General features: G+C 47.2%; 3 protein-coding genes, 2 long non-coding RNA genes and 1 pseudogene across 15 annotated transcripts; 3 read left to right on the plus strand and 3 right to left on the minus strand.

The window, feature by feature from the left end:
• The first annotated feature begins 4,075 nt into the window (after positions 1–4,075).
• LOC135279718 (peroxisomal coenzyme A diphosphatase NUDT7-like) lies at positions 4,076–215,536 on the plus strand (annotated as a pseudogene).
• On the minus strand, positions 81,686–89,394 carry LOC135279675 (hydrocephalus-inducing protein homolog). 6 transcript variants are annotated; one of them, XR_010346894.1, is made up of 5 exons: positions 89,216–89,394; positions 87,452–89,075; positions 86,689–86,890; positions 86,103–86,282; positions 81,686–85,799 (listed from the first exon to the last, which is right to left on the minus strand). XR_010346894.1 is itself a non-coding variant. In XM_064387133.1 (3 exons), the coding sequence occupies exons 1-3, from the start codon at positions 87,534–87,536 to the stop codon at positions 85,766–85,768; spliced, it is 321 nt and encodes a 106-aa protein (XP_064243203.1). In that variant the 5' UTR covers positions 87,537–89,394; the 3' UTR covers positions 81,686–85,765. The 6 variants fall into 6 exon arrangements, 1 of the variants encoding a protein (XP_064243203.1); XR_010346895.1 differs by adding an exon at positions 86,377–86,552 and having other exon boundaries at positions 87,452–89,394; XR_010346896.1 differs by having other exon boundaries at positions 81,686–85,732; positions 87,452–89,394.
• On the minus strand, positions 89,615–98,482 carry LOC135279547 (uncharacterized). Of its 2 annotated transcripts, none has more exons than XR_010346765.1 (4): positions 97,161–98,482; positions 94,003–94,126; positions 93,370–93,503; positions 89,615–93,169 (listed from the first exon to the last, which is right to left on the minus strand). It is a non-coding gene; the product is annotated as an uncharacterized LOC135279547 (long non-coding RNA). The 2 variants fall into 2 exon arrangements; XR_010346764.1 differs by having other exon boundaries at positions 97,098–98,482.
• On the plus strand, positions 98,421–111,619 carry LOC135279545 (telomere repeats-binding bouquet formation protein 1-like). Its single transcript, XM_064386994.1, is given in 15 exon segments — positions 98,421–98,857; positions 100,421–100,478; positions 101,425–101,535; positions 101,716–101,844; positions 102,286–102,417; positions 102,837–102,897; positions 102,993–103,108; positions 103,224–103,346; positions 103,880–104,032; positions 105,110–105,241; positions 106,618–106,715; positions 106,717–106,744; positions 109,535–109,617; positions 110,615–110,646; positions 111,207–111,619. Coding segments are annotated over 12 exon segments (1,128 nt in total). The 5' UTR covers positions 98,421–98,857; positions 100,421–100,444; the 3' UTR covers positions 109,546–109,617; positions 110,615–110,646; positions 111,207–111,619.
• LOC135279546 (uncharacterized) lies at positions 108,640–111,603 on the minus strand. The gene is made up of 2 exons (XR_010346763.1): positions 111,464–111,603; positions 108,640–108,702 (listed from the first exon to the last, which is right to left on the minus strand). It is a non-coding gene; the product is annotated as an uncharacterized LOC135279546 (long non-coding RNA).
• On the plus strand, positions 111,830–185,289 carry LOC135279544 (hydrocephalus-inducing protein-like). Of its 5 annotated transcripts, XM_064386991.1 has the most exons (67): positions 111,830–111,970; positions 113,653–113,769; positions 114,867–114,986; positions 117,004–117,123; positions 118,885–119,019; positions 120,442–120,641; positions 124,191–124,309; positions 125,567–125,771; positions 128,552–128,735; positions 129,713–129,812; positions 131,024–131,142; positions 132,333–132,556; positions 134,476–134,543; positions 136,756–136,988; positions 137,778–137,878; positions 139,119–139,254; positions 139,698–139,862; positions 140,726–140,878; positions 142,667–142,905; positions 144,043–144,286; positions 144,908–145,057; positions 146,837–146,977; positions 147,445–147,761; positions 149,411–149,576; positions 150,065–150,163; positions 150,816–151,025; positions 151,866–151,994; positions 155,287–155,464; positions 155,985–156,205; positions 156,944–157,077; positions 158,017–158,153; positions 158,793–158,914; positions 159,002–159,184; positions 159,551–159,703; positions 160,766–161,005; positions 161,263–161,473; positions 161,951–162,115; positions 162,416–162,589; positions 163,683–163,822; positions 164,256–164,384; positions 164,677–164,881; positions 165,340–165,481; positions 166,727–167,747; positions 168,240–168,398; positions 168,821–169,008; positions 169,180–169,362; positions 169,614–169,733; positions 170,937–171,096; positions 171,202–171,374; positions 171,531–171,729; positions 172,418–172,517; positions 173,065–173,164; positions 173,654–173,822; positions 174,095–174,333; positions 174,656–174,728; positions 175,337–175,541; positions 175,914–176,146; positions 176,725–176,876; positions 177,807–177,999; positions 178,859–178,967; positions 179,554–179,802; positions 180,140–180,282; positions 180,630–180,851; positions 182,013–182,173; positions 183,176–183,276; positions 183,834–184,176; positions 184,964–185,289. In XM_064386991.1, the coding sequence occupies exons 2-67, from the start codon at positions 113,698–113,700 to the stop codon at positions 185,112–185,114; spliced, it is 11,829 nt and encodes a 3,942-aa protein (XP_064243061.1). In that variant the 5' UTR covers positions 111,830–111,970; positions 113,653–113,697; the 3' UTR covers positions 185,115–185,289. The 5 variants fall into 5 exon arrangements, 4 of the variants coding, with proteins under 4 accessions (XP_064243061.1, XP_064243063.1, XP_064243062.1 ...); XM_064386990.1 differs by lacking the exons at positions 111,830–111,970; positions 113,653–113,769 and adding an exon at positions 114,410–114,679; XM_064386992.1 differs by lacking the exons at positions 111,830–111,970; positions 113,653–113,769; positions 169,180–169,362 and adding an exon at positions 114,409–114,679.
• Positions 215,537–216,949: the final 1,413 nt, after the last annotated feature.

Below are 216,949 nucleotides of genomic sequence, written 5' to 3' on the forward strand. Positions count from 1 at the left end.
AAGAACCAGATACCCAACCACAGCCCTCCCTCGGCTCCAGGCACTTTCTCTTTGGTGTAGTTCCGATCACAGCCAGGTAGTAAAGGGAGGCAAATAATGAATAAAGCAATTGCTAGAGAAATTTTAATTAAGCTATACCAAGGAATACACTGGAGAGCTTAAGGACCGAGCTCTGACACATTGATCACATTGACTGTGTGATCAATTCTGAAGAACTTACTGCTGTGAGGGAGTCGATACAGTAGCCAAATAGTGACTGGACAATGTTTGAGTCGTTAAAAGATAAATAAGTGATGAGAAAACACCCTAGTGAGGGAAGAGCCCTAGCCCTTAGACCCTTTCAAAATATGCAAATAGATTACACTGAGTTCCCCAAAATCCAGAGATGGAAATCTCTTCTTGGAACAGTTGATCACCAACTGGGTAGAAGCCTTTCCTATCTCAACTGCAACTACCTCCAAAGCGGCTAAGATGCTATTAGAACAACTCATTCCCAGATATGGGATAATTGAAAGAGTGGAGTCAGATAAGGGAACACACTTTACTTCAAAAATTTTATATTCTATGTATTGGACATAAATTGGAAACTCCATATCCTGTGGCACCCTCAAAGCTCTGGATGTGTGGAGAGAATGAATGCTATCCTTAAGAACCATATTACTAAATTAATGATTGAAAGCAGATTAACATTATTACGGATCAGAACTGCTCCAAGAAAGGTTACAGGAGTTTCTCACTATGAAATGTTACTTAAATTACCTTGTCTTGGAAGGGAGGAGGGCTTGCCAATGGCTGAAACTAATGACTTGCATCTCAGAAATTATTTGCAAGCAATTACACTTATTCTCATGGATCTTAGCAGAAAAACTTGTTACCCCAAACATCACCTCTAGACTTTCACATCCACCAGGTAAAACCAGGAGATTTGGTTTGAATAAAATCTTGGAAAAATCATACCTTAAACAGCAGCATGGGAAGGTCCCTTTCAGATACTTTTAACAACTGGAACAGTTACCAGGACTGCAGAAAAGCAGTGGTCGGTCTCACACCTCTCAAGTCAAAGGACCAGTGGAAACTCCTCCCCAAACTTGGACAGTGGTACAAAGAAGTGACCTATTAAAGTTAATATTGAAAAAATTATTCAATAGTGAACAGTCAAGGGCAAGACTGGACTGACCTCTGTATTTGCCACCAGAGAGCCTTTTGCTCCACTCTGGGCTGTAATCCCTTGGGTGTTGAGTAGTGGGAATATAAATCAAACCAGACCTTGACAAAAGAAGAATAGGAAATGTTCAAATACTCTGGAAATTGCTGGATGGAGTGTCATTGCTTCTATGCTTCACCTCTACATCCCTGCAGTGTGCTGTTCTAGTGCACAGAACTCAGGAAGCAGGTGTGGATACTGAGGAAGGTAACTTTTAATGCTGCATTTACAGTCTGAGGTTTGCATCATCCGAGCAAGCACGGATGGAACTGCTGATGGAGGCACATCTGTTTCCACACTGCACATCTACACCCTACTTTACTTAAGTTGTAAGAGAACTATGGACGGCAACATGATCTGACAAATCAGGAACTTTTAAATAGACTGAACTTAACACCAACCTAATAAAGACTGATTAATCTTATTTATAACTACTTCACAAAAGGAGACAGTTTGTGCTGACCAAACAGAGTCATTATATCAAGTGCTTAAGCTAGAAAGGATAATAAAAGGATTGAGAAATGAGGAGGTATTTGCTGAAGCCAAAAGAATATAGGTTAAAGAATGAAAGTTGTTGGTCCTATGTGTTGTTGTTTGGATTGTTTGAATTTGTTCTGGTTGGTTTGTTGAGTGTTGCTATGAACTGGGAGAGGAGTGGGGATGAAAAAGTGACTAAAAAAGAAGTAGGATGAGAGGGGAGGGGACCGTGAATTTGCAGATGACACCAAGGTGGGAGCATGTGTCAATATGCTGAAGGAAGGCTCTGCAGAGGGACCTGGACAAGCTGAGTCCAATCAGATGAAGTTTCACAAGTCCAAGTGCCCAGCCCTGCATTTTGGCCACAACAAGCCCTGCAGTGCTACAGGCTGGGGACAGAGGGGCTGCACAGTGTCCAGGCAGAAAGGGACCTGGGGGTGCTGGTCAGCAGTGACTGAACATGAGCCAGCAGAGCCCTGGTGGCCAAGACCAAATGGCTCCTGGCCTGGATCAGGAACAGCGTGGCCAGCAGGAGCAGGGAGGCCATCCTGCCCCTACACTGGGCACTGGTGAGGCCATACCTCGAGTGCTGTGTCCAGCTCTGGCCCCTCAGTTTGGGAAGGACCTTGGGATGCTTGAGCACATCCAGAGGGGACAATGAGGCTGGAGAGGGGCTGGGAACACAAATCCTGTGAGGAATGACTGAGGGAGCTGGGGGTGCTCAGCCTGGAGAAAAGGAGACTCAGAGGTGACCTTATCACTCTCCACAACTCCCTGAAAGGTGGGGGTGTAGTCAGGTGGGGGTTCTCTGCTCCCAGGCCACAGCTGTCAGAACAAGAGTCTTAAGCTGTGCCAGGAGAAGTTTAGGTTAGACATAAGAAAAAAATTCTTCAAGAGTGACTGCAGCTGAAATCATCTGCCCAGGGAGGTGGTGGGGTCACCAACCCCGGACATGTTTAAAAAAAGACTGGATGTGGCACTCAGTGCCATGGTTTGGTAGATGAGGAGGTGTTAGGTCATAGGTTGTACTAGATGATCTTAAAGGTCTTTTCCAACCTAATTAGTTTGTGATTCTGTGAAAAGTTGGCAGTCAATAGAAAATGCAAGTTCCTGAGTACCCATCCAATGGAAAAGGGGACAGGGACCGCCCCAGCCAGGAACAGGTATAAAAATAAACCATTTTCTTGAAGGGAGTGTGTGTTCGTCTCTTGGGGAAGGGAGGCACACACCTGGTTTGGCTGAATCATTACTAATAAAGAGTTTTCTTTTGCTTCGAAGATTTGTCCCCATTGAATTGTATCTAAAGGTTAGTGCATTTCTAACACCATGGAGGAGGAATAAGGTGATCTTTAATGTCCCTTCCATGTTCTGTGATTCTGTATAGGAATGTGTCCCTGCTGATGGAGTAATAAAACTATCCTTTGTCTCCTCGAGAAGGAAAAGAGCACAGAAATTTCTCTCCTCAATTAAGTGAAAAGACACCTCATAGGACCTGGGGGACTTCACCTCAAACTTAAGGATAGTTAATTAGACAGGAGCCAAAAAGTCCCGCCGGAGCAATTTACTGGGAAAAAAAAGAGAACAAAGAAACTAATAGCTTTTGTGAGGTGTTTTACCAGGGACAAGTGCAGCAGGACCAGGGCCTGCAAGGCCTCCTTGGAGGCCAGAAGCCTGAGCTAGGAAATGCCAAGTCATCATGACTGGACCCTAGCAGCCCCTCTCTTCTGCTTTTTGGACCCTGCTTATCTCTCTGTAAGCCTATAGGTCACTTTCCCCTGACCATTGGACAATTTCCAAAACCCCTGTAGGGTATAAAACCCCCTGATTCTGCCTGGTTCTGCAGAAGAGCTGTCACTGAGAACCTTTGCGGAACACCCGAATAAAGAATCCCGCGGAACCTCATACTGCGCTTCTCCTCTCTCCCACTGCGTCTGCTGCTGCGGCACCTAGCAAGCTAACGAGCTGAAATCACTGAGCTGATAATCACTAAGAGTTGAAATCACTAAGCTTCCTTAGGCTGCTATGCTGAGCCTCCACTGAGCTATCCAGGCCTCAGCACCCCACTGGGCATCAGCCCAGCTGGAAACTGCCGAGATGGACAAGGATCTGTTGCACCTGACTCAGTTTTTGTCTGTAAAGAGTTTTGTTATTTTGCCTTTTATTAAAACTTTTTTGTTTCCAACACTACTACAGAAGCCATCCTGCTGATTTTATGCCTTCTAATGTAGCTGAGCTATCTTAGGTGTGAAATTGATCTCCAAGAGCTTATGAGACCTGGCTCAAGAAGACCCCTATTTCAATTCTGTGCCTGTGCACGAATGCAGCACTTTCACGGTCCTTCTCCCACTGGGAGCCGCTCCAGTCCCAGCATTCAGGCAGGACTGTACAGAATCAATGGAGCCGCTGCATGTCTGGGGCAGTGGGGCCCAGCGTCGGCCAGGGAGCAAGTGGCCCCATGGCTCCCGGCCCAGGGATGCACTTGTGAGTAGGAAAGGGAAAAGAACACAGAAAGAGAACAATCGAGTGCTGACTAGTGGAATTGTGTCGGTGCTGGGACCGGGGCCGGGCCAGGTGGAGCCGGAGCAGCCAGGTCCCGCTCCCGGTCCCTGCACAGGGGCCGTGGGGGATGAGCGGGGCGCGGCCGGAGGGTGCCGGTGCTCCGCTCTGCCCGCTCCTAGGCACAGGGCCGTGGAGAAGGCCCGGTGCCACCTGAGGGAGTTCGATGTCGGGGACAGGTTCTGCCGCTTGCCGCTGCCCGAGCCGCCGTGCTGCTGCCGCTCATGGTGCGAGCGTGGCGGCTGCACCTGTTGGTTGGTCACTGTCCACTCCCTGCAGGTACCGGGGGCTCCGAGGGATGTGATCTTTCCTTCCCAGGGAACCATCGATCGCTGTGCGCCCTCCTGGCATCGGCGCACCCCCAGTCCCGCCCCTTGTTCCCCAGGGTACGGCCGACTGTTTTTAAACGCCTGTCGTTTGGGTGACAGGAACACGCCGGGACCCCGGAAACCCATGACAGGAATGATAACTTCCACAGCAATGATTGTTTACTGTGAAAAATGCATATTATATGATTGGCTCTTCACAAATATTAAAATGAATACTATATGTGGTATCTTGGAAAGTTACACTGTATTAATCTCTTTTAAGTAGTGCTGTATTAATTTCTTTTAAGTAGTATGGTAAATATTGTTTTTAGACAATAGCATAATATTCAAATAGAAGCAGTTATGAATAAGGGGGTAATTCATGCTGAAAATATAAGATTATTAATGTAATATAAAATAAAGTTTTAAGACCATGCCAGCCGAGGGGAGAGGGTGATTGCCACACAGGACAGCCCGCAGCCAAGGAGGAGGTGCATCATTAACATACGAAGGAAACCTAGCCCGCACAGGAGATGGGTGCTCCCCCATGGCATGAACAAGAAAACACCCAGCGATGATGGCAGATGTAGATGTTCACCACAGACAGACAGGACCATCAAGGACATACATCTGAATGAAAGATTCTGAGAACTGGGGACCGATACACATCAATTCCCGGATGAGGCTTTGTCCAGTACAGGACAGTGAATAGACACTGCATGAATATGAAGGACTCCAGGAGGGGACAAAGGGACTCCACCGCAGGCAAGAGAAAGAGTATAAAACCCAAACTCTACCAGGCCTCGATGGTGAACAGGGGGATTCAGTGCGATAGAGGCCGGATCACAGTTTTCCCGCTCCGATCCCGGAGTCGGCACTACTTTTTGATTGTTGGTGGTCAGGACTGTATATCGGTTGCAAATAAACTTTTTTTTTTTTTTAATCTAATTGGCTGGATCAATTTTTACCTATAACAATCTTGGTGACCCTGACATGATCTGATCCCGGATTCCAGCAACACTTCTCCCAGCCCAGGTGGCACCCCACCGATTTCAGCGGCCAGGCGGGATTGGGACAAACGACAGAACCAATCAGAACCACAAACTAAAAGCCAAAATCCCTGCTCAAAAGGATAAAAATGGGCCCCAGAGCTCTCAAAATCGGAGTGAAAATCTCCAAGACCGCGGAATTTTTTACTCATAAAACCACGTCCACGAAGAATCCATGCGGGAAAAAGAACTGTAAGTATCGCGTGGTTGAGTAGGGCTTTGATCGAGCGCGCGTGTGTGATGTGACGCCGTCACGAAGCAAGTGTGGACTCTAAGATCGCAAATCCACTCTTCCGCGAGGAAAGTGGTCGGTCAAGGGGGAAGTGGTTGAGAAACTCATTTCTGCACACACACCAAAATCCTGAAAACCTAGGAAAATCAGGAAGGGGAGGGCATCGATCACAGGCAGGATCAGGAAGGGGGTACAATAAACCTCTGATATTAGGGAATTGGTAACTCCCTTGGATCCAGGAAAGCGTAAGTACGAGAGCTCACTTACAGGCAAAAGATCCACAGACCTGTTCACTGTGTGATTGTAGGGTCCCCCTGAAAGACCAGAGGGTATCAGGAAATTTTTGGTTCATGCAGTACAACAAAAAGTACATAAGAAGGAATTCGCTAAATTTAGCAGAATGGGGCAAACAAAGAGCAAAATCTTAGGGAAAACCCAAGGTAAGACAGAAAAAGGAGAAAAGTACTGTTTGCTGAACATACCTAGGAACAGTCCCTTGGGGTGGATGTTAGAACATTGGGACGAATGTCCAACAAGGTGGAGATCAAGGGAGAGAATGATTCATTATTGCATGGAGAAATGGGCAAACACAGAGGTAAAGAAATATGTATTCTGGCCCATGTTCAGCACCTTCGAAAAGGACACCTGCCGAGCCCTGGTGGAATTTGTTTCTGAGGAGGCGGGACCAACCAGTGAGGAAAGAGAATATGCCCAACTATGGGAATATGCCAGCACAGGACTATTCCCAGTCAGGACCTACAGAAATCAGGCAAACCCTGGAGAAACGTGGGAACCTTTAGATAATCTCCCACCGCCTTACCCAATGCCACAAGACCTTTTCCCTCCCCCTGCGCCAGTAAATCCAGTGCACCAACCCGCAGTACCCCGAGCACTGCCAGTGGAAGCCTTACCTGTACAAGGATCAGCTTTGGCGGTGCCACTTTTGCTGGAACCATCCCTGTCCTCTCCTCCCTCACAACAAATAGAAGCTGCCAGGCACACTGTTCTCACAGACGAGAACAAATCCCCGCCTACTAGCAGAACGAGACGGCGGACTCGGAAGGTAAACTTTGAGGATAGTGAGGACGAGGACAGTCAACAAGGTTTGTTCCCACTAAGGGAGGTTCCAACAGCTCCAGGAGTCATTGGATATGTCAACGTGCCGATAAACTCCGGGGATGTATGGGCATTCAAGAAGGAGATGGAAAAGATAATGGATGATCCGCTGGGGGTGGCAGAAAGGTTGGATGAATTTCTAGGGAACAGCATATACTCCTATGATGATATCAGTGCCATCCTAAGGTCACTGTTTAATGCGGAGGAAACGGAGATGATTAGGTCATCAGCGATAAAGGACTGGGAACACAGAAACCCTCAAGACGGGAGTGGGGAGGACAAATGGCCTAACCAGAGGCCTTCTTGAAATGTGCAGACAGAAGAGGATAGACAAAAAATGATAGAATTAAGGAATATGGTCATACAAGGTATCAGAGGGGCAGTCCAAAAGGACAAAATTTGAGCAAAGCATTGAGGGAATGCCAGGGGAGGGATGAAACTCCCACTGAGTGGCTGGAGAGATTAAGAAAAAGTCTCCAGATGTACTCCAGGACAGATCCGGAGTTTTCTGTTGGGGCAGTCTTGTTAAAAACTCAGTTTCTAGCCAAATCATGGGAGGATATATGGTGGAAACTAGAAAAGATGGAAAATTGGAGAGAAAGATCTCTACAGGAATTGCTAAAGGAAGCACAGAAGGTTTATATAAGGAGGGAGGATGAAAAGCAGAAAGCACAAGCAAAGGTTTTGGTGGCAGCGGTCAGGGAGGCCCAAAAGCAAGAGAAGGACACAAACAAAGGTAAGACTAGTCAGGCACACAAGCCTCAAGGGAAACCTAAGCAACCCCAAAGAAAACCCATGAACAGACAGCGGGAGGGACTGGAGTAATGTTACTGCAAGCAAAAAGGTCACTTTAAGAGGCAGTGTAAGAAAAGGCTGAGGGATGAAAGACTCTTTCAGGAGGACTAGAGTATCGGGGTTCGCTCTTGTTTGTCTCTGCCCTGATACAGGAAAAGGTGGTTCTGGGTGGCCGCACAGTGAAGGATGAGTCTGGACTCTCAGGTTTTCTGTCTTCAATCTTGTTTATTAATTCTTATCTACAATATTTTCTCTCTGCCCAGCCGAGGTCCGCTCAGCAGGACAGCCAAGTTCACTCTCCCCCGCCCACAGGACAGTTGTGTCTTTTATAGTGAAAATTACATTATATTTACCTTTAATTCCCAATACTTTTCACCCTTATTGACATGTGTACCTTCACCATGAACCAATCCAAAAGTGCCAACATCACCACAGAAAATGGAAGACATGAAGAAGAAAGAACCCAGGACCACGCCCTGAATCCTCCATGTTGTCTTCACGACCCCCCTGTACCTAAATTCTAAAATTTATACTTCACCTTGCAAACACACTACTCACACTCTAAAACTTTCCATTTACTCATACACAGATGTTTCATCTCTAGATGGATCAAAGTCAACCCACCAGACACTTTTGGCAACATTCCAGGATCTCCGAGCCCCGCAAGGGTTCTCTCGGTGACTCTGGACATTCAGAGAGATGTGTTGAGTTCCCACACTAGAAGTGTCAGGGGCTTTTTAATTTGGGGTCCATAACATCCAGAGAGCCCTTGATAAAATTAAAAATAGGACCCCATAAGCAAGAGTTGGTATTCTTGGTGGGTTCAGGAGCCGAGCAGAGTATGGTCCAACAATTACCTAGTGGGTGTTCCAAAAGCAAAGATTCTATGATGGTTATTGGAGCAAAAGGAGAGCCCTTCAAGGTACCAGTTATACAGGGTGTAGAAATTGAATCAGAAACTAAGTTTTGTGCGGGAAACATCCTATTAGTGGAAGAAGCAGATTACAATTTACTGGGACGGGATTTGATGGTAGATCTAGGGGTCAGCCTGATTGCTCAGGATTCACAGCTTATGGTAAGTTTATACTAATTGACCATGGAGGATGAGGGAAAAATCAATCCAAAGGTCTGGCATTCAAAGGGAGAAGTGGGAAAATTAGAAATGGAAACAATCTACATTGAGATTGAGAGATCTGAAGATCTCATCCAGATCAAACAGTACCCCATACTGATGGAAGGAAGGAGAGGGCTGAAACCGATAATTGAGGATTTAATTAAAAAGGGCACACTGGAACCTTGTATGTACAGGAAGAACACTCCTGTCCTAGTGGTACAAAAACCAGATGGGAGTTACAGGTTGGTACAAGATTTGAGGGCAGTTAATCAAAGGACTAAAACATTATTTCCTACAGTCTCAAACCCTTATACTCTATTAAATAACATTTCTCCAGAGGATACCTGGTACAGCATAATAAATTTAAAAGACTCTTTCTGGACTTGCCCAGTGGCCAGGGAAAGTCAGGATTATTTTGCATTTCAATGGGAAGATCCTGACACTAATCGTGAACAACAACTAAGATGGACTTCCCTGCCTTAGGGGTTTGTGGATTCACCAAACCTCTTCGGCCAAGCTCTCGAGCAGGTATTAAGTGAGTTTGTACACATTAAAGGGACCAAATTACTACAATATGTTGATGATTTGCTGGTGGCGGGTCCCAAAGAAGAACTGGTAAGGGTAAGCACTATAACACTCATTAACTTCTTGGGAGATAAGGGTTTGAAGGTCTCAAAATCTAAATTACAATTCACGGAACCTGAAGTCAAATACTTGGGGCACTGGCTCACAAAAGGTAAGAAGAAATTAGACCCAGATAGAGTAGCCAGAATAATTGCCTTACCCCCTCCTCAATCTAAGAGGGAAGTAAGACAGGTACTAGGGCTTGTGGGGTTTTGTAGACAGTGGATTGAGGGATATAGTGAAAAAGTAAAATTTCTTTATGAAAAGTTCACCATGGATAAACCAGTGTAGACCAGACAAGATGAGGAGAGATTCAAAGAGAAAAAGAAATGTTTATGACAGCTCCAGTGTTGAGTCTACCAGACGTGAACAGACCATTTCAGCTGTTTGTGGACATGAGTAACCACACGGCCCATGGAGTATTGACTCAGGAGTGGGCTGGGTCAAAGAAACCTGTGGGGTATATATCCAAGTTACCAGATCCTGTCAGCAGAGGGTGGCCCACACGTCTGCAGACTATTGTGGAGGTGGCTATTTTGGTAGAAGAGGCTAAGAAAGTAACTTTTGGAGCACCCTTGGTTGTCTTTTCTCCTCATAATGTGAGGAGCATTTTGCAGCAAAAGGCTAAAAAGCGTCTCATGGACACCCGCCTTTTAAATATGAAGCCATCTTCATATTCATATTCACTCACCCTACTTAGAACTAGAAACAACAGCAACCTAAAATCCAGCACAGTTCCTGTATGGAGAAATTCCAGGGGAACCTGTCCACGATTGCGTGGAGATTGTGGAATTACAAACCAAAATAAGGCCAGACCTAGAAGAGGAGGAACTGGAAGAAGGGGGAAAATGGTTTGTGGACGGGTCAGCCCGAATCATAGAAGGAAAAAGGAAATCAGGATGCGCAGTGGTGGATGGAAAAACAGGGGAAGCCGTGGAATCGGGGCCCTTGAATGCAAGTTGGTCAGCCCAGGCCTGCAAACTATATGCAGCATTGAGAGCTTTGCAGATGCTAAAAGGAAAAAAAGGGACAATTTTCACAGATTTGAAATATGCCTTCGGGGTAGTTCACACGTTTGGGAAGATATGGGAAGAAAGGGGGCTGATTAACACCAAAGGGCGAGGATTGACGCATGAAGGGATAATAAAACAAATCTTAGAGGCTATAAGGGAGCCAGAAGCAATTGCAATTGTTCATGTGAAAGGACACCAGGCAGGGGTACAGTTTTGGACCCAAGGAAACAACCTAGCTGATAGGGAAGCTAGGAATATGGCATTGCTGCAGGTAAGCACCCCAGATGTTGAAGGGGAGGAGGTAAAAGAACTTCCCCCATGACCCTCTCAGAAGGAAATCGAGGGGTACGAAAAGATCGGGGGAAGATTAGAGGAAGGTAAGTGGAAATTGCCAGATGGGAGGGAATTACTATCCAAAGAATATACAAGAAAAATTTTAAAGAGGTTTCACTCACAAACCTACTGGGGAGCACAAGCACTGGCTAAGCAATTTTTAAATTTTTTTTGATGTAAAGGGATTTACGAGTTAGCTAAACAGGAAGTACAAGTGTATATAATATGTCAAAGGGTTAATCAGGCAAGGGTGAGACAAGTGGCGTCAAGTAGCCACCCGATGGCATATCGACCATTTGAAAGAATCCAGGTGGATTTCCCTGGTATGCCAAAGCTAGGGAGATACAGATGTCTCCTAGTAATGCTAGATAAACTGACACACTGGGTGGAAGCTTTCCCAAGCCCCAGGGCTACAGTGCAAGTAGTGTCAAGGCGTCTGCTAGAAGAAATCATCCTGCGGTACAGTTTAGTAAAATATGTAGACTCAAACCAGGGCACATATTTCACCTCGAGGATTATCAGACAATTAGCGGAGTCTTTAGGAATCCGCTGGGAATATCACACCTCATGGCATCCAAAGAGTTCAGGGCAGGTAGAAAGAATGAATCAGACTTTGAAATCCCAACTATCCAAGTTAATTCTAGAAACTAAAATGTCTTGGATAAAGTGCCTTCCCTTGGCTTTATTAAACTTCAGGACACTGTCTCATTTGGAAAGGGGACTACCACCCTTTGAAATGTTGTACAGGATGCCCTATGAACACAGAATGCATATAGGATACCTGAGAGTAGAAGATGGTCAGATACAACCTTACATAATAACCATCAGTAAAAACCTCCAGGAACTGAGAAAACAGGGAATTTTAATGCAAAACACTCCCCTGGGGTTTGCAGTACACCGAATCCAACCTGGGGACAAAATGCTGATAAAAACTTGGAGAGATGTTCCCCTCTCCCCACACTGGGAAGGGCCATTTCTTGTTCTTCTAACCACAGATACAGCTGTGAAAGCAGCAGAAAAAGGCTGGACCACGCTTCATGAGTAAAGAAGGTCGAGCCACGAGAGGAAGAGCCCGAGTGGAAAATTACCTCTCCACCGGGGACCTGAAATTAACTCTGCATCAACCAAGTAAATGACCGAGAACAACCGAATAAGATGCGCAGAGCCAGACTGTAATTGTTACCTGTTTGTTCATTTCAGATGCGAATGTTGTAATGAGATTTGGGTGGTACATTGCAGAAGGGGGCGTGGTGAAAGGGTCTATGCGATAAGTGCTTGGACGGGGAAATGCTTCTGACTAACTGAATCTTAACGCTCCTCACAGATTTGGGGGTGATCAAGACTGACTCACTAGTGTGGTTTCAGCTATTTCAAAACGGGGTAAGGGGAAAACTGAGATAGAGAGCAAAAATCGTAGAAGTCGAGTGCCGGAGACTAAATAAGGTACCTTGCAGCGCCATAACAGTCAAATTACCCAGGTGGGGCACTTTTAAAAGGAGATATGTGGCTTGAGCCAGGTATGGTATGATACCCGTGAAGGATATTCCTGCTGCCAAGAAGATGGTTTTCCTGGCCGCTGGAGGCACCCCACTGGGCGTAGGCAGAAGCAGAGGAATGAAACTAGGGGAGGTCCTGACGAGCTGAGTCTAGTCATGTGCCTCAGGATTAATGCACACCCATTCGGCTTGGAAGAACCAGTCTCCAGTAAAGAGTGTGGACCGTGAATGCAGATCATCCTGGACGGATGGGGAGAAGTGGAGGCTTCGATCCACCCAGCCTCGGAAAACTGCAGTGAAAATGGAATGGGCAGGTACTGTCTCTTCAACAGCACCCAATATGGGATATGCAAAGTAAATGGAAAGGAGATTTGTCACTCAAAAGAGGCAGCATCTAAGATTGGGGAGTCAGAGCACACCCGGCGCAAAAGAGAGGTGAGACAAGCACCTATCCCTATTTGTAACAGATGCAATTGTATGGACGGGGGGTAGGATGGAATCCATATTTGTCAGGTGAACAAACTGTGTTATGATAATAACTTACTGGAAATGTGTATAATGGGTGGGAAGACCTACTGGGTGGGAAAGAATTTTAAATACGGAAATCAGTTGCCACTCAGAAAAGAACCAGTTATCATCGACCTTCTCGAAGATCATGATGACCGAACATGTCTACAGTATGACATGACCTTTTGTTTTTCCCAAAACAAAGAGGGATTTGACCCAGAGAATAAAATACAACAAGTGGCCCAAAAGTCAGGAGGCTGAGATGAGAAAAAGGAGGGTGGAGCAAGAGAGGCTGAGAACTCTCAGTGAACAATATGACCAATTGGAAAAAACAGTACAACAATCTGGGATTGCCTGCCTCGGATAAAAATCTTTCTATAGATTTGATGCAGGAAATCATGACAGAATTAAGATTGTCCAATTGCTGGATTTGTGGAGGACTGAAGTTGGTGGAGAAGTGGCCTTGGAAAGGTGAGAGTTTAGCTCCACAGTAGCTTCTTAAATGGGATAACACTAAAATAGCGGACTAATACAATGACCGGAGGGTTGGGTTTTGGACCAACAAGTAATTGGAACAATCTGTATTAGCCAGGAAGGGAGGGAATATACCGAGGTTGTCAGATATACCCCTTGTATCCCCACTCTAGTAGTAAATTCGAATGCAAAAAGTAAAACCTGGCAACCAGAGCCCCTGGTGGGGTACTGGAGCCAGGAAAAGGGAAACAATTGTGATTGGAGTGATAAAATCGGACTACTCTGGAATAAAGCCTCTGGAGCTAACCCTTACCAACCTCTGGAAGGATTGAAAGGTTACTGGAACAAACCAGGGAGTACTACCCGCAAATGGAAGGCTCCTAACGGTTTATATTGGATCTGTGGGAAGAAAGCTTATAGCAAATTGCCTCAAAAATGTAAAGGTTCTTGTACTGTAGGTATAATCAGGCCTGTGTTCTTTACCTCGGTCAGAAAGCAGCTCGCTAGGAGCACCTTTTTATGAGACTCTAAACAGACAAAAGAGGGAAGTAAAGAAGTTTCCTATTTTTGAAGGAAGCCAGACTTGGGGAGGGGAAGAGTGGCCCGCTGAGCGAAATTATAGAATATTATGGACCAGCAACCTGGGCCCAAGATGGGAGTTGGGGTTATAGAACCCAGATATACCTGTTAAATCAGTTAATAAGACTCCAGGCAGTAGTAGAAATTGTTTCAAACCACACTTCAGACGCCCTAGAATTGCTATCTAAACAGCACTCCCAAATGAAGGCGCTTGTGTACCAAAACAGGATAGCCCTAGACTACTTGTTAGCCGAGGAAGGGGGAGTCTGCAGAAAATTTAATGAATCAGAATGTTGCATTGAAATAGATGACTACAGAGAAACCACTAGGGGTTTGGCAGCGGAAATTAAGAGGGTCGCTCATGTCCTGGTCTAGAAATGGAATTCCATATAGAATGCATCTTGGTGGGATAATCTGATGGCGCATAGTGGAAGAAACTAATATTCTTTATCCTCTGTTCAATAGCAGGAATCATATTCTTACCCTGCCTGATACCATGTTTTATCAGACTAATACATTCAGTTGTGCAGGGAATGCAAATAGCAGCCATGTCCATAGACCTAGAATGTGCCATGGGGAAAACGAACCCAATCTCTACAATAAATAATGAAATTAGAAGAAGGAAATCCACACAAGTGGGCAGCAGACGCTTTGGCCAAATTTGAAAAACAAGTGAAGGCAATTAGATTGAATATGAAATGTATCAAGAGATACCAGGGAAGAATGGGAAAATGAGAATGAGACTGAATAAATGTTTACTTATTTTTTGAGCACAAAAATAGATAGAATTACTCACACGGGGATTAAAAAGGGGAAAAGGACTAAAACTAAATATGTGTAAATATTTTTAGGAAACAGCACTAATTAATGAATTAATAAAAGGAGAGGGGGGATTGTTATGAATAAGGGGTAATTTGTGGTGGAAATATAAGATTATTAATGTAATATAAAATAAAGTTTTAAGACCATGCCAGCCGAGGGGAGAGGGTGATTGCCACACAGGACAGCCCGCAGCCAAGGAGGAGGTGCATCATTAACATACGAAGGAAACCTAGCCTGCACAGGAGATGGGCGCTCCCCCATGGCATGAACAAGAAAACGCTCAGCGATGATGGCCCATGTAGATGTCCACCTCAGACAGACAGGACCATCAAGGACATACATCTGAATGAAGGATGCCGGGAACTGGAGACCGATACACATCAATTCCCAGACGAAGCTTGGCCCAGCACAGGACAGAGAAAATACACTACATGAATATGAAGGACTCCAGGAGGGGACAAAGGGACTCCACCGCAGGCAAGAGAAAGAGTATAAAACCCAAACTCTGCCAGGCCTCGACGGTGAACAGGGGGATTTGGTGCAATAGAGCCTGGATCACAGTTCACCCGCTCCGATCCCGGAGTCGGCACTACTTTTTGATTGTTGGCAGTCGGGACTGTATATTGGTCACGAATAAATTTTTTTTTATTTTTGATCTAATTGGCTGGATCAATTTTTACCTATAACAAAACTATGTGATGTAAGATATTTTTTGTAACTAGCACAAGGAAAAGATAACAAAAAAATTCTTCACATTATCCTATCTGGACAGACTTAACAGCAACAAGACACAAAGATTCCAAGAGAAGAAATATTGCCTCCTTATCGCAAAAGCTCAGACTTCAAGGAACCAAGAAGATTTATTTACAAGGTGGGGGAGGGAAGCTAAAATTAAGCAGAAACACTCTAGTTTGAAAGGAATCATGTATGAGATATACATGAATCATGTATGAGATATATGAATATGCAATAGGCAGAGGCTTTTTAAGGAGTAATCCTTTGTTAGCAAGGTACGCTTTTTGGCAGAATGCCAGATGTCTGTAATTCTTTGCTTTTTATTGTCTCTTATTGTCCTAATTTTTATTACTGTTTTCATCACTATTAAACTTCTAAAATTTTAACACAAGTGAATGACATTTTTCACATTTACCTACATAAAGAAATTGACAATGCAGTGCAGCTTTTTTAAATGTGATTTTTCAGTCTTCAGTCTTTCAGCTTTCTTTTTTCTCCCTTTAATACATAAAAGGCAAAAACCTAAGGCTCTCAGAACTATTTCACCAGCATTTTATTTCCTTTTACAACTCTTGTTTTCCATACCTGCCTCACATCAACTGCCTGTACTCAGGAATTACTTTTTTTCTGTTGCTGGGTCTTGCTTAAAATAACAAATAATCACATTTATACAGACAATACACTGATTGTAAATGTGTTTTTTACTGATCTTTGGTGCACAAGCTTACTACTGGATTGCACTTAAGGATATCTTAGATATAATTCACTTTTTGATACAGTTTAGAGAGAACACAGTCTTCGAAGCAATAGCTAAATAACTATTTATTTAGTGCGAGTCAGCTGAGTCAGGTGAGTGTCTCCCTCCTGGAGAAACTACTCACTTTTTAAAAAAAGCAAGCTTACTTAAAAAAAATTTAAATATTTATTAGATGTTTACAATAAAAACACAAAAGGGCTAAATAAGGAAAAATAACAACGCTGGGAGCTCTCCCTCCGTGGCTGCCTGCCATGTGGCTCACCCACAAAATGGCTATTCTGTTTTTTATAGCCCTGGGGGGGGAGGGTGTGTGCATCAGCCAACCCTGGCCCCTCCCAATGCCTGTCAGTCAACTGTGCTTTGCTCTTTATTGGTGGAGATTGCTTTCTTGCAACTTGATTGGAGGTCCGGTGTTTCCCCCTAGCAACAAGTTTTCCATTCCCAACTGCTCCATGCAAGAGGTGTATGTACACCTCTTCTTTCTACCTGTCTTAGAACCTAGGCTGTCTGGGAACAATTCGGAGGTGGGGGCGGAAAGGGGACTATGGGGAGAACAGAGGACATCTAAACAACAAACCGCAATAACATAACTATACATCAATAAAGCTTATCTTAATATACACACAATATTAATCCCCTAATTGCAAGAACCAATCATCTCATTATTTATCTGTAACATTCCCAAGAGATGAAAACACACACACACACACACACACACACACACACACACACACACGTATTTTAACCAAATGGCAATCTTTTATACCCTTTCGAGGCTGGGGGTGATCCCTGTCACCTTTCCCATTGAAAGGCTACTCAGGAACTCAGGGTCTCTCCTGACTGCCAGCTCTTCTGTCCCTTCCATTCTCATCCTTCTTCCTGTTCTGGTCATGTCTTCAACCCTGCCCCTCGCCCAGTTCACAACAACACCCAACCAATTAAACAAAACACATCCTAACTATAGATAATAATAAATAGGAAACAGAACCAACCATTTTCATTCTTTTGCTCCATAACCTTTTTGGGCTGAAGCAAAATGTTATTTCCTCTCTCACAGGTACATTATTTAATTGTGTCTTTCAGAAGTTTTTGCTCTTAGAGTATTTTAATCCTGCTCTACAAGTTGTCTGTCTGGATTCATCTGTCAGTCATTTATGCAAACAAGATGATGCAAAATGTAAACTTTGACATACTCGAGCAGAAGTTCCACTATGAACCACACAACGTTGTACAGGTACAGTGTATTTTTTGATAGTGAGGGTTTATGGATTAGCAGGGGATAGCCTCAGCATTTTCTTAGGTAGCTACTCTTGCTAAGGGATGCTTCATCTGGTCTGCAGAAACCTTAACCACCATTTCCAGCTTCTTTGACTGGAAATATAAAGGAATACTGCAATAACAACTTGCATCTGCATGGATTCAATAAGAAACATAAACCTTGCTATATTTAACAGCAGTACTCCTTTACGTTCTAGCTGAGAAGATCACCAGGGGAAGTGTGTTTTCCAGGAGGTAAAAGGGAAGCCACTGATAAAGATGACATTGACACTGCTCTATGAGAAGCTAAAGAAGAAGTGGGTCTTCAGCCAGAGAAGGTGGAAGTCATCTGTAGGCTGATGCCTGGAATTGATAAAGTAAGTCAGCATGTCAGCACAGAATAAGTTTGGGTGGTTTTCACTTGTGAGGCTGGCAGTGACCTTTTCAAACCTGGAGCTGCCAGGAGGCGCCGCTTCTTCACGTGCACAGCCCGTGTGTCCAGCAGAGCCCAGGGAAAGGGTTCTTGCTCAGAGTTTGGTATTTGTGAGACCAGCTCTGGGGCACCAGTCAGTGACTCTGGAGTACCACACTGACAGCGCTGTCCTGGCGAGAGTTCAGCAGAGAGCCACGAGTGCAGTCATGGGGCTACAGCGAGTGGGTGATGAGCAGACAGGCTGAGAGAGGTGGGCTTGCTCAGCTTGAAGGCTGCCAGGGGATTTGGCTGCTTTCTTCTCCTGGCGAGTCAGAGAGAGGATGATACCAGAACTCTTCTTGAGGCAGTAGAGACAGCAGCAGCATGGACATTTTGATGAGATGCAAGAAAAATTCCTCTTCACCATGAGGTCAGCCCAAAAGTGGAGCAGATGTTCCTGGCAGGCTGTATAATCTCCATCCCTGGAGCTGTGCAGAGTTCACTCACCCAGGCTGCTGTAGCCTCACAGCTGTCTCCTGCAGTGTCTGCTGACTCCAGGGCTGTGCACACAGAGAGGGAGGACCAGAGGGGGTGTGCACCAGGATGGTGTGCATCATCTTCCTCCAGCAGGGAGACTCCCAGAGGTGTCTTTGGAGTGTAGGTCACCATTTGTAAATTAACAGCTTCTCAGTTTCAATAGCAGTGTTCAGTATTACATAGGATCAGTTTTCCCACAGAACAGAGGAATTGCTGTTTCTGAAGACTATTTTTGTGCACCAGGTAACAGTTTACTACTATGCCTCCTGTTTTTCTATCAATTAGCACATCCTCTCCCCATGAAAAAAGGAAAGACCTACTTTTGAAATTGTATTGCAAAAAGCTTTCATTAACTTCTTAAATTATAATTTCTGAACAGATAACCTTAAAGCCACATAGTTCATAGGCAATGTGTAAAAAGGATCAAATTTCCCCTGTTTTCCAGACAATTACATCAGGAGACATGATGTGGGTTTCAAACCACGAATATTGTACATGTCAGATGATACTCTGGTATTGCCGGCCAAGGGCTATGTACAAATCAAAACTGGAACAGGACTGCTGGGGAACACGTCTCAAGCTATTTTAATTTACAGCATCACTGTCATTACATGGTTATGACAATTGGAAGATGCCAGCAGCTCACATCCCCAGCAGCAGACAAAGAACTTAATGTTACAACTTACTTTAAAAGTTTTTTGACCAAGCACAAAAAGCAAAAGCATATTGACAGTAGTTCCATCCAACCACTATAAGCCCACGTACCTTTGGTTAAAATGATGCTTGCTTATTTTGAATACAATATCTGCTTGTAAGCCTTAAGATACATGCACAGAGCTCCATTATTAAGCTTAGAACTTCCCAATATCTCTCTAGATATACTTTTCTGTAGCTTAGGGAGTTATTCTAGACAGGCATTAATACACTGACCTGTTATAAATGGATGTGATTCGTGCTAATAAAATTGCAATGATATCAATAATTTGAGAAAATAATTGGAAAATTTATTAGTCTTATGAAGCAGATTAATTTCTTCATAGAGAATATATGTGGGAAACAGGATACTAGGATACAGGAAGTTGGATTTGGCCTTGGAAATGGAGGAAGTCAGGGAAGACTCCCAAACCAAAATTGGCATCAAATGAAGTTGAAGACAAACTCCCAGAGTAAAACCGACCTTGAATCTGAATAAAGGTGGGACAATTCCAGACAGGGAGTCTAAAATAGTGGTCTTATCTATGAAATAAATAAGGCTTAATTGGAACATAGTACTTATATAACACTAAGCTGAATGCACATGCACCACGTGCCAGGTCATCCAAAGGACATGTGAGGAAGACTTCGACCTTCCTCCAAGAAGACCCCCAAAGAGACCAGAAGACCCCATAGCAACAATGGAAGCATGCGCCATGCAGTAGAGTGATGTAGATTTCAAAAATTGGAAATAAGAGGATATTTATGGGAAACTATTAATGAATCTGTATTAGCATACAGTTTATAAGTTGTGTTTGGATCCTTTTGCCTTTTTACAGGAGGCAGGGTAGGAATACCCCATACCCCAATTGATGGGTTTTCGCTTATGCTTTATCCGAACCATTGTCAAATTTCTTTTCTGTAATTATTGAATTATATCTGATTGTATTATCTCATCTCAATTACTATTTCATCTGAATTATCTCGATTAAAACTGCTGCTGAATTTTAAATTTGTGATTTATTGAATTGGACAAATGGGACCTCATTCATAACCGACCTTTGTTCTATTGTCCTTACTTTTCTACTTCTTATATAATTTTTCTGCTGACGAAGCTTATGGCTATCACTTAGCTCTAATTGCAGTTCTGCTGTCTCTGAGGTCTGCCTTTTGTAGCTTTCCCAAAAACTTTTTGGGGATTTTAAGGATTCCCACACTCTGGTTCCTCAATATATACATTCCAGGTGATTTGACTTGGAAAGAGTCTTTCCAGACTTGAATCAAATACCACAAGAACTGTTTTGCCCTTCCTGTTTTCTACAGAACAATGGTCTTTGTTAGTGCGAATAATGAGAACTAGCAATGTATCCTAAAGGATTTTGATGCAAACTATGATTTCAGTAGATTTTGCTTTCCTGTGGAAGAAGGTGTCTGTCCTGGTTTGCAATGGGGGGAAATGCAGGGAAGTAATGCAAAGCTTTTTTGTGTAAACTGACAGTCTGTTGAACCACTGAGAAGCTGGACACGCCTCTGTGAAACACACATGTTAAAGACGAAAAAACCCAGGAACTCTCTCTCTCTTTCCCATCAGTGAGGAGGTGGCGGGCCCCCAGCCAGCCCTGGCCCTCCGTCTCGGCCAAGCCAGGCCCGTGGGCTGGGCCCTTTCCCCACCTGCCCAGGCCGCTCGCCGCCCCCCCAGCAACTCTGGTCTGGCGTTGATTAAATATTATGGGAAACGGGTATTAAAAGTTGGCTAAAAATGAAATACATAGAAATATTTTTAGAAAACAGCACGAATTAATGTGTTTATAAAGAAGGGGAGGGAATTATTAGGGATATGATACAAATTCATGCCTATGACATATAGGTATATGTATTAAACATGTATTTAAGAGGGGACCAAGGTTTAATCCTAGGATGGCAAAACCGCGGCTGGCTGACCAGGGTGGAACTCGGCATTAACATACGAAGGAAAATTCAGCTGCACAGGAGATGGTCATTCACAGTGGCATGTACCTGAGGACACCCAGTGATGATGGCCCATGAAGATACACATCTTAGATAACCAGGGCCATCAACACCTTCCACCTGAATACAGGATTCCAGGAATCGGAGGAGGAACATCAGTCTCTTCCCGAACGGGTTTTGTGCAGCTTTGAGTGAAGAAAGAAACCAACATGAATATGATGAACTTTGAAAGGAGACAAAGGGACTCTGCCGCGGGCAAGAAAAAGAGTATAAGAACTGTCCCTGCAGAGCAGTGAGTGTGGATGGAGGGGGATTCGGTGTGATAGAGGCCGGATCTGTGTCCACCCAGCCTGTACCCCTGGGGTCTGCGCTGTCATTTTTGATTGGTGGCTGTCAGGACTGTGATACGGTCACAAATAAATTTTTATTTTTAAATTTTTATTACTATTGGGTCTATTTTTATTTTTACTATAACAATCTTGGTGACCCAGCCCAACATATTCTGATATCTGATTCTAGGGTCCCCTCTCCAGATCCGGGCGGCACCCCACTGAGTTCAGTGGCCGGACAGGATTGGGAAAAGCCCAATGGAACCAATCAGATAACATGAACTATTAGCCAAAAGCCACAATCGAAAGGTTAAAAACGGGCCCCAAGCTCTCAGGGAAACGGAGTAAATTCTCCGAAGCTGGCAAATTTTTTCACTCATAAAACTACGTGCACGAAGATTCCACATGGGAAAAAGGACTGTAAGTATTGTGTGGTTGAGTAAGGTGTGATCAAGTGTGTGTGTGAGATGTGATATTATTGTGAAGCGCGTGTGGACCCCAAGGTTGCAGTTCCACTCTTCCACGAGGAAAGTAGTTGGTTGCGGGGGAAGCAGGTGAAAAACTCGTTAAAAGTACACACACCAACCCAAAATCCCAGGAATTGGGGGAGGAAAGGGGGGTTGTTTTTCGATCATGAGCTGGATCGCAGAGAGGACGAAGGTCCATCAATGACCAGGAACAATGAAACCTCGCTGGATCCAGGGAAAAGGTGAGAGAGCTTTTTTTGTCAATCGAAAGTCTACAGATCGGTTCACTGTATGACACTGTCAGCAAAAGTTTTTTTTAACTAAGAATCAAGGAGTGTATCTGTAAAAGGAAAACAGGTCAATTTGGGAGCTTATCTGCCCAAAAAGGAGAAGGTAAGCAAGATTAAGAAACATGGGACTTAGAAAGAGTAAACAAGGGAAAACCCAGTGGAAACCACAAAAGGTGGAAAAATATTGCACTCCCAATATACCAAGAAACAGTCCTCTGGGGTGGATGTTGGAACATTGTGGGGATTACACCACGAGGAGGGGGAGGTCTAAGGAGAGAATAATATATTATTGTGTGGAGAAATGGGCTCATGTGGAGGTTATGAAATACTTATTTTGGCCTATGTTTGGGACTTTTGAGAAGGAAACCTGTCGGGCATTGGAGGAATTTGTGTTGGAGGAAGAGGGCTCAACAAACGAGGAAAGCATATATGCACGGCTATGGGAATACGCCAGTACCAGGTTAATTTCCTGTAAAAACCTATAAACAACCTAAGAACCTCACAAAACCTGGGAAGCCTTGGCAAAGCTCCCTCCCCCATACCCAAATCCCCAGGTTTAGGGTTCCCTCCCCAAACCCACGACTCCCGCACATCAACAGGCATGCCGGAGGCGCCGCCATCCGAAGTAACGCCTCTACAGGGGCAAGCTTCGGCGATGCCACTCACACATGAACAAACACTTCCCCTTCCCCCTCCTATGCAACCAGAAGGGAACAGAGCACATGCACACACACATCCACGGGGAACAAGTCCCGCCCTCCAGCCGAACGAGCTGCAAGACTTGGAAGGCTAATGCAGATGATAGCGAGGACAAGGAAGGACAGCAGAGTCTCTTTCTGCTCAGGGAAGTTCCGACTGCTCCAGGAGTCATTGGATATGTGAATGTGCCAATAAGCTCGGGGGATGTGCGTGCGTTCAATGGGGGTGGCAGAGAAGTTGGATGAGTTTTTGGGGAACAGTATTTATTCATATGATTATACTAGTGCCATAATGAGGTTTTTGTTTAATGCGGAAGAACGAGATATGATAAGGGTGGTGGAAATAAAGGATTGGGAACATCAAAACCCACAAGGGGGGAGTGGGGAGGTCAAATGGCCCAGTCAAAGGCCATCATGGAATGCACAAGTAGAAGAGCACCAGAAAAAGATGATAGATCTTAGAAATATGGTGATTCAAGGTATCCAGGGGGCAGTACCAAAGGGGCAGAATCTGAGTAAAGCACTGGAGGAATGCTATGGGAGGGATGAAACTCCTACCGAGTGGCTAGAGAGGTTAAGAAAGTTTCTCCAGATGTACTCGGGAACGGACCCAGATTCCCCAGCGGGAGCCATTTTATTAAAAACACAATTTGTGGCAAAATCCTGGGAGGATATAAGGAGGAAACTGGAGAAGCTGGAAAATTGGCAGGAAAGAATGTTACAGGTATTGTTGCAGGAGGCTCAAAAAGTCTATATGAGGAGGGAGGATGAAAAGCAGAAGGCACAGGCAAAGGTCCTAGTGGCGGTGGTAAGGGAAGCACAAAAACAGGACTGTGAAAACAGGTCAGGCACAAAAAGCCTCAGGGAAACCCACATATCCACCAAGGAGGCCTGCATCCTGACAGAGGGAGGCGCCAGAGTGCTATTACTGCAAGCAAAGAGGTCACTTTAAGAGGGAATGTACAAAGAGAATGAAGGATGAGAAAATTTTTCAAGAGGACTAGAGGCGTCAAGGGCTTCTTAACACGGGGTCTGTAACACCAAAGGAGCCCTTGATAAAACTAAAAATAGGACCCCACAAGCAGGAACTGGTGTTTTTGGTGGACTCAGGGGCTGAAAGGAGCACTATTCAACGCCTACCACAGGGGTGCTCAAAAAGCAAGGATTCCATGATGGTAATCTAGGAAAAGGGGGAACCTTTCAAGGCACTGGTAATTAAAGATGTGGAAATCGAGTCCAAAAATAAAATGTGTTTGGGGAATATACTGTTGGTAGTAGCAGCAGATTATAATTTGCTGGGGAGGAATTTAATGATGAATTTGGATATTAGTCTAATTGCACAAGACTCTCAACTTATGGTAAGCTTGTATAAATTCACTGCTGAGGATGAGGGAAAAATAAACCCTAAAGCGTGGCACACAAAGGGGGAGGTGGGGAAGTTGGAAATAGAACCTATACACGTAGACATTGAGAAACCAGAAGACCCTGTTAGGGTCAAACAATGTCCAATACCCATGGAGAGAAGGTGGGGGTTAAAACCAATAATGGAGGATCTAATAAAAAAGGGCACCTTGGAGCCGTGTATGTCTAGACATAATACTCCCATTCTTGCGGTCTGTAAACCAGATGGGAGTTATCGCTTGGTGCAGGATCTAAGAGCTGTTAACCAGCAAAAAAAAACTCATTTCCCACTGTCTCAAATCCCTATACACTCTTCAATAATGTGTCACCGAATGATATCTGGTATAGCGTAATAGACCTGGATGCCTTTTGGAATTTTCCTCTAGCAAAGGATAGTCGGGACTAACCGTAAACAACAACTTAGGTGGACCTCCCTACCTCAAGGGTTTGTGGATTCTCTGAACCTGTTTGGTCAGGGTCTTGAGCAATTTTTGAGTGAGTTTGTCCTGACAGAGGGAACAAAATGATTACAATACATGGATGACTTATTAATAGCGGGTCCTGATGAAGATGGAGTAAGAGCAAACACAATAGCTCTTCTAAACTTTTTAGGGGATAATTGTTTCAAAATCTAAGCTGTAATTCACAGACCCCGAGGTGAAATATTTAGGGCACTTGTTGGTGAAAGGTAAGAAAAAGCTAGACCCTGACAGGGTGGTGGGGATCATTGCATTACCCTCCCCTCAGTCAAAAAGGGAGGTAAGACAAGTACTTGGGCTTCTGGGGTTCTGTAGACAATGGATCGATGGGTACAGTGAGAAAGTAAAATTTTTATATGAAAAACTACTCACGGACAAACCTAAATGGACTGAACTGGATGAAGAAAAGTTTAGGGAATTAAAGGAGACCCTTATGTAGTTCCAGTGCTGAGCCTGCCAGACATAAAGAGACCCTTTCAGCTGTTTGTGGACATACATAATCATACCACTTATGGGGGACTAATACAGGATTGGGCGGGATCAAAGAAACCTGTGGGTTGTGTATCTAAGCTCTTGGATCCTGTCAGTCGGGGATGGCCCACGTGCTTACAAGCTATTGTGGCCATGGCTGTGTTAGTAGAAGAAGCCAAAAAGATAACTTTTGGGGCACCTTTGGTAGTGTACGCTCCTCATAATGTGAGGAGCATTTTACAACAAAAGGCTGAAAAGTGGCTCACTGATGCACGACTTCTTAAATACGAAGCCATCTTAACACACTCTCACGACCTGGAGCTCACAACTACGGCAGCTCAGAATCCAGCTCAGTTTTTATGTGGGGAAACTTTGGGGAAACCCACTCATGATTGCGCCAAAATGGTACAGTTGCAAACCAAGATAAGACCTGACTTAGAAGAAGAAGAATTAGAAGGAGGGGAAAAATGATTCGTAGACAGATCTGCAAGGGTTATTGAGGGAGAAAGAAAATCAGGATATGCAATAATAAATTGAGTAACCAGGGAGACGGTGGAATCGGGACCTCTAAGCGCGGGGTGGTCGGCACAGGCATGTGAATTGTATGCCTGTGTATGAGACTAAAGGGTCAAAAGGGGACTATCCTCACAGACTTGAAGTACACCTACGGGGTGGTTCACACTTTTGGTAAGATTTGGGAAGAAAGAGGTCTAATTAATACAAAAGGGACAGGGCTGATGCATGAGGAATGAATAAAACAAATTCTAGAGGCTGTCTGAGGGCCAGAAGCAATTGCTGTAGTCTATGTAAAAGGACACAAAACGGGAGCACAATTCCGAACCAGGGGAAACAATTTGGCAGATCAGGAGGCTAAAAACACAGCATTCCTACAGGTAAGTACTCTGGAGATTTGTGAGGGGGAGATTCGGGAATATCCTCCACAACTCTCTCAAAAGGAGATTGAGGGTTACAAAAAGATCGGAGGAAAATTAAGACGAAGGTAAGTGGAAATTACCAGATGAAAGGGAATTACTATCAAAGGAATATACTCGGAAAATTTTGAGACGTTTACATTCACAAATTCATTGGGGGGCCCAGGCTTTAGCAGAACAATTTTTAAAATTCTTCAGGTGTAAAGAGCTATATGAATTGGCAAAACAGGAAGTACAAGGGTGAATAATATGCCAAAAAGTGAACCAGAGTGGAGCCAGGCAAGTAGCACTGGGGAGCCGACTAGTAGCATACAGACCCTTTGAGAGGGTCCAGGTGGATTTACCAATCTACCAAAGGTAGGTAGGTACAGGTGTCTGCTAGTAATAGTAGACAAACTGACTCACTGGGTAGAAGCATTTCCAAGTTCCAGGGCTACTGCTCAAGTGGTGTCTAAATTGTTGCTGGAGGAAATTTTCACCCGGTATGGACTGGTAAAATACCTAGATTCAGATCAAGGTACACACTTCACTTCTAGTGTGATAAAACAAATGAGTGAAGCTTTAGGGATCCAATGGGAGTACCATACCCTGTGGCATCCTCAGAGTTCTGGACAGGTCAAATGAATGAATCAAACCTTAAAAGAGCAATTATCCAAATTGATATTAGAAACAAAAATGTCTTGGGTAAAATGCCTCCCTTTAGCTCTACTAAATATTAGAACACTGCCCCACTCAGAGACCAGAATATCACCCTTTGAAATGCTGTATGGGATGCCCTATGAACACGGGATGCCTGTATGATGCCCTATGCCCTATGAACACGGGATGCCTGTTTTATTTGCCCTAAAATTCAGGATGGGCAAATAAGACCATATCACATAGCGATAAACAAAAACCTGCAGGAACTGTGGAAACAAGGTATCATAATGCAAGGTACTCCACTAGGCTTTGCTATACACCCCATCCAGCCCGGAGATTACATCCTTATAAAAACTTGGAAAGATGTACCACTATCCCCACATTGGGAAGGGCCGTTTCTTGTTCTTTTAACTACAGATACAGCAGTGCGAACGGCAGAAAAAGGCTGGACTCACACATCGAGGGTAAAGTGAGTGAAACCCTGAGCAGAGACACCAGAGTGGGAGGTTGCTTCACCTCCCGGAGATTTGAAGCTCACATCAAGCTAATGACCGAGAACGACCTGATAAAATGTCAAGAGTCTGACTGTCTGTGCTATCAGTTCGCTCAGTTCATGTGTCTGTATTGTAACTAATTGTGGGTGGTGCGTTGCGAAACGGGGATCTGACCAAGGCGTTGTGTGATAAGTCTTTGATAACGAAGTGCGACTGACTAACCTGATCTTGACGGTCCTCGCAGAACTGCGGGTGATTGAAGCAGACTCACTAGTGTGGTTTCGGCTTTTCCAAAACGGGGTAAGGGGAAAATCTCAAGCCCAAATCTTAGCAGTTGAGCGCCGGAGATCAAGCAAAGTACCTTGCAGTGCCTTCCCAGTAAAACTCACTCGGTGGGGTGTATTTAAATGGAGATAGTAGCTCGATGAGAATATGACCTCCAGAATATTCATTCCTGCTGCCAAGAAGACAGTCTTCCCCGCCGCTGGTGGCACCCCAGTGGGCATAGGTGGAGGCAGAGGAATGATAGTGGGAGGGGTGCTGATGAGCCTGAGTTTAGTCACATGCCTCAGGACTAGCACTCACGTCGAGAACCAGGCTAGCCTGGAACAGCGGGACTCCAACCACAAAGGTGGAATTTGGACACTGATTGAAAAAAATGGGCAGGAGATCTTTCTCCTTTTTAATGCCTTTATTAAGTAGAATCAGCTCAGGTGGGGAGAAATCGACGGGTTGCGCCCTCGCCACCGTTGCTCCCAGGCGTGGCACGAAGGAGGAGGATGATGCAGTTTTGTCCGCTGGTCTGCAGACAGAACTGGGGACTCTGTCCTCACGGGAGAGTCGTTGAGTCCTTAGTTTGTTGGTTTAGAAACCCGGGGGGTCTCTTTAATCAGTTCCTTTTTAGGTTAGGGTGAGAAATAAAAAGATTCAAGCAGGTACGGGACAATGCTCCCATCCTTAGACGTCACTTTAAGTCACTTGTTGGCTCGTGATTTTAGGGGTTTTTCTTATAAAAACTGTAAAACTGTAAAAACCCAGGTTGCACTGCATTTCTCATTTGCATGTTGTCTCTGGTGTCACTGCCCATTCTCTTTACCCTGGAGGGTTTCCCTTGGTATCTCCTTGGCATACGGCTAGCATCAGGGAAACAATCAGTTAATCACCCGCCATTAACTGGTGATTAAGGGCTTTTCTTCGGCAGGGAACCTAAAGGAGTCTGACTCGGTCTGGCTTGGGTTTTTTAACTCTGAAACTTAAAAAAAATTACAATTTTCTATTCATAACACTGATCCTCCTGGAAGGACGGGGTGAAGCAGAGGTTTCAGCCTGCCTAACCTCGGGAGGATGTGAACAAGGCACTGAAAGCAGGTATTGTTTTATTAATGGCGCTCTGTACAGGGTCTGTATTATAGAGGGAAAAGAAGCCTGCATACTGCAGAGGACCACGTCTAAGGAGGGTAAGTCAGAACACACAAGGCAAAAACGGAGTATCAAATCTATAAAGATACCCATCTGTGATAAATGTAATCATACTGTTTTGACGAGGGAAAGATGGAGTCAGTTTTTGCTGGATACTATCAGGTAAATAAGTTATGCTATGATAATGACCAATTAGAAATGTGTGCAATACGGGGTAAGACTTATTGGGTGGGGAAGAATTTAAAATATGAAAATAAGCTTCCTCTTAAAAAGAAACCGGTTATCATTGATCTACTCACTTGTCCACAATACGATAAAACCTTCTGCCTCTCTAGAAACAGGGAAGGGGTGGATCCGGAAAGTAAAATACATCAGGTTGCACAAGAATTGAAAAGACAAGAATCAGAAATGACAAAACGAAGGTTAGAGCAAGAAAGATTAAAAACTTTTAAGCGAACAGTATGATCAATTGGAGAAACAATATAATGATTTTGGTTTACTCGCATCTGACAAGAATCTGTTCATAGACCTAATGCAAGAAATTGCCACAGAGTTAGGTTTGTCAAATTGTTGGATTTGTGGGGGGCTGAAATCAGGGGAAAATGGCCTTGGAAATGTGAAGGGTTAACCCCAGAGCAATTACTAAAATGGGATAACACAAAAATCTCAAAATTAATACAATGACCTGAGGGATGGGTCTTGGACAAATGAGTAATTGGGATGACTTGCATAAGTAGAGAGGGGAAGGAATATACTGAAGTAGTAGGGTATATCCCTTGCATCTCCACTCTAGCTGTAAATTCGGACACAAAAAGTGAAAACTGGCAGCCAGAGCCCCCTTTGGGGTATTGGAGTCAAGAAAAAGATAACAAATGTGAGTGGAGTGAGAAAATTGGGCTCTGTTGGAATAAAATGGTTGGGGCTAACCCTTACCAATCTTTGAAGGAACTAAGAGATTACTGGAATGGGCCAGGAAATGTGAATAGTAATTGGAAAGCACTTAATAGTATTTATTGGATTTGTGTCGGGACCCAGGACTTCTCTGGATGCCCTGGATGTCTCAAAGCCCTGGCAGGGGCTCGGAGACCCTGGCAGGAAGCCAAAGACACCTGAATGTGAGGAAATGAGAGAATTTCAGGCCTGAATGGTGAGGGGATGATATTCACTTGATAAAACTTGAATTATAATGCACTGTACAGAGGGGTTTTATATGTTGTACAGGGGGGTCTAGAATACTGTGCATGGGTCAGGAGTCCCAAGATGGAGGAATTTGGGCGTGCCCTGTCCTTCTTCTTTCTTCTCCTTGGCATCCATGTTCAGGATGATGTTGGCATGTGTGGATTGGTTTATAGGGAAAGTGCACTTGCCAACAAGGGCGAAAAGTATTGGAAATTGAAGGTAAATATCTTATACGTAGTTTTTACTATAAAAGAGACAACCGCCCCGTGGGCGGGAGAGAGTGCCCTTGGCTGTCTTGCTGATCAGACCTCGGCTGGACAGACAGAAAAACTTTATAGATAAGGAACAATAAACTCAACTGAAGACCAAAAAGCAAGAGTCCAGACTCCTTCGAAAGTGCAGCCTGCCCAGAACCACCTTTTCCCGTGTTGGGGCAGAGACAACTGACAGCCGACCCCGACAGATTTGTGGAAAGAAAGTCTATAGTGAATTGCCTCGGAAATGGAAGGGGTCGTGCACTCTGGGACTGATTAGACCAGTTTTCTTCACTTTTCTTCACCTTACCTTGATCAGAAAGCAGCTCCTTGGGGGCTCCATTATATGAGACCCTGGACCGCCAAAAGAGGGAAATAAGAAAGATATTTCCTATATTTGGGGGTAACCAAAAATGGGGGGAAGAGGAGTGGCTAGCAGAATGCATTATTGAATATTATGGGCCAGACACTTGGGCTCAGGATAGTAGCTGGGGTTATCGTACCCCAATATATTTCCTGAACCGGCCGATTAGACTCCAGGCAGTGGTGGAAATTGTCTCAAACAACGCTGCAGATGCTCTCAAGTTGCTGTCAAAACAGCACTCCCAAATGAGGGTTTTGTTTACCAAAATAGGATAGCCCTAGACTACCTACTGGCTGAAGAAGGGGGAGTCTGTGGGAAGTTTAACGAATCAGAATGTTGCACTGAGATTGACAATTACAGGGAGACCATCCGAGGTCTAGCCACTGAGATCAAAAGAGTGGCTCATGTACCCATCCAAAAATGGAATTAAATTTTGAATGCTTCCTGGTGGGATAACTTATTTAATGGTACTTGGTGGAAGAAGTTAATATTCTCCATACTCTGTTCTATAGCTGGAATCATCTTCTTACCCTTCCCGATTCCTTGTTTTATTAGACTAATACATTTGGTGGTACAAGGTATGCAAATTGCAACTATGCCTATTGATCCAGAGTGCGTGACTGGAAAAACAAATCCAGTTTCAAAAATTATGAAATTAGAGGAGGAAGATCCACACAGGTGGGCTGCAAACACCTTACCGAAATTTGAAAAACAATTAAACGGTAATGAATATGAATATCAAAACTATCAAGAGATACCTCAGGAGGATTGTGAAAATGAGACTATCTAGATACAAAGGTGTTGTATATAATATAACAGATGCATTGATTAAATATTATGGGAAACGGGTGTTAAAAGTTGGCTAAAAATGAAATACATAGAAATATTTTTAGAAAACAGCACGAATTAATGTGTTTATAAAGAAGGGGAGGGAATTATTAGGGATATGATACAAATTCATGCCTATGACATATAGGTATATGTATTAAACATGTATTTAAGAAGGGACCAAGGTTTAATCCTAGGATGGCAAAACCGCGGCTGGCTGACCAGGGTGGAACTCGGCATTAACATACGAAGGAAAATTCAGCTGCACAGGAGATGGTCATTCACAGTGGCATGTACCTGAGGACACCCAGTGATGATGGCCCATGAAGATACACATCTTAGATAACCAGGGCCATCAACACCTTCCACCTGAATACAGGATTCCAGGAATCGGAGGAGGAACATCAGTCTCTTCCCGAACGGGTTTTGTGCAGCTTTGAGTGAAGAAAGAAACCAACATGAATATGATGAACTTTGAAAGGAGACAAAGGGACTCTGCCGTGGGCAAGAAAAAGAGTATAAGAACTGTCCCTGCAGAGCAGTGAGTGTGGATGGAGGGGGATTCGGTGTGATAGAGGCCGGATCTGTGTCCACCCAGCCTGTACCCCTGGGGTCTGCGCTGTCATTTTTGATTGGTGGCTGTCAGGACTGTGATACGGTCACAAATAAATTTTTATTTTTTTATTTTTATTATGATTGGGTCTATTTTTATTTTTACCTATAACAGTTTGGATATTTAGGAAGCACTTTTTAAACTCAAAACACCCATTCTTTATTTAGATATCCATCCGGGATTTGAGTGCCCAAAAACTACTTTGAACACAAAAATAATTTAAGTGTTTGTTAGTAAAACTGTAATTCTGCAAGTCACACATTTACTCCTGGGAAAGTCTTTCCTTGGGCAATCTTTGGGTAAAATTCAGCCATGGTTTTTGGGGCAGGAACCAGAACATGAATCCTTCAATCTGAGCACCTCTCCTAACCAATGTAAACTTTAACAGGTTCTCTCTTACTACTCCTGCGTTATACCTGAACACTACTGAAGCCTATTCTTATGCACTTTTATTTTGAATTTTGAATGGTGATTTTAAAGGACTCCAGTACTTCGTATTATTGTTTGCAAAGGGATTTATACATAGAGTGTGTTGATATAGCTTTAAATCTGAAAAAGTGTTTTGCACATGTGTGTATTTACACATGGCACTTTTTCATACAAACAAAACCCCAGGACAACTGATCAGTTGAGAAATTTAAAAAAAAATAAAAATTATAGTTTCTGTTCTCTACTAATGAGCTAAGAGATGCTTTTGTGACATTTAAATGCATGCAAAGGCTTATATCAAAACAAGAAAATACTGGCAGGACAGAAAACTAACTAAAGCTAAGTGGCATGAAGTTGAAAGTGAGGTTTTAGTCATGCTTTTAGTTAATGTGCAGGGATTTAGCATTTGGCATTTTTGAGTGCTTAAATAATCAGACCTTTGCTATTTAACACTTACATGAGCACTTACCACATATGAAATAAGTCGGGCAGGAGATCCTTCTCCTTTTTTAATGCCTTTATTAAATGATCAGCTCTGGGTGGGGGCCCGAGGGGTCGCACACACCGCCGCTGCTCCCTGTGGCGATGCAGAGGAGGAGGTGACGCAGTTTTGCTGCACACCAGAACTGGGGCTTCCGTCCTCACGAGCGTGCCTAGGAAGTCGACTGCCTGGCTCAAAGTCTAGCATCCTCACTCTGACTCTGTTCTGTTTAGGTTACAGTGATTTTTAAAACCTCACTAATTGAATAGGAGTACTTTTTGCCAGCAGAACCCTTCACTTAGTTTCTTAAATTTTGGTTTAGTTTGTTGGTTTTAGGGTCTTTAGTCAGACTCCCTTCACTTCCCCTTAATTTGCATATTTCCCGGGGAGGTTTTCTCGGCGCCATTTTAGAGAGCAGTGGAGGCAGCACTTGACGGAGGTAACAAGGGTAGGTGTGAAATGTGGGGATTAACAGTGGAGGTAACTAACAGGTTTAACTTCGTAACAACAACTTTGCTTATTACAACTTCAGGTTAACAGTAACATTAAAGGTTTTACAACATAATTAACACACTTAACTTATTGCAACTTCACATTAACAGTAACAATTTCAATAGAATTAACTTATAAACTTGTCCATCACAACTCCCCCCTCTATTCCTTTGATCGGGCTGATGCCTGCATCAATTTGCTGTTTCTTGCTCTTGGAAATAAAATTTCCTGAGTTTTTGATATTTATTATATATCTCTTTTGCCGTCTCATGGTTTGGCTTCTGGCTTTCTATTAACATTATTTTTGCTTGTTTTTGATTACTTACTTCGAGACATTGAATACTTCCTTGGACTGTGGAAGTTAGTATTTTGACTAAACATGGGAACAGACAAGGTAAAAACACCAAACCGGTTATTGAACAGATGGTTATAAATGCAGCCTTTTTCCACCATGTCCCTTTAAAGGACCAGAACTCAGCCCACCAGTTACTATTTATTAGAGGTGTCCATTCCTGATTTCCAACATAGGCCAGTTTGCGGATTTCCTTAGAGATGTTTTTTATTACTGTACTTTTATCGTCAATCTCCAAGCAGCACTCAGATGAGTTAAATTTTCCACATATTCCCCCTTCATCTGCCAATAAGTAGTCTACCGCCAACCTAATTTGATAAATTACTGTTCTCGTTTGGGACAATTGGTCACCTATATGTTCGAATGCTAGCGCTGTTCGATTTGAAACTTTTTCCAGTACTGCTTGGAGCCTGATTATCCTATTTAGCCTATAGATGGGGGTACGGTAGCCCCAGGATCCATCCTGAGCCCAGGTGGCTGGCCCATATGTTTGAATAATTTCCTCTGGAGTCCATACTTTACTTCTCCATACTTGTGTACCTCCAATGTCAATTATATCTCTTCTCTTTCTATTATCCTTCCCTAAGTCATCATATACTGGGACTCCTAAATGTGCTCCTGATTTCTTAGGCAATAGGAAAAAGGCTGGTTTGATGACCCCTATGGTGCAACTCCCCATCCAGTCCCCAGGTAACCTGGTGTAAGCGGTGTTCCCACAGATCCAAAACAAATATTCTGGAGCTTGCCAGAACCCATCCCCAGTTTCACTGGGAATTCCCAGAATTTTGATAGTTCCCTAATCCTATTTTTTTATAGGATTTATTCTTTTTCCTGTACCTTTATAGAGCTTGTATCCTTCATGATATATACATCCTGTCTCGGTTTTTCCAACAGCCCAATATGTATTGGGTTCCTTTGGGACCCATTTGGAATCTTGGTTCTTTATCATTACATACCTTTTACATGCCATTTTTCCTACAGGGGTGTTGTATCTCTTTCCTATTCTCAGTATACATTCTTCACCTACCACTTTTGATTTTAAATTCCATTTTTCTTTTCCACAAGATGTCAAAGATTCATAATCTAATTTTGGTTTTTTCCATCTTAGAATTTCTAGTGGGCTTAGGCTAATTCCCTCCCACGGCCAAATTTCTGTCATTTGGGTACTTCCGCAAACCCAGCATTCAGTTAATTTTAACTCTTTGCTTATCTTCTCCACTAGATCTATAAATAAATTTCTCTCTAAGGGAGCATCTGGGATCTCTCTCTCCCTTATCAACTGTTTTTCCTTTACCAAGTCTTTCAATCTTTCATGTTCAAAACAAAACCAGGATTTTTCTACTGGGCATTCCCCAAGCAGGCGTTGCCTATAAGAGGCTGTATTCCTGGTAGTCCAATATACCTTCCCATCTTCTCAACAGGTAATTAACTGAGAGTGATTAAAACAGCTCGGGTTTATGTTGGTATGGACTCTAAAGAAGGACCTCAGGTCTTCCCCATCATAGATGGGATGATAACATTTGGTGCAAGGGTCATTGTCACTGCTAAGAGCAGCACTCATCACTAGTGCCAGCACCAGTTTCCCCAAGAGTCCGGTAGGGGCCATTCCTCCCCTGCTTGCTCCCTCTGGTCTTGCCTCTTGGATCTAAGGTCTTCTCAGGGGTCTGATAAGAGTCCTTTTACACTGGCTGTTTCACCCTCTAATTACTGATTTTTACTGCCCCTTTTAGGAAAGCTCAGTAGGAGAATTTGATTTTCATTAATTTTCTAAAAAGAATAATTTTAACTTTTTAACTCTTAGAACACTTACAACATTGCAACAAATTTCTGAACTTTTATAGACATAACTCTCTGATTTCACTTTCAGTCTTTGTCAGTCCTCGGGTTTTTCTTAAGAGTTATCTTTAGATCTGTTGGATTCTGGATTACAGTCCATTCTCGCAAGCTGGTAGATGAGGTTCTTTCTACTGGTCCTGTAGACAGATCAAGGGAGTTGGATCTTTCTCTTTTTTGGGAGGTGTTACCGGCCCCTTAACTCTAGTAATATGTGTCCAACCCTTTTCTTGAGTCAGTATCGCTGTGTGAGTAATCAGTAACACTTGAAAGGGACCTTCAAGCTTAGGCGTTAGAGGCATATTGTTCCATGATTTAATTAGTACCCAATTCTCGGGATGAATATCATGAACATTTATATCATGAGGAGAGGTTTGGGGTATATATCCCTTTTTTCTGAGGGCTTCTAATGTTTTCCCAATAGCTCCTAAATACTTCCATGTAGCTTCTTCTCCATCTAGATAATTTCCAGTACTGTAGGGGGACAATAAGAAGGGAAGCCCAAACATCATCTCATAGGGGGAGACCCCTATGTCCGCTCGGGGTCTCGTTCTAATACATAATAAGGCTAAGGGCAAGCACTTTAGCCAATTTAATTTGGTCTCAGATATTAACTTTGTCAACACATTTTTAAGTGTTTTATTCATCCTTTCAACTCTGCCCAAGCTCTGGGGATGCCATGGAGTATGTAGTCTCCATTTCATCCCCAAAGCTTCAATTATTCGCTGTAAGGCCTGAGCAGCAAAGTGAGGCTCTCTATCAGAATCAATTGTGTTTACTAAACCATACCGAGGAATGATTTCTTCCAGGATTATCTTTGCGACCACCTCTGCAGTCTCCTTTTTGGTGGGGAAAGTTTCCACCCAATGGGTAAGGTGGTCTACTATTACCAATAGATGCTTATATCCCTGTGCTAGGGGCATTTCAGTGAAATCTATCTGTATGTCTTGGAATGGTCTTAGAGCCAATTCTCTTCCTCTAGGTTCTGTTCTTCTCACTACTTTTTGATTAACTTTTTGACAGATTACACACCCTTTGGTTATTGTCCTAGCTAATTCATACACTCCAATGCATATGTTTTCTCTCAAGAAGTGGTCGCATAGTCCCTGGGTTCCCCAATGTGTTAATTCATAGATTTCTGTTAATACCTTCTGTGCTAATGCCTGGTTTAGAAACCTCCTCCCATCTTGAGTTAACTATTCACCACATTCCCCTTGGTGTAATTTCAATTCCTCTATCGCCTTTCGTTCCTTCTCACTAAAGATTGGCCTTACTTCGTCTTCTTGTTGTGTGGCTTTTCTTTCTAGCTTGAAGATTTTAATTGGTTCTCCTATTTCTAAGGCTACCTCCTTAGCCTTTTGGTCAGCAAGTTTGTTTCCTTTTATCTCAAAATTATCTCCTTTCTGGTGTCCTTTTATATGCACTATTGCTATTTCTGTTGGCTTTTGTAAAGATTTTAATACTAACTTTATTAGTTCTGTATGTACTAGATTTTTCCCTTTAGAATTTAAATATCCACGCTCTTCCCAGACTTTGCCAAATGTGTGTACTATGCCAAATGCATATTGCGAGTCAGTATATATAGTGCCACTATCTTTTTCTAACAGGTCTAGTCCCCTTTTCAATGCAAACATTCACAGCACTGTGCTGACCAATTCAAAGACAGCTTCCCCTTTTCTACAACTTCCATATCTTTACCATCTATTATTGCATACCCAGAAGCTCTTTTCTCAGAGACTACTCTAGAGGATCCATCTGTGAACAACACTCTCCCATAAGGTAAGGGTACATCCCCAAGATCTTCTCTTACCTTTGTTTGCGTGTGTATTAATTCTAGGCAATCATGCTCTAAATTGTCCACGGGTTCTCCCAAAAGAAATTGGGCAGGATTAAGACACTTACAGGTAGCAAGGTCCAGATTCTTAGTATCTATTAGGATGATCTCATATTTTAAAATCCTGGAATCCGTGAGCCACTGTTGGGCCCTTTGGCTAAGAACAGTTCTGATATCATGCGGTGTATGCACTTTAATTTTTCCTTGTAATGTTAATTTCTAGGCCTCTTCAATCAAGACTGCTGCAGCTGCAATAGCTTGCAGGCAAGTTGGCCACCCCTGGGCTACAGGATCTAGTAATCTGGACAGAAATGCTACGGGTTTTTGTGTTCCTCCCCATTCTTGGGTAGGTACCCCATAGGTGATTCCTTCTTCTGCACTTACAAAGAGATCAAATTCCTTACTAAGATCGGGCAAACTTAGTACAGGGGCTGAAGATAATTTATTCTTTAGGTCTTGTAATTGCCAGTCATCATCTATTGTCCATTTGATTGGTTCTTGATCTACCAATTTATTATACAAGAATTTTACTCTCTGCGCGTAATTATCTATCCACAATTTACAATACACGAATAATCCCAGAATTTTTCTCACATCCCTCTTAGTTTTTGGAGCTGGGATAGAAAGAATTCCTGTAATTCTTTCAGAACTTAATTTCTTATACCCCCTTCCAATCACATGTCCTAAATAGGTGACTTCCGATTCTACAAATTGCAACTTATCTCGCGATACCTTCAGCCCCTTTTCCCCTAGAAAATTTAATAGTTGTATACTGGCAGTTCTACTTCGCTTTCCTGTTCTCCAGAGATTAATAGATCATCTACATATTGCAACAATTTTATTTCTCTGTTAGGATGGAATTGATTTAATAGTTCTTCTAGTGCCTGCCCAAACAGGTTAGGGGACTCAATAAATCCCTGTGGTAAGCGTGTCCACCTTAACTGCATTTTCCGGTTTCTATCTGGATGTTCCCACTCAAATGCAAACCAATCCCGGCAATCCTCTGCCAAGGGACAAGACCAAAAAGCATCCTTCAGGTCTATGATAGTAAACCAAGCATGTTCTCTTGGGATTTGATTTAGCAAAGTGTAGGGATTAGGCACCACTGGGTATCTTGCAATAGTCTTCTTATTTACCTCCCTCAGATCTTGGACTAACCTATATTTTCCCTCAGTCTTTTTAATAGCTGGGGGGTATTATGGGGGGTATTATGGGGGGACATACAGGGTTTGAGGATGCCTTCCTTTAACAGGTGTTCAACCACTGGTGCCAGTCCCTTCCTTCCCTCTGATGATATGGGGTATTGCTTTACCCGTATGGGAGGAATGTCTTTTTGCATTTCTACCTTTATTGGTGGAATGTTTAAATATCCATATTTTCCCTCTTCAGCCCACACCTCGGGGTGAATCTCCTCTAAGTCCTTTTGAGTTAACCTCATGAGTCTAACAACCATCTTTCTGTTATCTGGTACAATCCCCACTCCCAACAGGACTTGTAAATCTCTTCCCAACAAATTGGTTTCTAGTCTTGGTAAATAGATAATATCCACTATACATTGTCTCGAATTTCCTTTTATTTCTACATTTTCAACATCTGGTGCTAAAAACGGTTTCCCTTCTGCTCCTGATATTTCACAGATCTTATTTCCAGGAGTCATCCCCATTGGCAGCTTATTAATACTTGATCTATCAGCTCCTGTATCTACAAGGAATTCAAAGTCTTCATCTTGGGGACCCACATTAAAATTTACAAGAGCTCTTCTTGGTGTCTGTCATGGTTTGACCCTGGCACAATGCCAAGGCCCCCATGAAGGGTATATTTCTAAAATGGTTGCTGTGAGATGTGACTCGGGAACAGAACAAAGCAGGCTCCCATTCGGGGATGGAGGGAAAAAATACAACACTTTATTTATTACAAATCTAAAAAGGAACACATACTAAGCTAAAAATGAAAACCTTCCAGATACTTTCCTCCTCCCCCTCCCTTTTCTCCACAGATTCACCACCCTTCAAATTATCAACCTTCAAATCCATCAGGGAGAGAAGAGTCCCCCCTTGCCTCATAGGCCTCTCCCGGAAGCACAATTAAAACCTCTTGTGCTTCCGTGTCACCCATGGCCCCACCCAGAGAACATCGGCTCTCGTGACTTCTCCCCCACCATGTTCAGTGCTCTCACCACTGGACCTGGGCCAGGACTGCTTTTAGGGCTCCCCGTTTAAAGATGCTCCACCCACTTCCAGAAACAGCAGTCTCTCAACTTTTTGGGACACCAGTCCTCCCCAAATTTCATCCCCCTGGGGCTGAGGGGCCTCATGAACAGTCTCAACTTCGGGACACCAGTCCCCACGACATTTCATCCCCCTGGGGCCGAGTGGCCTCATGAACAGAGATCTTCCTCTCCGTGGAGACAGAGGGCATCTCACACCCCCTTCAGCCGTCTCTGTTCACGCTGCTGCTTCACTCTTGACTCCCGGGTGTTGCCTCCCCCTAAATACAGTCTCTGGGTCACAGGAAAAAAAACACGGGTCTGTCCATGGCTATACAAGAAAGAGTCCAGCCCAAGGCCACTCCACCATCTCTTCCACCCAGGATTCTTCTCTCCTCTTCCAGCTTTTCTCACGCTTGCCCATTTCATCTCCCGTCTCTCTCTCACCTCATTCTGATTCAGGAGGATTCAGTATTTGTAAGGTTTCTATTAGTCTACAAAGGGGTTAAAATCTTCACTTCTGCCTGCCCAAGGACTCCCACAGCTGCCGGGCACCTTCTCTCGACGCATCCCCCGCTTCTGGCCGACGCATTTCCCGCTTCTGGCCGGCTGAGTTGCTAGCACAATCTCTGTCCCTCTCTCCGGGGGGGCTGCCCAGACATCTCAAGTCTCATCAACCCCTGCATGTTCTCCTCCACCTCTGCACCTTTTGGGGCTCCCGGCCTCCTCCCTGTCATGGCCTCCCCCTCCCCTGCCCAGACGCAGCTGGGCAGGGGAGAGGCCAGACCTTACTCACCAACGCCGGATTCCCAAAGAGGGAGTTCTCTGGGAATCTCCTGCTTTTAACCCCCGTGTGTTCTCAGAGGCATATCCAGATCCTCAGTGGCCACATCACACGCCAATTTTGAATTTGGCCACTGATTGGCCCGACTTAGACCTTTCCAAAAACACATTTCCGGGCCAAACCACGACAGTGTCTTATTGGATCCCCTAATAGATAAAGCCCCTGACACCCCTAGTCATCACCCCTCAAAACCCGTTCTAATGCTTCCTGTTCTTGTGCAATTGCTTCATCTAGTTGCAATTTCTTGCAATATCTCCTAAAGTGTCCAACCTCCCCCAATAATAGTATGTCCTATCACCGGGTACTCCTTCTATCTTCCTAGGTCTTTCTCCATCCTTTCCAAATCCCGGCTTTTCCCAATATCGTCCCACTGATGGAATTGGCTTGTTTTGGTCTATTCCCAGGGACCATACGGTGGATTACTATCTGCCCCGACGCTTTCGTGAGCCATAGCTACCATTATTTTAGCTTTTGCCTTGGCCTTTTCCTCTTCCCTCCTTAAGTAAACCTTCAGAGCCTCTTTTAGCAAGTCATTTATACATTTGTCTTGCCAATCCTCAGTTTTTTCCAACTTTCTTCTAATGTCGGGCCAAGATTTGGTAACGAACTGCACTTTTAAAAGTACTTGTCCTTCTGGACTATCGGGATCTATATTAGAGTATAGCTGAAAATTCCTCCTCAGTCTAGTAAGCCAACTTGCTGGAGTCTCATCTTTCTCTTGGGTACCCTCAAAAGCCAATTTGGTGTTGCTACTACGAGGGACAGATTCTTTTATACCTTTAATTATCAGGGACCGGTAATCTCTCATATTCCTCCTGCTCTCCTCTCGATTTGGATCCCATCCTGGATCTACTAAAGGCATCTTAAGGTCTCCAGGGGGTCCAACTCTATTCTCCTTCTCCCAAATCCTTATTCCCGCTGCTCTGATCATCCTGACCTCCTCAGGACAAAACAAGATATTAAGTATAGAATTTAGTTCTCCCCAGGTGTAAATGTTGGGTCCAAGGAACTGGTCCACTTGGTTTGAAATGCCCACTGGGTCTTCTACTAAATTTCCTAACTCCTTCTTGAAACCTCGGACCTCCGAAGCTGTGAGTGGTGCATTTACAAACCCTACCCCTCCTATCATCCCACCCATTGGGACTTCCCTGAGAGGCATCATTTTTTTAGGTTTCGATGTCTTTGACCTAGTGTACACCAAGGGCCTTCAATACTATGGTCAGTTTGGGTGGTCACCTGGAAAACGGAGTCCTGTTTATTACTGGACAAAGAGGACGAACTCAGGTTCCAATTGGCGGGTGGTAAAGGAATAGATATGGGTGAGGGAGAGGGAGGTAAATTCATAGTATTAATGCCCGGAGCTATATTTGGGGATAATAATGGAGGGTGTACAGAGGGTGGCGTACATGTATCATGACTGGGTGAGGATGAAAGAGTAACTATAGGGATAGGTGAGGGCTCGGGTCTAGGGTTAGGAATGTTGGAAGGAGGTGAAGTTAAAGGAGCAGTTGAGGATGAGGGATAGGTTGTAGGAGGGACTAAATTTGCTGCTGAGGTGCCCAACAAAGGGGTTGGGGCAGAGGGAGAGGTTGAGGGAGGAACTGGGTTAATTACTGGAAGAGTAGGTACCGGATTGGGGTCTGGCATCGCAGCATTAGGAGAAGGTGGCAGTGGAATTACTGTTGGAGGAGCACGTAGGGGGTCTTGCATAGGGGCTTTAGGAGGAGGTGTGTTGAGACCTTTGTAACAAGCTGGCTCCGAGCTAAAGGTCACAGTGAGATTAAATTGACCAAGATAGAGAATGAGGGGAGTTGCCATTCCAATTAAACTGTGTCCTTGGCCCACGGATGAAGTAATGCACCGAGCAGGTGGTGGAGCAAAATAGCCTGGGAAAGTGGTGATAGTTATACTAAAAACAGCACGTAGATAGCTGATAGCTAGTTAACCAATGGTGAGCTGGGATTTTGCACTATGCATGAGCTAATTAAAAGGTGTATAATAATTGGCGATTCGGGAATAAAGACGAGACTTGTCGATCATCATATGGTGAACGAGTCTTCCTTCTCCATCAAATGGCTGACCCCGACGTCGACCCGTAAGACGACTACGGACGGACACGGCTGCCATGGATCGGAGAAATAGGAGCGGGTTCCTCTGAAGCAAGGGGGGGGACGGCAAACGAACCACTGTGAGTTCGCGGCCCTGGGAGCTATATAGATAGTCTCAGCCTACGTGCTGCCGAAGCCTGAAAAGCCTTGCAACAGCGCTGATTAGAAATGGAAAGGCAAGCAGCATATGATTTATTTATTTGCTTTTTAAAAAAGCAGCATATTAAGGACATAGACTTGCAGAAAGAGCTCCCACAGTTGTTAGCTTGCGGGTGTGCCCAAGGAGTTTCTCAAGGTCCTTGTACAGTACATGAGTTAACAGAGTGGCGTAAGTTCGGGACCATGAGGGAAACGTGTATGGTGGCGGCGGTGCCGGCGGTGCGGCGGCGGAGCGGACCAAGCGCTGCGGCGGCGGCGTGCTCGGTGCCGGCGGCGGTTACGCGCACCGCGAGTCCAGTGACACGCATGGTGACAAAAACTCGCACGGCAGCTGTCCGTGGGGAAAGCGCACAGATTGCCAGGGCCAAGCCAGCCAAAGCAAGACGTGGCAGCCGAATACGTGGCAGCACTAAGCGCAGTGCCAATGGTAGCGGCGGCGGACGCGTACCAGTAACGCGAAACCCGAAAGCTGGAGCTGGGAGGGCTTTTTCACTTTTTGCAAGTGCACAAAAGCACCAGCGGTGCGGGACGTGCTCCCGCTGGCTGTGGGTGTTGGCGCAGAGCCAGGGGGAACCAGCCCGAGCGGAGATCCAGGCCGAGCGGAGCCCAAAGGAGATCGGGGCTGCGCGGGTCCGGGCGAGGGCGTTCCTTTCCGCACCCCTGGGATAGCGCAGACTGAGGCTCTGCCGGAGCAAGCGGAGACGGGGAGCGGGCTGACATTCCTCAAAGCACCGCCCTGTCACAGCTGCCTGGCAACCACAGCCCATCGCAACAATTCAAACAAGTGTCTAAGAAAAAACAGGTCAGGAATTTTTTCTTCAAGATCAGGATAGAAAACTTCTGAAAATTCACACAGTGCTTCATCCAGATGTTATACGGGGCATTTCACCCAACTGTTCCACAGACTTTACAATTAGTTTACCAGTTTTTGGTTTTTTTTGTAAATGTGTTTGCTTTTCTAAAAGTGATTGAGTATTTAGGTTTGATGGCTTTAAGTTTGATGACTTCATTGCCTTTCCCTTACCTGAGGCAGGAACAATCTTTTAAGGGAACAGAGTCTAAGTAAACTTCCTAGTTTCTGTTTGGACTACATGTGAGAAGATTTAAACTGTAATATTTCTGTATACTATAGTCTTTATGGTCTTTGCTCTCTTCTATTCATTAAGAGATGACATTAGATAAATGAATGTAAATGTGCTAATTGTTTTTGTACTGTCCTTATTTTAAGTGAAATTATTTGTGTTTAAAATTATCTGTCATCTTTCTCAGTTTTGTTTTAAAATATTTATCCAAGATTCAAAGTTTTAAGAATTATTGATATTAAGTTTATAATTTTTGTTATTTTTAGTTTTTGTAAGTAATGCTGATAGATAGTGATTGTTGTTAATACTAGATGAATACTTTGGGAAGGTTGTCTTAACCCCTTCAAGCACTTCTTGTTAGGGAGTTTTCAGATTTTTGTGATGAGAATTGTTGTTGGTATATTGTAACATTTGCAGCCGGCTTTCATGTGTTTTCCTTTTATGTGTTTTCCTTTCATGTGTTTTTCTATTTTTTTGTGTGATCACCTGCAAGACACGTATCTCTTTAAGATCCTGTCTTTTTATTTCCTAACTATTTAGATGTTTCTGAGGGTTTTTATTCAAATTGCCAGTTTTGTAGTTCTTTTAATTATTATTACAGGAATACTCCAGCAGAGAATTCAAGAAGTTTGCTGTGTTTGGAAAATCTCTGTCTTGACAGAAACTTCAGAAGGATTCAATTATTTGCTGGTTTAATTGGTTTGTAACCCTAAGGTTTCTTGTTTATAACAGTTGGTTTTAAAAGTCCTGTTTAAAAGGTATGTTAAGTGATACTCACCAATTAGAGTTCGAGCTCTGGCCAAGTTCTAACTCTATTTGGATGGAGTGACTGACAATCAACCCAGATGTTTTCTGCATCAAAAAGTATTCAAGTCCTTTTGACTTGGCAATTTGACTATCTATGACGGCTGAGCCATTTTCAGAGGTGATTTGGAGAAACATGAATCCGGACATGATTTCTCCAATTCTCTGTCATTTTAAGGTTTATCAGCTGTCGCAGACTCTGGGATAAGAGTTCAGTGTTGTAGTGTTTAGTAATTTTCTGATCTTGTATGTGTTGTGTGTATTATCTAAATTAACTCCTAATTACTCTTATCTTAACATTTCTTTATGTAATATTGCAAAATGAAACCAGGACCCATTCTTCACCTCCAGGATTTTGAAAAGATTCTTCAGTCCTGCAGGGATGTGGGATTTGTTTCTGTTTTAACAGGTGCCCTGTCTCAGCTTGAAAAGAAAACAGGGGAGCTCAGGGTATTGGAGTGGCTCTCTCCACCACTACAGCAACAGAGAACTGTGAGACTGAAAATTGAAATGATTGCATCCCTCATAAAGAAAGGACGTTTTAGGGCAATCCAAGTTACAGGAGCGGAGCCTTCCACGATACGATTGCCCATCAAAAAGGACACGCTTGACTGGTATTTGGTGAACTCTGGGGAGCTCCAGGAAGCCCTTTTAGGAGCTGGAGCTGTCGTGGAGACTGGGAAACTGCATCCTAGTCCCCTCCAGTGGATGACAGAATGGGACTGGATAACAAAGCCCATTCGGAGTCTGTCACCATTAAGGGGGGCTATCACGGCCTTTACGGACGCTGGTAAAAAGTCCAGGAGAGCAGCCGTGACATGGAAACAGCAAGGACAGTGGCGACAACATTTGTTGGATGCAGATGCCAGGGACAGTCTACAGACATTGGAACTTTTAGCTGTAGTATGGGCAATGATGAATTTAAAAGGTCCTTTGAATATTGTGACTGACTCCCTTTATGTAGCAGGAGTAGCTGCCAGGGTACTATACTGGGGGAGGGGATATCTTTGTGTTTCCTCTCCAACAGGACCCTTGTGGAAGTGGACTCGAGCTGTACCAGATGTTCAGGACCCTTGCGGCCTTGTCACCGGAGGAAAAAGAGAGGGTGCACAACAAACTGACGCTGATATTGCAACCCTATTTGCAACGCCTCCAGCCCTACTCTAACGACGCGCGACGTGCCTGCGTTCATCTCCCTGACGATTGGATCGAGTGGTGTCAGGACCTTACGGTAGAAGTAAAAGCTCCTCAATCAAAGCCATGCTTGGACTGTGGGGACAATAAATGTGCTGCATGGATCGCGCTAGACTGTGGAGGCTGTAATAAGGTGTTTTGGTTGGAGCAATCGACCATTCGGCAGAACTGGTGCCCAAGCTGCCGATTCTCCTGGAACTTCCAGAACTCGTGGCAGCGAGCACTAAAGGATTTCACAGGGCTTGATTTGAGAGGATTGTTAGACTTGTATGAAGCCCCAGAGCAAATTATTTTGGCATATGTTACTTGGCAACTTAAGACCTTGTGTGAGCGAGTAGAAAAGCAAGTACGTACTCACATAATAGCTTCGAGATGTCGAAAGCTTGTGCCCCTCACACAGACATCCATTGTTGGACCGATTAAAAAGGACTGTGGGGTTGAGGAGGCACTAGACGACTGCATCAAGCAACTTAAGTCCTGTTCTCTTCGCTCCAGAGGGACTGCCAAATAGGGCAACCCACATTCTGGAGCGAGCTGAAACAGGTAGTAGTAGCCACACTTTTACCTGGAGGGGCAGCTAATAAGGCCATGAATTTGGCCAAGCACGACCTGAACGCCACCTCCCAGGTATTGGACATGCTGTCTCAAGATGTACAAAGTGTAAATCATGCAGTATTGCAGAATAGAGCAGCAATCGATTTCTTATTATTAGCTCAAGGCCATGGTTGTGAAGAATTTGAGAGTATGTGTTGTATGAATATATCAGATCATTCTGTATCAATATGCTATAGAGATATTGTGTGATAGTATTGCTAATGTTTGTATTACCATGCTTGCTTAATTGCATACAAAGAATGGTGAGTCAGATGATGGAAAGGGCTTGGAAAACAACACTTCTAGCCCAAAAAGAAAACGGGGGAAATGTTGAGAGCTTTGTAACAAGCTGGCTCCGAGCTAAAGGTCACAGTGAGATTAATTTGACCAAGATAGAGAATGAGGGGAGTTGTCATTCCAATTAAACTGTGTCCTTGGCCCACGGATGAAGTAATGCACCGAGCAGGTGGTGGAGCAAAATAGCCTGGGAAAGTGGTGATAGTTATACCAAAAACAGCACGTAGATAGCTGATAGCTAGTTAACCAATGGTGAGCTGGGATTTTGCACTATGCATGAGCTAATTAAAAGGTGTATAATAATTGGCGATTCGGGAATAAAGACGAGACTTGTCGATCATCATATGGTGAGCGAGTCTTCCTTCTCCATCAGAGGTGGAAGTGGAATTACTGTTGGAGGAGCAGGTATGGAATTGGGGTTTAGGACTGGAGGAGGAGATGGTAGGTGATCTAGGGGATCCCAGGTCTTAGTGACTCTTTGTTCCCCCTCACTTTCCTCCTTATTTTCTTCTTTTTTCTTTAATGTACAGATCTTCACGCTCCCTTCACTCACAACCCCACCCTGCCAACAGGCGGCGTATGTTAATTGTTCTATATCGGGATTCTCCCGAGTTTGCAAAAACTGGTTTAGTTGGGAACACATCCATGGATCATGAGTTCCATACCACGGCCATCTTCCTTGTAATTTCAACTTTGGCCAAATCTCTGTACAATAATAAATCATTCTAACTTGGTCAAGGGTTTTAGTGGCTTCTTGATAATCCCAATGGTCTAATAACCGTCCAAGTGGACTATCTAATGGAATACTCTTTATCTTCTTTTTTCCTTTGAAAGGGCTCCCTGTTTTACTAACACACTGACCCATCCTTAAGTAAATAAACTAAGATCCCAAATGTGCCCCTACCCAAATGGAAATTTACTGACAGGCAACACAAATCTACAAGTAAATCAAGTATTTTTTGTCTTTTTCAACTGAATAAATAACTTTAACTTAGGCCTTTCTTCCCCACTTGATTATAACTTATACCCTTTCTCTATCACTCTTCCTCTCACTCCCTCTCTCTCTTTTTACCCAGGTAGACTAACTACATTCACACCACCTAAATGTACCCCCGCGCCTCGCCTCTACCCTAGAGACTCTTGAGCACCCTTTTCGACGCAGCCAGGGTCCCTAGTATTAGAATTCCCTCCCTGGGCACCAGGACCTTCCCTTGTCTAGCCACCTGCCAAGCTGGACCTCAAGTCCCAACCCCGGACTAGACTGTCCTGTTCTAATACCGTATCTGCCTTCCTCACTTTTTTGAACGGAGGTAGGAAGGTTCCAGGAGACTCCGTGGGGTTACCCGGGGGTATCCCTTCCCAGAATCTGGGATCAACCCAAGCGGGGCCTGACCCCTTTGCTATCCACCATCCGGCTTGGCTATCCCTCCCCTGCAGAATAGCCTAGGTGAAAGGGATGTGTGCAAGAATGTGTGGTGCCTGTCCTTGCCTTAACCTAAAGACTCCCCACCCTAGTGCTCTTGGGCCGTGGGTTCACGATTTCCTCCCTGAAATCGCGGCATCGCACCACCTACAGTACGTCCGGCCCGGTCCTGGGAAGCAAAGACCCTCGTGGGCACCTGGTACTGGCAGTGCCTGGGGGCACCCTGTGATGCATGTGACTCACTCAATATCTAGGCACTCTGCACGCCCGGACCAACCTAGACTGCAATGGTCTTACCAAGGGAGACCAGGCCCTGATGCGTGCCACTCACACCTGGCTATATCCTGCACGCCCAGGAGGGGGCCCACACTATCCCCAGGAGACGCCTCACTCAGCAGTACCTCTTGCTTCCCCCCATTCCCGGCCAGCCCCCTCGCGGGAGTCCGGAACCGCAGTACAAGGGGGTCCTCCTCGAAGGTCCCATCTGCTGGCCCTCGTCTCACTCACACACCAATCGCACGCCTCCTACGCCTGCCGCCGGGATTACTTTCTCCTCCGGTGCTCCTTGGCGTCTCTGCTCCCAGGCTGATCTCTTGGGTCCGAGTAGCCAGATGTCCTGGAGGTCCAGGGCGGGCGGCCGTCCTGTTCCTGGTGTCCTCTTCAGGCGTGGCTATCCTGGACAAATCCCCAACTGAAATAAGTCAGGCAGGAGATCTTTCTCCTTTTTTAATGCCTTTATTAAATGATCAGCTCTGGGTGGGGGCCCGAGGGGTCGCGCACACCGCCGCTGCTCCCTGTGGCGATGCAGAGGAGGAGGTGACGCAGTTTTGCTGCACACCAGAACTGGGGTTTCCGTCCTCACGAGCGTGCCTAGGAAGTCGACTGCCTGGCTCAAAGTCTAGCATCCTCACTCTGATTCTGTTCTGTTTAGGTTACAGTGATTTTTAAAACCTCACTAATTGAATAGGAGTACTTTTTGCCAGCAGAACCCTTCACTTAGTTTCTTAAATTTTGGTTTAGTTTGTTGGTTTTAGAGTCTTTAGTCAGACTCCCTTCACTTCCCCTTAATTTGCATATTTCCTGGGGAGGCTTTCTCGGCGCCATTTTAGAGAGCAGTGGAGGCAGCACTTGATGGAGGTAACAAGGGTAGGTGTGAAATGTGGGGATTAACAGTGGAGGTAACTAACAGGTTTAACTTCGTAACAACAGCTTTGCTTATTACAACTTCAGGTCAACAGTAACATTAAAGGTTTTACATTTTAACAACAACATAATTAACACACTTAACTTATTGCAACTTCACATTAACAGTAACAATTTCAATAGAATTAACTTATAAACTTGTCCATCACAACATATATATTTGATAAGTAAGTTGCTAGTTTACAGTTGTTAGTGATATAATGAAAATTACTTTTAAGAGAGTATTTATAATAGTTTGAAGCACGCTTGGGTGAGGAGAAACCAAAACATTCTTTTCATTTCCAGCAGTCCAGCAGTTCAGTTTGTGGAGAACTGCTGGAAAACAACTCGTTCTGTCACTGCTGGGGGGAATTCTGTCGTTTACAGAACAGAAGGAGCTGATCCCCGGCGGTGAGGACAGCAGCAGGGCAGAAGGAGCCGCAGTCACAGTGTGCTGCCATGGCGGGCTGCCCTGAGGGCAAGGGGCTCCCGCCACAGCCGTGAGGGCCCTGCAGTGCCCAGTGCACGACAGACCCGAACAGCGGCTGCCTGATTGTGCCTTGGGGCTGTGCTGGCAGTGCTCATCTCCAAGAGGCACCAGCTTGGTCCTGGTTCCCTTTCAAGACCGTTTTTGTCCAAGCTGCCTTGGTACTGGCTGGGGGCAGGCAAGTATGAAATGAATGGGCAAAAAAGGAATTAAAGGAGGCTGAGAATCTTGAAAAGAAGAAGTACCTGTAATAAGTAGTAATACGTTTGTTCATTAATTAAATCAATAGCTAAATAACGATACAATATAAAACAATAGTTAAATAGCTAAAAACTTCTTGTGCAGATACATATGGTTGCTGGTTTACTATAGTGCTTTGGGAATTCCATTGTAAAGGTATGCCTTATGAAAGGAAAGTAATGAAAAGCAGCTGTAATAACAATCCTTAAACTCGCAAGAATTGTTTAGCTTGAAGAAAGTGTATAGTACTAGCAAGAATTGTTTAGCTTGCAGAAAGCGTATAGTGTTCTGTATAGATATGCCTTATAAGGCATAAGTTCACCCAGCATTCACAAAGAGGAAGACTAAGGGGAGACTAAGCCTTCATCCCACGACCACCAGAAGGCAGAAAAAGACCCCCTAGCAACTGAACGAGCAAGCGCAGAAGACAGATCACGTCATCCCTAAACCCGGAGAAGAAGGCAATAAAAGGTGGACTCAGGGGATAGGAGTTTTGCGAGCCAAAGCGGAGCGGAGGCTCTGGGCCACCCAGCGCTGTCCTTGCTTATTCTTGCTTGTAAAAAATAATAAAGATAATTATATGATCCTTAAATTCAGTGGATGTGTTTATCACAATTTGGTGCCGTGACTCGGATCCAGAAAACTGGGTCAGTTCGAGAATCCTGGGGAGGCGCCCCACCATCTGGTGGCCCCGGTCTTCTCACCTGACTCCTCATCAGGACTGACAAACCTGAATTTGAGAATAAGCAAGGAAAAACACCGGTAACCCTGTAAACTGTGTGCACGAAGATCCGAGCGACGACGCAGGACGCGTGAGTATACAAGGCGAACCACTCGGTTGGGGTTGGGATCCCAAGGCACGGTGAATGAGACGTCCACCTGCAGATGACGCAATTGGGACACTCTAGTAGTGTGGTTCTTGTAGCCCGCGAGGGAGCGAGCCACGACTGAGGGGTTTTGTGTGTGTGTGTGTGTGTGTGTGTGTGTGGCGGTGCCTTGGAAGATGGGACAGAAGAAGAGCAAGCCTTCTGATCCTATGGGGAAGGGTCCCCAGTTACCCCCAATACCTAAGGACAGTCCGTTAGGATTAATGATCAAGTATTGGGATGACTTTCCCTCCAGAAAAGGGAAAGATAAGGCAAAAATGATAAATTATTGCATGGTAGTATGGGGAGGTAAGAATCTGGATTCAGGAAGTATATACTTGCCCGTTTTCGGATCCTCCAAGGATTGGGTTTGTCAAGCCCTGAACATTTATGTGAATTCTAAAGAGCCAGTGAATCCGGAGGAGAGTGAATATGCTAAATTATGGTTGTTAGAAAGTAATGAGCGAATGACTAGGTTGTTCCCCCTTAAGGGAAGTCAAGGGGAGGAAGACAAAAAGAAAAAGTCTCGACCAGAGGAATGTGTTTCTATTTATCCTCCCCCGTATATACCACCACCAGCTCCCCCTGAGCCCCTCCCAAACACACTCCCCGCATCGGTCCCTAATAGACAACAGATGACGGACTCCCCGGATTGCAGAAGGCGTACTCAGAGTCAGATGAGAACAGTAATTGAGGAAGGAGAGGGCAGTGGGTTGTTCCCTCTCAGGGAAATAGCATTAGGAGGACCCCAGGCTGGGATGGGGTTTGTCACTTGAACTCGGGAGATGTCCATGAGTTTAAGAAAGAGATGGGAAAATTATTAGAAGACCCTATAGTGTTGTGGTGTGTTTCTTATACGTTAGCCTGAGTAAGTTGTAAATGCGGCGGCTGGCCTCAAAGGGGGGAGACGATCACCCCTTCGAGACGTCCCTGCTAGCTGTGGCCAGCACCACCAGCAGCACTGGGGGCACTCTTCCGACCCTGGGTTTGGTCAGGAGAGCGCCTAGGCTTTCGCCTTGAGGGACGAGGATCTGCAGCGAAAAGGCTGCTACCCAACAGGAGGGAAGAGACGGACTCCAGCTGTAGTACAGTCCAGATTTATTAGCTCCAGGGAAACTAACAGCTGAAGACCCCGAACTGGGTCAGACACGAGCTTATAAAGAGGGAAGGGTACAGACACGGAGTTTGGTCTTCAGCCTATGAACGTGAGGGTGGGAGTGAAGAGAGAAAGACAGGCATAACGGGAAAACCAATAGGGAAAGGTCTGGGGAGGGACCCTGGCCCCTGAACCAATCACTCGATACCCTAGCTGGAAGATTCTAGACAGAAAGGATGGGCCACCGAGTGACGGACAGGGTACCAGGGAGGGACTAAGGAACTGATACAGAGGTTGTCAGTGGCAACGGGGAGGGAAAAAACTGTATTGACCGGGTGATCAAGGAAAGGGAGAACCAGGGCAGAACCATTACAACTAAAGGGTTACACAGAACGAACCAATTTACAACTTACTCAGGCTAACGTATAAGAAACACACCACAACACTATAGGATAGCAGAAAGAGTGGATCAGTTCCTGGGGCCAAACATATATACTTGGGTAGACATGCAGTCCATTTTAGGCATCCTATTTACAACAGAGGAGAGAGGGATGATTAGAAGGGCAGGGATGAGGATTTGGGATACCCAACATGTTCAAGGTCCCATGTTCAAGTTATGTGAAATGGCCCTTGCAAAATCCCAACTGGAATAATCAAGACCCCAACTATGGCCGGGCTATTACCCTCAGGGCAGAAGCCCAGCAGGGAATGCCGGCCGGCCACAATAGCTCAGCGGGGGGGGCTCAGGCAGCCTAGGCAAGCTATAGTGATTTGCAGCCAGCTGTTTTGTGATTTCATCTCTTTTTAGCTTGCCCGTGCAGCCGCGCTAGGTGCTGCTGCAGCAGACGCTGAGAGAGAGAGAGAGAGAGAGAGAGAGAGAAGCGCTGTATGGGTTCCGCAGGGTTCTTTTATTCGGGTCTCCGCGAAGGGTCCAGTGACAGCTCTTCTGCCGAACCGGGCAGAATCAGGGGTTTTTACACCCTACAGGTGTGGCAGAGAGAATAGGGACAGGCGATCGGAAGATTTCGGGCTGTCACGGAAACCTGATAGGGCCTCTCTCCCCTGACTACCTAGAGATAAGGATAGCCGCAGGACAAGAGGCCAAGAATGTTGTAACCCCACCTAACACGGCCTCCACCCAGTCTCCCTACTAACCATATAAGGCAAAAGTCAGACCCCGGAAGGTAAGAAGGACCAAGGGTATATATACTGAGGAGAAAACCAATAAAGGGCCTTTGGACCATCTATCATATTGATGTCTGTGTGTCCTTAGCCCGAACGGCCAAAAGCATTGGGCCGTCGTGCTGCGTTTCCTTGGAACCAGGTCGTCACGCCTTGCCTCAAGGCAACAAGTGGTGCCGAAACCCGGGAAGAAAAAAAAAAAAGGGGAAAAAACGGGAGGAAAAAGAGAAGAAACAGAACCTGGGATCGGGAGTCTCCTGGACAAGGCCAGCGGCTGTGGGGGGTCCTGGACCCCACCAAAGCGAGGAGGGACGCCTCCGGGACCGCCACAGCCTCATAGAAGCTGTGGCCTGAGTCGTACTGGGACCGCCGCAACCTTGTGGAAGTTGTGGCCTGAGTCGTGCTGGGACCGCCGCAGCCTCATGGAAGCTGTAGCCCGAGTCGTGAGTTATTTTAATTTACGATGGGGTATTAGATGTGACTTCAAGCATTTTCAGCTTGCTATTAATAGGCTCCAAGAGCTAAGGACGATAAATCGTCCCATAGACATATTAAATTCGGAGGTGTGGGAGAGATATACACTCGCTTTAGCCGAGGATTTGAAGCTTACAGGCAGTGGGAAATGTCTTAAGGCGTGGGCTAAAGCAGAAGAAGCTTTAAAAAAGGCCTCAGAACAGCAGGAGGCATGGGAAGCAGCGAAGACCATGCTGTTAGCAACCCCAAAAATCGGGAGCATGACTGCGACCCAAACTGCCCCTGGAAACAGCCCGGAGGGGGGGGGGGAGCGCGCGGGAGGCGGGCGTTCCCCGCCCGAACCCGCGCACGGGGGGACCCCCCGACCCCTCCGCAGTGCCCGCGGGACTCCCCGACCCCGCAGCCCACCTTGCGGGAGCCCTTGAACCCCCCGCGGAGTGCACCCGGCCCCGGCCCGCCCGAGGAGCCCGCCGGGGTCGCGGAGTCGCCGCCCCCCCCCCCTCCCCCCACCGCAGACCGCTGATCCGGGGACGCTGACGGCGGAACGCGCGCATGTTCGTTCTGGGAAGGTTTAATGGTGGACGCGCGCCACGCAGAGAGTATCGCTGCCGCGTGGTCCGGCAGCGCCGTGCTGGCGGTGAACGGGACGCCCGGCGCCAGAGCAGCACCGCCGCCGTATGGGTTTGAAAATGGTGCGGGCCACGCAGGAGAGGGGCGGGGCCAGCCGCCCAGCAGCGGGAATGGCACGGAGCCGAGAATGCACACTACCGCGCATGCGCGGGGCAGTGTGGGGGGGCGGACACCCGAACGGGAGCCGCGCCCAGCGGCGCCACCATATAAGGGGGAGACCCCGCCCCGCAGGGGGCAGGAAACACACGGGGAGCAAGAGCGGCGCCCCTCCCAAGAGGCGGAGCGACACCGCCCACGCGGGGAGGAGCGGGGCCGCTCCAGAGGGGAGGAGCGAGAGCGACGCCGCTCCCGAGGGGAGGCGCGACTCCACCCCCGAGGGGAGGAGCAGGGGCGGAGCCGCAGGAAAACGCGGAGCAAACCGGAAGCGTACTGGCATTCAACTTCCAGCTTGGAGACAAGTGAGAGCTCCTCAGTCAGCTCAACCGAGCTTACCGAGTCGGACTGTGACTCGGATGCCGAGAGGGCAGAATTAACGCGGTTTCAAGCGAAACCAAATAAAGCTTTCAATAAAACCGGGAAGCAAACACAACATAAGCTTACAGACTGGGGCAAAATAAAGATAGCATGTGCAGACTGGGTGGATATGACGAGCGTTCATGCTTACCCAGTCAGAGTTACAGGAGCCCAGGGAAATCAGCAGCGAACATATACACCAGTAAATGTAAAAGAGGTTCAGACAATAGCGAAAGCAATTTCAGAAAAAGGGATCAACTCAGCAGTGGTTACTACTTTAATAGACGGGCTCTTTAGCAATGACGATTTACTTCCCTTCGATATTAGACAAATCGCTCGTAGGATCTTTGATGCGGCAGGTATGAGACTGCACGGTTTTTCCCCTAGCAAGTTGGCCCAGACATTGGCAATTTAAAGAAGTTCCACCAGTGAACGGAGTGGGGGGACAATCCCGAGCGTGGAAGAGCACCCAGTTGGTAGCTATAACGCTTCACACAAAAGGGGGACCAGAAAAAACAGTAGCAGTCTATCCATACATCCTGCAGAATTCTCCACCCCTGTTGGGAAGGGACGTCCTTGCTATGTTAGGAGTCAGGATCACAAATTTATAATGAGGGCCACTGCCATACACCCAGTGCTGCCAATCAAAATAACTTGGAAATCATCAGACCCCATATGGGTCGAGCAGTGGCCCCTATCTGAGCCTCGAGTGGCAGCCTTATTAGAATTGGTCGGTCGCGAGTTACAAAAGGGTCACATAGAACCGACCACTAGCCCATGGAATACCCCTGTATTTGTGATCCCCAAAAGGTCAGGGGAAGGGTACCGCCTCATCCATGACCTAAGAGAAGTGAATAAGACAATTCAACCCAAGGGTCCAGTTCAGACCCTGATACCTGCAAACTCAGCCATACCCGAGGGACAGCCATGCGCAGTGCTGGACATCAAAGACTGTTTCTTTTCCATACCCTTGCACCCTGAGGACAAAGAACGATTCGCCTTTTCCGTTGTGTTTCCGAATGGTAAGCGGCCAAATCTGCGCTTCCAGTGGAGAGTGCTACCACAAGGTTTGGTGGACAGTCCGACCATATGCCAGATCTCCGTGGACAAAGCGCTGACGCCAGTTTGACACTCCTATCCCACCACAACCATCATTCAATACATGGACGACATCCTGATCGCAGCTCCATCAACGAGCCACGTGGATCACCTAGTGTCCACAATCACAGAAACCCTGCGAGCCAACGGTTTCGAGATCGCGAGCACAAAGATCAAGAAAGGACCCTGCGTGACATTCCTGGGAGTAGGGATCACAAGCTCCTACGTGACCCCTCCAAGGGTGAGAGTGAACCGAGATGTCAAGACGCTACACGACGTCCAGCGCCTGGTAGGATCACTGCAGTGGCTTCGCAACATCATCCTGGTTCCTCCGGAGGTCATGGACCCTTTATACGACCTCCTGAAAGGGAAGCAGCCCTGGGAACCAAAGGAGCTGACACCGCAAGCAAAGAGCTCCCTCGACTTCATCGAACACCAGATGTCCACTGGCACGCTTGCCAGGTGGAACCCAGCTATGCCCCTGGACTTGTACGTCCACTTCACGTCGAAAGGAGGAGTGGGAGCATTGGCCCAAGGACCTACCGAGAAGTCCCGACCGATCCAATGGGTGGTCCTCGGAAGACCAGCTCGAGCGTTCTCCCCAGGAACGGAATGCATCGCAAACCTCATCATAAAAGGCAGAAAACTCGCCCTGAAACACCTAGAAACAGAGCCAACAAGGATCCACCTTCCGCTCCGCAAGCAACCGGCAACGGAATCGACAACAATACCGGAACACCTAGCCCTTGCACTCACCGGCTTCGGGGGAGAAATCTCCTACTCCGCCAAGCCACCTTGGACTCAGCTGCTGACCATCGTCGACATAGACATGCCACCGAAAGTCAGAGACAGACCGCAGCCAGGACCAACAGTCTTCACGGACGCTTCCTCCACGACCTCGACCGCAACGGCAGTGTGGCAGGCAGGAGAGCAATGGCATTGCATCAAAGCGTGTGACCCAACACTGTCAGTGCAGCAACTGGAGGCAGCAGCAGTAGCCTTGGCGTGCGGACTCTTCCGAGAGGAACACCTCAATATCGTGACAGACTCCATATTCGTGGCAAGACTCTGCCTAGCCATGGCAGAACCGGGGGTGTCAACATCAGCAGCAGCCCAAATGCTGGAAGAAGCGCTCTCCTCACGACAGGGCACCATATCCGTCATACACATCAACAGCCACAACCCAGTCAAGGGTTACTTCCAGATCGGCAACAACAAAGCGGACGCCACAGCGAAAGGAGTTTGGATGTTGCAGGAAGCACGTCAGCTGCACGAATCGCTTCACATCGGGGCAAAAGCACTGGCAAAGAGATGCGGAATCTCGACAACGGACGCGAAACACGTAGTGGCGACCTGTCCTCACTGCCAGAAGTCACCACTGTGGACCAGCGGGGTCAATCCAAGAGGCCTCAAGCCCTCAGAAATCTGGCAATCAGACTTCACCGTGTGCCAACTGATGAAGCCAAGAGCGTGGCTAGCAGTGACAGTAGACACCTTCAGCGGAACGATAGTAGCCACGCAGCACCTCAAAACGGACTCAAAGGCCACGATTCAGCACTGGCTGACAGCCATGGCATGGCTCGGTGTCCCCAAACAAATCAAAACAGATAACGGGTCGAATTTCACTTCCAAACAGGCGCAAGAATTCGCCAAAAAATGGGGTATCACCCTGGTACAAGGTATCCTTTACAACAGTACCGGGCAAGCAATAGTAGAGCGGGCAAATCAGACCCTAAAAACCAGAATAGAGGTGTTGGCAAAAGCAGACGGCTTTGCCAACTCCATTCCCCCAGAAGAACAGGCACGCATACTGGCAACAGCTTTGTTAACGCTCAATCAATTTCCCAGGGAGGACGAGACAAACAGTCCCGTCCAAAAACATTGGACCACTCGAATGCAGGAGGAGGGTCCACGAGTAATAATAAGGAACGAGCTAGGCGAATGGGAACAGGGTTGGAGGTTAATGCTCACGGGACGAGGGTACGCAGCAGTCAAAAAAGACAGAGAAATCAGGTGGTGTCCACTTAAATCGATCAAACCAGATCTCCAAAAGGAGCAGAGTGACACTAACGAGAATAGCGAGTCTCTGTTTACATGACATGATCGAGGGACGTCCGCGAGACGTACACACTCGCGTTCCGGAGGGGAGAGACAGACCACCGAGCCGCCAGACAGCACCCGAAGGACCGGCACGGGCGAGATCCAGTCATCAAGGGTATCTCTGGGTAATGTTGCTGCTGGGGCTAGTTGCCAGGGGGCAAGCCAGCTCACAGTACTATCCCCATCAGCCACTCCGGTGGGTCATACGGCACCTCACCAATGACAAGGTGCTTAGACATGTCATTACACCAGACGACCCATCCTTCGTACTTCGCATTACAGACCTGTTCCCGGGACGACCAAAGCCAGACCCTCATTCCCCATACGCCAAAAACACATACCTATCCTATTGGTGCCCAGCCTCAAACCCCGGAAAAAGTTACTGTAATCGCCCGGGGTGGGGATATTGCGGACACTACGGTTGTGAAACAATAGTCACAGACACCAGACCGACAGGGCCGGGGTGGGACCCACAGGAACCCGACAGATTCTTACAGTTCACTTGGGCGCCAAAAGGCTGCAAAACACCACTCTTCCATCACGAAAGCACCTATCGAAACAGTCACAAACTCCCAAAAATCCAGAAATGTATTAGGTACAACATGACAGTCTTGCAGCCCAGAGACCCCAGTTGGGCCTTCGGAAAAATGTGGACAGTAGTCCTTCACGGGACAAACGAGTGGGTAAACATGCAGATTATCAGGCTCATACCGTCAGCACCCCGAGCGGTCGGACCAAACAAGGCAGTCAAAAGCGCGCAGAAAGGGAAAAACACGACCTATCCCAAAGCCTTACCTACAAGGGTCGCGAATACCCAGACAGGCCTAGCGAGAACCATTCAGACAAATCGCTTAGCAGAGTCGGATTCAGACCCAATCCTTCGCATGTTAGAAGCTACCTTCCTATCCCTAAACGAATCCAACCCTAACCTAACCAATTCCTGTTGGCTATGCTACGATGTCAAACCACCCTTTTACGAAGGAGTCGCCTTAGATACCCCTTTCACATATTCCTCAGCAGACGCCCCTCACCAATGTAGATGGGACACTCCCCGCAAAGGAATCACCCTGAGTCAGGTCACGGGGAGGGGGAGATGCTTTGGAAATACAGCCCTAGCTAGGCGGGAAGGCAACGTGTGCACCAAAGTAGTCAAACCCGACAGGAGAAAGAAGTGGGTAGTCCCATCCACATTGGGCATGTGGGTTTGCCAAAGATCCGGAGTGAGTCCCTGTGTGTTCCTAGACAAATTCAATGACTCAACAGACTTCTGTGTCCAAGTCTAGATCGTTCCCAGGATCCTGTATCACTCAAACGAGAAGGTGTACCAACTCCTCGGAGCTTCTAGCCGTCACCTTCGGACCGTGCCTACTGAACAAGCTAGTCCCATTCGTCCGGACCCGCTTGGAACGGACCAACATCCTGCTCTTAGGCAGACATCCGATGCTGTGAATTCAACAGGGAGTTCAACAGGGAACGCTGCCGGACGCAAGAACCCGAGAAAGAACTTGCCAGGCAGAAAAACTAACTCAGGAACCCCAAATCCCCTTTCCTTGTCAAGCGACAACCTTAGATACCTCATATCAGCATGTAGACGACTACCTTATCCATTTGTGGGAGAAGAGGGGGGAGATGTGGCAGAGAGAATAGGGACAGGCGATCGGAAGATTTCGGGCTGTCACGGAAACCTGATAGGGCCTCTCTCCCCTGACTACCTAGAGATAAGGATAGCCGCAGGACAAGAGGCCAAGAATGTTGTAACCCCACCTAACACGGCCTCCACCCAGTCTCCCTACTAACCATATAAGGCAAAAGTCAGACCCCGGAAGGTAAGAAGGACCAAGGGTATATATACTGAGGAGAAAACCAATAAAGGGCCTTTGGACCATCTATCATATTGATGTCTGTGTGTCCTTAGCCCGAACGGCCAAAAGCATTGGGCCGTCGTGCTGCGTTTCCTTGGAACCAGGTCGTCACGCCTTGCCTCAAGGCAACATACAGGGGATTTGAAAACTGTCCAATAGTAAGGGTCAGCAGAAAGTGACCTATGGGCTTACAGGGAGATAAGCGGGGTCCGAAAGACGGAAGAGAGGGGCTTCTAAAGCCTTAGTCATGCTGACTTTGGCATTTCCTAGCTCTCAGGCTTCTGATCGCCAAGGAGGCCGTGCAGGCCCTGTGCCTGCTACACCCAACCATCGTGGTCATATGCAGGACTTAAGAACCATCATAATCCAGGGTATACGAGAAGCTGTGCCCCGGGGACAAAATATAAGCAAGGCATTCAAAGAGTGCCAAGGAAAAGATGAGACCCCACTGAATGGTTGGAAAGATTAAGGAAGAGTTTTCAGTTATACTCAGGGGTGGATCCAGAGACGCCAATGGGGCAAGCACTCCTTAAAACACATTTTATAGCTAAATCATGGGGAGGATGTTAGAAAGAAATTAGAAAAGTTAGAGGATTGGCAGGACAAAGGACTCGATGAATTGCTTAGGGAGGCTCAGAAGGTATATGTCAGACGGGAGGATGAGGCACACAAAAGACAAGTTTGGATGATGGTGGCGGCAGTCAGGGAGGGACAGCGAAACAACCCTCCACCACGGGAAAGAAATGGCATGAGAAGAGGTCCCCGGGATTTAGGAGGACCTCCAACTGGAGGGAGACAAGGAGTAGTGTGCTATTATTGTGGTGGAAAAGGACAAATGAGGAGGGAATGTTGAAAGAGGCTTAGGGATAAGAAGATGTTCGAAGAGGAATAGAGGGGTCGAGGACTCTAGCTATTGGGGACCCAAAAGTCGTTGGAGCCCTTGGTAAAACTTAAGGTGGGTGCCCAGCAAACCCCCATAACCTTCCTTGTAGATACAGGGGCTGAGAGATCAACAGTTCAATCTTTGCCCCCGGGATGTAAGATTTCACCTTCTACAGTACAGGTTATTGGGGCAAAAGGAGAACCCTTCAAGGTTCCTGTAATTAAAGATGTCTTAATAGAATCAGAAAAGAAAATAGAGATAGGATCACTGTTACTGGTCCCCAAAGCCCACTTATAATTTATTAGGAAGAGATTTAATGGTGGAATTAGGGATAAATATAAATATTGAAGAAAAACAGCTGAAAGTCAGGTTGTGCTCCTTACGGGTCACTGACGAAGAGAAAATCAACCCAGAAGTCTGGTATACCCCTGATACAGCAGGAAGACTGAATATAGAGCCCTTCACAGTCAACATTCAAAACACAGAAATCCCAGTAAGGATAAAGCAATATCCCATATCAGATGAGGGGTGAAGGGGACTAAAACCAGAGGTAGAACGGTTAATATAACAAGGGCTCTTGGAACCTTGCATGTCCCCCTTTAACACCCCTATCTTACCTGTAAAGAAATCGGATGGAAAATACCGATTAGTACATGATCTAAGGGAAATAAATAAGAGAACCATTGCCCGGTTCCCTGTGGTAGCAAACCCCCACACATTGTTCAGTCAATTGAAACCTGATGATCACTGGTATAGTGTTATAGATTTGAAAGATGCCTTTCGGGCGTGCCCCTTGAAAGAAGAATGTAGAGATTATTTTGCATTTGAATGGGAAGATCCCGATACCCACCTAAAACAACAACTAAGGTGGACCGTGCTCCCACAAGGATTTGTCAAATCCCCCAATTTGTTTGGGCAGGCACTAGAGTAAATAATGAAATCCTATACCCCGAACCAGGGAATAACCATTGTTCAATATGTAGATGACCTGTTAATTGCTGGAAAAAGTGAGGAATCAGTTAGAAGAAAGTATTAAGCTTCTGAACTTTTTAAGCATCCAGGGGCTGAAGGTGTTCAAAAGTAAATTGCAATTTGTAGAAGAAGAAGTGAAGTACCTAGGACATCGACTTAGTAAAGGAACAAAAACACTAGACCCAGAGAGGGTTAAGGGAATACTCTCCCTTCCTCCCCCAAGAAATAAAAGACGAATCAGGCAGTTATTGGGTCTTGTAGGATACTGCAGACAATGGGTTGAAAACTTTAGTGGTAAAGTAAAATTTTTGTATGAAAGACTAACTGCTGAAGGTTTGATGAAATGGACTGAGAAGGATGATAAATCATTAGAACAACTAAAAGAGGAATTGGCTAATGCTCCGGTGCTAAGCCTCCTGGATGTTAGGAGACCTTTTTATTTGCTCGTTAACACTGAGGCAGGAGTAGCATTTGGGGTACTGGCTCAGGACTGGGCGAGCAGGCGAAAACCAGTAGCATTTATTTCTAAATTACTCTACCCTGTAAGTAGAGGATGGCCAACATGCTTGCAGATTATAGTGGCAACAGCCCTCTTAGTGGAAGAAGCTCTCAAAATTACCTATGGAGAAGAACTGAAAGTCTTTACCCCCCATAACAAACGGGCAGTATTGCAACAAAAGGCAGAAAAATGGATAACAGACTCAAGACTTTTGAAATACGAGGGCATTTTACTGTCATCTCCTCGGTTGATACTTGAAACCACCTCTCTGCAAAACCCCGCTGAGTTCTTGTTAGGGGATCCACAGGAGAATTTAACTCATGATTGCTTACATAGCATAGAAAAACAAACAAAAATTAGGCCGGACCTCGAAGAGGAAGAACTGGAAGGGGGAGAAAGATTATTTGTGGATGGGTCCTCTAGAGTTGTTGAGGGAAAGTGAATCTCTGGATATGCGATTGTAGGAGGTGAAAATTTGGAAATAATAGAATCTGGACCTTTGAGTCCTAGCTGGTCAGCCCAGGCCTGTGAGCTGTATGCAGTATTAAGGACTCTAAAATTCCTGGAAGCTAAGGTTGGGACCATCTACACGGATTCAAAATATGCCTTTGGAGTGGTGCATACTTTTGGAAAAATTTGGGAAGAAAGAGGGTTAATAAACTCCCAAGGAAGAGAATTAATACATCAGAAACTAATTACTCAGGTACAACAAGCTTTAAGAGGCCCAAAGAAAATAGCAATAGTACATGTTAAAGGACATCAAAAGGGTCTCTCCCATCTGATCAGAGGGAATAATGTGGCAGACAGAGAAGCAAAGAAAGCTGCTTTTTGAAAATTCCGGGATCAGGGGATAAGGAGAAGGGGAGGTGATGAGAAAGTTCGTGTCCTGAGCTTCACAGCCCAGGAAAAGGAGAAATTAGACAAAATGGGAATAAAAGAGAATGAGGGTATTCAAAAATTGCCAGACGATAGGGAGGTACTGCCAAAGTCTACGGCCTGAAGAATAGTGCAACAGCTGCACGACCAGACTCATTGGGGAACCCAAGTTTTGGTAGATCAGTTTACTATTAAGTATATGTGTCTAGGAATTTACGATATAGTGAAACAAGTAGTTAAGGGATGTATAACATGCCAAAGAGTTAATAGACATCAAGCTCGAGAAAGGATTCCAGGAGGAAGGGAATTAACACACCGACCTTTTTCACATGTACAAATAGATTTCACCGAGCTACCGAAAGTAGGGAGATACAAGTACTTATTGGTATTGGTAGATCATCTAACCCACTTTGTAGAAGCATATCCTACATCACAGGCTACTGCAAATGTGGTGATTATAATCCTGCTGGAAGAAATAATCCCTAGGTATGGACTAGTAGAAATATTAGACTCTGATAGAGGTCCCCATTTTGCAAACAAAGTACTGAGAGAAGTAACCGTAGATTTAGGCACTAAATAGCAATATCACACTCCTTGGCACCCTCAAAGCTCAGGGAGGGTGGAAAGGGCAAATGGAGAAATCAAGAAGCAACTCACTTGGGTCAGATGTTTACCCATGGCATTGCTAAACATTAGAACCCAACCTAGAACAGATGTGGGAATCTCTCCTTTTGAAATACTTTATGGGATGGCTTATGACTTAGAACTCCCGAGGAACCATCCTTGCATCCAAGATAGTCAAATTCAGGGTTATATACAACAGTTAATGAAATGGAGGGAGAAATTAAAACGAAAAGGGCTATTGGTACAAAGACCCCCTTTGGATATAATAATGCATAAGGTCCGGAGATAAGGTCCTAATTAAAACCTGGAAAGAGACATCCCTAACACCCCAATGGGAAGGTCCCTATGTTGTCCTGTTTACTACAGAAACAGCCATCCGAACTGCTGAAAAAGGCTGGACACATGCCAGTCGAGTGAAAGGACCCATCACTGCAGACACCCCTTGGGAGGTGACCAGCCCTGGAGATCTACGGCTAACCCTTCGGAAGGCACGGGAACCTGTGCTAGCTGGCAATGTGAATGACTGAATTAGGGGACAGAGAATCATACCGATTGAGACTCTTGGTAAGAAAACCCCTACAGGAACTGGAACGGGAGTTAAAGTGCCCTCTGCCGTGGAAAACCTGGAATGAACTGACACTTGCTCTTTCAGTAGTGGCTGAAGTGAGGCGAGAATTATTCAATTACACCGGGTGTCTTAAATGCCAGGAATCTTCTTGTCAGGCATGGGTAAAAATCTTTTGCGGGGGCTGTAAGGACAAATGGTGGATTCTTCAGTCACATTTGGTGGGGAGCACATGGTGTCTTACTTGTGATCAGAATTGGAGAAGAACAAATCCATTAAGAGCCCTAAGAGAATTTATAAGGATCCCTGGAGGACAGGAGATCCCCGATAGAGAAGCAGCGTCACTAGTTGAAAATCTAGAACAGAGTAGAGATTGGGCTCTGGCATGGGAATTCCAACACCAATTGCATAGGATCACAAGCCAAAACCAGACAGTTATATTAACTACCTTGTGTAAGAAGGGAATCCACGTCCCTCTGGTGTGGCAAGTGAGGCCTGACGAGTGGAATAGCACGATTCCCTGCTATTCCCGAGTCTATAAACAATAAAAACATAGAGAACGTAGGGAAGAACGACGTAACTCTAGGAAGAAAAAAAAAGGGAATAAAAGGCAGAAGGTGAACCCTAAGTAAGTGGGGACTCAGGCCTATAAAGCTCGCTAGAGATGGCAGGGAGTCCGACATAAAATTCAAAGAGATCCTTTGCAAGAGAACATTTGCCTGGAGGCCTGGTAGCCTGCCCTTAGGAGTGGGGAGGCAGGAGTTAAGGACGTAGTTCAAATGATGCACCCCCTGAAGACTACCCCTGCTGCCGAGAAGATAATGATCCCTGCAGACCGATGCACCCGGGCTGGCAGGCGAGGCAGAGGGGTAAGGAGTAGTGGGGGAGAGCAATGGACCATAGGAACAGGAACGGAGCACAGGAAAGCCCCAGGTAAAAGAGGTATGATTACGAAAGGAGAAAGAAATTTGTTGCTAGGACTCTGCCCTGCTTGGCGAGTTACCTTAATTACTATAACCCTGAGCCTCCCGGCTGCTTGGGGAAACCCTCATCAGCCTTACAAGGAGAACATGACCCATAAAGGGACCCTGACCCCTGACTGGTCTCAGGCCTTTTTGCAATCTACTGGATCGATGGGGAATATCACAGGTTTAAGTTTACTAACATTAGTACTGCATGATGGTCTGCCATACGCTAAACATGAATGGAAGAAGCAGAAGACCTGGCAGCTTCAAGGAGTAGTGGGAGAACAAATTAATATCGGATGTCGAATGGTTAATGGGTCTGACTATACTAACGCAATTGCAATCAGTGTCTCCATGGGTCAGAAGGATAAACAAATAGCAGATTGCACATACCCAATCGCGCAAGACTGCTGGAAAAACTTCACATTAACACACACTGCAGAGGTAGTCTGTCTCTGGTCAAAAGGTACACAGGGCCTTTCTTTTAAATTTATAATAGATACTAAAACGCAGTCTACCACTGCTGAAGCTCACAATATCACCACTTCACCTGCACCACCAGTCATACTCACCCCAAAAATTTTCAAAATTGGACCTTATATAATCCGGAAAACTGATCAACAACAGATATTATTCAATCCAGCATGGTCTCTAAAACAGGTCAAATTGCTGATGCAGACTAATGTCTCAGACATCCAGCCATCTTGCTCCCCATTTTTGCAAACATCCTTTGAAGGCTGGACCATTTGTCTCCGGAAACGCAGCTCTTTTAAAACAAGGAAACCTAGAGATGTAACCGGTGTTCTAGGTACAGGATTGGGAATTCTGAATAGCATTGATTCGGAAGTACTAATGAACAAATTGGCTGCTACAACTAGAGATCTGTCCAAATTACAGCAACCACTGAAGTCATCTCTGACAGCCTTGGGGACACACCAGTGGATGCTGTCAAACATTTTGCCAAATTGGGAAAGAGTAAATGCGAACGATCACAAATTGGTGATTGATGCACTTAGTGCTGCACAAAATAATGTTTCCTTAGCCCTCAGCTTTATCCAGGCACAATTGTGGATGCAGTCAGTTTCTGCCTCGATCCTAAGAGAAGGTAAGGAAGGCACTTTCCCCACAGAAATTCAAAAAATAATCTGGGACAATGCCACTGATTTTGAAAGAGAATTCCAATCCTGGTGGAAACTGGTAAATTTCACCTATAACCCTATTGCAAATACAGCTACTGCTTTTGTCTTGACAATAAGCAATGCCTCCGTACATCTAGTTTTTCCTGTTATTGCATTAGGAATAAACCATGACGGAACTGTTCTCTACCCTACAGGACATAGAGGATGGGCCCGTCAGCCTGATGATAAATGCCAAACTGTTGATTTGGAATCTTGTATTATCCAGGAACAACTGGGGTTCATTTGTGAAGGCAATGTAATTATAGCTCAAGATATCTGTTTAGACACGGAGCAAAACATCTGTCATTTTGAGATTCATCCTAACGAGACTTCTAAAACAGTTCTTATATACATAGGCAATGGATGTGCTTGTTTTAGAACTATTTGTGATTCTGTGCTTGTAGATAATATTGTGGTGGATACAAAGAATCACTCAAACTTCTGTGCTTGTAACTTCACTAAGATTACAGGGTGTGATATCACTTATGACACTAAAGTTACCTCCCACCACCTATTACAATCCAATTACACACTGCTTCACAAGCTAATGCCCACCCCAACTGGGATGAACCTTACTCTGGTGAGACAACTGTTGCTCCATCAGGACCTGATCAAAATCCTCGAGAATATCAAGGAAAGCGGACAGAAGACCCTAGTGACTGTTCATCATGACATAAGAAAAATACACCGGGTTATAGAGAGGGTAAAGCAAGATGGCGAGCACAGGTGGTGGGATACCCTTTTCAGTTGGTCTCCTAATGCCACAGGGGTCCTAAACAGTATATGCCATCCCATTGTTGTTCTGTTGATACTGATTGTGCTTCTGTTTTATTTTTTCAGCAGTTCTATTCATTATGAATTGGAATATGATGAAGAAACTAAGGAAATTAGCACCTATAATTAGTGCACATAGCTTAACTGATGAGGCAGCTCATTTAACGCTTGCTAGGAAGGAACTAAAAAGATTTAATGAACAAAATTGGTATGAAAAAAGAAATGGGGGATCTGTAATAAGTAGTAATACGTTTGTTCATTAATTAAATCAATAGCTAAATAACGATACAATATAAAACAATAGTTAAATAGCTAAAAACTTCTTGTGCAGATACATATGGTTGCTGGTTTACTATAGTGCTTTGGGAATTCCATTGTAAAGGTATGCCTTATGAAAGGAAAGTAATGAAAAGCAGCTGTAATAACAATCCTTAAACTCGCAAGAATTGTTTAGCTTGAAGAAAGTGTATAGTACTAGCAAGAATTGTTTAGCTTGCAGAAAGCGTATAGTGTTCTGTATAGATATGCCTTATAAGGCATAAGTTCACCCAGCATTCACAAAGAGGAAGACTAAGGGGAGACTAAGCCTTCATCCCACGACCACCAGAAGGCAGAAAAAGACCCCCTAGCAACTGAACGAGCAAGTGCAGAAGACAGATCACGTCATCCCTAAACCCGGAGAAGAAGGCAATAAAAGGTGGACTCAGGGGATAGGAGTTTTGCGAGCCAAAGCGGAGCGGAGGCTCTGGGCTGCCCAGCGCTGTCCTTGCTTATTCTTGCTTGCAAAAATAATAAAGATAATTATATGATCCTTAAATTCAGTGGACTTGTTTATCACAGTATCTGTTTATTAAATCCAAGAACAATAGAGGACGAGGCCTCAATGTAAGCTTAAGACCTACGCAACAAGTCAGAAGTAGCACTAACAATTATGCTGCAACAAGGTGTTTCCCCAAGCCCAAGGTACCATAGATAGACCCCCAGGTGCTCGGCACCAGGGTTTTTAAAGTCTCTTAAAGGTGCAGGATTGTTGCATGTTCAATCCATGTGTTGATTGGTCCTTTCCCAGGTTGTTGGTTGGTCCATAAGATGGTGCATTTCTGGCCAATCATTCTGGAATTCTGAGGCTCCATTGGCTGGCTAGTCTTCCAATCATAGTTCATATTAATGTGATCAAAAGATGAGGTAACTCTTTAGAACATTCCCTCACCCAGACTTCACTGCCCCCCCTCTAGTGGGCATACATTCATATTACAGTACATTCAACTCTACAACCCATTACTTCTTAACTTATTACATGAATTAAGTATAATGATCTATTACATTAATTAACAATTTATAATAAGATCGCATCATTAACAATTCATAAACTTGCCTACAAAAGCCAACTTTATTTATAACAAGTATCTGGAGCTCTGGAAGGTTCTGGCTTGTCTGTCTGCCTGGCCAGAGCAGCTTTGCTAACAGTGTCTGGGCAGGCAAAGATGCTGGAGTTGCTTCCTTGGTGGAGATGAGGTCCTGGCTAAGAGAGCAGGAGGTGTCACAGACACTGAGCAGCCAGACAGGAGGACCCCACACACCCTCTCAACAAGATCAGGGGGGATCCTTTCTCAGGTGTAATGCTTGGGAAAGACCTTTGCTAACCAGCCACTGTCTTCCCTTTCCTCAGTGGGAGACTTGCATGCAGAGGAAGAAGAGGAGAAGCTGATAAAAGATCATGTTCTGGAGCTGGAGACAGCTGGTCACCTCCCATGCCCTGGAGGATAGGGTCTTTAATCAGGACTGTTACAAATGGATAATGCAATAGTTGCCTCCCACAGCTAAGCAATTAATATTATGTGTTGCAGTGTGTTTTATATGCTTCTGTAATGTTGTAAATTGGTTTGTTCCATGTACCCCCTTATCTGTAATGGTTCTGCCCTGGTTATCTCTTCCCTCACTCGTCCTGTCAATCCAGTTTCCTCCTCCATGTTCCCCTTTGCAACCCATGTATCTCTTCCTTAGTCCCTCCCTGGTGCCCTGTCTGTCACTTGGCAACCCATCCTTTTCCTCTAGAATCTTCCAGCCTGGCCTTCGAGTGATTGGTTCAGGGGCCAGGGTCTCTCCCCAAGTTTATCCCTATTGGTTATTCTGTTGTATCAGTCACCCTCACTCCACTCCCACCTTTTCTCTGATTGGCTGAAGGCCAGACTTCACCTCTATATCCTCCCCTCTTTAAAAGCTAGTGTCAGACCCCACTTCAGTGTCTTCAGCGGTCAGTTCTCTGGAGTTGATAAGTGTGGACTGCACTACAGCTGGAGTCTGTTTCTCTATCTCCTGTTGGGTAGCAGCCCTTTCCTCGCTGATCCTCGTCCCTCAAGGTGCAAGCCTTAGGTGCCCTCCTGACCGGAGCAAGGAACGGGAGAGTGCCCCAGTGCTGCTGGTGGTGCTGGCCACAGCTAGCAGGGACATCCCGAAGGGACAACAGTTTTATTCTTCGTAGCCAGCCGCTGCTGCAATTATGTGTATGTTAAGAGAAGTTTTATAGAAGTATAGTTACGTTATTTTTGTGTGAAAAATACATATTATATGTACTGGCTTTTTGCAAATACTAAAATGAACACTATATGTGTTACGTTAGAAAGTTATGTTATATTAATTTTTTTGCCCTGTACTAATGTTTTAAATAATGTGGTAAATATAATTTTAGGTTATAGCATAATGTTAGAGTAGAAACTGTGCAATGCAGGATACTTTTTTTAACTAGCTCAAGAAAGGGAAGAGATATTCAGGAGATTCTTTGTACAGAGATGACAGCAAATAAGACACCTAAATCCCCCAGAGAAAAACTATTGCCCCCTTACTGGAAGAGACCAACTTTCTTCCACTTCCTTTCTGTCTTTGAGGCACCAACAGGATTAAGGGAGAGTAGTTGACAATGACCAGAGAACACCCTTTGTTTGAAAATAATTTATGCATTATGTATGAGATATGTGAATATGTAACAGGCTATTGCTTTTAAGGGTTAATCCTTTGTTAGTGGCGGTCATTTTTCGGGACTTAATTGCCCAGGAAAAGGTACCTGGACTGTCCTGAACTCTTTGTTTTTATTGTCTTGTATTGTCTTAACCCTGATTGTCCAAATTCTCATTACTCTAATTTTATTACTATTTTTATAACTGTTTTCTTACTATTAAACTTTTAAAATTTTAAAAACAAATGATTGGCATTTTTCACATTTTGTACGTTCTCCCCCTAGTCTTCTTTGCCTTCCCCCTTGTAGTCGGGGGGGAGGGCAGGCTTGTTACTAGGGGCATATGGGGGAGGGGCATATGGGAGAGGGCAGGCTAGGAGGTGCAGCATGGCAACAACTGCCCCATAATCAAGTTGTAAGAAAGGGATCTCCACCAATGGATGGCAGAGAAAGAATTGACAGACAAGACTTTGGGAAGAGCCAAAGGTATAAAAAGCAGAACATCCATTTTGTAGACGAGTATGTGGCTGGTGGTCACAGAGATTTCCAGTGCTGTAATTTTTCCTTATTCAGTCCTTTGTTGTATTTTTGTTAATAAGCCTTTGAAATTTTAAAAGTGAGCATCGTTTCTCACAGGACATGTGTCAAAAACTTGCCAAGGAAGTAGGGACTCCCATCCCCATCTCCAGGTGCTCTGTGAGGAACACCCAGCCATGTCCCCTTCTCCTGAGAGCTCCTTGTGTCTGCAGAGCTGGGAATAGCCTGGACTTCAGAAAGGGTCTGGTCCTGGTGGCTGTGACACGCTACATGTGAGCAGTGGAGTGTCCTCCCTTCCACAGCACCATGCTGAGCTCAGCTCCCCACAGGGTTTCAGCATGGACTCAGGAGATGCAGCAACTGCCAGACAGTGGCACCAAGATGTTTGAAATACACTTTGAAACCACACACAGGCCAGTGGGTGATGTGGATGTGCTGCTGCCCATTGAGGTACTGTAGCTCTTGGGGAAGGCAGGTGTTGCAGTGCGCTTGGTGTTATGCAATTGATGGGGGCGCAACACCTTCCCCGGGACACTGAACCTCCTATGCAGTCGCTGGTGATCAATATAGAAAAAGCGAGATGGGCCTTGATTGTAAATCCAAAGATCATTTATTAAATCTTAGGGGTGAAAACAAAAGCATCCATAACTTGAGTGTAAAACAGAGGCAAGTACCATGAAAAAAGTCAGGGCAGCAGGTTTTAAGGGACAGGAGCAGGGTAGAGTTTAGGGCTGGGAACTAATAACAAAGGGACTGTGGAGAAACACAAGGCAGGGATTGCAATGTTTAACCCAATAAGGAGTTACAGGGGAGGGGAACAGTTTAACTAAACCAATGGGGTGTTGAAGATACAGAAATGACAGATCTCTGGAAAAAGGGGTAGGTATGAGGGAGGACTGACAGCTGATATTAAACCAATGCCTTGGGGGTGGGTGGGAGTATACCAAACAAACTATTGAAAATATAATAATATAACAAAAAGCACATCTCAAGAGACAGGAGGCTGTAAAAGCAGCAGATATCACCCACCCTCTCAGGTGAATTCCATTGTTTACAGAACAAAAAGAGCTGATCCCCAGCAGTGAGAACAGCGGCAGGGCAGAAGGAGCTGCAGTCACAGCGTGCTGCCGTGGCGGGCCGCCCTGAGGGTGAGGGTCTCCCGCTGCAGCCGTGAGGGCCCTGCCGTGTCCAGCGGGCCACTGCTGTGGGCAACAGGGCTGGTGCCAAACTGTGGAGTCACGGCTTAGATAAGTTAGACTTAGATACCTATGTATTTAAGAAAAGAAGTTGTGAAAACTGCCATTCACTTGGTGTTAAAATTTTAGAAGTTTAATAGTAATAAAAATAGTAGTAAAAATTACAGCAATAAGAATTTGGTCAATCAAAGTTAGGACAATAAAAAGCAAAGAATTACGGATGTCTGGGTGCCTTACAAATCACACTTTGCTAACAAAGGATTACCCCTTAAAAGCGATACCCTATTGCATATTCATGTATCATGAATTCAATCATATACATGTTTGAATCATATACATGATTCAAACATTCCTTTCAAACCAGGGTGTTTCTGTTTAATTTCAGTTTCCCCCTTTCATCTTGTAAATCAGTCTTTTTTGGGTCCTCTGACTCTGGGCTTTCCTGATAAGGAGGTAATAATTCTTTTTTTGAATCCTGTTGTGTAGCAGGCACAAGGCCTGCAAGGCCTTGGCGATCAGAGGCCTAAGAGCTAGGAAATGCCAAGTCAGCATGACTAGGCCGTAGCAGTCCCTCTCTTCCGCCTTTCGGACCCTGCTTATCTCCCTGTAAGCCCATAGGTCACTTTCCCCTGACCCTTACTATTGGACAGTTTTCAAAACCCCTGTAGGGTATAAAAATACCTAATTCTGCCCACTTTGGCAGAAGAGCTGTCACTGGACCCTTCGTGGAGACCCAAATAAAAGAATCCTGCGGAACCCCACACAGCCTTCTCATCTCTCTCCCCCGGCGTCTGCTGCGGTGGCACCTAGCAAGCGAAAGAGCTGAATATCACAAAAGAGCTGATTATAACTAAGAGCTGCAAATCACTCTAGCTTGCCTAGGTTGCCTGAGCCCCTGCTGAGCTATCCTGGCTGGCCAGCATTCCCTGCTGGGCTCCTGCCCTGAGGGTAATGACCCGGCCATAGTTGGCGCACCGAACAGCCCGGGCCTCTGGACCGACATCTGAACCGCCGCGATATTCTGGCCGCGGAACTGAATGCCAGACCTGGCATTTCAGAGGAGCAGCATTTCTTCTTGAAATTGTCACTGCCTTCGCTCACCAGAAACCCTGGAAGAAAAAAGCCCCCGTTCTAGGAGGACTTTCTGAAAAGGGGTCAGCCGACACTCAATCCTCACATCGGGGCACACACGAAGTGCTCGAGGAGACTGACAAGCAGACGACCTCCATCAGAACCTTGACCCACATCTGGCTGAAGAAGTGTAAGTTTAAAACAGCCTTTCTTGCGCAAAAAATACTTTCTCCTTGGGTCCTTTTTTTTTTTTTCTCTTTTTTCTGCTGGCGGGGAACAGGAACATGGGATCAAAGCTTAGTATATTGAAACGATCCCAGAACGAGAGAGATTTATATTTACTAATCCTAGAAATCCTATCTTCTAACAACTTTTCTTTTTCTAAAGGTAACCTTTCAAAAACTAACCTGAAAAAATTTATAAAATGGATTCTCTGCCACTTTCCAGATACTAATACACAGACTATTACCTTAGACTCCTTTTGGGATACAATTGGGACCACGATATATAAGTTTCAAACTAACCAAGATTTTTCTGTAGCCCGGTTTTTACCTATATTTCATGTTATAACTAAAGCTGTAGAAAAAACTAACAAAGAGATAGTAACTTCAGGGCAAACTTCTGTTGAACAAAGCGTGAAACTTTTATCTGACTCAACAGACGTCCCTCTTTCAAATGCTAATCTCACAGGTAACACCCCCTCCACCCTGGATTCCAGTACTCCCCTTTCACTGGGTCCTAGCGCCCTGCTGTCCGCGCTGCCCCTCCCCAAACCCACCGTGCCCATGCCCCACGCCACGTGCGTGTCCCCTTCCCCTGCGGATGTAAATTCCATAGTGCAGCCCGCTACACCCTGCACACCTCCTTGCTCTGTGTTATCTCCGAGAGCATCTGCGCCAGTTTCCGCCGGGTCTGACCCAAACCCCACTCCCTCTGCCGTCCCTCCTGTCCCTGCCGTGCCCCCCCCCACTCCCTCTCCCACCCCTCCCACCTTTGCTTCCTCAGTCCCACCCACCACCCCTGCTGTCTCCCCCCCCACCATCGCGCTTTTGCCTGCCACTGGAATCGTCCCCACCTGCGTATCTGCCCCAGACCCAAGCCACCCTGTATCTGCGGCACCCTCCTCCAGTCCCGCCGCCTCCTCCGCTTCCGCGCGGATCCCTTGCCCCCATACCCAGGCGTTGCAGCCACACACCCATCCTCAGGGACCCCGGGTCGGGACCTCCCAGACTTCCCCCGGCACCACCACCCCTCCCCACTCTCCCCAGTCCTGTGCCTGCTGTATCACGCATTGCACGGCCACTCCAGCCCTGCTGCCTCCCTCTAGCCACGTTCTGCCATGTGCTGCCTTACATATGACCAGCCACATGCACATCTGCAAAATGTTGCTCCAGCCTGCCATAAGAAACATAAGGCACGGCCTGCTAGCTCTCACTTCTCGTCATCTGATGACAGCAGTGACAGCGATTCTGATTTGGAAATAGAGTATACTGATCCTTGGGCAAAAATAAAAATGGAAGTGACACAGGCAGGGGACTGGCAATTAGCTCAGAGAATTACTGCCTTTCCAGTAGATTATAAAAAGGGAAAAGGAGGAGGTGCTACTACGAGAAAGACATGGGAACCTATTACAAATAAAGAACTCGTGCAGTTAAGAAATACTGCCAAAGAACATGGTAGAAGTTCACATATTTTTAGATGTTGATAAGTCAAACTTTACAGTCGAACAGCTAGCTGGTGAAGGAGATTTGCAGAAACCCTCTGACCAGCAGATACCTTACCTAAGGCAACACTACAAGACGTGGCTATAGCAGCAAAAACCTCCTTACTTCTTACCCCTGATGACTCTACCCCTACCCAATATTTTTCTACTATTAAACAAGGAATAGATGAAAGCTTTATCAAATTTGTGGATAGAATTAAGGCTGCTCTGGAAAAACAGATAGAGAGCACAGAGGCAAGAAAAGAACCATTGTGAAAGCTTGCCATGAGTAATTTGAATGAAAAATGTAAAGCAATTCTGAGAGCCTTACCCTTAGACACAGAACCTACCATAGAGCAAATGCTGGAAAGCTGCACACGCCACTTGTCCACTGAAGATACAGTGGCACAAGCAGTTACTAAGGGTGTTGCAGAAGGAGTTTCTAGTGCATATGCAGTAATAGCTTCTAAAGACCAGGTCCGCTGCTACCAATGCGGAGATTTTGGACATTTTATAAAGGACTGTCCAGAGAGGTGACCTCCCAGGTACCCTCGCAATTTCCACCAAAGGCCCCAGAATCAGCAGCACTATCAGCAGCGTCTGGGAAACTTCCATCAGAGCGTGGTGGGGCCCCACGCAAGGACACCAAATCAAAGGCCATCCAGACCCAGTCACGCACCATCCCAGGAGATTCCAGACCACATGAGGAGGATCCAACACACGGAGTGATACTGAGGGGAACCCGCTGCCAACTGGTAACTGCACTGTCCATTGACTTTAAAAATGAGAATGTTTATCGTGATCCCACAGGCAAACGTGGGCCAAAAGGTGGTCCTTCTAACATCCTAATTATAGGTGATACTCTCCATAGCCCAAAGGAAATATTTGTTGTTCCAGAAGCACCCGGGACAAGAAATCTTTGTCCAGGTGTACTGCACAGATTTACCATACTTTCTTCCAAAGGGTACCCCATTTGCACAGGCCTTTCTACTCCCTAAGAATCACAGGGAACAGCTTCCTCTCAACCCCACAGCAATGTGGGCACAAGTTATGGGACCAAGTAAGCCTGTCATCAAGTGCGGTCTTACCTGCAGAGGAGAGAAGATCTACCTACCAGGGATGCTGGACACCGGTGCAGACCATCATCGCTCGCTCTGAATGGCCAGCACACTGGAGCTACAACCTGTGGCAGGCATGATTACAGGGATCGGTGGAGCTACAATTTCCATTCAGAGCTAGAATAACATCCTCGTCGAAGGGCCTGAAGGCAAGTTGGCAACCATCCTCCCGTTTGTGGTAAGGGCCCCCATCACCTTGTATGGACGGGACATTTTATGTCAGTGGGGAGCCTCCCTACGTATTCCCAGTCTGGATTTCTAATCGGGGCCACTGAGGAGCGCGCACTGCCAGACACTCCTCGTCTCACCTGGAAATGCCACAACCCGATCTGGATCGAGCAGTGGCCCTTCTCTAAAGTCAAACTGCGCGCACTACATGCCCTTGTGGATGAACAGCTCACCAAAGGCCACATTGTAGAGACCACCAGCCCTTGGAATTCTCCAGTCTTCGTACTACAAAAGCCTGGAACGGACAGGTGGAGGCTCCTCCACGATCTTCGCAAAATCAACGAGGTCATTGAGGACATGGGTCCCCTCCAGCCTGGCCTGCCCTCACCATCGATGCTGCCTAGAGACTGGACGCTTGCTATCATTGATATTAAAGACTGTTTCTTCAGCATCCCGCTGCATCCCCAGAACGCTTCACGGTTTGCTTTCTCCGTTCCCTCTCTTAACATAGAGGCTCCACTCAAAAGATATCACTGGTGTTATCTTCCTCAGGGACTTAAATGCAGCCCCAGTATATGCCAGTGGTATGTTGCTCACATTCTGTCTTCTGTTCGGAACCTATTCCCAGATGCGATCATCCATCACTATATGGATGATATCCTGGTCTGTGCACCAGAAAAAGCTTACTTGGACAAAGCGGTTAAAAGGACTATTGAAACCATAGAAAAGGCAGGATTCGAGATCCGTGAGGACAAAATACAGTACACCAGTCCATGGACTTACCTCGGACTCCAGATCCGGGAAGGGACCATCGTACCCCAGCAGCTCACCATCCGAGACAACCCAAAAACCCTGAGAGACTTACACAGTCTGTGCGGATCCATCAACTGGGTACGTCCACTGCTAGGAATTACAACAGAGGACCTCGCTCCACTGTTCAGCCTTCTTTGGGGCAAGGAGGATCTGGACTCTCCATGCACTCTAACACCAGAAGCCCAAGATGCCATCACCAAGATCCAAGAAGCCCTGTCTTCACGCAAAGCCCATCGCTTCGAGCCCAGCCTGCCTTTCCAGTTCGTCATTCTGGGAAAAGCGCCTAGGTTCTATGGACTGATTTTCCAATGGGACACTCAACTTCGAGACCCTTTACTAATACTGGAATGGATCTTTACAAATAACCAACCCACAAAAACAATTACCACCTTCCAAGAAATTATGGCACATTTAATAAAAAAGGCTAGAACTCGCCTCCGCTCCCTTGCAGGGTGTGAGTTCACATGCATGTATTTGCCAATGACCACTGGGGACCTGGAACATTTGCTCCAGACCAATGAAAGTCTCCAGTATGCCTTAGATAGCTATACAGGCCAAATTTCAGTACATATCCCAAAACATAAGCTTTTTAATTGTGATGTCACATTTCATCTGACCCCAAAATTAGTCCAAAGTAGGACACCTCTCAAAGCTCTAACCATCTTTACAGATGGCTCAGGGTCATCCCACAAGTTGGTAATGACATGGAAAGACCCTAAGACCCAAAATTGGGAATCTGACATAAAAATAGTGGAGGAATCTCCACAGATTGCAGTTAGCAGCTGTTGTCAGAGCCTTTGAGAAATTCAAAGACGAACCTTTTAATCTGGTCACAGATTCAGCTTATGTTGCTGGCATAGCTATGAGAGCAGAACATGCTCTTCTCAAAGAGGTTTCCAATCCAAAGTTATACCAATTGATTTCTACACTAACACGCTTAATTTCCCACAGAAAACAACCTTACTATATAATGCATGTGAGGTCACACACTGACCTCCCAGGTGTCATTACAGAAGGGAACAAGAAAGCAGACACATTAGCCATGGCAATGGAGACTGCTAATGTCCCTAACATCTTTGCCCAGGCAAAGCTGTCACACTCATTTTTTCATCAAAATGTGCCTGCCCTTATCAGAATGTTCAAGCTTTCAAAAGATCAGGCAAAAGCTATTGTTGCCACATGCCCGAACTGTCAAAACTACCAGATACCATCTGTGGGGACGGGAATCAATCCCAGAGGTTTAAACAGCTGCCAGCTGCGGCAGACAGATGTAACCCTTCCTTTTGGAAGGTCAAAGTACGTGCATGTATCGGTCGATACGTTCTCAGGAGCAGTATTTGCATCAACACATACAGGAGAAACTGCGCAGCACACCATAAAACATTTTCTCCTTGCTTTTGCTACCCTGGGAGTACCAAAGGAGATCAAAACAGACAATGGACCTGCCTATACCTCTCGTAAGTTAAAAGAGTTCTTCAGTGAGTGGGGAATACAACACAAGACAGGTATACCTGCAAACCCCACAGGACAATCCATCGTGGAGAGGACACATCAAACTCTCAAAAGAGTCCTCAATCAGCAACAGAGAGGAACGAAAATAATTTCTCCAGCTGAAAGACTTTGCAAGTCTCTCTATGTCATCAACTTCCTGAACTGTACAACCTCAGAGCCTGATCCACCAATACTTCGCCACTTTGCAAATACCACCCAAGCAAAGGTCACTGAGAAACCACCTGTGCTGGTGAAGGACCCAGAAACACATAAAGTCTCTGGACCTTTCGAACTGATTACCTGGGGAAGAGGATATGCGTGTGTTCTACTACCATCTGGTCCAAGATGGTACCCAGGAAAAAACATAAAACCATACCTAGGCACTGCAAATACCACTTCCACAAGCAGTGACAAGAATCCTCCTGAGTCAAACACAAAACCTCCTCAAAACCAGACCAGCTCGGCCTGGAGACGAAGACGTCGCCAAACATCCATAGGCGGAGGAGACAAGCGTCCCATCACACAACAGCAGACAAAACAGGAAGCTGAACAACATTCTGTGGCATCAAGCCCTAGGCCAGACACACCCTGAAAACAAAACTGTTCTTTGAATTAGATGTTATTGCCCTTTTTACCCTAAAAACCCTATTATCCCCTTTATCAACCCATACCAAAAGCCTCTAACTTTTACCCACTCCCCCACCCTTAGCATATAGAAAAACAAAAAAACAATAAAAAACTAAAAATAAATGGGGGGGGTGGAAGGAACAGAGGAAAGGAACAAGAAAGGAACCCTAACCCTCCCCGCCTACCATAAAAATAACAAACTTTGCTTATATTCCCTATCAGAAGCCTCATTCCTGTCCAAAGATGAAAAATATCTCTGTGCTGTGCTGTCCTCACTGCTGCCTGGATGTTCCTCACCGTACCGTGTGCCATTGGTTGGATTGGCCCACAGCCAAGCCATAATGTCTGGGTAACCTTAGCAAAGACATTAAAACAGGATAACATGTGCTTATCCATGGGCAGCGTTGACAACCCACTTTCCACATGACTAGTAGGAATTCCTTTCATAGCCGATGACTGGCCCGTCTATAATTCAGAGCTTCTCCGCACCACAGGTAACTGACCCCACCAGGTAGATACTTGGGGCGAGTGGACAAAAATACTGCCCAATGCTCTTGAGGAACCTCAAGAATTGGATCTGTTGGGGTCCTCTAAGGCCACATTCTGTGTCAAATTTTACTTTAGACATCCAAAAAATAATTGGCCAGAAATTGACCCGAACAAAAACACATACCGAAAAGACATATCGCCAATTAATAAAGCCTGCAACCCTCACGACTGGTGTAATTACACTGCTCATGTGATCTCTGTGTCCTCTCTCCATCCCAAAGTTCTACCCAAGGGAACGTTTCTCATCTGTGGTGACAGAGTATGGGCTGGGATCCCCTCACGACTCCAGGGAGGTCCCTGTACCCTTGGAAAACTTTCTACCCTTACTCCAAATATCACCTTGTTGCACAATTGGAAAAAAGAGAGCGAATTAAAACGCCACAAAAGGTCCTACACAGAATTTGATGAAAATTTCGATCCCAAATTATACGATTGGAACAAACCTAAAAAGACAGCAGTCTCTATATTCCTACCATGGGTTGCTGCAGCTAAGGCCCCAGGTGAAATAAATCACCTCGGGTGGTGGCTCAGTAAGCAAGCTAACGCTACTTCTGCTGCCCTGAGCGATCTCTTAAAGGAAGAAGAAACCACAAGACATGCATCACTCCAAAATCGAGCAGCAATTGACTTCCTGCTGCTTGCCCACAGACATGGCTGCCAAGACTTCGAAGGGATGTGCTGCTTCAATCTCTCTTCACGCCCAGAATCCATCCACGCCAACATCCAGAAATTGAAGGGACTTGTGAAGGACTTAAGAGTAGAAAAGACCCCAGACTGGGTCAATGACCTCTTTGGTCAATGGGGATTAACAGGATGGGTTGCATCTTTGGTTAAGGGAATCCTGTGGATTTTTCTTGTAATTGTCATTGTGCTAGTCATGTTCTCATGCCTTGTCCATTGTTTTAAAAGAACCATAGGGAACGCCTTTTTTCTAAATACAGAAAGTGGAATTGTAGCAGGCACAAGGCCTGCACGGCCTCCTTTGCGATCAGAGGCCTAAGAGCTAGGAAATGCCAAGTCAGCATGACTGGGCCTTACAAACCCCTCTCTTCCTCCTTCGGACCCTGCTTATCTCCCTGTAAGCCCATAGGTCACTTTCCCCTGACCCTTACTATTGGACAGTTTTCAAAACCCCTGTAGGGTATAAAAACCCCTAATTCTGCCCGGTTCGGCAGAAGAGCTGTCACTGGGAACCTTCGCGGAGAGCCGAATAAAAGAATCCTGCGGAACCCCACACGGCCCTCTCATCTCTCTCCCCCGGCGGCATCTGCTGCGGTGGCACCTAGCAAGCGAAAGAGCTGAATATCACAAAAGAGCTGATTATCACCAAGAGCTGCAAATCACTCTAGCTTGCCTAGGTTGCCTGAACCCCCGCTGAGCTATCCTGGCCGGCTGGCATTCCCTGCTGGGCTCCTGCCCTGAGGGTAATGACCCGGCCATACTGTTGTATCTCCATCCAGAGAGGATAATGTGAAGAATTTCTTGATTATCTTTTCCATTCTTTGGGCTAGTTACAAAAAGTATCTTACCTCACATAGTTTCAATTTTAATACTATGCTAATAGCCTAAAAACTATATTTACCACACTACTTAAAGGACGGTAATACAGCACTATTTAAAAGAGATTAATACAGCGTTTATGGTGTAACTTTCTAGGATAATATATATAGTGTTCGTTTTAGTATTTGCAAAGAGCCAATCATATAATATGCATTTTTCACAGAAATTACTTCTCTTCAGCCTGTGCCTAAATTCATGTATAAGAAACACAAAATCTGGAAATGTTTCTGTTTTTCATTAAGAAATTCATATAAGTGCTTACAGGTCAATATATGTGTGATGAGCCTTACAGTAATTATTTTTTTCAGAAGGCCACCATAGCAATGCAGCTCTTACAGAAGTACATGTTAAATCATCTCCAATTTTAAAAAGTAGCTATGGTAAAAAGGGACATTAGGTAACCCGTCTATCCGTCTAACCTTGCCTCTTGCCAAAATGTAATTGAAGAAATAAGAGAAAAAAGGAATCTCATTTGGTTCTGAACCCTGCAGAATCTGTTATTCTGTAGTCAGAATGGTCAATGTATGTGATTCTAGTTTTCAATATACATTTCTTTATGCTTTGTGATGTTAATTAAATATAATGTGTTACATAATTGCCTGTTACTTAGCATTTCAGACTCAGTGTGGGTTTTGTTTGTTCTTCAAAATATAAATACAATTACTAGGAAGGAAAATATCTACGTAATAATGAAACATTAATGAGGAATAATCATCCTGTTTGTCAGAACCTGCTGCAGGGAATCCACTGTTCTCTGGCTAGCAACAGAATTATTATTTTGGGCATATTTACTTCTTCAGGTCCTGGGATCTGTAATCATTTAGAGTGTCCCATGATAGTTATTTATTGGCCTGTTTCGCTTGCTCTCCACTCTATTACACTGGAACATATCTTGTATTGAAGATCACAGACTCACAGAATGGTTTGGATGGGAAGTGACCTTAAAGTTTAGACTATATTCTTAATTGTTCTTAAAATATTGACATGTAACTTTAAGAGCAGCATCTTTGTAGATCACCCACAGTACCGATTTGCAGTGTTTATGGGAGGCAAATTGAATAAAATGGGATTGCTACAGTTTATTGCCAGGTTTCAGTGATAAAAATGGAAGTCCTACAGAATGCATTATTAGTGGACCTCAGCTATTAACTGTTAAATTAGAAATGCAGTAACAGATGAATGAACAATATATGTAAATGAATACTCATTAGTGTTTGGAAAACTAGGAATACTATTAAAAGAAAGGAAATTGATGTTATGCAGGTGGCATCAACCGGCTCCTGACTTTAGGAAAAGAAATAAGGTATGTGCAGGGGATGAAGCACATTCTCTACAACTGTCAGGCTGGAAAGGGCTAAAATGCATTAAGACCTCTGGATCTGTGAGAGCCTCTTAGCCTGGAATGAGCTCTGCAGGGCTGTGTAAGTCTCTGTTCGAAGTTTCTCTCATCTGCCTCATGATCGTCGTGAAAAGGACAGAAATTGCGACCACCGAAAAGACCTTGATTGGAATTCTGGTTTTGCTTGAATTGGTTGCCTGACAAGATCCTGAGGCCTAAGCAGAGCCTCTGGCTTGCCAAGCTATTGTTTGCAGGTGTGTTTGCTGCCATGGACCACTAAACCTAATGAAAAGGGGTACCGTGTCCTTTTTCGCCTGCACCCGTTTTGCAACAATAGCCCTGGAATTTCCCCCCCTCTCATCTTGGCTGGACTTTTATGAGGTAACTTCTGGTGGTCCCCATGGAAGACCCTTCATCTGTTTTACAACCACTGTGATAAACAGACTGAGATGGGAGAAGCCTCCCCTTCAAGGACTGAGACACGAAACCCCTATATGGAGGACCTCCGCTTCCTCCCAAAGACTGAGAATAGAACCCCTAACTTGAGGGAGGTGTAAGGGGGAGGTGACCAAAGTGAGATGTTTGCTTCCAGGTGTGACCATTGGACCAAGAAGACAATGGTTCTCGCCTACTGCTGAGAAGATGAACTATTTGTACCCTTTTTCAGTAGACTGTTCTTTATTACATTTGATTCAGTTTCAAGACTTGTCCCCTTCTCCTTCCAAAAAGGACTATAATAGAAGCTTGAGTTGACTAGTATTTCTGAGATCTCCCCTGACATGACCAGGCGAACTCTGTTGACTGAAGACCTCAAAGGACTTTGTCTCTCTACATTTGGTAGCTATATACCTTCCTTTCTCTTCCTCCCTCTCTTTTCCCTGTTCTTCCCTTTTTCCCCAATCCCCCCTAATGCATTTTTCTGTGCTCATTCAATAAAGGTGCCTTTGTTTTTGATTATCACTGCAAATCCCCTTGCCATGCTGGTTTTTTGCACCCTGAGATCAATTAAAGAACCATCATGAAACCAATTCCTAAGGATGGATTGTGACAGGCTACAAAGTAAAGGTGACAACTGTTTAGATCTCATTGCTCTTAGAACTGTCTTCCAAACATATTCCTGTAATTTAAATCTATAACATAATTTTAATGATTAGAATTTGCTGTGGTATTTATCCTCATTTTGACTTTCTGCTCTTGAAGGTTGCCCATTAAGAAATACTGATTGCAGAAAGTGTCTGGCATCAGAGAGTTCCTCAGCTTCATCCACAGAGGCAGAAATGCAGCTGTGCATGCTCTGTTGACCATTTTGCATTTGGCAGTGGCACAGCCTGATTTCTGTAAATATTAAATAATTCATTTACTTCTTAAACATTAAGGCTTATTAAGCAGGGCAGGCAGATGGATCACTATTTTCTGGTGGGCAGTTATATGGTTGCTGGAGATGTATTGTGGAATTCAGGATAGAAAGGCATTCCATTTACATTTGGGCATTGTGAATCTGCAGCTGGTGGAAATCAGTTCCAGAGAAACAGACACTGCTGTGTAGAGTTGTCCATTAGAAAAACAGACATGGTGAATTCTAGATTTGTTCTGAGCAAAAGTGTGCTTTGTTCAAAAGCTTGAAGATTTCCTTGCTTGCAGTGAGATAAATAGGACCAGAGACCTGCCAGAGCCTGCAGTGCTGTGTCCAGTTCTAGGGCCCTCAGTCCAACTACAAAAGAGTGAAGGGTCACACGTGTTATGCATGTGAGAGAAAAGGTATAAAGAGCTAGGAGGAGAGAGGTGGTGCTGTTGGAGCTAGCAGGTCGTGCTGTGAGAGGAAGGAGCCTGTGTTGTGTGGTGCTGCTCATGGGATTGCCACAGAGAAAAGGCAGAAGGCTTTAATACACTGCTGATGTTTGCTACTATCTTCGGCATCAACCTTTTGAGTCCACTGTCAGTCAGGGGAAAGGTATGAAAGTTCTTAGATAAGGGACTGACACCCTCTATTCAATTAGTATCCCGTGTAAGGAGCGAGCAACAACATGGTGCCACCCTCCCCCTGGGTCTCTTGAGCTCCTTGCACACCCCAGCAGGCTTCCTGGTGCCTCTGACTGCAGATCCAGCTAAGATCCGGTCATGTCTGGAGATAAAATCCTGAAGTAGCTCCATAGGTGCTTGTTGCTTTGTCCCTGTGAGTTCTGCAGTGCCAAAGACTGTAAACGTGCAGGTTTCTAGCCAAACCTGCTTATATTATAGCCCTTTAGACCTACTTATATTTTATACTGCACTGACAATATGTAGATACTGTATTAGCAGTAAGTTTAATCATAATGGTCCACATAATCAGTGTTATACATCTCACACCTGATCAAGAGTCTTCTCTCTACGAGTCTGCCAGTGTTATCTGGGCCAAAGTACCACCAAGGTAACATGTTTGCTATCAGACTGTCATCCATGATCATCATAAGGGTGTCATTCACTTCATGATATGGGTTTAGAGTATTAGCTATCCAATTCCAGTGGCAAGGGACATGGTAGGATTTCAGGTAGTCGTTAAGGCTGTCTATAAAAGCTCCAGGTGCTCAACAGAGGTGGACAGAATCCAGTTCTCTGTCCTGAAAAGCTTAATCTGTGAGAAAACTCTGCAGGATCTCATGAAATTGGCACCATGCCTGGGTAGAGAGCTCAGCCTTCACAGATTTCTTCACATAGAACATTCTTTTCCCTTCTTTATTGGTAAATGAGCTGTGCCAATGGCAATCCTCAAGGTTCTTATCACTCAGTAGGTTTTTCAAAGAGCGTCCCAGTTTCAGAAAGAATTTCAGGACTGAACTTCTCAAGGCACACATTCTACAGAATATAATGATGATTCAATTTCTTTATCCTCAGCTCAGTTCACAAGGTCAGCAGTTCCACTGGAGAAGAAAACAGGTCATTCCCATCATACAGCTATAGAAATAGGCATAGTGGGTTTTTTTAAGAATAATTTTTTCTGCTTAATGTCTGCAATCCTGAACAGTAAAGAAATATTTAATGGAGTCACAGACCAGTAAGAAAAGTAAATGAGGTCTATTATGAGTAAGGCCATTTGGAAATCACGTGGAACTTTGGAAATAGTGGAACTGTAGAAAATGCCAGAAAATTTTGTTCTTCCTCCTTCTGGGTGCATCTCAGAGACTATTTCTCCCATGGGAGGAAGAGCACACTAAATACAGGCAGCATTCAGAACAGCTGAGAGGGAAAAAATCAAAAGAGAGGAGATGCCCTGGAAGCTGCAGGGACAGTGGGCATGTGCCAGCACTGACCTGCTGACCATGGACCCTTCCAAGCAATCACACAGGAGCCCAGTGACCTGGGGGAGTATTTGCACCTCGCCTTCACCGCGGTGAGAGAGGCAGGGGAAGCAGCTGTACCTGAGATGTCACAGTAAACCGCTCACTTACAGACCCGGACTTCCTGGGGCGTGAAGAACACGCTGACTTCAGCCGAGCAATTCGGCCTGATCTCACCCTCCTAAAGCAGATGGAGACAGCAAAACATTTCTCTTCAGACATCACATTTCTGGTTCTCAACCACAGTCCTGTAAGCCGTTATTTAGAGCATCAGTGACAAGCAAGGAGTGGGTAACACTCATCAATAACACTGACAACAGAGTTTGGAAGCTTTAGTCAGGCTCCTGCTGCCTGCCAGGAGCCCATAGGGCAGAAATGCTTTTTGCAACCAGATCTCTGACCTCACCAGAATCCCAATAACTTCTCTCTTGGCACACAAAGCCAGCTGAGGCGGGGATCAAGTGACCTTATTCAGTCAAGTGACCGTATTCAGGGATGAGGAGGAAGAGGAAGAAGAGAAGCAGGAATGGGGGTTCTCAGCCATCATTTACCTTCAGCTCAAGGGAGAAAATGCCACTGCAGAACAGCATGGGATCTCCTCGCACCTTTGCCTCTCACTCTGGAGGCTGCAGGTGGGAAGAGCGAAGTGTACTTGGCAAGTACTGTCAACTCTGCACTCCTTCAGAAAATCAGAAGACTTGTCCTTTTCCTCCTGACACAGCCTGCAGTCACTGGGGACACAAACCCAGCAGGTTGTTTAATAAGCCCCACATCTTTACAGAGAGAAGTGGAAGTGCAGGAGCAGCTCCTCAGCAAAGGGCTGACCTGAGCCACGGGCTTCCAAATGGATCAGAGGATCACTTGTTGTTCACTCCACGCTTGCAAGCTCAGGAGAGGTTTCCAAAGCCAGGAGCCCTCAAGAGAACCTCGTGGCTCAAAGCCTCTGCCACAGCTGAGGGAAAATCCACCAGCCACCCCAAGTGGCTTTTCCTGATACAGAGCTGCTTGGGGGAGGCAGGTAGAGATAGGATGGTTTACTTACCCTAAGCCATTCAAAAGCACCAGTATCTACTGAAGCCATACATTAGTTTTACCCTTGGGCAAGGTATTTCACTGGAATGGAATTTTCAAACCTACCTCAGCTTCAGCTGATCCTCCCTTCCCTGAGTATCAACAGGCTTCCACTGGAAGTGGGCTGTGATATCACTCTGGTTGTGGATGAGCACAGCTGCGTGGTGTGACAGTGTGATGTATGTCTTCTCAGCTGTCACAGTATTCCTGTCCAGCCTGATGGGGACATCCACAGCTCTTCCATGAAGGCTTGTGTGGGTGTCTTCACCTGGAACAAGCAAAGGGGAGTCTTTACTCAGATCACTGGCTGATGGAAGCACAAGGAACAAAGCAAACCACAGGCAGCAGAAGAAAGTGGCACAGCTTTTAGCTGAATGAGCAGTTCCATGGATCAGTACATGTATCACAAGCTGAGAGCTGCATGTGCCCAGCATGAGGATCTCCTGGACAACCTGCCAGCATTTCACCCTCTAGAACAGACCCCTAGCAAAGGCTCCCTCATTTCCAGAGCTTTCAAACCTTCTTTATTCCCAACTAACTCCCGCGATTCATCTGCGCTGAGATTCAGTACCAAGCTCACCATTCCTGATGCAGGTGAGATGCAAACAGCAAATACCAGACATGCTCTCTAGAAATGCCATTTATGTGGAGCTCTACAGTGATCGAGATGACAAACCACATGGCTACAAACTAGATGACTGCAAAATGAACACCATGAAAACTATCATCATCTCCCTCTTTAAACCCATGGCCACGTCAGCCTTTCTGCTTAGAAAGGGCTCTGCTCTGAGGGATGCACAGAGTGCCCTGTGCAGTGCCCAGCACTCACCTGTGTTGTAGTAGTGTCCCAGCATGACAAGGGACCTGGAATGGTCACCAGTCTGTAGTGGCAGAAATCCCACTGTCACCTGCATGGTGTCACCGATGCCCAGAGCTCCCGGGGCTGGAATGACAGAGAAAGGGCTGCAACACAGACATAGCAGGACTCTTGGGGGAGATTTGGGGATGTTAGCCCTTTTGCAGTCCAGTTCACTTCTGCTCACTTGTGCAAGCAAAGAGAAAACCAACCACAGTCAGCAGAAGACAGAACAGACAGGGTCAGAACAGCTACTGACTCTAGAGTGAGGAGATCCAGTCCTCACAAGGAAGAGGAAGAAGAGAAGCAGGAATGGGGGTTCTCAGTTGGGATAAACTTACCTCATGTCTCCCATACTCTGTATCCACCTCTCTGCAATGAGGCTCAAGGGTGCTAGTAAAGTCCAGGCTAAAGAAGCCAAAAGGGCCTTTGCATAATATCCACAGATATTTTATTCAGCCACCCAGTGAGATGTTCAGAGTCCTTGACACTCACACATCGAGGATCTAGCTTTCTCTATCTCCAGGGGACCTCAGGGACCTCAGGGGACCTCGAGACTGCCTGGTCTCGAGGCAGTACCAAGATGAGGGCCAACCAGGGAAGAGACCAAGGGACACAGGAGCAAAGGAAGGAGCCAATGGGGTCAAAAAGCTTTTTGAGGGAAGGTTCTTGTGTCTCGCTAAACCAGGGAATGCTCCCCAGGGCCTCTACAACTCCCCCTTTTTATATTATTAAAAAGCTTCTCTGAAGGGTCAACTGAATCAACACAAAATGACAAAAACAACCAAAAGCGCACATAAGACAATTTTCAAAATGCAAACAATTCTGAGTCCCCAGTGTCCAAACAGATGTTCTTAGAGCTGGCAGGATGGATGCAGGGTTTTGTTAGTAGAGTTTATCAGGAAACCAAATCAGGAGAAGGCTCCTTCAACAGGGGCTGGTTCTCTGTCACCTGTGGCAGTGTTGTTGGCTGTGACTGGCTCTGTATAAGGTGATGTAGGTGGTGGCTTGCCTGTTGGAAACTCCAAATAGAAATTATTAACTTTTAAGAAGAAGATGGTTACTTTAGGGAAATTTTCCTTTCTTTCCCTCCCAGTAATGCTCCCTCTGGTATTATGAAAGAACTCTGGGGAAAGGGATTAGTGGAGGGACACCATAGGAGAGGGGAAAGGGAGGTAGGAATTTGTGGGAGCATAAAAAAGGGGGTAATAGGACAATGGAAAGGAAAAGGGGAAAGTGGGAGGGAGGCAGGGAGACCACAGGAATTGAGGAAGGGTATTAGAAGAAGTAGAACTTAGCCAATTGGAAGGTTCAGTCATTATGGAGGCGGACTTTTGTATGCAGGACAGCTCATCAGTGTCTGTGCCCTTTCAGCTTTTAGACTCTTGATGGGCTTGATGGTTGTTTGTTTTGGGTCCTATTTCCTTAGTAGATGTGTGGAGGACTTCTGTGACATGGATAATATTTTGCAGGTTTGCTGTTTGGTGCATGTTTACTACCTTGCATTGGAACTCCACCAAGTCCTGTCACACCGGCTGCTTGGGAGCCTTTTCTTCCTTGTATTGTATTGAATTCTACAATTTCTTCATCTCCTAGACTGTGGAGATATTTCCTGGGTTACTCTTTTTTATAAAAGTCTGATGAACAAACACATCTCCTTTGTTATCATTCCGTATCTGATTTTTACATGGAACCATTTCACTATCCCCAAAACGTTCATGGCAAGGACTTTTTTACCTGTGCCAGTTGGTTTGTGTTGTGGTGCTGGGGCTGGACATGTTGCTGGCACTGGTGCTGAGACTGAGGCACTGCTGTGCGAAGTTTGTCTCACTCCCAGCACTGGCAGCTGTGGTGGAGCCTGGCCCGCTCCCGGGGGTGTCTCTTGGCTGGTGCCTGCGGGCGCTGCTGGCTGGGGCTTCTTTGCAGTTGCCGTGGGTGGGGGGGTGGCGATTTTGCTGCCAGGACTGCAGCTTTGATCTGTCTCCTGGTGGGGCTGCCTGTCCGCCCGACAACAGCAGCGCCCCAGGCCCACCAGTCTCGCCTACCCTCTCTTGGCCCCGGTTCCGTGGGTTGCCATAACCCAGGCTTGGCAGTGCTGATTGGGTGCTCTGGCATGGCTCACAGCCTGGCTCGCTCTCGTCATGTGTAGCGGCAGTGGGGTGGTCACAGCTTTTCTGTGGGGGCCGCTGTTCAGTGTGAGGGGAGACGATTCTCACCCATGCCACATCTCGTGGTGCTATAGCAACCTAGGTAAACCTAGGTCCGTTCTTTTGTTTACTGTTCTTTCCAGCACTGCAAGTGCACATGGGGTTTCTTTCCCTTGGGTTGTAAGAGACTGGTGCCACTGTAATTTCACAATCAGGGCCTGCTCCTCTGACCCAACCACCGTCACTCCTGGGACTGGGACTGTGGGAACTGTGGGAGGAGGCGTGAGGACCAGAGGGTGGAAGGGGAGACCCTGTGGCCCCTGACATGCGGTCTCCACCATATTGACCACATGAAGGCGACCATGTGGCTGCAGCCATGTGATGAGAGCCAACTTGGGCAGCAGGAACAGGAGAACCTGGAGGAGTCTTTCCTTGCGACAGGGGAGGGGGTGCAGGAGCACGAAGAGGGGTTTTCAACGGCCGTTCACCATTTTTTAAGTGTTCTTCAAGATACAGAACGCATTTCATCATCATACTAAATAAAGGATGGAATTCTGTCTTAGTTTTTAACTCTTCCCAAAGTACTTCCAAAAATTCATCAGTTAGGACTGAGTTCCGCAAAATGTAAGGAAAATGCTTAAATAACCAGTGGAAAAAATATTTCAACTTCCCCACTGAAAAACAAAAATCTTTTGGAAAACATTTTAACTCCCCATCTGAAGAACAAAAATTTTCTTGAAAACACTTCAACTCCCCCTCTGGAAAACAAAAATTTTCTTGAATACAATACTTTTTAAGGTGGAGGTAAACTTCCTGGTCTGCATGGGTGAGTGTTGTTTTCATCCTAACCAGTCTCTTCCCAACAACTGAGAGTAAAAGGAGGAAAGAACCAAAATTTCAAACTCACCAAACTGGGGTGAAAAAGCTCAAATTCTCGGGGTGGTCTAGTGCAGATGTTTTCCATGAGAAAAGGTCTGGGCCTCACGTTTGGGCACCATTGGTTGTAGTCTGAATTGCTGCCAGTAAAGTCCCGGGTAAAGAAGCCAAAAGGGCCTTTGCATAATATCCACAGATGTTGTATTCAGCCACCCAGTGAGATGTTCAGAGTCCTTGACACTCACACATCGAGGATCTAGCTTTCTCTGTCTCCAGGGGACCTCAGGGTCCACCTGGTCTTGAGGCAGTACAAGATGAGGGCCAACCAGGGAAGAGACCAAGGGACACAGGGGCAAAGGAAGGAGCCAATGGGGTCAAACAGCTTTTTGAGGGAAGGTTCTTGTGTCTCGCTAAACCAGGGAATGCCCCCTAGGGCCTCGACAAAAGGTCTCTTGCATCTTGCTTACTTTCATCAGGCATCAGCTCTCCTTATTGACAAAGCTAGGCAAAAGTTATGGCCATGAGGACACCAAGCACCACGTACTCCTGACATAATTTAGAAACAGAGCTGACAAAGTGAGAAAAGCTGGCAATTTTGTGAGCAAGGCTCTCAAAAGCACCATGGTAAATGCACTTTTGGTAAATGCTGTGTGCAAGGAGGCTGCAATCTATTTCAATCCCCATGGTATAGTTAACTGCTATAGCCAAAAGTTATTTTGTCCACTGGGGCCTTAACTGCCATTATTAAATTATTTGATTTTGGGAGAATCAATCTCATTAAAAGCTGCCTCCCACCCCAAGGAAGACAGAAAAATTACTGCTAATTGAATTGCCTCATCTCTCCACTAACACCTACTGCAGGAAGAAACCCAAATATCACCTAATTTTAACATATCTTACTTTTTAGTGGTGGTGTAACAGCTGAAGTCAAATGGCACTAACTATTCCAATAAATCCAGTCTGTTAGGTTAAAGCAGCCATTATTCCATCTCTCTGCTGAAAAATTCCATACAGAGTCAGCAAATCACAAGCTCCATCTTTCCCTCTGTCACTGCACCCAGGCTCTATTTCGTCTACTTCAATATTTAATTCCTGAAGTTCAGAAAATCTTTAAATCTCTATCAAGCAGGATCCAACATGCTCTGTAGCACTCAGTATAACAGCTGAGAAGCCTATTGCAAAAGGATACAAGATTTTATGGATATTTATTTTGGTGGTGACACAAGCAGATCTGGAAATCCCAGAGAAAAACTGTGCCTGGATTTACAAGTTCCTGCCTACATATTTGCACAGTCAAAAGCAACAGCCTGCTTGAACAACATCTGAGGAGCCTGCTTATCATAGTATGAGTCCCCACTGCGTAATAATTAGCATTGACCCCATGATTCTAGAAGGCTGATCAATTGCTTTATTATTTTACACTATACTATACTATACTATACTATACTATACTATACTATACTATACTATACTATACTATACTATACTTATTAAGAAACTCATTGCCCTTCCAGACAGTCCGATGAATCCAATTGGTCCTTGAATCCAAAACACTATTACTAGTGGCCAATTAAGAAATCACCCTTTGGTAAACAAATCTCCATAACATATTCCACATGTTCACAACAACAGGTGCAAGAAGTGAAGTGAAGATAAGAATTGTTTATCATTCTTTTCTCTGATTTTTCTCACAGCCTTTCCCAGCATAATGCTTGGGAAAGGTGTGCCTGTTGCTCTGTGACCAGAGAGCAGCCACCATACCTGTTTAAATAGCTTTGGCAGGCTTTGATGGAAGCTCCTCTCAGACCCTCAAGTTTCACAGAAGAAATATGAATTTTCCTTTTGACCTTGGTTTTGCCAGGAAAAAAATCAAAGCCATTCAGCTGCCCCAGGTTAGACAGCAGGTCTGTGCTGCATTCCTGACCTGAGCTCCTACACCAAGACCTCTGGGATCAAGTAAACCTCAACTCACCACCAGCCAACTGAACTGGTTTCCTTGCAGATACGGTGTCAAAAATGCATTACCCTCTCCAGTTCAGCCAACAGGAGAAACAGTGATTGTCTTCTGAGACTGACAGGAACAGCACAGGCTGTCCACAACACAGCTCATGTTGGGCATCTGATGAGAGGACCACTGGAAGGCCATGTGCTTGTCTCCTCCCAGAGAATGGGTCTATTTGGCTGACAGTGGTGAGTAGGCATTTCAGAAGCTGCTTGTGCTCAGGAGGGTGCAAGCCAGCTACTAATGTGTTCCAGCACCCTCCAGGAACAGAGAAATCTGGGACAGAGACAGCTCAAAGGCTGCATCCTGCTTAAAACATGGGAAGCAACAGCAAACCCCACACGTCCTGCCCGTTTCCAGCCAGGCTGCAGGGCAGCAGCTGCGATGCTCTGCTTCCTTCTGTTGCTCTTTCCCAACCCTGTTATCACCCAAAGGTGTTTTGCACAAGGAGAGATGGGCTGCCTCACCTCTGGGTGCTCAGCTGGTAACAAGCTGCCCGGTTACCAACAGTGTGAAACAGCAGAGTCCTCTGGTGCTGTACTTGACTGGACACCCCAAAAAGTCCAGCTGGTCACGGAAGTCCAGGATAGCTTGGGCACCAATAGCCCAAATTGGCACAATGAACTCTTCCCTTTCAGTGGTGCAGACGAGCTGGTGGGAATAATCCTGCAGTAAAAGAAACTGCCTCAGCACAGGGCATTTATCCCCATCTTCAGCATGGGCAAAGAGTATCTCCCAGTTCTAGATCCAGTGCAACTCCACCAAAACCAGCAGAGGTCCTCAAAACCCAGGCCAGATGCCCTGAACCAGCCTTGCAGGTTCACTTTCCACTGAAGACACTAGTCTCTTGGGACCTCCAGACTCACCTTGTTCTGCCCAGGGGTGAAGAGGATGCAGACAGTCGTATAGAGGCCTGGTGGCACCTTGCAGTACATACCACTGGGCCCTACCAGCTGGAAATAAGGTGGCTCTCCAAGGTGACCTTCACCAGCTGAGGAACCTGCGAGAAAGACATGGAATGATGGTTTTGCCACTTGTGGAGACAGGGGGACATGGCCTGGTGCCATCCTTAACCACCCTTCTCTGCTCTCCTCTTCCAGCACAGTGTTACACTTCCACATCCTGGCACTGGCCTTGTCCCTGTTCCTTGGAACCATGGGCACTTCACAGACCTCACTGGAGTGTACTTCTGAAACACCACCTGTGGTGGGGAAGGATGAAATGAGCTCTGCTCTGGCTCAGCTGCCAAGAACTGCAAGGAGAGGCCAGAGAGAGCAGGGAGAGCTGGTCTGCTGCTGGGAGGAAGGTTCATGAAGGAGAATCTTACACTGATCCCCAGTGAAGTACAGACTCTGGGTGAGTACATCTGCCCAGCCCACACTGGGCAAACAGCGGCTGATCAAAAGCTCCTGGACCACACCAGGCAGGCTCAAGCCAAGGTGCTCTTTTGGCACCCTCCTCAAATATGACAGCAAATGGCAAGGGCAGGGAAAGGCTACCTTGTGATGACAGGTCTCACGCTTGTCTTGAGGCTGGACAATCTGAGGCAGACTCAGCTTCTTAGCTCTGGCCAGCCTCTGCTTGGTGGTGAGAGACATCTTCTGGAAGGTAGAGGGAGTCACCCTCAAAAAAAAAAAAAAAAAAAAAAAAAAAAAAAGTAAGAGCCTCAGAAATGCCCTTGTTATACCCTTGTTCCTAGAGGCTTTTCTTGTTCACTTGCTACTGATGAATAATTTTATGATCACAGCCACTAGGACAGTCCTGGAAGCCCTGGAAGTTTCCTGCTGAAATACTTAGCATCAGTAAATTAATAACACAGAGTGGAATACATATACTCCAACCACATGGCTCTGTCCCATTAGCTTCTCTATAATGTGATGTAACATGTTTGGGAATTTCTGCTCTTTGGGTTTTTGTTTCCTCTTACATTTCATTGGATTGAGGCAATTGTTACATATAGGTTTTATGAGTAATTTTTTCCTCCATAGAGAGAGTAGAAAAGAATACAGGGAGAGTAGAATAGAATACAACAGTATTCTTAGTTGGTTTATTAAAATCAATGAGTTAGAAAGTAGTAAGTAGCTATGGAACTGAGAAAAAGAGAATATTAATAGACTATGATAAAACACTATGGATGTGACAGTCCGGTTAGAGAGCAAGAAAACTAGATAAGTTTTCCCCAAATCAGTCAGAGAGACTTCAGGGAGTTGAAGATAAACAATGATAGCCTATTATCATAAACAACCTGCAGGTGGTGTTTCCCTACTCTCTATTTTCTTGTTTTTCTCAAAGACTGTTTATAGGAAAGGCATCTTGTTCATTAGCCAATCAGGTGAAATGTATTGATTAATTGACCAACCAGGCCTATCTGTATCAGAACAATGTATAAAAAGAGGATCCGAAGTAAAGACGTGTGCTTTATGCAAACCATCCTTCTGGAGAGTCTGTGTCATTTCTTACTCAATAGCGAAAAATCACTCCACAGAAAACACAAGTATGCTAAAAGAGTATCCTTCTCCTTTCTGCAAAAGGTCGATCACAGAGGGCATAACCAGGGCGGTACAGAAAGCTTCATCAAGAGCTTGTGGGGCGGAAACAGAGTTTTTTGTGTTGCAATGCCAAAGGTATTCTGTGCAGTGACAGAGCTCTTGTAAGAGCTGTAAATTGGTACAATGCCTTCAGGATTAAATTCAAGCTAGAAGCATTCCTGCTCCCAGAGCAGCAACCTTTCTGTCACTGCTCTTGGACTGCAGCTTCAGAAACAGGCAAAACAGACCTCAGCTTAGAAAAACCTAAAAGCTCATTTTGGTTCCCTTAAGCAGATACAGGAGCCACCGGTATTTTACATGTAAATACTTAACAGGAAAAAAAGCCAAGAGCCTCGAAAAGGCAAAACAGCTTAGTAATTTATAGAAAGTAACTTTGATCAAAAATAAAATGTGTTAATAGATTGGTCTGAAGATGACATTCACAATTTTCCTGGTGATATTGTGCACTGTACTGTAACAGTGGATAACAATGGGACATAGCCAGTAGGATAGCTGGATATGATTTTCAAACTTATTCTTAGTATTCATTGAATTATTCATTGAATTCTTATCCTTCTGTATACTTCAGGTCTGCTGTAAACTTCAGAGACATTTTTTCACAAGCTTCTAGCAAGTTACTCTAGATCCATAATTACTGAGGCCAAATTGAGTCAAAATGCCAAGTGGGATTACTCTTTCTCAAAGCCTGGAGTCACACAGAATGAAGCAGTACTGAAATCATCGTGTGCATCCCATACACACAACAGTCCAGTTACTGACTGTCGGTTCGAGAGGTCTCGTGGGGTCCCCTGGCTAGCTCTGGACCCTGGGCTTCGCCGACATGAACAAAGGCAAAAGATGAAAGGCGCCCTTTCTCCTCAGGATGATTGTCCCACTACTTTATTTGCAGCACTACTCCAGGGAATCCGAGAGGGGAAAGAGATCGCTTGTGCGATGTTGGGAGATTTTAAACCCGGGGAGAAGGGGGCGGAGGAGAGGGGCCATTGCCAATGGGATACAGCTGAAGGGAGGGCTGGGGGAGGGAGTAACCCAGGGCAAGACCACCACCACAGGGCTCAAAGGAAAGGGGTGCGAGAACAAACCATGTGATACAAACAAACCGCTTAGTGCAATATGACAACTGACCATGTGCAGCAATCTTTTTACTTTTGCTACAAATTAAAGAATAAGCTACAAATAATATCTTGAACCTGTTTAAATTAAAGGATGGCATTGCAATACCCTAAAAAATTCTAAGGGTACCTACTGCTGGTCTAGTAATACAAGAGAACTGTAAGTGTGTATTACTAGTTGTTATTCATCCTAGGTAAAAATTGCTCAATTCAGCTCTACACAGCAGGAAACAAGTCATGGAGAGTTGAAATGACGGAGCTGGGACAGTGTAGCTGGTCTGCTTTTTGTGAGAGATGCTCTTAAGCAGTGGCAGCAGTAATGTGCTCAACTCTGCAATTTTTTGTGCTCTTTTTCTTTTCCTTATTTTTTCAGCTGAGTACCAAAAGGAAACACAGAACTGCAATGTTACTATCAAAATCATATATATTTTTTTCCAACTAAAAAATACTCAGACCATTTAGAAAACACAACAGAAGTGTTGGAAAGTGTAAACAATACAAGATATTGGACAGTACTTTTACATTATAATACATCATCCAAATGGATATGTATTATAATCCAAATGGATAGTGGGGCTTGAGGTACAAGGATATAAATGAAGTTTTGTTAAAAGGGCTTATTTTGGTCTCTATGTGACAACTGTCATCACCATGATGTAAATACTTCACAATCTATTAAATTTTCCTAAGTTGTATTATTTCACGATCAGCTATGATTTATTTCATTCCTGTTGTACCCATCACTGAACTATCTGAGCACAATCTCCAAACAAGACAAATGGTAAAGTAGCAAAGGGTTGCAATAACTGAGCAGCCAACAGAATAAGCCATATTGGCATATATTGGCTTTTGTCGAATCCTCTGTGAGTGCTTTCGTTTCTTTTCCTCTTTGGTTTAAAATGCAACACATTTTCATTACTTCTGATGACTCACCTCTGAAAGAAAAAGGCAGTAGCTGTTTTTGGCAGGGTAAGTCGCATTTGCAAATTGGCTCACCTCACTGGCAACAGAACTGCATTTTTTCTTACAGAAGCTGCTCATCAGCTTGAGTGGGGAGAAGGTGCAAAAGGATAAGAGAGGCTGGTGGAGCTCTGATGGTCTGAGGATCCAATGGTGCAAAGAGCTGGAAGGTGAAATACCTTTTATAGAGTTCAGGGTCATTAGGGAAAGGGAGTGTGTGCCTGAAAGTCAGTTCTGTCAGCCATATTCACCTAGTAAAAGGTTTTTTCCTGCACCTGTGTGTGTGGCCAGTGCCAAGGGATGGCAGCTCTTTCTGTTGTGGGGGCATTGCAGCCTCCAACTGCAGAGCATTGAAATGTGTTCACCAGGGCTCTGTTTTGGGGCTGGTCCTGGTTAACATCTTTATTGACGATCTGGAGGTGGGGATTGAGAGCACCCTGAGTGAATTTGCAGATGCCCAGTTGGGTGGGAATGTGGATCTGCTAGAGGACGGGAAGGCTCTGCAGTGAGACTTGGACAGACGCGATCAACGGGCCGAGGACAAAGGCGTGAGGTTCCACAAGGCCAAGTGCCACATCCTGCAGGTCACTAGCCATGTCAGTGTGAGCCAAAGTGTGCCCAAGGGACAAGAGGCCAAGGGCACCTGGCCTGTATCAGCAGCAGTGTGAGCAGCAGGACCAGGGCAGTGCCTGGCCCTGTGCTGGGCACTGCTGAGGCCACACTCGAGTGCTGTGCCCGGCACTGGGCCCCTCGTGAAAAAGGACATTGAGGGGCTGAGGGTGTCCAGAGAAGGGCAGCAAGGCTCACAAAGGGTCTAGAAAACATGCCCCATGAGGAGCAGCTGAGGGAGCTGGGTTTGTTCAGTCTGGAGAAGAGGCTCACGAGGGACCTCACTGCTCTCTCCAACTCCCTGACAGGAGCGTGCGGTGAGGTGGGGCCGCTCTCTCCTGCTCGGCCTGCAGTGAGAACCAGAGGAAGTGGCCTCACGTTGAGAGAAAATTCAGGTTAGAATTTAGAAAAAAAAATTTCTAAACTGTTCAGGTGTTCAGGCCTGGGAATAGGTTGGCCAGGGAGGTGGTGGAGCTGCCCATCCCTGGAGGTGTTAAAGAGGCCTCTGGATTTGACACTGCGAATGGATTACTGGCTTAGGGTTTGCAGTGGCAGTGCTGGCTGACGTTTAACTGGATGGTCTTAAAGATCCCTTTCACCCCTGACGGTTCTGCAATTCCGAGTGCTTCCCGCCTGGCCGGGGGAAGGCTCAGGGCTGTCCCCAGTCCAAGGGCGGCCGCGCCCTGAGGCGCTCGGGCGGCGCTGCGGCTGCGGCGTCTCCTGAGGGGCTGGGCCGGGCGCTGCCCTCAGCTCCGCGAGATCCCATCCCTCAGCCCGGTGGGGGCTGTCGCTGTCCTTCAGCCAGGAGATCCCATCCCTCAGCCCGGTGGGGGCTGTCGCTGTCCTTCAGCCAGGAGATCCCACCCCTCAGTCCGGCGATCCCTGAGCTCGGCGATCCCATCCCTCAGCTCGGCGACCCCACCTCTCAGCCCGCAGATCCCATCCCCTCAGCCTGCAAATCCCGTCCCTCAGCCCGGGCGATCCCATCTCTCAGCCCGCAGATCCCATCCCCTCAGCCTGCAAATCCCGTCCCTCAGCCCGGCGATCCCACCCCTCAGCACTCGGCAGCGGGCACCCGCCTCGCCTCGGGGTCTGTCTGGAGCCACCCACGCCGCTGCTCACAGGTACCTGAGCCGTGCCCCATTTCCCCCCTCGGGACTCCCCGGCCTTCCCACAGAAGAATGCAGCTGCTGTTTTAAAGAATGCTGCTTTAGACTGTTGCCTTCCAACCCCACCCCGCCCCACCCCCTTTTATTTAAATTTTTAAAATATTCTTTCCCTTTTCTATTTGGGCGGATCTGGAGTGTTTTCTAAGAGGTCAAAGTGGAGCTCTGATAATGAGCTGTAAATCACACGCGGCTCATCCGAGGCAGGAGGGTGCGAGGGAGCCGAAATAGGCCAGGACAGCCCCAAGTGCTGCTCCACAGCGCAGCGTCCTGCCGGCCTCAGCTGCTGCTGTGGGGTTTGGTTTCCACAGACGCCAACAACGCGCACTTCTGCCCTCTGGGGTTTGGTCCCTGGGTTTCGAAGGGTGAGTCCCGCCGAGGCTGGCTGGTCTGCTGACTGTGCCAGCCGTGTGCTCTAGTGCTGCTGAGCACACACATTGGCAGATCTGCACTTCTCCAGGAGTGGTTTCTGAGGTTTGAAGCAATGTTACTGGGTTATTTTCCATAACTGATGGAGAAGGGTTTTATATGCAACATTTGCCAGATGTTAGTTGAAGCAAATCTAGTTGCTTGTCTTTCCACCTTGCCCTGTGATGCAACAACTGAGGTGAGCTATTTGCATCTAGTTAATGTAGGCTGGCTCATAAATACTATTTTGTGTGCTTTCTGTAGTTTGCAGAAGATCCAAGTAAGGTCAAGATGTATCCTTGTATACATACAGTTTTAAACCCCTTGTGCTTCCTATATTGCATAATTGTATAAACATGTCTTAAACTCTTCTGAAAAGCAATTAGCTCCAGAGTGAACTCATTTTTGAGCCTTCCTTTTGTTTGGGTGGGTTTTGTTTTTTCTTAGGCTGGCGGGGTGGTGGCAGTAGGATGAAAAGAGGTGAGGAAGGCTTGCAAGCTTTTGCCTGTTGTGGCAGGGTTGGATTTGCAGGAAAATTAAATGTAATGTGACAGTGTCTTTGGTGAATTGCAATGAGTTCTCACTGTAAGGAAGATGTCTCTGTGCTCATTGCCTTTGCTTTGATCAGTACTGCCAGAGCAACGCTGATGGTTTAGTGGCTCCTTGAGCAGCAGGAGGCTGAGTGTTTGCTAGTGTTCAGCCCCGAAATAACATTCTTAGTCTTAGTGCCAGTTGTTGGCTGACAGCCAAGTTGGCCACTCTCGTAAGGAAAATTGGATCAGCTTTGTTGTGATCAGTGACACGGAGCAGGGGATATTCTTTACTGACAGTGCCCCTCAGTGGTAACATGGAATTACCTGATTTCTGCAGAATGTCCGCTCTCAAAAGATGATAACCTGGTAGCTAGAAATGCAGGGTTATCATAAAATATTGTATTTCCAAAGGAAAACTTTGCCATACAAGAATACATTAAACTGTGTGTGTGTGAGATGACAGAGTAAAAGCAGAAAACTGGAAAGTGTGTTTTAGAAAAATGACGTCATTTATACTGCATATGTTGTAAACACTGTTAACCTGAACAGACCTGAAAACACTTTTTCCTTGCTGTTGTAGAACAAGAACAAAGATAAAACAAAAATGGACACTCAAAAGGTGCAGAAAAATCAGTGTGGTAAGAGATCTAATATAATTTGTCATTACAATCTGCATCAATTTACAGAGTTTTAGCAGACTGTGTTAGGCCTGTTGTGGTGTGGTTAACAGTTGGGAAAATGTACTTTTTCCCAGCTGCCAAATTTGGATATTGTATTGGATATGCGAAGGGTAAATCCAATGACAAACCTACACACATAGTAAAGCACACCACCACAAAGTCACTTTTAAAAAAAATTCACTAATATTCATCCATGTTTTTATTGTATTGTAACTTTGTTAATAACCCCCAAACCTTGTAAGGATTTACAAGAAACCATACATTCTGTCACTGTTGGAAATCATTATCAAATAAGTCTTTTAATTGTACCCCAGTGTCTAAGAAGCAGATTTTGCAAGTCTGTTGACCCACCTAGGGTTGTATGTAGGTGCCCAGAGAATATTTTGTGTTACGTCTCCAACCACCCGATGGAGGGCTCTGCTGCTGTGCTGCATGATTTATGTCTCCTGTAACTCAGTGCCACGGAGCAGCCTTGTGCTCTTGGACTCTTTCCTTACTACTCCATAGGGTTTCAAGTGCACTCTGGATTTTGTTTGCACTCTGAATACTTTAATGGCTGTGTATTATTTACACTTAATGCACCTTGCAATTGTGAATTTAACATTTAGCAATTTATATCAGACTTACTAAGAGTTCCTAGTAATTAAAGGCCAGAAATATTAAAGGGGGGCTGTTAGTCTGCAAAGGAAATCATGCTCAAATAACAAACTATGGACAGCAATATTTCTAGGTTTGTAGTTTGTGGCTGAATAGAAGTGAGGTAGCTCCATTTTGGCTCACTTTCTCCCCTTTGTTAAAATATATGTACATACTACATTTTGGACAGGTTTATTCTAATACTGACTAGATTAATATATAGAAAATATAACAATTTTTATGATTTTTTTTTTGTGTTTGCTCCTAGATATGAAAACAGATCTGAACTTACTGCTTGAATGCCTTAAATATCAGATGGACTGCCCTCTGTCTCAGAAGGAGGCTTTGATCACTATCTATTCCATTTGCCAACAAAACAGTAAGAAAGGCTTTTCCTTTGAAGCAATGCAGTCATTTGTGTTCACCATGTATGCTAAGAAACTGCACTGTAAAAATGTTGTCTAAAGGACATAAGGTTTGAGATGCTGGAAAATCTTAGGAGCCTTTCATTTTGCAGAGAAACAAAAGCAAAAGTTTCTGTTCTTTTTTGCTCTTGTAGGTGAAGCGAGCGAATACTTTCGAGAAATTGGTGGTTTGATGTTTATAAATGACCTTGCCAAGGCGAGTGCTCATTGCATCGTAAAGGAAGCAGCTTTATTTACATTGGGGATTATTATAGAGAGTGATGGTAATAAAAATAATATTGTTTGTATTTCTGAGTGCGCTATGGCCCCCTGACGTTACTTGTGCTCCTGCTTTGTCTCCATTTCTTTTGGTCTCCCAAAATGAGACGACAAGATTGTCAGTTGGAGCAAGGGCAGTGAAGGTGCCCTGTCCATCCCCAGAACTGAAAAGTGCCTTGTTGATTTGTGCACGTAGAGTGTCTTTAAGTTGCCAGACACCTGCACTCTCCCTCTGCCTCAGCAGCAAGTGTTCAGTGACGCCTGGATTGTTCCAAAGCTTGCCAGAGTCCTGGCTGGTGTAGAGCTCACTGCAGGGGAAGCCCCCAGTCACTTCATAGTCCTGCCCTGTCTCCACTTGCCACATACTGGCCACAACTGAGACATAGTAATTTAGGATTGTGAGTGGCTTACTTTAGGACTTAATGGTTTTCCCTTTCTGTTTTCAGTGTATTGTCAACAGACTTTGTGTACTTCTGCATTGTTTGAAGACCTCATTTTATTTTTAATTAAAAAGGATTCTGGTGTGAACTTGAAAAGAATGTCTATTTATGTCATCTTAGTACTGGTTTCAAATAATAGTAAGTTGGGTTTTTTCTGTGTTACAACATTTCTTTTCTATTTGCCAATCTGCAGTCCAAAATTTGGAACATTGACTAAGTAATGTTTTGGTGAAGTTAATTAATAAAGATGAATGTTTGCATGTAACTGAACCTGAATTGTCAAAGTAGGTTATTGCTCCCTGGGATTTCCTTAAACAGCAGAACGTGGTTTAGTTCTAAAAATACAGTTTGCAAATGCAAACCCATAGTTTCTGAGAGTGTCTAGAAAGAGAAAAACATAGAAAGGTTTTTTACCAATATGTTGACATGATTTTGTATTTCCTTCTGGGAGGATATGTGCTTAGGAAAGAGAATGTATGTATGTAAATGAAACTTGATGTTAAGATTTTGTCTGCAGTTGCATTTGTCTCTAGAGTCTCGTGTGTGTTCTCTTTTAGAAAATGGGCAAACCTGTGTCAGAGATACAGGCTGCATCAGCCTGCTGCTGCAGTTATTCAGGTAAACAGGGTTGCAGTTCAAAGAGACAAATAATAGACTGGTTAGCAGCCATGTTTCCTTAACTGTCTGGGACTTGTTTGCACTGTCCTTAACAGAACAACTCTCTCCACCTCTGAGAAGAATCTGTCAGCTAAAACCACTGATCCCTGCTATCAGCTCTGGTCCTCAGTGTGCAGCACTCTCTGTGCCTGTGTCAACAACCCCCAGAACGGTAGGTGTTGCTCTGAAAGTTGTGGAAGAAGTTCAGAGATATTCTCCAAAGCGGTAGCACTTTGGTTTCATTTCATTGGGTTTTGATTGGGGGTAATTTGTTTTTACTTTTCCAGAAGATAATCAAAACATTTGCTGTTCGGTTTTTCCCTATGCCAAAGAGTGGCTCGAGAGTTGCACAGAGCCTGAGATAGTTCGTCCCATTTGTTCATTTCTTGGTCTCACAGTTGCAAATAACTGTAAGTGCAGCTCAAGCTTTACACAGTTTAGCATTTGAGAAAAGGAAGTTTAATTAGAGAGTTAAATGGTTTTTTCTTTCCTGTCAATCTCTACAAAGTCATTTGCTGTTCTTCCAACTTTTACTCTGACCTCTGTATTCCACCATCTTTACTTACACGACGCTGTGCTCAAGCCCACAAATAGCCACAATCTGGTTACGTTTCATAGGGTCAGGAAAACTGTTTGGAGGTGTTTTGATGAAAAGTGTGTCTAAATTGAAGTCCTTCTTACATGACTGAAAACAATGACTTAGGTAGGACTCGGGCTTGATGTTTGCCATTTGTGTGCACATATTAGGGTCCTGTTTTCCTGTAACTATGTTATATGCAGTTACTCCATTTCTTGAGATTAATGTATATCCAGCTTCTGTTGTATAAGAAATGGAATGACTAACACATGCACAGAAAAGCTCTGATGGACTTAGTTAGTGAAATGCTAAAATAATTTGCAAACTCTGTTTGCTTAAATCACGTTTTTTCTTTTTTCCACTAAGCATATGTGCAGAAATATTTTGTTTCTATTGGAGGATTGGATACATTAGCCAAAGTTCTCCTTGAGCTTATGCATGATTCCTGTTTGAGTCACTCCAGCATGAAACTTGCAGCGGTAGTAACAAAGACTCTGGATGCCTGCATTGCTAATAACTGTGAGTGGCAAGACATTTTTTATCTATGGTAATTTTCAAATGCAATTTTTAAAGTCTTGTGCTGGTGGAAAAGTTGTAGAAATGAATGCTTTAAGGCAGTTAAGTAATGTACATCCCAGTGGGTATAGCAGTGTTTTTTAAAACTCAGAGGTGTAAGTGGGGAGTGATTCAGCTCATTTGAGGTGGATTACTGTCCCATTGTTGCTAAAATAAATACAGTGAAATTGAAACCCAATTGAAAATTAAAAATAAGATGCCACAGCTCATGCTGGGTAAGTAAAGCTGAGCTCTGGGCCTGGATTTGGTCAGTCAGTTTGGATCCTGGAGTTAGGCCTGTGCCTGGATATTAAATTGTGTAGCTTTGGGAAGCTTTAGTAATTCAGAGGTGGAGCTGAACGAATGTGGTGTTTCTGCACAGCACACCCTGCTCTGGTTTGCTGGCTGGGTACTGCTCTCCTGATGAGGTCTTGTGTTTTCCACACAAGGTTTGCAGAAACCTGTGATCCTGACGAGCCTGTGCCGTGGCCATGGTTGGTGTATCTCACACTTGTGCCATAAGAGCTTCAAATGGAAGTCCACAAAAGTGGAAGAGCATAAGCCTGCACTAGTTCTGAGGGTAGTTTCAGATCAGTTGGGTGTGACAGGACTAGGCCTCAGCATGGATGGACTAGCAGTGGTGTTGCCAGTGCCAGGAAGGGCTTGCCCCTGCTCTTCTTATGGCAGATACTCTGTGTGTCAAAGCTGATTCAACTCTGGCTCCATGCTAGAGCTGATAAAGGACGTGGAGAAACTCAGCAGGGATCTCCAAAGCTTGCACAGTGCCAAGCCCTCGTTCATCAGATCTTCTGCCTCATCTCCATGGAGCACAGGCTGGGAGGATAGGCAGGGCTGGATTTGGGAGCAGCACAGGAGGGATGGGGTCATCTGAACAGTTGGAGGTGGAGCAGAGCAGGGCTGAGCAGGCCCACGGCTTTGAGGGGTTTGTAGAGTTCCCTCAAAACCCAGCATTTTATCCTTGGAGAATTCCTGTACACTCATGACTGACTTTATTTTCCTTCCAACTGTTTCAACAAACAGCTGCCATGGGTGTTGTCTTGGCACAGTATCACACTGTGTCAGAGCTGCTGAAGCTGCTGTCCAATTGGACACTGAGCACAGGAGAAAAAATCAGTATTATTCTAACAATTGGACACTGTACTGAAGTTTGTGGTAAGATTTGCTTTTTCTTTTTCCTGTCAGCTTCTCCTAAATTCTCGTACACTGACTCCTCCAGTGGTGTCACTTCATCAAGACTAGAAAAGGAGAGACAGCTCTCTTAAATACTATAGTGTCAATATTTGGACAAAAAAGTTTCTATAATGTTCCATCTTTAACTTTTAAAGCTTATTAGCAGGAAGTGTCTCTAGTAGCTTTGAAAAAGTAGACTAAATATACAAGAATTCAGAGCTGGGCTTAGGTGTCACAGGGAAGAGTTAATCCAGACCTGAAAGCTACTGCAATCCAGACACAGCAAGTGGGTTGTCTTGAGCACCCTTTTCATGGTCCTTGGAACATACAGTTCTGTCCACTGCTTACAAGGCAGTAATATTTGTAAGAGCCATGTAAGAGCATTGGTTTTCAAGACACAGAAGCAGTAGGTAGCCCTGAAATGTTTTGTCATGTTCCTCAGGGCTTACCCAAGCATATCTGGCACAAATGCAGCACTTCCGTTGGTATTTTGTAGTAGTGCAAGCAAAGAGAAAGGGAAGTTCATTTGTAGTCCTGTTTTTTCACATGTGTGTTTAGATAAACAAGAAAAAGGCCTTATGTTCAAAAATCTTGGTTGGTTTTCATCCTCTGAGTGCCAATAACATGTTCAATGATTAGCTCAATAGGACAGAAATTTATTGTAGCAGACATTTTTTCATGAAGAATTAGTGAAACAAGACTTAATGGAAAATGTCTTTTGAATAGGAAAATGATTAAAGCAACAGAGAAAAGGTTTCTCTTAAAATGTCAACACTGTCAAAATAAAAGTGTTTACTTTTCTAATTTCCTTTTTTATTACGTTTAAAAAGAAAGAGCTATGTTTAGCAAGTTATCATTTCTAGGAATACATATGCAAATGAGGTCACAATAAAAATTAAGCTAATTACATAATGAATGAGGAGGAACAGATTGGCTAGAGCAGGATTAAACTACTAATTTTATTTTGCTGATTATAAACCGTGAGATTTTGATACTTCTGCATCACAGGCCTCACTGAAATGTCGCATATCTACTCCAAGAGCAGGTAATGGAAGAGAAGAAGTACAAGAGTCATTATTCAAATGCTTTAGGCCACAATTAAATGAGCTTGGAACTCCATCATATAATTTGTCTCAGTAGTCATCCTTCAGTTTTCTTGCAGTAATCTGAGTTCTGATCAAATCATCCTGTGGGATGTAAAGCTCTCCTGCTGTCACTGCAGCAGGCTTGGGTCTGTAATGAAAATCTCTTTCTACAGAAACTTGCAGAAAGTTGCCAGTATTGGCTGCTAAAATTACTGTAAGGTTAAGGTGTGTGGGGCTGAAACCAAACCTTTCCTTTGCCATGTCCTGTTCTAGAAGAAAACCAGTGTGAGCTGCTTCAGAACAATGGTCTGCCACTTATGATTCAGGTATTGACAGAATCTCAGGACGAGGAACTCATCAAAGCTGCTACTTTTTGTGCTGCAGAACTGCAAACAAATGAGTAAGCTTGCTGTTACTGCTTTAAAAATGACAGTGATTGTTTCCATCTCTGTGTCCTGCTGATTCCCCAAGTGATTTTAACTGTGGCAGCTTTGTAATTCTGTGGACTCCTAAAGATGTTTGTTTTCTGCACAGAAAGTTGCTTATTTGTCATCAAGAATTGAGTTAGGCAGAAAAAAGAGAAGTAAGAATTCCAGCAGTGTTGCAATAATGCATTTGTGAAACCCCTCCATGTCGGGCCAGTTCTTAAAGCTTTCCCATCTATAAAGTGTGTGGAAAATATGAACATTGTCATTTAACACCCAGTGGATACCCTTTTCCTGGGGATGTAGCACTAGAGGGAGAGAATAAACCAGGAGATAATCAAGCCTGAAATCACTGTGTCTGCATTAATTTCCACTATTAAGAAATCTTGATTTTTTTTTTTTCTGAAGTAGGATGTATTTTTTGGCCCCATTTCAGTTTTTTATTAATTATCTGTACAATACCTCCCATGAAACAGAGAGACCTTGTCCTGTGATCTCTAGAGCATGGAGGGTGTGCAATTGCCAATTAGAAAAAACAAACCAGTATCTACATTTCTGTGCTGCAAGCACAACTGAGAGGTTTGTGTAAGATTGAGGGGGTGTGTGGGAGACCTGATTGTAAGAGAATAGCGAGAGTGCTGCAGGCAGTCTCACCCCTGATAAGGTGCAGCTGTGTAAAACAGGTGACCATTGTTAAGGGAAAAGGAGCGCAAATGCTGAAGTGCACTGAGCAGTCACAAGGGGGTAAAAGGGCACACGGGTGTTATGATACTGCAAAACGCTATAAAAGGCTGTATTGGGGAATAATCAAGTGCTGATGCTTGAAGGTGTTAATGGTGTCAGTCTTGTGTCCTCTGTCAGGGGTGTGGGGCTTTGTAGTGTCCATTAATACTGTGTTTTTATAGTGTTCATTAAAATTGATTTTTAGAAGAGTAGAGACTTATACTGGTCCAGAACCTAGAGTTAAGTCAATGCAAAAGTTTGTTTTTTTTTCACAGCAGCATTGTGAAAGCAGTTTACAAGGAACTATGATTGCAAGTTCACCTCTTGTAACTGCAGCTTATATTTCAAGTGTGTTAACATTTATGTGTAAGTTTCATAAAAATTGTTATTTTGCAATAAATTATTGGGGCTGGCCCTTAGCATACTAAAATATAATAAATACCTTTTAAGTGTTACTTGATAAAATTTTAGTGGATTTTTATATTTTATGAAGCTGAACCGTTGTCTCTGAAATTATATGATAACTCATTAAATGTGAACAATGCAGAAGAATTGGATGTGCAGGTCAGAAAAAGATGTCTGCAAGACTACTAGAAGAAAGCAAAAGAAATTTTACACAGAATAAATTCAATTGAAAAACAGCATGATGAGGTTGGCCTACTTACCAAAACAGGATGAAACTAATCACATCTTTCCAGATTTAAGGAGAAAGCAAAAGTGAATCCTTAAGATAATTTCATTGTGAGCAGAAAACCCAGGAAAAAATGTTGGATTTGTGTGAAACTACAACCTGCAACTTTTATCAGTATTGTAGATCAGACAGAGTTACAGGTGTGCAGAGAATGGAGGCATCTGTATTGTATGAAGTATTGTAGTTTACTCTAAACCCAGATTTTCTATGAGATAGAAAAAGAAGTGGAATTTATTTTTAATTGCTGGACATCCATACCTATAATTTTTGTATTTTCATGCATGAAATGCTCAGGGTTGTACAGCTGTAGGAACTGATTTACTGATCTGTCCCAAAGGGTGGATCACTGGAATAAACATACAGCAGAACACACAACATGACAAAGCCAGGGGCAGAGCTCAAACTCCCTCCTCTTGCAAAAAGCAAGAGCAGCACACCTTTCAAATAAATACAGGATAACACTTTTGGGCATGCTTTATATGACTTCCATCTCTTCTTTCTCCTTCTAGAATGATTCTCCTAAAAAAAACCCAAAAAAACCCCAAAATCAGTGGGTTTTTTTGGAGAGGAACTGTCTGCACTAAATGGGAAGGTGTGAATTAGCATCTTCAGCTTTTAAAGGGAAACAACTGCTCTTGTATATTTTCCAGGAAATCTATCTTTATTAAGATTTTGATACTGCATACTTCTAGCCACTTAACACTGATTTAAAGTGCTGGGCTTTGAAACAGTGAATAATTCCCACTGATCTCAGTGGAAACTTGAAGTGATCAGTGATGGCTGCTCCCAAAGATCCTATTCTGGGCATTTTATCCCAGAAATGAACCATACTAAACTGACTCATTCAGTGTGGCTCTAGAATACTAGTGCAATACATAGAGCAATGTATAGACCTGACATAGGTGCCTTTATCACCATATTTTAAGCTTTCATAAATACTTACAGAAAGACTCTTCAGAAAGCACCAAAGTAAAGTCAGAAGTTCAAGTGACAATCTCCTTTGGAAATCAGTGCAACTTCCTTTAACTGAGGGTTTTAGCATGCTTTTCTTGCCTAATTTGCTGCAAATTGCCATTTAAGTCTCTTTCCTCTTTCCTTTTTCCTTTTCCCTTTCCTTTTTCTTTTCCTTTCCTTCAGAATGTGTTCATAGTAGAGATAGGTAATGACTGAAGGAGGGGTGAAATGACACGGATTCTTTTCTTCCTTCTTTTCAAATTAATACATATCACATATAAAATAATAATCAAATATGTTACTATGCTGCCAGGTTGGTATGCTCTAATTTAATCCACTGACAGTTTGGTTTTCCTTTCAAACTTGAAGGATAATTTATTTTTTTTATCTCTTTCAGGACATTATTGAGGCTGGTAGAACAATGAAAGCTCTGCTTTCAAAAATAAAAGACAAGAAACCAAGGATGGTAAAAATTGTAAGGTACAAGGATATAGCCACTAACTAACATATTCAAATCATTTGGGTGAATAGTCAGTGTATGCTGACAGGTGCTTGTTTGGCTTGAAATTTGGGTGGGGAGGAAGCAAATGCAGGAAGTAATCCTTACCCTGCTGCTGAAAAATTAAGTGTTTCTTAAACTGGGAAATCTCCCCATGCCCTACTATCTTCACTGCTCAAATTAATAAAAAAAGGTTTTATGGCTCTTTCCATGTAGTCCATAAAGTCTGATGGATTCCCTGTTTCTGCTTTATGTTTGAAGGAAATTCATGTCTTTCCATAGGTTTTCTAACACCACCTCAGTTGCCTCAATACTAGAATGGCAGCACTCTGAAGATTTCTTAATGTCCTCAACTGTACAAGTTTCCAGAATCTAAGAATCTGCCAGCACTGGGAAGATGCCTTCAAGTAGCATTCTGGATCTGCTTTTAGTAGATCTCTAAAGAAATTTTGTGGAATATCCCTGTGTCTGTCAAGTAACCACAGTGCTTTATAAAAACAGTTGCTTTAAGTATCAGTTATTCAGGCAGTCCTTCTAGTGACTGTCAAGGAGGTTCTCCGTTTCTTCTGAAGTGCACAGGCAAAGCAAGAATAGATGTAATTTTGCAGAAGAAATTGTCCTTTTCTCCCTCCCTCCCCACTAAAATCATTCCCAGCCACTTGGCCATGCTTCCCCCTTTGTGCTGTTGTAGTGTGCTGAGGCATTGCTGCATGGAAGGGCAAGTACCTGAGACATAGGATTGCAGGAACTGAATACAAAGTCAAGCCCCTTGGACATAAAGAATGAACCTGGATCAGGGCCTTTGCTTCTCCCTCCACTACAAGGCTGAACACTACTTCTTTCTGTGCAATAATCTCACTGTTTTAATTTAACTGCATGATTTTAGACACTTATGGGGAGATGTGGCAGAATGGAAGGCTACAGCTTAGAGGAAGACCAAAGGTTTTAAAAACCAACATTCTCTGCTCTGCCTTACAGCCTGCTCATCAAAAAGACACGTCAGAGTCCAGGTAACAGACCAGACTGTAAGCATTGTGTTTTCCTCAGGGTTTTTTTTCCCTGTGTTTTCCAAAACACAGTCCTGCAATTTCACTTCAGGCAGCACATCTGACAACTGGCACCTGTTTCATGAAGGCCAAGAAAAACGGGGAGAAACTACATAAAAAGCTGATGACCAGCTATGCTATCCTGAGGCCTCATGACCACCACCTTTTTTCCCCTGGTTGGCCTGAGTGCAGGTTTAGCTATTTGATAAACAAATTTAACTGTTTAGATAGCAGAAACAGATCAAACCTTAACTGTGCTTTGCTTTGCTTTGCTCCTAGAGGGCATTTGTTTTGAGGCCACATTATTAAACTTGCCTTGTTTCCAAACTCAAAAGTCCTCCTGAATGACATTTAATCTACTTTCACTCAAGTAAAATCTCACTCCTTGTCTTTTCTCTCAGGTCTAACTCATAACTAGGTTTTAAACAATTATTTTGTTAATAAAAACCATTCTCTTAACACCTTAATTATATTACTGACTCATGGGAATGGTTTAGATTCTAACCTTTGTCATCAATTTACAGCTCAGATTCTTAAGGAAGCACCCTGAAGGAGATGATGCCTATTACTCTCAGCTCAAGTATGTGTTGAACACACCTGTGCACTTAAAAGCTACTTACAGCACTGAATTATAAAAATAACTGAATTTTCTTACAGATACAGGCTTTGAAATTCCAGATAAATTTGTGGTTGGATATGCTCTTGACACTAATGAATACTTCAGAGATTTAAATTGAGTTGGTAATGCAGTATAGATGAAGAGGAAATGTTTGTGCTTCACCTTTCATAATTCTACTCCACAAGTCTCGTGGCTCAGCCATGCTACAGAGCATCCTGAAGCCCCGGGATGGTGAGCAGCATACAATCTGCAGCCCCGTCTGGAAATAAAATAACTTGTAATTTGGCTTTAATTGGATATTTGTCTGTCTTAGCTCAATCCTACGTTGCTCTTCTGTCACCAAGTCTTTAAAGCGGGCCGAGGGGACGCCGAGGCTGGAACGAGCGGGGACCGGGGCCCGCCCAGCGTCACGGCCCCGGGCCCGGCCCCGACAATCGGGTGCCGCGGTTGCCGGGTAACCGCGAGCGGCCCCGGCAGCGTCTGTGACAGCGCTGCGGCCTCAGTCGCCGCAGAGCGCGCTCCGGGCTGGCCGATGTCAGCCTGGGCTCGTGCTACGGCTACACTCAGCGATTCGTCAAGTGAGTTGTTCGGAGAGATTAGTCTCTGCGAGCGAGTCCTGAACTCGCAGAGCATTGGTCTCTGCGAGCGAGTCCTGAATTTCGTTTGAAGGTAAAGATTGACTAAAGTTGTACTTTTTGGTTTTGTCACATCTGTGCTCTGAAAGAGAATTCCAAAGGGAAATACAGGATGTGATAATGCCAGTGTTCTGGTGCAGCAGTTCAGTGGCATGTACAGCTGAGAAAGATATATGGTCTACTGATTGTGCTTTTTTTCACTGAAGAAATGCAACGTTTCCTAAATATACTAGTCTATACAGTTTTTCCTATAGTGATTACTTAAACAGCTTAAAGGTGAATGAGTTCTGTTCAAGTTTCAGTAGGTTGTTATGATCTGGTTATTAAAATTACTGGGGAGATGCCCCTGAATTAAGGTGCAAACGAGACCATATGCCAAAGTCAATAGTCTGGATTTTATGTAACAGTAAATGTGAGGAAGAGACAGAGAGAAATAGAGAAGGAGGTTGGGGAGAGGGAGAGAAATAGAGTAACAGATAAGTAGAAAGTATCACCATTGTGTGGATGCCATGGCATACCATTGAATCCTCTTCTGGTCTTCTCTGTGGTGAGGTCTCCCAAAACCTAAGACTCCAATGGATTCATGCAGATTTGGGCAAGGTGGGACTGCTCAGGTACCTCCCTGGGGTGGGGCAAGTTGGACTCTGTCTCTTGCTACTTTCAAATAATATAAAATCTTTAGCACCAGTATATCCTTTTGAGTCTGCCGTGAATTGGGTTGTGGATTTTCAGATCTGTTGTGTTACTTTGCATGCCATGCAGTGATCTGGTGCAAGGGCTCAGGAATGGCTCTGGGGGCACTTTGGAGGTCCTTGATGGGTTATGACACCCTCTGAGCTGCCCCTGATGGGAATGTCCCCTGGATGTGGCCTTCTGGGGGTGGGGGGTTTTAGAGCTGAGCCAGTTTGTGTGAGGGAGGATGGGTGTCCACTGCCTCTTACCAGAGGTTGGGCCACAGAGCCAAAATTTCCTCCTTCCCCCTCTGCTGATGGGAGGTTTGTGTGCAAACCTCCCATAGTCTGTGGCTATGACTTCTCCACCCTGAAGCCAGACAGAGCTGATTTTCAGGACAGCTGCTGGGTTTGGCTTTGTTGTGGACACATTTTTCTCCCTTAGCTTTATTCACTTCTCCCCAGGCCTGAGCTAATAGATCAATAGTGTCACCTTTATCTTGTCTCAACTTCCCGTAGGTGGCTTAACTCACAGTCCCAAGTTCCAGTCAGGAGGTGTTTTCAGGGAGGGATGGGCTTTGGTGGTCACAGCTTCTTTATACACAGCTTTGGTGGTCACGGCTTCTTCTGTCACAATGGGCAAAAAGTGCTTCATAACAATATTTAAGCCATTAGGCATAGCATTCTGGTCTCTCACAAGTCCTGTGAGGAGCAGCTGAGAGAGGAGGGGTTGTTTAGCCTAAAGAAGAGGAGGTCCACTCTAGCTATTTTTAAGTAATATTTAAGCTACAGCTTTTTCTGTTCTAACGATTATTAATGTTCAGATTTTTAGCTCCAGGTTTCAGTATGATCCATCTTGGAATTGCACAAGGTAGCCATCTAGTCCAAATAAAGTCCAACTAGAGGCCTAACAGTACTAGTTACTTATGCCAAACAAGCACTCAACTACTTTCAAAGAATATAAAAATTTTAGCACCAATATATGCCTTGAATCTGCCATGGATTGGGTTCTGGATTTTCACAGTTCCATTGTTGCTCCCTCCAGTTTTGTTGAGGCATTGTCGCTCGTCTGCGACATCCTCCCTTGAAAATGGCGTCCGGATTGCCAAAAACGACACCAACACCTCGTCTTTTTTCCCGGGAAACGCTGAAATCTTTTACTGTAAGTACCCACTGGGGCTGTGTTAAGGCTGGAAACTCCCCTGCTGTCCCTGGTGTCCCTGCCCCTGTTGTCCAGCAGTGCTGTGAAGCTGCAGAGCCCTCCCCAGCTCTTTGTGCCGTGCTGCTGTTGGTGGGGGCTGTCCTGGTGCAGTAGGGAACACTGTGTGATGTTTCAGGGACAGCCAGCGCCTTGCCTGGCTGTGCCACGGGAGCCAAGTGAAACCAATGTGCAGCTGAAGCCCTAAGCATGTGCTTCTGTGCCTGCCCTTTGCCACAGGAATTCCTTCTGTCAGGCTGGACACTGCCCTGTGCTGCTGTGACCTACCTGCCCTTGGGCCCCTGGGCATGTGGGGGGGAAAGCTCAAACTCTGCCCAAAGCCTTGAGAGCCACAGCTGATCCCAGCCAGAAGAGCTCCCAAAGCAGCTGTTCTCTCTCAGCTCCTGGCTTGGCACAGCTCCAGCCCTGCAGGCAGCCCTGGAGTCAGGGCCACAAAGGTCCTTTGCTGTCTGGAGCTCACTTGACTGAAGATGCCCCAGTGCTGAGGCTCTGGCAAGGAGAGATCTCTGTTTTCTTCTGTGGAGGGGCCTGTGAGCCCAGGCAGAGAAAACAAATGCTAATTAACAGAGGGAACTAAAACTTGGACAAATTCCTGCGCACCTCACGCTTGGTACAACTTTGTTTTCTTGCATCTCTTGGACTCACCCAGCAGCGATATCTCCTTGCTGTGAGTTTGGAGTGTTGTGCAGGGATGGAGTTTGGGGAGTTCTGAGAGCTCCTCCCCATTCTCTGAAAAGTTCACTGTCTCAATCCAATGAAACATAAGAGGAAACAAATGCCCAAAGAGCAGAAGTCCCCAAACATGTCACATCAAATCATGGAGAAGCTAATGGGACACAGCCATGTGGTTGGAGTATGTGTATTCCACTCTTTGTTATTAATTTACTGATGCTAAGTATTTCAGCAGGAAACTTCCAGGGCTTCCAGGGCTGTCTTAGTGGCTGTGATCACAAGTTATTCACCAGTGCCACTTGTTCAAGAAAAGCCTTTCTGAACAAGTGCATCTCTGAGGCTCCAGCAGGCTTATTTTTGTCTTTCAGCTGCTTCCCTCTAAGTTCCTGAGGGAAAAGTTTCTCAGCATGAAGAAGAAGGCCAGCACTGGGGGGAGTATTCTGCCCAGAATTGGCCCACGTGTAGACCAGAGTGAGACTCGTCAAAAGGTAGCCTTTTCCTGCTCTTTTCCTTTCTGTTTAACATGATGTTTGAAGAGGGTGTGTGCTTGTGACAGGCTTGCCTCCAGCAAAATACCTCAGTGTCCAGGTCCTGCTGTCATTGCAAGCTGCTGGCAGTGGTGCACTGGGAGTCCTGATGTGCACAAAGCCAACACAAATAACCTCTGCTGCAGCTGCTGGGGTGTGCTGGAGTGCGGCTGCCATTGCTAAAACAATGGGGGAAGGCTGGGGACACAAAGGCACAACATTGGCATTTGACATTCTCCTGCTGAAATTCTCCTCCTCTTGCTTTGGTGTGGTTACCATCAAATGCTCAGGGTCACAGGATTCCCTCCAGAGTGGCAGCGTTGGCCTTGGAAGGCCGAGGAGCTGCAGGAATTACTTCATATTTAGCAAAACAAATTGCATTAATGCTTTGGGTTGGAACAATGTGTTGGGACCCAGATGGGGTGTTAGAGTTTGCAGGCTGCCAGACGTGCAGGGGACTCGCCCTGGGCAGAGGGGAATGGATGTGCTTTATCTGGATCAGTGCCTACTTCAAGGTGTGTTTAAAGCTGCTTTGCTGGCAGGACTAGCTCAGTATAAAGCACAGTCCAAACGGGTAGGTGACTGAGTGGGCTGTTGAGCAGGAAATTGGCAGCAAGAGACATGGAACAAACTGGTGAAGGATTGCCCTGGAGAGGGGCATTGGGAACACCTCAGGGAGGGGCACAACTAAGGGACAATGTGCTGCAGCCACTCCCTTCAGCAGACTGTGTCTCTGGGGAGTCACACAGGAGACCTGCTGGTGTCTCTGCAGTGACAGCAGTGTGGCTGCAGAAGGCACACAAAGCAGGGGAGAGTTTTCTCAAAGCAATGTGTCTGCTCCAGAAGCATTTGCTTGCTGTTGTCACATCATTCCAGACATGCCTCTACAATGGTATTAAATAAGATAGCAATAATTACAAGAAAGCACCCATTTAAAGCACATGGAAAAAGGCAATGCCAACTCTACTTTTACCCCAGTTGCTGAGAAAACAACTGAACCTTATCCTCATTCAGCATTCACCTCATTTGTCTTTTTATTTTCACCTCATTTCTCTTTTTATTTTTGCCTTTCCCTCTGTTTGAAACGCACTAACTTTTAAGTACAATTAAAGGGGACAATATCATCGAAGCAAAAGAAAACTGTTCATTAGTAATGATTCAGCTGAGCCGGGTGTGTCTCCATCCCTGAGAGCTGAGGACACACACACCCTCTGAGAAAATGGCAATCTTTCTATCCCCTCCATACCCAACCAGGGCAGTCCCTGTCCCCTGGATGGGTACTCATCCAGGAACTTCCATTCTCTACCAACCACCAACTTTTCTGTCCCGTCTCCTCCTACTTCCTTTTGGTCAGGTCTTTAACTCCGTCCCTCTCACTGCAACACCCAACAAACCAACCTGAACAAATCCAAACCACAAACAACACATAGAACCAACAAATTCCATTATTTTGCTTAGTGACCTTTTGGCTTCAGCAAAATATCACCTCATCTCGCACCTCCTCTGGTACTGTTCTCTTTTTACTGCTGTCTAATTCTAGAGCAAAAAAGATATTTGCAGTTGTGTGGGCCTCGCTTTCCCTGTCTCAGAGTAAAGGGCATCCCAAAACGGTTTCCCATGGAGTCTCCTGTAAATTCATGCATTTTACTTACTCCATGAGTGCTCAGTCAGTGCCCCAGAGCTCTGTGACCCCATGGGCACAGGGCTGTGCTTAAGGTAAGTGCTGCCTGGCATTCTGGAGAAGGAAATCTGGAGAAATGCATGCCAAAAGAGCAGTTTGGCTTGAACCTGCTCTGTGTGGCCCAGCAGGTGTCAGTCAGCTCAGAGCAGAGGTGGGTGAGCCACTGTTTCCCCAGTGTGGGCTGGGCAGACGTGCTCCCCCAGAGTTTGTACTTCACTGGGGATCAGTGTAAGATTCTCCTTCATGAACCTTCCTCCCAGCAGCTGAACCTCTCCGTGCTCTCCCTTTCCTCTCCAGCTGCCGTCAGCTCCCCGGAGACTGAACGTGCTTCAGGTTTCCCCACCAGAGATGGTATTTCAGAACTTCGGCGCTCATGAGGTCTCTGAAATGGCACTGTCTCTCATTAATAAAGGCAAGGTAAGTGCTGGGACGTGAAGCTTTAAGACTGTGCTGGAAGAGGAGAGTGGTGTAATTCCCATAGTGTACAGCAAAGCAAGTTAGCTGCTGCAGCACATGCAGAAGAAAATGTCTCAGCCCCTTGTTCTGCAAGATGGTGGAAATCTTCCCGTGCTGGGAACTGTCCCCTGATTTTGGCCATGCGTTGATGGTGTCTATCCCAAAGGAGTTTCCTTCTCTTGAAAGCTCTGGATTGACAGGAATGTTGAGGCCTGTACAGTTCTTACCTGTTCTCATGCTTTGCCTTGAGTCTATAGCACCTCCTGTGTCTCCTTGGTTAATCTTGGTTCCTGGTAGGAATCTCTGCCTCTCTCAGCCTGTTTGGCTCCCTTTGTGCAGCTCACAGTCAGCTCAGGGGCTGAGTCTGCTCCACTTTATGCTGGAATCACTTCTCATTAATGGCATTGGCACTGCAGGAAGCATGTTCTGAAAGAGCCCTGGAATCAGACTGATGTAGCAGAAGCAGTGGGAGGCTTTTAGGTGCCACTTCAACTAAAAGGTGCTCCCGCTTAGCTTCATCCAGCTCTTCTCAGGTTTTCCAAAAGCAACATGGTGCTCTGTTTTTCCTTTGGAGAACCAAAGCCACGTGCTCCTGGAGGTTTTCACTTTCACTTGAAGAAATTGTGAGTGTTTTGCAGTTTCCCAAGAGAGTTGAAAGGGAAAAAGTTGAAAAATTTCAGCAGTTATGTTCCACTGTAAAGAGGAAAACATTTTCTCGAATGAGGCTTTTGCCCAGAGTGGGCTGGTGGGAAGAGACAGGAGGGAGTCAAAATCATCTGGGTTAGACTTTTGGAGAGCATTTTGGTGCTCAGGGGTTGATAGAAAATGCTAGAAAATTGCTAGAAAATGCATATTTGCTGTGTCTGTGTATCCCAGAGAGCAGAACCTGGCTTGCTGGCTGCAGGCAGGAATGCCCAGCAGCCCAGCTTGCCTGCACAGGCTGCAAGAACCCCTGGAGAGGCAAGATTGGCTTTTCATACTGGAACCACACTGTCAGTCAGTGCTGGTCATGTTTTTCCAGGCAGAAAATGCCTTTGAAGCCCATAGCTAATAGGCACAGCCTGTCTGTGTTTGTCACTTTTGGCAAGTTGATTGCTCTCATGGTTTTATGATTCTTCCTTGCTGCTTTACTGCCCATTTAAATTCTCTTTGTCATCTCCTTGTTTTGGGGATTGTCTTGCTGTGTTCCTGCTTTTGCTTTTCAGGTTTGCTTTTATTCCCAGTAAGGCCACAGTGTTTGGTCTTCTCTCTTGCTGGTCTGCCTGCCTGACTCTATCCCCAGAACGTGTTCTGAAACCCAAACCTGATCTGCTAGAAGGGAATTTCTTCCTTCCCCCAGGACAATGTGCTGGTTTGCTTTCAGGTAGCACCTTCCCTCTCTGGAATATGACTACTGCATATTCTGTGCTGGCAGAAGACAGCAGGTTTTTGGCCCTGTTGAATATGCAGATGACTTGGTTCAGGTGCTCTGTCTCCATCCTGCTGGTGCTGACCTGCTTGGCCCTTCTTTCCCACCAGGCACTGCCCTACTGCCCCTGGCCAAAATGTTGGACCCAGAGAGAAGGGATTCAAGTTCACCCGTGTGAATTACATTCCTGAACCTCCACAGCTGAAAGTGCTTTGGAAAAGGGGCCATGGAGGGATGACACCAGGGCACAGACAGGTCTCCTCTCGTCCTGTTTCCACAAGTGGCAAAATCATCATTTCACGTCTTTCCTGCAGAACCCTCAGGTGGTGAAGGTCTCCATGGAGAGCTCACCTTACTTCCAGCTCATGTGCTCCAACGATGCGTACCGCGTCGTGCTGCCAGGTGCATCTACCCCTGTGCGCATCCGGTTCACCCCCAACAAGAACAAGGTGAGACTGGAGGAGCCAAACCAGAGAATTTTCTCCAAAACCACCCTGCACTCTGGATATGGCCCATTCCATGCTGTGAGCTTGGCTCCAGGCCATGGACAGGCAGCCTGCAGCAGCCACTCACACTTTGGCACGTGCTGTCAGGCACTGCACCCAGGCCTGACAGGCTCAGCTTCCCCTCCCTGCACGTTTCTGAGCATTCCCAAGGGAAGATGCACAGGGGACGATATGAAAATTACACAGGGATGTTGACAATGACAGATGTTTGGCTATCTCTAGGTACAGTGGAAAGAGCTTAATTATTATGGAAAATTCTAGAGGAACAAAGGTCTGAGAGCTTTCCTCCTTCCTGACTGCCAGCAGTTTTCCTGCCTCGCCCTGAGCTGGAGCAAAGATGGTGCTTTTTCACACCCTCTGTTCTCCAGCCTTGCAGCTGTGCTGCCCCAGAGCACAGCTGACCATGGTACAGCTGCAGGGCCAGGGCAGAGGATGTGCTGTGCCTGTGAGCCCAGCCTGGCACAGGCACACTGGGCTCTGGGTGTCCTTAGTCAGCAGGAGGTTGCTGAGCTGCAGGCGACTTGGACACCTGTCTGAAAGAGCTCAGGTCCCTGAAAGGGCAGGTCCAAGCTGCAGGCAGACCTGTGAGCCCAGAGCCCATGGCAGTGACACTGCTGTGCCTCTGTCTTCATGCCTGTCCCTGTGCTTGCTCTGTCAGCTGGCACCCATTTCATGCCAAATGTGTTTTGTGTGGAGGTTTGAACACCAGGGCTGAGGCCCTGGCAAGTCTGATCTCAGTGCTGGGATCAGGAGGCTTGTTCATCCAGAAGGGTTTAGGACATGGCATGGAAGGGAGGAAGCCTTGCAGGGAAACAAAGAGAGGCTGTTTCCAACAGCATCCTGCTACCTTTTAGCACTGTTCTTCTCCTGACCTGGGTTGGAGAGGCAAAGTTAGAGGGGAGTTCTGAGCCAACTGATGTTTCTACACCAGGCCAGAGTTGCAGGATCTCTTTGGGTGCAGCTGTTTTCTCATCTTCCTTTTGCTGCTTAGAGTCAGTTTAAGACTTTGTCCTATCTCAAATAGCAGTAATACAGAAACCTAAAGAGGAGTGTCCTGTGTTCCCTAGCTCCATGTTCCTTAGAAGGGACTTAGGAATTATTTAACATCATTAAAATTTAGAGTAAAAGTTATGGTGGCCTAGGGTAGTTCTCTGTATGACCCAAATGACACAAGAGCTTAATGCCACAGAGATTAGTTTTCAAAGTGCACTGGTGCCTTTAAAATGTGACATATTAATAGAACTTAGTGTTCATTTTAGGGTGGAATAGGTAAATTGACGCCCTTGAAGGGTTATAGGAAATGGTTTTTCTTCTGCCATGGGGATGGCTAAATGCCCTGTGCTGAGGCAGTTTCTTTTCCTGCAGGATTATTCCCATGAGGTCGTCTGCATCACTTCAAGGGAAAGGATAGTTGTGCCAATTAGGGCCATTCGTGCTCGAGCCGTCCTGGATTTCCCTGACGAGCTGAACTTCTCTGAGTGTCCGGTCAAGTGCAGCACCCAGAAGACTCTGCTGGTTCACAATATTGGTAACCGGGCAGCTTGTTTCCAGCTGAGCACCCAGAGGTGAGGCAGCCCATCTCTCCTTGTGCAAAACACCTTGGGGTGATAACAGGGTTGGGAAAGAGCAACAGAAGGAAGCAGAGCATCACAGCTGCTGCCCTGCAGCCTGGCTGGAAACGAGCAGGATGGATGGCAGCTGCTCTTGCTTTCAGTGTTCTTAGCAGGATGCAGCCTTTGAGCTGTCTCTGTCCCAGATTTCTCTGTTCCTGGAGGGTGCTGGAACACATTAGTAGCTGGCTTGCACCTTCCTGAGCACAAGCAGCTTCTGAAATGCTTACTCACCACTGTCAGCCAAATAGACCCATTCTCTGGGAGGCCACAGGCACGTGGCCTCCCAGTGGTCCTCTCATCAGATGCCCAACATGAGCTGTGCTGCAGGCAGCCAGTGCAGTTCCTGATCCCAAAGCTGATCTGATTTCCCTTGTCAGCTGAGGGCATCAGTCACCTCTTCTGTTCTGTGATGAACCTTTGAAATCCAGTTTAAAATTTCAAACAGATGATTTAAATCTCTGAGTAAGTTTTTGCCCCTTTAATTGAGGTTTCTTTTTAAATACTCTGAAGTTCCTGTGTTTATGCTGTCTTGTCTTTTTTTTTCGTGTTAAATGTTTGCCAAAAGATCATGAATTCTTCATTGGGATCTTTTCATGAAGGTCGAGCTCCTGTAATGCCTATCACTATACCACATGCCCATAGGTACATGCACAGGTGTATAGGAAATATGAAACATTCAGTGAATATGTGAAAAGCAATTGGGCTGACTTAGAAGATAAAAGTATAGAATAACTTTTGCTGGAGGGGACCTCTGGAAATCATCTGAGCAGACACACTGCTCAAAGCAAGACCAGTGTCTGGGGATTGCAAGGGGCCATTGGGAGATCTGGACTTGTCTTTAGATGCCATACAAGGAAACAAACATAGAAATGGACCTAGTTAAAAAGCAGAAGAAAATAACCTATTAAAACCCCCTCCATAGCTTATCTTTTCTGCCTGTCCGGTGCAGTAGTGATTCATTGAAAGGATGGATCTAACAGAATGAGACCTATCTTAGGGAACAGCTCACAATTAACAGATAAAAGGCGAAAACTTAGCTTGCCAGCCCCATCTCTTGGGAGTGGTTTTCATTTGCTTATTACAGTATAAGGGATGTCTCCTTCACAGCTCTTCTCTCTGGGAAGATAGATCTGGGCTCAGGGAACAGCTTAGTGATGCTGGCTGAAATTCAGAGGAGTAGAGCTTGTGTCCTTGGGTCTTGGGGAGTCAGGTCTGTGTGAGAGATGACTGCTACAGCAGTAACAGAGGAGTCTGGTGGGTACAGCCCAGGGATGTAAGAGATGCAGGGGCTGAATTGCAGTCAGTTTTTCAGTCCTGACAACTGCGTCCTGAACTTGGCTGGATCCTCTTCTCCTGATAATTTGAAAATAAGAAGACACCTTTCTCAGGCAGCCCCTGAAGTCACCCCCAGGAGTGTTATTCCCATCCTGCCATGTGAGGGCAGGAGCATGTAACATGGGGCAGAAGTGGGAAGGGAATGGAAGGGAAGGTAGCACTGAAGCCTGGCCAGGGGTTCCCCTAACTGGCAGCTTCTCTGTTCTGATGAAATTTCTGGCAAAAGACTAAGAAAAGAATCCTGTGCCTTGCCCACACCAGGCACTGATCCCCCAAGCCCCAGCAGAGAGCTGCAGCAGTCCTGGCATCACCCCTGGGGCAGATGCGGGAGCACGTACACTAATCTGGCTTTGCTGGAGCCTTGTCTTTCCTCCCCTCCCTCCAAAGTCTCACATCCAGCACATAAACAATGCTGGCCCAAAGCTTCTCCATCAGCCAGTAGTGATGTTCTCACCAAGGGTAATGGGAATGTCAGGCCCATAATTGCAGCAATAGGTCCTTAATGAGCTGAACCTGAAGCAAGTTCATCAGCTGTCACTACTGACATGAATAAAGTTCAGCTTGCCAGGTGTTCTCTCTAATTTTGTGTGTGATGCATTCATCACCAAGCTCCCCAGAACACACTTTTAAGTGACAGATTGACCACCAGCAAAGCACCAAGGCCAGGAATTTTGTTTCCTCAGTGGGGCTGTAGAAGAGCACAAAGCCCAGCAGCTGCTGGGCAGAAGCACATTTCACCTGAGCTGTCCCTGAGCATCAAAGCACAGTCTTGTGTTTATCAGGCAAGAGCTATTTACCTGGTGACCAATCCTAGTTGCTCCTGTCAAATCCAAAGTGCACCAACACATCTGCATAATTATTTCCAACACATTGCACAGAGTTTGGCTGCTGGGCCAAGTAAACAATTACCAGCCTGCATGACAACCCAGAGTCCCAGACTGCATTGCTGGTAAATACACAGATACTCCTGTTCTGCTTCCTTGGTGTACTCCTGCTCATGGTGCTTCATTTAGCTGGGATTGGATCCTTCAGACTTTAAATGGCATCCTCCTTTTGGGTCTTGTTTCCATGTTACTGTGTTACTCTAATCTGGTGTTGGTGCTTGGCACCAACTGATGGTGGATGGGAACTCACTGTCAGTTCATCATCCTGCTGTAAAACTTTCATACCTTCTCTCTGTGAGTTCTCACAGGCAGCTCCTCACAACACTGACTCCTTTTCTCTTTCTTCCTCATGGCCACCTGACTCCTTCCTGTCCCTCACAGCCTGTACTAACCCTTGCTGTCCCTAGCACAACCACCTGACCCTTACCCTTCACAGCACAGCTGACAAACTCCAACTCTCCTCTCGACCAGGTAATCCACTCTTTTATAACACCCATCCTTATTGAACCATCCTTACTGGACATAGCTGTGACCTCTTAAGGGCAAGGCTGTTCATACTCTTTGGTAATTAGCACAGCTGCAACTCCTCAGGGGCGAGATTGCCTTCTGCACTATCTCTATTCTCTTACAATCCAGCCTCCCGCAATCTGATTTGCCCTCTCTCAGAGTTTTGATTGTTCCTTTTCTTAGAGCAGCTTTCATTGAAAAGCAGATAAAATGTGCCCTTTTTAGGCTAAATCAGCATGTTTTAAAGGTAAAATAAACCAAAGAACCACACTGCAAATTCAACAGTAATTATTCCATGGTCTTCAAGGAAACGTTCCTTCTCCCTGTCTGATTCCTAGGCTAATCTCACAGGACAGGTAGTGCCCTAACATTTGCATCTCTTGAGATGAGGTTTATAGGCAGCAGGAAAAAAGAAATTCCTGAGGCAGTCAGTGTCAAGTTGTGCATGCAGATAGTTCTCAACCCTCTCTGTGCTCTTCACAAACCATTCTCTGATGGGATTGCTGGCAGTGGGACCCTTGAGTCTCATTGCAGAGGGCTGGATGCAGAGTATGGGGGATGTGAAGTAATTTTATCCCACAGGATCTTGTGAGGAGGGCTGAATCTCCTCAGAAGTGGGTCAGTGGCTGTTTCTGATCCTGTCTGTTCTATCTTCTGTTGACTGTGGTTGGTTTGCTCCCTGCTTGCCCAAGTGAGCTGACGTGAACTGCACTGCAGGAGGAATCTCATGCCCTGGTGTCCTTCCGAACCCCTGATCCCTCTCTTTGTGTTGCAGTCCTTTCTCTGTGGTTCCGACCACAGGAACTGTGGGCGCTGGTGACACCGTGGAGGTGACAGTGGGATTTCACCCGCTGAAAAACGATGACTATTGCAAGGACTTGTGCTGCAACACAGGTGAGTGCTGGGCCCTGCAAGGGCACAGGACAGTTCTCCACCATGGCTCCCTGTTCTCCCATCCCCCTCCAGAGGTACCTCCCCTGTTCAGCTTCACCCCAAAGCAAACTGAGAATTCCTTGGTGTTTAGGGGGTTGATAAAGTGGATCCCCTCTAACAGGCTAAGATTCTGGACTCCTCTTTTGCTGGGAGTTTCTGAGTGGAGGAAGGAGGATCCCTGATTCTCCACTACCGTGTGGCTATGCCTGGGTGAAGTTTTCTTTTATTCCTGGGCAGTGCTGTATGTGAGGTGTGAGGTTTCCATCTGACTCTCTCCAATGCAATGGATTTCTTGCACACCTCTGTCCCACATGCTGCTTCTCCATTGGCTTTTCACAGACCCTTTTTCTATGTTGCCCTCTACACATAAATTTAGTTTCTGTCTAATAGCATTTTCAGGCCCTCAAGTTCCTGGGCGGTGACAAATCAAGACAAATTTTTCCTCATCCCCATTTCCCAGGACATTCATGCTGCTGCAAACCTCTCACATCTATCTCCCATTTGATTTCTAGACTAAGGGAGTCTTCATACAGAAGCTGCTCTGTACTTATTAAACTTTCCTTTGTCCCTTTTAAATTTGAAATGCTTCAGCTTGGTTTTTGAGATCAGAACAATATAAAATATTTCAAGACTGATGTGGCTGTGTGTTTGGATCACATCATTATTATGATGATAATTTTAATGGTGTTCATTTTGTAGTGGTTTGTCATATTGCAGAGCCAGGCTGGTTGTGTTTCCTCACTTGTTTCCCCTACTGCTGTGGGCTGTCACTTCACTTGTTCCTCTGGGCCTCCTTTTGCTGCCCACATGCCCTCAGGCATATTTGCTTGTCAACAACAAGGGATCCAAGGGATCAGGAGAGACAGGATTCTTTTGGGATGCCCAGGGGAGACCCTGGGCAAGGCAGGACTGAACAGGGCTCCTCAGTGTGATCTGAGTGTGTCACCTGAGCACATCTGACAAATCTCACTGTACACACTGTCACCTTGGGGCAAAGCTCTAGAAACACACTCAGAAATAAGGTGTTTAAGGAGCTGCCCAGGACGTCCTCACACTGTGCACACAGAGCTATCAGGATGTGATAAATGTACTGATCCACAGAACTGCTAATACAGCTAAAAGCTGTGACACTTCCTTCTGTGACCTGTGGTTTGCTCTGTTCCTTGTGCTTCCATCAGTCAGTGAGCTGAGCAAAGACTCCCCTTTGCTTTGTTCCAGGTGAAGAAATTATCAAGATAAACCTCTACGGAGACGCTATAGATTTCGATATTGGGTTGAGCACAGATTCCGTGGAGGTTGAGAAGACTTTCATGACCATGTCAAACTACAGAACCGTGTTAATTTACAACAGGAGTAACATCACAGCCCACTTCCAGTGGAAGGCTTTTCCTACTGAGGAAGATGAGAATGAAGAGAAGAGGAGGTTGGTTTGAAAGATACATTTCAGTGAGATACATGGCCCAAGACTAAAACTAATGTGTGGCCTCAGGGGGGTGTTGGTGCTTTTGAATGGTTTAGACCAAGTAAACCATCCCTGGCACCAGGGTGTGTGTCCCTGGGCTTCAGGAGCTCAGCGCTAAGCATTCCAGTTCCATTTATACTCTAACCAGGAATGGCATTTTGGGAAGGAAAGGATTGGATTTCCTCAAGTTCTAATTGGGCTTTTGCCTCTCTAATCTTCTTCCTACATGACCTGGCAACATTCTTAAACAGCTCCTGATTTGCCAGCCCCTCTTTCCAAAGGTGATACACCCTCTTTTATTCCCTTAGTTCCTTCAAGAGCTCCTTGCCTATCCAGGCTGGTTGTCTTCCCTGTCAGCTTGTCTTTCAGCACACAGGGACAGTTTGTTCCTGTGCCTTCAAGACTTCTTTCTTGAAGTATGTCCATCTTTCCTGGACTCCTTTGTTTTTAAGGGCTGTTTCCCAAGGCACTCTCCAAATCAGTCTCTTGAATAGGCCGAATCTGCTCCCCAGAAGTCCAGGGTGAAAGTTTTGTTGATGCCCATCCTTGTTTCACCAAATATTGATAACTCTATTATTTCACAGTCACTGCACCCCAGACAGTGGTGAACAGATGAAGTTCATGTAGTTATTAGAGAATCCCCTTGTGATATCCAGTGCCTGGATCCCAGGGAGGCAGCACTGTGGAATGGATCTGGTCAATATAACAGGGCCCTCAGCTCCCCTTAGAACAGAATCACCCACTACCACTACTCTTCTTTTCTTCTTAATACTTGAGGCTCTGATCTGTTTGACAGACCAAGTACAACTGGGAGACTCTCCAGAAAGAATTTTTTCTGTAGTGTCATCTCCCTGACCCTCTGGAGCCAGGGCCTCATACCAGTTCTGTCAGGGCACCTGGGCAGGTGATGGAGGTGAGGACGGAATTTTATTACCTCCCCAGTAGAGACCCATTTCCATTCCCCACTGTCTCTTAGGTCTTCTCCTTCTTCCTGATAACAAGAAGGGCAGGGCTCCTCTGGCTCCTGCTGAGCCTCTCTCAGGGTTGGATGGGTGTTTATTTATTTTTCGTTCTCCCTAATGCTCCTCAGCCTTTCCACTTCTTCCTTAAGTTCTGCTGCCAGACAGAGCAGATAATTCAGCTGCTCACATCACACGCATGTGTTTTTCACACTATCCTCTGATATTAACAACAGGCTCGGACCCTCCCAGCAATCAGGGTCCTGGACAGCTGCGTCCTTCCTGGGGGGTTCTGTTTGAGTTAGTACACTCCTGCTGGCAGCAGCAGCAGCAATGGCTTTTCATCAGCTTTAAACCATTGCTGGGGAAAAGAAAAAAAAAAGGCAGAAAGAAGAAAGAAAGGAAAAAAAAAAGGCTTGCACCTCACAACCAGCCAATAGACACAACCCGCTACACAAGGAGGGTGGGTGGCTGCACCCTTTCTGCTCAGCCTGCTTGCACGAACTGCCACGCGAAAACTGAAAAATGCCGTGCCAAAAGTGCTGGGCCAGAACTGCTGTGGCAAGTCCCTGTTTGCTGTGGGCCAGGTCACTCACACTCCTCAGAGCCATTTTAAATTGCCTGCAAAGCACCAGGAGATTGACCCTTGCCTGCTTGAATGGCTGGTGAGAGGGTCCTTTAGTGCCCTGGGCTTCTCGGTTTTCCACTGTTCTCTATCTCCTTGCACAGTGTTTGACTTCCATACAAGCTCTGTGTGTCAAAAGAAAAGCCCATGACCTTCTCTGGCTACTTCCCTGGGCTGTTTATTTCCATTTTTTCCCACTTGCCTGCCTCAGTCTGGACCCCAGGTGATCCACTTTCCCCTCAGAAGCAACTATGTTTCCCCAACATAAACTTCAATCTGGTTTTGGTTTTTTTTCCAGTTACATCTGTTTTTATGGCAGTCTGTGTCCTAGACTGTCACTAGGACATTTTGTTCTTCCTTACTTCCAGTCATAGGAATGGTTTTAGCTCCAAGGCCAGTGTCCTGCTGTCAGAGAAGCTTTTGAGATCTCAGCAAAGAGGGCTTTTTATGAGAGGAGATAGTGCAGGATCCTTTCCCTTTCAGGACATTCTACTACCATGCACTGGGATGAGGCCCAAAAAGCTCTGGATCATGAAAATGTCTCTCCAGGAATTTGCTGTCTCCCTCCGGCACAACAAAGTCCCTTCCCCTCTCAGAGCCTCTGTTTTCATGCATATAAAACCTTGAATGTCACTGAAGGGGTGTGGCACCTGAATTCATCAATTTCCTTTGGAAGTGCTCTGGGATGCTCTTGTGAAAGGGAGAGTAGGGAACAGGGCAGGTCCAGAAGAAGAAACAAAGAGTGATGCTGGTAACACGTAGCTGCAACCCAGCTTCATCTCCCCTTCCCAGGGAAGTCCTGCTCCATCATCTTTATCTGCTTCCCCCAAGCAGCTCAGTGGTAGGAAAAGCCACTTGAAGTGGCTGGTGGATTCTCCCTCAGTTATGGCAGAGGCTTTGAGCCAGGAGGTTCTCCTGAGGGCTGCTGGCTTTGGAAACATCTCCTGAGCTTGCAAGCGTGGAGTAAAACTAGCTGCTGTGCCAGTGAACAAGTTATCCTCTGATCCATCTGGGACCCCCATGGCTTGGGGTCAGCCTTTGCTGGGGAGCTGCTGCTGCTCCTCCCCAGGTGCTTTGCTCTCCTGCACTCACACTTCTCTCTGCAAATATGTGGCTTATTAAACAATCTGCTGTCCTTGTCTCTCCTGTGGCTGCAGGCAGCAGATACCGCTGGAGCCAAGAATGTTGTTTCTGGACAACTTAATTGAGGAGAAAGAAGAGAAGGAGAAGGGCTCTTGTGAAGATCACATTGCCCTTGCGAGCAACATAGTCCAAGAGGAGATGGCAAAGATGCCAGAAGACCCCATGTTTTCTGATGACGTTTTTTTCATCGAGCCAATGGTAAGTGATAGCTGAGAACCTCATTTTGCTCCTCCTCCTCCTCCTCCTCGGCTCAAGGCAGGGCTGGGAGCCTGAAAAAGCTGAGCTCTGCTGCCAGGCAGGGCTGGAGCTCAAGGGCACTCTGTGCATGTCCTTGCAGTGTCACAGGAAGCAGTTATTGTAGGTAGGGGCTCCCCTGACCCGTGGGATTCAGCAGAGGCTGGTGGAGCACTGCCAGCTCACACACTGACCTGAAGCTTGCAATGGTTCACTGGGAAAAGGAGGCCAAATTCAGCCCAAGGTTAATCCCATAAATGCCAATGCCCTCCTGTAACCATGCCTTGCACTATTTCTGAGTGTCCCTTGCAGTGTCATCTGAGAGCCTGGACACAAGGCTGGAAGGTTTCACTGGGTCTTTTGAGTTCTTCTGCACAGAGGGACAGAAAACCTTTTCCTTTTCTGTCTGTGCAAGCAAACTGCCACATGCTCCCATCAACCAGAGCCCTGATTCAGAGCACTGGCATTGTGAGAGATGATGATCTGAGTACTGTCATTGTGGGAGGTGATGAATGCCTGGCGTCTGCACAGTGCAGAATCCCTTCTCATCTTGGAGTAAACCCTAGAATAATGCCAACCTCTGCTTTCTTTCAAAACAGGTTTAACTAATGTATTTATTTCCAAGGAAGGGGATCATCTTCTCTTCTTATGAATAGCCACCAGTGCACAGTGGCAGTTGCATCCCACTGCAGCTGACAGCAGCCTGATGTGACCAAGAGCTTGTGTCAGAGCAGTGGGAATATTGTGAAGAGTGGGAGCTGATCAGCTGAGCATTGAGAGCTCCCAGCATTATGTTGAGCTGGGTTTGGAGTGTTTCCTTGGGCTCCTTGTGTTGTTCACTCATCGTTGATGCTCTAAATAAATAAAGGCTTACAGGACTGTGGTTGAAAACAAGAAACAAAGCTTGAAGATAAATGTTTTGCTGTCTCTCTCTGTTTTAGGAGGGAGAAATTGAGCCGTATAGCTCGGCTGAAATCAAGGTGACCTTCAAACCCCTAGAGGCACTAGAGTACCAAAATATGGCTTACTGCAACATCTCAGGTACAGCTCCTTTCCCCTGCTTCTCTCACCCACAGTGAAGCCATGGTGCAAGCCTGGGCTCCCATGTAACTGCTGGGAGGAATCCCTGGTCAGGAGGGCAGTGCTGGCACATTCCCACTGGCCCTGCAGCTTCCAGGGAGTCTCCTGTGCAAGGCCAGGGCTCAGAACACCCGTGTGTGGGTTACCAATCCCAGAACAGCCCAGGCAGTGCAGGGAGAAGTTTTCATACCATGCCTTTGCCAACATTTCCTCAAAGGCCAGAGAGCTACAGAGCAGAACATCTTTAGTGAACAAGCACTAAGCCCCTCTAGAGAACACTGACTTCCAGGATGGGTCCATTTGACATGGATCCATCATCAGGCAGCAGCAGCTGAGTTAGAAATGTGGTCCCTGAGCCTGGATCATCTCCCACTGCCCAGACACCACCAGAGCAGAGGTGGCTGAGCCCCACTGAGCCCAGGGTATTTGTAGAAGGAGCACCCTTGGCCAGCACCTGCTTCTCTCCCTGTGTGGGAATTGTCACCTTGCAGCTCGCAGTCTGTGGAAATAGAACACCGTGCTGAGGGTCAGAAGTTGAGGACTTTGGCAGGACTTTGGCAACAAAGTTGTGTGCTGCTGGGCCAGGTAGTTCGGCAATTGCTGCCCAGCAATTTGCTCTTTATGAGCTTTGTGCCTTCACTGAATGAATTTCAAAGCTCCTCTAAGTGCATGGGAAAGAAACCACAGAATCATAGTATGTTCAGGATGGAATGGACCTTAAAGATTGTCTAGTTCCCTCCCACTAGATCAGGTAGCTCCAAGCCCCATCCAGCCTGGCTTTGAACACTTGCAGGGCCAGAACCTCGCCCCTGGGGAATCTGCCCCAGTGTCTCACCACCCCCACAATAAAATATTTCTTCCTAATATCTAACCTAAATTTCCTTTCTTTCAATCTATACCCATTATGCTTGGCCTGTCACTACAGGACATCAGAGATGTTTTAAACTCAGCAGACTGGTGGCTAAAATTGGAAACCAGACCAAGGAATGGGTTAGAAATTGCAAGTCAGCCCCAAGGGATATCTCCTGAAGGAAGAGAAGGATCTATATCTTCTCCTGCAGCATCAGGAGCTGGTTGCATCCAGCTCAGAGTCAGGGATTAGCATTGAGGCAGCCTGGAAAATACAGTGTAACAGAGGGAATGATTGTACTGAAATGGACATCTCTCCCCAGGCCGTGAGAGCAGGCTGCCCCTGCACCTCAGAGGGGAAGGCCAAGGACCCTTGGTTGAACTCAGCTGTCATACTCTGAACCTTGACAAGATTTTCATCAACTTCCCCCACGTCTGTGAGGTGAGCAGCAGGGGCTGGGATGGGTCCTGATGGCTCCTGAGGTGAGCAGCAAGCCTGGTGGAGCTGTGGAATTCCTGGCAACCTGGGCAGTTGTGAGCAGGGAATATTTGACATACTGGTCAAACCTGGTGGGGTCTGAAAGGTGTGTCTGTTGTTCATGAAGCCCCAGCCCCTGCTTTTGGGCAGCCTTCCTTAGGGATCAGCTGGGAGGCTTCCTGCAAAACAGCCCCTTGGCAGGTGAAACCAACACTGGGTCAAAAAGCTGCATGTCCAGAGGCTTTTGTGGCAGTGCCAGACACAAGGCACCTTTGTACCGGGCTGTTGAGAAGCAGCTGGAACAAATTGGCTGCCTTTGAGCTTCAGTCCACTGCAAACAATTTCCAGTCAAGTGTCTCCTGCTTATTCTTGGAAGTCACAGGAAAGCCATCCAGGCCTCCTGGCTCAGTGCTGGCCCTTGCTGAGGGCTTGGGAGTTCTTTCCCTTGCTCACCAGTCCCTCACCACACTTCAGCCTTGGTGCATCTCAGGCTCTAGAAAGACAAAAGTGTTCCTGGGAATAAAGCAAAGGATTTTTCTACCTATTTGCCTCTCCCCCACAATAGTGTCAAGTTTGCAAAAAAAAAAAAAAAAAAAAAAATCAAGGGAGAGCAACTGAAAGAGGTAGAAAATGAGGCACTACATCATGCCAGACACTTTCAAAAGCTTGGCTGTGGAAGGGAAAGACACGCGGAGTTTTCTTACCAAAAGATGATGCTGTCTATACTTTTTGATGCTGATGGCTCATAATCAATACATTGTTTTCATATGGGAAAAGGTGAATGAATAGATGGTGCTGTTGGAGCTGTGCAGGCTGGGGCAGCAGCAGCTCAGTGCTGATTCACCAGGCAGCTGCAATCACCACACTCAGGGCTCTCAGGGCCAGGTTTCAATGAGCTTGGTGATGCTGCCCAGAGGTGCACTGCTCTGTGTCCATGGGATAACCCCAGGGTGACTGCAGTTCTGTGGAGTTACCACTGCTTTGCATGAAAACCCAAAGGCAGAACTTGTCCTGTTGTATTTTTTGGCTTCTGCCATTCAGCAGCACAAAGCATCTTCTGCCTTTTCTGGGTGTTAATTGCATCATCAGACAATAACTCACAAGAAGGGAAGATTCCACACATGTATTTCCACTTTGCTTTCTTGCTGCTGCAGGTGAAACTGGTTAACAAAGGAGATCTTGATGCTCCCTTCACCTATATCCCTTCAACCACAAAGGTGGGCTTTCCCTTCAAGTTTGAGCCCGAGGAGGGGATCATTGCAGCAGGTGGGACCCAGACTGTTCAGGTCTCCTTCAGTCCCACCGTGTTGGGGTGCTTTGAGGAAGAATTCCACTTCAGTGTGGCTGGATCTCCTATGCCTGCAATCCTGACCATCAAGTAAGGACCCTGGGAGCTTGGTGGGCACATCTGCAGCTGTCTCTGGGACATCCCCCCCCTATCTCATGTTGGGGTTGAGCGGAGAAAAAAGGTGTTTCCTGAAGTCTTAATCCTTGCTCTGATGCTGGCATTGCCTTAGTGTGAGGATGCTTCCTGCCCTGTGTGGCACCTGGGAGTGGGAATGACTCTTCCCAGCAGGAATGTCCCTCTGCCTTGGGCCATGGCAGGCAGTGGGATGGATCAGCTTTGTGCAGTAGCTGCTCTGGGATGTCCCAGCTGAACACCCAGCAAGGCCCCCTGGGCTTTGGAGATGGGCCAGCCTGGGGGATTCTGCACCAGCAGCAGTGTTTGTAAAAACTTCTGTTAATAATCCACCCCAAATGGGCAGCAGCAGTCTCATGTCACCTCTCACAGCCATGCTGTGGGGGACAAGCTCTGCTCCCAACTCCTGTGCCCAGAGTGTTCTGGTACCTCCTTTGCACAGCCAGGCAAGGGCTGATGTGGGAGTCAGGGAACTGTGCAGCAGGAACTGTCCCAAGGACTTGGGCCTCATCCCCTGGGCTGGTGCCATGGCAAGAGACAATCCTGGCCCAGCACAAGGGACAAGGGGTGATCATAGGGGAGGCAGAGCTCAGTGCTCAGCACCACAGCAGCACGAGGCCTTGTCCCTGCCAGCCTGAGCCCTGTGCTGCTAGGATAATGCAGTGGGAGCAGGAGAGCTGATGCTGGCTGCTCTGCAGCTTTGGAGCTAGGCTGCTGCTCTTGGGAGGCACTGGGGCAAGGCAGTGAAGAAATGAATGCAATCTACAGTCAATTATACCAATGAGATAAGGAAGATGGATAAAAAAGAACAAGAAAGTTATTACTTAGCAAGAGAAAAGTGGTGAGTAGGTCTGCCCATAGTGGAGAAACAAGCATGTTGGCTTTGTTTTTAGAGGAAAAGTGCTGCTTTTTTATTTTGGAAATCAAGAGGGAACCTTTCACCATCAAGTAATTGTTTCTCCTCTGTCCCTCCCCCAAACTGGTCATGAGATGTTATTGCATAAGCAGCTTTCTCCTTGAGCAAAGGCAGGTGTCTCTTGTTGAGATGTGTAGAGCAGAGCCAGGGACAGTCCTGTGAATCCAACAGAAGGCACAGGTCACTGGTCCTTGATTTTTAAACAAAAGGCAGAATGGGCATTGATTGGCATCAATCATGAAATTAACTAGTGAGTGTTGTGCAGCTTCAAGCGCTGATTTCAGTGGATGTTGGTGACTTTTGGAGTGTGTCTGCTGAGTTCAAGGACAGGTGAGGTGCTGTGCTAGATTCAGGACACCCATGTTGGTTGTTGAAGCTATTGCTCTTGGCTGTGCCAGCTGGTGCACTGCTGACAAGCTGCTCCTTTCCTCTAGGATTCATCTATCCCTGTGTAGAACTGTTGCTGCTCTTTTCAGAGGATGTTTGGGGCTGCCCTGGATTCATGTCTCTCACTCTGTAACGATTGTGGGTCAAAATCTCCTGAGAAAGTTTCTCTATGGGAACACCGATTACAGCTAAGAAGTAACAAAGCAGGGAACCTGTGGCTGGAAAGGCTGGTTACAGAAGTTTGTGGGGACACCTTGATGTCCATCACATTGCAGATGGGGAAACGGAGGCACAGAGCCATGTCTGGGTGTGTGTTCAGGGTGCTTCATGGGACCACCAGCAACTTGGGGGCTTTTCCTGCCTGCCCTGTGCCCAGAGCCCATCAGTGGCTGCTGGCTGCTGGCCACTTGGCTTTAGCTGCCTCCTGTGCCCAGGGGCACTGTGCTGAGCACACGGTGTGTGTTGGTTTGAAACCCATGGTGCCCTGACACCAGGTTTTCTGCCCGAGCCATGACAGCCGGACCTTTGCAATTCCTTTAACCAAGGCATTTCCTGCTCTGTCTCTGCCATCCAGGGGCAGCGTCACTGGACCAACTTTACTTTTCGATGTTGATGAGCTCAGCTTTGGTGACATCTCCTTTGGTGAGTGTTCCCTGGGCTGGGACACAGTGTGAGGGATCTGTGTGTTCCAAAATAGAGCACTTGAACTGTTGTAGCGACCTGGTTCCAAGGAGACGCAGCACGACGGCCCAATGCTTTTGGCCGCTCGGGCTAAGGACACGCAGACATCAATGTGATAGACGGTCCAAAAGCCCTTTATTGGTTTTCTCCTCGGTATATATACCCTTGGTCCTTCCCCTACCTTCGGGGTCTGACTTTTACCTTATATGGTTAGTAAGGGGACTGGGTGGAGGCCGTGTTAGGTAGGGTTACAACATTCTTGGGGGGATTACAACATTCTTGGTCTCTTGTCCTGCCGCTATCCTTATCTCTGGGAGTCAGGTGAGGGAGGCCCTATCAGGTTTCCGTGACAGCCCGAAATCTTCCGACCGCCTGTCCCTATTCTCTCTGCCACATTGAACATAAATTCATCTGTCACTCGTGGTCTGCCACAGCAGCCTTTTCAGGATGTGAACTCCAGGGCTGCTGGTGCCTCAGGTAGTATTTTGCCATTGTGAGATCAAATAGAACCAAGGAATAGAAAGTCAGTATTTTCTAGTGTCTCTGTCCTGGTTTAAAAGACAGATGTCTGCCAAGGAAGTCTTCCTAGAATGGAAAGATGACCCCTCCCTCCAAGTTATTATACCTTTGAAATTACATGGCTTCCAGGCAAAAAATACAGGAAAAGGAATAACAGTTATTTCCTAGAATATATCAGGAGAGCACAAACAAGAAGGCAATAACAGAAATTTACAACCCACCATGTAGTGTTTTTCCCCTTTGGTGTAGTTATGATCACAAGCAGGAGGAGCTCTGGGGATCCCAGAAAAGCCCATCCCCCAGGGCCAAAAACCCCCAAAACCCCTATCCCCCTTCCCAGACCAAGTGGAACATTCACTATGAACCCTAAACCCGTAATAATGAAGTTCATTAACTTTTTAAGAAAACTAATTGCCTTTCCTGAGCTGCTTCTTCCCCACCTTGCATCACCACTGAGGCATTTGTTAAGTTGCCTTTTGAAAAAATGAAACAAGAAAGGCAACAGGTATAAATATGGTTCTGAAACAGGACGTTCGTCCTACTTAATCTGATTTCATTCCTAAGGTCTCTTCAGCTGAAGGCAGCTGTTGTATCTTTGCTTCTTTTTAACTGTTGACTGTTGTCTGCATGTAGTGACCTCAGTCTCATTTGAGGTTTTGATGTCTGTCTTTGTCCTTGTTGTGCCTCTCTTGCCTCCCTGCCGGAGTCACTGCTGGAGCTGGCAGTGGTCACTGGGATGGGCACAAAGAAGCTCTGGGCTGCAGCTGCAGTTGTTTTTTCTCCCTATCTGTGTTCCAGTGACTCTTGGTGAGCAGCCCAAACAGAAGTCTCCTCCCCACAGAGCTGGCCAGCCCAGCCAGATGTCCACTGCAGAGCAGCTTGTGGCTGCTCTCTGGGCTCTGCAGGACATCCCCACCATGAGAGGCTGCATCTCTGGTTTTCCACTATGGAAAGCAAATCTCAGAGCTAAAATGGGGTAAACCCTTGCAGGCAGCAATCACAGTGAGCAGCAAGGGTGTGATGTCCCCGTTTGTTGGGTGAGGTGGAACATGGTTCCTAATCGCTAATCTCAAAGCAAGGCTCAGTTTGCCCCAAGTTGAGTGGGCTCTGAGCTGTCACGTGCTCAGTCTGTTTGGGCCAAACCAAGAGATGCCTTAAGGATCCTGCAGAGAGAAGCTGCATTAGGGTGCTTTGCATCACGTTCTGGTTCCTGATTCCATCCTCACTTTCTTTTGCTGTAACTTCTTCTCCATGACAACTCACTGTTTATATATCTTGAAAGTGGTGAGAGTGTTGGCAGGCTTAACAGGCAATTTTACAGCTTGAATTTTCAGAGTAAATGCTCGGTCTGGGTGCACACTCATCACTGAGAGATAACTGGTGCTGGTTTGTGGCAGCTGAGGGAGCTCCTCCCCATTACAAAGAGAGAAGCTTGCAGTGTTCAGCAGGGCTAAGAGTGGGCATTTTTAAGGCTGCAGTCTGGAATCAGTATCAAAGGGAATTAAGTGATGATTAATTCCTCATGCAGCTTCTCGGTGAGCTGTAGTTCAGATAACAGAGCTAAACTCCAATCCCACTTTCATCCTGCCAGGATATTCACACCAGGAGTCATGCCATAATTGGTGCCTAAATGCTATTTGTGTCCTTTTCCTAGGCTTTCCCTACACCCAGTGCTGTCGGCTCACTAACACCTCTGTGGTGCCCGTGACGTTCAAGCTCCGCATGTCGTTCGATGGCACGCAGCCGGCTGTTGACAGCATTGATCAAATACGCAGTGACAGTGACCCATCTTGGAGGAAGGGAATTCATTTTTATGTGGAGCCAAGGGAGTTTAGAATGACTCCCAGCCAAGGGACCATCCTCCCCCAGGGACACCAGGATATCGAGGTACAGGAAGAGTCCAGCCAGAGACGCTTGAGCACCAGCACTGAAGCTGCACTGGAGTGTGGGAGGGCTTTAGCTCTGGGGCCAGCTTTGAGCATTGTGTGGGTGAGAGATCTGCACTGCTGTGAGGCCTCTGATAGCTGGGTTACTTGGGATGTTCCTCAAGGAGGACTGTTTTGTTTCCAAAATCATACACTGAGATCAATGTATGACAAATACTGAAGCCATTCTTGCAATTTGAGAGTGATTTCTTTGGTTGCAAGTGGGCAGAGCAAGGATGAGGACAGAAGATGGCTGTTAGAGAGATGTCATTGTATAAAACAGTTTGCTTTTCTTCTTGGTCTCATTTCTCCTCTCCTGGGGAGCAGGGATCTCCAGTGGAGACAAAAATCTGCAGCCATGAACTGCCCAGCACCTGCTGGGCCACACTTTGCCCTCAGCTTCCTGCTGTAAAGCTGAACTCATTCTGTTCAAGTCAGCAGATTTCCTCTGCATTTATGTCATCGTAGTCAGATGAAAAATTGGCCCCTTAATTTGAATACAGTGGTGCATAGAGCTTTAGACTAATGTTTTAATGTAGCTGACCTATGCCCTGATAGCAAGGTGTGTTTAACAAATCTGGTATTGCCAGAAGGCTTTTGCTACTCGCAGAGACTGTGCTCTACACATGGACCAGCAGAAGAATTAAGACAAAATCTGCACTTTCCTTACCATGAAACAAGAACTGGAGGATATCACATGTGGGTAATGAGCTTTTGTATGGAAGAATTTACTGCTCTTCTCTTCCACCAGGTGACCCTGTGTTCCAACTCAGTGATGGAGTTCTACAGGCCAATGCTGGTGGATCTGGAGGGTATTGGCAAGGGAGTGGCATCACTGGTCATCTCAGCCAGGTACCAGCCCTTCCCTGGCCTCCCCCAGCACACTGCCTTGCACAGGGTTTGCTGGCTGCAGCTGCCAAGGTGAAGTGCTGTTTAATGACCTCATGTTGTGCCCAGTTGGACATGAGAACAGCAGAGCTTGGACAGCAGCCTGTAGTGAAAAGCAGCCCTGCTCACAGCCCAGCACAGTCCTGGGCCCTTTTCTAAAGGGACCAGGAATGATAAAATTTATTGGCCTGGGTTTTGGTGCTTGAGATGGAACAAATTTCCAGAGGGCCTCCTCTCCCTCTTCCTGCAAGGGTAGAGTTGTGCTGGGTTGTGACCACCTTGCATTGGTTTGGGACACACCAGGCAGCCTGCTGAGAGCCAGGGTCTGGTTCGCTTAATGAGGGCATGTGGCAGGGGGGAAGTGGCTCACAGCAAGAGTGGTGAGGGCAAGGTCTTACAAGGGGAAGGCAGCCCTTGATGTGGCAAGTCAGCTCTAGTTTTTCTCCTTCCCTCTGCTTCCCATTTTGAGCTTTAATGTTCTCAGACTTAAACCAAAAGTCATTCTTGCTGCAGCAGAATTCCATCCTGCTGTGCTGCTGTGGGTGTCAGTTTGATGCCAAGAGGGATGCAGTTCCCTGGTGCTGTTCCCTCTCCCAGGCAGAGCCATCCAGGCAGTGCCTGGGCTGCCATTTTGGCAAGCAAGTGGAACTGGGGACACTCAATGCTGTGGAGTGAAGGACTGAGGGAGCTGTAGGACCTGTGAGGAGCTGATCAGCCACTCTGGAGGGCAGCTGGTGTCTCGTGCCCTCCAAGGCTGGGGCAAGCAGCTGAGTTCCCAGGCAGGGCAACAGCACCAGGGAGAGAAGGGAGTAATTTTTATGGGGACACTAGAGTTGTGTGTTCCTTGAGCCTTAGTGAGCACTGATCCTTGTTGGGAAGATTCCCCCAGAGCTTGTGGATCACTGGGGCTGTTACAGGAGTCCTTGCAAGCCTTCTTGGGTAAAGGAGGGGCTGAGGCAGCTGTGGGACACAGTGCTCTGCCTGGGGCACTTGACAGCCTCTGGGTGCTGCCTCTCAGGGTTTGCCCCTCCTTGACAAGACATGTTTGAGGCGGAAAACTTTGAAGGCAATTTATCACTGTAGGGCTGTTAAATGTCCATTTGATAGTGACAAATGTGTTATGCTCCATTTCGCAATCTTTGGGAGTGAATGTTCTCCATTCTCTCAGTATCTCTGATTCCCTTGGGGTCATCTCTTTGCCCAGATGTCTCGTTCCGAGGCTGCATGTGAACCCTGGAATCCTGGTCTACGATGAGTGCCGCCTGAAGGTGCCATACGAGAGGAAGTTCATTGTTACAAATAGCACCGATCTTCCTGGCTGCTATGGGCTTATTCCTCAGGTTTGGCATCACATCCACTTCCTCCTCTCAAATATTATTGAGGAGATTATTAGGGGGAAACAAGGGTTTGGATAAGGCCTTGTTGGTTTCTATTCAGTCTTAAAGACCGTTGAGAACAGGATCCTGAATGTAAACTTTAGGATGCAGTTCAACCTCCTGAAGAAACAGTTTTATGTTCTAGTCTTCAGGCTGTTTTCTTGTGGGAGATCTTAGAGGGTTGTGAAAAGCTGCTGCATCCACAGACACCAACGCCTGTGCTGGCAGCCTCCTTGCAGGATCCCTGAGAATGCTAAGCCTACAATTCTTGCATCTTGTTTGTGCCTTTTATCTTTGTCCTGGGGATTTTTAAACATGTGTGTAAGTTGTTGTTGCGGTGGATGTTAAGGAGTTTAAGGTTTCTTCAGAGGTCCCTCTGAAGTTGCATTTGATTCTATCCCTTCCAGAAACGCAAGGAGAACTCTCCTGTGTTCTACTCCAGCCCCAAACCCTGTGGGATTGTCCAGCCTCACAGCACTGTAGAAATCCCAGTTTTAATCGAAGTCCAAACACTGGGCAAGCATCGCACCAGTGTTCTTATCGGCGTGTTTGGGGATGAGAGAAACCCACTGGTGAGTGCAAGGGGAGATGTGTGCCTCTGTGCAGCTGCTCCTGGCAGGGTGCAAGGGGCACAGGGATTCTTTCGGGGAAAACAGGCACAGGCTGCTGTGGAGAAGGCCAGGAGGGATCGGTGGCACAAACAGCTTGTGCCTCATAGGTGGTAATCTCAGTGTCTGACACAGAATGTAGTTTGTCTAAGCTGGAATCAAGGATTATTTTAGTTAATTAATCTTTAATGCTATTAACTTTGGAAACATCTGTTTTAAAATGTCTTGTCATCTCTCTGAGCACAAAAGAAGATGTCAGAAGACTTCTGGGAACTTCTGTAAAAGAAAGGAAAGCTGGCATTTGAAGAGTAGTTGGAGAAGGATTTAAACTTATATTAAAACATATGGAAATGATTATGCCAAATTCCCTGGACAGCACCAAACATCTGCACCTGGGCCATTCTGGCATTGTATCAGTCAACAGGAAGGACAGGCAGTGCAAGCAGTGCCAGGGAGCCTGAAGTCTGACAAAACAGTTGCTTTCAACTATCAGGCTGCTTACCTTCAAGAGGAGGGTTTCTCCCCCCTCCCCTAATAACCAATTGTTTAACTCTCAGCCTGGTCTTAACTAGAAATTCCTTGCAAAGCTTTTACCTGTGGGCCAATAATTTGTGGTTTGAAAGTCTCTTGTACCTTAATCCTTTTAAATTTGGAGGTGAATATGTAATTTTTTTTTTCCCAAAAGCCCGGCATTTCAGCTGGAGAGTGGCAGCAGCCCCTAAAGAAATAACTTGAGTGGTGTTGAGCTGTTTAAGCTTTTCTAGCTTTCCCTGTTGTGGTTTGTTTTGGGTTTTTTTGAAATCTTTCTTGCCTGCTTCCTGGAACAGAGAGCAGAATTACGTAGCTCTGGAGAGCTGGCAGAAATCTACCCAAGTCCAAGGCTGATAGAGTTTGGCACGATCCCAGTACTGCAGCCTACTTCACGAAGCTTTAGCCTCCTCAACGAGAGTCTCGTCCCTACAGACTTCAGGATAGAGATGGTGAGTATCTGTGGGGCTGTTTTCCAGGGAAATGGACTGGTCAGTAGCAGCCATGACTTGGTTTTTATATGCATGGTTTCCATATTGCCCTGTGTGAAAGGAGGCAAGATACTCCAATATTCCATCTGAGACGGACAAGAGGAACCGGCTCTGGAGTGGTTTTAGCTGGGGCACCCCTCAGTGAAATCAGGTGCAGAGATGTTGGAGCAGAAATTAGTCTGGACTATGTCTCCCTTAATTTTACAGAAGGTCTTTAGCTGTGCCTGTCACACTTTTGGAGCTCCGAGATCAAGAGAAACCTGCGGTCCTTTGCTCCCCAGAGCATGGATTTCATTGTGGTTTCCCTGTTCCATCTATCTGCTTTGTGCCAAACTGCTGTTAACAGTAGAGAGCAGGGTGTGAGGTCTGTCCTGAGACTGCTCGTGGGGAGGCAATTTTCACACCTCCTGTGGGTCAAGCCAGCTGGGCTGTCCACACAAAGGACGTGTGGGGGTTGTGCACCCCCACAGCCTGTGATCTCTGTGCCCTTGAGGAGCATCTTGGGGGACCAGCTTCAGAGAAACGCTGCCTAATACGTGGAGGCTGCATAGGGCAGAAGGAGCTGGGGCTGTTACCCTGGCAGGGGGAGCAGGGCTGGGGCTGGGGCTGGGTGGGATGTCTGCTGGAGGGGGAGATCTATGAGGGACTTGAGGTTTGTTCTTCATGCTAGATTTGTTGAACTTGTGGAGCTGGTTAAAACCTGATACTATGGACTTGTTTGTGTCTGTGGGTAAAGCATCAGGCCATGTGGGAGAGTCCAGCCACAGCCTCCTGGGCCAAGGAGGAGGGGCGTGAATTTTCCTCTTGCTGCTTTTCCAGCTGTTTGGGCGATAAATGTAACCTTAAAGTGAGGGATTTTTCCAGGAGAGTTTACCCTGGTTCCACAATGGAATTCTGCTTTCCACCTCTGCAGGGAGCAATGCACCTTGGCTGGGTGGTTATGGTGTGTAAAGGTTGGGTTTCACATGCTCCTGCCAGGGCTGGACCTGCAGAGCTGTGTCTGTACAGCTGTGCTGGTGCAAGGCCTTTCCTTCCTCCTTGGGACAGCTTCCAGCTCTCTTGCCCAATCTGTGAAGTCCATGAGAAACCAGATGATGAGAGCTTTTGGGAAGAGTGGGCCATGCCCACAGAGCACGTGCATCCAGTTTTCTTTCTGCTTGCTGCTTTCCTGCTCTGCTACAACCATTTAGAGGTGACTTTCCAAAGCAGAGGGCATTGGGGCACCTCTCTACAGCTGATGATCAGTGGGAAGTGAGGGCTTCAGTCCTTTAGGGGATGCTGAGAAGCACTGATGGCCCCTTGGGAGAGAAGAGTTTGGTGTTGGGGTTTTGCACAACTGGTTTTGCAGAGATACTCTTCAGGCTCTCAGCAGTATCCTCCAGCTGTGTGGTTTTTGCAGTGGCATTTGAGAAGTCCTGGCTTCCTCTGGCCTTGAGCCTTTGTGAGAAGCCAGGAAAGAGAAAGCAGCTTTCCTTGGCACACATTCCAGAGAAAGACTGGGGAAGGAACACTCTCCTGAGGATAAGCATCCCTTGGGTTGGGCAAAACTGGGTGGGTTAATTAGGTGAGTCTGTTAAAGGAGGGGAGAATACAGGTTGTATGAGCTCTGCTGTTGCCCAATACTGTATTTTAGGGATTTTAAGCTTGCATGGTTTTTATCATCCTCTCTTTAGTCTTTCTTTTCTTGTATCCCAGAAGAGACCAGGGTGTATGGTTTCCATCCTAATGCACATTATGCTTGTCTTACAGGCCTCAAGACCCCAGTGCTTTGTCATTGAACCCAGAGAAGGAGTGATCCCTGCTAGGGGTGAGGTGCCTGTGACTATCACAGCAATGCTGGATGACACTGGGCATTTTGCTAACAGTGTCCGGCTGTTGATTGGGAAGAGCCTTTGGACCGCCTGCGGGCTGGTGGCTTTGGGCACTGGCACCACAATTGTCATAGACAAGCCATTCGCCCCGGAGCTCAACTTGGGATACCAATTCAGGTAGGAGATCTCTCCACTCCCACCTCTCCTACTGTCTCAACAAGGAGCAGTTTTACTGTAGTCCTTCAGGCAAGGTCTTCTTCAGTGTCCAAAGCCCTGACTCCTTCTCTGAAGGCAGAGATTCCCTTAGAAACGTGTGATGGGCAGTTGAGAGTTGTTAGACGCCCTCAAAAGCCACTGACAGGGAAACCAGTTGCTAAATTGCCACTGAATTGTCTTTAGTTCTAATACATTGATGTCCTCACTTGACCAAGTGGCTGCCCCAGAACAAAAGGTTCCCAAAATGGCACCCGGATGAGGCGGTCCCTCCGTGTGGCTGAGGGACCAAGGGAAGATGGCATCACATCCTTCCCTTCCAAAATGGCAAGCAGGGGCCTGGGAACAAAGAGACAGGAGGGTGACAACCCCCACCGGCAAGGCAGAAGCCCACAGAGCAGTGCCAGAGGCAGACGGAAACTCTGGTTTGTGCGGGGTCCGCTCCGCCGCTGCTGCCGCTTCCTCGTGCTGTTTGTGGGCTCTGCTGCTGCCCTGCTCTGCCCAGGACCTCACTCGATTTTTCGCTGCCAGCAGAGTTTGCAAAGTTCACTTCCAAAGAGTTTCTAATTGCAAAATGAAGTTTCTACAAATGGCTAGCAGTGCAAAACCAAAGCTGCTTACGAAGGAGAGAGGCTCTGCTCCCCTGGTTTCCTCTGCTGGAGCAGGCAGACAATTTTTACCAGCTTGCTGGGATCATCCAGAAACTGCCACTGACCTGGCTTTTAGAAATGCCTACAATCATACCCCCACACACAAGGTCCCCAAGTGCAGGATCTCAAAGATTCAGTAACAGTTTCAGGCACAGATAATACAAAATACAGCAACAGTATGAAATCACCCCAGAACAAACATTTTGGAGGAAAACACCATGTCCTGTTAGCCTCACCTAGAAAATGCTACATTACCATTATAAACATATTTCCCTTTGCAATAACAACATCAAAATGGCACCTTATCAGACACTATTTCTGGTCTACATTAAAAGCTGGAAATGTAGACAGTCTCCAAGCAATTAACACCTCAGGTTGCTCACTGAGAGCAATCTGATGACCAGGGAAATAGCTGCTCTCCTATTATTTTCCATCCTCCCTTCTATTGTAGCCTCCTTCCCTGTATTCGTCAGTTCAAAGTAACAAACCGGGGCCGCCGTTATCATCGGCTCTTCTGGAGCATCAGCTCACCTGAGAAGGAGGGCCAGAGTGTCTCAGCCCTCAGTAGCCCCAAGGATGATTCCCAGAGCCCCAAAAGTGCCAGCCCTGTGTTTGAGCTGGAGCCATGGTTAATGGAGCTGCAGCCAGGCCAGTCTGCGGACATGGTGGTGCAAGGCTTCTCCCGCATCCCGCAGGTGAGGTCCCCACCACGGGCTGAGCCTGGGGAACCATCAGATCCCCTCCCCTGTGCATGGTCCACAGTCCCTTGACATTTGCCTGGGGAAATGAGCAAAGGCCTTCAGGAAAGTGGTTTAAGACTTCAGGTTTCTGTGGCAGCACCAGTTGCTTTCCTTGCTGGCCACCATCAGACCAGCTAAGGCTTTATTGTGATTCCACAGCTACCAAAATCCAGTGCTGATCCCAAAGTAAGGGTGGAAGTAAATATTGCTCTTTTGGGGCAAACAGTGTTGCATGCTTAGTCAGCAAAGAAGGGCAGAGAAATAAGTTACACTTAGACTACGAGCTCAAAAAGAAAGTGAGTTAAGCAAGTGCCAAGTGATTTATCTGGGGTAAGCAGAGAGTAAAACAAAAGCCATGTGAAGGGAGGGAGTTTCTCACAAGGGCCTTTTGGGTGCAGTGTTACAGACAATTGAGCACAGAATAAATAAGCTGCATCACAGGAAGAAAAGGGGGCAATGACTGTAACTCTGTGGCAGGAATGGGGCCCGTGCTGGGTGTTGGGTGCTGAGCCAATGCAGGGCATTTGCTGGATGCCCTGCCACCACCCACTGGTGACAAGGGACTCTTGCATGCAGGAGGTGCAGGTTCATGTGATGTGTGAAGCTGACAGTGGGCCAGCCATCAGACCAGACAAGACAAAGATAATAGAAACAGTCATTACCTGCAAATATATTGAACCCTCTATAGAAGTGTCAGCCAGACATTTCTCTTTCCGTGTGGAGAAGGTAAGTCTCTGCATTGCATCCTGGCATTTAACTGCTTGGCTGAGTGGGCTGTGTGCTTGTGTTAAAGCTCCTCTTTACCCTTTCTGAGGCACTTTGTAAAGTAAGTGAAGATGCTTTTAGAGATGAGACTGGGTATTTAACTTCCCCAAAGTAAAATTGCAGTTACAGCTGCACTGCCAAGCAGGATCATGGCCACTTGTAGCATCCCCTGAACTCTCCTCCCTTGGTCGAACCCCAAGCCCTCAGCCCTGGAAACACTAACTACTTACTGTAGAGTCATCCCTCCCAAAGGGAAAAACAGTCTTCCCCATGGACTTGGTGTCACAACTTCCTCTGGTTTCTCCTTCCCCAGTCACTGGCTTGGCACCCCTGGTGGCCACCCCCCTTCCCCTGGAGGCCAGTCCCCTCTGCCCAGCCCTGAGCTCTGCCCCCCACCCCTTCCCCTTCTTAAGCTGCCTGCTGCACGTGGTTCATCCTCTTTCCCGTGGGTTTCCCTTCAGCTACTGTGTTATTCTGCTGGAATAAAACCTTGCAAAAGAGCCTTTCTTGCCTCTGTTGCTGAGCCAGTTGCGGTGAGTGTTGAGTGGAGGTTTGACTGCGTTGCCTGAATGTTCACTCAGCTTGTCTTTCCACAGGAGAGGCTTGCTGGGGACAAGAGATAGGCAGCAGCACCTACCACTTTAACACCCACTTTTTTAGCCACTTCCAGACAAATGCCAGTTTCTCTGCTCACTGTAAGGGGACGGTTTGGAGGATGCTCCAAGGCACGATGATATGTCTGTACACTGATTCTGTAGGGAAGCTGGGGAAAATGGAGATTCCTGTGAATTCCTCAGGCTGACCTGAGGAAAAACCCATCATCTCCTGTGCCTCTTTCCCTTCTCTGCTCTTGGCATGGATGCTTTATACTATAGCTATATGGTACAGCTCTGTGCATTTCCCTAAGTCTCACCTGCTTCAAAGGACTCCCAGACAGCCTGCAGCTGCAGTGATGATAACACTGAGGCAGAGCATGTGCCCTTTAGTCTCTGGATCCCCACTCCAGCATCATCTTTCCCTCTCCTGCAAGTTGTCTGAAAAATACAAGATGTTTCATCCTTTGGTTTCTGTAGTTTCAGGCCTCTCCTCTGGTTCCCAGGCTTCCACTGAAGTGCAGAATCCCTGGAACAGGCAGTTCAGATGTAATTTAGAAGCTTTTAAGCTCTCTCTGATTCTGCCTGGGTTCTGCTCGATGCCACACATACAAACTGATTTATAGCATACTGTGGCACAGCACCTGTTTGATATCAGTACATTCAGAACTAGTTTCCCAAACTCTCTGGTTTCTCTAAACCATGCAGGAAGCCCAGAACAATGCATAGACAGGAATGAAGAGCCTAGGCTTTTATGAGGCTGCTAGAGCCAATAAGGTTGTGAAGAATGACTGTATGTGAGTAAAGACCATCTAGTGCTGTTCTGCCCAATATGAAGACAAAACTGGAGCCAAATGGTCTGGATTCACTTTCTGCTTTAGATCTTTCTTCAAGCAGCCACCTCCTCTCAGGAACCTATTCCCTCATCTGTACATGGGAGTGTTTCCCTATCCCCCAGAGGACGCTGTGATTTCTAAAGATGAAAAGCATCTGCTATAAAGAAAAATCTCCTGGAAGGGTAGAAACAAATAGAAAGGGTAAATAGAGATGTATGCACTTCTGGGGCTGAAGAATGTGAGATGCAGCAGAAGTAGAAGGTGGTCTATGGCTAGTTGAGGCTGTTTTTCCTTGTCTCCGGTTTCCATAGAAATCCAGTGATATCCTGACTCGGCAGTACAAGCCTTTGTCTTTAAAAAACACCTGCCTGCTGCCACTGGACCTTATGCTGGACTTGGAGCAGCCATTCCTGGTCTGTGATGAGGACCAGCAGCCCCTCCCAGATGGCCAGGTGAGCAGCCCTGGACTCCTCCAGTGGAGTCTGAAGAGGTGGGATGTGGTGGTGCCTTTCTGTTGGGAACTCCTTGAGTCAAGAAGTTTATTCTGTAGTATCAGCAGTGGGCTGGCCTGGGCTGCATCAGCAGAGCTGCTGAAGGAATCAAAATCTCGCCTGAACTGAGAAAATCCATCCCGGCTTTCAGGCACAAAGAGAAGGGAGCAGGCAACTGGGTCTGGGCAAGCCATGCAAAAAAGGTGTCTTCTGGAAAGCATGCCAGCTCTCCAGCAGCCACCCGCTTGTATTGCTGCTGAGCACAGGAACGGGAGCCTGAGGGAATCCTGGACTGGACTGTGGTGCCTGCAGTAAAGAAATGAACCATGAACAGATGCTGGGGGTGACTTTGAACATTTACTGTTTTGTGCTATCAGACCTTGAGACATCCTCCCACAGGTGATTAATCACTGCTCATCTCCTTGCAGCCTGTGAGAGTGGATGTAGGGGAGACCTGTCATCTCTACATCGCATTTGACCCAGCTTATGAACTGAATTTTAAGAGCTGGAAAGAAAAGAAGGTCCTGAAGATAGACATGGTCAGGGGCCATCCTTTTGTGGAGCGTATCATCCTTTGGGGAGAAGTCCACTTCCCAAATCTCCAAATCCAGCCCAGCACCCTAGAGTTTGGCTGCATCGTGGCTGGCACTGAAGAAGTGCGCTCTCTGAAGATGACCAACTGCAGCTCACTTCCCGCCCAGTACCACTGGTCGTTCCATTCCAGCAGCCAGGTTTACAGGTTGAGGTAAGTGCACCTTTGCCCTCTCCTTGAAGCTCTTCTTGCTGGTGTCGTTTGCACTAGGCAAAGAACAAAGCTCTTTGCCTAGGATCTGACAGACTGCTTCTGACTTTTTCTTGTGCAAATAACACTGACCATCCATGCTGAAGCTGGATGCTCAGGGAATAGGTTTTTCACCAATTTGGTGCTGTGTAGCCCCCATAGTGGTTTCCCCTGGGAAGGAAAGCTGGGGTGAAAGCTGCTTTCTCAGACTTCTGTGGCCTGAGGTAATGTCCACCTTGATGAAGGGCTCCTAGTCCCAGTCCCACGGTGCTGCTGGAGGCCCTTCTGGCCCCTCTGCTTTGGGATGGGTCCTCTCAGAGGAGCAGAGCTGCTCTCTGCTCCTTGCCTTCTTCCCTTGCACTGTGCTGGAGGATGCCCAGAAAGTCCCAACACCAGAGAAAGAGCTACCTAGTGCCTGGGCTGATGCTGAACAGCCAGCTGAACAGCCTTCCCTTTCCTTCTTTTCTGAGACAACTCCTTTACTTTCTTTCCCAGGGGTCAGCATTCAGTGGACACCTTGGATTCTTCACTCCCTTTTTTTGTGACACTTGTTACTCATTTTGACTTCTTCCCCACTGCAACATATCCCTTATGGGTTCTGTACTGCTTGACAGCAGAACTCATTCATCACATCTTCTCCTATCCCTGCCTCCCAGAGAGTTTCTACTTTAGAATGAAAAATGCCATTGTCTGGGCACCATGGTCCTGGGAAGTTGCCTCAAACCATTCATTAAAACTAAAGACAGCGGAATAGATGATTAGGGGATCTCTTGGGGGTTATGATCACACTGCCCCTCATCCAGAAATGAAACCCAGCCTTAGGTAACAAGCAACAAAGCTGAAGACAGTGATTCTTTGGGGAGCAGGTCATTACAGGCCCTGAAGCCTGTCTGGGCATGGAGCATCCATGTTGTGTTTGACTGTGTGGGGAGCACTTGCAGCTCAGCAGGGTGACAGGCAGGCAGCGCTCAACTATGTCCCTCACATGGCATTAGAAACACAAGCAGAGTTACCCTGAGCACCTGCTTCAATTTAAAATGGAATGTGACCTGAGTCACCTGGGAGTGTTGGAAAATGTCAATCAAGCCCCCCAGCAGTGTCAGGGAAACATTCCTGATAAATACCTGGTGGAGCTGCAGAGTTTCTGGTGTTGGGCACCCTGGGGGCTGTGCTGGCTCATCACTGGCTGGGTCTGCCCCTCGGTGCCTCAAATCTCCCCTTTTTGCTTGCCTTCTCTGTCTTTTCCTCTCCCACTGTGCTTTTTGCATCCCCACAAGGCGTTCATCCCTGTCCTCTGTAGTTCCTCAATGCAAGCAGTTGCAGCTGCTGCAGCACCTCAGTGTCATCCCTGGGCTGCCTTTAGAACAGACCTGCTCCAGCCTAGATTGGGAAGGGCTGGATCAAACCATTTCTCAGTTCAATGCACCAGCACCCACACAGGGGCTGCATCATGACCAGGAGCTGCTGGTGCAGGTCTCCCTCCCTCCCTCCCTCCCTCCCTCCCTCCCTCCCTCCCTCCCTCCCTCCCTCCCTCCCTCCCTCCCTCCCTCCCTCCCTCCCTCCCTCCCTCCCTCCCACTGCAGGTCCCTGTTCATAGTTATCTTATTTTCCAGATATGAGCATTACCCACCTAAATTCAAACCCCAGCCACCAAAGGAGAAGAGAACCTGTTTGGATTCCTCGGCATCTCAAAGGAGACGTTTCAAGATTAGAACCGTGGAGGAGCCAGTCACAGCCCTGAAAGAATCGCGGGATCTTGCCCAATCTTTAGGAACACAGGTAGATTTTCTTGTACACCTAGTGCTTGTGCTGCCTCCCCAGCCTGCCACCAGCTTGTGCTGCTGACCTCTCTTTTTGTTGCCCTGTTGTCCTGTACCCTGAGAGTTGGCTGGGCAGCGGGGCCAGTGGCTGGAGATGGGGTGAGTGGGAGGGAGAAATAGGAGAGTTTTCCTTGGAGAAGGCCACTCAGATCCTTCAGGCCTGTGTTGAGTGTGGGATTTTTTTGCCTTGTTTTCTTCACAATGTAAGATGAGGCTTTTATCTGCAGCATGATGGTAAGACCTCCAGTTTCCTTCCCAAAGCAAGCTCTGATGAATCCTGATCTCCATGTACCCTCTTCCCAACCCAGACAGACTACCCGTTTCCAGGTCTCTGCTTTCACCCGAGAGCTGGTATTGCAGAGGTGGCCCTGAAGCTGTCTTATAAACTCAAGACTTTGCAAAGTGGCTGTCTCTTCCTCCTAGCATAGAAAATGGCTTGTTTTTCAGGTGCCACCAGAAGCTCGTAGAGGGTATTACATCCCACTAGGGTTGGCAGGATTCAAGTGTTCTGTGGATGTGCCGCACACTCCTCTCAAAGCAGAGAAGGTAAGAGGGAATGTGTCTCATTTGCCCACTGTCAGTGTGGCAAGCAGGGCTGTAGCTCCCAGTCCCACTGGTGGCCCTCAGCATTGGCCACACAGGGGCCTCACGTCCCTCTAGGCCCAACACAAAGAGCTGCTCAAACAGCTGGTTGTTGGAGAGGCCATGCAGGACACGTTGTAGGGCTGCCCAAGGATGCTGTGCAGCACCTATGGAGGGCATTGCTCCCCCTGGACCTCACCTCATAGGAAGTTTTTGCAGGAGCTTTTGCTGAGGCACCTTGAGAAAGCAGCATATATATCAGAGAGAGAGGGGAAAAGCCTCAGGAGTCAGATGAACTGGGCTGGAGTCCTTCCCTGAGCTCCAAGAGCTCTCACTCTGTCTCTCCTCCTTTTCTAAAAGCAGTAAGAAATGCTTTTTAAAGGCAAGTTGTTCATCAGAGAGAATTTCTACTGCCAGGAGATATCCCAGTTCACTTTAATGTAGTGTATTAATTAATGCATTGATCCATGAGTATGGGAGAAGATTTTCCCCCGTGGTCAGTGGCACAGATGTTTGGGGAATAGGCCCCTCCAGTTACAGCTGCACTTTGCTCCAAGATGCTCTTCTGCATCCATTTCCATGTTCCACACCTTAATCTCTCCTGTCCTCCATCCAGGCTTTCAGTATCCTGCCGCTGTCAGGTGTGCTGCAGCCAGGAGAGAGCCAGGAGGTCTCCTTCACCTTCTCTGGCCCCTTCTACACCATCGCCCATGTCACAGCGCTGTGCCACGTGGAGAGAGGCCCCACCTACGAGGTGGTGCTGACCGGGGAGGCCTCATGCATCAGCTACTCCCTGAGCCTCCGGGAGATCAACTGTGGCTTACAGGTACCATGCATATTCCCCTCACAGCTCCTTGCCTTGGTGGGCTTCTGCCCACCTCGCTCCAGGGCTCCCTTCCCTTCCCAGCCCCTTTGTTGGCTCTGGGGCTTGGAAGTGCAACCTTTGAAAGACACATCTGGCATCCAAGCTGGCTTAAAATGGCCATCTCCAACCCTCTCCAAAATGCTGGGAATGCCTCTTTTTCAGGGTACCTAAGACTGCTTCCTGAGGAAGGCAGGGTCCCAGTGGGGATGCTCTGAGGGGCATGTCCCTGAGACATCCCTCTGCTGATCCACGTCTAAAGCCTGACCTCCAAAGAGATGCTCTTGTCTAAAGCTCTTGCTTAATCCACACAACAATCAAGGGAAGAGTCACTATATTTGGAGAGACTGTCCCAGAATAATCGCCACTTCACTCTTTTTCAGTTGAAAGCCCACAGATATTTCCAGCTACTGGCCCTGTCTGTGTTGCCCTGTGTGACTCCCGTGTTGCATCTGTGTTGCTTGCCAATACTTGCAGCAGGTGCCTTTTCTTCTGGAATGCCTCAGTGCTGTCTCTGTTTTTCCTGGCTGTTGGTGACCCCTCAAAGTGCAGAGGGCCTGTGTCCCCTGGTTCATTTATTACTGGCCCTCACATGGTTGTTTTCACCCCAATGTGTGCTGCAAAAGCTCCCTGGTGCTGTGCAGCTGCCCTGTGCCTGGGTGTTCCCCAGGTTCCCAAGGGCCCCTATCTCCTCCTTGGTCTCTGCTCCCAGGATGTGTCTGCTTTCAATCCCAGGAGAGAGGAAGGAGATTCCCAGCAGCAGGCCTGGGTGTGTAACTTCCCTCTCCTGTGTCTTCTCTCCAGATGTTTAATGAAATTCATCACAGCAATGTCACCCTGGCAAACACTGGCAAGATTGAATTCAGCTGGGTGCTAAACCCTAGCCCTGCAGACCAGCATCGGCCTGGTGTGTTTTTGGTCAACCCCACCACTGTAAGTAGCACAAGTGATTGACCCCAGCCCTGTGCCAGGTGGCCCAGGAGAGTTTTAAAGAGAAAAAAAAGCCGGGGGGGGGGGGGGGGGAGGGCGGGCGGCTGGGGGGGAGGGGAAAGGGGGAAAAGTCAGAGGGGAAAACCCCAAACCCAGCCATGAGAGAGACAGAGCTGTAAGCCTTTTCTGCTGGGGGCAGAGAAGGTCAAACAAGTGCTCTCCTGATAGACTCCCCCACGGTTTTGGCTGGTGGGTGGCTCTGCTGTCACAGGGCAGACACGGCGGGAGGCACAAGTGTGTTGGTCGCTGTCTGTCCCACTGTAAGGGGAGTAGAGGAGAACTCTTTTTGATAGATTTCTCAGATGAAAATAAGGCACAGACGCAGCGTTATATCTGAAAACTGTTTATTGATAAAGAAAGGGTATGGTCCCGACCAGAAGGGGATAGAAAAAAGAGCAGAGAGAGAAAATGAGAAACGGAGAGAGTAACGCGGGACAGGGACAAAGCGTTAGCGCTGGAGCCCTGGGGCGCTGTGTCGGGTCCTGCTCGGCAGATGGAGCAGCTGTGCTGCCAACCGCACCGAGCGTGTGTGCCCGCCGCGGCGGGCCGGGCTCGATCCGCCGGCAGCAGGGCCGGCTGTCCCGCGGGACGCGGCCGGGCCGGGCTCCATCCGCCGGCAGCAGGGCCGGCTGTCCCGCGGGACGCGGCCGGGCCGGGCTCCATCCGCCGGCAGCAGGGCCGGCTGTCCCGCGGGACGCGGCCGGGCCGGGCTCAGCAGCCGCGGGCTGTCACGGTCGGGGCGCGGCGGCTGCTCCCTCGGGGAAGCAGCGGAGCACTGGGTTGCCGTGGCGAGCGGTGTTAACTGCTTGTATATGCTAAGATTCCTCCCATAACTCAGCCCTTTTAGGAAGACGGGCAAAATTTTCCCGGCTTCGGGGTCTGCCCACCTCCAACTGGGTGGTCGCTTGCAGCTCCCCAGACACGGAGCCTGCCTGCATTTTCTCCTAGCCATCTCCTTTGCACGTGGGATTGTGTTAAGGCTCCCAGCACGTCTACAACCCCTACAGTAATTTTTCACCCCATGTCAGAAAGTGGATTTATAACATACGTTGTGGCATAGCTTAAAATTTAATTGGTTGCCCACAGTCACTCCGGGGACTCCGACGGCTGAGATCTCAGGTTGTGCAGGCACTGGAGTGTTTCTGAGGCTGTTACGCAGGCTGTGTGATCACATATCCCTTACACAGGCCTGCTGCTCCCTGCCTCCTCCAGCTTTGTTGCTGTGCAGCGGCTTTGTGGGGCAGTGAGTGGGACAGGGAACAGCGGGGCTGGACGAGCAGGGAGAAAAATTAGCAGCATCCCATCACTGTCCAAGCTTCTCAGTCCTGCGTGGGATGTCTTTGAGCCGAAGCAGCACTCCTGCCTTTGTGCCCTGCCTTGGGCACAAGGAAGGTAGAAGGTGACGCAGTGCTGGTCTCAACCCTGCTAGCTCCACAGAACCAGGCCAAGGAGTGTGCTGAATGTGAAAAACAGGGCCAGGAGACCAGCTCGTTTAAAGAGGCCTTTATTAAGAACAGTTCTTGGGTGGGGAACCCAAGGGGTCGCGCACACCGCCACTGCTCCCACAGGACGACGCTGAGGAGGAGGAGTGCAGCTTTGTCTCTCGGCAGAGCTGGGGCTTCCGTCCTCACAAGAGTCCTCAGGCGGGCAATGTTGGCTCATAGTCTAGGGGTGTCATCCAGACTGAGTACTCCTCAAGCCATGGTGACAGGACGGAATCCGGCTCTGTAAATGGTGGGTGATTCCCAGTGGCGCAGCCAGTTTAAAACCATTGTTTATGTGCTGGTTTGTTGTTTTTGAGAGAGTCCATACCAACAGCTCCTCATTAAATTCGGTCAGGGTGCAAGTCCCTCTGGGAGCAGAAGTGGTTCCCCACAGAAAGGGATACAAACACAGGGTAAGACAGTAACACTTAACAATGGCAAACAAAGGCAAATCTCAGAACTCCAACATTCTACATTCAACAACAGACTAACACTTCCAATTAAGATCCTATTAACTTCATCAACATTAACTAGCAATTGCCACTCTGAAAAAGAGCTCAGTGTTTCATTTCTCACACTGAATCCCAGTGTTTCATTTCTCACACTGAATCCCAAAAGTTTAATATCCAGGGTTCAGTTTAGCTGGGAGAGAAGCCTTTACAGCACTGGTGTGTAATCCAGCACAGGGGGAGGATGCAAGAATGAGGGAGAAACATCCTGTATGAGTTCCACACAGCCTTATTCTCTATTTCTGGCTGTGCAGGAATTTATATATGGGGTAGGTTCAATGGGAAGTACAAACCTTCAACCACTTGGGGCAGAACTGGGGAGGAATCCAAGATGGGGTTGCCAACCTTCTAACCAATATGGAGAACCAGCGGGAACCAACAAGCCAATGGGGCTTTGAAGGATATAAAGATGACAGGGTAGTCTCTGGAAAAGGGGATAGGTATGAGGAGTGATTGACAGCTGTGGGGAGGAGGAACATCAAGCATTCTGGGCAAAGAGGCTGGTTCAGGATAAGATGGACAGTGAAGGTGGGAGGACACAAGAATAAACCAACTGTATAGGGGGGAAACAGAACAAACCATTTGGAATAATAATATATAATAAAACACACTGCAACAAGAAGGTGTGAGAAACCAAGGCCACTCCTCAGTTAAAATTTAAATAAAATTTAATAGGAGACAACAGGGGACAAAGTCAGCAAAGCAGAAGTAACAGCGCTGGGTGCTTGGCTTGGGTGCTTAGCCAGAGGCACACACCAGTCAACACAGCAACACCCCTTATATACCCTGGGTATTGCATCAGCCTAATCCATATCTATAAATGCTTACGCATATTGAAATATTTTTACATAGTTCCTCCTCTGTCCCACCTTTTTGGAACATGTGCAGTTGTCCTAGTCCTGGTCATTTGTTACTTTTTGACACATTCAGCAGGTTTCCATTCCTTCATTGGTTAAATGTTAATAATACAACAACTCTTCAACATTGGTATCACAACACGACATTCACATTAAAAGAACTCTAAACTTTAGCAAAACGTCTTTTACAAAAGTCAACATTATAAAACACATAGTATTTACTGTAACAGTTGTGAAAGCCAACACTGTAACATGTTTATCATTTAGGTGATGTGGTCTGATGGTTTCTTCTAGATGAGAACCTCTCTCCTCAGCCTGTCTGTCCTCTGAGCCATCCCCATCAAACACTCTGATGCATTCCTTCCCTCTTCTCCCGTCCCTGCAGGGCTCCATTCCACCTGGCGAGAAGCAAGTGCTGGAATTCTCTTACATGCCAGGATTACCAGGAGCCTTCAGCAGGACTTACCAGCTTACAGTGGGTGACCTGGACCCGGAAAATATCTTCCTGAATGGAGAAGCGTTCTGTCCCATGATCAGTGTGAACCTGCCCTGGAACATCAAAGGTGGGCACTGCCTGTCTGCCCCCAGGAAGGGCCCCTCTGGTTTTGTTCCCTACCATATGCCCATAGGGCAGCTCATGCCCACCTTCACCAAGGCTGGAGGGTTGCAGGACTCCCAGACCAAGTCAAGCCCTCTTCGTGAGTCTTGAGCAGAGGATCCCATGTGGGCTTTGTCCCAGGAACCATCCTGCAGAGCTTGCCAGCACATCTGGCAGGGTCCTGAGGGATGATGGCTAGACTGAAAGGCTTGGGAAAGCCGTAAGAGAGGCTGGCAGGGCTTCTGGCAGGGTTGGATTTGTGTGACATTGCAGGGGATGAGATGCTCCTCTGTGGGGAGGGAAATAGATGGGAATGAACATGAGGATTCAGAGAGGAGCAGCAGCATCCACTTTCCATAGATGGTTTGAGGGAAACCACCATAAATGGTTTGGAAGAAACCAGTGTTGGGAGGCAGGGACTTCCCAGCTTAAATGGGACTGGCACTTTGATAATACTTCTCTTTGTGGATGTTTTCTTCCTTCAGGAAATGAAAAATATGAGAAGCCTCTGACACAGTTCGTAAAACCCCTGCAACAAGACAGTCAGAGGAATAAATCAGGTGTTCTCAAGAAGACTCAGAACCCGAAAACTGAGACCTTGACATCTCAGACGCTGCTGACTCAGACCCCAAAAACTCAGACTCCAAAGAGTCCGATTCTGAAGACTCGGAACCCGAAGCCCCCTGTGCCTGACTCTGGCATTGCAGTAAGAACAGCTGCAGCCCTGTTTGGCAGATGCCACCCTCTCCATGTCACCTGAGCTCCTTGCAGCCCATAGTAGCTCCCCAGTGCCCTGATAGCACCTGGGACCTCCCTGCCCACTTAGAACCATGTGTCACCTCAGCATTGCTCCTAGGGCTGCCACACTGGTCATGGTCTCTTCTGGGGCTGCACCAGCTTCCTGGCTACCCCAGAGAGAGATCCTGAAGGCTGTGCTCCAGAGATGGAGTTGATGGCACTTTGAAGGAGATGCAGGTCATTGCTGGGGAGTTTGTTGGTCCCAAGCCAAGCCCTGCCAGATTTACAGACCTGAACAGCAAACAGCAGCTGCCTGATTGTGCCCTGGGGCTGTGCTGGTGGTACTCATCTCCAAGAGGCACCAACTTGGTCCCAGTTCCCTTTCAAGACAGTTTTTGTCCAAGCTGCCTTGGTACTGGCTGAGGGCAGGCAAGTATCTGGAGCTCTGGAAGGTTCCTGGCTTGTCTGTCTGCCTGGCCAGAGCAGCTTTGCTAACAGTGTCTGGGCAGGCAAAGATGCTGGAGTTACTTCCCTGGTGGAGATGAGGTCCTGGCTAAGAGAGCAGGAGGTGTCACAGACACTGAGCAGCCAGACAGGAGGACCCCACATGCCCTCTCAACAAGAGCAGGGGGGGATCCTTTCTCAGGTGCAAGCTGGGCCTTGGGAAGGACCTTTGCTAACCAGCCACTGTCTTCCCTTTCCTCAGCCAGACACTCAGCTGCATATAAACACAGTGAGGATGCTGATAGAGAAGGCTGCTCTGGAGCTGCAGGAAAAGCTCACATCCCATCCCCCAAAGAGCACGTTCCCTGACAAGGAGCTGTGCCAGAGTCTTGTCAAGTGAGTAGGGACTCCCATCCCCATCTCCAGGTGCCCCGTGGGGAACACCCAGCCATGTCCCCTTCTCCTGAGAGCTCCTTGTGTCTGCAGAGCTGGGAATAGCCTGGACTCCAGAAGGGGTCTGGTCCTGGTGGCTGTGACACGCTACATGTGAGCAGCAGAGTGTCCTCCCTTCCCTGGCACCACACTGAGCCTTGGCGGGCTCAGCTCCCCACAGGTGTGGGGTTCTGTCCCTACAGCTGAGAGGACTCAGTGCACACCTTCAAGCCCTTCCAGACAGCATAAATGCTGTCCCCACTGCCTAGCTCTGAAAGAGACAACTCCCAGCTGATGTCTTGGGAGCACACTAAACAAAAGGAGAATGGAACTGCACATGTCAGCAAGCCCTTTAAAACCCAAAATCAGATGGCTTGAACCCTGGTGGGGTGGCAGGGCTTTTCCAGGTAACTGTCCATCTCTTTGCACCATCATGACACAGCACAAGCACGGGAGCTTCAATTCAGGAAGAAGATGCTCTGCAGAACAGCTCATGTGATCTGGTTGCAGAGCAATGAAGATTTCCTGCGCAGGCAAATCTTGTTCCTAGGCCCCAAAGCAGTTTCAGGCTCAGGCTGCACACCAGGCTAAGCAGTTTCATTGAGACCAATGTGGGCCCAGTGTACTCACTTACACTGGGTTTCCATGGCAGAGGAGCTGTGGCCAGTGTCCATTTTAAACTAATTTTATTTTCAGGTACTGTTAATAACTGAAACAACCTAGGACCTGCACTCTTTCTGACTTCCCAAAGTCATTGCCACGTGGTCAGGCCATGGGTTTCATGGGTTTGAGCTGAGTTTTTACAGCAGTGAACAAAGAAATAGCCACTGTATCTGTACCCTCCATCCACTTGGATGCATAGCCAGGCTGTGTTTTAAGGACTGTCCTTAATCCTCCTTGCAGAGTTGAGCTGCCTGAGTATGTCCTGGACATGGGCATTGTCCGTAAGGGTTACACTGTGAAAAGCGCTCTAGAGATCACCAACCCTGGGCAGATCCCAGTGTCCTTCCAGGTTGATCTATCTGTCCTGCAGGACACAGGTAAGCAGTGCTGGAGACACTTCCTGTGGGCTTGAAGGAATTGTCTCAGACAGATTAGCTTAAACCACTGAACTTGGGGAGATTTTTGAGCTTTTTCTTCTCAGTGCCCCTGCTAGGAGCTTTAGAGGCAGAACTCTCCTGGCCAGCTATGCCCAGGGACCTGGCCTGCCTGTGACTGCCCTAATGCTTCAGTGCAGAGGCCAGATGGGCTCATCACCCTGGTCACCTCTCAGCATCTTCTGCCCTTGGCTCCCACGAGCATCTAGTTTCCTTGGGCACTCTGTGGGCTTGTTTTGCCAACCAGCAGGGCCTGCTGTGTTTTCAAAGTGCTTTGTTTGGAGTTCACACTGTCACAGCACTTGCATTCAGCGTTTATTGAGGAAGCAGCCTGTGAGATCCTCTGGTGGATCAAAAGAGGCTTCCAAAAGAGGCCTTGAGGCAAAGCTGTGGTTCCATCACACAGTGGCTCACTGTGTCTGAGGGGTGTTCAGGTGCACTCTTAAATTGTTGTCCAGGTCACAGCACGACGTACGGCTTTTCCCAGGCCTCTCAGCCAGGACGCCTGTAAGGCCTTAACATGCTTATGGCACATTTTGTGTTTCTCATGCATCTCAGCTGCTTTGTGTTCATCTCTTCAAGGTTTCAGCATGGACCTGGACAAGGTGCAGGGCCTGCCCCACAGCTACACCAAGATGTTTGATGTGCGCTTTGAAAGTGCCCGGCAGCCACGTGGTATCGTGGAAGTGGTGCTGCCCATAAAGGTACCACAGCTGTTGGGGCAGGCAGCAGGCTGGGCACAGCAGCAGATGTCACCTGCACCCTCTGCTGAGTTCTCTGTCCTTCTCCAGGTGACAAAAGGCCCCACATATAACATCCGTCTCCGTGCCACTGTGTCTGAACTGTCACTCGAGCTCTCCAAGAACACTCTGCAGTTCTCTACTATCGTCGTTGGGCAGTGCAAGGTTGAGACAGTCCGGCTCTACAACTGGTTCCGAGTACCCTGCAAATGGTGCATCAAGCCTGTTCCGAAGGTAAAGCACAGGCCACGTTGAACACGTAACTTCTGGGCTGGGTTTTCTTTATGACTCTTGCCCTTTCTGCTCCTGTGGCTGCCTGAGCACTTGGGTCTACAGTGTGTTTGAGGAAGCTTCTGAGAGTCTAGATCAAGGCTGGTTTGCCTGGACCTGTTCCATTAGCTGATGCTTTGCTTTTCTGCCATTTTCACCCATTCCTCCTCCTCTGAGGACAATAGTTCCCTATCTGCCTGCCCTGTCTACAGGTTTTCCCTCCAGCTCTACGCTATTGGGGCCACGCTTGGTTTGGCTGTGGGTGCTCTCAGCACTGTATCAGTGTCTCAGAGCATGAAGAGACCTCACACGATTGGTTTCTGTTCCCAGAACAATCAGCACAAATACATGACACCAGCCTTACGTCAGAAGTGGCAGGTGCTGGAGGATGAACCCTGTCCCTTTGAAGTGAAGCCCTCCAAAGGAACCCTGCCTGCAGGAAGTTGGCAGAATCTGCAAATCCAATTTACACCCAAGGAGGAGGTGAGATTGGCAGGTGTCAGCCCAGGAGGCCTGTCAGGGCTATCTGGAAATGAGGGCCTGGTGCATAGAGTGTGGTAGGAGCTCTGCCTTCACAGGGAGCTTTCTGCAAGCCCCGTACTCGGCGTGGCTCAGTTCACCCCACAGAGCACTCCCATGAGATGTGCTTTGAAAAGCCCACAGGGAGCTTGCACAGAGAGCATCAGGGCTCTGAGGCTGCCTCTCAGCACATGTGGGGGATGTGCCCAATTCCCCTCAGCCTCCCCCCTGCCTGGCTGTGTCTGCAGCTGTGACACTCGGTGCAGAGCAGCTGCCCACTCGCAGAGGATAATCCTGGAATGGTCATCCTGCTGCAGGACTGACAGACCACACAGCCACCACACAGCTTCCTGGGCACGGCAGGACAGTCACTTGTACGGTGTGCTGGCAGCAGTCCCTGGAGCTCTGGCCTGCCTGCACATTCCCATGCAGCTGGGGATTCACCTTAAAGGACAGAGCATTCCCAAAAGTAGTTTGCCTGTGGCTGCTGGATCTCGGAAACTGACAGCGTGTGCCAGCATGGACACAAGTGCTTCTGTGCCCGCACACAGTCCCAGGGATCTTTTCATTGCTCAAGAAATGTAACCATCTTGTGTCTGGCTTGGACCAGAGCCAAACACGTGGCAGAGAAGATGACCCTTATTTCTGGCCAGCAAGAGCTCCTTTGCCTCTCCTGGAGCTGGTGTTTGCCTGATGCAGCAGTGCCAGGACTGTGTCTGGACACTGTAACCCCGAGGGCCCTTCCCATGAGCACTGCACTCCTGCATGACTAGGTGAAAATGCCTGACAGTCCATTGTACATCCATCTGATACCAAATACCCAGTTACAGTGCACACCAGGATTCATCCCAGTTACTCAGACCCAGACTACTACAGCCACTGTAGTCCCTAGCATAAGTAAATATCTGGTTTCCCTTCACCTTGGAGGGACTGATAACACCCTGACCTTGGGGCAAGCATTGTTGTATTGGGGGTCCTGTCACCTGGGACTTCATGGATGAGTTTTCTGCACTTTCCTCTTTTCAGAAGTCTTACAAGAATGAGCTGGAGCTTAGCATTTGTGGGAGCAGCAATCGCTTAAAGCTGCACCTCTCAGGACAAGGTCTGCAGCCACGGTTGGAGTTCAGCCCCCCAGCACTAAAGATGGGATGGGTGCTGGTGGACAGTGATGGTGTGGAGGCCACAGTGCGGGTGAAGAATCCATGCAACTTCCCCATTGAGTTTTACTCCCTGGATTTTGATGAGCAGTACCTTGAGGAGGAGAAGGTGAGAAGGCAGATCTGATGCCCATGTACATGCTGTCCAAGCTTCACAGCACTCCAGCATTCCCAGGCTTGTGCCAGGGAGGTGGAGGCAATCCCCAGGGCAAAGCCAGCTCTGCTGACATGCTGTGGGAGGACCTAAACTAAATAGTTTGTGTTGTTGGGAGGAAGGGAGGAGACAGAAAATGGGTTTGTTGAGTCTGTGCAATGAAAGGCAAGAAAAGGAATCTTGCATATGGTTTCTCTTCCCTACCCACACAGATCCTGCGGATGGCAGTGGGGTCTGAGTACCAAAAGAGCTTTTTTATGCCTCCACGTGCCGTGGGTGAGACGCTGCCCCCAGAGGTGCTGGAGGACTATGAAGCACAGAAGAGGCTGATGGCTCAACAGACAGAGCTCAAGACAATGGCAGAAGCCAAGGCCAGGGCTGAGGCTGAGGCCAAGGCCAAGGCCATGGGCAAGGCAGCAGCAGGTCAGTAAAACAGTGAGGGTTTGGCAGTGTCTGTTTTGCCTGTGGTAACAGCAGGGACTCCAGCCCCTACACCGTGAACTCTCTGTCACCTTGCTCTCCAGGGAAAGCCCATGCTTTTAGCAGCTGCCTGTTCCCCAGCTTGGTGGAGGAACTCTTGGCTGAAGGGCTGTGGCATCCTCTTCCAATCCTGAGTGTAGCCAAAGCAAGTTCCTATCTGCCTGCCATAGACTGGGGAAATAATCCGGGTATTCCCTTGTGTCCCTTAGCCATAAAGACTAGGATTGGATGAGTTCTTCAGCCAGTAGGACCAGGTCTAATATCACTGACTCTTTTATATTTGCACCCTCCTAGCAACAAAAGAACAAGCTCATGTTGCTTTCACCAAGTCTCTTTTCCTGGGATCTGAGGGGATGGGAAGGATGGTGAGGATCAAATGTGGTCAGGAGTCTGACTCTTCCCCCTGGTTTTGCACTGCAGCATACAGAACTGTCACATTCTGTCCCGAGTCCTTGGTGAAAATGACTGGGAATCCTATCTCTCGGGCTGTCATGCGCCACCTGGGCATTGACCCATCTTCAGGGAGGTGTGAAGCGCAGCAGCACCGAGGGATTGTTGTCATTGTCCACGGGCCACCCCGGGCAGGTACGTGAGCTGCAGCCCAGGGCTGCAGGGAGAGGGGCAAGCAGGAGGACCACATCCTGGTGGGTCGTGGTGCTTAAGGCAAAGTCCTCAGCTGAACAGGAGGTGGAGATGATCCTCTTGGCTCTAGAATTCAGAGCTTGTACCCATGCTGCAACTGCCTCCCCCATGACCTCCCCTGGAGGGACACTTCCTCTCCTACTGTCCTTTTAACATTGAAATCTTGTTGGAGGTTTTTCCAGGGCCTGGCCCTGCAGTGCCTCCTGTGCCAGTGTCACCAAGCAGTCCTCCTCTCTCTCGCAGGAAAGACAGAGGTAGCAGCAGGCCTATGTCAGTATTACAATGCTGCTTACATGTCCATTGACACCGTGGTGAAAGAGGCCATGGCCAACAACCGGAGCCCAGCAGGGCTCTGTGCCTGGGAGCTCTGCACCAAGGCTGCCATGGAGCTGAAAGACAAAGACAGAGGTGATGCTGGTAAGGATCCAGAGCCAGTGCTTGAGAAACCCACCTTGACTGTCCACTTCTGCTTACTCAGAGCAGCTGGTTTTCAGTCCTTGAGTCTCTTAGGGAACATGGGTGAAGTGCATCACTGGCTTGTCTAAAAAAAATAAATTCAATTTTAAGGGCTCAGTCAGGGGTTGTTTTATAGCCCCCTTTGTTGCCATTCTTGGAACACGTTCATTTTTCTAGGGGTGATGAAGCATGCCTGTCTCTTTCCCAAATATTTTATATTTCCTCAAAGCTGAATTGAGATTGCTCCTCATGGGCAGCAGGCAGATCTGCTTCCCCCTTTAACAAGGAAAAAGCCTTCTGAAGTGGCTCATTAAGGACAGGAAGAATATAAGTGTAACCTCACAAACAAGAGGAAAGGAAGGACAGCCTCCCAAAGGCATTTCCAATGAGAGACATGCTCCAGATGAGCTCTTTTCTCCAGAGATTTACCTATGCCTACTGTCAGGTTACACAGCTCGTTGGGCTGTTCTCCATGTGAGAATGGAGACAGTTATGAAACTTCCTGGGCAGTTGGTACCCTGAGCTCTGCAGGGTGAGGCCAGACCTGGCTCGGTGCAGGGGGAAGTTTTGCATCGCTCAGTTTTGAACCTGGCTGGGTTGGGAGCTGTGGAAGGAAGAAGAGTCTGGGTCCCTGCTGGGGTTTTCCCACATGGAGGATTTAGCTTCAGTGGAGACAGGTGATGCAAGTGGAGCAGGGCTGCAGGTCTCCACATGAGAATGCTGGATAGGGAAGCAGTGTATGGAAACAATGCTCCTGGAGGACGAATCTTTGGCTTGATCTGCAGGGGAACCGCTGTGCGAGCAGCGTCACCTGCATGCACAGTTGTTAGGAGGGACATGGTGCTGTCTTTAAAATCAAGTATGGGATGGCATACTTTTACCTGCTGGTAAGAGAAGCAGGGAGGGAGCTGCTACTGGGAAACAGTGCTGCCAGTGCCCAGCAGACTGGGGGAAAAGTGTCCAGTTCCTTCCAGGGCCCAAGGTTGTGCCCATTGCAGGGAAAGGTGCTTACTTGCTTTACAAAGCCCCCCTCAACCATCTGTCCCCTGTGCAGGTAAAAAGCCTCAGCTCACTGCTCAGACCAAGAATAAACAAGCCTCTGGGGAAAAAATCAACCAGAAGTATGCCAAAGGCAAGAACCCTCCAGCACAAAAGAAGGAACCAGCCAGCAAACCCAAGATAAAGGACACAAGGGTAAACATGATCCACCCTGGCTGATGCCTGGGACCTTTGCATTGTCTTTGAGATGAGCAGGGGCTGCTTACAGTGGAGGCTCTGTGCCAGCCAGGAGCTGGTACATGGGTCCATAGTGCCATGACTTGGGCTGGGAATGTGCTCTGGCAGACAGCTCCTCTGGTTCTTAGTGGTTTGCTGGCAAAGTGCAGTCCTGGCTAGTGTGGCTGCAGGCAGTGAGCAAAATGCTGGCAGGCTGCACTGGGGCTTGCAAACTTGGGTGTCTGCTGGCCAAGGGATGGGCCCTCCAGGACCATCCCCTGGAGCCCCCAGCCTGCACTGCAGGGTTGTTCTAGTCTCCACTAGTGAGGAGCCCCAGCTCCAAGCCCAGCAATGGGAGTTGTTCAGGGCTTTCCACCATGGTTTCTTTTCCTTACAATGGTTCACACTACAGTTCACAGTTTCCACTGCTCCTGCACCGCAGCAGCTGAACATCATCAGCAGTCATGGGAAAGAGCTGAACTGCTTGAGCTGTGTGCTGCCTGAGGACCTGCTGGTGGACATGCTCAGTGAGAGGCTGAAGGTGTGTGGGGTGGGGGAAAAGGAGACATTCCTGCTCTGGAGAGATAGGCACTGAGGTACGACTCAGAGAGGAGGAGGAGGATGTCTGTACATGCTACTGGGGGATCCTGGACTGTGTGCAGGGAACCTAGGGGGAAGCTGCAGCTGCCCTTAGCTGGCAGAGCCTAAGGACACATCCAGGCTGCTCTTAGCTACTGCACTTGGAACAAGGATAGCTGGTGCCATCTGGGTTTACTGTGCAGATGCCAGCCCCCTGTGTGCAATGGCTGGCTTACTCTTCCCTTTATTCACAGCGTAAAGACTGCTCCAAGGGAGTGGTCTTTGATGGCTTGGAGAGCCTCTTTGCAGGCAGCCTGGAATCTTCTCTGCTCTGCATACTCAAAGCTGTCAAGAATTGTCATCATATTTACATGGTGAACCTGCATCAGGATTATGCTTCTTGGAAAGCCAAGGAAGAAGCTGAAAGAAGTAGGAAGGAAGCTGAAAGAGAGAAGGAAGGTGAGATGTCTCCTCTCAAATCTTCTCTCTCAAGCCCTCAGCCTTATCTCTGTGTATCTGGGTTTGCAGCAGAGCTTATAAGAAATGTTTAATTTATTAATCTTTTTACCTTCTGCCTCAGTGTAACTAGCACTCATCTCAGAGTTACAGGAGATCTGAGGTTTAAAGATTCACCTTAATCTCTAGCATTAAATCTTGGGCACAAGTGTCAGCTGCTGTAACTCAGTGACAAACGACTGTCCTCAGGCTTGGTGCACTTAAGCCAGGCAAAGCCCAGGAACCACACTGCCCAGCCATAGTTTGGGGGATTGTCTGAATTTTGGAGCAGGGATATGAGCTCCCCAATATCCCTGATATAATAGACTGGGTCGGGAAAAGCTGTGAATCCTTGCAGCTGACCCAGAGCACCCAGCTCTGCTTGCAGTCACTCATTGTTTCTCCTCTGGTTCGTGCCAAAGAACTGCAGCAGGGAAAAGCTATGCAGAGGAACACGGAGAATGTCTTGCAAAAGGATGAGGACGAGTATGATGCTCTCCCTGAGGAGAAGAAAGCAGAAGTGGATAAAATATTACTGGAAAGGAAGAGTATACAGACAGAGGGGTGAGTAAGCCTTCCATGGGTTACTGCTCAGGGTATTGTCCCTGGAGGGTTTCCCTGCTCCAAGGACTTTGAGCTCAGAGGTATTTGATAGCAAAGGCCAGAAGCAACACAACAATGGCCACTGTCTTATCTCCCTGGCTCCCAAGAGAGGAAGGACCTTCTTCTGTTGAGACAGTACACCATCTTCTCTCTTTTAATGGTGAGCCCTCCCAGCTTAGATGCTGTCTGCAGGGAGCTGGGCTCTGGGCTTGCCTTGGCACTGCCTGTAGAAGTCTCTTCAAGTCCATGATGTTGATTTGCTCCTTCTTCATCATCTCCCTTCTTCACCAATACAGTGGGATTGTGGTATGGGCAGGTGTGAGGCACAGACCAAACCTTGGTTTGGGTCCTGGTGCTGCCACAGTTGAAGTCCGTGCAATGCTGATCTGCCAGGGTTCTCCTTATGGTGGGACAGCAGCCATAAAAGCTCCTGTCCTTGAGGCTCCCCTTCAGCTGCAGCAGTAGGCAAGCTCTGCTCCAGCAGGGCAGCCCAGCTCAGGACTCACAGGAAACGTGTGGAGCTGGGAGGGGAGGCTGCTTAAAGCAAGCCTGTGCATCAGGACTCCTTTCAGCCCAGGCTCAGGTTGGTTTCATGGGGAAGAGATGGATGAGGCTGCTTCAAATTGTTTCCATGGCAGACAGCACTAGTTTGCTTGGTCACAGCTGGGTTCCAGCAGGAAATCTGGCTGACAAGAGCCTGTCTTGCAGGAGAGGAGTTCCTGCAGCCTTTGCTTTCTGACTGATAGGATTATTCTCATTAAGGAGCAGCCTATGCCCACAGAGAAGGGGGCTGAATGAGCTGAGTGAGAATTGTAGTAGCAATAAGCAGATGTTAGCAATCTGTGATCTGCTTTAAACTGTGAAATCAAGAGATGAAGAGTGTTTTCAGGCATCAGTGCAGAGAGCTGGTGGATCAGCCTTTGGCAATGGGCTGGAGGTGTCTGGGTGTGCCTTAAGAGAGAGGTTGCATAGTCAAGACCTTATGGTGGCAGGGCTTAGGTTTGGCTGGTCCTGGAGGTCCCCTTCCACCAATCCACTCACTTGGTACGTTTGCAACCTCCGTGGGTTGAGGAAAATCCACAAAAATGGTCTCATGATTCTGCCTGACCTCAGGATCAAGGAATGAAGTGGAGGGCCAGCCAGGACTAGTGAGCCCAAATTTCTCATGGTGACTCTCAGCGATGATTTCTATTTTGTTTGCTGAAGGGAGCCGAAGCGGTTTTCTGAAAAGCTTGAGGAGAAGGCAAAAGCCTTAGAGGAGGAAGAGAGGCAGAAGGAGGAAGAGAAGCAGAAGAAGGAAAAGAAGGGTGTCTCCTTGGGGAAGCAGCCTGCAAAACAAGAGAAGAGGAAAACCAAGGCCTCAGAGAAGAAGGAAACCAAAGCCCCAGAGAGGAAAGAAAGCAAAATGCCAGAGAGGAAGGAAACCAAATCCCAAGAGAAGAAGGAAACCAAAATCCCAGAGAAGAAGGAAACCAAATCCCAAGAAAATAAGGAAACCAGATCCTCAGAGAGGAAGGAAACCAAAATCCCAAAGAAGGAGGAAACTAAAACCACAGAAAAGGGGGAAACTAAAGCCCCAGAGAAGAGGGAACCCAAAGCTCCAAAGAAGGGGGAAACAAAAGCCCCAGAGAAGGGGGAACCCAACACCCCAGAGAAAGGGGAAACTAAAAGTCCAGAGAAGAGGGAAACCAAAGCCCCAGAGAAAGGGGAAACAAAAGCCCCAGAGAAGGGGGAACCCAACGCCCCAGAGAAAGGGGAAACTAAAAGTCCAGAGAAGAGGGAAACCAAAGCCCCAGAGAAGGGGGAAACAAAAGCCCCAGAGCAAGGGGAAGCCAAAATCCCAGAGAACCCAGCTGAGATGGAGAAGAACTTGATCCTGAGGTTTCAGAACTATGAGTCATCGCAGCAGGACATCACACAGATTTTCTCTTACTGGGACAGGGTTCAGGGTACCGTGCAGTTACCTGTGATCCAAAAGGGAAACAAGTCCCAGCCTTCTGCGGAAAACAAAGATCAGAAGACCAGTAAGCCTCAGGAGAAGCCTGAACACGAACATGGAGGCCAAAGGAGTCTTCAGTTACGTCTGCTGGGGACTCAAAGCAAAGTTGCAGAAGGGGCATTCAGAGACGAGAATGTTGGGGTGCCATGCCTGGACATCCAGGTCACAGATCCGAAGGCCATGATTAAGGAGATCCTGAGGGATGGGAAACTGCCAACGGAAGACCAGGTAACACGCTGCAAGGCTCAGATCTTGAGCTTGCCATGGTCATGGGCCCTGGAGCACTGTGTCCCCCCAGGTGATAATGGCACAGAGCCTTGTCCAGGCCCCTGATGATGTTCCACAATGACTCTGTAGCATCTATGTGAATGGGGAGGTTATCACCATCCCTCAGATGGGCAGAAAGTGGGAATGCTCTGTGTACAAGTATCCCATCTGTTCAGAGTCTCCCAGCCTGGAAATCGTTATAAATGGTCCCAGGATAGGGCAGCTCACAGTCATTGTTTTCTTCAGCTGAGTCACTCAGGAGAGGTTTCTCTCTTGGTCTGGCTTGTAGCTCTTGCAGCTGCTCTGGAGCCTGCTCACCCCACTGGGCATAACAAAGCACTTGTACTTCATATATGTCAAAAACCCCACTGCCAAAAGCTCGGTGCCTTTAAAGAAGGAGTTGTGAGGATGAAGGTCTCAGAAGTATAAGCAGGATTTTCTCTTCTGTTTTAGATGCTGAAACATCTGGGACTGTATCCCGACGGCCCTCCCCTTCCCCCTGCTGCTGTCCTCTCCATAGTCGAGTACCCAGAGAAGAGGTTGGGCTCTGCAAAGCGTGTGAAGCCCTTCACCATTGTGGCACCTGAAGGTGCTGCTGTGGAAGACAATCTGGTGGGTGCTCCAGTGGTGCCAGCACTGAAGGTGCCAGGACAGGGACCAGGCTAGATGGGGGCATGGGGGACAGGTTGGATGGAAAGGGAGCATTGTGGAGAGCTAGTGAAGGTGAGATGGGGCCCCATGTCTGCAGGTCTCCTTTCTGTCAGGGATGGGGCAAAAGAGATAGCTCTGCTGGAGACAGAGCAGTTCTGTAAGACAAGGGGCAAAAAAAATCACTTAGAACCATCAACTTCCTTTGAGGAGAGAGTCCTGAGTGAGAAGGGGTGAAACAAACACCAATAAGGAAGACCAAGTCCATGGGGAGGTGGACTTATTTATTTATTCTCTCTTCCACTGGTGAACAAACCCCCATTTTACTTTCCAGGATGGGGATGTCTCAGGGCTTACCTCTCCCTCCCTTTTCTCTCTCCCCTTAGGCCAAGGTCCCACATGCAAAGGGCAGTTCTGCCAAGGGCCAACCACAGACAGGTAAAGCAGCCAGCCGAGACAGCTCTGCAAAGGAGAAGCAGATCTCCACACAGAGAACAGGAAGTTCCCGGGATTCCTCTGCAACAAGATCCAAAAGTACACGGGAAAGTGCCTCAACCCCTACAGAATTCCTCAGGTGAGCTGCACGGGAGGAGGTGATGCCTCTGCTTCTTGGTCCTCTTGCCAAACAAGGTCCATTGTCCCCAGCTCCACAGCAACCCTGTGCCAGTGCTGGGGGATGGCGAGTGCACCCTCCTTGTTCCATTTGCTCCTCAGCAATGTCTGAAGCCTCCTCTTCAATTGCCAGGCTGAAACGGTACCGGTGGATAGTGCCTGCCCACGGTGAGGTGGAACTGAAGGTGCACTTCTCCACCAAAAAGCCAGGGAAGTTTGAGCAGACACTGAGGTTTGAGCTCGTGCAGACGAAGCGCCAGTACGAGCTGCCCTGCAGTGGCACTGGCCTGTACCCCAGCATCTGCCAGAACCCTCGGTAAGGCTGGTCCCTGGCAGCCTCCCACACCACAGCTGCCCCTGAACTCACAGCCAGGGCTGCCCCTTGGGGCTTCTGGCCTGGGCACATTGTGCTGCCTGAGGTCACCCAGCAGATGCCTCTGTGGCAACCTCTTCCTGTGCCGGGAGCTGGAAGGCAGATGGTACCTCAGCCACCAGGAAGGGTTTTGGCTTTCTGACTGCATTTCCTACTTGGAGCATCTCATATCCTTCCCCACTTTCTCTGCCCAGGCTGGTGTTTCCACAGTGGAGGGAGACCATGGAGGCAGATGAAGTCATCTTCAAGGAATATGTTGAGAGCACAAAGCAATTCCACTTTGGACCGCTGCTGTGTGGGAAATCAAGAGAGTGGTACGTGCTCCCTGCTGGGCCTTGTACTTTTCGGGACACGCCTGGAGAGACAGGCTGTCCTGGTGGCACAATCCAGGGCAGTCCCCAGCAAAGTCCTGGGAGACACATGGGTTTAAAGGACCATAGGTGTGAACTTGAGCAGATAAGAGGCAAATGAGCCTTGGAGGAGCTGCTGTGCCTACCCAGTGGGTGCCTTGGTGCCAGAGCCGCATGCTGCTGCCAGTCCAAAGGTGACTTGGACTTGGGGGCAACTTCTGTCCCCCTCCACATCTCAGCTTCACCCCTTAGAAAATGAATTTTATGGGGTTTGAAATGCTTTGAGCTCTTCAGGTTGCCTGATCAAGCAATTATTCTGTAGATGGTTTTGTAAACCTTTCGTTAATCTGTAATTATAGTAAGATTTTATGATTGACCTGCCAATGGGTGTCGGGGGAACATACAGCAGGAATTACATTTTCCTGTAATGACATTGCATCCACACTTCTGGATAAAGTCTGCCTAAACACATTGTCATTGATGCTATTGTGTATTTCTACTTTTACTGTCACTAGTTTTTTTAATAGTATTTAAGTTCTTGTCTCCATAGGAACTCTGGAGGGCTAGGTCTATGTTGACAATCCAAGAAATGTAAAAAAAATTTTTTTAAAAAGACATTAGCCAGGTTGATGGATGGTCTGGGATTTCTGTTTGCCTCTTTAACCCTTTCACTCCAAAGTCATTTCCACACCTGAGAGAAGGGTCATTTGTTGTCTTTTTGCATTCCTCTTGGGAATTGATGCTTTATATTTCTTTCTCAGACTTTGAGCTAACCCATGAAACCCAAAGCAGTTTCATCACTTTTATGAAAGAGATTAGCTAAACTCTTTTTCCAAAAGCCTTTCTACCCTGCAGGGAAGGCACCCCAAGAAAGAAGGGAAAGAACCCCTGTGCCTGGTGTACTGTTATTTTTCTAGGCATCTTTGAATTTATGTTGTATTAAAAACTCTCAAAGCGGCCTGAACATCATCAGGCTTCTGGGGTGGAGGCACCAAGTCCAGGGAAAGGCATCAAAGTAAGGCAAGGACCCTTGCTATGCCTCTGACTGGGATCCATTTCCCTCACTTGTTTGTTAGAGCCTTCCAGCACCGCTTGCTCAGGGTGCTCTCCTCAGTGTGTGGCAAAGGTAACAGTCTCCTCTGCAGCCTTTTCCCCTTTTGTGGACAGGTACAAGGCCCAGAACTGTCCTGGCAACTCAGAGAATATCACCATCCTCAACAACTGCCCCGTGGATGCAGAGATCCAGTTCTCCTTTGAGAATACTGGGGAAGCAGAGACGTTCCTTCTGGACCCTCCCAGCATGACACTGAAACCAAAGGAGAAGCAGGTAGGAGAAGGGCAGGTAGAGCAGGCGCTGTAGAAGTGCCCAGGGGCTGCTCCTCCTGCTCACACACAGAGCTCTTTTGATTTCTTCCTGTTGGGCCATGTCCAGGAGCTGACCATTTGGGCATACCCCACTTCCCCTGGCTTCGTGGAAGACAAGCTCATCTGCTGTATTGGGAAGAACCCAGACCCAGTGGTCTTCAGCCTGTGCTGCCATGGGGTGCCCATGAAGCTGGAGGTCAGCCCCCGGGAGCTGTCTTTTGACAAGGTGCTTCTGCACAGGTCAGTCATCCCAAAAGCACTCCAAGACTTGTGACAAGGAGAAAACGTTTGGCTCTGGTTTCCAGGGCACGGATGGAGCTGCTCCAAGTTGCATTCAGTGGCGAGGCTGGTGTGACCGTCCAGCAGCTGATGCCAAGTGCCTTCCTGTCTCTGCAGGACTGACAGCAGGACCTTGGTCCTGAGAAACAACAGCCTGCTGCCCATGGCCTGGCAGCTCAATGGGCTGGATGACCTTGTTGAGGACTTCTCCTTGTCACAAGAAAATGGCACCATTGATCCCCACTCAGAGTTTGAAGTGACACTGCAATTCAAGGCTGGGCAGATTGGCAGCATTGAGAAGACCCTCCAACTTGAGGTGAGAGGGCCTGTGCCCTGCGTGGCAGAGCAGGGCACAGTGAGCAGCTGTGTGCTCCTAGAGACAGAGTCAGGAAGAGCTGCACCTGACAGACACAAGGGTGCTGTGACCCCAACTTCTGCCTCTACACAGAGTTTGCCAGAACGTGCAGTGCATCCACATCCCCCCAGATAACCAGACACTGCATCCTGAGCCTGTACCACAACCACCTTGTCCCTGTGAATTGTTGAAGGTTGTTTTTGGTTGTACAAACTGCAGCATGATCTCTACATTCCTCCTGGCCTCCTAAGCTCTTGCATAGTGCAACAAACTCTCCCCCTGGGATTTTGTTCCCCATGGTTTAGGGGCTGCATTTCAGAAAGGGTGCTAAGTGATTGGAGAGGGTTGTCAATGCCACCTGCTCCGAGACACCTCACACTTCCTGTGGTTGTTCTTACACCCCTGTACCCCTCAAGGATGCTTTAGCAGCAGCCTTCCCTGCTGTAGGAGCACAGAGTTGGGCTGATAGGTTTTTTACTGCAGCAGAATCCCATGGGGCATCCCATGAGAACAGGTTAGCAAAGCTTGGGAATCCACCAACACTTGTGAAGCCAGGGAGGCCATAGGGGAAGCAGCCAGCAGAGACAAGGACTTTCAGGCTGTCTAGCAAAAGAATAATCTGAACAGTGTTTGCTTCTTGCTGCCTCAGGTTTCAGATACAGAAAACATCCTGGGGATTGTTCAGGTTGAAAACATTGAAATCTCTGCAGAGGTCTATGACGTTTCTCTGAGCATCGACATGCCTGAAGGTCAGTGGATGCCTCCCAAACAAAGCAGTCCAGGTGCACTGCATCACCTTGGGATGGGATGGGATGGGATGGGATGGGATGGGATGGGATGGGATGGGATGGGATGGGATGGGACAGCATGTAAGGATGGCATGGATACATAAAGCACGTACCCTGCAAGCTGCATGGAATAAAGCATTGTCAGGGCACTGACAGCCTTAAGTCTCTCCCCTCTAACTTTGATGTGTGCAGCTTCACATACAGTTTTGATTTGGGGCTTTGAAACAACAGTGACGTGAACAGGCAGTTGGCAACCCCCCCAGGCTCAGCACAGTATATAAAGTAATTGGATTTGTGCTTGGAAATGAGGAAATGGGAGCCGAGCTCCTTAGCTACTCAGCCTGCAGATATTTTAAGTGAGAAGAGAAAGGGCAAACAAGTAGCTGGAAAACATTTTCAAGAACAGAAACTTGCTGAAAATGGTTTTGCACCAATGTTGCCTGTGACCTGGTGTATTCTGCAGCAGCTGACAAATACCATGTTTGACCTTGCTCTGGGTTTTCTGCAGGTCCAGATGGAAGCTTGGAATTTGGAACCATTAATGTCCTGGATAATGTGAAGAAAGTCCTGAGTCTAAAGAACAAAGGGGTATACGACATTGAGTACAGGTGAGTCCAGCTGCCTGGTAGTGAGCATTTCCTCGGGTTCCCAGGCCTTCATTCTCCCTCTGTCAATGGCTAGAGCCTGTTTCCATGCTGGCTACCTCATGGGAAATACAAAACCTGGGCTCTCTGATCTCAACTATTTTACCAGAGAATCCAGCCGCAAACCAGCAGTTCTTCACAGCTCAGCTGGTCCCCAAAGGAGAGCCCCAGAAATTTCAGCCACTGAAATGCTGAGATTCATCGCCTTTCTTTGGTGGTCACCTCCTTTCTCTTTCTGAGACTCTGTAAAAGAGTGAATGAAAAATTTCGGTCTCAAGGTTTCTTGCAGTAACCTTATGATTGTCTTCACTCTGTGTCAAGATCCAGGATTCCCTAAGCAGATCAGGACTCTCCTTTTGCTTTTTTTTTCTGGTCCTATGCAAAGTCCTGGCTGTGTTAGTGGCACCTATACACTTAACTGCAGAGATCTCCATTCTTTCCCTTTCCCCCCAGTTTCACGCTGAAGGGTGCAGGTCCCAGCATGCAAGACTTGGCATCCTACTTCACTATTGAGCCTCAGTCAGGTGTGCTAATTGCCTCCCAGCCTGGTGTGAATGTTGAGATGCTCTTCCACCCCACAAGTGAAATCCTCCTCAAGAACAAAGCCATCCTGTGCTGCCAGGTGAGCTGCCTGGGCCAGGCTGCATGTTTTGGGAGCATAAACAGGATAGGTGTCTCATGGAAGGAGGGCTTTACTGGAGAATCCTCTCTCCTACGTACACAAACAAAGTCTTTCAACACCATTTGGGAGGCTTCCTAAGTGGAGCTGAGAATTTGACTCTGGAGGAGGTGCTGAAACAGGGAGGGATAAACTGATGGAGGCCTGGGGTGGAGGCTGGGGACTGGAGTAGAGGCTGGCCTCTTTATTGTTTACCACCCTTCCTGTGGACACAGGTGATAGATCCCAGCTCAGGTGAAGGAGGCCAGGCTGTCACCAGCATCCTGCTGAGGGTGTCGGCCAAAGCAGAGTACAGCAAGTACAGCATTGTGCCTGCCTCACCCGCCGACTTCGGTACCATGATCAAGGGCACCAAGGAGACTCAGACCATTGTGCTGGAGAACAAAGGCATGCTCAGCTTCAAATTCCACATCTGCCAAGCACCCGAGGATGCATCTGCATTGGAAAGCAAAAGGTAGGAGAAGCCCTGACAACCCTTCCTGTCTGAGGAGGCACCACCCCACGGCTGGTATGTGGCAGGCAGCCAGGAGACCTGAGCTGTCATCCATTTGCTTCCCTGGCTTGGGGAGAGGGAGCAAAAATCACACCTCAGTATCCCCACGTGTAGTACAAAGCTGGTGATAGAGCTGCTCAGTCCAGCAATGGGAGCCACTGGCTGCTCTCTGGGAGCCATCAGGAGCAGAAAGGCTTTCCTCTCAGAGGAGGAAGGCCAGCTTTGGCCTCAGAGAAAGGCAGGGGAGCTCAGCATGACAGATACCTCTGCTTTCTCCCCTCAGTTCAAAGCAAAAGGAATCTGCTCCATCAGCTACAAAGGACTCAACAGAAAGGAAATTGAGCTCCTCGACACAGGTGGGTGACTCCTGCTCCCCAGCAGTGCTGCTGCAGGGGATGTGAGAAGATGCTGCTGTGCCCAGGCTGAGGCTCATCCGCCACAGGGTGGCACGAGGTTTACAGGATGGAGTCCAGTATCTGCTCAGTCCCACTGAGCGTCCTGTACTCTGGCTCTGACCTGGAGTTGTGGGGTCAACAGAGGGGAGCAGGTCCTGTGTTTGGTAGCTGCTAGCCAGTATAGGTCTGTGAACACCTCAGGAGCAAAACTGTCCCCCACTGAACTCCCAGTCCACAGAGTTCAGACAACACTGCTTTTTCTTCTTCCCAGTCCCCTACCTCTCTCCCATGATTTCTCACAGCTATTTCTGCCCTCCTGTGTTACCTCTGGAGGTTGAAGGATGACAGCTACCACCTTCATTCTTTACACTCAAACTCCTTTCTGCCACTTGGGACAGGCTTGCAGCTCCTCCTGAGTTTGTTGTTCTCAGCCTGGGGCTGCCTTTGAGCTGTGGAGTCATCCATCCTGCCCTGGGACTGGGTGCTTGGGCCAGGCAGGACATACTCTTTGCTGGGGTGCTCAAGGCACAGCTGTTAGCCATCAGCCTCTCCTGGACCTTTTTCTGCAGAGTCACCTCAGTCTTGGCATGTTCACGGTGTCCCCCTGCTCCGGCTCCATCGGTCCCTGGGGCCAGCAGATGATCACAGTGGAATGCCTCGCAGGGCAGGAGGGGACATGTGAGGAGCAGCTCTACATTGACATCACGGGCAGAGACCCCAGGGACAATCCCCTCGGCATTCCCTTCACCCTGACTGCCGAGTCCTGCCTCCCAGGTACATACTGCCCACAGTGCCCTTGGTCACACCTGCTGCTGATCAGCACCTAAACTTGCTGCTTGGATAGAGAGGCACACTCGCCCTGATGTCCCACCTTAAAATCCTCAGAAGCTCCAGCCCTCTTTAAGTCCACCAGTGGACTCATCCCTCCCAGGCTGAGAGGGATGCGTGGAAGGATAAAAGGAAAGCAATGCTCTCTAAGACTGAGGCTGACTGGGCTCTATCCTCCCAGCCAGCTCCCCCACCCAAGGCTGGGTTTAGCAGTCACCTGGGCAGAAAGGGCTTATCAAGCCTTCTGAGAGGCCAGCAGGGTCCAGACAAACTCATCAGGAAGGCTTCTCCATGCTCACCCCTCTGGTCTGTCCACAGCACTTGTTGAGGACATCACGTTGATCTTCAAGGAGTACTTGATCTGCAGCAGCACCGACCTCAGCCACAAGCTGCAGTTGGTGAAAGGCACGGGCCTCTTCATCGGAGATGAGAACAAATTCATCTTCAACAAGGTTCTGGTTGGGCAAGAGGCTGAAGCTCATTTCAGTATCTACAGTGCAAGCCGTCTGCCATGTGACGTGGTTCTCTCCATCAAACCCCTGCCTGGAAAGGTAAGAACAGGAGGCCAAGGTGGTGGCTGCCCTCTAAGGGCCATGTGAGAGCCTGTTTTGTTCTTCAGATGCATTGCTGCCTGTGGCCCAGACTAGGTTAGCTCAGTGCAGGTCAAACTGCTGGGAAAAGCAGCAGAGCCAGGGAACAGTTGTGTGGAATTCTGCATGTCTTGGGCCAGGTTTTGGCTCACACCTGTGTGTCTTTGGTGGGAGAAGTGAGTCCTTCTGAACCTCTCTTGGAAGCACACGCAGAGAGGGGCTGTTATAAACTGACATGCCAGGGCTCAAAGCAGAGCATTTCCTCAGGCTCCCTGGCTTTTCCTTCTCTTTGAAGGCCAGTTCTAGGTTATTTGCAGGGTCTTCCATGCACCTCCCATATAGGCTGGGGCAGCTTCCAGCACTCAAAACACCCAATGCTTTAGCACAAGGTGAGCATTCCCTGGGAGGACGGGAGCCTGCCCAGGGAAGCAGGAAGGAAGACACACTGTCTGGGGCTGTTCTCAGTAATGCATTTATGATAAAGCTGTGTCATGTTGAAAGGTGTTTTCTCCTAACACTGCTCTCTGGGTTCCCCCAAGGAACAAATCCCTATCAACAACATTTTCAAGTTGGATCCAGTCAAGATGTCAGTTCCTGGCTCATCCTATGCCATTGCTACAGTGACCTTCACCCCACCAGATGAGCAGAACTACGACTGCACCTTCAAGGCTTCCCTTGACATCCCAAAAGGGTAACTGACCATGTGAAATATTGGGGGAGGCCACACTGATAGCTGCCTCTCCACTGGGAAGGCACAGACCTCTTGTTAGCTCTAATGCTTTCAGTAGCCTTAGGCAGAGTACTTGGCATGAGATGAGTTGGGAGTAACTCTTAGAGCAGAAAAATGAGGCTGATGGTTTATTCTGTATGAAGAACTATGAATACAGGGAAATAAATACTAGGTAGGTATTTGGAAGTTACTGAGATGTGCTGCAGCTCAGCTGGGCATTTCCAAGGACAAAGGTTTAGATAAAGCAGTTTCTGTGCCAGCAATCAACAGTCACATTTTCCTCTTTGTTTCTGTAAAATTAAGTGATCCTCTGTGATTCCCTGGCATTCATTAAGCTTTTTTTATGTGAGTGATTGGAGCTGGTATGAAAGAGGAGCCCGGTTCCTCTGCCCTGGGACTGGGGCTTTGACCTGCCCTTCCTCAACCCTTTAGTGGCTGAATTGGAACGAGAGAAGTCTAATTGCTAATAAGCAATTGCTTTTTTACTGTTCTTGGAAATGATCTTTGCTGATGGTGACGATGATTTATTTTTGCCCTCTTGCTTTTGAACTGCTTTCATGCTGTGCTTTTGCTTGTTGCAAAAGTCTCACCTCACTGCAGCCAGGGGATCTGCCATATCTCATCTGGTGCCTCATTATTTACCTGCTGTATTGCATGATTCAATTAAGTGAAATTATTTTTAACTGTTATTGTGGAAGGCTCTGGCTCTTTGGAGCAGGTTCCTCTTGTGAATGGCCCTGAGTGGATTGGGAAGAGGCTGGTGGGGGGGCTGTGTTGTGGGGTACAGGAGCACCAGGCAGGGAAAACACTGTGGGTGGCCCTCAGTGCTTTGCTTACCCAGTGAGAAATGGGTTAGTGCCAGCTGAAATTGTTTCTGTGCCTCTCCTGCAGCTATGTGGAAATTAAACCCCAAATCCTGACCTTCACCATCAGTGGGAAGGGGCAGAAGCTGCCGGTGACAGTCGTACGCCCAAGTGCTCGCAGCAAGAGGGGAACGGCTGTGCTGCGCTTCAAGAGGCTCCGGGTGGGGGATTCAGAGATGCTCCCCCTGGACATCCGTAACGACGGCATCATACCCGTCAAGGTGAGGAGGACCTGCTCAAGGAATGGTCTGGTTTGGGAACAAAGGCTTGTGGCACAGGGGAAGGGTCCCAAAAAACAAGGCAGACATGGGAAGAGTCACCGTTGAGCCCAAAATGACGCAAACTCACCAGGGGACTGAATTGCAGAAGTTTAATACAAGAAGCTCTCTCTCTTTTTATAGATGGTTTGACACATTCTACTTGATTGGCTAATTACCAAAAACACCTTTCTCACAAACAGTCCTTGAGAAGAACAGAAAAAGAGTAGAAAAGCACCACCTGCAGGTTGTTTATACTAACAAGTTATCATCATTTCTACAACTCCCTAAAAGGTCTCACAAGCCGCTGTGAGAAACGCATGTTGTTTCTCACTCTCTGACCAGGCTGTCATCTACAGGGCAGAGGTGTCAGAAATTCTTTTTAAGCAAGTGACTGACATCTGTTCTCCAAAAAGGGAGTTCTTGGAAATTTTCCATCCAGTCTTTCTTCTTTAAGTTGAATACAAGAAAGGTGGTGGAGTATTTTCCCCCGTCTCTCAGGTCACCTTTTGTTCTCATGGACATGTGTGGTTTCCCAGTTCCATTAGATTGTATTTGATCCCAGCTTACATTTTAAGTAAGCGTAGTTGTGGTTTAATTACATTCTACCCACTACTTTCTGTCCTGTTTGGTTCTGTGTCAGTTCTATCCAGATGCCTCTGAACACCCTTTTTTCTCAGCTGATTTGACTTTTGTGCTAAGTGCTGTTAGTAGTGGGAGAGGTGCTGGGTGGCCATGTGGGACCAGCAGCACTGTGGTGTCAGTCCCTGTGCCATCCTGTACTCACACCAGCATCATTGCACTCTGGGTTCCCTTTTCTCAGTTTATGTTACGCCTGGAGGATGAACATGGAGCGTTCTTCTTGCAAGGCAGGGCCTCCACACTCAAGATATTCCACACTGGAAATGTGGAAGAGGACTCAGTTCGAAACGGTAATTTCATTAACCATGAAGTGTGATCCTGCACAGAGGGAAAATGTGTGCCTTGCTCTTGGCTTCTCTGAGCAGCAGCCAGATGTTAGGCACAGTTTCTTTGCTTGGGCTCTCTGTCCCCCAAGCTTTTCTTGGGACCTTTTTGCAAGGTCTTCTAGCAGGTTGCAGGAAGTTCTCCTGTTCTTCTAGACATGGTGGGTTGATTGTGGGGAACTGTCACTACCTCAGTAGACCCTCTGAGGTATTTGCTGCATGTGGGAAGGTACCAGCCTGAACAGCCGCAGCCCCTGAGCACACAGACAGCCATCAGAAGCCAAAAGCACTCTTTGGCTCAGCTTTCCATATGGCTGGAGCTGGCTGGAAGCAGATGGAATGAGGGCTGGGCATCAATCTGAGGTTAAGCTGCTTAAGTGGTGCTGTCTGGAGGTGGCAGCCTCGTGAACATAGCAAGAGGGTCTGGAACCACGGGGGCTAGAACCTGTGCTTAGAAGGCTGCTGGCTTCAACCTCTTATTCCTCATACATCCTCTGGAAATATTTCTTCTCTACAGCTGTATCACTTAACTCTGATTTCCATTGCTGTGCAGAGAGCAAGCCCCCAAAACAGCCTTTCTTCCTTCTGTGTCGTGGGCAATCGGCAAAGTTTGATGTCATTTTCAAACCCACCCTGGCTCAACGTCTGGAAGGGAAGATTGGTCTGTTGGTGGGGGACATCTGCATGACCCTAGTAGAGCTGGTGGGTGAAGGCCACAAAGATGAATTCACCCTCGATGGACTAAAGGAAGACACCCAGGAGAGGAATTCTAAGAGCAGTCTGAAGAAAGACATCATTGATGGTAAGAGAGGAGAGGCTGCCAAGGTGGACAAGGAAGAGGAAAACGTCTGATATGTGTGTTCTCCCTCTAGGCAGGGAGGTCACCCACGGGATTTGGTGGCCTGTGGGGGTGGCAGCCATGCAAGCAGAGCAGTGTGTGCTGTGCTGCACGTCACTGGCTTAGGGATGTGTCAGCGTGTTTCCCTGGAAGTAGTGGGATGGGGAACTGCCAGGGGAACTCTCTCCAGAAGGTGGAAGGCTTGGAGCAAGGAAGCATTGAACGTGCAGGTGTCTGTGCACGTGAGGGGGGCGGGTGGAGCTCCCTGCATGCTGAGATCCCTTGCTCTCCTCCTTAACAGCTGTCAGAGTGAACCACATGCAGTTTGGGGACTGTCCTGTCAGGAAGCCCTGCTGCAGGACCTTCACCATGACCAACCACACCCGTGCCCAGTTCATGCGCTTTGAGTGGGAGGCAGACGGCCCATTCCGGTTCTCCCCCAAGGTGAGCATGGACTGCTCTGCCTTTCCCCATTCTCAAGCCCTGCTCTGGTGTGCCCAGGAGCTGGCAGGAGTCCTCACATGCCAGTGATAGTCCCTTCCAGTGCCATGGAGGAGATGCAGTCCCTGGCTTGGCTGAGCTTGGCTTGGCTGCCCAGAAAGAAGAAAAGGCTTAATGTTATGGGAGGTGGCACCTTCTGTTCACATTTTTTTCTGTCAAACTTCATATAAATCCACTCTGAGGTGCGGATTCCTGGCACAGCTGTTCACCACATTAGTCTCTTTTGCTATCAGTCCTGCCCTTGGCATTGCTTCCAGTTTGGTCTTGACTCCCTCCCTGATTCTGCCTAGGTGGGACACCTCCACCCTGGCTGTGCCAAGAGTATCACAGTGACCTTGAAAGCAGATGTCCCAGCCACCTTCAGGAGGCACCTTGTGAGATGTAAGGTGACCAAGATCAACTTTGAGCTGCCACAAAGGAAGGTTCCGGACTGGGATGACCAAATGTGCATTGTCACGTGGAAGGATACCACCAGGAAAGACCTGGCAGCCAAGTGGCCTAAAAAAGAGAAGGTAAGAAGCAAAACAGCAAAAAAGCCAACCCAGCTTTTACAAAAAGAACCACAACACCATCACTGCTGGCTGTGCATCTCCTGCTTCCTCTGACAGCCTTGAGGTTCACCAGCAGTGCATTCCAGGGGAGAGGTGGATGCACAATGCCTGGATACACTCTCACAAGATGGGGAAGCATCTTGACAAGAGACCTTTAGACCCAAACCATTAGTCTGTGCCACAAGCACAAGTGTTGCAGCCCACGCTGAATGGGAGACAATGTTTTATTATTTTATCCCATTTTATGGTGTTAGAAATCTCTTCATCTCATTTGGTGCCTTTTCACCAACAAGGAGTTAAGTCTGCTGCACTCTGTCTCTTCTTTTGAAGTGGAGAGAAATACACTTCTCCTGCATATGCTGGTGAAGTCCAAGTTTTGTCTGCATGGACACCAGAGAATTTGGTTGTGGTCTCTGTATTGTGTGGGATATCTCATCATGGAGTAGCCCAGGCACTGTATGACTCTATGGAGGAGTCCAAAGAAGGATCATCTCCAGAGACTCTTGCTTTTATTGTTATTATTGCCATGCACACTCTTCTTGGGTGAAAGTTCTTTCTGAGTTTCTGGACCATTTTAAGGCCTCTAAACCATCCTCTTTTCTATCAGAACATCTGCAGTTGGAGACTTTCCTAGTGAGATCTTTCACATTCCAAAATGCCCATCCTCAGCTCCCAGCACTGTGCTTGTGCCACACAAGACATCTGGAGAGCACTTTCTCCTAAGAGAAGAAGAAAAAGCTGCTTTCTAGAACTCTTCACTCTTGCCATTCTCCATCCACAGAGCTCCAGCAGGGGAACTTAACCCTAACTTTGAGACCTGCTGGATTTATAGAGGACAGGAAAAAAGCCAGTCCCTCCACAAGGTTGAAGTACAGGGACTGGAACACAGCTACAGTCTTCATGGGGATATTTATTAACAGCTGTGGTAGTGACTGCATTGATCAGTGGGTAGAAACAACTACTGTAGCAGAACAGTCCCAATTGTGTCATCTTTCCAGGGAAGTAAAAGTGAATGGTCCTTTCTAGTCCCTCTATAAGGCTGCTCTTGGAGGCCAGAAGATTGCCCTTCTCAGCCTGACCTTCTGGCCTCTGCTGAGTGATTCCTCCCTCCTCTGTTTGCAGGTGATTGAGCCAGTCCCGGAACCGGCTCACACTGTGGTGGAGAAGAGCAGCCAGGAGGTTGAGGTCTACCTCAGTGCTGTTGTTGGCTACACCCAGTTCAATCGGAACACGATTGTGGTTCAGCTTGAGGATACCTTGCCCTTCCAGACAAGGACAGCCACGTGAGTGCTGAAGGCCAGGCAGGGCCCTGTTGTTAGCGTTGTGAAACACATAATCACGGAATGATTATATGCAGGTGCTTCTATAGAAGAGCTCTGGGTTTTAGGGGTACAAACCCAAATCTGACTCCAACATGGGTTCGGGATGAACATGTTTTTATACCCTTATCGTTATATAATACATATTAATTATGAAACTTACATTGTTCTATTGTATACATTGATTCATCTAAGCATGGATTCTTGTAATTTCTATCAAATCCCCCAAACATCGTTTCTCATTATTCTTGTTACAATTAAACAATAATTATATCTAATTACCAAACAATCATCACATTTAACAATCATATCATTTCTCATATAACAATCATTTACTATTGTCATTAAATTATTATACAGGTGTAGTTTTGCATGATCCAGTAAAGGTTAACATTTTCTCAGGGCCTACCAGGCCCAATTTTTCTTTCCAACTCCCCTGAATATCCCATGATTTTAGAAACATTTTATCTCCATACTATCACTGTGAGGGGGAGCTGCATTTGCCCAGGGCTGGCCCAGTGCCTGCTTCCCAGAACTCTGCCCCAGCCCAAACCAGCACAGGCCCACTGATGTGCATGCAAGGCCAAGCAGGAAACGGTGGTCAGGAGAGGCTCAATGCTGCCATACCTTTCTGCTGAGAACAGCCATGGGTTTGCTTTCACTGCATGTCACCTGTCCTCATCTGCTCAAGAAGAAGTTTGCAGTCAAACCAAGACCTAAAGGCCAGAGTAAGCCCCTTCGCTGCAATGTCCTGGGCACCATGTTGGCCCTTTCCTCTTAAACTTCCAGACCTGAAATACTTTTTTGGGCCACCCAGGACAGCAGTCTGAGCATGGCAGAGTTGCCTGGGGAAGAAGGTGTTCCTCAGCAGAAAGTGGTACCAAGGAGTCCATCAGACAATATTACTGTACTATTTGCTTTGCATTTATTGGACATTTTTTGTTATTCCTCTTTCTCGCCTTTCAGTTTCAGACTATGCAACACAGGGAAGGTAGCCCTGGAATACTCCTGGGAGGAAGCTGCAGGGAGTGAAGCAGTGAAGAAGCCAAACTCAACTGCTCTGACACGTAAGGGCATTTCACTTGGTAGCTGAGAGCCTGGGGAGAAGACCCTGCCACTTCACTCCAAAACATGAATTGCTTTTCCATCCTTGTCCACACGTCCACTTCCATCAGCATCTTCCCAGCTGCAGCTGGAAAGTTTTCTCCTTGCCCCCATCTGCTGTTCAGCCCCTTCTGTTCTTGCTCTGCCACTTCTGCTCTGCAAAGGAGCTGAGCCAGACTCTGGGGAGAGCCACGTGCTGGGTCAGGACTTTTCTTTGAGAAGTCTGAGACTGGGAAAAACAATGGGAAAAACAAGTGAACTGCCCTGCAGCCACTGTCTGTTTGCAGTTCCCCACTCCAGGGCAAATGCAAAGTCACCATCTAAAACCAACTCTCCTGCTTTGGCACAGGAGTTTGTGCTGCAGGCAGAGACCCTGCTCCCAGATGCTCTATTTCCAGCTAAAAGTACTTGGCCAGTGATGCTCCAAGTGCATCCCAGCTCTCTTCCGACCTGTGCAGGAGGCAGAGTTGCTGGGAACACAGGATTTTGTCTTTGAAAGGTGTCCTCTTCCTCTCTGCAGGTCAGTTCCTCTCCTCTGAAACTTCAAGGCGTTGCAGAAAGCTGCTGCATCATTTTGGATGGCAGCAGGAACATCCTTTTGAAACTCATTCTTCTGAGCTGGGGCAGCTGCAGCAGCTTGCCAAGCAGCAGCAGCAGCCCGAGCAGCAGGACCATTCCAAGAAGCTACGCCGCTCAAAGCGTGTTGGTTCCCGCCTGGAAATCTTCCCAGATGTCATCCGTGACCTGCCACTGTTCTCCATCAAGCCCTACCACGGCATCCTTGCTCCTGGCCAGAAGCAGACCTTTCACGTGCGGTTCTCCCCAAAGTGCGCGGGGAAGTTTGAGACCACCCTGCTGTGCAGGTGGGAAACATCGAGCACTTGCCAACTCATGCTTCTGATGGGTATCACTGGGTGATCACAGGGTGGGACAGGGTGGAAGGGATCACAGTATGTCATCTGGTCCCACTTCCCTGCTCAAGCAGGGTCATCCCAGAGCACATGGCACAGGGTTTTGTCCAGAGGGCTGTGGAATAATTCCAGTGAGGGACACTCCACACCCTCTCTGGGCAACCTAGCACCTGCACAGGAAATAAGTCCTTCCTCAGGTTCAGGTGGAATTTCCAGTTCAGGTTCTGCCCATTGCCTCTTGTCCTATTGCTGGGCATCACCAAGCACAGCCTGGTTCACCCCCTAACACCCTCCCTTCAGTCCCTCTGACTGGCATGGGGAGGTGGGCCTGGAGTCAGGCAGCCCCAGAGAGGCAGCAGAAACACCCACAGGAGCACAGAAAGATCATCATCTGGCCTTGGTAGCGAGACACTGGGAAAAGACACTGTGTGAAACATCAAGCTCCTGGAGGGTTGTGAAATCAGGAACCTGCCAGTCCCTAGCTCTGCTTCCTTTTGGGACAAACAAGGCCTGCTTCTCTACATGGAACCCCGTGTGCTGTAGTTGGTCCCCAGGCATTTAACTGGTCATGTTCCTGCCCTTGCACCTCTGCAGCCTCTGTGCAGTGAGCACAGTTGTTTAATTTGCTGCTCGCTGCTTGCACAGAGAGAGGATGAAACACTGTGCAACTTGCTCTGCAAGTTGCAGAACAACTGGCTGGGAATGTTCATCTGACTAATACCAGCCCCTTTCTTCCTAGGATTCCTAACCTGAAGCCCGCTCAGAAGACAGGGCAGGTGATTGTAAAAGGCAGAGCCCAGGAGCAGAAGAATCTTGGTAAACCATTAGAGCAGACAGAGGAAGGCCAGGGACCCGAGAAGCAGATGCTCTGGAAACCAACATCCGAGTAACAGCGTTTGTGTCAGCTGGGGCCTCCTGCAGGAGCCAGCAACATCGTGCTTTCTGCTGGTGACGGTCTCCCACCCTTGACCAGAGACCTCTGCAGCTACCCTTCCAAGCTTCAGTGAACATCTCTAGCTTACCTTTTCATTACTGACATTAATTAACTGTTTATGAGACTGATAATTAATTGATAATTAATAATTGTCCATTAATTGTCAACAAATTTTAGTTGTCAGCTTGTCTTGGTTTGAAAGACAGGTGTCTGCAGAACCTCTCTGGAATGCTATTGCCGGCCGGGGGCTATGTACAAATCATGAACGGGATGGGACTGCTAGGAATTGCCTTGAGCTGTTTTATTTTCCAGCATCACTGTCATTACATGGTTATGACAATCGGAAGATGCCAGCAGCTCACATCCCCAGCAGCAGACAAAGAACTTAATGTTACAACTTACTTTTTAAGTTTTTTGACCAATCACACAAAGCAAAAGCATATTGACAGTAGCTCCATCCAACCACTATAAGCACACGTACCTTCAGTTAAAACGATGCTTGCTTATTTTGAATACAATACCTGCCTGTAAGCCTTAAAACACAATGCACAGAGCACCAATATTAAGCTTAGAACTTCCCAGTATCTCACTAGATTTTTTTTTTTTGCAGCTTAAGGAGTTATTCCAGACAAGCATTAATACACAGACCATTGTTGTATTTGTCCTTACTTGTCTACTTCTTACATAATTTTTCTGCTGACCAATCTTATGGCTACTGCTTAGCTCTAACCACAGTTCTGCTGTCTCTGAGGCCTGTCTTTTGCAGCTTTCGCAAAACCTTCTGATTTTATGGATTCCCACAAATGTGACCACCTTTTCTCCAAATTATTATAACTTTATTAAGAGGATTTCAGGCAAAGATATAGGAGAAGTTCTTTGCTAGTACAACAAGGCAAACAAACAACAACACTGGCAGCAACAACAAACAGAACCAGATACCCAACCACAGCCTTCCCTTGGCTCCAGGCACTTTCCCTTTGGTGTAGTTTTGGTCACAGCTGAGCAAGAAAGGGAGGCAAATAATGAATAAAGCAATTGCTAGAGATATTTTAATTAAGCTACACCAAGGAATACACGGGAGAGCTCAAGCACACTGTGATCAATTCTGAAGAACTTATTGCTGTGAGGGAGTCTCTCGGAATCTCTGTGGTCAAGATGACCCCGAGATGTTAGAAATTCTCTTCTTCCCAGCCCAGCGATCGAAGGAGTCAGGATTCCTTGGCTCTGGTTTTCATGGTTGTTTATTTTCTCTTATCTAATGCATTCTTTTCCTGACCCACTGAGGTCTGTCTAGCAGGTTGGTTCGGGGCACAGTGACTGCCCTTGGGATGGTGTCAATATTTTATACTAAGAACTACGGGTATTTTATTTACAATAATTTTCCTATATCTATCACCTATGTTAGACAGTCTGTCTCTACTCTGAACCAATCTAAAAGTGCCACCATCACAGCAGAAGATGGAGGCTAGGAAGAAGAAGGAGGAAGGACAGGGCACATCCAAATCCCTCCATCTTGCCTCCTGAACCCCCATTCTAAAACCCCCAAAATTCCACCTTTTCACCCTGTGGCAAACTAACTACCATTCTACTTAAACTTTCGTGGCTTGCAGCTCTTCACATAAAGTTGGCAATTTTCTCCATGGGTTAAAATCAAAGGCACAGGTGTCTTTGGCTTCATGCCAAGGTCTCTGAGCCCCCTGCCAGGGGCTCACCAGAGGAATGTCCTGGGTTCCAACAGGAGTCAATACAGTAGCCAAATAGTGACTGGACAATGTCTGACTTGTTAAAACATTAAGTGATGAGAAAACACCCTAGTGAGGGAAGAGCCCTAGCCCTTAGACACTTTCAAAATATGCAAATAAATTACACTGAGTTCCCCAAAATCCAGAGATGGAAATATCTTCTTGGAACAGTTGATCACCAACTGGGTAGAAGCCTTTCCTATCTCAACTGCAACTACCTCCAAAGCGGCTAAGATGCTATTAGAACAACTCATTCCCAGATATGGGTAGCTGAAAGAATGGAATCATGACATGGGCCGTCGCTTGGTGATCCCCCAGTTAGTTCTCACCTCCTGGCCCGTGCCAGGAGTGGCTGCCCCCTCTCCACCCCTCGGGCCGGTCTGGGTGGCAGTACAGCAGGGCTGCCCAACTCCCAGAGGCAGCAAAGCTGCTCTGTGTGGCTGCTGATAGGAATCCTGAGTCAAGGAAGCCAGAACAAAGGAGATGAGAGGGGCCACTTATATCCCAATAGGGGATAATGAGAGGGGATCAGGCTTGGCATACACACTTTGAGGGAAGGGTGATAGACAAGGAAGGTTCTAGAGAAAGGGGTGGGGTTACATTTGATGAACAAGGGAAGAGGGCAGTTCTTCCAGGATTGGCAGGGAAGGGTCTGGAAATCAGGGAGGTGCAAGGGAGATTGAGATGGGGACTGATTTAAGATTAGGCAGGAAAATAGTAGCAAACAACTTCAGGGCAAAACCATTGGGGAAACTGAACGGGGTACATGGAACAAACCACTATAAACTCACAATAAGGAACACCTTAAGATTACAACAGAAAAAAAATTACATTCTATGTATTGTATTAGACATAAATTGGAAATTCTATACCCCATGGCACCCTCAAAGCTCTGGATGTGTGGAGAGAATGAATGCTATCCTTAAGAACCATATTACTAAATTAATGATTGAAAGCAGATTAACATTATTACAGATCAGAACTGCTCCAAGAAAGGTTACAGGAGTTTCTCACTATGAAATGTTACTTAAATTACCTTATCTGGGAAGGGAGGAGGGCTTGCCAATGGCTGAAACTAATGACTTACATCTCAGAAATTATTTGCAAGCAATTACACTTTCTCTCACAGATCTTAGCAGAAAAGACTTGTTACCCCAAACATCACCTCTAGACTTTCACATCCACCAGGTAAAACCAGGAGATTTGGTTTGAATAAAATCTTGGAAAAATCATACCTTAAACAGCAGCATGGGAAGGTCCCTTTCAGATACTTTTAACAACTGTCCCTTTCAGATACTTTTAACAACTGGAACAGTTACCAGGACTGCAGAAAAGGAGTGGTCGGTCTCACACCTCTCAAGTCAAAGGACCAGTGGAAACTCCTCCCCAAACTTGGACAGTGGTACAAGGAAGTGACTCATTAAAGTTTGATGCCACGGCCTGGTCGCGGGAGGAGGGGGTGACTCTGGTCGCCGCTGAGCTCTGACCCCCTTTCCCCTCGGCGCGCATCACGAGTGGCCTCAGCCAGCGGCAGGCGGAGGGTCGCGGTTTGGCCACAAGCTCAGGTCAGAAGTGGCCAGTGTGGACCCACGTCAACAGACTGAGGCAAAGGAAAGAAGGAAGGGCCCCTTGCTTGCCTCTCCGAACTGTCTTTATTCCTCCCCGAGAAGGAAGTGGTACAGGTACCACAGTGTAGCAGCTCAAAGGGGAAGCAGAGGCAAAAGGGCACGAAACAGAGAAAAACAATGATTTTTAAAGAGGGGCTGTCTCCTAGCAGGACACAGCCTAACAACAAATCAAACGCTAGATAAGAGGAGTATGGGGGGATACACATAAACATAAAACCAATAGGGAAGGGAAGAGTGCATACCAATGAGCGAATGGAAATATAACTGACAACGAACCTTCTAAATAAATGGGTGTAGCAAATAATGACAGACAAGCTGCAGGGGCAGGCTTTGGATAATGAATGGGGGAGGATCTGGAAATACCAGAAATGACATGGGGAAAGGCAGGAAAACAGGTGGTAAATAACTTTAGGGAGAGACTATTAGGAAAAATGAACAGGGGTGAATAGGAACAAACCATTACAACATTTTAAACAATTTCTGAAACAAATAAACTTCAAAACCCCACTGCCACAAAAGTTAATATTGAAAAGATGATTTAATAGTGAACAATCAGGGGCAAGACTGGACTGATCTCTGTATTTGCCACCAGAGAGCCTTTTGCTCCACTGTGGGCTGCAATCCCTCGCGTGCTGAGCAGTGGGAATATAAATCAGACCTTGACGAAAGAGGAATAGGGAATGATGTTCTAAGACTCTGGAAGCTGCTGCTTTCTTCTCCTGGGGAGTCAGAGAGAGCACAACACCAGAACTCTTCTAGAGGCAATGGACACAGCAGCAGCATGGACATTTTGATGAGATGCAAGAAAAAAAATCCTCTTCACCATGAGGTCAGCCCAAAAGTGGAGCAGATGTTCCTGACAGGCTGTATAATCTCCATCCCTGGAGCTGCGCAGAGCTCACTCACCCAGGCAAGGTCGCAGCAGGCTGCTGTAGCCTCAGGTGTCTCCTTCGGTGTCTGCTGACTCCAGGGCTGTGCACACAGAGAGGGAGCACCAGAGGGAATGTATATCCTGGCGGCTACCCACCGGGCAGATGCCCAGCGGGGAGTGCTGGAGCCGGGATAGCTCAGCAGGGGCTCAGGCAACCTAGGCAAGCTAGAGTGATTTTCACCTCTTAGTGATTATCAGCTCAGTGATTTTCAGCTCTTTAGCTTGCTAGGTGCCGAGGCAGCAGCAGCAGAGGCAGGGAGAGAGAGGAGAAGCACTGTGTGAGGTTCCGCAGGATTCTTTATTCTTCGGGTGTTCCGCGAAGGTTCCCAGTGACAGCTCTTCTGCCGAACCAGGCAGAATCAGGGGGTTTTATACCTTACAGGGGTTTTGAAAACTGTCCAATAGTAAGGGTCAGGGGAAAGTGACCTATGGGCTTACAGGGAGATAAGCGGGGTCTGAAGGAGGAAGAGAGGGGCTGCTAGGGTCCAGTCATGCTGACTTTGGCATTTCCTAGCTCAGGCTTCTGACCTCCAAGGAGGCCTTGCAGGCCCTGGGTCTGCTACAACTCCACTTTCTGTATTTAGAAAAAAGGCGTTCCCTATGGTTCTTTAAAACAATGAACAAGGCATGAGAACATCACTTACACAATGACAATTACAAGAAAAATCCACAAGATTCCCTTAACCAAAGATGCAACCCATCCTGTTAATCCCCATTGACCAAAGAGGTCATTGACCCAGTCTGGGGTTCTTTCTACTTTTAAGTCCTTCACAAATCCCTTCAGTTTCTGGATGTTGGCGTGGATGGATTCCAAGCATGAAGAGAGATTGAAGCAGCACATCCCTTCGAAGTCTTGGCAGCCATGTCTGTGGGCAAGCAGCAGGAAGTCAATCACTGCTCAATTTTGGAGTGATGCATGTCTTGTGGTTTCTTCTTCCTTTAAGAGATCGCTCAGGGCAGCAGAAGTAGCGTTAGCTTGCTTACTGAGCCAGCACCCGAGGTGATTTATTTCACCTGGGGCCTTAGCTGCAGCAACCCATGGTAGGAATATAGAGACTGCTGTCTTTTTAGGTTTGCTCCAATCGTATAATTTGGGATCGAAATTTTCATCAAATTCTGTGTAGGACCTTTTGTGGCATTTTAATTCACTCTCTTTTTTCCAATTGTGTAACAAGGTGATATTTGGAGTAAGGGTAGAAAGTTTTCCAAGGGTACAGGGACCTCCCTGGAGTCGTGAGGGGATCCCAGCCCATACTCTGTCACCACAGATGAGAAACATTCCCTTGGGTAGAACTTTGGGATGGAGAGAGGACACAGAGATCACATGAGCAGTGTAATTACACCAGTCATGAGGGTTGTAGGCTTTGTTAATTGGCGATATGCCTTTTTGGTATGTATTTTTATTCTGGTCAATTTCTGGCCAATTATTTTTTGGACGTCTAAAGTAAAATTTGACACAGAATGTGGCCTTAGAGGACCCCAACAGATCCAATTCTTGAGGTTCCTCAAGAGCATTGGGCAGTATTTTTGTCCACTCGTCCCAAGTATCTACCAGGTTGGGTCTCTTAAATGTGGTGTGAAGAAGCTCTGAATTATAGGTGGGCCAGTCATCAGCTACGAAAGGAATTCCTACTAGACATGTGGAAAGTGGGTTATCAATGCTTCCCATGGATAAGCACATGTTATCCTGTTTTAATGTCTTTGCTAAGGTTACCCAGACATTATGGCTTGGCTGTGGGCCAATCCAACCGATGGCACACAGTACGGTGAGGAACATCCAGGCAGCAGTGAGGACAGCACCAACGGAGATATTTTTCATCTTTGGACAGGAATGGGGCTTCTGATAGGGAATATAAGCATAATTTGTTATATTTATGGTAGGCGGGGAGGGTTAGGGTTCCTTTCTTGTTCCTTTCCTCTGTTCCTTCCACCCCCCCCGTTTATTTTTAGGGGGTTTTTTTGTTTTGTTTTTTGTTTTTTCTATATGCTAAGAGTGGGGGAGTGGGTATAAAGTTAGAGGCTTTTGGCAAGAGTTGAGAAAGGGGATAATAGTTTTTTTAGGGTAAAAAGGGTAATAACATCTAATTCAGAGAACAGTTTTGTTTTCAGGGTGTGTCTGGCCTAGGGCTTGATGCCGCAGAATGTTGTTCAGCTTCCTGTTTTGTCTGCTGTTGTGTGATGGGACGGTCGTCTCCTCCACTTGTGGACGTTCGGCGATGTCTTCATCTCCAGGCCGAGCTGGTCTGGTTTTGAGGAGGTTTTGTGTTTGACTCAGGAGGATTCTTGTCACTGCTTGTGGAAGTGGTATTTGCAGTGCCTAGGTATGGTTTTATGTTTTTCCCTGGGTACCATCTTGGACCAGATGGTAGTAGAACACACGCATATCCTCTTCCCCAGGTAATAAGTTGGAAAGGTCATGAAATTTGATGTTTTTCTGGGTCCTTCACTAGCACAGGTGGTTTCTCAGTGAGCTGTGCTTGGGTGGTATTTGCAAAGTGGCGAAGTATTGGTGGATCAGGCTCTGAGGTTGTACAGTTCAGGAAGCTGATGACATAGAGGGCCTTGCAAAGTCTTTCAACTGGAGAAATTATTTTTGTTTCTCTCTGTTGCTGATTGAGGACTCATTTAAGAGTTTGATGTGTCCTTTCCACGATGGATTGTCCAGTGGGGTTTGAAGGTATACCTGTCTTGTGTTGTATTCCCCACTCACTGAAGAACTCTTTCAACTTACGAGAGGTATAGGCAGGTCCATTGTCTGTTTTGATCTCCTTTGGTACTCCCAGGGTAGCAAAGGGAAGGAGAAAATGGTGTGCTGCGCAGTTTCTCCTGTATGTGTTGATGCAAATACTGCTCCTGAGAACGTATTGACCGATACATGCACATATTTTGACCTTCCAAAAGGTGCAAAGTGGGTTACATCTGTCTGCCGCAGCTGTTTAAACCTCTGGGATTGATTCCCAGATGGTATCTGGTAATTTTGGCAGTTCGGGCATGTGGCAACAACAGCTTTTGCCTGATCTTTTGAAAGCTTGAACATTCTGATAAGGGCAGGCACATTTTGATGAAAAAATGCATGTGACAACTTTGCCTGGGCAAAGATGTTAGGGACATTAGCAGTCTCTATTGCCATGGCTAAGGTGTCTGCTTTCCTGTTCCCTTCTGTAATGAAACCTGGGAGGTCAGTGTGTGACCTCACATGCATTATATGAACCATGCACCACAACATCTTCCTCTTTTTTGTTTAAAATAAAAATAAAACTGAAATTGTTCTTAAACTGGCGTAGTAACTGAAAACCATAGGGAGGATTGAGGGGCTTGCTCCCAATGCATTTTCTCACAGGAAGGTTCTTCAGGGATGGGAGCAGGGTCAGTGGGATCCTCAACATGGTTGATTTGGGGGGTTGTGGCAAACAAAATTCTGGTCAGTAACTTATAGATAATGCAGAAACCGAAAACTAAACAGAGCAAAATGAAGATAATAACTAAAACGGTACGAATGATGGAGCCCACCCAGCCCACCACTCCCATTTTGGATAGCAAGTCCCCTGACCAGTCCAAGGTCTGTTGTCGGATGTTGTCGACATCCTCGGACATCTGGCAGATGGTGCGTCTGGCATCCTTGGCTCGTGACAACAGGTTCATGCAGCAGAGCACCTCGAACTCCTCACAGTGATGGTTGTGGAGTAACAAAAGGAAATTGATTGCCGCCCGATTTTGGAGGGTTGCTTTCCTCGTTGTTTCCTCGTCAGCTAGGAGGTCCGCTAGGGCAGTTGAGGTCAACTTGACTTGCTTCGCCACCCAGCACTCGAGGTGTCCCAATTCCCCTAGTGCCTTTGCTGCGGCCACCCACGGCAAAAACACCAAAACCACAATGTTTTTGGGTTTAGACCAATGTACAATTTTGGCATCAAACTCTGAGTCAAATTTGCGGGTGTCTCTTTTAATTTGGTCCGAATTCTGTGTGACATTTTTATTTTTCCAATCTAAAATTTGGGTGCAGTTGGGGGTAAGCAGCGTCAACCGCCCGAAAGTGCAGGGCCCTCCGGACAGACGAGAGGGAATGCCAGCCCACGCTCGGTCTCCGCACGTCAGGAACACGCCCTTAGGGAGGATTTGGGGTTGCCCATAGAATGTGGATGGAGCTCTGATTGCTGCAACGTGGTCACACCAGTTGGCGGCAATATACTTCTCGTTTCCCTGGTGGACCTCTTGAAATGGGCTCTCCCCTGGGCAGGGAACGAACTGAAAGCATAGGGAGGCGCGGGCGGAGCCGAGCAGATCAAATTGTGTGGGTTCTTCAGGGGCATGTTGGAGTACTGTAAGGACCACACGCCACAAGATTCTAGGTTCGGGACGGGGATCAGGGGCATACTGGGGGAGTAAGGACTTTAGGGTGGGGAAAAAGGGAGGGGGAAAATCATCAACCCTGAATGGGATTCCCACGAGGCAAGTCAAGAGGGGGTCTGCTGCAGAGGTCGTGGACAGGCACAGGTGGTCTTGTCCCATTGCCTGAGCCAAGGTCCGCCAGACGTTCGCCTTCGGTTGGGGAACAATCCACGTGTCAGCTGGGTGGGTCATCAACAGAACTTGCATTAGGATGAGGGAGAGTCCAACTGAAATAAATGGAGAAAATAAGTTAATAAAGAAGGTTCTGGTGAGAGAGGTTCAGTCTGGGGGGGGCCGGAGAGCGGGACTTCTTTTCTTTTCCATCGCCACACTGCCTCTTCCACCTTTGTAATAGTGCCGATGTTGTGGGCTTTTCCCGGAAGGTAGGGCTTCACCCATTTTGAAGGTACCCACTTTAACCCTGTGGGGGTGGACACGCAAGCGTATCCACGACCCCAAGTAACCAGGTCAAAGGGGCCTTCCACCTTCCAAGTTTCCGGATCTTTTACTAACACCGGGGGTTTCGCCCTCAGGTGCATGTCCTTGTAGGTGTTAAAGTGCCTTGTGATGGGCGGGTTCAGGCACTCAAAACTGCAATTGAGAAAGTTGATGGTAAACAGAGCCCTAGTTAACCGGATCTGAGGGGACTCCACCTTCATAGCCCCTTTTTGATGTTCTAAAGTCCTTTTGAGGCTCTGGTGAGCCCGCTCCACCACTGCTTGTCCTGTGGGAGAGTAAGGGATGCCTGTTTTGTGGCTTACCCCCCACTCCTGCAGGAAGCTCCGGAATTCCCTGGAAGTATACCCTGACCCGTTGTCAGTTTTGATCACCTTGGGGATGCCTAGAACGGAGAAGGCATGCAACAGATGCCTTTTGACATCTGCAGTCTTCTGCCCTGTGTGGGCGGAGGCGTAGACGGCCCCAGAAAAGGCGCCCACAGAGACATACACAAACCTGAACTTGCCAAACTCTGGGATATGTGTGATGTCCATCTGCCAGATTTCACAACTTTTAAGTCCCCATGGGTTGGTGCCGGCGGCTATGGCTGGTAATTGAAACGCCTGGCACTGTGGGCATGTGGCCACAATCACTCTCACTTGGTCCCTTGTCAGTTGGAATTGACGGACCAGGCCAGGAGCATTCTTATGGAATCGTTGGTGGCTGAGCTTTGCCTGTTGAAAGGCATCTGGGAGCGGGGCCATCTCAACTGGGGCGGCTAGGGCATCGGCACGCCAATTGCCCTCCGTGATGAACCCCGGTAGGTCGGTGTGTGATCTCACATGCATTACATAAAAGGGTTACTCTCGGTGGGAGACTAGATCTATCAGTCTCGAGAGCAAATTGAACAGAGCCACATTGGAGACTTCTTGAAGAATTGCGCTCTCCGCTCTAGAAACGACACCGGCAACATAAGCAGAGTCGGTCACTAAATTGAATGGTTGAGAAAACCTTTCAAAAACTCTGACAACCGCGGCCAACTCGGCAATTTGAGGTGAGCCCTCAACCTTTACAATATCTGTCTCCCACTGCCAAGTTTGAGGATCCCGCCAAGTCACCACGGACTTGTGGGATGCTCCGGACGCGTCTGTGAAAACAGTCAGAGCTTTCAAAGGCTTCCGACTCTGAATGGTTTTAAGTGTAAGCTTAAATGACATTTCTGAATTAAACAATTTGTGGGCCAGTTTGTGAATAGAAATTTGTCCGGTGAACGAATCTAACGCAAATTGAAGAGCCTCATTCTCCAAGAGCAAATGCTCCAACATGGCCTTTGTTAATTGGCCCGAGTTAAAATTGATAGGAATGTGAATGCATGTAAAATCAACACCAGCCAGCTCCCGGATCCGGAGGCGAGCCTTCCGGATCAACTCAGCTACCAACTCTTGTGGCCGTGCCATCCTCTTGGACCTATGATGGCTGAGGAAAACCCACTCTATAATTAAGAGAGGATCCCTTGAGCCTTGGTCCTTAGATGTTTTTGTGGATGACTCCCACTGAAAAATCAACCCGTGCAGGTGTGGCAGCTTTCCCAGAATAACGTAACTGAATGGCAAGTCCGGATTATAACGGTGTGCCTGTGTCTGCGATAAGATGTTCTGCACCTTTTCCAAGGCTGTGGCGGCCTCCTGGGTAAGGGTCCTGGGAGAACTAAGCTCCTCTCCCCCTTTCAAAAGATTGAAAAGGGGGGCTAGGTCTTCTGTAGGAATACCCAGCCAAGGTCTCACCCAATTCAAAGACCCACACAGCTGGTGGACATCAGCCAAGATTTTAATTTGGGTGTTAAAAGCCAAGTTTTGCGGAACAATGGTCCGCTTAGTAATTTCCAGGCCAAGGTATTTCCAGGGTGGCATCCTTTGAATCTTTTCTTCCTGGAGCTCAAACCCTGCTCAAGTCAATGCTTCGATTATCAGGACAAGCGCGTGGGTAAGTGCTGTCGTCAGGTGCAAGATGTCATCGATGTAACGTAATATGATACAATCCTTTGTTGCCTCTCGAACAGGGGACAGCAAGGAGGAGACATACCATTGTCAGACCACAGGGCTGGTCTTCCTGCCCTGAGGAAGAACTCGCCAATGATACCTCTTCCTTGGGGCTTCTTGGTTGATGGTGGGAACCGAGAAGGCAAAGCGTGGGGCATCGTCAGGGTGTAAGGGAATTTGAAAAAAGCAATCCTTTATGTCTAGTACGGCCAATTTCCAATTTTGGGGGAGCATGGTTGGGGACGGCATCCCTGGTTGGACAGTGCCCATGTCTTCAATAATATTGCTAATTTGGCGAAGGTCATGCAAGAGCCGCCATTTGTCTTTGTTGGGTTTCTTAATGACAAAGACAGGGGAGTTCCACGGTGACGTGGACTGCACGATGTTACCCTTACCTAGCTGCTCCTGTACGAGTTCCGTGAGTGCCTTTAACTTCTGTTTGTTGCGCGGCCACTGCTCTACCCAGATAGGTGAATTTGATTTCCAAGTCAATTTTTGGGTAGGGCACTCCTCAGTGGCGGCTACTGAAAAAGTTGAGGAACCTTAGGCAAGTCAATTGTGGCACCCCATTGGGCCAAAACATCTCTCCCCCACAGGGGTTCCGTATAATCCAAAACGAATGGGCGAACAGAAGCCAATTGCCCATCCGGCCCCATAATTTGTACCACGCTCTTTGATTGTCAGGCCAATTGAATGCCCCCTATACCCTGAACTCATCCGGCTGCGTTTTGCAATTCTCATTGTGATGGCCATTCCCTGGTGGGAATGATCGTCACATCTGCCCCTGTGTCCAGCATTCCGTTCACCCTGGTGGTTTGGCCATCCCTGCTCACGGTGCATGTCAAACGTGGCTTTCCATGCCATACCGTCTGCGACCAATTAATGTTGTAAGTTGGTAAAGTGCCCTGTGGCGGTAGGGGTCTCTCACATTCATAAAATTCAGAGAGAGACACAGGAATGGCCTGGGCAACCACCTGGCCTTTGGCCAGGGAGACCGGTGGCTGCACGCAGAAAAGCCCGATGGCAAAGTTGTGAATGCTGGACGGCAGCAACCCCGGAATGATAGTAATTTCTGGGGGTGTGAATTTGATGTCTCTTACGACAACACACTTACTTTGGATCCGGTACCAAGTACCTGGTGCCTGAGGTGTTACCATCGTGAGGTGGCACTGGGAGTTCGTGATGTTAAGGTCCTCAACCAGGTGCAACCTGAAGGGCGAAACCAAAGAAGAGGTTGTTAGTGATGTGAAAAGTTAAGGTTGATTGTGAAGTCAAGTCTGGTTTAGATGGTCGTGAAATCGGGTGGGCAGACTGGGATCCCCTCCCCAAATCCCCCTTTTTTGGTGGTATGTCACTCGCCCTATTTTTGTCATCACGCAGGAAGGGGCTCCACTCATGTTTTAGTTTTTTGGATTTTGATGGAGTCCCTCCTGGGATGCCGTCTGCTTTCTTCGGAACTCATAGAACTGAGCCCGAAGCGGACAGTCCGGCATCCAGTGGTCCAAGCTTCCACACAGGTGGCATTGTCTGCGAGGTGGTGGTCTTCCCTGGGTGGGAGTACGCTGGGGCTGTGCAGGCATCACATCTGCGAAGGCAAGTGAGTCTGCGAAAGACACTCGGCGGGACGGTGGTTTAATTCCAGCGTCTTCCTTGGTGATAACCGGAACCTTCCTCTGACACACTTCAATCATGGATTGAATTGTCGGAGGAGGGTCCAATGGGAGACTGAGAATGGCTGCCTTGCAGGCGATGTTCGCATTCACAGCAGCCATCTCAAGCAGCACCTCTGGTCGAGTGCTCTCGCTTAGGACCTGTTGATCGATGGCCCTGGGGAGACGCTCGATAAATATTATAAAAGGTTCCTCACCACCGTGGATAATCTTAGAAAATGTTATAGTGGATGTTACTGTTTTTAAAGAAAAGAAAGCCCTCTCTGCCACCTTAGCACTTTCCCGAAGCGCAGCACGGGGGATGTCCCTGGCTTGAATCGTCCCATCGTCCCAATTCTCAAGTCCAAGCAGGTGTTCTATGCAGACTGCTTCACCACCAACTATTGTGCTGGTCTAGGCATCTGCCCATAAATCTGGGAGGATGTCCCTGACCCCCTTTTTCCATGCCTCCTCCCATACCAGGAACTTGGTCGGGTTGAGGAGGCATGAAAAAAGCGTCCGCAAATCGGTGGGAACATTAGTTTCTAATAAAGATGCCTGAAGGAGTCCCCAGAAATATTCACTCTCCCGGGAGAACTCCTTTTGAGCCTTGCACAGTTCCTTGATGTTGGAGTGGGGGAATGGGGACCACTGCACTTTAACAGGTCCCTCTCCCTCCAGTTGGTATGTGACAGGGGCTGCAGTGATTACTGATGCAAGCCGTGTTCCAGTCCTCCAACCCCGCCCCCACAAGGGAACCGGGTCTTGGGAACCAGAAGATGGGGCGTGGGAACCAGAACAGGGGAGGGAGGGGCATTGTGTGGGAACCTGGGCGGGATCGGGAGCCTGGGCGAAGTTGAGAGGTGGGACATGCTTCGCCTGTGGGCAGTAACTTGGGGGCGGGTCTAGGGGAGGGGGAGGAGGGAAGGGCAGGGAAGGGGGTGGAGGAACAAAGGGTGGAGTGAAGCAGGGGAGGGGAGGGGAGGGGAGGGGAGGGGAGGGGAGGGGAGGGGAGGGGAGGGGAGAAAAGGGTTGGAGGGAAAAAGAAAAGGATTGTGGGAAGAAGACAGTGTTTTGGCGGGAAAAGCCATGTGGCCACCTCCATCTTGAGCTCCATGGGAGCCATTTTGGGATAGGGTCTGAGAGTTGTCACGCTCTGGGACTAAGAACTCAACTTTGGGTTTGACAACCGGGAACTTCGTGGTGGGGGAAACAGGGTTCGGGGAAGAATCCCCCGAAGTCTGGCCAGGACTTCGGAGGTGGGGGGTTGGAGGACCCTGAGGTGTTGTGGTGTGTTTCTTATACGTTAGCCTGATTAAGTTGTAAATTGGTTTGTTCTGTGTACCCCTTTAGTTGTAATGGTTCTGCCCTAGTTCTCCCTCTCCTTGATCGCCCCATCAATACAGTTTTTTCCCTCCCCATTGTCATTGACAACCTCTGTATCAGTTCCTTAATCCCTCCCTGGTACCCTGTCCGTCACTCGGTGGCCCATCCTTTCTGTCTAGAATCTTCCAGCTAGGGCATCGAATGATTGGTTCAGGGGCCAGGGTCCCTCCCCAGACCTTTCCCTATTGGTTTTCCCGTTATGCCTGTCTCTCTCTCTTCACTTCCACCCTCACGTTCATAGGCTGAAGACCAAACTCCATGTCTGTACCCTCCCCTCTTTATAAGCTCGTGTCTGACCCCAGTTCGGGGTCTTCAGCTGTTAGTTTCCCTGGAGCTAATAAATCTGGACTGTACTACAGCTGGAGTCCATCTCTTCTCTCCTGTTGGGTAGCAGCCTTTTCACTGCGGATCCTCGTCCCTCAAGGCGAAAGCCTAGGCGCTCTCCTGACCAAACCCAGGGTGGGAAGAGTGCCCCCAGTGCTGCTGGTGGTGCTGGCCACAGCTAGCAGGGACGTCCCGAAGGGGTGATCATCTTCCCCCTTCGAGGCCAGTTGCCGCTGCAGTTTGGTGCCCAATGTGGAGCGGCCGAGAACATCTCCGGACCCCACGGACAAGGATTCCAGACCCTTTGGGCTCTACCCACTGGATTTTGGTGATATCCTCCCTGGCCGTCAAGCTACCCCTGGTTGAGCAGACTCCTTTTTGGTGGGTGGCGCTTCCAGGGACTGGGAACGGCAGCTCCGAGCACATGCGGAGTCGTTCCTATAACAGGAGCCATTCGTCCCGGATTTTTGTTGACCTCCACCGAACATAAGTCCTTTTCCTAGTCTCCCTCTTTCTTTGCCCTGTCTTTTAAATTTCTGACCACTTCGATCGGTCTTTTTCCCTGTGCCTCTGTGCACAACTCTTTTCACTGCACAGAATTTTGCCGGCATAGTCCGGCAACAGGGCTTGGTGTGGGGTCTCCCTTTTCACCCTTTCTTTTGCGTTTTTCCAGGGCAGTGGGCAGATTGAGCTGCACCATCTCTAAATCTCAATCATGGGTGCACGCCTGTCAGCAGCTCAAAAGAGACTGAACATCCAGGTTGTGGGAATCCTTGTAAGTGGGGGTGTAGAGAAAGTTAAGAAAAGAGAAGTTAAAAAGTTAACAACATGGCTGCTCTCTCAGTTCCCTGAAGTAACCCCTGACCAAATTGATAATTTTCAGTTTTGGAGCCAAGTCTGTACCAAATTAGACGAATTAGGCCGATCAGGGGATTTATCACTTTCGAAAATTGCCTTTTGGAGTTTACAAATACAAAATATTTTGAAATCTCGTTCGGGACTGAGAAGGCAGCCATCCTCCACCAGTCTGAACCCCAGTTTACCCCGTTCTCCCCATTCTAGGCCTTCCCCCTCTCCTGTTTGCCTGAAACCTGGGATTTTGAGGGGAGCAGCTCGCAACAGCACTGCGCAGGGTCCATGTCATCTCCCTGGCTCACCTCAAAAATCCCAAAACCCCCGCCTGAGGAGTTCTGGCCAAACTCCTTGGGGTTCTTGCCTTTCCCTTGCTTCCCCGGTTCGTTACATTCGTAACATTCTGTTAAGTTCAACCTCCCCCCTCCTGACTCCCTACAAGATGGCACCCATAGAGCCGAAAATGCCGGGGACCACATGGCGTTTCCCGACAAATCCTTTTCTTCTCCCCACAATCCTTTTCGCTCCTTGAACAACCCCTTCAGCCTCCCAGACTCCTCCCCTTACCCCTCCTCTCTCTCCACCACTTCTCCTCCCACTGCTCCTCCCATGTCTCCTCCTCCCCTGACTCCTCTTCCCGTGACTCCTCCTCCTCTAGTGCCGGTCCCACCCTCTTACCATGCCCTGGAGGCAGGGACAAAAATAACACCAGTCTCCGCCCCCATCCTGGGCCACTCCTCTTCCTCTTCTGGCTCCGGTTCCTATGGTCCCTCTTCCGCTTCCCATGCTCAGGCGTGTGGCGGGGGGGCGGTGGAAAGCCGGGGTCCGGAGCCGCTTCCCATCTTATCGGTGGCTCCAGTTACTTACCATCCAGAGAGGGAGAGAAGGGCTCAAGTCCAATGGACCCCGTTCCCACACCATTCCATCAAGGAGTTGTGTAAAGCCCAAAAGGATTATTCCTGGGAGAGTGAATACTTCGGGGGGATCCTGAGGGCCACGCTCTCCGAATCAGTGGTCACCCCTGCAGACATACAGCATCTTTTCTCTTGCCTCCTCAACCCCACAGAATACATCATGTGGGAAGCTGCGTGGAAAAAGGAAGTGGTGAAATTCCTGCCTACACTGTGGGAAAACCCACGCACTGCTGTAGATCTGCAGGGGAAAACAATATCCTATGACCACCTGTGTGGGACGGGGGGTTGGGTGGATGGGCATGCCCAGGCGGGGTACATTCCCCTCAAGGTTTTAAGAGAGAGTGCCAGGGCAGCCAAAAGGGCTTTCTTTGGATTGCGGTCCCCTTCTACTCCCCTTGTGACCTATTCCAAAATCTCTCAACTCAATAACGAACCATTTGTTGTGTTTGTTGAGCGCCTCCACAAGGCGGTTAAATTGCAGGTGCAGAGTGAGTCAACCAGATTAGAAATCATGACTGAGATGGCGGCGGCCAACGCTAACCCTGCATGTAAAGCTGCCATCCTCAGCCTGCCTCTGGACCCTCCTCCCACTCTGCACCAAATGCTGGAGGTTTGTGCAAAGAAAGTCTCCGTCCTAGCGGAGGAGCTTGACCCTAGACCCCGACTGCCAGCCCGAAGAATCGCGGCCATGGATGCTGGAGAAATAGCTGCTGCTTCAACCACCCCAGTCCCTGGCCATCCACCTCACACTCCGAGGGTGCCTCAGAGAACCTCCGCTCCATGCCATCTCTGTGGAAGGACTGGACATTGGATGCCTGAGTGTCCCCTGAGGCAGCAATTCATGGACTTTAAGAGGAAGCAGAGGCCTCAGGGAAACACTCAACAAAAAAAACTAGGAAAATAACGCAATTCCTCCCCGCGCCAAGACAAAAATAGGGCAGGCACAGTTATATCTTGCGGGGCGGGGGGGGGGGGGTTGTGGGGAAGGGAGAGGAGAAACTCCCACAGAGCCTGCCTGTGTCTACAACTTCACTGGACTTGACCCATTCTCATTCAGCCAATCTTACACATGTCAGACCCAGACCAATCCTAACAACTAATTCTAAAGTTATGCCCTACAGGTTGCAGCTCACAGAGTCGCTATACATTAAAGACTCGAGTTTCCATCTTGTCTCAGTGTGCCCAGAACAGGAAGGTACTTGGGGTCGGATCAAGTGTAAGTACATGGTCGTCGGAGACACAAAACATACACCCATTGACATCAATATTGTCCCGGGTCTTTTAACATCAGACCCGGGGCAATTCTCCCTTGCATTGTATTGCATCCTCCCTCCCACCTTTTTGCCTCAGGGACAAATCGTAGCTCAAGCCATTCCAGTCCCTGAGTTGACCTGGGATCCAGAGCTGCCACATCCTCCTCAACAAACAGCTCTACACACGGTAGCCTGGGCCCAGGTCCTTGTCAGACAAAAACCACGCATAACCTGCAGTTTGCAGAAAGGTGGGGATCAGAAACTATTACAAGGGCTATTAGATATGGGGGCAGATGTGACGATCATTCCCTCTAGGGAGTGGACGTCACATTGGGAATTGCAGGATGTGACCAGTCATGTCCAGGGTGTTGAAGGCATTCAATTGGCCAAACAGTCAAGGAGCATCGTACAAATTAAGGGGCCAGATGGGCAATTGGCTTCAGTACGCCCGTTCGTTTTGGACTACATGGAACCCCTGTGGGGGAGAGACCTTCTTGCCCAATGGGGAGCCAGAATCGACCTCCCAACGGCTCCTCAGGTTTTTCGGGCAGTGGTCACTGAAGAGCGCCCTACCCAAAAACTGATTTGGAAAACCGATACACCAGTGTGGGTAGAGCTGTGGCTGCTTTCCAAACAGAAATTGAAGGCGTTCCAGGAGCTTGTGGATGAGCAGTTACTTAAGGGCAACCTGGTGGAGACCACATCTCCGTGGAACTCCCCAGTTTTTGTCATCAAAAAGCCCAACAAAGATAAGTGGCGGCTCCTCCACAACCTCCGACAAATTAACGACATTATAGAAGACATGGGTCCTCTCCAGCCAGGGATGCCGTCCCCAATGATGCTCCCCCAAAACTGGCAATTGGCAGTCATTGATATCAAAGACTGTTTCTTTCAAATTCCCCTTCACCCTGATGACGCCCCACGTTTTGCCTTCTCGGTTCCTACCATCAACCAGGAAGCCCCAAGGAAGAGGTACCATTGGCATGTTCTCCCAGAGGGAATGAAGAACAGCCCAGTCATCTGCCAATGGTACGTCTCATCCTTGCTGTCCCCAGTGCGTGCAAGGGCGGGGGAGTCCATCATATATTATTACATGGTCGATATCTTAGTTTGTGCTCCGACTGATGATGTGCTTACACACACACTTGCTCTGGAAAAAATCCAAAAGTCTATGTCCGCCAGGCAGGCCCATCGATATCAACCGTGTCTGCCATTCAAGATCATTATTTTAGGAAAACTGCCGCACCTCCATGGGGTGATTTTTCAGTGGGACAGTTCAGCCAAAGAAAAGGACCAAGGGTCTAAGGACCCCCTCTTGATCATAGAGTGGGTGTTCCTTAGTCACCACAGGTCCAAAAGAATGACACGGCCACAGGAGCTGGTAGCGGAACTGATCTGCAAGTCCAGACTGCGGATCAGAGAGCTGGCAGGTCAGGATTTTGACTGCATCCACATTCCACTCCAATTGAACTTGGGCCAAATCACCAAGGCAATGTTGGAACACCTGCTCCAGGAAAACGAGGCCTTGCAGCTCGCATTGGATAGCTACACTGGCCAAATATCGATTCATAGACCGGCCCATAAAATTTTTTAATCAGGACGTACAATTCTCTCTATCTTTAAAAAGTGTTCAGAGTAGAACTCCTCTAAAGGCTTTGACTGTGTTTACAGACTCGTCTGGAGCATCCCACAAGTCAGTGATGACTTGGAGGGATCCTCAAACTCAGCGGTGGGAGGCTGATGTCACTGAGGTTGAAGGATCACCTCAAGTAGCTGAGTTAGATGCAGTTGTCAGGGCTTTTGAGAAGTTCCCTGGACCATTTAATTTGGTCACAGACTCTTTGTATGTTGCCGGTGTAGTTTCCAGAGCGGAAAATGCAAGAGGTGTCCAACATGTCACTGTGTAACTTGCTCTCAAAACTCGTTAACTTAGTCTCCCACTGAGAGCAACCGTTTTTTGTGATGCACGTCAGATCCCATACCGACCTGCCGGGGTTCATCGCAGAGGGGAACCGAAGAGCCGATGCTCTAGCTGCCCCCGTCCAGACGGCCCCACTCCCTGAAGTGTTCCAGCAAGCTAAGATCAGCCACCAGCTTTTCCACCAGAATGCACCTGGTCTAGTTCGCCAATTCAAACTCAGTCGTGAACAGGCCAGGGTGATTGTGGCCACATGTCCCCAGTGCCAATCCCATCAACTTCCATCATTAAGTTTAGGCACAAACCCCAGAGGGCTTAGTAGCTGTGAGGTGTGGCAGATGGATGTCACCCATTACTCAGCTTTTGGTAGACTCGGTTACATCCATGTATCAGTTGATACTTTTTCTGGTGCAGTCTATGCTTCTGCCCACACAGGGGAGAAAGCAGCCGACACAAAAAAACATCTTATTCAAGCTTTCTCCGTGTTGGGCATCCCCAAGATTATTAAGACAGATAACGGCCCAGCGTATAAATCCAGGGAACTCAAAAGCTTCCTGCAGCAATGGGGAATAGACCATAAGACCGGCATCCCCTATTCCCCGACAGGCCAAGCTGTGGTAGAGGGGACACATCAGAGCCTAAAAAGAGTTCTTCAACAACAAAGTTCGGCAATGAAAGTGGAGTCCCCTCACATCCGATTAGCTAGGCACTATATACCATCAACTTTTTGAATTGCTCTTATGACAACCTAAATCCACCCATCATTAGACATTTCGGGCACAATGAGAAGCTGCACCTTAGGGCCAGGCCGCCGGTCCTTATAAAGGACCCGGAGACCTGGAAGATAGAGGGGCCCTTTGATTTGGTCACCTGGGGGAGGGGATACGCTTGCGTGTCCACTCCCTCAGGCTTGAAGTGGGTCCCCTCCAAGTGGGTCAAGCCCTTTTTGCCAAAGACCATGGCTGGTGGAGTCGTAGCACAGGTAGAAGAGGCCTGTTGGAGGAGGAGGCGCAGACCATTCTCGGGGGATTTGGACCTCCTCCCGGGGTAGAACCAAAGCCTTTGATTTATCCTCACGTTTTCACTTTTGTTTCTTTCATAGAGACTTGAGCCCAATGGCTCCCATCCCAGTTAGTGTCGTCATCTTTGCCGCCATCCTATGGTCCACTCTTCTTCCGGCAGACCCATGGATCATCCCCCAGCCAAGACAAAAACATCAGACTGGCTGGGGGACATCTTCTCAGGATGGGGGCTCTCGGGTTGGGTCAGCTCAGTGTTAAAAACAGTGCTCTTAGTTCTTTTTATCTTATTAGTAATCTCAATTGCTTCCTCTATCATTTGGAAATTATTACCAAAGCTGATACACAAGCTAGTCTCTCCCTTCAACATCAACCAGGTGGTGGCTGAAGAGGAAGAATACGATCTGGGAGAAGAGGAAAATCAGCTGGAAGGAGAAGAACTGAATGAGGAAGGTCATTGGGCTCCCGTTCCTTCCAGCCACCCCTGGCCCGAAAATTTTAGTTCAGATACTCATGTCAGTTCTTGAGTTATGCATATTTTATTTTTTAAACAAAAAAGGGGGAGACGTTGTGGTGTGTTTCTTATACATTAGCCTGATTAAGTTGTAAATTGGTTTGTTCTGTGTACCCCTTTTAGTTGTAATGGTTCTGCCCTGGTTCTCCCTCTCCTTGAACGCCCTGTCAATACAGTTTTTCCCCTCCCCATTGTCATTGACAACCTCTGTATCAGTTCCTTAGTCCCTCCCTGGTACCCTGTCCGTCACTTGGTGGCCCATCCTTTCTGTCTAGAATCTTCCAGCTAGGGCATCGAATGATTGGTTCAGGGGCCAGGGTCCCTCCCCAGACCTTTCCCTATTGGTTTTCCCGTTATGCCTGTCTCTCTCTCTTCACTTCCACCCTCACGTTCATAGGCTGAAGACCAAACTCCGTGTCTGTACCCTTCCCTCTTTATAAGCTCGTGTCTGACCCCAGTTCGGGGTCTTCAGCTGTTAAGTTTCCCTGAAGCTAATAAATCTGGACTGTACTACAGCTGGAGTCCATCTCTTCTCTCCTGTTGGGTAGCAGCCTTTTCACTGCGGATCCTCGTCCCTCAAGGCGAAAGCCTAGGCGCTCTCCTGACCAAACCCAGGGTGGGAAGAGTGCCCCCAGTGCTGCTGGTGGTGCTGGCCACAGCTAGCAGGGACGTCCCGAAGGGGTGATCGTCTTCCCCCTTTGAGGCCAGCTGCCGCTGCACTGAGGAAAACCCGGGGGATGGCAAGAACCCGGCACTGTGCCTGTGTGAGCTGTTCCCCTTAGGATTCCCTTATTCTGAGGTACAGAGGAGGTGGAACAAGGGTCTAGGGCTTGGGGACTGGGTGAACATGAACCAGGGGGTGGTTGTTTCCTCAGTTTCGCTTGTTCTTTTAAAGCCAATAAACTAACTTTTTACTCTTTGATTCCCCCTCAGAATTCAATTGAGATAATTTTGTTCCAACCAAATTCCAAAAATCTATCCTATGAACTATTTCGGAGGTGGATCTGAGGAAACTGAGTAAACAACCACATTATCAACTGTTTTAACTCCCTCTTAATTAACTTAATTTCCCTCCCCCCAAGGGTAGCCACAACTTGGAGATAAACTCTTTTCTGCTGTGTCGACAGTTTAGCACCCATGCCGACACAGAAAACCCACCCCTTGGAGTGAAAATAAATGTAAAACGAACAAAAAAAAAAACTTCAGGCACCAGCCCTAACCCCACTGGGTCTGGGACAAAACCACCGACCCAACCGGACAAAACCAGGGGGGGTTAAGCGAGGGGGACCACCCGAAGATGGGGACCTGGGGGTACTCACCCTCTGACCAGCACCGACCGGGATAAAACACCAAGGGAAAGACTTCGCCAGGGACTGACTCCGGGGTTCAGGAGCTGCTGCTCCTGTCCCGATCCGGAGCGCCGCCTCTAAAACGAGGTCTGCTCACAGACAGGGTAGTCTGACGTCCACGGAGCAACCGATGAACCATGCAGGAAGGGCAAAACCTGCCTGCTGGCCACTAACCTCCTGCGGCAGGGTCCGGGTGTGTCCACTGCCCCCACGGTGGACGCCAAGACTGCCGAGCTGCTGTCCGAGGTTTTTTTCTCTTCTCCCCCGAGCTGGGGAGAAGTCTGCACTGGTTGAGCTGTGGCACAGCAGCTGACAGCCGGGGCGGCACTGCCCAGATGCACCAGAGGCGTCCGGGGAGCGCCTCAGCAGGAGGCAGCAGTGATCAGCAGGAAGGCGAAGTAAGAAAAGAGGGACTCTTCTCGGGGCCAAAGTCCAGAGTTTAATGTCTCCAAGGGAATCCAGCCGAGAAGGGACCACGAGGTGGGGGTACAGCCGATTATAAAGGGGGCAGAACATACAACACATCAACCAATGAGGGAGAACTTGGGAGGGAACAAACTCGTGAGAAACATGCTGGCTAGCCAATAGGGAATGTGACAGGGAGGGACTCTTGTTCCCGATCAAAACACCCACTGAAGAGGGGAGAACTTTCTGGAAAGAGGGAAGGGGACAGTGGGTGATGGACAGGAACTCAGGGAGGGATTGACAGAGGGTAACTAGGGGAACAGGGGTGGAGACAATAAATTGACACTCTCAAAAGGAGGGGTTGCCAGGGGAGGAAGTGGGCGGGGGGGGGGGGGGACCCCAGGACCGAACCATTATAACTTTAGGGGGAAACAGAACAAACCAAATTAACCATACACCACAACAATATGGTAAGGTTGTTTTCTGTGGGAAATTAAGCGTGTTAGTGTAGAAATCAATTGGTATAACTTTGGATTGGAAACCTCTTTGAGAAGAGCATGTTCTGCTCTCATAGCTATGCCAGCAACATAAGCTGAATCTGTGACCAGATTAAAAGGTTCATCTTTGAATTTCTCAAAGGTTCTGACAACAGCTGCTAACTCTGCAATCTGTGGAAATCCCTCCACTATTTCTATGTCAGATTCCCAGTTTTGGGTCTTAGGGTCTTTCCATGTCATTACCGACTTGTGGGATGACCCTGAGCCATCTGTAAAGATGGTCAGAGCTTTGAACGGTGTTCTACTTTGGACTAATTTTGGGGTCAGAAGAAATGCTACATCACGATTAAAAAGCTTATGTTTTGGGATATGTACTGAAATTTGGCCTGTATAGCTATCTAAGGCATACTGGAGATTTTCGTTGGTCTGGAGAAAATGGTCCAGGTCCCCAGTGGTCATTGGCAAATACATGCATGTGAACTCACACCCTGCAAGGGAGTGGAGATGAGTTCTAGCCTTTTTTATTAAATGTGCCATAATTTCTTGGTAATTGTCTTTGTGGGTTGGTTATTTGTAAAAATCCATTCCAGTATTAGTAGAGGGTCTCGAAGTTGAGTGTCCCATTGGAAAATCAGTCCATAGAACCTAGGTGCTTTTCCCAGAATGACAAACTGGAAAGGCAGGCTGGGCTCGAAGTGATGGGCTTTGCGTGAAGACAGGGCTTCTTGGACCTTGGTGATGGCATCTCGGGCTTCTGGTGTTAGAGTGCATGGAGAGTCCAGATCTTCCTTGCCCCAAAGAAGGTTGAACAGTGGAATGAAGTCCTCTGTTGTAATTCCTAGCAGTGGACGTACCCAGTTGATGGATCCGCACAGACTGTGTAAGTCTCTCAGGGTTTGTGGGTTGTCTCGGATGGTGAGCTGCTGGGGTACGATGGTCCTTTCCCGGATCTGGAGTCCAAGGTAAGTCCATGGATTGGTGTACTGTATTTTGTCCTCACGGATCTCAAATCCTGCCTTTTCTGTTGTTTCAATAGTCCTTTTAACCGCTTTGTCCAAGTAAGCTTTTTCTGGTGATAGCAAGTGTCCAGTCTCTAGGCAGCATCGATGGTGAGGGCAGGCCAGGCTGGAGGGGACCCATGTTGTCGATGACCTCGTTGATTTTGCGAAGGTCTTGGAGGAGTCTCCACCTGTCCGTTCCGGGCTCTTGTAGTACGAAGACTGGAGAATTCCAAGGGCTGGTGGTCTCTACAATGTGGCCTTTGGCGAGCTGTTCATCCACAAGGGCATGTAGTGCGCGCAGTTTGATTTTAGAGAGGGGCCACTGCTCGATCCAGATCGGGTTGTGGCATTTCCAGGTGAGACGAGGAGTGTCTGGCAGTGCGCGCTCCTCAGTGGCCCCAATCAGAAATCCGGGCCGGGAATACGTAGAGAAGCTTTCCACTGAGATAAAATGTCCCGTCCATATAGGGTGATGGGGGCCTTTACCGCGAACGGTCGCCAACTTGCCTTCAGGCCCTTCGACGAGGATGTTGTTCTTGCTTCGCACAGAAGCTGTAGCTCCACCGATCCCTGTAATCATGCCTGCCACAGGTTGTACATCCCAGTGCTGGCCATTCTGAGCGAGCGATGATGGTCACATCTGCACCGGTGTCCAGCATCCCTGGTAGGTGGAACTTCTCTCCTCTGCAGATAAGACCGCACTTGATGACAGGCTTACTTGGTCCCACAACTTGTGTCCACATTGCTGTGGGGTTGAGAGGAAGCTGTTCCCTGTGATTCTTAGGGAGTAGAAAGGCCTGTGCGAATGGGGTACCCTTTGGAAGAAAAAATGGTAAGTCTGTGCAGTACACCTGGACAGAGATTTCTTGTCCCGGGTGCCTTGTTTGAACTTCAGGAACAACAAAGATTTCCTTTGGGCTATGGAGAGTATCACCTATAATTAGGATGTTAGAGGGACCACCTTTTGGCCCACGTTTGCCTGTGGGAACACGATAAACATTCTCATTTTTAAAGTCAATGGACAGTGCAGTTACCAGTTGGCGGCGGGTTCCCCTCGGTATCACTCCGTGTGTTGAGTCCTCCTCATGTGGTCTGGAATCTCCTGGGATGGTGCGTGACTGGGTCTGGATGGCCTTTGATTTGGTGTCCTTGCGTGGGGCCCCACCACGCTCCGATGGAAGTTTCCCAGACGCTGCTGATAGTGCTGCTGATTCTGGGGCCTTTGGTGGAAATTGCGAGGGTACCTGGGAGGTCACCTCTCTGGACAGTCCTTTATAAAATGTCCAAAATCTCCGCACTGGTAGCAGCGGACCTGGTCTTTAGAAGCTATTACTGCATATGCACTAGAAACTCCTTCTGCAACACCCTTAGTTACTGCTTGTGCCACTGTATCTTCAGTGGACAAGTGGCGTGTGCAGCTTTCCAGCATTTGCTCTATGGTAGGTTCTGTGTCTAAGGATAAGGCTCTCAGAATTGCTTTACATTTTTCATTCGAATTACTCATGGCAAGCTTGCACAACAGTTCTTTTCTTGCCTCTGTGCCCTCTATCTGTTTTTCCAGAGCATCCTTAAGTCTATCCACAAATTTGATAAAGCTTTCATCTCTTCCTTGTTTAATAGTAGAAAAGTATTGGGTAGGAGTAGAGTCATCAGGGGTAAGAAGTAAGGAGGTTTTTGCTGCTATAGCCACGTCTTGTAGTGTTGCCTTAGGTAAGGTTTCAGCCTGGTCAGAGGGTTTCTGCAAATCCCCTTCGCCAGCCAGCTGTTCGACTGTAAAGTTTGACTTATCAGCATCTGCAGCATAAGTGTCTGATAATGTTTTTAATTGCTTTTTCCAATGCCTTTCCCAAAGCATGTACTCGGCGGGAGAAAGGAGTCACTGGGCAATATTTTTAATATCGTGGGGTACGAAAACATGTGCTGAGAACATAGCTTCTAAGAAATTTCTAAAAATATGTGAACTTCTACCATGTTCTTTGTCAGTATTTCTTAATTGTACAAGTTCTTTATTTGTAATAGGTTCCGACGTCTTTCTAGTAGTAGCACCCCCTCTTTTTCCCTTTTTATAACCTACTGAAAAGGCAGTAATTCTCTGAGCCAATTGCCAATCCCCTGCCTGTGTTGCTTCCATTTTTATTCTAGCCCATGGATCAATATACTCTATATCCGAATCAGAATCACTGTCAGTGCTGTCATCAGACGAGTGAGAGCGAGCAGGCAGTGCCTTATGCGTTTTATGGCGTGTGGGAGCAACATTTTGCAGAGGTGCATGTGGCTGGACAGAGTGTAAGGCAGCACATGGCAGAACGTGGCTAGAGGGAGGCAGCATAGGGGCTGGAATGGCTGCGCAATGCGCGGCACAGCAGGCACAGGAGTGGGGCGTGTGGGGAAGGAGGGTAGTACTGGGAAAAGTCTGGGGGGTTCCGTCCGGGGGTCCCTGAGGGTGGGTGTGTGGCTGCAAAGCCTGGGGGTGGGGGTCAGGGAGAAGCGGGAGAGAGGAGGTAGCGGGGCTGGGAGACGGTGCCACGGATATGCGGGCGGGCACATCCCCTGCTGGGGCAGGGACGATACCGCGGGCAGGGAAAGACGTGAGGGTGGGGGGGAGGTAGCAGGGATGGTGGGAGGGAGGGGAGAGGGAGTGGGGGAGCCCCGGCGGGGACGGGGGGAGCAGCAGGAACGACGGAAACTGGCATAGTTGCTCTCGGAGATAACGCTGAGCAAGGTCGCGCGCAGGATGTAGCGGGCTGCACGATGGAATTTACATCCGCGGGAGAAGGGGGCTCGGGCGCAGTGGGGTTGGGGGGGGCGGCACAAGGCTACGGGGGACGGCAGGACGCTAGGACCCAGTTTCCACTGAGTACTGGATTCCAGGGTGGAGGGCGAAGGAATGTTATCAGCGCGATTAGCATTTGAAGGAGAGGCTTCTGTTAAGACAGATAAGAATTTCGAGCTTTGTTCAATAGGAGTTTGCACTGAAGTTACAGTCTTTTTGTTCGTTTTCTCTACGGCTTTAGTTATAACGTGAAATATAGGGACAAACCGAGTTACAGAAAAATCTTGGTTAGTTTGAAACTTATATATCGTGGTCCCAATTGTATCCCAAAAGGAGTCTAAGGTAATAGTCTGTGTATTAGTATCTGGAAAGTGGGACAGAATCTATTTTATAAATTTTTTCAGGTTAGTTTTTGAAAGGTTACCTTTAGAAAAAGAAAAGTTGTTAGAAGATAGGATTTCTAGGATTAGTAAATATAAATCTCTCTCGTTCTGGGATAGTTTTAATTTACTAAGTGTCGAACCCATGTTCCTGTTCCCTGCAAGCAGAAAAAAGAGAAAAAAAAAACCAAAAAAACCAAAAAAAAAAACCAAAACAAAAAAAACCCAAAAAAAAGGACCCAAAGAAAAAGTTTTTTGCGCGCAAGAAAGGCTGTTTTGAAACTTACACTTCTTCAGCCAGATGTGGGTCAAAGTTCTGCTGGGGGTGGTCTGCTGAGTCACCCTCCTCGAGCAGTGTGTGCTCAGATGTCAGTGTTGAGGGTCGGCTGACTGCCTTTCAGAAGAGTCCTGCTAAAATGGAGGCTTCTCCTTCCAGGGTTTCTGGCGAGCGAGGCAGTGACAATTTCAAGAAGAAATGCTGCTCCTCTGAAATGCCAGATCCAGCATTCAGTTCCGAGGCCAGGATATGGTGGCGGTTGGGGTACCAGTTATATCCCGGCGGCTACCCACCGGGCAGGAGCCCAGCAGGGGGTGCCAGAGCCGGGATAGCTCAGCGGGAGCTCAGGCAACCTAGGCAAGCTATAGTGATTTTCAGCTCTTTGTGATTATCAGCTCTTAGTGATTTCCAGCTCGTAGCTTGCTAGGTGCCACAGCAGCAGAGGCAGGGAGAGAGAGGAGAGGGCCGTGTGGGGTTCCGCAGGATTCTTTATTCTTCGGTGTTCCGCGAAGGTTCCCAGTGACAGCTCTTCTGCCAAACCAGGCAGAATCAGGGGGTTTTATACCCTTACAGGGGTTTTGAAAACAGTCCAATAGTAAGGGTCAGGGGAAAGTGACCTATGGGCTTACAGGGAGATAAGCAGGGTCCGAAGGAGGAAGAGAGGGGCTGCTAGGGTCCAGTCATGCTGACTTGGCATTTCCTAGCTCAGGCTTCTGACCGCCAAGGCCTCGTAGGCCCTAGGTCTGCTACAGGAATGTGCACCAGGATGGTGTGCATCATCTTCCTCCAGCAGGGAGACTCCCAGAGGTGTCTTTGGAGTGTAGGTCACCATTTGTAAATTAACAGCTTCTCAGTTTCAATAGCAGTGTTCAGTATTACATAGGATCAGTTTTCCCACAGAACAGAGGAATTGCTGTTTCTGAAGACTATTTTTGTGCACCAGGTAACAGTTTACTACTATGCCTCCAGTTTTTCTATCAATTAGCATATTCTCTCTCCATTAAAGACGAACTACTTTTGAAATTGTATTGCAAAAAGCTTTCATTAACTTCTTAAATTATAATTTCTGAACAGATAACCTTAAAGCCACATAGTTCATAGGCAGTGTGTAAAAAGGATCAAATTTCCCCGTTTCCCAGCCAATTACATCAGGAGACATCATGTGGGTTTCAAACCACGAATGCTGTACATGTCAGATGATACTCTGGCTCCTCAGCATACTCATTCCAGTTGCTTCCGACTTGGACAGAGTATTTCCTGACTTGAATCAAACACCACGAACACTTTTTTGCTCTTCCTCTTTTCTACAGAACAGTGGTCTTTGTTAGTGTGAATAAATAGAACTAGCAATGTATCCTAAAGAATTTTGGTGTTCTGTTGATACAAACTATGATTTCAGTAGCTTTTGCTTTCCTGTGGAAGCAGATGTCACAGCTAGTCTGTGGCTGGGAATTAATTTGGCAATAAATAAGAAACCCAGCCTGGTTCCATAACCTGGTCCCTGGGTGAACAGGGATAGGATACATTCAAACCTAAACAGAGACTTCTCCCAATTGTGTTCCATCCTAAACTGCAGACATCTCACAGCTGAAGGGGCTGGGCTGTGTGAGAATCAGACCAATCAGCAGTTTAGACTAGAGCATTTCAAACCTCGTATATAACGTGAGTTCCAACAATAAAACTCAATGTTGTTTCATGGAGCTCTGAGAGTGTTTCGTCTCTGCCTCCAACCACCGACCCTGTGTGATATGTGGTAACCCCACGTAATAAGAAGGGATTACCTTCAGAATTAAAATGTCCATAAATAAAATCTTTCCAAAAGTGTTACATTTTATGACTAAATATATTGCAATAATATTTATATACCTACAGAAAAATACTTCTATATTCCGTATATATCTCAAGAAAACAATACAGAAATATGATAAAAGATTGAAAATCTGGATTAAAATCAAAATGTAAAAAAACTAAATAAGAAAGACCCATGAGAAAGCATGCATGCTTTTTTACTTCTGCAGCAAACTGGCAAGCCTTTTTAACTGCTATATGATTATACAGGATGAATGAATTTTTAAAATTAATTTTGACAAATCCAAAAACATTATTTCAAATTCTTCAAATCAAATTAAATAGCTTGTCATTAGGGGGACTAAATTGCATTGCAGTTAATAGTTCTTAGCCGTCTTGTACTCATTTTGTAACAATGATTTTTTTTTTTTTTAATAATGAACATTTTTACTTGGTAAAAACATAAGTGTTTGAGAGTTTTGTTGATGTTTTGAAATTTACTTACTTATTGGGGATTTTTTCTATTTTTAGATGAGTAACTTGGTGACACCAGTTGGAGGATTTATAAAGGATACATTTCAGATCACTCCAAATCCAGATGAAGTGAACGAGATTTTTGTTGTGCCTTTGGAGTACTTTGTCAAGCCCTTAAATTACAAGACCTTCTCTTATAAAACTTCCTCAGCTTACTTAACTCCGATACACTGCTTTACATATGATGATCAGGAACATAAAAGGGCATTCAAGATGTGGAGACTGACTGCCTACTTTGCTGTATTTCTTGCTCTTGTAATTTTTGGAGAGAGATGTATGTTTGAAATGGATTATGATCTTGACAATTTAATTTCACCCTCCAAGAATAACTTCATTAATTTGTACACATGTGTACATGAAAGAAAGAAGAGTAATCTGTGACAACTTGGTCTGGCAATTAATTTATTTTGAAAGAGGAAAAAGGAGGTTTGTTTATTTCCTTTGTACCTACTTTTTGAAAGATACACTTGAATTTCTTCTGAGTTGGGAGCTTCAAGTCGACAATCCCTAACTAGATTAATACAATTCTTAATTTAAGAGCTGTGAGAAGCACACAATATTTTTTGTGAAGCAGACTTTCAAAAGGTCTGTTTCAGTTCCTTCTCAGTTTCAGTACCATTTTTCTGTGTGTTTCTGTGGTTTGCCTTGTCTATAATGAGATAATACTATTAGATGTGATTTGGGTCTGTTTGAGTAAACCTGTGGAAAGTTTTGTGGATTTGCCTGCCTCTTACATACAGTCTTGTGTGGTATCTTTAAGCACCTACAGAATGCACAATAAAAATACAAAAGGTTTCAGGGTGTGCAGCCGTGTGTGTCCAAAAGCCCCTTCTCGAGCCCGATGGCACCCGAGCTGCAGTGGTGAGGGTACACTCTCCACTCCGGTGTGACAAAGAGTGCACACTTTCTAAGACCCTTGGCTAGCTACAGCAGAAGTGAGGAAAAAGGCGGACTCTGTCTTCTGGGAGAACCGGGTTTATTGAGGAGCAGGGAGATGGAGGGTCGAGGGAAGCCAGCTGCCAGAGACATGGTTAACAGGGTGACAGCAACTTATAAAGGGAGGTGGGTACAAAGGTGGAGCCTGGTGTCTAACCAATAGAGGACCGGGGGTAGTGGGTAAAGGGATACAGACAACTTAACTCATCCAATCCGGGGTATCCTGGGGAGGGGCCCCGGCCCCTGAACCAATCACTCAGTGCCCTAGAGAGAAGCTTCTTGATGAAAGGGTCGGGTCACCGAGGAGGGATAGAACAAAGGATACAGTGGTTGCTGGGGCAACAGGGGAAGAGACAGGGAAACAGACAGGGGTTCAAGGGAGGAGACAACTGGGCAGAACCACTCTTAATGTAAGGGGAGAACGGGACATACCAACTTACAAAGCATAACTTAATCGAACTACAACTGATTAGGAACACAACCCAACAGAGGTGCTTTCACAATCTTGTTTTGTTTTGCTTGGGCTTGTGGAGGGAAGAAGGCGGGTTAATATGTGCAATGAATCTTGGTTAATTTAACATTTCTCACAAGGCAATTCTGTGGGCTGGAAAATGGAAATGGAAAACTTAGGATACAGGCAACAGGACTGAAGTTTGTCCCTCACTGTCTTGTTATCAAACCTCACTCAGCTGCTGGCAGGAGTCTTCTCCAGGACAGAAAAGTGGAGGTGAGGATTCATGAGGACAAAAATGCTTATGTGTAGTTGACCAGGCACCCTGGCAGTGCCAGACACGTGGTGGTCCTTGTGCTGGAAATCCTTGTTCCCTCATTGCTGCTGAACTCGCAGCTCATTCACAG

This window comes from Passer domesticus, chromosome 12 (genome assembly GCF_036417665.1).
Source record: "Passer domesticus isolate bPasDom1 chromosome 12, bPasDom1.hap1, whole genome shotgun sequence".
Taxonomy (NCBI): domain Eukaryota; kingdom Metazoa; phylum Chordata; class Aves; order Passeriformes; family Passeridae; genus Passer; species Passer domesticus.

Excerpts from the sequence above, each read along its gene's own strand:
- LOC135279675 (XM_064387133.1), bottom strand. The coding sequence starts at position 87,536 with ATGCAGGTGACAGTGGGATTTCTGCCACTACAGACTGGTGACCATTCC. Across the intron at positions 86,891-87,451 it reads GGGACACTACTACAACACAG|GTGAAGACACCCACACAAGC; the intron begins GTGAGTGCTGGG and ends TGCTTGTTCCAG. Across the intron at positions 85,800-86,688 it reads GAGGATCAGCTGAAGCTGAG|GACTGTGGTTGAGAACCAGA; the intron begins GTAGGTTTGAAA and ends AACGGCTTACAG.
- LOC135279544 (XM_064386990.1), top strand. The coding sequence starts at position 114,581 with ATGAAACATAAGAGGAAACAAATGCCCAAAGAGCAGAAGTCCCCAAAC. Across the intron at positions 150,164-150,815 it reads CTCCTCTCAAAGCAGAGAAG|GCTTTCAGTATCCTGCCGCT; the intron begins GTAAGAGGGAAT and ends TCCTCCATCCAG. Across the intron at positions 168,399-168,820 it reads CTGCTGTGGAAGACAATCTG|GCCAAGGTCCCACATGCAAA; the intron begins GTGGGTGCTCCA and ends CTCTCCCCTTAG.